Source organism: Sitophilus oryzae, unplaced genomic scaffold (genome assembly GCF_002938485.1).
Source record: "Sitophilus oryzae breed Bouriz unplaced genomic scaffold, Soryzae_2.0 scaffold_1242_pilon_pilon, whole genome shotgun sequence".
Taxonomy (NCBI): Eukaryota; Metazoa; Arthropoda; class Insecta; order Coleoptera; family Curculionidae; genus Sitophilus; species Sitophilus oryzae.
Genome location: NW_022145885.1, coordinates 122,583 through 360,292, shown reverse-complemented (window position 1 = coordinate 360,292; position 237,710 = coordinate 122,583). Strand labels below are relative to the sequence as shown.

The 237,710-nt window shown below is 31.8% G+C and overlaps 5 protein-coding genes and 1 non-coding gene across 7 annotated transcripts; 3 read left to right on the top strand and 3 right to left on the bottom strand.

Moving 5' to 3' along the window:
* Positions 1 to 10,664: 10,664 nt before the first annotated feature.
* LOC115874198 lies at positions 10,665 to 141,517 on the top strand. Its single transcript, XM_030889294.1, has 18 exons — positions 10,665 to 10,827; positions 111,870 to 112,104; positions 112,232 to 112,358; positions 114,232 to 114,371; positions 116,567 to 116,768; positions 116,826 to 117,023; positions 118,887 to 119,051; positions 120,007 to 120,150; positions 120,600 to 120,616; positions 121,653 to 121,710; positions 124,851 to 125,059; positions 127,766 to 127,892; positions 130,164 to 130,285; positions 132,456 to 132,648; positions 136,707 to 136,907; positions 137,062 to 137,229; positions 140,902 to 141,048; positions 141,341 to 141,517. The coding sequence occupies exons 2-18, from the start codon at positions 111,883 to 111,885 to the stop codon at positions 141,361 to 141,363; spliced, it is 2,463 nt and encodes an 820-aa protein (XP_030745154.1). The 5' UTR covers positions 10,665 to 10,827; positions 111,870 to 111,882; the 3' UTR covers positions 141,364 to 141,517.
* Positions 91,280 to 91,351, bottom strand: Trnam-cau. The gene has a single exon. It is a non-coding gene; the product is annotated as a tRNA-Met (tRNA).
* LOC115874207 (protein Cep89 homolog) lies at positions 94,891 to 106,095 on the bottom strand. Its single transcript, XM_030889304.1, is given in 9 exon segments — positions 94,891 to 95,130; positions 95,496 to 95,543; positions 95,545 to 95,728; positions 103,792 to 103,959; positions 104,021 to 104,201; positions 104,264 to 104,545; positions 104,823 to 105,037; positions 105,209 to 105,825; positions 105,959 to 106,095. Coding segments are annotated over 8 exon segments (1,896 nt in total). The 5' UTR covers positions 105,808 to 105,825; positions 105,959 to 106,095; the 3' UTR covers positions 94,891 to 94,911.
* A 3,576-nt stretch (positions 141,518 to 145,093) lies between the features above and the next one.
* LOC115874206 (testis-specific serine/threonine-protein kinase 3-like) lies at positions 145,094 to 157,467 on the bottom strand. The gene is made up of 3 exons (XM_030889303.1): positions 156,915 to 157,467; positions 154,951 to 155,286; positions 145,094 to 145,485 (listed from the first exon to the last, which is right to left on the bottom strand). Exons 1-3 carry the CDS (start codon positions 157,158 to 157,160, stop codon positions 145,165 to 145,167), a joined length of 903 nt encoding a protein of 300 aa, XP_030745163.1. The 5' UTR covers positions 157,161 to 157,467; the 3' UTR covers positions 145,094 to 145,164.
* On the top strand, positions 150,888 to 152,868 carry LOC115874205 (cytochrome P450 6a8-like). The gene is made up of 3 exons (XM_030889302.1): positions 150,888 to 152,052; positions 152,227 to 152,478; positions 152,613 to 152,868. The coding sequence occupies exons 1-3, from the start codon at positions 150,948 to 150,950 to the stop codon at positions 152,777 to 152,779; spliced, it is 1,524 nt and encodes a 507-aa protein (XP_030745162.1). The 5' UTR covers positions 150,888 to 150,947; the 3' UTR covers positions 152,780 to 152,868.
* A 12,925-nt stretch (positions 157,468 to 170,392) lies between the features above and the next one.
* On the top strand, positions 170,393 to 223,480 carry LOC115874204 (sodium- and chloride-dependent transporter XTRP3). 2 transcript variants are annotated; one of them, XM_030889301.1, is made up of 11 exons: positions 170,393 to 170,918; positions 179,154 to 179,386; positions 188,824 to 189,051; positions 194,095 to 194,205; positions 194,907 to 195,148; positions 205,523 to 205,565; positions 208,509 to 208,710; positions 213,180 to 213,502; positions 218,850 to 219,050; positions 220,624 to 220,711; positions 222,472 to 223,480. In XM_030889301.1, the coding sequence occupies exons 1-10, from the start codon at positions 170,639 to 170,641 to the stop codon at positions 220,708 to 220,710; spliced, it is 1,950 nt and encodes a 649-aa protein (XP_030745161.1). In that variant the 5' UTR covers positions 170,393 to 170,638; the 3' UTR covers position 220,711; positions 222,472 to 223,480. The 2 variants fall into 2 exon arrangements, with proteins under 2 accessions (XP_030745161.1, XP_030745160.1); XM_030889300.1 differs by lacking the exon at positions 220,624 to 220,711.
* The last annotated feature ends 14,230 nt before the right edge of the window (positions 223,481 to 237,710 follow it).

Genomic DNA, 237,710 nt, shown 5'->3' with positions numbered 1-237,710 from the left:
ACGTTTCGGAAAGTATATCTGTTCCCGTCGTCGGAAGCAAACAAAAACAGAAAGAACAAAGAAAAAACTATTTAAAATACCTAAATACAACTATTCAAGAACACTTTAGTTTCTTTCAACAGATACGTCTATAAAAACAATAAAAACCGTTGACGTTCTGTTAAAATGACATTATATCAAGTTAAACTGCAAACCTGATAACAATTACTTAATGAGGTAAAAACAAAAAACCTCAAACTTTCTGTATGATAAAATAACTATTTTATTTTGTAGATTTTCTTACTGTGGCGAAGTTCCCATAGAACTTTTCTGAAAAGTGTAACTGTGTTTTGAATTGTTCAAATAAAACCAACTTTTTAATAAGTACTTTGTTAGTTAGTTAGTTAACTTTAATAAGCTTTTTAGAGATGCCCTCGGTTTTGCCTCAACCTAGAGAAAATTTTGTCCCACACCGGAGAATATCCTGGTTACGCCCTTGAATCTCAGGATTAATCCCAAATGTGTAAAGTTTTTAAGGTGGCTAATAATTTATCAATAGTTGATAAAAACTATTGTTACTATTAAGTCGCAAAGTTTTAAATAAATGACATCAATACTTTTTATATTTAAGACAATACCTGCCTTCAATCGCTTATCTATATTAGTTAATCCGTTTATGGCACATCATTATAAAACATGTCATATTTAATCAAAAACTTAAGCTTATTGTTCTTAAATTTGCAAAAGATAAACTTTAAGATCGCTATATTATACAATTTTCTGTCATTTCCAAGTTTATAAATAATATTAGTTATTGGAAAAATATTTTTTGGATATATGTATGTAATATGCCTAAATACCTACATCAGATGATATGCTACAAACCTTTTTCCAGTGAAATTGATTTTATACACATTTAGAATGGTACCATTAAAAAAATTCAATCAACTTTTATTTTTAAAATGGCTAGAGTAGATATCAAGAGGCAATTTTTATTTTAAACTCTAATGAAAAAAGTAATTTTAAACATATGCAGCATTAAATGGATCTACTTCTGCACCAATCATTTTTTAAATTAACTATAAATATATTATCCCAAAAATATGAAGAGATCGCTATGTTCAAGTGTGTTAAAACAAAATCAATGTTTAAACTTTTTATTAATATTATCTAAAAAACCTGGATGCAATGTAAAAATATAAAATAAAACTTAAAAATAGATACTGTTTAAGATTCATGTTGTATACGAAATTCTATGCAGGTACCTAAAAAACGTATTTTCTAAACAATGTGGCAACAATCAACAAACGTAACCGGACGCATGCGTAACCTTACATAATCCAACCGGCATAATATCTGATATTAAGATACAGTGAATCGCGCAATCTTGTCCAATATTAAGGCAAGCGCCGTTGCCAATATGCTCCCGATTTATGTAGTTTTCCGTAAATTTTAGATACTAAAATTAAATTATTTTAAATTATTATAAAAGTTAACATTTTTATCATATCTAGTGTTCAGATTATTCACCCTGAATTTGCCCTTTAAAAACGATCATTTATAAGCTTTACAGACTTGTATAAAAATATTTTATGGTAAATTATTTTTTATTTTTTCAATTAGTAATTACAATAGTATTATTATTACAGTCACAGTCTAATAAAGCTGATAGTATTTTTTAGTTTTCACATAAATTTGTTGTTTTTTAAGTAGATTTACTAAAAAACCTTGACGTCATGTATACGATATCTTATAAATTAACCTGATCGAAACCACTGATAAAATATGGTACATGATAGAAGTCTAGATAAAAAATAACGTGACTATAATATTTAAAACATGTCCTGCCGAAAATAAATCCTCTGACTCACCGATATTAAATGAATAATGCCAATCACAAACTTAATCGATCTTTAAAACATCCTGTACAGTTTGGGACAACCGCAAGCAAATAATAAGTTTCTTGAATGGTCAAAAGCGGTGTCAGATTATTGATGTGATTGACGCAGGACTTTCTATGTAATAATATATTAATTAGTGTTTATAATAAAACGCTTGTACGATTTTTTAGTCTCTCTGGATTTGCCCATGTCAGACATTGATAACTATCAACGTCAAATTAATAACAAGTGTTAAAGCGCGAACATATATTTAGATAATAATGTTAATGATGTCTTAAACTATGTGGTGGGTTTATAACTGTGATTTTCACATGAAGCAAAGAGAAGTATATGGCTAAAATGTAAGGTTTTTGACATATTTAACAATAATTTCTAAAAATGAAGAACAAATATAAAATTTCAATAAATTCTACCTAAATTATAATTATTACATTTAATTATGTAGTTAAAATATATATAGTACTTTAAGTCAAATTAAAATTTTTCCCGAAAAGGGTTATAAACAAAATTAATATTGAATACTGGTCACATTTAAAAGCAAGTTACTACTTTATTTTAAATAGAACACCCGGTGTAATCTGCTAATCTCTGCATTGTTCACACTAAATATTAGTAAGAACTCATCAGCAGAGGGTACTGTATATTATCCAGTTGCGCATGGTAGTTCATTTGTATACCGGGTGGGGCATCGTTGTTGAAAATAATGGAAATCCCATGCAATTTTTGAACTGTCCAAATATTGACTCCCCTATTAATTTTACATACCATAAATATCACATGCCTCTACTACTCGGTCTATTAATTTCTGCTGAGGGATTGCAGAAATTAATAAACCGAGTAGTAGAGGCATGTTGATATGTATGGTATGAGGCTTAACTGCAAAAAGACCAAAATTCTAATAGTTGGTAAAAATGATAAGGCGCAGTATGACCAGTTTAGAACCAATAACGAAACCTTGGAAACAGCAGATACAATCACGTATTTGGGCTGCAGCCTGAACAAGGAATGGGATCACTCACGAAAGATCAGATGCCGCATAGAAAAAGCCAGAACCGTGTTTAACCGTCTTAGAAAGATCCTATGCAATATGCACCTGAATATTACTATACGAACACAGGTCCTAAGGTGCTACGTATTCTCCACGCTCCTATATGGAGTGGAAGCTTGGACCTTGACAGATGCTACATCTAAACGCTTGGAAGCCTTTGAAATGTGGTGCTATCGTCGCATGCTCAGGATTTCATACACTTACCATGTCACAAACAACGCCGTGATCCAAAGAATGCAAAAGGAACTAGAAATGATACATAGTGTGAAAGTGAGAAAAATCGTATACCTTGGGTATGGTATACCATGGTATACCTTGAAAGTGAGAAAAATGGTATACCTTGGGCATGTGATGCGTAATGATAAATACTAAATACCAAATTATCCAACTAATACTGCAGGGCAAAATAGATAGTAGAAGAGGTCAGGGACGCCGACGAACATCATGGCTGGAAAATATTAGACAGTGGACGGGAATGACGACCGTACATTTATTCAAAGCGGCTCTGTCAATAGGATTATATGGACCAACATGATTTCCAACATCCATAGAGGATAGGCACTGGAAGAAAAAGATTAATTTTACAAGTCAGTCGTAAATATATTTTTCAAGGTCTATTCTGAATACACATGTCAAATTTGAACAATTTCGGACAGTTCGATTTTAAGTACTTGTAAAATCTGTATCTATTTTGAAATTAAAACTGAACAGGTAACAATGCCAAAACCAGTAAAATGTCAACGAACCTTAAGTTGTCAACCTATGTTATGCTAGTTATATAGTGGACTGTATTTTTTGATAGTTTATTAATGTTAATATAAGATATAACAAATTGTTTTAATAAAACAAAGAAATGTAAATTCTTGCGGCTTGCTGGGCTGGTGGTAAGTGACAGGTCCCCTTCCGTCGGATTGCTGGACGTCAGGCGCAGAGATAAAAGGTCAAGATCGGTTGCAGCATTTAGATGGAGCGGGGGCAGCATTTAGATGGAACAAGTGCAGCATTTAGAAGTTTGAGCCCAAACATGGCCCCGGCCTTGAAAGAGTTACATCTTTCAAACATCAATTGAAAGAGTATTTTGTGATTGACACTATCAAATGCCTTTGACATAAAGCTACATAATAATATGATGGTTAATGACTGCTTCGATGGTCAATAGGTTAAGTATAGAGGGTTGGACTGTAGTGCAAACTTTTCTGAAAAATAAATTAACAATAACAAATACCAACGATCAGTTTCCTCCAACCCCAAATGAAGGACCTGTGAACTTGCGACTTTATAAATCGACCATCATTTCGTCGATAGGTCGCGTAATTTCTGTAAATTTTAATCTTTATACCGCAGCTTATCCTTTGCCAAGTTAAACTATGCGAATCTTATTGCAAGACCAGAGAGGGTCCCCATCGAATGGCCCCCTTGCCCAACATAGGCCGGCCCAGCAAGGTTGTTGTCCGCTTCTTGACCTTTCTATCTCGCTCGGCACTGTGTCCGGCTTTTTCTTCTTCTTCTTCCTCTTGCTCTTCGGTGGTCGTAACGGTATGTCGCCAGAGGGAGGGCCAGTTGAAGAAGGAATGTGTGTCACAGACGGTGAGTAATGGGGTCACGGACTAAAAAGGGATCGCGGTTCAAATTTTAGACGTATAAACTATTTCTCTAGTAGGAAAAGATGTGGGTGATTCAATTTTAAGTGTGATCAATTATGTCCTATAATGCTTGCTCCCATTTGTGAGGATGGTACATTTTCAATATATAAATAAAGATTTTACACCAATAATACAGGGTTGTTCACCACATACGACACGGAGTATTGTAGCTAAACGATGAGATTTTTACAAATTGTAAGTTTTGGGTTCGATGAAGGACTATTAGAGGTACAATTTAAAAATAATTTTACAAGATACAGAGTGTCCCAAATAAGTAAAAAATATCAAAGTTGTATTTTTTTAAATGGAACGCCCTGTATATTATTACATTTTTAGTTTCTACGATTAAAATAAAGGTAAATTTGATTAAGGTTTATTATACTTAAACCTTTCCGTTTTTGAAATATTTTCAATTTTGTGAAATTGCAGTAAAAATTTTAAGGCTTCATTTCTCCAAGGGTATCAAAGTTTTTAATACTAAATATTTACTGGTTTATTTACTGATCAGTTATTGTGTTGCAATAATAAAAATAATACTACCTTATACAGAGTGTCTAAAAATTTATTTTAAATAATTATTAGCTTCAAACGGTAATAACTTGTTTAATTTAAATAGACTGTATATTTTACGAGAATCAGATGCACAATTTAATTGTCTATCAAATTATATTATACCATTTTTTACCTATCTGTTTAAGTTTCCGTAGAAAATGCATTTTCTTGTAATTTAGAACTTATTTATCAATATACCCATGGACTATTGACATTTTAGATTATTTTTAAAGATGTACCAAATTTTTAAAGAGTACAGATAGTAATATTGTCGATATAATTCGTTTATTTCATTGAAAAATAAAAAAAAAGTGTTTAAATATTTGTTAAAGAGGATCAATTAATATGATTCCAGTATTCAAACTACATTAACTGACTGTTTGCGTTGATTAATAATAATTGCTCCAAATACTAAAAAACTGAATTTTGTATGGGATTAGACAGTGTGATAAAAAGTAACACCTTAAAAATGATATTTCATTTTTTAATAAATGCTTATTTATAACTACAGAGACTTTAATTTGATAACTTATTATTATATTGATTTCTGACTCAAATCCACATTTATTTATAATAATTTAATAACGAACACAATTAAGTATGTAATTAATTAGTATATGGGCGCAAATAATGGTGTTATATTTAATTAATGGTATACTCTTTTATAAAGATTTAAATAGTTTTCTTTTTGCATACAAATGGGCTAGTAATATTATCGTTTTGCTAAAAACGATAATATTACTAGTCTGTACATTTTGTACATTTGTTGCTTTAAAAACAATCTAAAATGTCAATATTCCATTGATATATTGATAAATGAGGTCTAAATTATAAGAAAATGCATTTTATACGAAAACTTGAAGGGATAGGTAAAAAATGGTATAATACAATTTGATAGACAATTTAATTGTGCATCTGATTCTCCTAAAATATACAGGGCATTCCATTTAAATTAAAGAAGTTATTGCCGTTTAAGCTAATAATTATTTAAAATACATTTTTAGACACTCTGTATAAGGTGAGTATTATTTTTATTATTGCAACACAATAACTGATCAATAAATAAACTTCATTAAATATTTAGTATTAAAAACATTGATACCCTTGGAGAAATGAAGCTTTAAAATTTTTACTGCAATTTCACAAAATTGAAAAAAAAAATATATTTCAAAAACGGTAAGGTTTAAGTATAATAAACCTTAATCAAATTTACCTTTATTTTAATCGTAGAAACTAAAAATGTAATAATATACAGGGTGTTCCATTTAAAAAAATACAACTTTGATATTTTTTATTTATTTGGGACACTCTGTATCTTGTAAAAATATTTTTAAATTGTAGCTCTAATACTCCTTCAACGAACCCCAAACTTACAATTTGTAAAAATCTCATCGTTTAGCTACAATACTCCGTATCGTATGTGGTGAACAACCCTGTATAATCCATGGAAATTTTTAAGCACTTTTTTGTGTAAGTTGCATTAGAAAGAAAACTTAAAGCAATATCTCATTTAAATATAGGTAATGTGCCAAGCAGGGAAGGGTAACGGAAGTAATTACCTCCCCCAAGAACACATTAATAAAGAAGATAAAGGAATTTTTAAGTAACCAACTGTGTTGGGAATACCCAAACGCATGCTAAATTGCAATTGAACATAACAAATAATGTCCAAATAATAACGCATTCAAAGTTATACTCATACTAATTAAAAAGATGATATTTATAGGCAACATTAAACCAAGACATAACCAAGAAACCAAGTTTTCTCTGTAAGTCAGTTTTGAAGTATAAAATAAAATTGTGACAAAGGAAATTAATAATACCAATTAAAATAGGAAATTCAGACCAATCCAAGTTTGTTTCCCCAGTTCTTTCACCGTAAATTTAATTTAAATTTAGTACTTTAAATACTGCCATAATACGCCTCCCAAACTCAATCTCTAGATGCCCTACTGGTGTCATGTCTTTCCCTAGAATTTGCCTAAAAATTATTGTATTTGTCGCAATATACCGGGTGCGTCTCAAAAGTGGCTCACCCCTATAATTTTTTTATCTTTTCAGATAAAAAACGAGATTTGGTACGTTAGTATATATGACATAAATTAAGATTGATTGACGTGTTCAATTGTTTTCAGTCGTTGCCTGTTTTACCGGAAATGACTACAACTTTTGATTTTTATAAATGGCACCCTCGGTATTTTTTTTATCTTATTCGATAATAGAAAATGACACTCTGAATCGAATGACATATCATATGTTAACTTTTGACATATTCGCTTAAAAACAAATTATATTGTAAATGTCAATCTAGAGTGCCATGACTGTGTTAAAAATACTAATTTTTAACAAAAAAACTTTGAAAAAATAGATTCGATCGTCTAATGTTTTTTAGTTTCTAGTCCCTGGCTGGTTAAAAGATACACAAATCGTATTTTTAGTCATTCTCAATTTCTTCAAATGGAACGAGGATGGCTCATTATTATATTTGGAAAAAGCATTTTTTACGCATAATTTGATACCACACACTTGGTATTTCGAGTCAAATTGTCGTTATGAACCGCATGTTATAATTTCAAATAAACCATATGCGAAAATGTGAAAAGTTGACATGTGATATGTCATTCTATTCAGAGTGTCATTTTCTATCGAATAAACTAAAAAAAATACAGTGTGTCATGTAAAAAACAAAAAATGTAGTTATTTCCGGTGAAACCGGAAGTGACCGAAAACAAATGACTGCGTCAATCAATCCTGTTTTATGTCGTATACTAACATGCCAAATTTCGTTTTATTATCTGAAAAAATAAAAAATTTATAGGGGTGAGCCACTTTTGAGACGCACCCGGTATAATTAAAATTGATTACCTGGTTGATATCTTATAATATTCATGATTAAGCGGCAAACAGTCATTAACCAAGTCATTAGCCAAATACTTCTAAAAAAACTCATAATCGTGTTTCTGGGGTCGAAATATACTACCCCCTCGACTACCCCTAAAAATATTTGCACTTATTTAAGACTCACCCTGTATAATAATTGGTACTAATGAGAATTACTGGGACTATTCTAAATTGCTGTAATTTAAAAACATAAAAAAATACTCTACTAACCAACTTACTTTATAGTATGTAAACATTGTCTACATTAGAACACATAAAGAGACCATTTAAAAAATGTTACTCGCGTTCTAAAATATGTAAATTTTTAAACTAGTTTTTGATTACGAGGTTATAACAACAAGTAGGTACTGAACTATTTATGGGAAGAAAATTTATTTTAATTTGGTTTCAGAATTTGAAAAAAACTGACTCAGAAAACTGCATTTATTACGATATAGGACCTTCCTTTCACAGATTAATATATAGTAAATAGTGCTGCGTAAGAAAACCTACGTTTCACCGTTCTTCAGTCGTTTTTGAAAGATAATAAAAGTTAAGAGAAACGGTTTAATTTCAATGTAACTTTAGACTTCTGTAAAGAATGTAATTCTTGTTCCTTGTTCTTCGATAAAGAAACCCCTAACGTTTACAAGAAACAGGTTATTTGTTCCCTTATACCAGTTCATGTGTGTGATCCAAAAAAAAAACTGTTACCTATTCTGCACAGCTGATTCCTACTTGGACCAACAGTGGTTCCATACCGTTGTTTGTCCAATAGATCAATTAGATTAGATTCAAATCTCTAGATTACAATCTCCACTAGTATCCTATTTAAAAAGTCTATTAAGAGACTGGGCCTTGAATATAACATTTGTCACCGACTTATCGTTTTCTAGTACAGAGCACAGCATTTTTGTCCAGCTGTCGCACTGACATACAGTATAACTTCAGTAGTCCGGGCAGATATCGTGCCGGCATACACCACGATTATCGAGGTGGCCGGATTACTGGAGCTATATACTTAAATTTATTTCTTTAGAAAATGATGGTATAAACAGTTAATCGGTCTTTCGATCCTTTAATATGGATATGATTTTTCATCTTGATGAACTCATCTGCATTGTATACTTGTTCTTTGCATATTGTCATATCTAGAACTTCTTCTTCTTCCTGTGCCTTGTGCTTAGCCGCACGTTGGCGATTGTCTTTACTCTTCATACAATGTGTAGAGTGCCGTTTTCGGCTCTTCGAAATATGGTGGCTGCGTCGCTGATGTTACACCAATCCCGTATGTTTCTTAGCCAGGAATGTTGTTTTCTTCCTGGGCCTCGCCGTCCCTCTATTTTTCCTTGTAGAATCAGCTTAGGAATGTAATATTTGTCTCCTCTAAGGATATGGCCGAGGTATGAGACTTTCCTTTCTTTAACTATATTAAGCATGTTCTCGTATGTACTAGTCCATTCTAGTGGGTCTCGATTCTTCTCGAACGAATGAATCATTGCGGTGTCTATGCGATGTTAAGGTCATCCGAGGGCGGGCCATATTGTGAGATTAGGTCGAGTCCACACCGGCTCGCAACACTATATAAACGCTGCACTACTGCTCAACAGGTAAAAGCGTGGTATATGATATGTTGGTATATTCTTCACCAAAACGTGGTATACTGATGCTTCCAAAATCGGATAGAAATCTACGATATCGAAAAATGCGTACAAATTATATAGGAACTATCTTATCCACTAGTCCAGCAGTACGAAAAGCGATCAACTCAGTAACCATCAATTCGAAGTTGGTCAAAGAATACCTAGAGAAGCTGAACAAATTAGGCAAAGAAAATAAGGTCCTGCTACTCTGCGTGACAGTTCACTAAAAGATAGGAAACAATGAAAAAAAACCACCTAGCTAGAAAAGGAACGAACACTCAACTAACTGAAGCACTTGTGAACCGTCCCCCTTCCCAAGAGGAAACCAATTTAAAGCGGAACACAAAAACCTGGAAGAATCGGATCGACTAACGAACACCTCAGTAGATTGAAGCTAACAAAGAACGGCGAATGCAGATTCTGTGAGAAAAATGGGGAAACACCAAAACACCTCATCATTGAGTGCACCGAGACGACAACCATTCGTGCCATAAACTTTGGTACTGATATCAGAGATGAAGAAGTAACGTCTGTGAAGCCGTCGCAGTTACTGGCTATTGTCAAAGCCCTGAGACTGTATGATGAGTTATAACGAGTTATAACTCATGAAAGGGGGACGGGGAATTCACAATAGATCTATAAAGTCGAGGTGATTAGCCCCTCTCCATACATTCTACATTTTCTACATGCTATTAATTCCTAACTCCTTTCAAGTTTTTTCATTAACCTTGTTCATTAGGGAATTACTTAAAAACCATAATTAGATTCTTCCGTCGCACAAAAAAAACAGCAGATAGTGGGGCTTGATGAAACACCGTAAAAAGATAGAGAAGTTTTTAAAGTACCCCTGTAAAGGTAGTTTTGCGATTCCCACCTGCAAGTTTCCATAAATTTCGGAATTAAAGACGACACCGGCAAGAAAGGTAACTGTAAAACGGGGTACGAAATGTCCGACACACGCTGATAATACCGAATGGGTTACCGGTTTCGTACCATCTAATTACCGATTTCGGATTCAGTCGTCTTTGTAACGGCCGGCGGTCATCTATTGGTGAAAATGGTCGCGAAAAATCGGTGAAAAGACATAAATATTCAACGAAGGAAGCCGACCGATATCGTGGTTTTAACTGGCTTGTGCTAACCTATTGGTAATTTATGGTAATTCGAATAGAATAGTGAGGGTAAGTCCAATGAAGTATATAACAAAAATGTATTTTGATTTCGTCATTATGCGTATCTTTATTATACAGTGTAAGTCTTAAATAAGTGCGAATATTTTTAGAGGTAGTATATTTCGAACCCAGAAACACGATGAGGTTTTTTTCGCGAATTTTTTTTTTGAAAATTTGGAATTTTTTTATGTTTTTTGGATTTCTTTAGCTGTTAGTTAAAAACATAATTTCTTGATAATACGGCATCATAGCTAGTAGATTAAATTTACAAGAAAGAAAATCCAGAAAAGACCCAGTGCAGTGGTCAAGCAAAATTTTGGCAAAAAATTAATAGATTTTTTTGCAAATTTTCAAAGTAAAATATGTCAGTTATTTTGGATTTATTTAAAACAACGGTAAAGAAAAAATGCTTCTTTTATCGAGATCTACCAGCTCTGAAAATATTTGCAATTATTTAAGACACCCTGTATAATTAGATTAAAGTATGCTTCCGGTATGTCATTTTACATGACATGTTTGGGACGATTTAAATCAAATCATTTAAAATTTTCAATTGAAATCAATTAATTTCTCAATATAAATCGCGATTTAAATAGCCAAAGTATAAATTGCTGTAAAAACAAGTGGGCAAAGTAAATAAATCATCAGTGAATTAAAATAAGAAACAGTTTATTTGAAAAAAAAGTAAAATAAAAGACTCGCTTCTGATCTTACAGGGTCCAGTCTTGGTCTTGAGCAAGACTCCTGCGAGTCGTTAATAGATTTTTGCACTTTTCTAATAGAGGCAAGCATCTTCTTCAAAAAAAATGGTTTTTTTTCGAACGTCACAAAAGTATTAATTTTTGCGACGTGATTGACAATATAAAATAGTATATTATTTTATTAGGAGTAAAAATGATACTTTTCGTGGTGAGGCTGTACGTTTGACATACAGCCTCGCCACACTTTCAATATCATCATCATCATCATCATCATTTTAAGCTTATTCAACCATTTCCAATTATGGTGTAGCTTCCCTCACATACTTTCTTTGTAGCTCATTGTTGTCTATTGTTGGCTATGCGGGCCGAAGTTATCCCTGCTAATTTCCTAATATCATGGTCCCATCTCAGGTTCGGTCTTCCTCTAGGCCTCTTAATTATTCGTGGGTACCATGTTGTAATTTTTGTGGTCCATCTGTTGTCCGTTCTTCTTGCCAGGTGTCCTGCCCATTGCCATTTGATGGATATGACTCCGTAGATGACACCTATTACTTGGGTCTTTTGTCGTATCCATTCTATTCTTTTACGGTCTCACTTGGTTATTCCCTGCATATTTCGTTCCATTGAGCGTTGTGCGACCTGCAATCTCCTTATGATATCCGTTTTAAGTATCCAGGTTTCGCACGCATAGATCATCACTGGTAGTTCACATTGGTCCAATATTTTCTTTCTTAGATAGAGTGGCATTTTAGATTTGAATATGATTGAATTTCTTCCATAAGTACTCCATGCTAACTTAATTCTGTTGATGGCAGTAGAGATCCCGAGCTATGTATCAGTTGTCCCAAATATATAATATATTCTTCTAGTATTTCCAGTGTTGTGTAATTTATTAGAATGTCTTTTCTTTCCATTAGTTCGTTCTACATTACTTTAGTTTTTGATAAATTCATTTTGAGACCCACTTTATTGATGGCTGTATTTAGTTCATTAATTTGTACTTGTGGTTCTTCAGGACTACTGACAATTATTATTCTATATGTCATCAGCGAATCTTAGATAGTTAAGATATTCTCCATCTATTTTTAATCTTTTGCTGCTTCAGTCCAGTTGACGGAAGATTTCTTCTAGTATCACTAGATTTCTTCTAGTCTACTTTCAATATACAAAACAAATTTTCTACATCTGGACATGTACAAAATGTAGACGATTAGTTGGTCAACTAAAACTAATATGCAGAAAATAGGGTAGAATATGTAAATTTTCTACCTACCCAACCCTGGTCTTGGTTTTGTACATCTAAAGCTAGTATCGCTTTTTGTGCAAGACCAAGACCCGTCTCGCTCATCACTAGAGGGCAGCCACCTGACCACCTCAAACTATATTTAATACGTACCCAAGTGCTTTATTACCGCCGAGATATTAACAAAAATGTGGAGATAGTAATGACAACTTTCTTCTGAGATTTAAATACTATTTAACATTGGCTTAATTTGGTTTGGATTTTGTTAAGACGAGAAATTAATAGACTGAATAGACGTGAAATTAGTGGGAAATAGACGACGCGCGACGGAACGAAAGGTAGATAATGTGACACTGATTTTAAAATGTTTAAAAAGTCGACAATGCAAACATTCAATACCTATGTGCTTAGTGGTCGTAAATATATATAATTAAAACAAAGTCGGGTTAGTACACCATTTACATACATATATCTCAAGAATGGCTGGGCCGATTTTAATATTCTCTGATTTGTTGGATTCGTCTCCGACCTGAATGAGAGAATAACTTTACAGGGTGTTTCTAAATAAGTTTCCGCTATTTAACAACAGGATTTTTGACATATTTTTTAGTTAAAAAGTTCACTACACCTACCTAGAAGTGATATTTGATACTTTTTTTGATACCTCAACGTTTTTTATACAATCCTACCCTGTGTGTCACATCGTGAAAATTGCCATTGCTTTTTCTCTACAACAGCCTTATTTGGCATTATTTCAAATTGTACAAAATTAGTTGTTAGGTCATCGATGTTTAAAGTAAGCGACCTTTTTGAATGTTAAAAATTTTGACTTTCTGTTGGACAAAAGATTTGGCCATAAAAACACACTTTCGCCACACTAATTCTGACTTTGAAATAATAAGCTTTAATAATTCAAATTCAATTTGTAATACTTTTTGCCATATAAACTTCTATTACTTCACTTTGACAGTTATCAAATTCGATTTTTTAGCCTACTTACCGTTCGCTAAACAAGCGGTTTTCTTTTTAGCATAACAATTTGCCATTTGTGTGCAGCGACACGCGGTATATGGGCATTTTAATGCGAGCTAGATCGTTAATGTCAGCTTATTCTTTACCGGTGTTATATTGCCCATAATAATCGCTCTAAAGTCGCCTTTCATTCGCCATTTATCACTCTACAATTTTTATTGAGGAAACTGACAGTCTGAATAATACTTGTTTATAGGATTCGTCCTTTCGGAATACTGTAACCAATTATTCAATAAAAAAATAATTTGAAATCATATATGTCTCAAAAGTGGCTCACCCCTATAACTTTTTATTTTTTCAGATAAAAAAAACAAATTTGGAATGTTAGTATATGACAAATTAGGAGTGATTGACGTATTCAATTGATTTTGGTCAGTTCCTGTTTCACCGGAAATGACTACAACTTTTGATTTATAAACGGCACTCTCGGTATTTTTCTACTTCATTCGATAGAAAATAGAATGACATATCATATGTCAACTTTTCACATTTTCACTTAAAATAGAGTTAACCGTCTAATATTTTTCGTGCCTTGTCATGGCTCCGGTTAAAAGATGCCCAAATCGTATTTTTAATCATATCTCAATTTTTTCAAATGGAACGAGGATGGCTCATTAGCATATTTGGACAAAGAATTTTTTACGAATAATTTGGTAACACACACTTGGTATTTCGAGTGAAATTGTTGTTATACAGGGTGGTCGGAACTGTATTCCGGAAACTTCGGCACAATATTCTGCAAATAAAAATATGTAAAAAAGTTCGTATAAATGTATGTCTTAAAATGCTTAGTTTCGGAGATATAGGATGTAAAAGTATAATTTTTATTTTGATTTTTTCCAAATAATTTCTGAAGTAACGTCAATATTTGGATGAAAATTGGTGTCAGGGAGTTTTTTGACATGAGAAATTTGATTTTGATATCAATATGACTCCTACTTGTAGAGGGCGCCACCTACATATTTATTAATTGGTTTGAAGAGTAATAACTTTTTGTCCATACCTGTATAAATCTACTGAGTAAAAAAATATACATTTGCAACGTTTTTTACGTAAAAAAGGTCTCTTGGTAAAAATCGCTACGAGTAATGGTTCTCGAGATATGTTGAATCGAAATTATCAGTACCTGTCATCATTGACATGAATTAAACATGTTGGCTAAATAGTTATTAGACTGAAATCATAAATTTGATATGTTTTTGTGCCAAAGGTTCAACAGAAACCGTCTTATCATAATTTTTTTGAAGAAAAATTTGATTAATTTAAAAAAATTAAAATTTCCCAAATTTATCATTTCAGTCAAATAACTATCTACTCAACATGTTTACTTTTTGTCAATAATGACATGTATTGATTATTTATATTCTAAATATCTGGAGAACGGTTGCTCATAGCAATTTTTACCAAGAGACATTTTTTACGTAAAAAATCACGTAAATGAATATTTTTTCACTCAGTAGTTTTATACAGGTACGGAAGAAAAGTTATTACCTTTCAAAAGAGTTAAAACACATGTAGGTGGCGCCCGCTACAAATAGGAGTCATATTGACATCAAAATCAAATTTCTCATGTCAAAAAACTCCTAGACACCAATTTTCATCCAAATATTGACATTACTTCAGAAATTAATTGGAAAAAATGAATATAAAAATGAGATTTGTACACCCTGTATCTCCGAAACTAAGCATTTTAGGACATACATTTATACGAACTTTTTTACTTATTTTTATCAGCAGAACATGCTGCTGAAGTTTCCGGAATTCAGTTCGGACAACCCTGTATATGAAACGCATGTTACAATTTCAAATAAATCATATAAGAAAATGTCAAAAGTTGACATATGATATGTCATTATATTTAGAGTGTGATTTTCTATAGAATAAAGTACAAAAAATAGAGGGTGCCATTTAAAAATCAAAAGTAGTCATTTCCGGTGAAACAGGAAGTGATAAAAATAATTGAATACGTCAATCAATCCTAATTTATGTCATATACTATACCAAATCTCGTTTTTTATCTAAAAAAATAAAAAAGTTATAGGGAGGAGCCACTTCTGAGACGCACCCGGTATATTTAAATAAAATTAAATCTAGTCATACAAAATGATTATATTATTTGTTAATGTGCACACCTAACAACTATTATAACTATAACTCTAAAGGGTCAGTAGGTTAAAAAATACCATTAAATAAAATAGATGCCAACATAAACATAAATTTAGTATTTTTATGTCTTTTTTAATGTTAGGCCAGGTAAATGTACATTGTACAGGCAAAAAATTGCACAAGGTCTTTTTTTCATATGTTTATGACCCCTGCTACAGTAATGGCACAGAAATAACAAATAACATACAAGACCGATATGTGCCGAATATGTTCGATAATATTACAAGAAATATTTTAGTTTAATACATTTTAAAAATATATGTTGCCAATCTTCTAAATATTTTGAAAAAATTGAAAATTAAATAATTAAATTTGGGAATTCTAAAGTTTATTGTTATTAGCGACCTCTAAGTTGCGATAGCCAAACCTGCCGCTTGAATCAATATGAAACCGTTACTCAGGGAAGGAAAAGTTCATTACCACTAACAGTAGATGGCTCTGCCTACACGTATATACGGAAAACAATAATATAGCAGATATTTTGCTATTAAAGATAGTTTTTTCTCTGTTTTTTTCCTATAAAAATGTACAAAATAAATAAAAATATATAAGGGGCATTGACAGTTTTACTTGTACTCGAAAATATCGGTAAAATTTACTAAACAATTGTTTTACTCTTGGTTTAAAATAGGTTTAAAGCAATTAATAGATACTAGATATAATAAATTTTTAAGATGGGAAATGCTATAAATTTTTCTAAATCATTTCGTTGAAAAATCAACACAGATGAAATGACATTATCTTTTATACAGAAATAACTGCAAATTTTACAAAATAAATTATTATAAATAGATAATAAAGAAAATAAGAGATAATAAAAATAGAATAAAATTTTATTTTAAAAATATTTTCTTAAAACAAACTTTTCTGATTTTTATTTTATGTTTCTAACTACACCACTGCAAACTGTTACATAAACATTTATATATCATATAAAAATTTATTTTTAAATATGACTTAATCACGGCGACAACTTGTTAAATAAAAAAATATATCCGTATATTGTGTTAATACATTTGAAAAACAATGCTAATACCTACCAATAAATTTCCTATATATGTATAACGACTCAATGCAATTTTTAATACGTCTAAAAGAGTAATTATTTTTTTATGAAAAGGGTACCTAGAAATAACAAATTCAAATAAATTAATATTTAAAATAAAAATATAAATAAGTAACTAACTAAATAAAAACTTTAATAAAATTAAAAATATGTATATATTTGTTGTTTTATTTGAACAACTGAAAGTCTAAATTAAAATATATATATATATATATATATGAAGGCGTATTTGGCTTACAACAATCGTATATTTGCTCTGTGACATAATATACAGAAGCACATGTTAGGTAGATAACGAAATTTAGCATAAAAGCCAGATGTTTGACATAACAAAAAGTGTTAATATGTAGTAAATACATAATATACATACCTACTTTATTAGTTTATTCTCTAGATTTCAAGGGCAGAAAAATTCTAGGTCAAATCGCTCATATACATATTTTAATATACATATAAAATGTTAATTAATACAATAAATAATTATTATACAGGGTGTTTCAAAAAACATGCGCCATCTCTTGTGGGGAAGTTCCTCACGTAAAAATGAAATTTATTTTTCATATCAACATAGTAGGTCCGACTCTGATTTGTTTCGTAGCGTTTCGTGTTTTTTTTTATTTATTATAATTTTACTCTTATAGTATTTTCTAATCCTATTTGTTTATGAGAATGGGCATAATCAAGAGGCTACTGATACTGTGTTGTAAAAATAAGGTAATTAAGGGCTTATTTTTTGGTATTTAAGTATTATAATTTTGCTAATATCTTCGGTTTGAAAGAAGATATCAAGAGGCGGTTTTCGCTGACTTTTTAAGCTTTTACTACTCTTTACTATCAGCTAAAATTACATATACTATTGTTTTTAATTTTTTTGGAAAAACGCGCAATGTTTGTTAAATTGTAAGACACCGCCCCCTAGCGTCTACATTCAAAAGCTTATTACTATTATTTTATGGTATAATACAGAGTAAGAAACGCTCTTGTAAACGAGCCCTCGTTTGTTGGATTCTGATCATCCAGTCCGGAGTTATTAACATTTAAATAAAGACAGGTCTAACCTTCGCCCACCACTTTATTTAAGCAGATAGGGGAAAATGGTTCTAACAAAAAAATCCAAAATTTACTGACAATTATGAAGCTATTATTTATATTACCCATTATATAGCCAAAATTAGACCTCGGTTGCGACCTCTAGTTTTACAAACTTGAAAATAATTTCCAGCAATTTCTCATAGCCTCTTCAGTTGTAAATATTTTTTTTTTCCGTAAGCCCTACGGCTAATACTTTCCGAGATGCAGCTGAGAGCTATTCTTAGTGAGACACCCTGTACAATGAAATGAAGAAATTTTTGACGGACAAGTCTTCGGAATATACCGGGTCCGTCTCGAAAGTGACTCACCCGTATTTATATTTATAAGTTTTTTTATTCTTTCAGATAAAAAAAAACAAGATTTGGTATGTTAGTATATCCAGATTCAGTTTCACCGGAAATTACTATAACTTTTGATTTTTAAATGGCACCCTCGGTATATTTTTACTTTATTCGATAGAAAATATCACTCTGAATAGAATGACTATATCAAATTATCGTTTGAACCACATGTTACAATTTCAAATAAACCCGAGAATAAACCATATGCGAAAATCTCAAAAGTTGACATATGATATGTCATTCTATTCACAGTGTTATTTTCTATCGAATAAATTGAAAAAATACCAAGGATGTTATTTAAAAATCAAAAGTTGTAGTCATTTCCGGTGAAACAGGAAGTGACTAAAAACAATTGAATACGTCAATCAATCCTAATTTATGTCATATACTAACTTACCAAATATCGTCGTTTTTTTTTTCATCTAAAAAATTACAAAAAGTTACAGGGATGAGAGGCTTTTGAGACGCACCCGGTATATCGCGTCTAAGTAATAATCAACCGTTTATCATAATTTCGGACGTCTTGTCACTTTAAATTCAGTCTACACGGAGAATGATCCGTCCCCAAGCCTACCGATTTTCTCCCATGTCCGACAACGCCGCATGACTAAGAGACATTACGGTAAGGTTGCGGCGCGAGGTGCATCCGCGGTTGCAACGCGAGCACGGTCAAGGACCGTCGAAGAAGGCGAAATCTTATTAGGTTTCACCTTCTTGATATACTTTGGTTCTTAGACTGTTCCTCTTCTTCGTCACACTTTGGTAAAAGAATAATGGGAAAAAGTACCGCCGTCCGGCGATGGTGGACTAGCTAATTATTGTCCCATGACTCTGGTGCTGGTAGAATAAAAAAAGGAAAATTTGAAGATACAGAAGAGGTAGTGTGAAATGATATATCCCAGAGAAATGGTAATACAAGGAAATGTAATGAAATATTGTATGTATTTTTTTTCTAAAAGTAATTCTTGACTTGGGAACCATCAGGATATGTGGGATGTAAAGATTGCATTGCATCGAAAGATTGTATGATTAAATAATTGGAGTGATAAGAGTTATAATAGATAGGGGTGATTAAGGTTTTCTCTAGCCGTAGCGCTCTGACGTCTGGTTTACGTTATATTCATGTTATATTTATATTTTTTCCATAGCAACTGTTAAAATTTAAAATTGCCTTAATATCTATCAAAAATAGTAGATAAAATAGTACTCTAACCGCAAGAGTAGATTAAATGATACTTTAACAGCGAGGATAAGTTAAAAACTTTATTTCTTCTCGCGCGTTTTTAATTGCTTCCATTTTTGAAAATTTTTGTATTCCTTTTCATAAGTTATTCGGGATTTATATAGAAGTAGTTTGGTCCATATGTTGTTGTTGAGACATCATGTTTGAAATGCATTAAAATTTATAGTAGAGATTCCATGAAAAATAAACGTTTATCGTCACTTGGCCTTACTTTCAATCTAAAAAGATCTTTTCGCAGCTCTTCAACAATCTGATGATTTTACTGATATAATAATAAATAACTTTTCTTTATTAAGAGACCGACTCATCAATTTAATATAAAAACATAATTATTCTTTCTCTCAATACTACCAAATTTTAAGTTTGCGTAACTAAATAAAAATAAAATTCTATGATGTACTCCATAGTGAATTCATAATAATAGATAAAAAACATATACTTGTACATGTCAATCATTATTTCATTATGTTGAATGCTGTTATTTTTGCTTTAGTTTTGTCTAAAACATTCTTGAGCTATGTTTTTAACCCAGAGATAACATATATTTACAAACTAGGTTAGGGTATTATGTAGATTAGGGGGGAGGGGGGCAAATAGACGCAACTAAATTTTTGTCGCCTACCCAGTCACAAGGGTCACGAGCCGCCACTGATAGAAACCAACGCCAACCCAGCACAATATTTTTTCTACTCGTAATAAATTCTTTGAAATAATAATTTCTGAATATTTTTTAAAACGTAACTCGCTATGGAATAATATTGTTTTATACACGACGATAAAATTGCATTATCGTCTCCCGAAATTAATTCACTCGCGATTTCATCCTTTGTGAATTAATCTTTTTGGTCGACTATAAAATACCATTTTATCGTCTTGTATAAAAAATAACTATTATTTGACATTTTTTAGCTTTAAAAATATATTTGTTTCTTAAAAACGGTTAATTTTAAATTATAGTGTTATTTGATATCACAATTCATCAAATTTAATGGTGAATTTAAATCTACAGGAAAAAATGCCATAATCCTTTTAAAATAAGAAAGTTGCTGTCAACTTCCGGTACCTATTTATCGGACGTGTCTCGATACTGCAAATAGTTTTAATCGAGAGATCTGACTGTGAAACATTGTTGTCCAAAAAAAACCAATCTAGATATTTTAGTTTTCTAGAAACATCTAATTCAAGCTCAGCCGCCAGGAACAGACGCTCTGTAGATATTGAAAAGAACTTGAGTAACTTTTTATTTGGAGCCCAAAATATTTTTCAAAAGAAAAAATGACACCTGAAGCAATAGGAGAGAATTCAAAAATATATTTTTTTTAAATTTTTGTATACTGATACCTACTGAAAAAATTCTCTAATCTAGATCTAATCAAATTAAAATTATATACAAGATATCAATCTATGAAGACCTCTAAATGTTTTATTCGCTTCGATTTTATGTCTCAGAAGATTTTCTAGGTATTTAGTTACAATATCAAAACTTCCTTTACACATTTTTAATACGTATGCCAATTACAGGTGTTATAAAACAACATGCTTATGAAATATAACTATTTTTTTACGTACGATACCATTAATTATTCATTCTAACAAATTATTTTTCTTTCAACATTGAGATATCATTTTTAAACGTTTTCTTTAGAGTACAAGAAAAACGTGTCTATTTAAAATTTACTATATGCAATAGTTATACAGACTTTTGACTAAAGATCTGTGTATATACACATATCGTTTCCGGCACGTAGTGTTTCCTTCCTCGAAATAGATTGTGCATTCACCTATACGTGAAGAGTTTCAGTTTGCTAGTGATGATTTTCCATTTTTCTCGTAAAAAAGCATTTGCAATTTTACTACCTACTACTGGATGTATGCACCTACTACTGGAAAGAAGCAAGACAAAATTTAGTAAGAAGATTCTCAATATGTATTAAAAGAATTAATACCACACCCTTAATCAAAAAGTAAGTAGGTAATGTCATATTTTTATAGAGAATATGAAAAATTTCTAGTAAAAACAGTGTCTCTGTTCTTTGAAGTATGTACCTTCAAAAAGAGTAAAACACAAGTAACTTTTGTCAATTTTGAATTTCTCCATCGAGATATTCGTTCCTTCAAATTTTTGTAACAAGGAAAATCAAAATGTTGCCAGGAAGTGATGATAACAATATATATTATCCCATTTTTCTCGTAAAAAACATATGCAATTGTACTACTGGATGTATAAAAGAACCAAGACAAAATTCAGTAAGATTTGCAATATGCGTTAAAAGAATTAATACCATACTCTTAATCAAAAAGTATGTAGGTACCATTTATATTGAATATGAAAAAAAAATAGTAAAAACAGTTTTTCTGCTTTTGAAGTGCTAACTTTCAATCCAGTAAAACATAAGTAACTTTTTCAATTTTGAATTTTTTCCTTTGAGTTATTCATTCCTTCAAATTTCTGTACCAAAGAAAGCGATGATAACAAAGAATATTTCAACAACCCAATGAGAATTTATTAAGAGCTGCAGAAAGTACCGAGCAAGAAACATGAGAGAAGGAAACTAAAAATATCTCAACAAAAAAGAAATATAAATATCTTCCATAATAAGTTCTTGTTAAAATAAATAAACTTCAGATTCTGCTAAACGAATACTGAGAAAAATATCATAAACAAAAGAGGTTCATTGTTTTCTTTATGCATGGACTTTTATTCTGGTGTTTGACTAATACATATTTGCCTTAATGTTAATATTAGCTGCTAACATTATTATAATACAAATGTTAATTAAAAATAAAAAATACTCAATAAATATTACAAATTTTGAGAAGTGAAAAACAAAATTTATATGTTCATTAAATCTTAGCAGTGATATTGCATTAAATATTATTAAACAATGCATTAATTCATGCATATACTCACTATTTGATTTTTGCCGGTTTCTGTGCTATCGCTGCACCAATATCGATGCTTTTTTAATTAACATCCTCAGATGGGACATTGAGTATTTTTATATCGTTTAATTACTATTTACATAATATAAAATTGGTCACAGAACTTCAGAGTACGCTGATGACTACGCTCTAGTTGCAAAAACGTAACAGTTACAGCAATTACAAGAAATGCTGAACACATCTAGGCATACGAGGCTTTGGGCCTTAAGCTGAACATCGATGAAACTAAAATCATGTGCACTCCCCCGGAATATCACAACAATGCTATAAAAATCGGAGAACTATTGGAATATGTCGCGGAATTCAATTACCTCGGCAGTTTGATCTCGGCAAAGGCTAACATTCACTCTGAAATTCAGCACAGAATTACAAGCGCCTCAAGAATATTATGAAATTTAAAAGACTTCTTAAAATCTTTTCTTTGCTGTGAACTTGCAGACGGTAAGACGAAACCGGGTGGACAACTCAAAATCTACAAGGATATTTTCCATAAAAACTTAAAGAGGAAGCGGTGCAAAATAAAACGCAATGGTGAAGAAATGTAAATTCAGTTAACAACGACAACCGAAAAGTAAAGAGGCATCAAAGTAATGAGATTTTTGAATGTCCGGAGTGCGGAAGAGATATCATCACGTATCGGGCTTTTCAGTCACTGTAAGGCTCATGAAAGAAAACGCCTTGCATAACCATCTTCTGATGAGTGTAAAATACTCGTCAGCTAAGTAATGGCAGTAAGTAAGTACATACATACATAAACAAAATAAAACACTAAATCACCACAATACACCTATTGTATTGTGGTGATTTAGTGTTTTATTTTGCTGTGTAACACCAAAGCAAACCAAAGGTTCCAATCCTCAACTGTAATACATACATAAAGCAAATTAACAAAAAACTATATTAAGAATACATGATACCTACGTTACGTAAAATTAAAACATAACAAAATTTATTAATATACTTTGATTATAATATGATACAGCATCAACTTATGACTCATTCACCTTATGATACTTAAATATGCAACAACACTCCTAGACAGCTAATAAAATAATTAAGATAAGCTCGAAATTTAGATAACTATTTCAGGGATTATTTGGGAAAAAACTACCTTTTCTTGAAACACTTTCAAATGCAAATAAACTGAAACAAAACATAAAGAAGAAACAACAACCAGCTCGTTAGCAATGCAAATGGACGGATTTCAAAATCTAGATTGTAGATAGATATAAGTAACACATTTTCAGTCCATTTCTTGCATAATAGAGTGTCGATATCGGGTTATAAGAAAAAACAGAAAAATTAAAGTTGCTAAAATATCACATGCAGATTTTACTCCACACCTTTCACATGAATTTAGATAAACTGGATTGCCTAGTAGTATGACCTTGTCCTTATCAAAATGTAATGCTATCCGAAATAGCAACTACACACGGTAATGGAATCCGATGTTCCTTGGGACTATGAATGTTGTTGATTTGAAACTGAAACAACTTAATTAGCAATTAAATATAAAATAATTACTTAACAACATACCATCTATTCCATGTTCCATTCTCCAACATTAACTCATTTAATAAAATAAAAGCCATAACGAAATGATTATAATCAATAATGTACAAAAGAACCAAACTCCAACGAAAAATGTCTATAAGGGAGCTCATGACTTAAATTCTCATGTAAAATGAAAACTTACAGAAGGAAACGTAACTTCCAGGACAAACCGGAAGCGATCTGTCGATATTTAAAAAGCAGCGAAGGCGAGAATATTGGACAGACTCCTCGTGTTATTTCTGTGGTATAATTTTGGTATAATTAAGCAGTGAAAGTAAAGCCGGTCCTACACGCTGATGAAGATCATTTGGCATAAGCTTTGGCATAGGCTTCGACAATATTGCAATTCACAAGTGTCTCTCCTACACGATGTGGCAAATGTTCATGTGTCCAACGTTAGAAAGTGTTTGACAGATCGTTTGGGCCCGGCTTAATACATTAATTAACTGTACTATCGTGTGTTTGAAAACCTACGAAATCGGTAGGAATCTTTTGGAAAAAATACCTGCCAAAGTTTTCCACATATTAAATTCTGTAAAATTTGTCCAAATTTACATATTACCATAAAGAACTAAATAAACAAAAACAAAAATAATTTAAATGACATACCTATTTATCAAAAGGTACCACCAAAACTGACTTTATTTTGTTTAAATCCTAAACAACTATAGTTATTAAAAAATAAAATAAAAAATATATGTAAGTATATATTAACTATCATGTGTCAATCTTTTTATTCTATATTCTACAGGGTTGTTCACCACATACGACACGGAGTATTGTAGCCAAACGATTAGATTTTTACAAATTGTAAGTTTTGGGTTCGTTGAAGGACTATTAGAGCTACATTTTAAAAATATTTTTACAAGATACAGAGTGTCCCAAATAGAGAATGCAATCCCGCAAATGCTGAATCCCGCAAACGCGGGATCCCTCTGTGATTCCGCGGGATCAAATTTGCGGGATTTACCGTGCGGGATCTGCGGGATCGACACCAGGGTATTCCCTTTACGGCTTGGCCATTAAAAATAAGTGAAATAAACAGGTTAGTTATTAGATTTCTTTCTGGCGTGCCTAAGTGAAGAAAAGCGTTTAACTAGTACTTGTGGACAATTTCGTCAAATAAACTGCCGGACATAATTATCGGGACAAGCAAAATTTTAGGGTAAATTTAAAGTTGAATATCTTTGTATTTACAAAGATATTCAACTTTTTGTAAATACAACAATTTTGTAAATAAATCTCTTGAACTAAAAAAGATTTTAGGATGCGGTTTGGACCAGGTTTTAGAGGCATCTATTGTGATTAAGAGTGTGAAAATATGGTCAAGAATCTTTTTTACCGCAAATTTACAGTTTTTAAAAAATCGAAATTTTTACCAAGTACGACTAATCTGTATTGAAATTAAAAAAAACAATTTGATCGTTTTTTTTTTGGTTTTAAGGAAAATACAACGTTTTTTCGAAAAATATGCATTTTTAGTCATACGATGGTCCTAAATGGTACAAAAAGCTTTGTACATTCTGCATATGCCAAAAAATTATTGATATAGAGGGTATCTAAAAGCAGATAACTAACACAAATTAAAAAAAAAAACCTTCAACATCAGAATAATATTTTTATTTATAAAATAAGTAGATAAATTATAATAAAATTTAAGTTTATTTAATATTAAATATATTTTTTGAACACCCTGTATACATCAGTCCAAATTTCTGTTCAGCTAGTTTAAGATACACGCGATATCAGTATATTGTGGGCCTATGCAAAATGTACAATGCTTTTTGTACCATTTAGGACCAAATGTATGACTATAAATGCATATTTTTCGAAAAAAACTCGTATTTTCCTTAAAACAAAAATTGTAAATTTTCGGTAAAAAAAATTCTTGACCAATTTTGTACACTATTATAAAACACTCTGTATACGAGAATTCGCTAAATATATTTTCGAAAACCACATAGCATCTTAATCACAATCCATGCGTCTAAAACCTGGTCTCCCCAAACCGCATCCTCCAAACCGCATCCCCAAATCGGAGAGAGAAAAGAAGAGAATTTATTGTTTACAATCCCGCAATTTTGCAGATCAGCGGGATTGATTGCTTTAATCCCGCTGGTTTGCGGGATTGAGATTTTGGTGAGGGATTGCATTCCCTAGTCCCAAATAAATAAAAAATATTATAGTTGTATGTTTTTAAATGGAGCACCCTGTATATTATTTTATTTTTGGATTCTACGATTGAAATAAAAGTAAATTTGATTAAGGTTTATCACACTTAAACCTTACCGTTTTTGATATATTTTCAATTTTATGAAATTGCAATACAAATTTTACGGCTTCATTTCTCCAAGAGTATAAAAAGTTTTGAATACTAAATATTTACTGAAGATTATTTATTGATCAGATATTGTGTTGCAATAATAAAAAAATTACTACTTTATACAGTGTCTCTAAAATTTAGATTAAATAATTACTAGCTTTAAACGGCAATAACTTCTTTAATTTAAATGAAACACCCGGTATATTTTACGTGAATCATATGCACAATTTAATTGTCTATTAAATTGTATTATACCATTTTTTACCTATCTCTTCAAGTTATATTAATATAATTATAATTATATATATTAATAAATGCATTTTCTTATAATTTAGACCTCATACATAGTATATCACTATACCCATGGAATAGTGACTTTTCAGATTTTTTAAAGCAATATATATATATATATATATATATATATATATATATATATATATATATATATATATATATATATATATATATATATATATATATATATATATATATATATATATGTACAAAATGTAGATGCAGATGGTAAATACTGCAAGTCCATTGGTATACAAAAAAAACTATTTAAATCTTTGTAAATATATATGTACAAAATGTAGATGCAGATGGTAAATACTGCAAGTCCATTGGTATACAAAAAAAACTATTTAAATCTTTGTAAAAGAGTATACCAATTGAGGATATTCGAAATACCACCATTATTTCCGACCAAAAATTAGTTAATTACATACTTTTGATTTGTTTTAATTAATAAAGTATTCTAAATAAATGTGGATTTGGCTCAGAAATCAATATAATAAGTTATGAAAATAAACGTTTCTGTTTTTATAAATAAGCATTCATCAAAAAATGAAATAAAATTTATAAGGTGTACACTGTCTAATACACACACATAATTCATTTTTTTAGTATTTGGAGCAATTATTATTAGTCAACGTAAACAGTCAATTAATGTAGTTTGAATACTGGGATCATATTAATTGGTAATTATCGAACAGTTTGTTTTATTTTTTAATGAAATACTAAGCGGACTGTATCGACAATATTAGTATCTGTACTCTTTGAAAATTTGATACATCTTTAAAAATAATCTAAAATGTCAATATTTCATGGGCATAGTGATAAATGAGGTCTAAATTATAAAAAAATGCATTTTCTACGAAAACTTGAAGAGATGGGTGAAAAATGGTATAATACAATTTGATAGACAATTACATTGTGTATCTGATTCACGTAAAATATATAGGGTGTTCCATTTAAATTAAAGAAGTTATTGCCGTTTAAAGCTAGTAATTATTTAATATAAATTTTGGACACTCTGTATAATGTAGTAAAATTTTTAGTATTGCAACACAATATTCAGTAAATATTTACTATTGAAAACTTTGATACCATTGGAGAAATGAAGCCTTAAAATTTTTACTGCAATTTCATAAAATTGAAAATATTTCAAAAACGGTAGGGTTTAAGTGTGATTAACATTAATCAAATTTACCTTTATTTTAATAGTAGAATCTAAAAATAGAATAAAATACAGGGAGTTCCATTTAACTAACTTTAACTATAATATTTTTTACTTATTTGGGACACTTACTATATACTTACTTACTATCTTGTAAAAATATTTTTAAATTGTAGCTCTAATAGTCCATCAACAAACTCAAAACTTAAAATTTGTAAAAATCAAATCGTTTAGCTACAATACTCCGTGTCGTATGTGGTGAACAACCCTGTATATTCGTGACAATAAATTAAGTCAAAAGTTCTTTGAACTTAGGTATATTTAATAGTTCGACTATAACCGATGTTTCAAAACTAGTATTTTGGCAAAAATCCATACAAAAAAACAATTTATTAAGTTACCGTCTGAGCACGCGATATTTTTTTTATTTTGCAAAGTAAAAATATCTTTTTACTATCACTTTGTTGGATCAAAAATGCGTTACATATAGGTATCTGACAACATACGTGTCTAAAATATAATTTTCTGATAAAAAATGAGTTTATTAATAATTGTATGGCAATCTTATTTCATTGACAGACTTTAAAATCCGTCTTATTTCGTAGAGGATTGTGCATTGTGCAACATGTTGGACGACTGGGTCTAGACCAGTACGTATTTTATTCAACTGTTGTTTTATGAACTCTGTATACAACTTTAAAATCTATTAAAAACATATCTTTATTAAAATGTTAAAAGAATGGTATCATCTTATTTATTGTCCATCACTGATGTGCATAGTGTATTGCATTATTTTTGCTCAGCAAATTTTGTTGTTAAAAATGTAGGTGATCGACCCCGAACATAAAAATAAAAATCCAGAGTAATAAAAACGTAAAAATATCATTTATATTGAAAAAGCAAATTTACATAAATAGATGACTTGCTAATGGTTAGAATTTTATATCACTCAAAGTTTTAAACAGTGACGATTCTTTAGAGACTTGTACCATAGCTTGTACTTTGCTCACGTAAAAAATATATTTGAGAACAAAGGCCATTGTCCAAATTTTCATTGTATTTAACCATCTTTGATGCATGTCGTTGTTATAAGATTTTCTAAATTTTCCATGTAATTAGCTTTACAGTATGTCCCCGGACTGTCTTTAGAAAAGGAAACATTTTTTTATTATTAACGTTTTGGAAAAAATTGCATTCTTTATAGAAGTTTTTGCTTCTTCTAAAATGGTTAATCCCATTTAAGGTTCATTCTCACTATACAGTCCTTATTCTATCCATCCCATATCCGTTCCGTATAAAGGTTGAAGGATGATTCTCACTATACCATCCATATCCGCTACTTTCCGTTTCCTTTCCGTTTACGTGAGATATTATGATATTATATCAAGTAAATGAATAGGACAATGCACATTAATGCACGCCGCGCCGCGCTCCGTTCCGTTCCCGTACCGTTTCCATGGTTACGGTTAATAGTGCGAATACAATCAAATTATATGAAAGGATATAAGGTTGATTCTCACTATACCTTCCATATCAGCTCCCTTCCGTTTCCCTTCCGTTTAAATAAAATATTATATCATGTAAATGAATGGGATAATGCACACTATCCGTTCCGTTTCCCTTCCGTTCTATATACTTTCCTTCCATACATTTTTTTGGCGGACCGATTGAAGCGTATCGGAAACAGCGTTGTCAAGTTCTTACATTTCTACCAGCTCTGTTAACATTTTGCTGGTATTTATTTATTCTTTCACCTCTTAATTAAATATATTACCTTTTTCAAAAGATACCAATTTTTAAAATAATACTTTCATAATGTTATAAATTGTACAATAAAAAGTATGGAACTGATACGGAACGGAAGCTTACGTATAGCGTCAAAAAAAAATACGGAACGGATATGGAATGGATATGGAATGGAAACGGAAGATATAGTGAGAATTTACCTGTATACGGAAAGGATATGGAACGGAAAGGGAAGGTATAGTGAGAATCAACCTTTATACTCCAAATTTCCATACCGTTTTAAGGAAAAAAACATCAAAATGTAGTTGAATCTTTTCAATTAAGTCCCAAAAATCTAAACGCGTTTCTATGGTAAGATCATTTTTAGGTTTTCATTCTTCTAAAATGATTAATCCCGTTTATACTTTTCCAAATTTCCATACCGTCTTAGAGAAAAATTAAAAAAATATGGTTGAAGTCCTAAAAATCAAAACTCGTTTCTATGGTAATATCATTTTGAGGTTTTCATTCTTTGATAGATGGTAATTATTAATTTTGATTAACGTCATATTTTGTGCTGAAAAAGTGATTATAAATTTTGGCTTCTTTAACAAAAATAGGAAAAAATAGTAATAACGTATCCATGCATATTTTCATATTTTTTTAATTTTTCTCTAAGACGGTATGGAAATTTAGAGGAGTATAAACGGGATTAACCATTTTAGAAGAAGCAAAAAATTTTATGAAGAATACATTTTTCTCAAAATGTTAATAATAAAGTATTTCCTCTTGTAAACATCCCGGGACATACTGTATACTGTATATTTAGCTCTTTTTTCTAAGTAATATTATGTTTATAAAATGTCCACGTCCGAAATTCTTTCTTAATTCTGTTATGTGTGTTCGTAAATGTTATTACTCCAGTCTTAAAAGAGAGCGTACTCTTGACTTACCGAAATATGAAGTATCTTATAATTAAGTACTTTGAAGATGTCATACCTGAAACAAATAAAACAATATTATACAAAACGTACAGTTTTTTGTTTAAACTATCATGGATGGGACTTATTACAGTTAACAATAATATAAAAAGAGTCAATAGCAAATAAATAGGTTTTAAAAAGTGATCTCTTGATTCTTTACTTTTATATTTTGCGTTTGGCACTTATTCTTGCATGCCCTGTGTAACACTTGATGTGTGGGTGCAGCGGTGTTCTATTATGACTAATAATGTTCAAAAATCCACCACAAACGAGTGACTATGAGGCACGATGTGGGTTCATTATTAGAGTTTCCTTCTGGCTAGTAGGTCTAAAATGGTTAGAAGAGGGTCGAACACCTGCATGCGACGCTAATAAAATAATTAGGGCGCTATTATTGAGGTTTTGGGAGCGGCTAATTTTACAAAAGCCTTTGCCGAGGAAAGTAAAATAGCTCTTTATTTCGATAAACTAATCCAAACTTAATATTCTGATATTTTTCTAAGTATACCACATATTATTAGAGACGGGTTTTATCTAAAAAAATCTTATAAAAATTAACATAACAGCGTAAGAAATACAGCTTTTTATATTATGGAATTCTATTCTCAGACAATGGTTCATTCTAAAATTCCTTAATTTACTTTTAAAATTAACAAACCAAGACGACCTTAGAATTCTCGAAAGTATCTTTTAAGAACTCGATGATTTGTTTTCTCACAAAGTAATTAACTGAGGTTGATTGTTTCCTTCAAAACTGAATAATTTTAATTTTGTAAAGAACTAAATCATACATAACGCATTATACATAATAATGGAAGAAGCGACAATACCATCAATAATAGAATCAACAAAGCCAGAAACATTACAGGGGCACTAAATTCTATTCTTTGGCAAAAAAACATAAATACCACAACAAAAACCCGCATATATGTATGACACTATAGTTAAAAGCACACTTACTTATGGCGCTGAAGTATGGCAGATGAGCAAGTCCATGGAAGGAAAGCTTTTAGCAACTGAAATGGACTTCCTCAGAAGATCGGCAAGAAAATCAAAATTGGAAAAAGTGCGAAATGAAGAAATAAGAAGAATAGCGAAGAAAGAGATAACCATCATAGAAGAAATAAAAAAAAAATTAATCTGGTATGGGCATGTAAACAGAATGGGAGAAGAAAGGCTACCAAAGAATATAATGAAATGGATACCAACTGGAAAAGCACAACACGAAAAAGGAAGACCCCGAGAGACATGGTTAAAGGGGGTAACAAAGGCAATGTCATTGCGCAATTTACAAGCCGATGACTGGATGGACAGAAGGCAATGGCGGCAAGGAACCGGAAGGCGAATATATAAGAACTAAATCATAAACTACTTCCTATCAAATTATGCAGGGTGAGTTTTTAATAAGTGCAAATATTTTTAGGGGCGGTATGAACCTTTTTTCGCCATTTTTTTTAAATTTTAAAATTTTTTGTTGTTTAGATTTTAAGTCAATGATACATTAATATGACTGATATTATAATGAATCATTGATTTGAAATCTAAGGGTACATCCACACCATTATAAGAAAAGCGGAACAAGGCGACGGATCGGCGTATCGATCTCCAGCAATTCTATTGGCTGGCATTTTTCGAAAATTCATCTGTCAAAAATTTCAGTCAGTAGAATTGCAGAAGATCGATACGCCGATCTGCCGTTCTGCTTTTCCTACGATATGGTGTGGAGGCACCCTAAATTAAATTTAATATTATTTTTGTGACAAATTTTATATGGAATTATTTGATTATACCCATTGTAGGGGGACGGTTAGGTTGAGCAGCTTTTGCTAGACTTCGCCGTCATTTAAAATGTGGAAAGTTTTATGATCAATATGCATAAAAGAAAAACAATTCTATAATAAATTACATTAGACTTATTGGTTTTCACTTTAAAAAGTCAAAACGCCCTTGATCGCATTATTATTTCCTGAACAAATCAACAAATTAACCAACTGACTGAATTATTGAGAGAGATAGAGCTATTTTTTTAACTTTCAAATACTTCTTTACTAATCTATACCTATTTTAAATATAAACGACTAAGTTTAGTTTTCCGACCGTCCTTGGTTGAATTCGGTCAACAGAACCATCAAAAAGATAAAATAACCATAAACCTGACATTATATATGCAAATACTGTTTACAAGTTAAAAAAGTCCGCCGAAATTAGTTGCCTTAATTATTACTTATATGGATATTAATTTATTTATTAATGGTTGCCCACTATAGCTGTCGATGACTTCAAAAATAATTATAATCCTAATACATAATGGGTAGATATTTCAAAATATTATGTCATAAATTTAGAAAATATTATACGATAAAATTAAAGACAATTTTTGGCAAACTAATCATCTCATTGCAATAAAATAAACTGATGACATCAAGTGTAAACTTATAAATTGTTTTTTTTTTCTACTGCTATCACTAATTTGTGAATCAGTTAATCTCTGAAAATTAATCTTCAGTTTAGAAACCTATAAAGTAATATAAATTTATCTTTTATTTACTTAAATTAAATAAATCAGTCTTCCCATTTTAAAATATATTTTTTAGATTATTCATTTTTTTAATGAATGAGTTACTTTTAAGGTCAACTTTTTTCGTTGAAATACTTCTGTTTCAACCACAGCTTATTCAGAACCAGCTGGTCATCTTCGCTTGATTTTCAGTATCCGCTAGAGATGGAATCACTACCTGTGATATTTTCACAGTGAAATAGAAGTAGCAATTGACAGCTGTTAACAATTTAAAAATAAACTGCGATTGGCTAAAATATGAATGACAAAGCGATCGATAGACGTTGTCTGTTTTTTTGAGAAGTGCGTTAGCAAAGTAAATAATGGTATTTATAGAGGGCGTCTCGTAATAAGTGCAAATATTTCAAAGGCTAGGACGCTTTAAAATACCAACATCTGGACAAAAGAAACATATTTTCTATTTATCATTTTTAACATAAATCGAAACTTAATTAAAAAACCAGTTATTTAAATTTGAAAATTTAAAAAATATTGAAACAAAAAAAATTGAGAACCACCGACAACAAACGATTATACAACTCTATGTGTATTTTTCCTATAGGAAAAATCACATCCTTCTATATAAGAAGGATGTGATTAATAAGTGATAATCATTTAAGTGATTATCACTTGGTGGCCATATTGTAATTGATATTTTTTGAAATATTAATTCATTTCGTGTCAGGTAAAAGTATTATTCGGTAATCCCGAAACATCTTGTGGTATTACATTCGATAATCAGCCGGCTCGCCCCTTATTTGACACCCAGTATTGCCACAAAGACAATAAAGAGACACTTAACTAAGATTTATATTTCCAGTTTACTTAATAAATATGTATAGTACGTTTTTCTGGAATTATTAGTAATGCCTGTGATATAATTAAGATTAATTTTCATAATTTATAATGAACAAAATAAACTACACATATGACAGAATACCGCTTTCGAAGGGTTTGATACACTATCAAGATATTTCAGGAGTATGAACCTGTGGCACTAAAGAGTTTTTTTCAATAAAAACCTCATGGGGTCAAAAATATACTTACAACTAGTTAAAATACCTTGCGATGGTTTTAAAGATAATGTGTATATCTCCTTGGTTGTCTCCTCTATATTGGTTATACCCCAAATGCCCACATACATACATATTTATTTCCTTATTTCCAAATGAAAAATAAAAATACGGTTGTGGTAAAGATATAGAACAGTTTTACATATTACACTGGACTTTTTTGCGGCTCAATTAATGGTCTACAAAATTACCTGTTTATGTAGTTCAGCTGTATTCATTTGGATAATGTATTTGAGTTGAATTTTGTCGTTTCTTTCGCATGTAATGTGTGTTTCATGCAAATTCAGGCACTGAAGTGTATACATAACGTTAGTTACTACCTTAAAATAGCATTAAAATTGTCACTAATACTAAGCATTGTATTTTAATTTCCTTAATGTTCCATAGTATTAAATTTTTCAGATCAGAATACAGTACCAAAATTGTACAACAAAAACTAAAAAATAACTAAGTAGTCGTAGTCATATACAGGGTGTCCAAAGATTCCGTGTACATAGAACTACTACGTATTTTTGAAATTAAAATAAGTTCATTGGAGACAACTTACTTCTATACAAAAGTGCTTCGTTTGTCCGCTAGAGGGCGTCAAACTTTTTTTCAGATATTTTTTTTCAGGGCATCAAACAAATTTTTTCAGATATTTAAGAACCATTATTCCAAAATCAAAAAACGTGCGGGAAGAGTGAAAACTACACTCACCCCTTTAGTTTTCACCCTTCCCGTACTTTTTCTTGATTTTTGTAAAAGTAAAATGTTAAAGCAAAATATAGACTCGCAAAATGCCATTCAAATCGGAATAACGGTTCTTAAAATATCTGAAAAATGTGATATTTCTTAGTTAGAACTTTAATGCCCTTTAAAATTGGACAAATGAAGCACTTTTTATAGAGGTAAATTGTGTCCAATAAACTTGCGTAGTAAAAATTCGTAGTAGTTCTATGTCCACGGAATATTGGAACACCCTGTATACAGTTTAAGAAAAATATTTATTTTAAATCATACAGTAATTCAAAAAATCATAGAGTTTAAATTTTATCAATTTACTATAAAATCGTAGAAGCTGTTTAACTTAAGGGTGTGACATATTTGGAATTAATTGCTAAAGCTATCTTAATCCACTGATTTTGCTTTACTGCATAAAATCTCATTTTTCTGTAAAACTTATCTATGTTTGAGTTATATAAATTACACCAAAAACTAAATATACCAAACTGTATGACATTACTGACAAATGTATATTTAAAACCTTAGGTAAAATTTTTAGGATGATCGGTGACAAACTGTAATCTTACAAATATACTTAATTAGTGCGAGAAAATAGGCCTTCAAATACGAAGTTTTGGTAAAAATTTGAATTTTTGATTTGAGTTACTTTGAAAGATCTAAGACGAATTGTGAAAGATTTTTTAAATTCGCCCCCGAGAAGGGGTGAAAAAAGTAAATAAAATTATTTAAAGTTCAAATAAAAGTTGTGGAGCGTCAAATTTTACATAGAAATGATATCAATACTTTTTTTGCTCAGATCAAAATTAACCGAGATATGGTGGCTAGAAGCTAGGGAATAATAGTAGTTTAGCTATATTAAAAAATAAATGAATGTCCATATAAATAATAATTAAGGCAACTAATTTCTCTCCATATACCCCGATCCGGTAAAATAGTCGTGGACCGGCAAATAGAATAGAATTAAATACAATTGTCGAAACGTGTGCAAAACCGGTGCCGGTGCCGTCGCCAGTTTTTTTAATTTTTTTCACACGTTCCGACAATTGTATCTAAAATCTAAGAGCGCTTCCAAGGAAGTCGATTACAATATAAATAAATTAGCTCCTTCACATAGTAGTTGCCGGCCTATGCAACTAAATAGTGCCTTTTCCAACTAAATAGTCGGCCGTCTAAAAATTGTCCGCGCCGCACAGTGGTGTAAAACTGATAATATAACGAAAAAACCCTATATTTCCTAAACCGTTAATCCAATCGCATTGGGACGATTTATTCGATTCAGCTTAATAAAATACATCAAATAACATGGTTTAATAAATTTATTTAAAAGTAAACTGAGCACCAATTGAAACGTAACGTGAAAATTTTTGCACCAAGTTGAACTTCTTGTATTTTCTGAACTATTGAAGGCGTTTTGAATTGCTAGCCAGATTCTGAAACGCTTTTTTATCGAATTATTGGCCAATACCTACCCATAATATATAGGGTATAACAAAAATGAGTGCATTTTTTACAAAATTTTAAGTGACCTCCATTTTGTGGGGTATGGAGGATTTCCATTATTTGTGGGTATTTTAAAAGAGCTGTTTTATACCTCGGGACGTTTTTGAGTTTTTTTGGGGTATCGCTCTCCATTGCGATGTTTTCCTTTTTTTATGATTTTCGGTAAGGTTTTAATTCTAATAAATTTATCTCATTATGAAATTAATATATTGTATTTTTGAGTATTATGCGTATTAACTAATGATTATACTAAGTGATTATACTGTATCGTTAATAAAAAAGTGTTAAATGCTTCTTTTGTTATGCCAAGATACATAATAAAACCTGTTCATATAATTTAAATATACCAACTAGATTAATTTTTAACGCCCTGTATAACTCTAACACTATTTAGTTTTATAAAAGTATTTGTTTGCTTTATTTAATTATACATTAAAATGCATAATGCTTAAAAATACGATATCTTCATTTCACAATGAGATAAGATTATTAGTATTAAAACTCTACCGACAATCATAAGAATATCGAAAACATCGCAATGGAGAGCGATAGCCAAAAAAACTCATAAACGTCCCGAGGTATAAAACACCTCCTTCAAACTACCCACAAAAAATGGATCTCCTCCATCCCTCCACAAAATGAGGTTTACTTAAAATTTTGTTAAAAATGCGCGCATTTTTGTTTTACCCTGTATTATGGGTCCTGGCCAATAATTGAAAAAAACTGCAAAGAACGGTTCGATAGTCGATAAAACAATGTTTTAGAATCTGGCTGGCAAATTCAAAATTCCTTCAAAAGTTTAAAAAATACAAGAAGTTAAACTTAATGCAAAAATTTGCACTTTACGCTTCAATTGATGCTCAGTTTAGTTACAGTGTGGTTCAAATTATTATAATTTATAACATTTAAATCTTATACAATATAATGATATTTATATAATTTTAAGTGGCAAAAAAAGTAAATTATATTAAATGAATTCATCGGCATCCGCAGAAATGAAGAATGTAGTTTTCATTTTTTTTCCACACTGTTTATCTTTTATTTTAAATTTTTAACAAACGTGGCCGAATGTGGCGATAAAATTTATAGAATCACTACTTTAACAGTTGCTTTTTTTAGTCAAATTAATCCGAGACCAAAGCTCGGTAAAGCTTTTTTGTTCTAGTCTGATTAAAGTAAGAAGTAAAGTAATTTTATTAGAAATAGATTCAAACTAAACTGCATCAAAGGCACGGTATATTTTGGCAAAATGTTTACTTTTAATGCCCATGGATAAACGAAACAGTTCCTGGGTAATACCGATTTTTAGGAATTAAAAGAAGGGCTGTAAAATATTACTTGCTTTCGCTTTATTTTTGCGAGTTTCGTATATTAAGAAAATTGTCAAAAAGGAGGTGTTGTAAATTCAAGACTAGTAATTAAATTAAAAAAGTAATATTATTATATTGTCTTTGAACTAACTCGATGTAAGATAGGATAATTTAAACCCGATTTAACACCTCCTTTTTTGGGGGCTTTTTTCTATTGCCGAAACCACTGTGCGCCGCACTATGAGGTATTTTACCTCAAAACCTGGCCAATAATATTTTTTTTGCATTCTTCCGCCTTTTAAAACGTGAGAAAATAAAGAAATTGCTTTAAATTTTAATACATACCTAGCGTTTTTTATTGACAAGATTAAGATTGAATTATATAATATAAATACATAAGTTTATACAGGGTGTCCCTCAATAACATGTCAATACTCGAAGGAGTGATTCCTCAGGTCATTTTATGGAGAAAAGCTCCCATAAACATAGATCCAGAAATGCATTGTTTCTAAGATACAGGGTGTTGAAAGTGAAAAACATTACATTTTTATTCGATTAAAAAAAATTGTAACTGCCAAACTCGTAAAAATTAGCAAAATTTCTTATCAAGGCCTTCTAAAGGAATACTTAAGCTACAAAACCACCCAGATTGATATACTTGATAAGGTTCGATTACATACTGAAAGTTTACATAAACATTCTGTTATAAATGAAATAATATGTCTATTATTGAACTAGCAGATTAATGTTGTTCTAACTAGAAAATAACAGTTATACTAAAGAGTAATACTAAACAAGTCTTTCTTCAACCCCTCCATACTAATATAAGATCAATAAAAGATCGCGATTAGTAAGAAAAACTAAGATAATTATTATTAAGTAAATTTTCTAAAAGCAGAGCGATACACAACCCGTCTATTCAAAGAACAATTTGTGATTGGCGCGGAGTTTAACACGGCCTACCACCCACCCTCAAATACATTCATGTTTATACAAATAATTCCTGGTATCCGTTGGTTGATATCTTGAATTTAGATTTTTGAATATTGGCCAACTTTTTGGGTTAAATATCCTTTAGTGCGCCCGCCGTGGCCTAATTATCCCCAAAAAATGTTCTTTAGATGCCTAATAAATATATATTTTTTTCAAATATGCGATAATTTTATTTTTAGTAGCGTATGATTGATAAAAGGCTTAAAATGACGATCGATGACATTTCCCATACATAGCGGCAGCCATCTTCATTTTCAAGCCATCTTTGAAACTTTTTTTCGATCATATATTTCATACAATACATTTCACATATATTTTTTAGTAGAAAAAGTCTATGTATCAATAAAACTGGGAATGCATAAAAAATTGTCCAGTACTTGTACTTACATATATTTTTTCCTTGATTGTGCGATTCTTATACGCGATGCATATTTCGTAACAGGTTCTGAACGAATATTTATGTTCTTCTGCAGCGGAAATAATTAGATAATGGTCGGTTGCCGTCCTAGTTAATTGAAGGATTTTTAATTTAGAACAAACGGTAACCGACTCATAAAAATGGCTCCTTTAACTACTGTATTATTCTACGATGCCGGCCACAGATATGCAATTGAAGAAGTAAGCAAACATAATAATAACAGACGCAATTATAAAACAGAACAAGATACTTTTATAAAATACTATTAAGTTATTAATTAAATATTTACTGACTATGTACAGGGTGGTCGAAATTGGTCTGTTTTAACAAAGAAAACTTATTCATGATAATTTGACGAAACGTCGTGCACTACGAAACCCCATCATCAATGAATCAGATCAAATAATCTTCCGATTTTTTTATTTGATTCAGAATTTTCAGGAAATTCATTGCCCTAGTATGATTTCCATTAAAAAAAAATATTGTTTCCATCCTTCACAAGAACGGTAAGTATAGAAAAAGATTTATTAATTCAAAGAACAGCACAACAGAGATACAGGGTCTCTGTTCGCAATGAAAATATCGAAAAGCGAAATATCTCGGTAAATATATCTTAGACATATCGAGCCCATGACATCTATGTCGGAAAATAGGTTTCCTCTGTTAAAACGGGCCAATTTCAAACACCCTGTACATACTTTTTTTTCAACAATAATACAATTACTATAGTATTAACGAACAGTAAAATACAAGGCCAATAAACAAATAACACTACGGTCAATATGCAACAAGTTTTATATAACTTTTTTAATTTCCTATTCTTTCACTACATTTTATTACAGAAAAGCAATAAAATTGATTGTTCAAATAAACATTTTTTAAAAATACCTTCAAAACAATCATTAAATTTAAATGATTGAGAAATTTGCGATCTAAAAATAACCAGCCGAATTGTTTTTTAGTGAAGTTCAAAAATAAAATTATATTACATAATACATCTCAAAATAAAGAAAACATAAAAAAAAGAAAGAATATACTTTTTAAATTATTTAGAATTAATTTCCTTAAAAAATACTTACTAAAATAATTAAAATACACTGCATAAATACCATATTGTTGTGGCTATATGTGCAAATACCTTAATATGTGTCTACAAAAAATAGGTCATAAAAGCAATGAAAGAAAACCTTATCGATAAAATGTGTATAGTTTTGCTATTTGCGGTCAAATTTTGTTTCTCAGTTCGAATTCAATCTTGTAGTAAGTGTTGTGAAAGGCGACAAAAATGCCAGTGCACGAAATTTCTGCCTTCGATAGGGCTCGAATTATCGCTTTGCATGAAGAAGGTTTGGAAGCAGGCATCAAATTGCTGATCGTTTAAATTTAGTACGAAGTAAGCCGAATTATACAACGGTATATGGACACCGGAAATGTGAGATCTCGTCCTAGGTTGGGACGTACAAAGGTAACGACTGAACGACAGGATCGCTACTTGGCTCAATTTGCCAGAAGAAATCGGTCAGTTCCAATTCCAGAGCTACGATCTCAGTTTCAACGAACTTACCACCGAGTGATATCAAGCCGAACCATTTCAAGACGCCTTTCTAATGCTGGACTGCGGCGTAGACGTCGACTGCGAGTCCCTCTATTAACTTTACACCATAGGCAAAGGAGGCTACAGTGGGCTAGAAAACACCAGAACTGGTTATTACCTCACTGGAGAAACGTAATTTTCACTGACGAAACCAGGATAGGTTTGATCAGTGATGACTATCGTCAGCGAGTGTGGATGAAGGCAGGGAGGCAGCATCGCTTGAATACAGCCCATGCTATTGCTTCTTATCAAGGAAGGACTGAGATGTTCTGGGTTGGCATCATGTACAGGGTGGAACAAATTTGACGCTTTTAAATGGAAACACCCTTTTCTATAGGAGATAGACAAAAACTAATATCGGTGTCTGGAGCTCAATTTTTGTCAAAAGCATGGTGGTAAAAACCGCATATCGATATCTGTTACCGTTTCGCAGTTACGGGGTGTTTTTCAAAAATATGCATTTTTAACAAATCGCTGTAACTTTTTTGCTATGGAAAATTTTGTATTTTTATGAAAACATTTCCAAAGCACCTTTTTACGTAGAATTTAATGGTTTAAGTATAATTTTTTTAAAATTAATAATTTAAGAATTATCAACAGAAAATTAGATTTTTTATATGAGACACCCTATATATCTTTAATTGATTGAAAATAATTTAAAATTACCTTTCCAAAAATATAACACACTTGATATTTTGCTGGATTCCTCTTCGAGATATTTAAAAATATAGAGTGTTCCAAATAAAAAAATAATTTTTCTGTTGATAACTCTTAAATTATTAATTTAAAAAAAAATATACTTATACCATTAAATTCTACGTAAAAAGGTGCTTTGGAAATGTTTTCATAGCAATACAAAATTTTCCATAGCAAAAAAGTTAAGCCATTTGTTAAAAATGCACATTTTTGAAAAACACCCCGTAACTCCTAAACGGTAACAGATATTGATGTGCGGTTTTCACCATCATGTTTTTGATGAAAATTGAGCTCCAGACACCGATTTTAGTTTTCGTCTATCTGCTATAGAAAAGGGTGTCTCCATTTAAAAGCGTCGAATTTGACCCACCCTGTACAATAGGCGAACAGAGTTCATTCATATTCCTGAGGTGATGAACGCCCATTTGTATGTGGAAACTGTAATCAGATAAATAATTTATCACTGCGAGAAGAAATCGGCAATAATTTTATTCTCATCGATGATAACGCTCGTCCTCACAGAGCTAGGATGGTCCAGGAAGTATTAAATGAAGGGGAAATATCTCGTCTGGACTGGCCTCCGCTCTCCCCCGACATGAATCCTATTGAACATGTCTGGGACCAGATCACCAGAGCTGTATTTCGCAGAAATAACCCACCAAGAAATTGCCAGGTGTTGATCATTGCCGCTCAAGAGGAATGGCAGAACTTACCTCAAGAAACCATAAACAACCTTATAATGGGGATGCCCCGACGACTTGATGTACTAATAACAAATCGAGGAGGCAATACTGTATATTAGTAATCTTAATTTTGTCAGAATTTATTATTTATTTATGTATTTTCTATTTTTTGTCAAACATTTTTCTTTATGGAATTTGCATTTTTTGTATTTTGGCAAAATATATTATTAAACTTGGTAAAAGTTTTCCCTTTTTTGTGTTATTTTTTAACATAACTTTAGCATCTATTGATTTCCACGAAAAATTAGTTTGAAATGTAATTTTTTATTAAAATAGTAAGGAGGGGGTGCATTTTTGCCGATGAGTTTATTAATTCGAAATTGAACCATTCTATATCTCCATTTTGAAAAATGATATAAACTTGAAAACTCAGAAAAAAATGTTGTAAGCTCTATGAAAATGTATAAAAAAATCATTTAAATTTCTTAACTTCAGCTCCCTTTCAAGTCTTTCAGAAAAGCACAGCATATTTCCAACTGTGAGATCTATTAAATCGACTCTTAAGACAGTGATCATGACCACGTCTCCATCGAATGGTCAGACTATATCAAGTCTCCAGTCGATTCAAAACAAATGCGAAACTCAGTCGCTCAATTCAGTGTTATTTGAAAGTTATCTAATACTGTTATCTGGCTATCGGAAGTGCAATGTTTGTTTTATTCGATTGTGTTAAGCAATCGATCTATTTCCTCACCTTTTTTGCCGTTGTAGCTCCAGATTACTCTGTTATACCGCTATTTTTTATATCAGTATATTATGTGGCTTATACAAACAACAAACAATCAATAATTATCAAATTTCTTGAACGAATGCAAGGTGTTTAAGAAATAATAAGTATGTCTTTGTTGATATCTATATAAAAGTGTAGTGTATCTCAGGAAAAGCATTCCTGATGGGGTCCTGAGATACAATAAATCAGCCGAGATAGGACAGGCTTCACCTAGAATGGCTGCTCTGATTGACGACAGAGTCCATCAAACGTATAGCACACGTTGAACAGTCTATTCTTCCTGTTTATACAGGGTGAGCCACTGAAAACTTAAAATGGCTATAATTTTTAAACCAAAAAAGATATCAAAAAAAATAAAAAATACAAGATTCTGCAGGAACTTGGCGACGATGATCCAGATAGAAGGATTCAATTCTGTGAACTAATGACGTAAGAAATTCGAAGGGAACCTTCACTCACTAAAAATATTTGTGTTAGTGACGAGTGCTCATTTTTTTAAACGGAAATGTGAATAAGCAGAACTGCAGATACTGGAGCGATGAGAAACCGCATATTGTTGTTGAAGGACAATGTTGTTCAAGGGACACACCCAACATCCCCAAAAGGTCAATGTTTGGTGCGGAATACTAGGCGATAAAATTATAGGTCCATTTTTCATCGACGGAAATTTGACTGGTGATGCTTATGTGGAAATGCTGAACAATTTGATAGAGCCAGCCATTGTAAATGAGGTTGAAAATGGGGTGGTTTGAAAAATACCTCATTTGCCTCATTTAGCTGGATCCCAATTTGTAACTTATGCACTTTTTTCATTAATTCACCTAATTTTTCGTGTAAGGGTTAGTTTTTCAATTTCACCCTAAAAACTTTATGATCATCGTTTAGCATTTTTCATGGACTTTCCAAAAAGGCGCCACAAGTGGGGAGTTGCCATTTAAGATTTTCAAGTGAGTAAGGGTGCCGCCTAAGGGGTAGGCCGAGGTGATTCAAAAAATACGTCATATGTATTATAGAAACCCCTCGATATTATAGAAACGGTATTTTCTATTTTTTAATATCTTTTTTGGTTTAAAAATTATAGCCATTATAAGTTTTCAGTGGCCCACCCTCTATGTCCTGCAGAATAAGTACGTCAATTTTGTGAAGGTATCCTAAGAGCTAACAAAGTTCAGTAATGAGTATTACTCTCCAAAATTTTCAGTTTTCTGTTTACTTCATAAGTGAATCATATCTACATAACTGAAGTAAACATTTCCAAAATGGGTAATTTCTTATAAATATCGATAGAAAAGTTTCCAGTACACAAACAATTTTTAATAAATGAAGACTGACCTTCAGACGTTGGAAAAAAATTAGGTATACCTACAGTTCTTTTCCTGTAGAAAAATAGAATTATTTGACTGCCGAAACGCGACCTTGATACAAAAACTTGAATGAATTTTGCAGCGAAAATCGATTCCAATAACATTTTTTTAACATTTGAAGAACAATGAGTTAACATAATTAACTATTTGGCAAATTAAATTAAAGCCAGAAAACAGAAATATGAAGACGAGTTAAACATTTTTTTCGGTAAATTAAACGTATTTTAATTAATAAAATACAATTAAAAATTTTCGAATGGTATACATATGTCACAAAAATGTTTCTGCGGAAATACAGCCTTTTTGATATTTGAATCAAAAAGAAGAAAGAAATATTTGTTTATTTAGTATTTGGATGCATTTCCAAATAGAAAGTCAGGAAATTTTTTCTGAGGAAATGCATAATTTTCAGTTTTTCAGCTTTAGAATAGCTGAAACCAGTTACATGAAATCACGTTTCTGTTTTTCATTCTAGAAATTTTTCTAAACATAGACACGGAAAAAACTTCTTGCGGGAGTGTACCATATAGCAAGATTGATGGAAACGCACTTGGTAATTGGATTTCGTAAACAGGTGCATTTTAGCTTACAGCGTGTTTTGATTGCTTTGGTTCTTTTTTTTTTGGTATGGTATTGATTTTCTTGTGTATATCTACACAAGAAAAGTGTTTAGAATGTAAAGCATCACCCAGTGAGCATTTTATTTCTTTAAGGGAAATGTGTTCTAGGTGACGTCGTTGTTACGTTACCAGGCCCATCTTTTGCCTGATAAGAAGCAATAAAACGCAGATACGTAACTGTTCCCTGATGTTCCCAAAATGAGACAAAACTTTGCTCACTGGGTAGGAACATATTTTCCGTTAACTGATTTAAGTTATTCTAAAGTTAACACTATGTTATGAAAATGACATATTTCCGCAGAAGAATGTTTTTGTGTTTGGGAAGCCTTCTATATACTAAAGGTTTTGTTATTTTTTTATAACTGATTTGAAATTATTGCTTATTGAATATCCATAATTAATAATACGTTTTTTAATCCCATGTTCTTTAATAACAGACCTTATTGCAAAACAAATTTATTTAAATATTATATACTAGCGTGTACCAGCGACTTCGTTCGCGTCGAATTAATCATTTGTAATGGTGATGATAAAGCAAAGCAAGAATTTCCATTAACATACAAACTGGATAAAATCTTCAGCATGAGAAAAAACAATACGGCGATATTATTATATAACTTGGTAATATTTGAGGGGTAGTTTCATCTCGTTGGAATTTGACTTTCGAAAAATCCGTTTGCCAAAAATAAGCTTTTTACGTCAAGCAGTTTAAGCAGAATCGTGGTTAAGAAATTACCCAACCTTTTGGAACACCCTGTATAATTTTTTAAAAAAATTCAAAACATGTAAAAAATACCAAATAAATTATGCTTGTCCAAGCGTTTTCCCGAAAGACTAACCGTTTTTTAAATAACAAATAATTAAGGAGTAATATTTGAGGGGCGTTTTCACCCTCTTGGAATTTGAGATTCGAGAAACCCCTCCTTATCGAACTTCTACACCACACAGTCAATCCTTTTGCCAAAAATCAGCTTTAAACGTCAAGCAGTTTAAGCAGAATCGTGATTAACTCGGTGATTACTCAATGGTCATATTTTATGAAACACCCTATATAAATTTATAAAAAATCTTAAAATATGTAAAACAACAAAATAAAATTTACTTGTTTAAGAGTTTTTCCGAAAAACTCACCGGTTTTTAAATAAAAAATATTTTAATATTTGAGAGATAGTTTCACCCCCTTAGAATTCGAGTTTCGAAAAATCCCTTCTTATCGAACTTCTACACCCTAAAGTCTATCTGTTTTCCAAAAATCAGCTTTTTACGTCAAGCGCTTTAAGCAGGATCGTGATTAATCAATGACCAGATTTTTCGAAACACCCTGTATACATTTTTAAAAAATCTTAAAATATGTAAAAAACAAAATAAAATATACGTGTTTAAGCGTTTTTTTGGAAACTTGACCGTTTTTTAAATAAAAAATATTGTAATATTTGAGGGGTGGTTTCACCCTCTTGGAACAGGAATTTCGAAAAATCCCTTCTTATCGAACCTCTACACCCTAGAATCAACCTGTATACCAAAATTGAGCTTCTTAAGCTGAGTGGTTTGAGCAGGATCGTTATTAATCAGTATTATATATAAATTTTATTATTGTCTTATCTCTCTATTCTTTCTTCCATAATATCTTTATTTTTTACAGCCATTTTAGAAAAAAAGCGTATATAGGAGACTTTTGAAAGAGAATTGGTCCTAATAAGTTCTTGAATTGTTTTATACAACCCGTTAAAATATCGAAGTTCATTATAATAATCTATTGTTTTATTATAAAGTGGCTCTTAAAACAAGTGTCCTACGATTCATTTAACACAGGTAGGCTGCGATAACGATACACTGTCGAGCAGTGAGCCATGAAACAAACGAACGCTATGACAGGTAACGACGTCCATATTGTGCGGAGTACAATATATTTACGTAAAATTAATGTGCATAGGAAAACAGTTAAAGGATATACGATAATAAACTTATTTATAAACAAGAAGGCTAGAAGTTTACTTTTTTTTATTTGGTAGAAAAACCAATGAAAGATGTTTTAAATCCCGTTTACACCTTTACACAATAAAGCATTTTGCTTTAGGTCTTATATGTTCAGTCAAAAAGTATGAAGTAAAATATTGTGTATAGACGAAAAAACTGATGTTTCAGCTAACGAAAATATAAGGCCGTCTAGAGTCTAGAAAACTGACGGGATCGTTCAGTTTTACAACAAAATTCTCGTTTTGCCTATACCCTAAAAAATATAAGCGATATAAAGTATCTTTATTATTTTTTATAAATTTAAAAAATAATAAGGATTTATAAATTTAAAAAATAATAAGGATAATATTACAATTACACCATCTTTAATAAGCGACATTTATAAATTTAATATCTTTGCATAGTCCTCCTACTATGGGTGCCAGCCTATGGGTGCCTATAGGTGCCAAGGGATAGAAAGTAACGACAAAGCAATAGAATATAGAATGACTGAATGAATAGGGTATTTCCCGCCCTCCGCGGACAAAAGATGTTCTTCCTTTGAGGAGTAGAATGTAGAATGACACTACTTTCTGTTGTAGGGGGGACAGGGTACTTCACATCCTCCTCTAACAACAGATGTTCATCCCCCGAGGAGTAGGCATCTACCTCCTACGAGGGTATACACCCTTCCACGGTTGGGGTTTAGCCTTCCGTGTCCTTCAAAGTCGAGAAGCTTGTCTCCGGCTGAGGTACCCATGAGGTGAAAACTGGAGGATCTGTCTCCATTTTCTCCACCTCTTTAACTTGGTCTCTCCTTGGACCTGACACCGGTGTTGTCCCAAATCTATAATAGAGGATATATCCCTCCTTCTCTATTACCTCCTTAGATTTGAGGTCAATTACACCGAAATTGTTAGTCGGCCCACTGCTACAGAGCCCCGCATAGAGGAGTTACCTGAAATGGGAATATACCGGGTGTTGCATCGTCGAGCGGGACATAGGAAATCCCATGTAAATTTTAATGGGGTCAACGAGTAATGGAGGATTCTTCGGGGTTCAATGGCAGTTTACTATAAATTCAATAGACCACAAAATTACCTTTGCAACCAAATCGCAAATCGCAACTCCTAAAAAATCAAATTCGCAGATAGAACGTTATCACGGTCCTATAGTTTTTAAAATCATAATCGCAACAAAATCGTAAATCGCAACTATAGTACTATTGGTTGCCTAAATTAAAACTCGCAAGTAGAAGAAATCGCAAATCGCAACTATAGTAATATTGATTGCCTAAATTGAAACTCACAAATAGAAAAAATCGCACTCGCAGTTTCCTATGAGAGCCAATCGCAGGTTGCGATTACGATTTTAAAATCGCTGCGATTGAATCGCAGTTTGCGATTTGTTGCTCATCTCTTATTATTAGTTTATGTTATCATTTCGGCGGTATACTTGACGTTTACAATATGCCTCTGTGCACTGTACAGGGTGGGTCAAATTACCTCTGATATCTGTTGCCGTTTCGGAGTTACGGGGTGTTAATCGCTGTAACTTTTTTGCTATGGAAAATTTTGTATTTTTGTGAAAACATACTCAAAGCACCTTTTTACGTAGAATTTTATGGTTTAGGTATAATTTTTTTTAAAATTAATAATTTAAGAATTATTAACAGAAAATTTAATTTTTTATATGGAACACCCTATATATTTTTAATTAAGTGAAAATAACTTAAAATTACGTTTCCAAAAATATAGCATACTTGATATTTTGCTTGATCCCTCTTCGAGAAATAGAGTTTTTAAAAATTTGCACACTTTGAATAAGTAGGCTTTGAACGCCGCCGGCTGTAATGCAGAAAAATTCTAGTTGTAAGCAGCTATTAAAACGAAAATAATATTTGCAGTGAGAGATTAGGAATTTTATAATTTATACTATATTTAACAGCATCAACACATTTAAACTATATCTCATAACAATAAAAATGAATAGCAAACCAAGACATGAGATTTTGCTACAGGTGTTCGACATGTCGACCGTCTTCTGTTATGGACACACGGGACCGTTTTTGAACATTTCTCACGGAATTCTTTAACTCAGTGGGGGTGAAAAATACCCTCGCATCACCGCTAAGTACTTCCAATTCTTGTCTAGATTATTAGACGGGCAATTTAAAAATAAGAACCTTTATTCTTCCGCAAAGATAAAAATCCACTAAGGATAACAGGCGTTTCCTTTAAGTTCGGCGGCTTCGACGGCCAACGACTGGGATCTAGGTTAGCTATTCAATTATTCTCGAAATTGGCTGCAAAAATTTGCTGATAACTCCAGCAGCGGTGCCTCGTCTTGCTGGAGAACTATGTTTTCTATTTCCATTAGGGGCAGATCATAGCAGTTCAAAGTTAAAAGTGGCGAACTTATAAAAACTCTGTATTTCGAAGGGGACATATAGCAAAATATTAAGTGTGCTATATATTTTTGGAAAGGTAATTTTAAGTTATTTTCACTTAATTAAAAATATACAGGGTGTCCCAAATAAAAAATCAATTTTTCTGTTGTTAACTCTTAAATTATTAATTTAAAAAAAATATACTTAAACCGTTGAATTCTACATAAAAAGGTGCTTTGGAAATGTTTTCACAAAAATACAAAATTTTCCATCGCAAAAAAGTTACAGCGATTTGTTAAAAATGCATATTTTTGAAAAACACCCCGTAACTCATAAACGGTAACAGATATCGACGTGCGGTTTTCACCATCATGTTTTTGATAAAAATTGAGCTCCAGACACCGATATTAGTTTTTGTCTATCTCCTATAGAAAAGGGTGTTTCCCTTTAAAAGCGTCGAATTTGACTCACCTTGTACATTTGTATTACTATCTATTTCAATTTTTGCACTAAAGTGAAATAATCATCACCAGAAGATTGAAGATGTGAAAAGCATGAAATTAACAAATCCGTTTCACTCTACTAGTTTTTCGAATGCTTAGTTAATCTGACAAGGTCCATGAATTATAATCTAGCCCATATAATGAAAAAAAGAAGGAATTCATTCCGCATCATTATTGCTTAATTATTTAACTAATTATGGAGATTGATGTATTTGCATTTCCCATTTTCCTCCACATTGCATTGTACAGTTTTAATACTCTTTTTTATGTTGCGTTATCTTTAATGAATTGTAACAGATTCCTTCTACATGTTTTTTGTAGAAAATTGACAGTACAAAAATATACATCCTCTATCTCTATACCGGGTGCGTTCAAAGTTGCTCACCCCTATAACTTTTTTTTTTTCAGATAAAAAGCGAGATTTGGTATGTTAGTGTATGACATAAATGAGGATTGATCGACATATTCAATTATTTTCGATCACTTTCTGTTTTACCGCAAATGACTTCAACTTGTGATTTTTAAATAGCACTCTCGGTATTTTTTTACTTTACTCAATAGAAAATGATACTCTGAATAGAATCCGATATTATATGTCAACTTTTGTCATTTTCGCTTAAAAATCGAATTTGAAATTTTTATCTAGAGTGCCATAGTGCCATGGCTGCGTTAAAAACATTTTGCTTGGAAAACACGCTTTGGAAAACTATATTTGATCATCTAATGTTTTCCGTGTCTTGTCCTGACCGGTTAAAAATGCCCAAATCGTATTCAAATCGTATCAATCGCCCAAATCGTATCAGCTCAATTTTTTCAAATGGAACAAGAGTAGCTCAATAGCATATTTGGAAAAGCATTTTTTTACGAATAATTTGGTACCGCACACTTGGTATTTCGAGTCAAATTGTAGTTATAACCACATGTTACAATTTCAAATAAACCATATGCAAAATTGTCAAAAGTTGACATTTGATATGTCATTCTATTCAGAGAGTCATTTTCTATTGAATAAAGTAAAAAAAATACCGAGGGTGTTATTTAAAACTCAAAAGTTGTAGTCATTTCCGGTAAAACAGGAAGTGACCAAAGTCAATTGAATACATCACTCAATCCTAATTTATCCAATATACTAACATACCAAATCTCGTTTTTTTATCTGAAAAAATAAAAAAAGCTATAGGGGTGAGCCACTTTCAAACGCACCCGGTATAAAGGCAGCTTCGTGAAATAATTATACTGTGAATACGCAACTTTAATAATATGATTATTGTATACCTACGCCTTATTTAAAATACCAAGACGATTAAAAAGTGGTTCAAAATGATGTAACAGTACAAAAAAATATTCAACCTATAATTAGCCCATTAAAAATTATTCTACGGTATCAATTATGTCGACCCGCGATCCGTGATTAAAATAATTTAATTCATGAGCTCTGTGACTAAAACATCTTCCATTTTTGATAACAGATGATTTATTACCGGGATTTTGGATGATGACAAACCGGCTCTATAAAAATACTGATGAAATACAAAAAACAAACCTATAGTGTAAGCCATTAAAAATATACAGTTCATACCAAATAAACGTTTAGTCACGTGCTTAAGCTTGACCGGCATAGCGTTGCCTACTTTTAAATATTTTCTTTTAAACAAAATATTTTAAGAAACAAAAGATAATTTTAAATATATAAACTGTTATTATTTACATCAACAAAACTCACTTTCTTAACAGCACTTAAGGCACATAAACGGCCATTACTAACGCTTTCCCGTTTAAAATATTCTATTAAAGCTGTGATGAGTTTTTTTTATGACTATTAAGCTATCTTGTACACTTCGCACTAAAAGAGGTTCTAAAAAGAACGATGTTCGACTACGAGATCTCCTAATGACCATTTTCAAGCTTAATGTATCACGTAGGTATATTTGGTTTAAATAAACACAATTTATTTAAACCAAAAACTCGTAATACAAAATTAAATATCAAATCCTGAATCCCCAGCGCGAAATTTCAATTCCAGTTAGTCAGCACGACGCCGAATATGTCCATGGTTGGCAACAATGAATTTAAAAATCGCGCCCTCGATTACGTAACTAAAAGTTTAATTGATATAAATTATAAAGAGTTAGGTGTATAATTTTTTAGTTTATCAAGACATATTATTTTTTAGAATATATTATATTTTGGAAATACAATATTCATTTTTTGGAATATTCTTTTGCAATATTATAAAAACGCGGTTTCCTGCTATTTGTATCATCCAGCAAATTCTACTTTAGTGTATTTTATTTCCACACGTAAAAAATGTAAATATAACTCAATATACAAATAAATATATATTTTTTAAACCGAATTTTAATCTTTATTTCATACTAATAAAACTTATCTCGACTAATATTTGCTTGCATTAATATTTTCACAACTAAAGCTTGATTTTCATGCATCCGTTATCCGACGATACGTTGATACGGTATTAATTTTATTGGTTGAATTTAAAGACTTTAATTGGTTAGAAACGGTTAACCAATCGAAGCCTTTAAATTCAACCAATAAAATTAATATCGTATCGTCGTATCGTCGGACAACGGATGCATGAAAATCAAGGTCAATCCCTTACTTGGAATAAAAAAAACTAAATCTACATTATTTCATTTTAAATAAATAAAAATTATTTAATATACCAATACCTGTGCTAATACCTCAATAATTTATAATTATAAATGATGTATGTGTATTAAATATATAGGGTCTCCCAATATTCCGCGGACATAAACTATATACTACGTATTTTTAGGATCAAAATAAGTTCATTGGACACAATTTATCTCTATTCAAAAGTATTTCGTTTGTCCGCCAGAGGGCATCAAATTTTAAAGAAATAAACACATTTTTGAGAAATTTTAAGAACCGATAGTCCGATTTGAATGAGATTTGGGGCACCTATGTTTTGCTAGGTACGTTAACATTTGATTTACACAAGAATTACAAAAATGTACGGGAAAGCTGAAAACTCTCTATCCGAAGACTGATTTTTTTTAGTAAAATGGTTCTTCTAGTATTCACTACATCTTTGTCTCTTGTAAAAAACGCCACCGAGCATAATTTTTGAGATTTTTTTTTAAACTTACAAAAAATGTTTCTTGCCAGACAACTTTTTGTCAGACAACCTTTTGCCAGACAACCAAAAAGAGACAAAAAATATAGTAAATACTAGTCGTCGGTGAAATTGTGGTGAAATATTTATACTAAAATTTATGTCGGAGTGGGGGTAGTTTTAAACCTTCCCGTACTTACTTTTTCTTGTTTTTTTTATGAAAGTCAAATGATAAAGCACTTATCAAAACATAGACACCCAAAATCTCATTCAAATCGGAATAACGGTTCTAAAAATATCTGAAAAAATGTGTTTAATTTTCTAAAGTTTGATGCCCTCTAGCGGACAAACGAAACACCTTCGTATAGAGGTAAATTGTGTCCAATAAACTAATTTTGATTCCAAATACGTAGTAGTTTTATGTTCACGGAATTATTGGAATATAGATCATGCGCAACACAGAGCGTCGATTAGGCTCATTGTGATTCTGAAAAGTATTTTTTTAGTTTAATAATTATTATTATAGATTAAAGTTAAAGCATGGAGTACTTATAAAAGAAACTCAATCATATTCAAATCTAGAATGCCACACTATCTAAAGAAGACAACATTTGACCAATGCGTACATAGTGATGGCCTATGCATGCAAAACCTGGAAAATTAAAACGGACATCAAAAGAAAACTGTAGGTCGCATAACATACGTCCAATGGAAAGGAATATGCTGGGAATAACCAAGAGAGACCGTAAAAGAATAGAGTGGATACGACAAAAGACCCAGGTAAATAAGATGTCATTCACAGAGTCAAATACCTCAAATGACAATGGGCAGGACACCTGGCAAGAAGAACGGACAACAAATGGGCCACAAAAATTAGAGCATGGTATCAACGAGGAATTAAGACACCTAGGAGAAGACCGAACCTGAGATGGGACCATGATATTAGAAAATTAGCAGGGATAAATTGGCATAGCCAACTATATAGGCAACAATCAGCTCAACTACAAAGAGAGTTAGTAAGGGAGGCTACACCATAATTGGAAATGGTTAAATAAGCTGAAAATGATGATGATGATGATGATGATTAAAGAGTTAATTAACCATCATTAGCCTATTTTCTATTTATTTTAAAGGTTGAAAATAGAAAACATCTCTAACAATTCTGAAAATACTTGCATCACTTATTTAAGAGACATCCTATACATATATTACATCCAAGTTAAAATATCCAAGAGGTCTATCGGTAATTCTTGTTTGCCGTCCTCTTTAAATATAGAAATCTGAGATCACTACAAATCTATGTTTTGACTATTACTTTCAATTTACGTCATTGAATCCGGTGGATAATTTATTCAGATTTTTACAGAAACTATTTTTGAAGTAAAAAGGGACTTCTCACACCTTCAAACCCGAGACATTATTGATCCATTTCTATAAAATATAAATTCTTTGTTAACGAAAAAAAAGAGATAAATTTTCAAGTACGCACCTGATCTAGAAAGACAATTTGCCCTCAGTGGCTAATTTTAGCGACAAAGTTCAAGTACAGACTGTAAGGTAGGGGATTTTAAATATTAGAGATGCAAATGCCAAATCTAAAATCTTTATTGTTTAGTTACGGTTATTGATTTTGATTGGTCCCATTAATCTATATTACACCTACAGAATCGTTATTTTTTTATGAAATAATGTGCAAATATTACTTTAATGAAATTAAATTGTTTCTGTTTGCGTCTTTACAATGTGACTTTTATAGCAACAAAACCATAAATTATTACGTTACGATGTTCCTATTTCGTATTCTACTAACTTGATATATTTTTTCGAACATATTTATATTCTTATTGTTTTACTTTAATTTAAAATAATGATTATTAGATCACAATAATTGTTAATAATATAGGGTAAGTCTCAAATAAGTGCAAATATTTTCAGGGTTGGTAGATCTCCATAAAAGAAAGAAATAATTTCTCTTTATCGTTTTTCAAATAAGTCCAAAATAGCCGAGTTATATTAATTTCAAAATTTACAAAAAAATGATATTTTACTTAAATTTTGAGAACCACTGGGTTTTCTTTCTTGTAAACTTAATCTACTACCTATGTTCCCATATTATCAAGAAATTATGTTTTTTTAACTAAAAATTTAAAAAAAAATCCAAATTTCCCACATTTTTTTTCCGAAAAAAAACATCATAACCGTAACATTCTGGAGTCAAAATATAGTACCCCTAAAATATTTGCGCTTATTTAAGACTCACCCTGTATATTATTTTTATATCTAAGTATTTAATAACGCCAACGATAATGATATTGACACAGCTTATTCACGACCAGTTGGTCATCTTAACTTATTTTTGAGTATTTGCATTTCACCTGCCGCGCATGCTCTTTTACATAAACCAGCAGTCTAATCAAATAGAACCCTATAGGCAAATATCGATTGAGGCATCTTTTAACCGACTAGGAAATGTCACGGAAAAGTATGGACGAAATAATAGAAAATGCACGTTTACTGACAGGATACAGTATGGGCTACCAGGAAATTAGTATTATGCCGACGACGCCGTATTGGTAGCTGAAAATGAGGATGATCTACAGCACTTATTACATCGATTTAACTACACTGCCATATCACTTAATATGATAATATTGACCCAGAAAACGAAATGCATGACGATATCAAAAGTACCACCAAGATGCAAACTGGAAGTCGGGGGCAATGATGAAGTTTAAGTATCTATAGGCATAGAAATCTCAGGATATGATGATGTAGAAGCGGGGGTACGAAAACGGACAACGAATAAGGCAACCAGAATAGCAGGATGCCTGAATGACACAATATGGCGAAATAAAAACATTGAGGTGGAAACTAAAGCGAGAATTTACAAGGCAACGGTACGACCAATAATGACATACACTGCAGAAACTCGACCTGATACAGCGAAAACTAAACAACTACTAGAGACAACCGAAATGAGAGTACTACGCAGAATAGCTGGAAAGACACTTCTGGACAGGGAGAGAAATTAAAGCATAAGAAGAGCATGAAAGGTGGAAAATGTAAATGAGTGGGTACTCAGCAGAAAGGAGGAATGGAACGAGCATATCAGCAGAATGGACAACAGAAGGATAGTGAGAGTTGCAAGCGACAAATCACCGCTAAGTCGCAGAAGCTTAAAACGTCCACGAAAACGATGGAGCGACAACTTGTCAGTCTAACCGGTAGAGACGACGAAACCAAACAGGCGATTCGCCTAGTATGAAGAAGGAAGAAGAAAGAAAAGTCACGAAAAACATTAGACGACCAAATCTATTGTTCCAAGGCTATTTGATTAAAAATTAGTAGTTTTAACAAAGCCATGCAACTCTAGATTGAAATTTAAAATAATAATTTATTTTTAAGCCCAAATGTCAAAAATTGAAGTCCAGAATGTCAATTTCGAATGTCAATTACTCAATGTCAATTATTCAAAAAAATACCGAGAGTGCCTCTTAAAAATCAAAAGTTGTAGTCATTTCCGGTGAAACAGGAAGTGACCGAAACTAATTGAATACGTAAATCAATTCCGATTTATGTCATATATTAACATACCAAATTTTGTTTGTTTTTATCTGAAAAATAAAAAAGTTGACCGAAAATCGGTAAACTTGTGTAAAATTTGAAAATTAACAAATTTTACAAATAAACTTTTCCAAAATTCATACAAAAGTTCCTACTTAGCCATTTATTTCTTTAATCGTCAAATTACACAAAGATTTTACACCCAAAAGAACAGGTTACTTTTAATCCCATTCAAAAGAAAAACAAGTTATCATATTTATAAAACATCATGATTAATAAAGTAGTAATATTTTCTACTTTATCTACTGGTATTTCATTTCATTTTGCAGTGAAAAATAAATCGCATCTCAAAAGTTGCAGGATATTAATTGTTGTACATTTTTCATGCACTATCGCTATTTACTTGTTTGTTTCTTCCATAAATTTTCTTTCCTGTTGACCTTTTTGTTATAAACAAGATTTAATGTTATTAATCTCGGGTGCGGTTTACTTTATCACCTATAACACCAAACGCAAACTTAACACGACAAGAAATATATTGTTCTTATATTTCTTTTTGACATATATCGGCTTGTTAACATTTAAACCGTTTTCATAAAAATTGGCGCCGGGAGGAACGTATAGCCGCCCATACTAAAATATGTTAATAAAAAGTTGGTAGGCAGTTCTTTTAGTTTCAAAGTAAAGGAATTTTTCCAATTTTGGTCCGCAGTTATTTCCCCTATCCGCCACCTGGGGTCGCGTCCGATGAGAGTTTGGAGTTCTCCACACGGATTTTCTCAAAAACGGACTACGGAAACACGGAACATCTCAAAAACTGCGACTTTGACTAATTTTGATGTTATTACAAATTTTGTTGCAAATATTATTCCTAATCTTAAATTGAAAACCGCATTTCGCTAGCTACTGTAATTTTGGAATTACGATTTCCTCAAATTTTTAACCCCTCCCATACCCCCTTACCAACCCCCCAGCCCTACCAAAAACTAATGGCCAGATTCTCGGGTGCCACAGTATTATAATTTGGTTAAAATCGGTTTAGTGGTTTTTGAGTTATCATTTGAGTTTCATTTATGACCCAAATAACTCATTTTGAGTGAAATTAAAAAACTTTTTTTTGTCGATCTTAATAGCCTACCATACCTACCTTTTGGTATGGTCGGCTAAAAAATATTAACATGCTTATAAGTATTTAGGAAAAAACACGGAAATAATGCAATATAAGATTTATTTCACTGATTAATTTAAAAAAATCAGCTAATCAGTATCAGCTAAGTGCGGTCCTGTTCCCTTGTCCCTTTTAAATTAATACCAGCCATAACAGTCTGGCAATTTCTATTCTTATAACGGATTCTATTTTATAATTGTGAACGGTGTCACTGATTAACTTTAATTCTCCTTGCTGACATTTCATTAGGTTTATTAAATGCATTAAATAACATTTAACATTAGTTTCCTCAAGAATAATATTAAAAGATTGCGAAAAAGTAATATAAAATATATGAATTAAATTCATTAATATTACATGATTTTTTAACAAAACATAATTCTATAACATTATTATTATTATGAAACTTGACACATCAGTGGCCTTTAGAGTGATATTATTCTAGGAGCAACCCTCTGATGGAAAAATACAATTGAACATGTATTTATTATGTATATTTAGATACATTTGGTCAAAACAGTTTCATAAATATAACTAATATAAAAGATTATAAAAGCCAGCAGGTACAAAGACTAAAAAGAGTTGTAAAAAAGTCTGTCCTTAAATATTAAAACAAAACACATAAATCCAAAGTTAAAAATCAATTAACAAATTTGTCGCGGATGATATTCATTTTATAATCGGTTATAACCGAGGTTAGAACCATTACTTTGCATATTTAGGTTCAATGAATAAAACAGGTTACGCCACAACTCGATTTGACACAATTAGGTAAATATTTTTGTAACGAATAATTAAATAGTTAAATGTGTCATCAACATCATCATTTTTAACTTATTCAACCATTTCTAATTATGGTGTGGCCTCCCTCACATATAATATTTAGATACTATGTAGTTGGGCCCATTGTTGACTGTTGTTTGCTATGCGGGCCTAAGATATCACTGCTATTTTCATAATATCATGGTCCCATTTCAGATTCAGTCTTCCTCTAGGTCTCTTTTCCTCGTGGGTACCCTTCTGTAATTATTTGTGGCCGATCTGTTGTCCGTCCTTCTTGCCAGGTTTCCTGCTCATTGCCACTTGAGGGATTTCATTCTGTGGATGACATCTCTTACCTGGGACTTTTGTCGTATCCACTCTATACTTTTACGGTCTTTTTTGGTTATTCGCAGCATATTTCGTTGCATTGAGGGTTGTGCGCCTGCAGTGGTTACGGATCGTAAGACCAAATGTTTCTGGCTTGTAGGACCAAAATGTATCTTGGCGGAGAACCAAAATCTGGATGACTCTGGTAGTTGGACTGTCGAAGGACCAATTGAAATAACAACAACGATAAATTTTACACACATATATTGTAGACAGATATAACACAAGTGAAACTTATTAATAATACTTAAAATAAGACCGTTTAAAATTTCTCGTAACAATATTATAAAATCAAAGAAAAAGTCTGTTACTGTCGATATGCGGATGGCGTCTTTCGACGCGTCGTGCGTACTCTGGACGCGTAAAGCGTACCCTCCTTAGAACCACGTTCGTTTTTTTAGAACCGCGTCTCTTAAATAATGTCTCACTTCAAAAATAGCCATAGGCGTACAATACAATTTTCATGTTCTTAGATCTAATATTCAGAACAGTGGACGACACTGCCCTAAACTTACATTGTTTAGATAGACAGACGTCTGCGACAGCTATATAGTTTTACGATCAAAATTCTCAGTGGTAATAGTTAAGTTAAAGTTATAATTTTACGAATATAAAGTAGGGTCGTTTATCATCTTAAAGGTAAGGTACCTTAATAAGGTTTTTATAATGGAAAATTTCTTCAACTTTGTTAACAGAGTAGAGTAACTTTATACTATAAACAATTATTATAATCTAACAAAAATGCCTTAACTAGCCTGAACATGCAGTTTTCTTATAATGTCGGTTTTAAGTGTCCAGGTTTCGCATGCATAAGTCATGACCGGTTGTACACATTGGTCGAATGTTTTCTTCTTTAGATAAAGTGGCATTCTAGATTTGAATATGATTGAGTTTCTTCCACAAGTATTCCATGCTAACTCAATTCTTCTGTTGATTTTCTGGTAGTAGAGATCCCAAGCTGTATATTAGTTGTCCCAAATTCCTCTACTATTACCAGTGTTGTGTTATTAGACTTTAGCAAAGCCGAATTTATGTAACTTACTTAGATCATGGGTGGCCGGCCGTAGCTCCAGCGTTAGTGTGTCGATCTGCGGAGCGGAAGGTACTGGGTTCGATCCCCAGCCAGTACGCTCGCTTTATTTATTTAAATAAAAATATTTATCTAAATAGAGCGACCAACGAGCCGCCACCTCAAGGAAGGCAATGGCAAACCACCTTGAGTATAGTAGCCTTGTACAGCCTCTCAAATAGTGCCGTTCGGATTCGGCAATCCGAACGTCCCGTGTACTTGTGAAACACTGATGACACACATCACAAGTAGGTACATGCGAGAGGTAGCCTCATAATCAAATATTAAAACTATTTCGTAGAAAACATATTTTGTCCTCTTTAATCATAAACTTACAAAATAATAAAATTTAAAAAGTTTCCAACATTCTTTTTCTAGATGTTTCTTAATTAAGCTATTTTTTTTCATTCTTTTACTACTAATTACATCAACTACAAGCTGTTCTGTTATTAAACAATATTGTTTCATGATATTCTATTTGTCCCGTTTACAGATATTAACATAGTTATTGTAAAAAAGCATATCTGCAACATAATTACATACACGCATATTGTTAATAGATTTAATAATGGAAAAAAGAAAGAACAATTCAGAAACGGTCGTCTAGACATGCAATTCTATCACAATTTCCGTACCGGTTTCCTCGGAACTTTTCTTCCATTTATTTCATCACTTTCTACATAGAGTACAGTACTTAGATTTTGAAAACAATGTCTCAGTGGCATTCTTAATACTCCACTTTTAATAATATATTGATATTATATAAAGAAACAGTTTTTTTTAAAGTCTATCTGTCCTAAAATCACTAAAATATAGCCTTTCGTAGAAAACTTGTTCAAAAATTAACTAAAAATTAAAGTTATTTGCATACATGTCTTTCAAATATAGATTCCTGTAAAATTATTGAGAAATTTGGGATTAAAATTGCCTCGTGTTTTCAATCAAGATTAAAATTTCAATAGTATCATATGGATTGCCTCTTATAAAAAAAGATTATATTTATTCTTAAAAACAACAGATTTTAATTAGTTTTTATATTTTACTAAAGTTGGCTCACGATTTCATTAAGCAATTTGTTGAATTAGAAGATTTGTCGTAAGAAGATAAATGAAAAAAACGAGATCATTTCCAGAATACGTTTTGTAACAAAAAGGAGATTGATTTAAAAAAAAACAGACAGCAAATGTTTTATAGATATATAACCCGATTTATCGTTAATTTACTTTTGTCTATTATGATAATAATAATGTACCTGACTATACAGGGTGTCACAGGCTGAGCGTGCATTAGAAGTTTCTAGAGAACCACAATATATAGATCGAATATTTTTTGCACATCATTGTTTTACAACGAGATCTATCGATTACTACGACAACGTTCTTATTTTAAATAGGTGCCCCCATTTTTTATTACATACATAAATTCTCTGTAAAATTTTATGAATTTTGATATCAAACACTCTATACCTTAACCGTTTTTGAGAAAAAAATATATATAAAATTTTTGGACGAAAAAAACTGCCTGTCAAAAATATGTGTATAGCCTAAACGTCAAATTTAGTGATTACCACAGCCACTGTGCCATAAAAAGAAGACATGTGGCTATCTATTTCAAAAATTAAATTGTTTGAATGTCATATAATAATGGCTGCGGCTGTCATGGAATTGAAAAATTAAAAAAGTATCATAAATCATTTTTTTCAAATGGCAATCCACTTTTTTTATTTCACTAGTGAAAAGGCTTTTCAATTCGTTACTTTTTGACTATACATATTCCTATACCTAAAATAAATCGTTTTTAAGATATTTAAAATTTAGTTTTAAAGCGTATATTTTGAAGTGATGTAACACAATAGATCTGGCCATGTCGTATTGTGACATTTTGTTCAAAAAGCAGCATGTTATCGATCATCATTTGCAAGCCAACTTTGCGTTGTTTTTTTCAGGGTTGATAAAGTACATTACTAATATAATTAATAATATCAACTATTAGATATCACTAAGGAGCGAAAATACGAGATACATTTTTTTAAATACACTTTTTAAATTTTTAAGCAACAGTATTTACAATATAGGAAATTCAAATAATTTGTTTTCTGACAGATGGAAATAAATTGTCTGACTTTTTGACAATTAATGTCAAAGGAAGCTAGATAAAATCAAGAAAAATATACGTTTTCAAACTAAATCTTAAATAACTTAAAAACGATTTATTTTTGGTATAGGAACATGTATAGTTAAAAAGTAACGAATTGTAAAATCTTTGAAAGTGAAATAAACTAAAAATCACTAGTGAAATAAACAAAGTAGGTTTCCATTTGAAAAAAATTATTTATAATAACTTTTTAATCACTCAATTCCATGACAGCTACCGCCATTATCATATGACATTTGAACAATTTAATTTTTGAAATAGATAGCTACATGTCTTTTCTTTGTGTCACAGTAGCTGCAGCAGTCACTAAATTTGACGTTTAGGCTATACAATTTTTTTTGACAGGTATTTTTTTTTCGTCCAAAAATTTTAAATATTTATTTTCTCAAAAACGGTTAATGTTAGATATAGAGTGTTTAACATCAATATTCATAGAATTTTACAGAGAATGTAAGTATGTAATAAAAAATAGAATGGGCCATTTAAAATAAGAAAGTTGTAGTCAACTTCCGGTATTTCCGGAAGTGCCGCCATATTGAAAATATTTTTAATCGATAGATCTCGTTGGAAAGCAATGATGTGCAAAAAATCTCCGAACTAGATATTGTGGTTCTCTAGAAACTTCTAATGCACGCTCAACCTGGGACACCCTGTATATCTAAGAAATTAGCTGATTACCTTAATTTTAATTAAAACAAAGGTAACCTATTTCAAATGTTAGTTAAATTTTGGATAGAACAAAACACTTTAGAAATGATTTTTATGACACTGTGTCACGCGAAGACTAGCGAATGACATGACTAACGCTTATAAAAAGCCCTACTACGTGCATTTTACTGGTGTTGGGCTGAACCTGAAACCATAATTATTTTTTACGTTTGCTAGAAAGTTCGAAACAGTGATGCGATACTCTGTCCTTTATATATTTACTTTTATTTTCATTCTACATTTTTGGTTCGTAACAGAATAAACCAATGCTGAAATGGAATATGTTAAACGTGCAACATTTGAAGATTGATTCTGTATTAATTACAATCTGTTAAAGTGTTTTTATAAAAAGTTATGTATCTACCTTCTTGAGCTGTGGTTTTTGGTTCTATATATACGTAGTAAAATGTAAGTAAAATGTGGGATTAAGTAGATATACTAAACTTTGGATTTGTTTCTCTACGATTTACAACATCGCCATAGCGATTCACTTCTACACATGTAGGTAAATGCCGAGGGGTAAGCCGCTGACAAAAATTTCTGTACACTAATACCACGTATAATGGAAAAAATGCCAACTAATACCACGATTAATACCTACCACTAATACCAAGTAATGTCAACATCTTGTACACCAAAATACACCAGTGGTTTACCCCTCCCTCGGTAAATGCTGACCCAAGACCAGTGCCCCTTTATACATTAGGCGAGATAGGCAGCTGTCTAGGGCGGCAGGCTGATAGGGGCGGCATTTTTAAAATAACAAAATTTACTTGAATTTTTATTAGTTGAAGGGGGCGGCAAAATAAATAATAAATGGTGCCTAGGGTACCAAATCACTTTAACGCGGCCCTGCCCAAGTCTTTCTCTTGTCGATCCGGTATAAAACTATTATCTTAGCCTTAAATAAATTAGAATAAAATAAACTATGTTAAAAACTTTCATGTATACTACTGAAATGAAGATAATACATATACCTAAGCTAAATGTAATCTATTACAATTGTAGTAAAATGAGAGTAACTAATTGTCGAAAATCCAGATCCAACCCTGATGCAACATTTTTTTGAAAGGTCTACTTATGCGGTTTGAAATTTTGATGCAAAATCCGGGAATACCGCTCAGAAGAAATGTACCCACCCATACCCACCCGACTTTTTTCTTTTTTTAATACATTTCATTTGCCATTAAGCTGTCTACATCATCACACACAAGCTGTATTACCCGTTAAAATCCAACCCGCAGAGTTTGCCTGTCCCGATCTGTATATGACAGTAAAGTCAAGGAAATATTTACCAGTAACACTGATGATCTTTTTCTAACCCAATATTTATAACAACAGTGAAAATTTTTGAAGTGAAACTATTTTACGAGCGATGGGAGTAAAAATTCATGATAGGACACGACACACGAAATGAAAAACAGCAAGAACCAAGCCAAAGTTGGAGCCTATGTGAGCTAGGGGGCTGAAACTCGTAATGTAGATGGAGCTCGAATACCCCATCTTTTAATGGTATTTTGACGACGTTTCGTGCACTATGAAAACGTATAAATCGTCTGCGATTTAAATGATATTTGGTATGTCGATAGATTGGACCAAGGCCAACTTGACCGTGTACGATACGTATCACTCTGACAGTTAGTTTTGACGTAAGAAACGTCAAAAGTTTATGTCCCACCCTACAAAGTTGAATACGACGCGACGCGACGTTCCGTTTATATCTTCATCAGGGTGGGACTAATGATTTGATATTGAAGAAAAATGTCGGTCGATTTGGGCCTAAGTGGGGACGGGCTACAGGATGCCGCCCTCGACATTTCGGACCGTTACCTCTGAATGGACGAAAGCATCAGGGTTTCTCTTAATTATGGATAGATTGGAACCAAACGCAGCACGTGGATACAGGTACCCGAATCGAGCTCTCAGACACACAGACAGACGGACGAACAGATGTCCGTCGGTCAGTCCGTCTGCAGTATTGCTTGTATTGCTCGTGTCTGTGCAGTAAGAATGTTTATATAACAGACGTGCGGACAAACGGACAGACAGACGGACGGATGGACGGACATACGGAAGTGAGAAGAAGTTTCACTTCAAATATGCGCATATAGTGCACACACAATTTTTTTTCCTTCAATTCTACTGGTTGACAAACCATATTTTCGACCATATTTCAGATCAGTCAGCGTAGATATGGTATACAGGGTGGTCCGAACTGGATTCCGGACACTTCGGCAGCATATTCTGCAGATAAAAATAAGTAAAAAAGTTCGTATAAATGTATGTCCTAAAATGCTTAGTTTCGGAGATACAGGGTGTAGAAATTTCATTTTTTTCCAAATAATTTCTGCACGTCAATATTTGGATGAAAATTGGTGTCTTGAAGTTTTTTGACATGAGAAATTTGATTTTGATGTCAATATGACTCCTACTAGTAGAGGGCGCCACCTACATATTTTTAAATGTTTTGAAGAGTTATAACTTTTTGTCCATACCTGTATAAAACTACTGAGTAAAAAAATATACATTTACGACGTTTTTACGTAAAAAATGTCTCTTGGTAAAAATCGCTACGAGTATTGGTTTTCGAAATATTTGGAATCGAAATTATCAATACCTGTCAGCATTGACATACATTAAACATGTTGACTAAATAGTTATTAGACTGAGATCCTAAATCTGAAAGTTTTTTGTTATAAGTTCAACAGAAACTGTTTTATCAACATTTTTTTGCAGAAAAATGTATGATTAATCTAAAATAATAAAAATTTATTATTTCAGTGAAATAACTATCTACTCAACGTGTTCGTCAATAATGACATGTATTGACTATTTCCATTCTAAACATCTTGAGAACGGTTACTCGTAGCGATTTTTACAAAGAGATATTTTTTACGTAAAGTCACCGAGATGTATATTTTCCAAAAAAGTTATTAAGCTTCAAAACAGTTAAAACACATGTAGGTGGCGCCCTCTATCAGTAGGAGTCATATTGACATCAAAATCAAATTTCTCATGTCAAAAAACTACTAGACGCCAATTTTCATGGAAATATTGACGTTACTTCAGAAATTGTTTAGAAAAAATCGAAATAAAAATGAAACTTCTACACCCTGTATCTCCAAAATTAATCATTTTAGGACATACATGTATACAAACTTTTTTACTTATTTTTATTTGCAGAATACGCTGCCGAAGTTTCCGGAATACAGTTCGGACCACCCTGTATATCAGAGTTACCGTTACCTAACTCTTATTTCAAGAACACTGATAAAAATTTCCAACATACATGGTAGGCAGAGACAAGAATACTGTTAAAACTGTAATGAGTCTATTAACAGGGAATCGCAAGCTTAACAGATATTTAAAGCTAATGGGATTTACAGAAAGAGTCATAAGCAGATTATGGCAATTAAAAGGAAAATCATCAAAACACATTTGACATCAAAGACCATATTTGACCAATGTGTACTACCAGTCATGACCTATGCATGCGAAACCTGGACAATTAAAACAGACAGCATAAGGAAACTGCAGGTCGCACAACGCTCAATGGAACGAAATGTGCTAGGAATAACCAAGAGATGCCGTAAAAGAATAGAGTGGATACGACAAAAGAAAGGTAATAGATGTCATCATCAGAATCAAATCCCTCAAGTGGCAATGGGCACGACATCTGGCAAGAAGGCCGAACAACAGATGGGCCACAAAAATTACAGCAGGTTGTCCACGAGGAATTAAGAGACCTAGTAGAAGACCAGACCTGAGATGGGACCATGATATTTGGAAATTAGCAGTGATAACTTGGAACCGCATAGCCAACAATAGACAACAATAGGCCCAACTACAAAGAGAGTATGCGAAGGAGACTACACCATAATTTTTAATGGTTGAATAAGCTAAAAATGATCATGATGACGACACAAATTCAATGTACCCTGTATACTATGTACAAACTAATTACGGTACATACCGGGAGCAAGAACTCGCATGGACTTTCCATTATACTGTAATTGTATTTTTTATGGTCAAGATATTTAGAAACATTCAAGCAATACAGCATTACAACAAGATCATTGTCAAACATAAAGGTGACTTATAAATAAGGTTTTAAATTTACCAGGTTTCCAAGAAATATCGTAATTCTTCACAAATTTGAAGAAACTATAAATTCCACGATTCGAGGTGGAGTCTCTTTTTTTTTCTTGTGAGTCAACAAGTTAGTAAACATGCCTGGAGCGTGATATACATAGTTATATCATTTATTTTGCAATTTTTTTTATTGCTCTTTGTATGAGACGTTATAACGTAGTTTCCACATTATGTAGTATGTTTTTCAAATATACGTACAGAGTGAGTCAATAAAGTCAAGTATTTTTATTTTATAATAATTTTCGACTCCAATATAACGTAATTTGAGCGTTGAACTAAAACAAACGGGGTGGGGTATACCCCAACAACAGCAAAGAAAATGTATCTCTATATAATTCTGCATAATCAAGGAGAACAATCATGGGATAATATTATAGGTAATAAACCACAATTAACCAATTATTTCGCTGGAATATCTGGCTAATTGCATTCTGAAGCACAACTATCAATTAATTTAGAACCATCACAAAATTTCCTCAACGCCAATTTTATTCCTATAGTTTAACTTAAATAATATTGGAGAAGGTTGTTTGCTTTTCTGTATCGTAAAATTCTACAAATTACCATACAAATTATATTACCAAGTTGGACTCAGTTCATTAGCATAATTATTTTCAGATCTTACGTAAATACACCAAATTAAGTTGGTCGTACAAAGCAGTAGAACTAACAAAAATGTTTGCAAAGGTTATACACATTTTTCACCAATACAGTGAATATTTTAAATAATTCTACACGGTATTTCCATAGAAGCAAAACAATATGTGTGACTTAACTTAATAGTGTGTAGCAGAATAATAAATATAAAAATTAAACAAAATAAAGCTAAAACTAATAAACAATTTTAATAACTCTCAAAACATATTTAAGCTTGATGTAGATAAAATAGAGGATAAAATATACCGGGTGGTACAGCGGCGTTGGAAACATAGGAAATGCCATGCAAATTTAGAACTGTCGAAATATTGGCTTCCCTATTGGTTTTACGGCGAAGTCGTAAATAGGGTTTTTAAAGGTCTGGGTATGCAGAAAACACATGCCACAATTTAAACAGTTTTGGGCAAGTAGTTTTTACCTAATTTAAGAAAAACTGCTTTTTTTAATTAAAACTGAACAGGTATCAATGCAAAAAAAAAACAGGCAAATGCCAACATTCCTTAAGTTATTAACTTATAATTTTGTCAATGTCAAATTATATTTCCTAAACTTTATTGTGGGCTTTTGCTTAGTTTGAGCAGGTTTTAAATTACAAAAATGTATATCGGGCACCCTAACCGTATACTACACTTGCGTGCATAGAAATCGGCCCAAGGCAAACTTTTGAAGTTAACTATATATTTTTTAGAATATATTTGTCAGATTAAGAAAAAATATATACTATTTGAAAGACAATTTTATATTCTTTGAAAATAGTTTAGAGATATTAATTTGTATTTTGGTTTCTTTGAATTCAAATTATTAAATTAATGCATGAAACAAATTATCGTTTTTTATTACTAAGATGTATGCCATTATTTATTTATTTATTTATTGACAATTAACTAAAATAAATTTTCAATAATGGGTATGACCCCCTCTTGCTCTTACAACATCTCTCATACAGTTTGGCATAGATTCAATCAAGTTTGATATTGTCACTTGCGGTAAACATACCGCAAGCTTAATAAAACCACTCTTCTTATACTGCAACAATGAGCTCTGGGATAGAGGTTGGGGCTCTTTGTCTAGCACGAATCCTTCATTTTAGCTCTTTCCATAAATGGTCTATCGTGTTTAAGTCTGGACTGCATGCTGGCCATTCCATAACACGAAAACCGACTTCTGAAATGTAATCGTGTACGATTCTGGATGTGTGTGTTCTCGCATTGTCATGCATAAAAGTGAATTCGCTTCCAATGTAGTCGACGTAAGGTACCACATGAACTGCTAAAATCTCCCCAATATACCTAGCACCAGTTAAACCTCCTCTCCCGTGCCGACGACGGTCATCCCAACGGATAAAAACTGGGTCGGTTCGGGCAGTCATATCAATTGTACCCCAGATCATGAAGAAACCACCTCCATAAACAATCCGCTCCTCAATGCAGCATTCTGCGAATCGCTCACCTCGCCTCTAGAACACTTTTCTTCTTCGGTCGCTACCATAGAGGCATATCCTGGTCTCATCTGAGAATAAAACACATTCCCATTGTTCTAGTGTCCAATTCAGATGTTCCGTGCAAAAGGCAGGCGTGTTTGACGATGAGCTGGGGTAAGTTTTGGACCAATTGCGAGTGTTTTGGGGGTCATGTTACTTTCCTTCAATCTTCGTCTTACTGTCCTCTGACTAACAGTCACTCCTCGTGCTTCACGGAGCTGTTGTTACACCTGAATAGCATTAAGATGCCGATTTCTTAATATTGTTGACACAATAAAGCGGTCATCACGATCCGTTGTATATCTTTTTCTACCAGTTCCAAGTCGCCTACGAAAGAATCGAGTCTCCTCATATCAGGACACTCCTCATATCAGGATATCACACACTCATCGAACCGCTCCGCGTGTCATATGCAGTTGCCGAGCTACAGCTCTCTGTTTAAGTCCATTTTCGATTAAAGCGATTACTTTGGCAGCTTTTTTCCGTGATGTATGCATTAAATTGAAACACTAATCAAACAATGAAACACAACAAATCAAACAATGAAAGAACAATGTGCAAATTTCGATTACAAAATAACAGTAAAGTAGTAATTGCAATATTTGATAAATAAGTTTTTTATTCTTATTGTCACCACAACACAAATGCCTTTCATTTGTTTACCGGTTGCTACGCATATAAACGATAAGTACTTTGTGTGGATAAATTTATACTCATATTAAAGCATGTTAAATTGTCTTTGAAACAGCTCATATTTTTTTCTTGGTCTGATAAATAGATTCTAAAAATCACAGTTAAAGTCAAAAGTTTACAGTGGGCCGATTTCTATGCACGCAAGCTTATAACCGAGATGTAGACAGCACAACAAATTCCATTCAATCATAGGTAGATAACTTAAGGTATGTTGACATTTGACTGGTTCTGCATTGTTACCTGTTCAGTTTTAATTTAAAAATAAATGCTTTTTTTCTTTAATTAGTTAAAAACGGCTTACCCAAAATGGTTCAAATTTAACATGTGTATTGAGCAAACGCAGACCTTTAATAAACCTATTTACCACTTCACTGTAAAATGAACATGAGAGCCAATATTTAGACAGTTCAAAATTGGGATTTCCTGTTTTTAACGCCGATGCACCAACCGGTATACTACGTGCGGCGTTACACGGTCCGTTTGTGCGGTATCCCGTTTTGCAGGATGCCGCAGAAACGGATCGTGGCTTCCAATTATACGATCCTGCAAAAACGGATTGCGGGACCTTCGTGCAGCTACTACGCACATTTTGATATTGTGTGGCAGAGGCGAAGGAACTATGTCCCTTTCAAAATTAAACATTGTTTTATTACTTGAAGCTAAAAATTTATTACGAGAGCCGAAATGCCGTAAAACCTGGGTTCATCCTTTTAATTCCGAACGCGAAAGAAGACAAAGATTTGAAAATTTTATTCTAAAACTCGAAAGTACAATGATAAATTCTTTGGCTACTATCGGATGTCTCAAAAATCTTTTGATGTATTGCTTGAAATATTGAGACCCAGCATCACGAAACAAAACACGACAATGAGGATTCACCCATGCCCTTTGTCATGCATCTTTGTTGGAATATTCAGGGTTTGATTTGTCCCAAGGGGCAGGTAGCCCACGAATTAGCGCGATAAATTGGTCCGTATCAAACATATTTTGCTTTTCGCGATCAAAGCGGCATACCGCAGAAACGTACCGTGCTACAGTTTACATTCAACTGACTGTGTCGTCACCAAGGTTCCCGCATCCCATAATCCTGCATTGCGGCAGCATATCGCCGCACATCCCGCAGAAACGGATGGTGTTACATCTGCCATGCCATCTCATGCGATATTGCCATACCGTAAAACAGGACCCGTAGTGCGGGACCTGCAAAAACGGACCGTGTAACGCCGCACTACCATATAATATTAAAACAGATGAAATGATCAAATAAGGCACACCAATACAAGTCATGTTCAGATCCGTTGTGCGATGCTGTAAAACCAATTATAAAAATTGCTACAAAACAATATAGGTGGCTAGAAAAAAAATCTTAAGAATTAGAATAAATCCCTAGAATGGTAAAAAAATCAACAGAGGACAAAGGCAGGCAAAAGAGTTCTTCAACCTAACCAAAATTTACGACAGTACAGGGCCCGTATTCTGTAACTTTGACATGAAAACGTTACGCTTTCAAAGCGGTGAGCGCAAGTATTCGATCAGCGAAACGCAAGGCAGTCGACTTTGGTATTCTCGTTGCCATGCGAATCGTGTTCTGGATACGCGTTGAGCACACATATTGGCAACATCACAATTTCTAATGTAGCTAATAGTCAAAATTGATAACTGACGGATGTAACAATGAAAAATGTCAATGTTACGTGAATTTCATAACCTATTGTTGAGTTATGTCAAGCTATTTTTCTATGGATATGTCATTATTCTTATTATACGAGGGAAGTGTTGAAGATGCTTCTCAGCATTTTCGATGTTTTGAGCAATATTTATAGCTGCCAAGTCGTAAATTATCAATTACTTATTGAGGAATTTATAAAAAAAGTAGTAATTTTCACTAAAGAGCAAGATAACGCACAAAATCACAATTTTTTCGATTTTCACTGACAGTTCGACAAGCAAAACGATCCTTTAAGGCAACCGTTTTCAAAGCGCACAACGCATTCAGTAAAGACGCTAAGCGCGTCAGACGAGAATACCGAAATCGTTAATTAAGTGCGCGCTCAGCGAAAATTAACGTCATATACGCTGAGCGTCTAAAAGCTTCACATTCAAACACATTCTATGCGACGATAAGTAGTGTAAGTACTGAGCAAATAGTTCTTTGGGAGAATCTATTTGAAGGGTCCAGGGGAAAACATAAGAGGCGCCATTTTTTTTTAATTTTAGGGTTTTACAACATTATAGTAGGTCTAACTGGACCCTACAATATGTATAAACTCTGCAAAGCAAGAAGATGTTAAATCCAATGATACATGAAAGAACCTGATATCCATCAGCCGCCCAGTGCTCTCCTGTAAAATTAGCAAAATGGCGCTTATCATGTTTTCCCTTGAACTCTTCATCTCCAATCTCGTTTCCAATTTAACTAGCCTATATGAAAAGGGTACGCCTGGAAAATGTAATCTACAGATAAGAGAGTTACACAGTCAAAAAATCTGAAAAAGTCACAATAGAATAGACTTCATTAAATATATCTAGACAATTTATGCCACTGAAAATAAAACGCCTCTGCGTGGCTTTTGAAATAACAATTGATGATTCTGTCCCCATCATCGAGATGTCATTTATTACAAATTGCATAAAAACTTCTCAAAACATGATATTTAAATAAAACAAAAAATTAAAAGTCACAGGCAAAAATACTAAAAATTGACATAAAACAGTACCTATACCAAAAAATCTCGTAAAAAATATAGAAAGTAAAATTAATTATAGAAAGATAGAACGTTTCTATAGACAGACAAATCAATTTCCAAAAACAATTTTCTCAAAAACCTCAAAATTAATGGAATAAACTAGTGGTTTCAATTATACATTATTCTTTATACTTAAAAGTTTACGATCATTTGTAATGTCTAAAAAATACAATTAAAATTAATACAATATCCTAGCAAAACCTTGCGGTAGTCAGCAGCTAGTAGCCAACTACAGAAAGCCTAATAATTAGCTTCGTTCTGAATGCTTACACTGAAATTAAAGGAACAAACTTCTACGCTTACTGAAACCAATAGTTTGTTCCACTAATTTCGAGGTTCTGACTGAAGTTTTATTCAATACTAGCGTGTACCAGCGACTTCGTTCGAGTCGAATTAATCATTTGTAATGGTGATGATAAAGCAAAGCAAGAATTTCCATTAACATACAAACTGGATAAAATTTTCTCGCATTTATGTCAGCATGAGAAAAAACAATATGACGATATTATTATATAACTTGGTAATATTTGAGAGGTAGTTTCATCTCCTTGGAATTTGGCTTTCGAAAAATCCGTTTGCCAAAAATAAGCTTTTTACGTCAAGCAGTTTAAAAACGCTTAAGTTTTATTTTTGGAACACCCTGTATGATTTTTTAAAAAATTTCAAAATATGTAAAAAAACCAAATAAATGATTCTTGTCCAAGCGTTTTCCCGAAAGACTAACCGTTTTTTAAATAACAAATATTGTAATATTTGAGGGGCGTTTTCACCCTCTTGGAATTTGAGATTCGAGAAACCCCTCCTGGGCGAACCTCTACACCCCACAGTCAATCCTTTTGCCAAAAATCAAACGTCAAGCAGTTTAAGCAGAATCGTGATTACTCAATGGTCATATTTTATGAAACACCCTGTATAAATTTATAAAAAAAATTAAAATATGTAAAACAAAAAAATAAAATATACGTGCTTAAGAGTTTTTCCGAAAAAAATCACCGGTTTTTAAATAAAAAATATTTTAATATTTGAGGGATAGTTTCACCCCCCTTAGAATTCGAGTTTCGAAAAATCCCTTCTTATCGAACCTCTACACCCTAAAGTCAATCTGTTTTCCAAAAATCAGCTTTTTACGTCAAGCGCTTTAAGCAGGATCGTGAATAATCAATGACCATATTTTTGGAAACACCCTGTATACATTTTTAAAAAATCTTGAAATATGTAAAAAAACAAAATAAAATATACGTGTTTAAGCGTTTTTTCGGAAACTTGACCGTTTTTTAAATAAAAAATATTGTAATATTTGAGGTTTCACCCTCTTGGAACTGGAATTTCGAAAAATCCCTTCTTATCGAGCCTCTACACCCAACTCTAGAATCAACCTGTATGCAAAATTGAGCTTCTTACGTTGAGTGGTTTGAGCAGGATCGTGAATAATCAGTATGTCAGTCACTTATATAGTAGTATAGATAAAAATTACACCCTTTTTAAGGCCAACCGTCCGCGTCGCCGTCGCGTCAGTAAGAACCATTAAAAATTAACGAAAAGTAGGAGCAAATTGCGTCTAGGGCATGACCTCCAAAAAAGAGCTAAAATTATCATCGATTTGACAATCGCCGTCTTTCCCCAGCCGTCTTTCGCGCCGTTTTTTTTTTCGATTGCATGGTATATATCTATTAAATTCATGCAGTAGATATGTACTTATTTTTTAAATGCATATAGCTATAAACTTTAGTTTAAACACTTTTGTTCACAGTAAAGTCGGCATAAGTAAAATTATAAAAACCCCTATTAAATTACCTATCTGTTTACTAATATTGATAAATGTTTTAAACATCGACAATAAACGTTTTATTTTGACGCCATTAACAAATTCGGGTCAAATTGTAAAACTCGCATAAAATACTCGTTAAATTATGGTAATTATTCTGTCTTCCCTAGAACAAGCAATTTAAACGACAATAAAGACATTATTTCGTAGAGCCGATGTGTAAGTAAGAGAATGTGTTGGTGATGTCACTTGTTAATGCTTGATGTACAATGATAAAATAAAATAGAATTAAGTACAAAAATAGTTTTAAATATTTAACAGCCTTAGGACAGTAGAACAGCTACCGCCGAATTAGTCCCCGATCCGGATTATTAAAATAATTTTTATAATATTATTGTTTCGTATTTTAATTGTTTTCAACTCAAACTAAAATTTAAACACATTTCTATTAAATTAAAAATCGCCGTAAATGTTATAAAACACATCAATTTAATCTGCATACTTCGATTTTGCTGCTTTAACAGCCTTCTCTTCTAGTCCTTTCATAAGGAAAATACGTTGCATAAAAACAACGTTTTTTTTTAAACAAGCTTGATTTTCAACACAACATCACATTTCTTTCTCATTTATTGCCTCAACAGCCTTCTCTTTTAGTTCTTTGAAGAACAATATATTTTGAGTAAAACATCGTTTTATTTGACCCAGTACATAGTTTGTAGAATGTAAAATGCAGAAAAAGGGGGGTTAATCACTGCGACCTTAAAGATCTATTGTGTCTCCCTTTCTTGCGTTATAACTCATCATACAGTCTATAAGTCATCATACATGGGTATATTTTTGTTGTAGGAGGGATAGGGTCCCCATCCTCAAAGGAGTGAACATCTACCTAGGTTATACACCATTCCACGGTTGGGATTTACCCCTCCGTACCCTTCACAATCCTGGAGGACCTATCTCCATTTTCTCCACCTCTTTAACTTGTTTCTCCTTAGACCTGATACCGGTGTAGTCCCGGATCTATAATAGAGGAAATCTCTTTCCCTATTGCTTCTTTGGATTTGAGGCCAATTCCTATTGTGAGGACCTGGCCATGGCCCTCCTCCCTCGAGATGATGACTAGCAACTCATTGTCCTTACATTGGAGTTGCAAAGCTGGTGATACACCGCAAGGGTTAGTCGGGCCACTTATACAGAAACCTGCATGTAGAAGTAAGGGAGACGAGAATACAATGGGTTGCCCCCTGGTGCCCAAAGGTTGAAACAAGTAGAGGCTAGTCTTCTATATAGCCACGTATCCCTTTGACCTGGTCCCGCTATCATAGGACTTAGTTTTTTGGTGATGTTGTCTCCTCTTCGTCCGGGCGGTTAAGCTAAGACCCCCAGGCCATCTGCCTGTGTTATACACAGCCACAGTCAGTAGAGGGTGCCTGGTATGATGGACAGGGTAGTTCCATCCGGCATCATTATACGTCTTGGTGCAATTTCCTAGCCACGACACTACAGCCAGGGGCAAGACAATGAGATGCTCCTTAGCCCTTAGACCCAGGCAAAGTGGTAGAGGGGATTCCCCCTAGCACCTGACTAGGAGCTTCCCCACCAACTACAAGGTCTCGCATCTCCTAGAGGAAGCAGTACATACTTTACGCGATACTTTATGATAAGATTATTACAGATCATCCCCTGTTTCACTGAACTCGCTGTCATTTGTTGCTTTTGTTCCCACTGCTTCATTGATAAGCATATTATTTTCAATTTGTCTCTGGCTTACTCTACAATCAATCCAGAAACTAATTCGTTTTCGCCTTAAGTTCATTACATTTTTGTTTATTTCGTAGCTTATAGTTGTTATGAATTCAACAAAATTATTTTATTGTGATTATATATTATAATTTTTGATTTTTACTATTTCTGAGTAATTTTGTTTAAAATATTTTGGGACATTATGAAATCCAAGAGCTCCCATTCGTTAAAAGCAAAAAAAAAATCAATTGTTCAAAAGAATAATCTGAAAAATACTTCATTGAATTAGAACAACCTTGCATGGGATTTAGCGGAATTTTGTTTAAGCATTCTCTATGTTTGAGATAAATAAACACTTAGGTTATTTTTAAACCTCATTAAAAGCCTCAAAATATTAAAGAAACAATATAAGAAAATGAACCATTACCATAACATGCCGTCAGAGATTCCAATTCTTTATACAGTGTATCTCTCTTTTCATGAAACCACAATAATATCTAAATCAGATAAATATCTATATAATAAAGCGATTTTCTTCAAATTTAAAAGTAAATTAAATTTTTATTAAGGTATTTATTGTAAAAATGAAAAACTAAGGTCAGAGTTAATTTCTAGCTATCAAATAATTTCAAATAGATCTTTTACGCCTTTAGGGTATTTCTATTTGCCATGTGTTGTGACGAATTTAGTAGCTTAATTCAGTATCCTTTGTTTGTTGTATATTGATCATTAAAGTACGGGCAGTTCTCAAATATTCGGGTAAACGCATTCCGTTATTTTGGCAAGGTTGCGCATGAGCAGTATAACGGATAGCGTAAAGATAAGATATAACGTCTCAAAAATGCAGAGAGTTTGCCGTTGTGGGCACTCATTATGATTTGAGAGGGGTGTGAAACAGGGAGATACCATGTCACCTAAACAGTGTACTCGAGCTCTAGAAGAGGAAATAGTACCTAATTCAAGGTTGGAATGGGATACCAAGGGCATTAGCGTAGATGGTATCAGACTAAACCACCTCAGATTTGTAAATGATATAGTTCTGATAAGTAACAACATCACAGAACTAGATGAAATGTTCAATGAATTACATCTATCAGCTGCAAAGATAGGACTGAACATAAACTTTAATAAAACAAAAGTGCTGAGTTCTGAAGATTCCAACATATCAAAATAATAAGATCGAATAAGGAAAAAAGAGAGAGATATCTATATTTAGGCCACAATATTAGACTGGAAAAAGAAAACCAACAAGCAGAAATTACAAGACGTATACGATTATCAGTAGCTTTTACAGTAGCTTTGGGCAAATTGGGATATAAGTATATAATATCTGTATTTTGCCTGTACAAACATATGGATTGGAAACAATCAGTCTAACAAAATCATTTGCAAATAAACTCTTAACAACTCAAAGAGCTATGGAACGATGTATGCTAGGGGTATGTGTACAAGACAAAATTCATAATGAAAACATCTGGAGGCAAAGACGTGTTACAGATATAATTCAGGAAGTGACTAAGATGAAATGGCAATGGGCTGGACATGTTGCTAGACTGGATAAAGACAGACAAAAAAAGAATAACAGTGTGGAGGCCAAGAGAAACCAAAAGAAATGAAGGACGTCCACAGAAACGTTGGGTGGACAACATTAGGGAAGTTGCATGTAAACGGTACTTAAATACAGCACAAAACAGGGAGACATGGAAAAGAATAGGATAGACCTATATCCAGGAGTGGATGAATGCTAGTTGAGGAAGAAGATGCGCACTCCAAAATTAAGGAATGCGTTTTTCTTGTCGCCGTCTTCTGAAAAACGTTTTTGAGGCTTGACTACTGCACGTATGACCTTATTAATATTAATAACAGCAGATACATAACGGATCTAAAAAATAGTTTGTTGTGTCCTATTAAAAAAACAATTTATTATTCGTAAGATATCTTTCAAAATAATTTAAATAATCGATTAAATCATTTGAAATGAAATCAAATATAATTTAAAATCAATTTATAAACCACTGAACCATAACCCACCCACGCAGCTAAAACATGCCGCAATATTTACAGACCTTCCACAACAGAAAGAAACAGTTTCGGCACTCGTATTAATCTGCCGAATGAGCTGTAAAATCTAAAGAGCTTCGTAAATACAGCACTAAACATGGACACCTACTGTCACGTCTTAAAAATTGAATAAATAGAATATTGTGGTAGCTAAATTAACACGTCCTGTGACAAGGTAATCGGATAAGAGTTATTTGTCTTCTTCGCTGTCACATGTTGATTTTATTTGGCAAAATACACAAGTAAACAAATGTAAAGGTCATACCGAGGGTCATAATAAAGAGAAATGTACTTATCTTTAGTAGGTACACACAATAAATATTTGAACGTTTCGTGTAATTTGTGATGTCATCAAAACTTCAACCGTGTGAATAAAATATAACTCTTTTATATTATATATTAAATATACAAATATTTATATCAAAATGTATATATTGGTTTAGTGTATAGTACACAGAATTACAATTACACTGAAAAAATGCGAAAAACTGTAACGTTTTATTTGCTAGTACATATAAGTTCGGCATTATAATATTTAATCAATTATTGGGCAACGTCCCTGCTACGTCAACACACCGGTTCCCGCTAGATCACCGAGGCTCAACGACGCCAGGTAATGTGATAATTTAGGCGGGAGACCGTCTGAGAAATTACGAGTAGTACTTATTTGTTTTATCAATGTACGTCGTAATCGTATGTACGATGGCAAAAGTCTCAATAAAAAGAAGATATGAAGTCCAACAAACGACCATAAATACGAAATAATTAGATGATTTTTTAAACAGTTTTGAAAAACAGAAGGTCAGTCAATATGAAACAAATTGAAAATAGTTTCATGTCACTAAATTCTGAGTTTTTTTTTAAATAGTTTTGTGTATATTTTTTCCATGAAGCGCAACCGCGCAACATTGTGGATTAAGCCGATTAGGGGTCATCATTTTCTTGACAACTTCTTGATCTTGTCTTGATTTCAAGACAAGATCAAGACAAGAATGATTTTTGGTTTTCAAGACAAGACAAAAAATTACTTCTCAAGATCAAGATTTCTTGACAAGAAATCAAGAAAATCTTGAAATTTCTTGAAAATATAAAATATTAAAGAAATACTCATTTCCTTAGGTATTTGTATATTATATGAATATCCATTAATTGATGGATAAATAAAATATTAAGCAAAAATATTTGTACGAAGCGGCACTTTGTCGGGTGTCCAATGTCCAAAGTTGACATACTGTGGGCCAAATTAAATTGGAACCTTTTTTAATGCCTAATAATTTTTAAATTTTTGAATGTTTTTTTTTATATTTTTTGGATATGTTATGGCCTACGATATTAGAATAAAAAAAAACTTTGCAAAGCGGGTCAACTTCAGTGGCATACAGACTTTTTGAATTAACGTAAAACTTTTAAAATAAAAAAAATAATACATTTTAATGTGCGCCACTGAAGTAGAGTAGCTTTTATCATTGTTGTTTTGACTGTTTTTATCTGTAGTAGTATTATCAAAGTCACTAATTAAACTTCTACGTCCAGGTGTCTAAGGTGGTAGTGGTAATTACGAATGGCTCAGATTTGCTGCTCAACGAACCATCACAATCACTTATTTTAATGTTAGATAATAATAATAATAATTAACAAAATTACGTAAATCTGATGATTTTGGCTCCTGTAGTATAATGAGCCCCAAGTTTTTGAATTTTTTGAAAATTAGATGCCTGACCCTCGATTTTGCGCATAAACATAAACATCACATTAACCAATCTTACCGCGATTTTTAAACAGGGGGTTCCCCTTTGATAAATGAATTTTAAACGGGGGTTCCCCTTTTGTCAAGATATCAAGAAATTTCAAGATTTCTTGAATCAAGACAAAAAATCAACTCTCAAGAAATGGTCAAGACAAGATTTTTTTTTTAATTCTTGAAAATATTTCAAGACAAGACAAGAAATTGCTTGTCAAGACAAGATTTCTTGTCTTGTCGATCCCTAAAAGGTCCGCCTTTTGGGTTCGTCTCTGTTGCTCTACAATTTTACGATTTTAAGGTTTAAAAATCTATTTTTTTACTATATTGTAATTAATAATATTAGCCAAAAAACTAAATATTCTTGTGTAACCTTAGAGGAATAATCAATTTAAGCTACCATCATAACTGTTTTCTAAATGCACAGTTTTTGATTTTTCATATCAGTTTAATATAGTGGTATTACATTATACACTCCATTATAAACTAATTATATTTATTTATATTCCATGTTTACTTGTTTTTCTGAAGCCACCACAAAGTTAGACCTTGATTACTTCGCGAAGTAGTACGAAGAATATAGACGACGCGTAAAAAAGTTTTGCCGAAACATTTCGCGAAACAATTCCAAAAAACCAACCAATCATGTGCTTCCCCTTTGTGGCAGACAAAATATGTACTCGCATTAATCGTTTTTTTGATGATTGAGCCTTACCTGCAATTCTCAAGACTGCTCTATCAGCACTATCCAAAGCCAAAACGGCCAATGGTTGTTCCCGTGTCCATTCTTGTAACGTCGGGTCCTTGTCGAAATCCATATTTCAAACCGTTGCATCCTAAAGCACGAAAATATAAATTAGTTCTAAATCTCTTTGATAAAGGTGTATAGCTCTTCAAAGTGCTAGTAATTCAACTATTCGCAAAATCATATAGGTTTATTTTCCTTTACATTACCTACTTAAAAATTTGGAACAAATTATGTGGGTATTTAGTTTTATATAAAGGGAATAGTAAAGGAACCAAGAAACAGCCGGGCGCATCTTCTCCACCCAAGAACAAGAGAGAGAGCGAGAACCCCTCACCTCTGCTCTGACAAAGAGAGAAAAAGCCAGGATGGAAAGCCGTCCAACACCGGGAGGCAAGCAGGGGCGTATCCCCAACTATGCCAGAACTCTAATGTAAGAACGAGTTGGCGAGTCATCAACTCGAGGGAGGAGGTCAGCTCCTCACAATAGGAATTGTGAAGGACCTCAAATCCAAGGAAGTAATAGAAAAAGAGAGAAACCCTCCGGATAAAGAAAAATATCCTCCGGAGATACATCCTGTAGATCCGGGGCAACACCGGTATCAGGTATAAGGAGAGACCAAGTTAGTGGAGAAAATGAAGACACATCGTTGAGCCTGCACCTCACAGGTACCTCAGGCGGAGAAAAGCTCCTCACCTGTAAAGAACACAGGAGGCCAAACCCCAACCGTGGAAGGGTGTAAATCCTCGTAGCAAATAGAGGTCCACTCCTCGGAGAAAGAGCATCTGTTGAGGATGAGAAATACCCTGTCCCCCTACAACAGGAAAATCCCCATGTATATGATGAGTTATAAATCAAGAAGGGGAACACAATATATCTTTAAGGTATCCGTGATTAACACCCCTCCCACTCATTCTACATTTATATTATAACAAGCTGACATGTATAAAGTGAAGTGAGTATTTTTGTCAATCTTATGGTCCTTCTTGATTTGATGACTGATTGACCGAATGATCTGGAATGATTGAGACCAATAGAATAGACATTTGTTATTTGCTCTCTATATTTTTGTCTGCAATGTGATTCAAGTGTTATCTTTCTATTATTTTCTCACTATTTTCCGTTGACTTTCTATTCTATGACTAGTAGTATGTTACTAATGTTAATGATTTGCAATGGATAAAAGCTATAAGTGTGCGTGATGTGAGCTGTCCATCTTTGTCTATGTCTCTGGATTTGCGGAAGATGGCGGAGTTCCAAACCTATTTTTATTTCACAATACATTTTCTGTCTTTTCACAATCTCGTTTTCTGTATAATTTTTTATTCCGTGAATTGTTCCACTATTTTAATAGTTAGTATTGTTACCCCCATAGTCGGGGCGGAAATGATTTCAACTAATCAGAGATCATTAAAATCGTGCCAACTATTCTTCGGTTATAAATGGTGTAACTAACTCCACTTATTAAAAACAATTAAAATAGTAATACTCTAAAAGAAATCTGGAAGAATATGGAACTATACAATATTTTGAGATTACATTCCTGCTTTTTTAGTAGATTTTTTAGCAAAAAGCCAGCAATGATTTTCAGTACTGAACAAAAAACAGACTAATAATACTGTCAGCATTAATTTTGCCGAGTGTGTATCGCAAAATAGAAAAAGTACCTTCAAATTTGCAAACATTCATGTTCAAGAAACTACTAGACTAATACAATTCCCAGCAGCCATAAAAACGACATTAACCTTGTTCGAACAAGATAGTGAGAGTAAAAAACTACACTACGGTAAGATCACCGCCACCGCCTATGATTGATGGTTTGACAGTATAATAGATATATCAAGTACCAAATCTCATTCTCAAATCGCTTCTCTTTTCAGACAGTAGACAACCTTTATAACTTACTAAATGCCGCACACTATTACCATTATATGAATGAATTATATGAATACAATACGTATTAAGCCATGTCTACACATAACGTTTTACCTGTCAGTCTTACCTGTTCAGTCAAAACGTATCAAGTAAAACGTTTGGCAAAACCTTGTGTGTAGACTAAAACATTCCTAAAGACCGACCGAATGTGATTCTTTTTGCCGAAGCCAAAGCCGAAGCCGAAGATGATTTTATGAAGTGGTAAATTCAAATTAAAAACAAAAATATAATAGGATAATATGAAAAAAGGTCGAAAACGAATGCATCATATTTTGAATATTATGCTCGATATTATGCAATACAGTACAATAAAAAAAAACGGCGTCCAGTTTGGAAATGACAATCGATGACATACAATATTACATATGTACCTATAAAAAGACAGCGATATTCATTTCATCGCAGCCGTCGCTGACGCCGCGCCGTTGTTTTCGATCATATTGTATATAAAAAACAAGACATTTTACATTCTGATAATAACGTAAGAACTATTCTAAAATTTATATGGCAAAATAAAAGCTTGAAGCTCAATATTCAAAATTGAACAGTTTAATATTTTAATTCAGAAAGAGTAGCTTATTCGAATTAAATTAGCTCTTCGATCAGAGCAAAGTTGACGAACAGAGTTAAATAATTGTTCACTAGCTACATTCGTTGGTGGAGTCGATAAAAACTTATTGGCTACCGCCTTTAACTGAATATACGGACTTGAATCTATTGGGATTGAAGAATGTCGCCACTTCTTAAAAGCAAAAAATACGTTCTCCTAAATAAGAATATAGATAATCTAAATATTGGTCATTAAAAACATTTTCGGCAAAACTTCGGCTTACTTCTTGCCGAAGTCCAATTTTAGCCGAAGGCTTAAATCAGGCGGATAAAACTGGCATTCGAATTTTGGAAACATGGCGGAGTTTCTGCCAGTAGAGGGATAGATGCGCTGCGTAGAAATTTCATCCAAAATCCCTAGATATATGTATATCTAGAGACTTTAGTTTCATCATGATTTTATCAAGTCATCCACAGAGTATAGTTTAATTAACGAATTCGTTTGATTCTCTGTGGAGTAATTGGAGTAGTTAGAGTAGTTGAAAAATATCAGAAAAATAGAAATATTTATATAAAATGCTGATAATTTAACAGTGATGTGCTTTGTTACCTTATCAACAAATATTGGTATGAAGTTGCTTTCGCCAGAAACAATTATAATTAAATAATTTAATAAAAATTTAATTTCTAAGTGACCCGAATCAGTTAGATTAATAAAATAAATTGAAAAGTCAACGTCTTTCCATATTTGACCAGTCTGTCAGTTTCTGTGAAGTGAAAGTGAATTGTGATTTGTTTTTATGGGAATATTTTACGGATTTTCGCGAATTTAGAGTAGTTTGGACGATAGAATTGTGAAATTTAAAAGCCAAGTAGTTCAATATATAAGATTAATTAATTCCCTGTGATAATTTCTATGAAATTTCTCATAATCAAAACAAATTCTTTCAACAAAATGGCTGTCTCAGAAATTTAGAAGATCAATTTAAAGTTTTATTTAAATCAGTTAATATCGAATCAAGAACGTGTATAACATTTCATCTTAATAGATTAATTTTTAAGGTTGTGCAGTAATTTTAACGGAAGGATACGGTTATAGATAAATATTAAATATACAAATTTGCAAAGACAAACAAGTAATTTTAAAAAGATCATTTATTCATTTTACGAGTATAATCATTAATCATTTAGTTTGAAAATATATTTGTATTTACTTATTTATACATTTTCTATACCCTTGTATTATTGATAAGCTTTATATGTCTTGTTTTGTTTGTATTTGAAAATGCTTTCTTTATTCTAATTTCAGGGATAATTTCAATCTAGATTATTAATTTATTTGTATCAAAATACATTATTTCTATTTTGGAAATATTTTGTTACAAATAAATTAATAATCAAGATTGAAATTACCAAATATAAGTAACAAACTTATGAACTGGCAGTAAAGGTCCGTTTAAAAATATGGCGCGAACCTTTAGTACTGCCAGAAGCCCGCTTGGATCGCGGCGAGCGCGTGTTTCCAAGCTTTAACATAGGAAATTTCATTTCTTTCAGTTAGATGGCTTAAATCTGTGCTTAAATAATGGCCGAATTTGGATGCCGATGCCGATGCCGAAACCGATTAATCGGTCGGTCTCTAAAAATGACGCGTTTTAGATGAACTGAACCACACTGATATAAGACGGAAGACCGTCTAATCTATAGAACTGACGGAATCATTCAGCTTTACAACATAACTGTCATATTGCCTGCACCAAAAAAACATCAATCAAATTATAAAAAGTAATATATGAATATATTATAATATCCTTAATAAGCCACTTTTGAAAAATCTAATAGTTTTGCATACTTTCACAAAATAACGTAATTTTACAAAAAAATTTAGAGATATTTAATGATTTTACCAAACGATACAATTTTCACTTTTCATATTTAGTTTTGCATGTTTACATATGAAATTTAAGCTATAAATACAATGTTGTAGTAAACTGCCATGTGTTTTTTTCTTTTCAACTTCACTAAGCACTATACTATAATCTCGACTATAATTATTGATTGACACTCAAAACTGGCCGGTAAAAGGATATGTGTAGACGGTACTTTACACTTTTTAAAAGTCAGAAACACGAGATTATGTAATACATATAGTACAGGATGTTGGTTCCTGACCTATCTTTATTATTAAGCTTATGTACCGTAAAAATCTCGTTAAAAATTCTTTTTTATAATGTACCTACTATAATTACCGGTAAACATAGATTTTGATAAATAACAATAACTTTCATAGCATTGCAGGATAAAATGAAATAAATATCTAAAATAATTGCTAGCAATTTATTTTCTAGATGTTAAGACCGATAGGATCGTTTAAAACGTTGCTCCTTGTAATTCAACTAAAATACTTACCCTATAGAAATATAATAAATGTAATTTACAATTTATACTGACAGGCTTATTCAAATGTTGAATGGTATACAATATACAAAGACTAAAAAAAGAAAATAAACAACTAGTAGTACAGTAACACTTAACAGTAGTACTTAAACAGTCGTGTACAACAGAAATTCCTTATTACAATGGAGTGTGATCATGCGTCTACCCATCCCGATTATTTCTTAAATTTTACTGGGAATTTAACTTTGGTAATCTAAAATACTTACTTATTTTATTTCAAAAGTTAATTCTTCAACTACATTCCGTTCTTAATCTAAGCTCTCGTCTAAGCTATTAAATTGTCATTATCAAATAATAAATATCTTTTATACCATCAAATTAAGATCTTGTTGAAGACAACAAAACAATAAACATTACATTACTTCAAGGGATATTTATTCTATACCTGCTCCTCTGTTTATCTCTACAATAAAGCCCATACAGATTAAATTAATACATAATTAGGTTCAAAATATCCGATAATTGTTGAATCATTTGCAAATATGAAATCAATCCCATTGTTTCGCGAAGTTGAAAGTCACTTCAAGTGTCAAGCAAAATTATATTTATGGTTTAAATTTCACTTGTAAACACGCAAAAGCAATTGTGTAAAAATCGACGTGACGCATCGTGTAGGACTGGCTTTACCCGATGCTAAACGAATATAGGTAAGCTATACTCGCCAATACCAGGTACGTCTCAAAAGTGGCTCATCCCTATAACTTTTTAATTTTTTCAGATAAAAACCGAGATTTGGTATGTTAGTATATGACCGTATGACATGAATTAGGATTGATTGACGTACTCAGTTGTTTTTGGTCACTTCCTGTTTCACCGGAAATTACTACAACTTTTGGTTTTTAAATGGCACCCTCAGTATTTTTTTACTTTATTCAATAGAAAAAGACACCCTGAATCCCTGAATAGAATGACATATTTGACGTTTATTTGAATTGGAACAGGCGGTTCGTAACGACAATTTGACTCAAAATACCAAGTGTGTGATACTAAATTATTAGTAAAAAAATGCTTTTTCCAAATATACTAATGAGCCACCCTTGTTTCATTCGAAAAAATTGAGATATAATTAAAATTACGATTTGGGCATCTTTTAACCGGCCAGGATAAGATACGAAAAACATTAGACGATCAAAACTATTTTTCCAAGGCTCCTTGATTAAAAATTAGTGTTTTTAGCACAGCCATGGCACCCTAGATTGATTTTTAAAATACGATTTGTTTTTGAGCGAAAATGTCAAGAGTTGACATATAATATGTCATTCTATTCAGGGTATTATTTTTTAAGTGTTGGGTTATGGGATTAATAATACACGGTCGATTTTAATAAAGAATTATTTAAACTAACAACACTAAGTAATAAAGTAAAAAATACCGAGAGCCATTTAAAAATCAAAACTTGTAGTCATTTCCGGTAAAACAGGAAGTAAGCGAAAACAATTAATTACGTCAATCAATCCTAATTTATGTCATATACTCACATACCGAATCTCGTTTTTTTATCTGAAAAAATAAAAAAATATATAGGGTTGGGCCAATTTTGAGACCCACCCGATATATCCAAAATTACCTATGAACAAGGAGTTTAGGGTCATTGTCTAGAGATTTAAATCTAAAAATTAGTTATATTTTTGATTATACCGTAAGTTAGAAAAAAACGGCGTCGAAGACGACTGGGGAATGACATTTTGATGATATTTTTTTCTAAAAATGACATCTTTACTAAAAATTGACATAAAACTTTTTAAAAATTATAACACTAGGCCAACTGGCAGTAACCGCCATTAGAAAATAAACGAGCGTACGAGCCAAGTAAATGACATCGGAAATGACATACATTGAAAAAGTAAATGACATCTTGACTCGCCAAAATTATCATCGATTGTCATTCCCCAGCCGTCTTTGACGCAGTTTTTTTTTTCGATCGCATGATATTAATAAATAATTGAATATCACACACATAAATTGTCAAATTTGAAAACAAAAATGAATAATAAAAATATAATCAACTATGAAAACATAATTACGTACCTAGGTATTTAAGTAAAAAATAGAACCACAAGGAATTATAAAAATAGAAATTCGGTGAGAAAATTCTGAAGATTAAGAGAAAATCTCGGAGAATATAGATCTTAACTGCACTTGACCCATATTCCGATAAAAACGAATTCAAAATAACTATGAATTTACTAAAAATATTCATAGTTCTTAAAATGAAAGAATATAAATTACCCCCTACACTGTAATGTTTGTATTACTTTCAGTCTTGAAATTAGAGAACACTAATTAATGACTAATGTGTTGTAGCATAAAAAACTAGGAAAACCTATTTAAAAATATATTCGCACAAATGGTAGGTGGAAGAAAACACAAAAGGATATGTTATTGACCTGTGGTTATTTTTTACTACGAATAGTCCGAGTCGGTAGGTATAGGTACATTTCATGAATGAATGAAAGACCTAGTATCATAACAGTATTTAATTTCTATGACATGCAGTATTCAAAAATATTTATGTTACTAAAAAATTAATAATTATCGAACTTATAATAACGATATTCGCATACTTAATTGGTTCTATTTAATACGAAAAACTGATAAGCCAAGCAAAATTATTCTAAAGCTATAAATAAATATTGTTGATAACAAAACATGTTACGTCTGTATAGAATAAAAAATAGTACCTACTTACCCTTATAAAATACAAATTAAATCCATCACTCACACATTCCCATATCATTTTAAATTAGTTCTAAACGAATGTAAACATTTTTTAATATACATCTAAAATCATGTTTACGTAGTCTTGTGGTTGTGATACAAAATTATCGTTTTTTAATCCGTTTGAGACAGAATAATCCACTCTACACCACACACTCGTAATACAATCACTTACACTTTGCCCCCAAAACAAAACACTACGAGAAGCTAGGGTTGCTTTGTCGTTTGGGGGTGATTCAACCTTAATTTTTATAGGTTAGAAGTAAAATCAATAACTAGAAAACAACCCGATATGACGGTGCTGTGGCGGACTACAACACCGGAAACTGCAAATATACGAATAACGCACGAAATTTAAGTAATATATTTACATGTGAACGAGTTATTTTACAGGCACTTTGTTAATTTTCGTTAGGAAAAAAGCCATTATTTACGTTATGCCGCAACTCAACGCACAGTATCTGCTGATTGCCGGACTGTCACTGAAATTGCAACGTTGCCGATTGCGATGCAGCGGCGGATATAGTTTGATCACGTCGATAGAGGACTGGTCTAGAGGATATTTTAGAAGTTTTTAATTTTATAAATAGTAAAATATTATTTTTAATTTATTTTATTATTAAAACTTTTTTTTAATAATTATTACTATAATAGACAATTCTGATTTTTAGTTAAATCTGATTTATAGTTAAATAATTAATTAATATAAAATAATTTAATTAAAATAATATAAAATAATGAGCGTATTGATTGATAATATTTTAAAACAATTATGAGAGATAACATAAAATATTAAATTGTTTCTTTTTTAAATATTGCAATGTATTGGGGAAACGATTCTTATTAAGTATGTAATATACAGGGTGCAGGGTGAATCCTAAATAAGTGCAAATATTTTCAGGACTAGTCGATCTCGATAAAACATATTTTTTCTTTACCGTTTTTCGAAGTCAAAATAACCGCGTTATTTGATTTTGAAAATTTAAGAAATATATATTTTTTGCTTTAATTTTGTGAACCATATTGTAGGTCCTGTATTCCCCCCTTAAACGGGCTATAATACGTTTAGGATACTTGATGACTTAAGATTATGTCACACGACACACAATAAAAAAAAACCAGCGCCGAGGACGGCTGAGAAATGGAAATCTATGGTAATTTTGGCGAGGCCAAGCCCTAGGTGTCACTTACTTATTTTATTTTTGAAGGTTATACGTATATTTATATACAGGGTGCGTTTCAAAAGTGGTTCACCCCTATAACTTGTTTATTTCTTGATATAATAAAACGAGATTTGATATGTTAGTAGGTGACATAAATTAGGATTGATTGACGTATTCAATTGTTTTTGGTCACTCCCTGTTTCACCGGAAATGACTAAAACTTTTAATTTTTAAATGGCACCGTCCGCGTCAGTATACACACTAAAAAAATTAAGCGGGTAAATTGTATTTCTTATAGGTAGAATTGTGAGTGTATATCTTTACACCCTGGAAATATTATTCCAGGGTGTAAAGACACCCAAATGCACTCTAACTACGGGTTAATATTAAAAGTTGAGTTTTCATTAATTGGGTGTTAAAAGTAGTACCATTAGCGTAAAACTTTTTCCTAGAGATTAAAAGTACACTTTCTGAGTGTAAACAATATTAACCAGATTAAATTAACACTTAAGGAGTGTAAAATATATTCCTTATTTATTAAAAGTCTCTTTTTGAGTGTAAAAATCATTTTCGCAAAATTACACTCAAATTGGTAAATTATATTATCTTACCAAAAAATCCTGTATGGGTATTTCGCCACTGCAAAAAAATCTACAAAATAAAATAGTTATTTTTTGTAAACACTTCTGGCGCTAATCTAAACGGAAACTACTTGTCAGAAGTTAGGTTTACAGATATACAAATTTGCCTAACGAACAAAAAAATGCTTAACGTTTCGGAAAGTTTATCTCTTTCCGTCGTCGGAAGCAAAAAAAATACAAAGAATAAAGAAAAAACTACCTAAAATATTTAAATTCAACTATTCGAGAACGCTTTGGCTTTTTGAAACAGATACGTCTACAAAAACCGTTGACGTTCTGTTAAAAATAGAAAAAAAAATTAAATTAAATTTTTAAAAAAATCGTATTTTAAATTTCAATCTAGAGTTATGTTAGAAACACTAATTCTTAATCAAGGAGCTTTGGAAAAATAGATTTGATCATCTAATGTGTCTAGTCCTAGCCGCTTAGAAAATGCCCAAATCGTATTTTTAATCATATCTCAATTTTTTCAAATGAAACGAAGATGGCTCATTAGCATATTTGGAAAAAGCAAATTTTACGAATAATTTGTTATCACACACTGGGTATTTCGAGTCAAATTTTCGTTGCGAACCGCAAGTTACAATTTCAAATAAACTAAATGCGAAAATGTCAAAAGTTGACATATGATACGTCATTCTATTCAGAGTGTTATTTTCCATCGAATAAAGTAAATAAATACCTAGGATACCATTTAAAAATCAAAAGTTTTAGTCATTTCCGGTGAAACAGGAAGTGACCGAAAACAATTAAATGCGTCAAGCAATCCTAATTTATGTCATGCACTAACATACCAAACTTTTAACTGAAAAAAATAAAAAAGTTATAGGGGTGAGCCACTTTTGAGATGCACCCGGTATTGAGTAAAAATTATTTTAAATGGTGTAGCAGAAGAACGTTTAAAATTCAATATTTTTTTTTGAAATAGATATGTGTTTCTGGAAACGTTCTCTTTTTGTAATCATTCTATAACTTTCTATAAGTGCTATGTCAATTTTTAATAGTAAATGGCGTCTAGAGATTGACCTCGCCAAAATTATCATCGACTGTATAATAAAGCCGCCATTTTTTTTTCGATCATACGGTATTTTAAAATAGCTATGATTTATTTTTTACCTAATTATTTTCCAATGTATAGGTATTTAAAAATATTTTTGTATGTTTAGGAAAGAATAATATTTTAATAAAAAAGTTTTTTTAAATTATTCTATAATAAAATAAAATATTTTTTGAATAGTTGAATAAAAAAAAATAAAAAAAATTGTAGCAGAGCGTGGTTTCGATCCACGGACCTCTGGGTTATGGGCCCAGCACGCTTCCACTGCGCCACTCTGCTTGTTAGAATCCTTTCGTATATGCCGTACAAGAACGGGGCGTCGCAAAACCCGCCTTATCCCCAAAACTTTGTTTCGAGATAATAAGCAAAAACTGTTTTAGCAAATACTTGAAAATTGTTTTGTATCTGGGTTTTGTAGAAATATAAGTTAATATTTAATTTTTAAAGAGAGAAAAAAATAATTAGGATAAGTAAGGCGGATTTTGTTGCAGTATAATGCATCAATATACTGCAACAAAACCAGCCTTATCCGAATAATTTTTGTATTTTTTCGTTTAAACATTAAACATTAATTTTTATTTCTACAAAATCCAGATAAAAAACAATGATTCCACTTAATGGGCACGTTTTTTTATCTGCGTTTTGTTTTGCGGGTTTTGCTACAGCAAGATATTTGCATCCTAACTTGGAATTATTATAGGTATGCTATTTTATTAAAATTACGTAAAGATTTGAAATGGATAAGATGTCAGTCTGATGTCAGTACTTAATAATACTATACTTGTGTAAAAAGTAAAAAGCCTATGAAAAATGCGGGATTTGCAACAATAATATGACAATAAAAAGCAAATATAGGTAAGTCGATAAGACGGATTTTGCTGCAGTAACGTAATTTGTAGTGAATTTTATATAGGAATAGGCAACAGGCGACTTTTGCTTCAGTTTGGGACTATGTATTAGTCTTGTTTATAAAAATTCATATACAAGGGTATTAGGTATGTAGATTTTAGGGGCCAAACTATTAATGTATATGAGGCGTCAAAGTTGCAAAACCCGTCTTATCCCACAAACGTTGTTTCGAGACAATAAGCAAAAACTGTTTTAGCAAATATAATGTTTGAAGCGTTAATTTACAAAAAACGTATCCATTGAGTGGAAGCATTGTTTTTTGTATCTCGTTTTTCTAAAAATAAAAATTAATATTGAGTTAATTCAGAAAAATTAAACAGACAAAACACAAAAAATAATTCGGATAAGGCGGGTTTTGTTGCAGTATAATGCATATGCATATTGCGGGGTTCGAAGCAATATAATCAAGAACAAACGGCGTCAGCAATAGCAATGAAATGAAGAACGCTGTCATTTTATAAGTAAACTTTTTCCTAGCCAACCGGACGCCGTTTTCTTTCGATCATATGGTATTTGCATCCTAACTTGGTTTATTAATTATACCATTTTATTAAAATTAAATAAGGATTTTGCCAAAAATTGGATAAGGTGGGTTTTGCAACTTGACACCTCATATCATTAGGCCATTTTTTTAAAAAATCGATAAAGCGGATTTTGCAACTTGCCGCCCCAATTTTCGTTCTGTAGTCCAGTCAAAATAGTAATTTCAATTTCATTAATTAAGTTATTATAATAGCACATATTGCTATATGAATTATTTGTATTGCCATAATAAAAGGAAGAAAATAAGCTTTACATACATTATTGCTAATTACTATTTGCTGAAAATACTAAATAGGTACTCTTGGAACTAAAACAAATTCATCGATGACAGGATTCTCTTGGAAAACAACTTAGTGTTGTTTATAATTCTTAGCTATAGATATAAGCGTAGGAATGAGTTTTTATTGCCAATTTAACGACATAAGTAATCTAAACCACTTAACACCAGATATTACCATAGCATAATAAATCTTGCCCTATTATTCAAATATTTTTATTAGCAGGTATCATTCGTATTATAAATAGAATCTGTGTAATTTTTTTCTTAGATTGTAATTAATAAATGTCACAAGAAAGTGCAATTTCATTTTGAATTATAATCATACATGACATCAGACTTTACTTATACCAGATATTAGGTAAATAAATAAAGTTTGACCCTTGAATTTATACGGTGGCCACAAAAAGTCAATGGGTTCATGATTAAATGAGCTGGATTAGGGTCTATTATTAGGTTAGGAGATTTAGGGTCTTATTGGTGAGGTCTTGAGTCTTAGTAGTATTTCCTTTTTATTGGGGTTTTATTATACATGTATTGTAGGTTGTAGGTATTAGAATTTTGATATTATATTTATATGCACTGACATTTTTTTTAGATGTTATTACTTCTTTGAAATTACGAGCAAATTTTGCTGACATCATGGACTATTAATTATATTTTTATTGTTTCTTAAAAAAATTGTCATATACATATGTATACTTTTAATAGTTTTTTTTTGTTTAAGTTTTAGCATGTACCATTTTATTTGTACCATTTTAGTATGTACCATTTTGCTAATATGAACTAATAAATAAATATTTATTGTTTCTGTAAAAAATTGTCATATAATATACTTTTAAAAGTTTTGTTTTGTTTAAGTTTTAGTATGTATCATTTTATTTTTTCAAATTGACTTGTAATTGGGATTTGTACCTGTTAGACAATAAAGGATTATTTATTTATTTATTTATTTAAAAATCTATACACAAATCTTATCTGGTATATCGGGTGCTTCTCAAAAGTGACTCACTCCTATACATTTTTAATTTTATCAGATAATAAACGAGATTTGGTACGATAGTATATGACATAAATCAGGATTGTTTGACGTATTCAATTGTTTTCTGTCATTTGCCGTTTCACCGGAAAAGACTACAACTTTTAGTTTTTAAATGGCACCTTCGGTATTTTTTTACTTTATTCGATAAATCATCAACTTTTGACATTTTCGCTTATGGTATAATATTTGAAATTGTAACATGCTGTTCATAATGATAATTTGACTCGAAATACCAATGTCAACTTTTAACATTCTCGCTTAAAAAAAACGTATTTTAAATTTGAATCTAGAGCGCCATGTTAAAAACACTGATTTTTGATCAAGGAACCTTGGAAAAATAGATTTGATCGTTTAATGTTTTTCGTGCCTTTTCCTGGTCAGTTAAAAGATCGTAGTTCTTAATCATAACTCAATTTTTTCAAATGGAGCGTTAGCATGTTTGGAAAAAACATTTTTTAACGTATAATTTGATACCACACACACACCTTATATTTCGAGTTAATATGTCGTTAAATTTATGGTCATGGCACTCTAAATTGAAATTTAAAATGCAATTTTTTTTAATTGAAAATGTCAAAAGTTGACATATGATAAGTCATTCTATTCAAACCGTCATTTTCTATTAAGTAACAAAATATCGAGTGTGCCATATAGAAATCAGCAGCTGAGCTGTAGTCATTTCCAGTGAAACAGGAAGTGATCGAAAACATTTTCATAACGACAATCAATCCCAATTTATGTCATATAGTAACATACCAAATCTCTTTTTTATATTTGAAAGAATAAAAAAGTTATAGGGGTATAGCCATTTTTGAAAAACACCCGATATATAGAAGATGTTTTTGGCATTTAGGTAATTTTTAATTTTTCTATGTAAATTTTTAAGTTTGTGACCACTCTGTAACACCAGTTTTTGCGATCCTAAGTACCTATACCTATACATATCTGGGGGATGGGGAATAAAAAAAACAAGTATTACTAAAACATATCATTGTATATATTTTATAAATGATTATAAAAATCTAAAAAAGTCAATAAAGTAAAAAAACAATCATTTTTATTTGAATTCTACGAATACTTATCTTTAAACAATTTGTATGGGCTCACAGGTACACTAGCTTCTTTTTTAGTTTCTTTAGATATTTTTTCTTCTTGCTCTTTAATAACTTGTTGTAGCCTTTCAATTTCTTTTGTGTGTTCGTCTTTCATAGATTCTATCAAATCGCCTTGTTCATGGATCCTCTGTTCCACTGTACTAAATTCTTGCCATGCCGATTTTTGAACATCCTAAATAAATATCTAATTGAATAAATAAGTACCAAAACAGAAAAATGGAATTTATATAATTTATCAAATTATCAAACCATTTGCTTAATTTTATTACGATAAATAGATATAAAATATAAATAATATACAGTAGATATAATGCGATTTAATAAATAACATTTAAAAAAATGAAATTCTTGTCTGCGTCTTCCTATTATAAAAGGAAGACGCAGACGAAAAGAAGTCATACAAATTGTATTTTTTTTAAATCTTATTGTTTAAACATCATTATATCAATATAATTAGTGAATAATCTAAACAACCTAATGTAACTTAATGTATACATATAGTCAGTCTATCTTTTATACAATTCAATGTCTAAATACCTTTAACTGAGATTTTAGGGTATCCATTTTTTGGGCCATGTCAGTGCCGAATTTTTTTTACAGCCTTATTCTCTTGTTGTCTCATATTGAGGGCTTCCAGCAAGGTCTCTTGCTCAGCAACCAGTTCCTTGGCAAAAGTCATAGCTTTGTGCAACTGCTTCCTGCAAGCGCTCTTGGAAAGTTGGACTTCGTTCAGCGTATGTTCCAAATCTAGTTGGCGAGTTTCGGCTTTTCTTAAAAATAGATTATTAAGTGGACATTCACATTTTTGTCAAGAAAGGTTAATAGAACAAAACTGTATTATGTATTTAAATAAAAAAAACAGTTTTAACTGGGGCAATTAAAATTTTTAAACAAAATTTATCTCATTATTTACCAATATTTATTATTTTATATACAGTGTGTAAATAAATAATGGCGATAAGAAATAAGAGGAATTAGATTATTGCTTTGGCGATGGCGCAACGAAAACTTATGATTGAGTTCACCATAATGTCAAGACGTGAAATATAACCAATAAATTCATTCACCCAGTCAAGATATGTTATGTATTGTTAGAATTATCAAGATATGTTGTTAGAAAAAGTTAAAAATTGCATTCACAAAATATATATCTTTTTATTTTTTATCTGTTAAAATATCTGTCTAGATATAATCTCTTTTCTACATAATTTTCTTAAAAATAAGTTATTAAGTGGACATTGACATTTTTGTCAAGAAAGGTTAACAGAATAAAATTATTGTAATATTTAAATAAAAAAAAACTGTTTTAATTGGGGCAATTAAATTTTTTAAACAAAATTTATCTCATTATTTACTAATATTTATTATTTTATATACAGTGTGTAAATAAATAATGGCGATAAAAAATAAGGGGAATTAGATTATTTGCTTTGGCGCAACGAAAAGTTTTCGCACTTTAGATCGAGTTCACCATAGTGTCAAGACGTAAAATATAATCAAAAAATTCATTCACCATATTATCAAGATATTTTGTTAAAAAAGTGAAAAAGTGCATTCAAAAAAATATGTATACAGGGTGTTTCAAAACAAATGCGAAAAACTTCAGGGGGTGATTCTTTGTTCAAAATAAAGGGTAGTTTGCTTTATAAACGTTGGGTCAAAAGTCAACCATTAGGGAGATATCGCGGTACAAAGATGGCGGAAAAATAATGTTTTTATTTTTTATCTTGAAAACGAAAAGAGATAGACTAGTGAAATTTTACGGAAGCATTACTGTTATGAAAACACACTTTCTGGTAATTTTTTCACTTTTTTAAAATGAGTGGAAGGGGTTGAAATAAACTACCCCTATCATTCTTGTTAACGAAATTTAAAGAAAAATCTTATCAAACACATGCAAAAAAATTAATTTGGATAGTTTAGTTTATTTAGAAACTTTTTTATCTCGTGTGTTTTTTTGATAAAACTCACCGATTTGAAATTAGAAAATAAAATGTAAAGCATTACATGTCAGGACCAAAAACATTTTTAGATAAAGAATCTAGTGGGCAGCTGTAATTTCTTTAGGAAAAAATCTAGTCGGCCGCTGTCACTTTTTAGGATATTGTTTTATTTGACATTACTCTACTGCAATACGTTATTATCTAGATTATTATTATTATCATTATTATCATAGATTCTTAATCTAAAAAATATTTTAGTCCCTGACATGAAATGCTTTTACATTTTATTTTTAATTTCAAATCGGTAAGTTTATATAAAAAAATACAAAGAGATAAAAAGTTTCTAAACAAACTAAACTATCCCAAATTAATTTTTTGCATGTGTTTGATTAGATTTTTCTTTAAATTTCGTTAACAAGAATGATAGGAGTAGTTTATTTCAACCCCTTCCCTCATTTTAAAAAGTGAAAAAATTACCAGACAGTGTGTTTTCATAACAGTAATGCTTCCATAAAATTTCATTAGTCTATCTCTTTTTCGTTTCAAGATAAAAAAAAATAAGAACATTATTTTTCCGCCATCTTTGTACCGCGATATCTCCCTAATGGTTGACTTTTGACCCAACGTTTATGAAGCAAACTACCCTTTATTTTGAACAAGGAATCACCCCCTGAAGTTTTTCGCATTTGTTTTGAAACACCCTGTATATATTTTTATTTTTATCTGTTAAAATATCTGTCTAGATTCGTATCTATTTTCTACATAGAGCATTTAAGAAGAGAAATTAAATATAAATACAGGATGGCGCTTCTCATACGCAGCGGAGGCTCCAAGGAGAAGAGAACGACAGTTTGTATTGAAATAAAATTTTGTAACCATATGTAGGTTAACTTAGAGCATGCTTTAAAAATATAGCGAGTTCTACAGGGTCTCCACAAAAAAAACTACACATCAAAGTTTTATTTTTTGTAGTGGAACACCTAATATATTAATTGATTTTCGGGGATTTCTGGGAGACAAATAAAGGTGAGTTTCATTAGAGAAGTATATGTTTAAAATGTAAGGTTTTTTTGGTTTGGTTAGGTTAGTTATAGGTAGATGGACATATTTATCATTTTCTAAAAATGAAGAACAAATTATAAATATCAATAAAAGCTACCTAAATTGGAATTTACTCGGTACAACCTAGTATGTAGTTAAAGTAACTATTGTATTTTAAACTAAGTTAAAACTTGACCCAAAAAGGTATACAGGGTGTGAGAAAAAATGAATATTGAACATTGGTTACATTTAAAAGCAAGTTACTATTTTATTTTAAATGGAACACCCAGTATATTATTCCGATATTCAATGTAAAATTCATGTGTCTTCAAAATACTATTAAGGTTACCTACCCCATAGACAAAGATCTTCCTAGATATTTTCATTTTTGTGATTTTGCGTCAGTAGATATCTATTATTTAATAAAATCTAGGCGGCTGGGAGATACCTTTTGTTAATTTCACAAAAATTAGAGGAATTAGAATAAAATATTGAACGGTAATAAAAAGGTACACGTTTATAACCTATTTCAATTGTTACAGAATTACTTAAAACTAGATATAAATATATAATTATGTGACAAAAATTAGCTAGATGAAGTCAAATACTCAAAATATACTTCCTTTCCTGTTCACTGCATAAAATGATTCTCTTTTCAAAAGATATTTTCATGTTAAGAGGTATATGTGGAATTCTATTTCGAAAAGCAGCCACAATAATTTCTTTCATGCTGTCGGCAATACTTGTTCGGGTTTTGTAAACACTGTCTTTAACATATCCACGTAAAAAATTCAGACTACATAAATCATGAACATTTAAGTATTCTATTACTTCTATTCAACTATTATTTTTCTTATTCAACTATTATTCTTCTTATTCAACTAATGTCATGTCAATTCACTCTGATGTAGGATAAGTTTCCATTTTCGGCAAATTACTGAGATTATTTTTGATTTAACTGACAGAAAATAATAACTAGTTATTAAAGTTGTACTAATTTGATAGCTGTATTGAAGTAACGTCAGACATATCACAGTCACCTAGATTTTATCAAATAATAAAGATCTACCACACTAAATAAGCACTAAATCATAAAATAAAATTATGTAGGGAAATATTTGTCTAAGGGTAGGTAACAAATAAAAATATGTAGGAAAAATATTTGTCTAAGGGGTAGGTAACATTAATAATATCTTGAAGAGACATGTTCCATTTAAAATAAAAGAGTAACTTCCTTTTTAAAGGTAACCAATGTTCAATATTAATTTTGTCTCACACTGTATAACTTTTTTGGGTCAAGTTTTAATTTGTTTTAAAGTACAATAGTTAAATAATAGATCATATTAGGCTACATCGGGTAAATTCAATTTAGTTAACTTTTATTGAAATTTAAAATTTGTTCATTTTTAGAAAATGTTAAATATGTCAAACATATTACATTTTAGTCATATACTTCTCTAATGAAACTCACCTTTATTTTTCTCCTAGAATCCGAATATCAATTAATATAATAATATAGCGTGTTCCATTACAAAAAAAAACAACTTTGATGTGTAACTTTTTTTTGGGGACACCCTGTAGAACTCGCTATATTTAAAAATGCTCTAAATTAACCTACATATGCTAACAAAATTTAATTTCAGTACAAACTGTCGTTCTCCTTGGAGCCTCCGCGGCATATGAGAGGCGCCACCCTGTACAGAGTGGGTCAAATTCGACGCTTTTAAATGAAACACCCTTTTCTATAGGAGATAGACAAAACTAATATCGGTGTCTGGAGCTCAATTTTGTCACAAACATGATGGTGAAAACCGCATATCGATTACCATACACGAAGCGACAAAAGAGCTTTGAAATAGCATTGGTCAAATCGCTGTAACTAATTGCTATGACGTCACGTTTGACATTCCAAGCACCTTTTACGTAGAATTTAACACTTTAAGTATAATTTTTAGAAAATTAATAAAAAAACGATCAACAGGCAGGTTTATTTAGTTTTTAAAAAAACTAGTATATTTTAATCAGTTTTTTATTTAGAATTTAAAATAAATAAATAATTATAACACATTGATATTTTGCTCGATTATGCTTCGATATATAGAGTATATAAAAATTCGCCGGTCTTTAATTTTTTTATAATAAGTATAATTCTGTGACGGCACCGTTTGTAATGCAAAAGTTAACCAGCATTATCCTCTCCTAAAAATTTTGAAGCAAATCTCTTTGTCGCTTCTGTATGGTGTATATTTTGTGCTGTCGTTCTCCTTGGAGCCTCCGCGGCGTATGAGAGGCGCCACCCTGTACAGAGTGGGTCAAATTCGACGCTTTTAAATAGAAACACCCTTTTCTATAGGAGATAGACAAAAACTAATATCGGTGTCTGGAGCTCAATTTTTGTCAAAAACATGATGGTGAAAACCGCATATCGATTACCGTTTCGGAGTTACGGGGTGTTTTTCAAAAATATGCATTTTTAACAAATCGCTGTAACTTTTTTGCTATGGAAAATTTTGTATCTTTATGAAAAAATTTCCAAAGCACCTTTTTACGTAGAATTTAATGGTTTAAGTATAATTTTTAAAATTAATAATTTAAGAATTATCAACATTTAAAATATGATTTAACCAACATCAACACATGTAAACTATAATAATATTGAAAAAAATTTAGCAAATTACTTTTCCAAAATATGCTACAGGTGTTCGACATATTTTGCTCTTATGTTCTGGACAGATATAGCAGTTTTGAAAATTCGCCCGCTTTAATTTTATACTCAGTGGGGGTGAACGGCCCCGGCTGTAACTGCTAAGTATTCTAATTCTTGTCTAGATTATACGGAAGAATAAGGAACCTTTATTCTTCCGCAAATATATCCATAGGATTAGACCCATGGGCACTAAGTCAGGCGGCCTCGACGGTCAACGGCTGGGATCTTGGCTAGCTATTCAATTATTCTTGAAATTGGCTGCAAAAATTTGCTGATAAATTAACGTTCAGAGACGGTGCGTCGTCTTGCGTTGGAAAAATATGTTTTCGAGTTCCATTAAGGGCATATCATCAATAAAAGTGGTCCAAAGCCTACTAGTTTAAAGTGGCGAACTTTTAAAAATTCTATATTTTGAAGGGGATTATAACAAAAATATCAAGTGTGCTATATTTTTGGAAAGGTAATTTTAAATTCCTTTCAGTTAATTAAAAATATGAGAGGTGTCCCAAATTAAAAATCAATTTAAAATCTGTTTAACCAACATCTTAAATTATTAATATATCTAAAATTATACTTAATAAATTAAATTCTACCAAGACATGCTTTGCTACAAATGTTTGATATAAATACAAAATTTATCCATATGGACAAGACAGGGGCGATTTTTTGAAAATTTCATTTTGAACTCATTAACTCGAGTGGGGTAACAGATACCCCTCTGATAACTGCGAAGTATTTCTAATTCATGTCTAGATTATAAATTGAGAAGAAAAAGGATACCTTTCGTCTTCCTATAGCAAATATATCCATAGGATTAGACTCATGGGCACTAAGTCAGGCGGCCTCGACGGTCAACGGCTGGGATCTTGGTTAGCTATTCAATTATTCTTGAAATTGGCTGCAAAAATTTGCTGATAACTTCAGCGTTCAGAGACGGTGCGTCGTCTTGCTCGAAAAATGTGCATTTTTAACAAATCGCTGTAACTTGTTTACTATGGAAAATTTTGTATTTCTATGAAAACATTTCCAAAGCACCTTTTTACGTAGAATTTAATGGTTTAGGTATAATTTTTTTAAAATTAATAATTTAAGAGTTATCAACAGAAAAATTGATTTTTTATTTGAGACACCCTCTATATTTTTAATTAACTGAAAGGAATTTAAAATTACCTTTCCAAAAATATAGCACACTTGATATTTTGTTATAATCCCCTTCAAAATACAGAATTTTTAAAAGTTCGCCACTTTAAACTAGTAGGCTTTGGACCACTTATTGATGATATGCCCTTAATGGAACTGCAAAACATATTTTTCCAGCAAGACGATGCACCTCCTGAGAACGCTGAAGTTATCAGCAAATTTTTGCAGCCAATTTCAAGAATAATTGAATAGCTAACCAAGATCCCAGCCGTTGGCCGTCGAGGCCGTCTGACTTAGTGCCCATGGATCTAATCCTATGGATATATTTGCGGAAGAATAAAGGTTCCTTATTCTTCCGTATAATCTACACAAGAATTAGAAATACCTAGCAGTTATGAGAGGGTATCTTTCACCCCCACTGAGTTAATGAATTCCGCGAGAAATGTTTAAAAACTGCCCCGTCTGTCCATAAGAGAAGACGGTCGATATGTCGAACACCTGTAGCAAAATCTCATGTCTTGGTTTGCTATTTATTTTTATAGTTATTAGATATAGTTTAAACCTGTTGATGTTGGTTAAATATATTTTAAATTGTTATAAAATTCTGCATCTCCCATAGCAAATATTATTTTCGTTTTAATTGATGCTCAGAGCTAGAATTTGTTTGCATTATAGCCGGTGCCGTTCAAAGCCTACTTATTTAAAGCGGGCGAATTTTTATATACTCTATATCTCGAAGAGGAATCGAGCAAAATATCAAGTGTGTTATATTTTTGGAAAGCTAATTTTAAATTATTTTCAATAAATTAAAAATATACAGGGTGTCCCATATAAAAAATCAAATTTTCTGTTGATAATTCTTAAATTATTAATTTTAAAAAAATTATACTTAAACCATTAAATTCTACATAAAAAGGCGCTTTGGAAATGTTTGCATAAGAAAACAAAATTTTCCATAGCAAAAAAGTTACTGCGATTTGTTAAAAATGCATATTTTTGAAAAACACCCCATAACTCCGAAACGGTAACAGATATCTATATGCGGTTTTCACCATCATGTTTTTGACAAAAATTAAGCTCCAGACACCGATATTAGTTTTTGTCTATCTCCTATAGAAAAGGGTGTTTCCATTTAAAAGCGTCGATTTGACCCACCCTGTACAATATTAGTATTTTCATTTGATAGGGCTGTACAAGGTGAGTCAACGATAAAGTTTATTATTTCATTTATTTTGAGAATTACGAAAAAATGTCAAATAGAAAAATATATTAAAGAATGTTAATACACAATTTAAAATTATTGTCGAGTGGCGAGTGAATTTAGAGTTCATCAAAAAGTGTGGTGTGGCAACCATTGACTTAATTATAAGTGTTAAGGTTGAAACTAAAAGATTTTGGACTTCCATTGTCTTTTTTTTAATTAACACAACGTTTCAGTCAAAAGGATCAGTGACCGTTATCAAGTGTAAAAAAGAGTTAACAATAATTGATAACAGTCAGTGTTAACCAAAATAAATAAAGACAATGGAAGTTCTAAATTCTTTGTTTCAATACTGAATCATTGTCTACCACATACCAAAATTTGCGAGTAATGTCATTTTTAGGCCTTTGGTTATCAACCGGCAAGAAAAATTTTGGTTAGAAATCAAAAGTTTATTGTTTATAAGCTAAATATTATGCTTTCTCTATGGATACAACAGACTACCGCAAGCTGTTGCTAGGATATTTTATTAATTTTAATTGTGTTTTTTAGGCATTGTGAATGATCGTAAACTATAAGTATAAAGTGTAATTGAAACCACTAATTCATTTCACTAATTGGGGGGTTGTGCATGAAGCTTAACTATTGCTACTTGTGAAATTGAAATTTATAATGAGAAATATTTACTTATAAACAAACAAAATATCATTAACAAGTAGACTTTATATAGTGTTTCGTGGACTTTGGCACTGGCATTAAGTATAAAAAGGGAAATACGTTCTCACCAAAGCTCATTCTTACTTCAATTCCCTCTCAAGATGAAGAACCTTCTCCTCGATTTCTTCTTTAGATTTTTTCAAAATTCTAATGCTCTCGTTTAATTCTCTTATTACTTTTGCTTGCCAATCAATATTCTCTTTTAATTTTTCCTTTTCATTCTCATATTGGTGTTTCAGTTCTTCATACCATCTAAAATATTTGTTACCCCATCTCAATATTAGTTTCAGTATTCTTTCTGATAGGTACTCACTTTTTGCATTCATTTACACTGGCAGTATGAACCGCAATAGGAATATAATTTTGACGTTCATTTTTAATATCGTCCTGCGAATCAACTAAAGACTTTATTTTATCTTTCAGGGCATTATTTTCTGCTCTCAACTTAATATATTCGTCGTGTATCACTTGGTAGTCTCTTTTCATTTGCCCCACTAAAAAAATTAGTAAATATTTTTACAGTTTTACTGTAAATAGCTAATCAAATAATAATTACCTTTATTTTCGTAAATTCTCAAAATTTCTTCAATTTTATCTTGTTTTATGGCACATTTTTTAATTAAAGCATCATTTTGCTCCTTTGTTACTTTAATTTCTTCTTTTATATTTTCTAGTTGTGTTTTTAATTTGGTGCTACAATTTTCATCTTCTGTTAATTTTTTGTAAAGTTCTTCATTTTCTTCTATAATTTCTTTCATTTGACCAGTAAATTTTGCTAATTCTAACTCATAATTCTGGATAATTTCGTCTTTCTCATTTATTGTATCTTGATAGGCATCTGAAAACATTTATCATAAATCCAAATTTATCTGTTATTTATTACATTTAAAATTTATTGTATTAGATTACAAAGCAAATTTATCGATAAGAATCAATCGAAGACTTGAAGTAAATAATGTTCCAAATTGCGATAAGTGCCAAAATTATTATTGCGAGATAGACAACATTTTTTGTTATATAAATAATGTAATATAACGCTTCCTTAAGACTTAAACAAGTGCAGGCTTTTAGCTAACCCTGTACAAATATAGAATAATACTTTGACATATATTTACCTAGGAGTGGTCCTAAAGTATGACTGTTTACAGATCCCCACGATATAGGGGTGTGTTTGTGATTCTGATGATCGCTAGAAAATATATTTATAATTTCTCCATCTCTAAGCTGACTACTTGAAAAATGCTCTTGTCTAAGATGAATCGTGGACTTGTCTAAACTCAAATTATACTTTCTTAATTTTTCTTGATATCGTTCTAACTGTACGTTTAATCTGAAATAATTACCATGTTGAATAACTACCTAATTAAATAATAATTAAAACCCAAAAATTTAAAACTTGTCAGCATTTTTGTAATGTACTACGGTTATTCGAAGTACGTATTTGGATAGTGAATTTAAAACATTAAAGAAACAAAAGGTAAATATACTGTTTTCTGCTCACCTGAATATCACTGTTTTTAGCATATTCAAATCTTCACTTATATTACTGTTTTTCTTTCTCAAAATATCGTTTTCTTCGTTTATTTTCCTTAAAGTTTCATTTATTTTTTCGCAATTCTTGCAAACTTTAGTTAACTCTAACTGATTCCTCACATCATCATAACATTTTAATAGTTCATCGTATTGGTATTTGACCGATTCAGCTTGCTTGCTGATATCCGCATTGATATCTTGCAAATGATTGACTTTTTCTTTGAGTTTCACTATCCGATTTACGGAAAGTTCTTCAAGTTCATTAAATTTTTCGACAATTTCCTCATTTTCTCTAGTTAGTTTTTCTATTTCCCTAGTTAAACCCTTCCTACACGTTCTGTGAGATGATTCACGCTCGGGTAACTCGATTATAACTTCGCTATATTTTTGTGTGGGTACGTTCTCTGGACAATCGTTTTTATGTCTATGTTTTCTCGAACTGAAATTTGCTGAATAAGTCCTTTTAATCTTCTGTTGATTGCTATTGTCTCTTTCGGGTTTGTGAACGGGGACCTCAAGATGCTTTCTTCTTGGTTTGATTGGTGGTTTAATATCACTATTTAACATTTTAGAATCAACTAAAAACTATCACAACTGTAAATATTTTAAATATAATATAATAAATCATGATAATCCTAAATATCTATCAGTACTGTAAGTATGCTGTATTATTTGAATACCAAAAGTTCTATCAAATCGATCAAATAACTTTGCTTACCTTATAATAGTGATATATGCACTTGAGTATCTATCGACTAAACAAGCAAAATATAATGCATTAATGACAGCAATGCGTTAGATCTACTAACAGCTGCTACGGAAGACGTTTGTAAATAAAAATATAAAGCACGCCAATTTGTGTCAAGCTTCAAAGGTAACCATAGTAACGGGCTAAACATGTGCTGAAAGCCACTAGAGCATGACTAGAGCGTAAACAGTTGTTGGTATATTATTTGCGTAAAAATATCATGTCACTTATGGTCGGATTTTTACCCCTAAGGTCTGGTTTTTGAAGAAAAAAAATCAAATATGTCCCCGAATTGTCTCTACAAGAAAAACATTTTTATTATTAAAATTTTGTGAAAAATGCACTCTACATAAAAGTTCCTACTTGTTTCAAAATAGCTAATCCGGTTTAGGCCGTTTAGGTTTTTTTATCTACATTCAATTTAAGAGAAAAATAAAAAATAGATAAACAACTTTTAAATTATCCAAATTTAAAGTAAATTGTAAAAATTAATAAAATGAAATATAACCATTTTCATTCTCATTTGAAGATTTTAGAATCTTATCAAAGTATTCTTAATAATTTTGTTTAAACTCAATTTTTTTATAAAATAATTTATCTCGCTTTAATACACGTTTTGTTTTTTTCTCAAAATTATATGATGGATGGCGCAGAAAATTTTATGAAAGAATATCTAAACGTGTAATAGAGAACCAACCACTCTATTAAACTAAATAAAATTATAACTTTTAAGTTATAATTTTATTTTAAGTCGCAATTTCATTATATTTAAATGTACCATGATCTGGTAGCAGAAGAACAAAAATAAAATGGACAAATTGAATTTTTTATAATCGAATGACAAAGCCTAATCTGTATATTTTTAATAGCAAATACTAAAATTTTTATAAATTTGTAAATTTGTAAAAAATATAAAAGCAATATTTCGATCAACCCTTTATAGCGGGTGCGTCTCAAAAGTGGCTCAACCCTACAACTATTTTTATTTTTTGAGTTAAAAAACGAGATTTGGTATATTAGTATATGACATAAATTAGGATTGATTGGCTTATTCAATTGTTTTCGGTCACTTCCTGTTTCACCGGAAATGACTACAACTTTTGATTTTTAAATGGCACCTTCGGTATATTTTTACTTTATTTGATTGAAAATGACACTCTGAATAGAATGTCAACTTTTGACATTTTCGCATATGGTTCATAGCGAAAATTTGACTCAAAATACCAAGTGTGTGGTATCAAATTATTCGTCAAGAAATGCTTTTTCCAAATATGCTAATGAACCACCCTGGTTCCATTTCAAAAAATTGAGATATATAATTAAAAATAAAATTTGGTCATTTTTTAACCGACCAGGACAAGACACTAAAAACATTAGATGATCAAATCTATTTTTCCAAGGCTCCTTGACTAAAAGTTAGTGATTTTAACATAGGCACTCTGGATTGAAATTTAATAGACGATTTTTTATTAAGTGAGAATGTCAAAAGTTGACATATTATATGTCATTCTATTCAGAGTGTCATTTTCTATCAAATGAAGTAAAAAAATACCGAAGGTGCCATTTAAAAATCAAAAGTTGTAGTAATTTCCGGTGAAACAGGAAGTGACCTAAAACAATTGAATACGTCAACCAATCCTAACTTAGGTCATATACTAACATACCAAATCTCGTTTTTTATCTAGTGAGGTGAGATGGCTGAAAAAAGTTTCACATCTGGCAACCAATGCGCCCTTTTGGATGCAGATAGTACATAGGTAAACGAGTCTAAAAAGCCCGGGACACAAATTTTTCTGGCCCTCTAGCGGTCTTGATGACGTCATCAAAATGGCCGCCAAAATTTTGAGTCACGCTTCTAGATTTCCCGTTATAACTCAATTTTCCTTTCCGATATTAACATATTTTTTTAGTGATTATGAATTAGGAGAAAACATGCTTCCCAACGGTGTATTTGGTTTTATAGTTTAAGTTCACAAAACCAAAAATATTTGAAATTTTATTATTTTTTTTTTTAATTTTAATTTTTTTCATCGCATTTTGCTAAATAACTTGAAATCAGTTACATTTAGCTAAAAACGTCTCATATACTTTTTTGTTCATCAGAGAATTACCTCTCTAGCGGTATATATGACTTCTATTTTGTCACAAAAGGTTTTTGACAATTTGCCAAAATATTGTAGCGTTACACATCTAGTCGTTATGGTAAAAACTCAATTTATATGTATAGATCCTGAAAAGTAATACAGCGACCTAATGACTATTTAACTATCAAATGTAATTGCTGTAATTTTTAATATATTTGTCAAAAAATATATCTTTTAGAACATATTTTAAACACCGCAGTTCCCTAAAAATGTCAATTTTGGAGGCAACTTGAAAAATGTAATAATACATAAGATTTCATTCAGTAACACTAAATCTCAACAAAAATTCCAAAAAAATTTAAGCAATTCTTATGTGTTAAAGAAAACAAGACACAATAATTGTTCCGGTTGGTAGCGATTAAAATGGTGAGGGAGGAGTATCCAGGGAAACATGTTCTATGTACTTATGAAGATCGAGTCCTCGCGTCAACAAATATGGATATATCAAGCATTTCTCCAGCCTCACACGAAGAAGCAGATGGTCTCATGCTTCTCCATGTTAAGCATGCAGTTGAAAGTGGACATACTCGCATCTTAATACGAACTGTAGACTCGGATGTGGTGGTTATTTCAATATCACTGTTCTCACAAATAAAAGATATTGATGAACTATGGATTGAGTCATGGTACAAAGAATACAAGGTATGATCGATAGCGGCTCCAATTTCGTTCAGTTCGCGCATACCACCTGTGACGTCACCAGGAAAATAATGAATAAATAAAAAATAAAGAAAGTTGACAGGAGATCTGCATTTTTTAGGGTTATAGCTGGTTATGGTTAAGAATTGTTTATTTTTAAGACTTTTTAGTTCGTTTAATTTAATAATTACTAAAACCAGCAGTTCCAAAAATATATTTAAAAATAATTATCTATTAACATGGATTTGGACGATAATAGGTAAGAATACTGAATTTATTTCTATATTCGGTATAAAATTGTTTATTAGGTTTTTAGTTTGCGATGTTTATGGTAAATAATTTTCATGTTCATTGCCTCTGAATTCACATGAGGACAGAGATGAGGATATCTATGGAAAAGTAACCACAAGAGGAATTGTTACATCATTTAAAAAATGTTGGGAAGTTGAAGTTTCCCATCGAAAAGTAGAAAATGCCAATGCAGATGAATGTATTGTAATTGTGATAGAAGTAATTCCAAGGGTGAAGTCTATTATAATTAGTGACCTGTGCTTCTTTTTATATGTAGATGTTTCAGGTTTTGAGAATAAATCGGTTGAACGAAACCCAAAATTTAGAGGAAGTATTTGCATACCCAGAATTGACCATCAAGGATTATATAGCTCAAATTTCCTTTAATGGTAGGCAATTATTCAATGCAAATTAACTTTTTAAGTGACTGAAATATTAAATAGTTTACAATATGGTATATCACTAAAAATATATTACTTTTAGGTACAATTAGTGCCCGATACATTTCAAAAAGTAGAATATTATTTTATATTAAATGAGGTGTTGTACCAACAATCAATTTATATTAATACCGGAGATTAAAAAATAACAGAATAAATAGTTCTTTTTTTTATACTACAAAAATAAACTATAGAATACAACAGTATTTAAAAAATAAATAAAAAGTTATGTCCCGGCCGAGATTCGAACTCCGGTCTCTCGCTTTCTAGCCCGACTCCTTACGCACTGCTCCACAGTAACTTGCATAGCGATAATTCAATGACGGTATATAAACAAAAAAAACAGGTTTATAACAATATCTTGACGATTTGAACTGGCGCGCGGAGAGTGCTGACCAATAGCGCCAGTTATCACCTGTGACGTAGCGACCAACCTGCGCAATATCATACCTTGTATTCTTTGTACCATGGGATTGAGTATGGTACTGGCAAAAACAGAAAATTCATTCTAATTCATGAGATTTGTGCCAAACTCTCACCGGCAATTTGTAATAATTTGTTGGCCTTTCATTCTGTTACAGGTTGCGACACAGTTTCCACATTTTGTGGCATTGGCAAAAAGACAGCTTGGAAAGTTTGGATGTCATTTCGTGAAATTGATTTTGTATAGCATCAGCTCTGTACAGGCACCTCTGACATTGAAGATAATTGTCATGATCTGTTGCAGCGGTTTGTTATTTTACTTTATGATCAAACTTCAGACCTTCGCAGCATAAATGAGTACAGATGAGTTTTATTTACAAGGAAGAATCGAGCAATCGAGAACATTCCTCCTACATCATATGCTTTAACCCAACATATGAAACGAGCTACATTCCAAGTCAGAATTTGGAGCAACAGTCTCGTTGCACAATACACGATACCTTCACCAACCGAGTGGGGATGGATACTAACTTCGGAAGAATCATACCGATCTGTGTGGATAACAATTTCAGAAGTTTCAAAACACTGTGTAGAACTTACCTCCTGTACTTGCCGCAAGCGATGTACATCTTGTAAATGTGTTAAAATGGGAATACGCTGTATAAAACTTTGTGTATGTAGTGCTGGGATAGTGATCGATAATCATAAGTGAACGGGTAATGCAAATCCTCTACTCTGGATATGACCTTCTGTAACTAATGTTTGAAAGCTACAATTATACTTTCAGTTTGCTTCATGTGTGCGATTTTAAAACGGAAATCAAAGTTTCGTCTACCGAAAAAAGCTATACTTTATTTACTTATTCATCAAAAATTAGTTATTAAATTTTTTGCTTTTCAGCAGATACAAAACCGCTGTATTACTTTTCTAAATCTATAAATTACATTGCTGCCCTAACGACTAGCTGTGCAGCGCTAAATTGTTTTGGCAGATTTTTAGCAACTGTTTATGATAAAATAGAAGATATATATACCGTTGTAAAGGTAATTTTTTTATGAAGAAAAAAGTATAAAACACATTTTAGCTACATATAGCGAATTTCAAGTTATTTAGAAAAATCTGACGAAAAAATTAAATTAAAAAGCATTATTTTTAAGTAACAAATTTTTGTTATTATAAACGTAAATAATTTAGTGAAATATACCATTAAAAAGCGCGTTTCCTCCTTTTATAATCACTAACAATATTTGTTAATATCGAAAAGTAAAAATTACTTATAGCGGGAAATATAGAAGCGTGTCTAAAAATTTTGGCGGCTATTTTGATTACGTCATCAAGACCGCTAGAGGGCCAGAAAAATATTTGTCCCGGACTTTTTAAACTTGTCTATCCATGTACTATCTAAATCCAAAATGGTGCGTTGGTTGCCAGATGTGAAATATTTTGGCATAATTTTAACCTAACATACCCCACTAATCTGAAAAAATAAAAAAGTTATAAAAGTGGGCCACTTTTGAGACGCACCCGGTATTCTCCTACCCTAATAAGAATTTAAAATTATTATAAAATAAAATAAAAAATATGAAGAAACACGTCTATGAGGATTTTTCACGAAAAATAACTGACCATTTTGAATTTTTCGAAATAAAAATTGATTTTTCTAAAGTTGTATTTAAAAAAACATAATATCTTGATGATATGGAGAGATTAAATTTTAAAGAACAAAAACACAGAAAAAAATCCAATGGTTCTCAAAATTTAAGCCGAAAATAATATATTTTTAAAATCTTCAAAGTAAAATAACTGTGTTATTTTAGACTTATTTGAAAAACGGCAAAGAAAAAATATCTTTCTTTTATCGGGACCTACAAATCCTAAAAATATTTGCACTTATTTAAGACTTTACCCAGTATAAACGAGTATAAAAATATTTTCTTGTTACAGGAATAATAGCAAAATGTGGGACCTGTTCAACTTTCTAATGCCAGTGTCCATGGTTGTAAATGTCGTAGATCCAAACTGTACCTATTTTCAAGATATGCTAATGGGGGAGCAATACTATATTTACAATAAAGTATATCCTCAAAATTACACAGCAGGAACATCATGCAAATGGGTGGCGAACAGCCCGCCAAACTCAAAAATTTTCCTATCTTGTAGCGATGTAATAATGCCAAAAGTAAGATCAAAATGTTCTTAATATATTTCAAATTATAAATTATAAAAAAATATTGAGAGTACTGTTAGTTTACGTACGTTATGGGAAAAAATAAATAAAATAGTTCATTTTTTTTCATGCATTATAGTCAGAAAACTGTAAAGAAGATCACTTAATTATTACTTCAAGTGGAGGAAACAATCTCACTGAAACTCACAGGTATTGTGGAGAGGGCAGTTTTTCCCTCATAACCAAGGGCAATAGTTTTACAATGAGTAAGTAAGTTTATAATCCTGCTAAAACATTCACCAATAAATGTACGTAGAGTTAAATTTCTGTACCGTAGAGGTAAACAGTCTTAAGTCCTGAAAATCAAAGGAAACAAAAAGAATTCTATCGTCTCATTTCACGCAACTGAAAGGTCTTATCATACAAGCTAAAATCTCACTACAGTTTCTTATGCAAACCTTACTGTAACTGATCTTATGCAAACCTTACTGTAACGTATAATAAAATTAATTTATTTACAACCACATATGTAATACTGACATTACTGACTTTTAAAAAATTTGAAAGTGTCAAATTATTTACATTTCTTCCCTCTACCATTTCCCTCACCCGTTTCCCTCACTCGGTTTTTCTTATTTCTCGCCTCATTTAATTAAGCAAACATTCTTGTAATATCTTTATTAAATACTTATCTAACATCAACAAAAATAAACAAGAAGATTAAGAATAATAATAGAAGATTTTAATACATTTATTTGTTGAAGGTAAAAATGCTAGACTTCTTTGGCTTAAAACCTACATTCTGGCGTTTTAAAAAAAGCGACGAGTTTGTGATATTTTGATATGTCAGTGTCAGTCTTTTCCCTTAATTCTAGCGTTGTCCGCATCATGCTGTACGTAGCCCAAAGAGTAGATGGCTTTTTCTGCCTTGCCATGTCTCTAAAATATGCCATCACGACTGTCTCCGAAGCAATATTCTGAGCTTTTCTTTCGGCACACCATTTTTCGTATACTTTCAATGCTATTTCATATCATCCCGTACTTTTCTCTGGAAGTAAATTGGCTTTTTGCAGCTTCTGTAAATTCTGGCGGAGTGCCAATATTAAAGTCGTCTTTTTTTTCCGACAACATTCTGGCTTTCTATGTTATATAAATTCGAAAAAGCGAACGAGAAATTCAAAACTGTCACTTAATTGTTTGTTTTGCTGTTGAAGGTTTGCGCCATAACAACAACAACCACTGGTACCGGTAACTATAAATATGGAAATGCCAAAACAGAAAACGACAAATTTTCGCTTTTTTTTTTCAAAATAAAATACTGTCCCTATTTTTTAATTAATCATGTGGTTGTAAATAAAATAGTATACAAATTTAGTTAATATAACAATATCAATCTCTCAACAGTAATGAAACACTTCCCTCCTCGGTATGTAATATACTCGTCCTATTATTAATATATTTACCTTTTTTTGTCGTTTTTCAATATTATTTAAAATAGATTTACGACTTTTACCTCTACGGTACAGATTTAGAATCAACAATAATATAGATATTACGGCTAAAATGGATACTTGGCTAGTTTTAAAACTACGAGCTATTTTGCAAACTAAATAAAAGCGCTGCTATTTTGAAAAAAGAACCTAACCGCCCATTCTTGCAAAACTGCAGACAACTTCACAACTGGTTAGTATGCAAACTATATTTATAAAATATGGTTAAGATGGAGATTTTACCTCAGTTCCCTAAAATGTATATACTTATCAGATAGTTTACAAAATTTATTGTTCTTGCTTGTTAATGTATCTACATACAGTGTTGGGTTAGTTTGGGTATTTTAATATCTATATTATACCGTATGATCGAGTAAAAACGGCGTCAGCGATATGACTATGAAATGAAGATCGCTGTCATTTTATATGTAAAATTATATAGGAAATGTCATCGATTCGTCATTTCATAGCCATCGCTGACGCCGTTTTTATTCGATCATACAGTATTATCAATATATTAGAATTTATTCTCTACCTACATTTGATGCTGAATGTTTTAGCAAGACTATAAACCACTTTAAAAATATTTCCTAATTCTTAAACTCAAATCTCTCATTCCATGATATTATTAATCAATGATATTTTTTAGATTTATTTACTTCAAGAGGCTCAGTCGGTGGTAGATTTTTATGTTCCATCACTTCAATTAAAGATAACATCATGCAATCTGACAGTGATTTTCAAAATCCGCCAGTTCATGTTGGCTGCCAGTGCGGATGGAAAAATGAGGTACCAATATAAAAATTAGTGATGAGAGAGACCGGTCTTGGTCTCGCTGCCTTGGTCTTGGTCTTGTATAAAAAGCAAGACCAAAACCAATATTAGTATTTGATCTGCAAGACCATGACCAAGATCGAGCATGAAAGGCTCTTGCGGTCTTGCATTTTTATTTTCGTTATAAGACATTACTTATTTGTTCTAAAGTATTGTTTTAATTCAAATTTGTTTTTAAAATCTTAAAGGAAGTGGGGGTACCGCAATACTTTATTTCACTTATCATCCAGTTGTATCAGCACACTACAGAATCAGTTAGAATATTGGCTTCAGCTTCAAAGGAATTTTTCCTTAAACAAGGAGTCAGACAGGGGTGTATATTGCCTCCTCAACTATTTAACATATACGGAAAATACATCATGACAAGGTCGCTAGAAACATGGGAAGGAGGCATTTCAATAAATAGCCAAAAATAAATAATCTACACTTTGCAGATAATACAGCACTACTTGCTAGCAGTCAAGAAGAGTTAATCAATTCAGTAAATAGGGTAGAAAACGAAAGTAATCGGCTCGGTCTGGAACTAAATACACAAAAAAAACAAAATCATGATAGTTGATAGGCAACATAACAACCATCCAAATATATGTCATATCGACCGCTTTGAAGTCGTTAAGTCATACGTATACCTGGGATCACTATTGACAAATACAGTCACATCGGAAAAAGAAGTGAAGCGTATGTGCAACATGGCGTCAACATGGTAGCTGTTGGGAGACTGACCAAGATCTGGAAAGACCGCCAGATTTCAAGAGCCATCAAAAACCGGCTAGTCAACTGTTTGGTACTCCCAATATTGACGTATGGCTGCGAATCGTGGACTCTCAGGCAGGCGAAAAGTAAGAAGATCGATGCTATCAAGATGTATTTTGTTATAGACGTATGCTCCGTATCCCATTGACTGAACGCCGTACAAACGTTTCCATTATAAATGAACTTAATATTACTAACAAGCTTTCCTGTAAAATCCGACTAAAACAACTAAAATATTTTGGACATATAATGAGGAAAAGTCCGGACAATATGGAAAGACTCATAATTCAAGGCAAGGTGGAGGGACGTAGACCACGTGACCGCTCTCCGACTCGATGGATAGACCAGATCACGACTAGCTGTAGCAAGCCAATGCACGATGTCATCGAGATGACAAAAGACAGAGGCGCATGAAGAAAAATCATCCATGATGTTACGCTGACCACTACACTCCCTAATGGGGGTCAGGACTGAAGAGAGAGATTGTTTTAATTGCGTTTTCCCGACCACTGCATAAAATTTTAAAGATATTATGCTGATTTATTATAATACAGGGTGTTTCAAAAAACATCTGCCATCCCTCGTAGAGAGATTCCTACCGTAAAAATAATATTTATTTTTCATATCAACATAGTGTCCGATTCTGATGCTTTGTTTCGTAGCTACAGGGTGTTAAACGTTTAATAATCATTCGATTTATTATAATTTTCTTCCAGGTACTTTTAGCGATTCAATTGAAATTTTGAGGGTAAAAGTTACTATAAGTGTTACATATTTTAACGCTAAAAAAGTGTCAATAAATTCATCAGGGACGTGCATACGGGTTATCACTGGAATATTAAAAAAAAACATATGCGCCATTGACTTTTTTCTTTTGATAGTAAAATTGTGTAGGCCGTTTATTAATGCCAGTCAAAATATACCTCTTGATATTTTGCCGAATTCGGCCTCCTTGATAAGATAAACGCAATTTTATTAATAAAAAAAATCGTCAGATAAATATGCTGATAATTTCTTTCATTAAAGTTTTATTTGCATTAAATTACGAAAATTACTGTATGATCGAAAAAAAATCGGTAGTAAAAATCTATTTAAAAAAATGCAGACTTGTAAGAGCATTGCAGCAACACTAAGACTGAAACTAAGACTACTTATTAACTCCAAGACAAAGACACCAATACCAAGGAAGTCTTGGTCTTGATCTTGCATTTGCTCATCACTAAAAAAGTACTTAATTTTTTTTATTGCTTTCAAACATCGAAGCTGTGTCTAAGCAAAATTAATACGCAACAATTTCCTCTTAAAGTCTTACAACTTTCAAAATTAAGTTCTGTAAAAAAATATCTTTAATCACAATCAATTAAATGACTTTAAAAAATGGCCAATTCTGATTTTAGAGAAGGATAGTAGGTGGACAAGAAACACAGGTTAATGAGTATCCCCTCATGGCTGGACTAGTTGACAGAACCGAAGAAGTACATGTCTACTGTGGAGCTACGATAATTTCAAACAAGTTTGTTGTTACCGCAGCTCACTGTGTTCAGAGCAGAGATCCCAGCAATCTTTTACTTCTTGTAGGAGATCACGATTATGATACAGGTAAGGTTTGTGCAAAATAATTTTAAATGCCATTATTAAATGATTATATCACTTTAGGTAGCGAAACTGACTATGCAGCCATTTATAGCATTGTAGCTTACGAGATGCACCCAAGGTATATGCCCAGCACATTTATGAACGATATTGCTCTAGTGAAAACTGATAAAATCAACTTTAACGATAATGTTGGACCTGCATGTTTACCGTTTAGGTATACATTTGACAGTTTCGAGCATGAGACAGTAACTTTGCTAGGTAAAATATAACAAAGTATAGGAATAAAGGGTGTTTGAAAAACATGTGCCAACTCTCGTGGGGAGGCTCTTCGCGTAAAATTAATATTTATTTCTCATATCAGCATAGATAGGTCCGATTCTGCTTTGTAACAGTGTGTTAAAGTCATAATATTGTTTCGATTTATTATAATATTCTTCCAAGAACTTTTAGCGATTTAAATGAAATTTTGAGGGTGAAAATTATTATAAATGCCACATATTTTAAAGCTAAAAAAATGTCGACATATTCATGAGGGACATGCATTTGGGTTATCACTGGAATATTTTTCTATATTGTACGCCACTGACTTTCTTTTCTCTTGTTAGCGAAATAGTGTAAGCCATCTAATGCCGATTAAAAGTTGTCTGTTGATATTTGGTCGATTTCAGCCTCCTTGATGAGATAAGTGCAATTTACTTATTTGCTTTGATCCAAATCTATATACAAGGCTAATAGGAATCTAATATCGTTAACTTGTGAAAATTTTAAATAAGTAGTCATTGATTCTTCATTAAAAAATATGAACAAAAGTAGGAACTTTTTATAGGACTAAACATGGATATGGAAATGCATGGTTTTAAAGTTACAGGATGTCAAAACATTTTAAAATGAGGTGTCTTTTGTAATTATCTTAAATACCATTATATTTTTATTTTAATTTTCTGTAGGTTGGACTAACAGTAATAATAACTAATAGATAGTAATAATATTTAAAAATGCATTAGATGAAATAAATAATTTATTCATGTTATTTTTATTTTAGTTTTATTAATTATGATTAATAAAATTCGTTTATCTGATCAGCAAACCGAAATCGACAAAATATCGAGATACTTTTAAATGGCATTAAACGGCCTACACAATTTTGCTGTTAAAAGAAAAAAGTCAGTAGCGCACATATTTTTTTTCGCAAAATATTCCAGTGATAACATATATAAAAAGTTTCGAAATATTCAATTCGCTAGGTAAATATTGTCTTGCAATGTTTTTGCTTCGGCAATAATGACTTTCAATCCCTCTCAAATTCTTAATAAATTCTATTACGCTGCTTCTACGACCCTTATATTTAACTAATTTTCTGTCACCTCCTCGATTTTCTTTGGGAAGCTGTCCAGTTAAAAGATGATCCTTAGCAATTTTTTTCAATCTATCTTTTGACACATCCAAGATACCCATAAAGGCTGCCTTGCAAACTTGTAATTGAAAATCGTGTGTGTCACATAGTTTAACAAAGTACTGTGTAGTCACACCTTTTCTGCTGCTATTTTTCTTAACACATCTGCTTCGTATAGGCTTTTTTACAGACATAAATTTAAGTATAAATGCATCTTGTGAACTTTTTGTTTGATTCGAATAAAAATTTTCATGAAATACACGAATATCTTTCATTGATAAATTATGGCAACGGTATGTCTTCCCGTTATGCCCACATACTGGGAATTTAGGCAGTCTTTTGGCTGCTTATATGTGCATATGGGTTGTGAACGTGCGTCCCCGATAAATCTGTGGACACCATTTTAGCATTAAAATATGTTCCACTGATAGTAAATTTACCCTCAAAATTTCATTCCAACCACTAAAAACACTTGGAAGAAATTTATAATAAATCGAAAAAAGAAGAAGACTTTATCCCCCTGTAGCTACAAAAAACAGCAAAATCGGACCTATGTTGATATGAAAAATAAATCTAATTTTTATGTCAGGAATATCCCCACGATAGATGTTGATATGATGATTTGATGGCACATGTTTTTTGAAACACCCTGTATACTTAAGTTACTTATAATAAGAAATATGTAAAATCAACCGCAGACAAATTATAATACAAATGAATTTTTGTAGGTTGGGGACAAACGGCATTTTCTGGGCCACTGTCACACGCACTGCAAGAAGTTAATGTAGATGTTATTAGTAACGTCGAATGTTCTATGCGAGAAGATATCGATATCGTCAGTAACGAAATCTGTACTTATGCAGAGGGAAAAGATAGCTGTCAAAGTGATTCGGGTATAATATCAGACAAATTATATAAACAAACCAAGTTGTACACAAGTTAGATACCCAAGATATAAATCTAAACAGAAAATTGCTAGTTTGCTGCTTATTTACTAAAATAATTTATTAACCAAGGTCGTATATATTATTATCTTACAGGAGTCTTAAATAAGTGCAAATATTTTTAGGGTTGGTATATCTCGGTAAAAAGAAACACATTTTCTCTTTATCATTTTTGAAATAAGTCTAAAATAACCGAGTTATTTTACTTTGAAAATTAAAATAATATATATTTTTTGGTTAAATTTTGAGAACCACTGGGCCTTTTATAGGTGTTCTCTCTTGTAAATTTAGTTATGTTGCCATATTAACAAAATATTATTGTTTTTGATTAAAAATTAAAAAAACATCCAAATTTCTTTCAAAAATTCCAAATATTTAATATTTATTTTCCCGAAAAAAAAACCTTTTATAGACGAGTTTCTGGGGTCAAAATATACCTACTACCCCTAAAAATATTTGCACTTATTTAAGACCCCACATTGTATAATAGTCATATTATTTCATTAAATTATATGCAATGCTAACTCACAATTGAAAAATCATGTACGTCACTTTTCGGCTTTCAAATTCGACAAATCGCATCGACAAACCGCATCTACGAATAGTGACCAAATAGTGACTATCTGTGGTAAAATCAAACTGTAACGGTTTGTTTACATTTTGCTTGTATATGTTGGTTAGTCTATATTATACATGTCTAACATCAGTGAACAATGATCAATATTCAGCATCAAGTATTAAAAGCATTTAAGTTTTGTTTCAAGACTTCCCTTTTTAAATTAAAATGATAAATCAATAATTATAAATTTGACAAATGTCAAATAAAATTATTTAGAGAAGTTTCATAAAAAAAACAATAACTAAAATATTTACTTAAAATAATACTGATTTCCTAATTCCACAGGAGGGCCATTGCTTTGGCAAAACCAAGCAAATAAAAGAGTATTTTTGGTGGGTATTATATCTCATGGCAGAGGCTGTGCCACGAAGTATCCAGCTGTCAACGTCAGGGTAACATCGTTTTTGGAATGGATACAAGAAAGAACAGGTTTTATTTTTTTGCTAGATTTACAATTAATAAAAAAATTATAAATATTTTAGGGGTGGTATATTTCGACTCCAGAAAGACGCCTATAAAGTTTTTTTCGCGAAAATTGCATTTTTGAAAATTTGGAATTTAAAAAAAATGTGGATTTTTTTTAATTATTAGTTAAAAAAACATAATATCTTTATAATATGGCAACATGGGTAGTATATTAAATTGATAAGAAAGAAAAGCCAAAAAAGATCCAGCGGTTCTCAAAATGTAAGCGAAACAATTGTTTTTAATTTCCAATGTAAAATATCTCGGTTATTTTGGATTTGTGTGAAAAACGAAAAGAGAAAATATGTTTCTTTAATCGAGATCTACCAGCCCTGAAAATATTTGCACTTATTTAAGACTCACCCTGTGTCGTATAATTTTTAACAAAAACATAATATTTATTTTTATTTTAGGTGAATATTTTTGCTCCGTTTGATAAAAAATCAGTTTAGGAATATACCATCACATCCGGATCTCAAACAATTATATTTGTTAAATTTTGTTAATTATTAATTGTTATAAATACAGCATTTAAATAAATACACTGGCATACAAAAAGTATCGCATACATATAATTTGCCATTTAACTATATATTTTTTAGTTTTGTAGCGCACTGTGTATTTTGCTTTCTTTATATTTGTACTTTATATAGCAAGGAAATAAATACAAAATAAAATAAATACTTTGTCTGCTTTTTGAAAAAACTAAACATTCTAAAATAAATGTCTATTTGCTCCTTTGGTTGCAAAGTTTTAGTAGCTAAAATTAAGTTAGTAATTAAAATTATGTTCTGTATGGTTAGTCTTCCAGCACAGTTTGAATCCTTTCTTCCCATTGATTCTGCATGCTTATCCCCTTTAAGTTTTCGGGAATATATCCTCGTACCTTTTGAGTTGTCCATCCGGTTTCCTCTTACCGTCTACAAGCTCACCGTAAAGAAGGGATTTTGTAGGCAGTTTTCTTGCATCCTTCGTACGTGACCAGCCCATATTAAGCGGGATTTAGTAAACATGACTTCTTCAACGCTCTCTCAGCTAGCTTTTTCTAGGATAGATATGTTTGAGACATGGTGGAACCGTTTGATTTTTAAGAGTTATCTAAGGTGTCTTTGTTGCAATTTGTTTAATGTGTTCATATGCCGGAGGCACGGTACCCCATAAGTTTTCGCTTCAAAAATTAACTTAGACAATCTGGAATACAGATTTAGAATATCAGTCATGGCACCCATGTTAAATAGAGAGTACCGGAGAGCAATTTGTAAGAGAGCGCGCTGGATGCGAAATAGATATACGGACAAATTTACTTTTTACTGAAGAATCAACAGTATTGCTTATATAGTCAAGTACGGTATGGCTTAATAGCACTGATTGTGGAATAGATAGATATTTTGGAGTAACATGTTGATCCTTTTACCCCTCAAATTCGTGACGGATTCACGCTAATGCATGATATTGTTCGTCCACAGTCAGGTAGGATTTTTCGATACTGTGATGACATCAGTACTTTGATGACATCGAAACAGAGTAAGTAAACATACGAGTAGTGATGAGAGTCCGGTTTTCAATTTTCTTTGCGGCTGCGCTAAATAGATTGTCTATCTGTCCTATGAAGATGCGAAGTTGCCACTGTTGCCATTTATCAAATATCTCTATTATATACTCTATTTCAAGTATGCCTCAGGCAACGAATCATTTTTTTAATTTATTAGCTGTAAGATATTTTATACATTCAAATTTAGAAATAGGGATTAGGGATTAAACAAAACCAAAGAAAAAACATGTATAAAACTTTATAATTAACTCCACTTCAAATTATGCGCAGTGTATACCATGTTTACAGGACCACTTAGAGAGAAAGAAAATTTGGTCCCACTACATCAAAAGGGCGGACGGTTTCTGTCGCTACTCGTCGGTTTACGTACTCTGATACTCTGATCGAAATACAAGTTTTTGAGTGACCCGCATGAGATGCACACCGAAATTGGTGATGGGATAACTCGAGCGAAAATTTTCTCGAGGACTCGTTTATTGAAATAACCGACATCGCTCGATTATGAACGAGCGATGCAAGTGACGAGTTACGAGCGACGAACGCAAGCGATCCTAGAATGAAATAAATCGAAATCCGATTTTAATGTGACATACTCGATAAAAAGCCGAGCGAATTTTCTAAATAGGTACATTGCAAGTAGCAAATTTATATGACGCCGTATATATATTTATCCGTTGCGTATCTGAGGGACAAACCTTTACGACCTACATCGACAATGCTTTGAAATAAACTAAATCAAGCGAATCGCTCGCAGCTTGCTACTTGCCATTCAACACCGAAAGAATATGTGCCCTGCGCACGCAACTTACTGCTTGGCGTTAACGAGTACTTACAACAAGCGACGCGCGACGAGTGAAAAACCGTATTTTTAAATACGAGAGTGATATTTCGCTCGAGCGATCACTCGGTTATTGCAATCGCTTGAAACTCGAGTACTCGATTATTGAAATTAATCGGTTTTCCCATCACTAATCGAAATCCAATACAGCATGTATAGGACTACATTCATAGGTTTGTACTTGCTCGTAATGTATGCCAGTAGATTTTCAAGAACTAGAAAAAGCCTTGAGGGAAAAATGGAATAACTTAGAGCAGGACTATATCCTCAGATCAGTTGAAAGTCTACCCAACAGAACGCCGTGCAGTTATAATATAGTATTTATCTATAAAAAACAACAAACATTTATCTATAATCATAAAAAATAACGATTTAACTTAAAGAGTGTTCCAAAAAAATAACGAACTAAAAAAATCGAGCGGCATAATAATAACTTATGAGATACGTTTTGTGCGCAGTGTACTTTACTATTAATATTATATCTTTCTGTTATTAGTATTATATCTTTATGTTAAAATTAATTTATTGTTTTACAAAATATATAAACTTTTACCTTGAGTATTATCAGTTTTCAGTATTTCTTCCCTCACGTTTTCATGCTATATATAATTTTTAATAACGGTAATTACGTAGGTATATATTCCTAAAAAATATGGCGAATTGCCTTTTACAGATAGGTACTTTAATATTGCTATTTAGTAAAAAACAACAATGGGTAAGTACCTATCTAGTTATGAGTTGTTTCAACATAAAGACGCACAATTGTTTTATCTGATCCACAATTGAAGACGTGAAGTAAATAATGTTCTAATCACATTATTTCCATATAAACAACATTTTTTGTTACATAATCAATGTATAAGAATGGACAGTGTCTGTGTTAAAATAAATCATTGCAATTGATAGCCACTTGGCGCTTTATATATGTTGTTGGTTATGCAACTTAGGACATTTTACAAAGAAAAAAAATGAGATTTTTTGGCCTTCGAATATTATTTACTTCAAGTCTTCAATTGATCACGGATCACACTAGAATATTGCATATCATAATCAATATAATATTATTATTTAGTCGTGTCTTTTGGAGATGACTTACTTTGGAGTCTCTTACTACTAAACTTGAAGTTTACTTTTGAAATTTCCTCTTTACCGCCAAAACCATTTTTTGAGCACTATCCTTTCATAAGCTATATTTTCACTGTATTACAACTAAAATGTTCAATAAAAACTCATTTTTATTTTTATTTTAATTAATAATTTAATTTTATTTCATAGTGGGTCAATGAACTGTAGGTATTTAGTTTTTGTTTGCAGCGATTTTATTGATATAATTTTGGCATCAGGTAAACATAATATTTGGATGAGAATAATAAATACTTTGTTTATTTAATTCTTAGGTATTATATGTATATTGTTTCTGAAGCTTTTTATCAGAGGTCCTTAATAACTGCTTTTAAAAATTTTATTGAGTGTCTCCAGTAACAAAACAAATATTTATTGCTATAAAATTTTATATGAAATTCATAAATAAATATTAGTGTGGGAGCAATACAAAAATAAAGCTTAAGTATATTTTACAGATAAATGACTAATTAAATAGAAAAATATTTGAATGCATGCTTACAGCTTTATGTTACTTCGTATTCGGATGAAAATTTTATTTTTTAAATAATTTAGGAAAATAACTGAAAACTAAAATGAAAGAAAATAATTTTAAGTTTGTGTTATTTTCTTAAAAAATCACTAAAATTTATGAAAATAAGTTATTTTACCTCTTCTGTTAGATCTAATATAATTACGTCCTTTTTGAGTTTAAGCTTACTATAATATTATGCAAAATAAATTTTATTTTCTATTTTTATCAAAACATAATGATAATTAAACAACATGTTTAAATTCACTATTAAAGTTGTTACTATGTTACTATCAGTTTTTAGCCATTAAATAAAATTATATTATTTTAAATATCTCCCGAAAACTTCAAATAGGCATTCAAATACGAAGTTTGGGTGAAAATTTGAATTTTTGATATAAGTTACTTTGAAAGATCTAAAAATGAATTGCAAAAGATTTTTTTTAAATTCACCCCCGAGAAGAAGCGAAATAAATAAATAAAATAATTTAGGACTAGAAACACCAAACCAAAAAGAAAAACTAAGTAAACATCAAAATTAACCTAGATAGGGTGGCTAGAATCTATAAAATAATTTCATTTATTTCAAAACTTCATATTAGAAGGTCTATTTTCTTGAACTAAATAATTATCTTCTTTAGACATAAAGCCATGGGCAATATTTGTGTTTTGGTTGTGTACTGGTAGAGTTTTTTGTGATACTCTATGTAATTATGAGCAAGATGTAGTACCTGGTGTGGTACTAGTTTTATATCCTAGAAACTATTCAGCCGGAGCAGATTGCTTCTGGAGATTCAGATCTGCTATAGGAACACATGTGTACTTATCCTGTAATATAAATATTCCTTTGGTAAGGAGTTACTTACGAGTCATTCTATGGAAGACGTCTAAAAATGTTCATAACCAACTTAAGTCGTTAAATTACACAGCCACATAAAAAAAGAAAAGTGGGGTATGCTTTTTACCAGATTATTATATCCTATAGTATTTTTCGACGCTGAGCATGAATCCGCTATCAGAATTACGCTATCACATCTCATTTCCCTTTTAACCTCAAAAACTTGGTGAAAATTGAGGAAAATGTAGGTAGTAGAAAAAAGTCAATTTTTTTTCTTAAGTATAACACTATAACCTAATGTAAGTGGGCATGATAAACTCAAAACATCCTTCAGAATTGAGCTAGCATGTCTCATATTTTTTCTAACCTCAAAAAACCTACCGAACAAGTCATGATTTTCTAAAATCGCACGAATCTTAACCAAAACCGGTATTGGGCGGTTTTTGGGTCGTTGATCATGAATCTGACGTGGGACGTGGGGTTGGCAAAATTCAACATGGCGATTTCAGATTCGCGATTAACGACCCATTTGACTTCAGATTCGCCATAAGGGACCTAAAAAAGTCCCATATACTGATTTTGTTCAGCTCCGTGTTTTTTTTTAAATTCGCGTCGGCCATATTTCATCAGCCATTTTGAATTTTGCGAATCCGACGTCAGATTCATGATCAGCGACCTAAAAAACCCTATGCCGGTTTTGGTTAAGATCCGTGCGATTTTGGAAATTTGCATCTGTCATATTGGATCCGCCATTTTGAATTCTGCCAATCCCACGTCAGATTCATAATGAGCGACCCAAAAAACCGCCCTATACCGGTTTTGGTTAAGATTCGTCCGATTTTAGAAAATCATGACTTGTGGTAGGTTTTTTGCGGTTAGAAAAAATATGAGATATGCTAGGTCAATTCTGAAGAGTGTTTTGACTTTATCAGGCCCATTTACATTAGGTTATAGTGTTATACTTAAAAAAAAATTGACTTTTTCCTACTACATTTTCCTGAATTTTTATGGATTTTCACCAATTTTTTGAGGTTAGAAAAAAAATGAGATATGAGCCTAATTTTGATAACGGATTCGTGCTCTGCATCGAAAATACTATAGAATATGATGGTCTGGTAAAAAGCATACCCCACTTTTCTTTTTTTTGTGTGGCTGTGTTATTTATCAAGTTTCAAAATTAATTAATCTCTTATATTTATATCTATAAAATTATATGTGTTTTAAATAAACAGTTATTCCATCAGTAAAACTAATCATCAAAAACTGCACGTGAAAATTGCAAAAAGAACATTAAATCCAAAAAAGTATATCCAATAAGAGGATATAAAACAGTGATGAGTCTAAGATCTGGCTGCAGGACCCTCATCGTATTTTGAATCAAAACCTAATTTTTACATATATTAATGAAAAGGAGAATACAGGGTGCCAATCAAAAAGTTGCCGCAACTATGTTTAATTAATATTAATAATAACTGATTTTGGAGACAACCTTCATAAAAATTTTTTGATCAAAATCATTTATATGTCAAATTGAAGTTATTTTTATTCTGGGAATGATGTTATAAGGGTGCCTTTCAAAAAGTTGCCGCAAATAGGGGTTGCCATGGTTCAAAGTTTTCATAGGGTTCTGGTAACAGTGCGTCGGGCATTTGTAGATCCTAAAATAAAAAACTGAAGAATTTTGTATACGTGCCAACCAAAATATAACATATATATTAGGATGTATTTCAGGAAAATATTTTAACTTCTACAGAGTAACCCAAACAACGAAGAAAAATAATTTTATATTTTAGATAGTTTAGTATAGAATTTTGAACACCCTGTATGGTTTAAGATTACGGTATATATATTTATAGTAAAGTAAGTACAGACCAACAATAGTAAATATTTAGGTAGTATAGTTTTGATTTCAGAGCATTTATTGTATTTTTGTTTTTTTTTAAGGCTGAAAACACTTTTTTTATTTAATTATTAATATCTTTAAAACTATCGAAAAATATTTAATAATATCTTAGGATTATGTAAAGTGACCAGAAAGGATGCCAAGAATGCAATACTATACGGGGTGTTTCATTTAAAAAAAAAATGTCCCCAATCCACTCACACTTTTTTGAGCCACCCTATAGAAGTTAAAATATTTTCCTGAAATACTTCCTAATACATTAGAACTTTAGGTTGCAAATTCTTAAGATTTTTATTATAGGAGCTACATATGTCCGACGCACTGTTGCCGGACCCGTATGAAAAACTTTAAACCATGGCAACCCTTATTTCCAGCAACTTTTTCATAGGCACTCTTATAATATCATGCATAGAATAAAAATAGCTTTAATTTGACATATAAATGGTCAAAAAAATTTATGAACGTAATGTCGTCTCCAAAATCAGTTATTATTATTATTAATTAAACATAGTTGCGGCAAATTTTTCGTTGACACTCTGGCAAAAGTGTCTTTTCCTATTCATAAATATACGTAAAAATTAGGTTTTGATTAAAAATATGATGAGCGTAATAATCCTGCAGCGGGATCCTGTACTATATGACGTGAGTGACGTCCGTCATTTTAATTCACAGATAAATGTTATTTTCTGACATTTATTGGATGTTGTCTGTCGGAAGCTTCCGTGACGCGCTGGACAGACTATATCTCATACATTACCATGGAATGACTCTACATCTATTTATAAAAGTTTAAAAATACAACGATTGAGTTTTAGACAACTAACTGCAGCCAAGACATTTTGACAGTTTGGAAAAGTGGATTAGAATATAGTAGTCTTGGTGATGGATATTGTGGAAAGCAATATTTTTCCATCTTCAGTGAAAACGAGATATTAGCTATCGGTAGGTATTCTAAAACATAGTATACGTTGTTTAAAAGTGGTAGGCAATTATGAAATAAAATATCTTCCTAGACTAAGGTCTAGTATAATTTTAACAAGTAAATATACAGTATTTATATTATTTATACATACGGGGTGGCGCCTCTCATACGACGCGGAAGCTCCAAAGAGAACGACAGTTTATATTAAAATGAAATTTTGTGAGCATATGTAGGTTAGTTTAGAGCATTTTTCAAAATTATAGTAATTAAAACTCACCTTTATTTTTCTTTTAGAATCCAAAAAATCAATTAATATATAGGATGTTCCATTACAAAAAAACAAAACTTTGATGTGTAACTTTTTCGGGGACACCCTGCAGAACTCTCTATATTTTTAAAAAATAGTCTAAATCAACCTACCTATGGTTCAAATTTCGTCCTACATACACAAAATTTCGTCGTATGGGAGACGTCACCCTGTACATATTATGCATATATGGATATTGGTATACATACTTGTAAAATGATCGTGTAAAATTCATATTAAAGACAGTAAAGACACTGTTAGCTGTCAGTCTAAGAAGAAATGGTATTTTATACTATTTACAATACTTTTGTTTATTATAAAATAACATATAGGAAGTTTCAAAAAGTGCCATCTCTCATGGAGGGATTTTACACGTGAAAATATGATTTATTTTTTATATCAACATACATACTTTTGATACTTTCTATCGGTCGAAATCAAACTTTTCTAAATAAGTAGTATTTTGAAATTTATATAATGTTTATTATAATTATTAATCACGTTATTTTATTATTTAGTATCATATTGCTAAATGTATTAGTTATATTTTTTGTGTTATGTTTTTATAGGTATTTGCATATTTCATTGAAAATGTTAATTTTTTTTCTAATTTAGTGAAGTCGGTTTCGAGGTTGGTTGATGTTGTTTGATGTAATTTTTAAGCTACCTACATATGTGTTTGTTTTTTTTTCGCTTGTGTTCATTATTTGTGTTCATGTTTACCTTCTCATGACTTAATAATTTGATATTAATTTCATTTGAAACTCAATTTTTTATCGGTTTTACCTTTGAGAACCATCCCTTGCTTGCTAATTAACGAACTCTACAATCGATGAACGAAAATATTTTAGTACGGTTCTAAAAATTCTTATTAATATTACCCTTATTACCAAGAATAGGGTTCAGATCTTTTTGGCCATCACAGAACCGTGTAACAATAAATAAAAATTATTTTTTTTGTTACGTGAGAAAGTCCTTGCTTATTGTTCTTGCTTCTTTTCTTTTTAGAATTTCCTATAATATTTATTATGTTATGTTTTAATAGATATTTGTATTTTTCATTCAATTTTAGGGCTTTTGTCTCAAATTCAGTTAAAGTCGGTTTATGTTGTTTGATGTGAAATTTAAGTTACCTATACTTTTTTCTTTACTTGTGTTTATATCTGTGTTCATGTTAATTTTTTCATGATTGATTACTCAATAATTTGGTATTATTTTCATTAAAAATCTCAATTTTTTATCCATTTTACTTTGAAAGACCATTCCTTGCTTTCTGATTGATGAACTGCACCACCATTGAACAAAAAATAGTCAGTACCGAAAGTACCGAAGAAACCGGGAAATCCCCATTCCTAAGAGGCGCGGTACCGAAATTCCCGGTTCCGAAAAACAGCTCCGGTTCCGCAAACCCTATTCTGCATCCAAGTTCATAGGAAGATTTTTTCATATTTTTGATGAGACATAAACTACTTATTTAAACTTTGGCCAGTTAATAACATTAAAAAATTGTATAGCTTGCTCTTAGTTTTGGACTCGCGGTTTTCTCTCTCAAGAGATCTGATCAAGGATTCAGTCTCCTTCGACAAAATATCAAGAGACGAGTTTTAATCGGCATTAAACGGCCTATACAATTTTGCTAACAAAAGAAAAGAAGGTCAGTGGCGTATATGTTTTTTTTTGGAAAAATATTCCAGTCATGACCTATATGCACGTCCCTGATGAATCTGTCGACACTTTTTTAGTACTAAAATTTGTGTAACACTTATAATAACTATTACTCCCAAAACTTGGTTCGAATCACTTGAAACACCCTGTATAATCCCTCTAAATAGTTTCGACTAAATAGTACAACGGTGTTAGAAAGCCCATATTTGATGAAATCGAGGGAAGAAATTTCTCTGATAATAATAATTTCTTGAATATTTTCATCATAATCCAATTAACCATGGTCTTAATATTCCAAAGTAGTATCATTTCCTTATAGGTTTAGTTTCGTCCTGGAATTCGCCAGGTGGTGAACTAAATTGTGAAATAACGTCAATTAGAAATGAAACAGAACCCGTACCTGACTGGAATACAGGATGTGACTGCGGGATGGAAGGGATGGTAAGATGTTGAAGTTTATTCTAAATATAAGTTATTCAATATATGGAAATTGGAATAATTCAATGTCTTTCAATTTAGAATTTTCAGTTAGAAATCATTAAAATAGCACGTCATTTTAAAAATTATTGAAGCACAGGGCGCTACCCTATTATTACTATTAAAACGTCGGCAATGAGTGGTGCACAATAATTATTTTACAATTACAAATGTGGTTTATCTTAATGTTAGTTATAATACCCATTAACAGCATAGATCTGTCAGCAGTTATTAAAAAAAGCTTTGCATATATAACTTAAATAAAATAGACATTAAGACTTTCTTAATTCAAATTTTAAACTTATTAAACAAAATAGTTCCTAGTGTTTGGTAATTAACACTAACAACTACTGTATGATCGAGAAAAAACGGCGTCAGCGATGGCTATGGAATGAAGATCGCTGTCATTTTAAATGTAAATTTATATGGGAAATGTCATTGATGTTCATTTCCCAGCCCACTGGACGCCGTTTTTTTTCGATCATACGGTATAATTGACCAAGGTAACCTATTGTTGTATAAAACTAATTGGCAGAAAAGATAAAACTTCAGACCATAACTGAAAAAGCCAATAAAAATATATAAGGTTTTTGAGTAAAGTATTAGTTCCGTTCAAAAAATAATACAATTGCATCATACTAAACCTTCAATAATAAATTTTCTAAATAATACTAAATACTAAATTTTCTTAATTAACAATTTAAGAAATACCGTTTGACAGTTTACTCTTGTATTGAATACACTGTCATATGGTATTTCTTTGTTGCTTCATCTGTCTCATACTCATAACATATCTACCATTCGGATTATTTGTTGGTTATTTTATATTTTGTATCCATTCTTGTAACTGATTTTACAGGGTTCTGGACCTATGAATAGCATTGATGAGCCTTGTTTAACCACTTTATCTGCCTTTGTGTTTCCTTTGTAACCTTCGTATCCCGGAACCCAGCCATAATAAAATGGCCATTTCCTCCTAATGTATTTAGAGTACGCACACTAGCCTAAAATTAACCTCTGTTGAATCAAACGCCTTTAGCGTTGCTTAGTTATATGTTACAATGACATGTGTTTTTTCCTACCTTATTGTTTCTCTCACTCAATAATGGAATACCGATATTTTCACATGTTCATAAATTGTGACACCCTTGGATATGATTGAGGGAAGCTGTTCCTTGTTTCAACGCTACTATTCCAGCTCCTATGCCTTCTGACTTTCTTGAGTTATCTGTATACCAGATTTTTAGGAAATCTGCTGGCAGACTGTCACCACCTGTGTACCAGATTGCCTTACCTTGAGTGGGTATATCATTTATCCAGAGTTTTTCCTGTTTGGTATAATTATTTTAAATTTGTTGTTCAAGCGATACTTTGGAGCTGTTGCAACTATCGGTTTTCACAATATCTTGGCTGCTTTTGGCTCCTCGATTAGTTTCCAATTTTACTTGTATGTTGCTGACCAAATTAACCTATGCATGACAAATACATTTGCCTTGTATATGCATTCGTTTTCACAAGCAATCAAGCCTTTGTGTGAAACTTTACACCCTTCTTGCCCTCTCGCCGACTTTCTTCGCCACACAACTGACCTGTTAGCACCAACTACACCTATTCTCGTACATGTGCCAGTAGTCAGAGCAGCACTCTCAATCGTTTTTTAAACAAAGTTTCGACTTGATCCATAACAAAAAATATAAGAATATCTTGGTACGTACGAAAATTTCCATGCCAATAATCGTATGTATACAAGCTGGCTGTGATATGACGACTGACGTATGATCAAAAAAAAGGTCTCTAGTTTGCTTGGAAAAGATGATCGTTGAAGTTCCCCATATAATTTGATACAATATCATCGAAAAAAAAACGGTGTCGGCGACGGTTATGAAATAAGGATCGCTGTCATTTTATATGTAAAATTATATGGTTTGTAAAATTATATGCCTGATGTCATCGATGTTCATTTCCAAGCCAACTGGACGCCGTTTTTTTTTCTTCGATCATACGGTATATAAAATGACGGCGATCTTCATTTCATAGCCATAGCTGAAGCCGTTTTATTTCGATCGTATTGTACTTAATTAAGATCATGTCATACTTTTCATTTGACTATTCTTACTTGTACTTTTATGTTTAGACTAGAATTACTGGAGGTCAAGAAACAGGAATTAACCAATTTCCTTTTATGGCAGGGGTCATATATAAGGATGATTTTTTTTGTGGATGCACGATTATAGCTAATCGATATTTACTTACAGCTGGACACTGTATATATCAAACAAATCCTGATGATTTGCTGATATTAGTAGGAGATCATGATTTATCAACAGGTATGATATAAATTTATCACTATTTAAGGTTGAATTTTTAAACAAAACAAAAATAAAACACTAATTCACCACAATACACCAAAATACACTCTACTTAACGCACTGAACGCGGGTTTCTCTAATCTAGTTAGCATCATCAGCAGATGATTAAAACTAAATTAATAAATACAAATTGAGTGTTTTTATAGGAGCTCTTAGTGTAACAATTTATCACTGAAACTACATGGAAGGAATTGGGCCATTATCTCTGTTCATATTATATTTTCATTTATTAATTTTGATGCTCTTATATGCATCTAATTGCCTGTAATTTGAATTTTAAGTTATTAATATCTATACAATGATCTTTATCAACAATATGTTGAGCAACGCCAAGATTTATCCGGTCTACCATATCTTATCTGAGCCATATGTTCTTTAAATCTAGTTAATGTTGATCTTCTAGTCTCACCAACATATTTCTGATTACAATCTTTACATGAAATTCCATAAATACATTCCCTTTCCGGCATTGTTGTCAAAGGTCATTATATAGATAGTAATAATTTAGAATTAGCTAAACCAGTCTCAAACTATAGGAAATTAGATGCATATGGGAGCGTCAAAATTAATAAATGTAAAGATAATATGAACAGGAGATAATGGTCCAATTTCTTCTAGTTCTCTGTTATTATTGCTCTAGTATCGATAATTAATTGTTACGCTCGGTTGGTTTTGACTCGCTTGGATACTTTTGCCACGATTGATGAGTGCCAACTGAGCGCCTATATAAACTTAAGAATGTTTAGGAGAGGGGTTAATCACCGCGATCTTACAGATCTCTTGTGTGGACCCATTTCTTGAATTATAACGAGTAATATCATCATACACTCTCAGGGCTTTGCCAGAAGCCAGTATCTGCAACGGCTCCACAGAGGCCAGCTCTCCATCTTCGACATCAGCCGTGCCAAAATTTATGTCCACTCTTATTAAATACAATACAAAAAAGTTTTTGGCACGAACGGTTGTCCTCTCGGCGGACTCAGTGATGATGTGTTCGGGTGTATTCCCATTTATTTGATTGTGTTGAGGTGACTGTCTTGTTAGAAACTCCGTGACAATCCCAAGAATGTTCTTATTAAGTCCAGGAAAATCTTTGATTTTTCTCGGTCGGTGAGGGATGCTGAGGTGAGGAACCCATTGGTTCGGAGTATTTAGTTTTCGCCCTAAATACTCCTCTCCCTGTCCCTGCTTTGATTTTGGAAGTATCAGTATACCACGTTATAGTATGGTCTTTTACAAAGCTGAGCAAACGTTTCTCTCTTTCAATTTTTTCAATCCTATATAAACGCTCAATTTGTAGATATTAGTTTTGTTTTAATCATCTGCTGATGATGCTAATATAGTTAGCAAAACGTGTATCAAGTACAAATGTATTGTGGTGAATTGGTGTTTTATTTTAATGTTGTAACACCAAAGATTCCAACTCCCAACTGTAATCTACGAAATAATACCAATTGTAATCTACGAAATAATAAGTTATTTGTGACAAGGCTGTACGTTTGACGTCAAATGTAGACATGTTATTTTTTTTTCAAACGCCACAAATAATGTTTTAAACAATTTCAATCGTTCCAAATAATATAAAAATATTTAAAAGTAATACCTCGTAAGTAATTATATGTATATCGAGAAACTATGGTTACGCTCGTTTAATTTGACACTTTATATCAGTTTAATAAAATATTTTCGTACTTTTGTGCTTAGACATACTTTACTTTTATGCCTAGGCGTTAAAATTACATTGTTATGTAGTCAATCACGTCGCAAAAATTATTGCTTTAGTGACGTATGAAAAAAAAAATGGCGCTGGGAGGTACGTATAGCCGCCCGTACTAAAATATGTTAATAAAAAGTTGGTAGGCAGTTCTTTTAGTTTCAAAGTAAAGGATTTTTTCCAATTTTGGTCCGCGGTTATTTCCCCTATCCGCCACCTGGGGTCGCGTCCGATGGGAGTTTGGAGTTCTCCACACGGATTTTCTTTTTTTTTTTGTTTTTTTTTCAATAAGTTTTATATATTTTTTTGAGATTTTTTAATTTTGAACACCCTCTCCTACCCCTTTACCAACCCCCCACCACCACTAAAATTTAATGGCCGGATTCCCACCAGTATTTTATGCCGTGTTTTTAAAAATTAACAATTAAAATATTCCAAAAAAAATTGTTAAAAATAATCATTTAGTGAAAAAATTGGCGCCACGTGACACGTACAGCCGGCTTTATCTCAAAAACTACGGCTTTGACACACTTTATAATATCAAAGTGTTAAGTTAAGTTTTATTTAAAATATATTTCCGTCCATAAAAGGTGAAAACCTGAAAACCGCGTTTTGCTAGCTGTTTTGTTTCTGAGTTATAATTTTTTAAACAATATTTTATATTTTTTTTTATCTCAGAAACTGCGACTTTGACTGATTTTGATGTTATTACAAATTTTGTTGCAAATATTATTCCTAATCTTAAATTGAAAACCGCGTTTCGCTAGCTACTGTAATTTTGGAGTTACGATTTTTTAAAATTTTTAACCCCCTAACATACCCCCTCCCATACCCCCTTACCAACCCCCCACTCCCACAAAAACTTATAGCCAGATTCTCGGGTGCCACAGTATTTTTGTGCCAAATTTGGTTAAAATCGGTTTACCGGTTTTTGAGTTATCGTGTTACAGACAGACGGATAGACAGACAGACAGACAGACACCATGAAAATATTTTGTATTTAGGTCATTTATAACCCAAATAACTCATTTTTAGTGAAATTAAAAAAACTTTTTTTTGCCGACCTTAATAGCCTACCATACCTGTTGGTATGGTGGGCTAAAAACTATAAAAGCCTAAACAAAAAGATAGAGTAGTGTTGTTATTAGACTACAGAAGTACCCTGAAATAATAAATAATAATTTATTACTGAACGGATAGTATGACATAATAAAGAATGTATTACATTTCTATATAATACTAGCGTGTACCAGCGACTTCGTTCGCGTCGAATTAATCATTTGTAATGGTGATGATAAAGCAAAGCAAGAATTTCCATTAACATTTGAGGGGTAGTTTCATCTCGTTGGAATTTGACTTTCGAAAAATTCGTTTGCCAAAAATAAGCTTTTTACGTCAAGCAGTTTAAGCAGAATCGTAGTTAAGAAATTACCCAACTTTTTAGAACACCCTATATGATTTTTTAAAAAAATTCAAAATATGTAAAAAACCAAATAAATTATGCTTGTCCAAGCGTTTTCCCAAAAGACTAACCGTTTTTTAAATAACAAATATTGTAATATTTGAGGGGCGTTTTCACCCTCTTGGAATTTGAGATTCGTGAAACCCCTCCTTATCGAACCTTTACACCCCACAGTCAATCCGTTTGCCAAAAATCAGCTTTAAACGTCAAGCAGTTTAAGCAGAATCGTGATTACTCAGTGGTCATATTTTATGAAACACCCTGTATAAATTTATAAAAAATATTAAAATATGTAAAACAACAAAATAAAATGTACGTGTTTAAGAGTTTTTCTGAAAAACTCACCGGTTTTTAAATAAAAAAATATTTAAATATTTGAGGGATAGTTGCACCCCCTTAGAATTCCAGTTTGGAAAAATCCCTTCTTATCGAACCTCTACACCCTAAAGTTAATCTGTTTTCCAAAAATCAGCTTTTTACTTCAAGCGCTTTAAGCAGGATCGTGATTAATCAATAACCAGATTTTTCGAAACACCCTGTCTACATTTTTCAAAAAATCTTAAAATAGGTAGAAAAACAAAATAAAATATACGTGTTTAAGCGTTTTTTCGGAAACTTGACCGTTTTTTAAATAAAAAATATTGTAATATTTGTGGGGTGGTTTCACCCACTTGGAATTGGAGTTTCGAAAAATCCCTTCTTATCGAACCTCTACAACCTAGAATAAACCTGTATGCCAAAATTGAGCTTCTTACGTTGAGTGGTTTGAGCAGGATCGTGATTAATCAGTATGTCAGTCACTTAAGGATTTTATATATTAGTATAGATTATATCTTATAGGTCGAGATACGAATGCTAGCAAGTTATACCATGTTAGCGCCTACGAAATCCATCCTTCGTTCAATATGACCTCCTGGCGAAATGATATTGGAATCATTCAAACAAGTACTGTAATAAAATTTGGTCCTGCTATAGGACCTGTTTGTTTGCCATTTAAACATACTTACTATGATTTTGCTGGACAAACTGGAACAATTTTAGGTATAACTATTAACTTTAACACTACTATCTGACAAAACATATCACTAGTAGTTATTACAAAATGTTTTTCTTGTAATCACAACTTTGATACTTTTTAAAACTGCTATTTTTCATTTTTTTTTTGGAATATAAAATAGTTTTCTCTCAATTACAGGTTGGGGACTTTTAAAATTTTCTGGTGTACCCTCAAACACGTTACAAAGAGCCGATCTAACAATTTTATCAACCAGACAATGTAATTTTTTTGACCAGCCACCTACAAGTTACAACGAATTGTGTACATACGAAAAAGAGAAAGATTCCTGTCAACATGATTCAGGAGGTAAGTTTATTCTTTATACTATATTATTTATGGATCAAAGTAAAATAGTTGTCACCTAAAAACATTCACAATTAATAGACTGCAAATATTATATGTCAAAATATGTCTGTCAAAATCATCTCTTTTCTTATGGGACAGTTTTTAGCCAATAGCTATTAAGAAAGCTGTGCCGCACAGGGGCGTATATACGGGAGAGATAATGGGGATAATCACCCTTCCCAGGATGAAACTTATAAGTAAGAAGTAAGGAACTTGTTATAAAATAAAATTGTCACAAAATAAATTAATAATATCAAACAAAATAGAAACCCAGAACAATCCAAGCTTATTTTTTTCCATGGTCACAATACCTTTGATCGAAAATTTAATTTAAATCTATTACTTTATTTAAATATTGCCACTACCCCTTCCAGACTCAATCTCTGGATGCGCCGATGCGCCACTAGTGCAGCATAACTATAACTTATACTAAGACTGGATATTAATAAAAACTACATGTTACAAGTAAAATAAAGTAATGGTTGGTTCATGTAGAATGTAGTATCAATAAAAGGGGGGTTAATCACCGCGACCTTAAAGATCTATTGGGCCCCCTTTTCTTGAGTTATAACTAGTCATACAGTCTATAACTTAACATTCATGGATATCTTCCTGTTGTAGGGTTGCCTGGGTATTTCCCATCCTCATCTGACAACAAATGTTGATGAGTGGACATCTACCTCCTACGAGGATATACACCTTTCTTTTATTATCTACCATTTATTTATCTACCATTTTTTTTCCTACGAGGATATACGGTTGAGGTTTGGCCCTCCTTGTCCTTCAGAGTCGAGAAGCTTGTCTCCGGATAAGGTATCCGTGAGATAGAGGCTGGAGGATCTGTCTCCATTTTCTCCTCCTCTTTAACTTGGTCTCTCCTTATACCTGATACCGGTGTTGTCCCGAATCTATAATAGAGTATATATCTCTCTTTCTCTCTTTCCCTTGCAGGCTGTTTGACATAACTTTTGCAAGGAGTTTTCCTCCGATAGCCAGTAGTGAAATTCACTGACAGTGCCTACAATCTGATGCACTTCCTTTGTTCTTAAATATATTCACTATATTCGCGTTGCGAAAGTCCTGATGTACCACTTCGCTTTCCCATATGACATCAAAAACAGCCTTAAGGTGACCAATAAGTCCTTTACTTGCACACTTATAGCACGGCATATAAATCACACGGCAGGCCGACTTGCTTTGGCGGGAACGCTACGCGCATATCCTCGCGCACGCCGCCATTTGCGTTTCCATCAACAGAAGGTAACCAGTGTCGTAGTTTTTTCAGCGACAACACACAGTTACGGCAGATTCGAGTCAGTAGCGTGCGGCTTAATTTATTTTGATTTTTTCTTGAGTGATATATTTTGTTTTTGTTGTTTTATTTTTGTTTATTATGTGATGTATTTGGTTTTTCTAGTTTTATTTTCGTTTTTTATGTAATATAATTGCCAATAGGTGTCCGTGGCGTAGAGGTACAGGCTCTCGTCTACCAATCTCAAGGTAGTGGGTTCGAATCCCACACCCGGCATTTCATCAGCCGACAATTTTTATTAAAATAAAAATGGTTTGGGTACCTAAGTCGACTCAGCCTTAAATGAGTACTTGGGATTCACAATCCTGAGGTAATAATAGGCGGTTGAAGCGTAGTGCTAGCCACATTACCTTCCTTTGTATACCGAACGGCTCTAGTATGGCAAGCTGTACCTTGCTACTCCCAAGGCGTCAAACGCTATATACGGGAGCTATTATTATTATTATGTAATATAATTTGTTTTAGTAGTTTTATTTTTGTTGTTCAATAAAAGTTTCTTTCTGTTTCCTAGAGATTCTATTAGGTATGTATATATGTGATTAATTATTTTAACATATTTTAGTTGTGAAAAAAAAACAGTAGTATACATATTAGGACATTCAGCTAAATAGGAATATCTAATTAAAAATCTTAACAAACTTTAATATTAGTTAGATTTAATGTTAAATATTTAGTAAAATTTAATGGTTGTATCTAGACAGTAAAAATTAAATTTAAAAATCATTATACTATTAATTTAAATATAATTATAAAAGTAAATAAAATGAGTATATCGAAAATAAGTTAACAATACATTTTTAGGGCAAGAACATGGACAATTGCAGCTAATAGAGAAGACTTGATTGAAGATATAAATAAGGCCCACAAAAGGTACAAGTTGCGTTCTGTTCATTTTGAATTTAAAATGTTTACCAATTCACTTTGTAACCGTATAAAATACAATGCGATACCTACTTTGTTTCCTGCCATGAAAAAAATAGAAGTTTCTGAAAAAAGTTGTGGATTTATTAATTTGTGAAATTTTAATATTAATAAAATTTGCTACGCCAATCGCTTTATATTGTTCAATAAATATTTTATTGGTATTTCTTTAATTCTTGTTTGTAACTCCTGGCATGTTTTTGTTAGTTGCGTGTTTTTTAATTTTAATTGTCTATTCTCTACAGTGAAATATTTAATTGATTTTTTCATTTTTACTTTCCGAGAAGTATGCGCGGTTAACGATTCATTTGTTTGGACAAAAGTATTGTGTAAATTCAGTTTCAGTCAATTACAGTATTTTTTTAATACGACCCTGTCGTATTTTCTGAGAAATTTTTTGATACGTTTTAATCCGGCCCTGACTAGGAAACGATAATGGCGCTGTCAAGGTCAAATTTTACAGAAATTTTAAACAATGGAATCTGAGCAGAGTTGGCGTGCCGATTGTTTTATGTGCCGTGCTTATAGGTTTCCGCTGGAATCGTGTCACAGCCAGCCAATTTGTTGTTTTTAAGTTGTTTTATGGAGGTTTTTATTTTCTGTTCCGTTATTGGGGTATATAATACATGAATGCTGTTATACTGATGTATTGTGTTTAGTGGTTCCATATTGGGGTTGTTTCGAGGGGTAAACCGCTGCTCGAATCGTGTACACCAAGTGGAAATTTTTCTCAAAAAATTCCAAATAATCCCAAAAAATATCAAAAAATTCCAAAATAAGTCCTTTACTTGCACACTTATAGGTTTCCGCTGGAATCGTGTCACAGCCAGCCAATTTGTTGTTTTTAAGTTGTTTTATGGAGGTTTTTATTTTCTGTTCCGTTATTGGGGTACATAATACATGAATGCTGTTATACTGAGGTATTGTGTTTAGTGGTTCCATATTGGGGTTATTTCGAGGGGTAAACGAACGAAATTTTTCTCAAAAAATTCCATATAATCCCAAAAAAATACCAAAAAATTCCAAAAAATTCCAGAAAATTCCAGAAAATTCCAAAAAATTCCAAAAAATTCCAAAAAAATCCGAAAAATTCCAACTCCGTGTACACCAAATTCTATAACGAATTATTCCTCGGGTTGTTTTCTTGGTTAAGAATATGGTTGTAATGCTCTTTTTAGCGATTTCTGATTGGCACGGCTGAAAGTACCGTATGATCCAAAAAAAATGGCGCCAATTGGCTAGGAAATGACTATCGATGACATTACATATAAAATGACAGCGATCTTAATTTCGTAGTCATCGCTGACGCCATCTTTTTTCGATCATACGGTATAAACCAGCCTAAGTAAAAATAATTTCTGGTCTATATTATCTACGTCCTTAATTATTAAATTTTCTAGGACCTGTTATATGGTACGATACAAGCACCGAAAGATATGTATTAGTTGGAATAATAAGTCATGGAAAACCTTGCCCTTCCAATACCCCTGGACTAAATACGAGAGTTACAGAATATTTGCAATGGATTATCGACAGAACCGGAAGAGGTAGATATTTTAAAAAAAATTTCTCCCCGAAACATTTAACGATAAACTAAAACATATATTATATTTAAAAACAAGAAAATATTTCATAATCAGAAACGTAGTAATTCATTGTAATTATAATAAAATATAAAATACATTCGCACATTTAGATATATGTTTTTTTCGTTTATTTTGTTGTTTCATCTAATCATATTTTATCATTATTCAGTCATTCATTTTAGATCTAGACTTGATTGTCTATTGCTATTGCTGCAAAATATATCTGGATATTAATGTTGTTTTTTCTTTTCAGATACTGGATACTGTGTTAAATAATAAATTAAATCCAAAAAAATGAAGCCAAGAAACAATAGGTCTTATTATTTAGGTACCTTTTTCCTCTTGTTCAAGGACAATTATTACAATTATTACTTTGGAAAATAATAAAACTATCATAATATCTAAGGAAACAAATATATAAGCATTAAGACAATGCAAAATTAATATTATTTACTATTAGTCTTTACAGACAACTTTACTGCCATTTCTTTTTTTTTAATTTATTGGTTGTCATTTTTTTTTTAAATTTAGTAGTCCTCCAAAAGTTTGCCCATTTTAATTTGATAAACATATAATTTGTTGTATATTTGTAGCAATATTCCACGGTTCATATTTCATTTTCTGGTGTAAAAATTGCAATTTTCAACCAGAAAAAAGTATATATTATTGTTTGATTCTTAAACTATGTCATTCTCTGATCAGGATTCAAATCAGGATAGTGTAACGTACCTATATCGATCAAAGCTATCTCTATCTTCCCTGATATATAAAACATCTATTATTATATCCTTCCATTAGCAATGGAAAATTTCCAGGAACGCCATCAGTCATGTCGTACGAACAGTTGGAAGGGGTGAAAATAGGATTCAACCCTCTGCATTTCAATCCGATCAATATCAGGTCCTTCTCTTTGCGCCAGATGGCGACAAGTCCAGTCAAACTATGACACAGCATATTTTAATTTCTTTTTTAGGCATATCCACTTTTATATTTTTGAATACTTAACTCTTTTATTTATATATTTATTTATGTCTGTCATTTTAATTTTAAAATAGTTTATTTGATTTTACAAAGAAATAAATTCGTACCATTGGAAAGCAGGAATGTTAACATATTTAAAAATTTAGTAACAGATGATTACTTTAAAATATTATAAAAAAAATCTGTATAAAACTGAAAAAAATCTAATCGAGTTATTGTATTTCAAAATAGAAATTTACAGTGTGTGTTAATACAAAACAAGCAAGGTTGTATGTTAAACAAAACACGACATACAAAAAATCCATAAAAAAGAACTAACTAATTCTTGCTTTCAAACTTCAAGAAAATTTCTCTTTGTACAGGAATAAAGAAAACACAAAATAAATAAAATAAAATATTTTATCAATAATAATTCAATAATTTACAAACATACACTGAACTAGTGATGGGATAACTCGAGCGAAAATTCGCTCGACTACTCGATTATTAAAATAACCGACATCGCTCGATTATGAACGAGCGATGCAAGTGACGAGTACCAAGCGACGAACGCAAGCGATCGTAAAATGAAATAAATTGAAATCCAATTTTAATGTGACATACTCGATAAAAAGCCGAGCGAATTTTCTACATACATTGCAGGTAGCAAATTTATACGACGCCGTATACAGGGTGTCATTGAAATGGTGTAAAAAAAATCGGGGGTGATAGTACTCCTAAAAATAGTAAAAAAAGTTTCTATAAGTATAGGGTGGAAAATGCATATTAAGGGAGTTAGGGACACTGAAAAGGTGAATTTAAAAAACGGTTGTTTTAAAATTGTAGGCTTAAAGAACGAGACAAAATTTCGACAAAAAATCCTCTGCCATAAATTTTGACCCTAAATCAAATGGTGATACTGGAAAATTATTTGGAAAAGCGGAAAGGGTAGTTTTTGCAAGAGTAGAGGGTTGTTTCGTAAATCACTTTTTTGAGGTTATTTTTTTTGCAACGTGGATTTATTTTTTGAAAACTACATACTTTTTCCTACAAAAAAGATACTCTTGTTGCACATCGCCCAGAGCGATGGTTTTCGAGAAAATTGAAGACAAAGAGTTTACTCTGATGGGTTGCTAACTGGTTAATCAACATAAACTTATGAAAGTTATGGCGGTTCAAAAGTAACCAAGTAGTTATTAAATAATTAATTAGAAAATCAAAATTTTATGATTTTTAAAACATCTTATTGCTTTAAAAACGAAATAATCTTTTTTGGTTTTAAAAAAAATTGATTTTCTCAGTGCCGATTAATACTGAAGAGCAATTACGGCAACGCATTATTGACTGTTCCAATCAAATTCGGACACCAACAAGGATATTCTACAGGGTACGCAGATCGTGGAGAAGAAGATCAGATGTCTACATTGAAATGAATGGTGGTCACTTTGAACATTTACTATGAATGAATTAAGGAATGCATTATTTTAATAAGGAATTTTGGTAATTGGATTATTTCGTTTTTTAAAGCAATAAGATGTTTTAAAAATCATGAAATTTTGATTTTTCAATTAATTATTTAATAACTACTTGGTTACTTTTGAACCGCCATAACTGTCATAAGTTTATGTTGATTAACCAGTTAGCAACCCGTCATAGCAAACCCTTTGCCTTCAATTTTCTCGAAAACCATCGCTCTGGTCGATGTACAAAAAGAGTACCTTTTTTGTAGGAAAAAGTATGTAGTTTTGAAAAATTGAACCCAAGTTGCAAAAAAAATAACCTCAAAAACGTTATGCACGAAACAACCCCCTACCCTTGCAAAAACTACTCTTTCCGCTTTTCCAAATAATTTTTCAGTATCACCATTTGATTTAGGGTCAAAATTTCTGGCAGAGGATTTTTTTTTCGAAATTTTATCTCGTTCTTTAAGCCTACAATTTTAAAACAACCGTTTTTTAAATTCACCCTTTCAGTGCCCCTAACTACATTTTCCGCCCTATACTTATAGGAACTTTTTTTACTCTTTTTAGGAGTACTATCACTTCCCAATTTTGTTTACACCATTTCAATGACACCCTGTATATATTTATCCTTTGCGTATCTGAGGGACATTTTACGACCTACATCGACAATTTCCTTACTGCTTGGCGCTTGGCGTTAACGAGTACTTACAATAAGCGACGGGTGAAAAACCGTATTTTTAAATACGAGTGATATTTCGCTCGAGCGATCACTCGGTTATTGCAATCGCTTGAAACTTGAGTACTCGATTATTGAAATTAATCGGTTTTTCCCATCACTACTTTATACCTTAAGAGTTAGTTAATTAACTTTAATCTTAATATTTTTAAGCCAGTGTATTTTGACTTTATCTTACTACAGTACTAAAATATGTTATTATTAACCTATCGTGTGATGTCTTTATTTTACAGCTATTCCAGTTTGTAGTACCATATACGTGACGGTATATAAATTTTATTGGTGGCTAATACAACTCTCTGTACACCGATATAAACTGTGCTCTGGGTCTACACTAAATTTTCCCTCGATTTTTTTCTCTACTTAACTTTAAAAACACGAAACACACGTAATAACACGAACCAAAATGCAAAAGCAATTCGCCATGTCAAATTTTAACGTATAATTCGGCAAAAGATTGACAACTCTCAGAAATCTTAAGTCGAGTTCATACTCATCTGCTTTCGTGCATCATTCATCGTATCCAATCATATTGAAATATGAACTGTCATTATTGAAATAAACCAATAAGACTGATTAAAAACAACAAGAGACGACTAAAAGTGTCAACCCATTCATAGTTAACTAAAAAATATTAGAAACTCTCTCTCTTTTCAGGGAAATAAATGGATTGGCATGGACGTCATCTGTTGTCGAAATCTTGTCTTAGTCGCAAAGCCGGGTATATCATAAAATCAATTACATATTTCTTTTTAAAACAAAAACTGATTTATATGACTCAAATAAAAAAACCTCCAAACTTTGCAGAACATTAAAAAATAAATAACCATTTTATTGTGTTCTATTTCTATTAAATATCCAAATATCGTTTTCCTTTTTTTATTTTACGAATAATATATTACACAGTAACTTCTCTAATTAGAATAATATCGTGTCTGACAATGACAGAAGTTGTTTTATTTTACTTAGAGGACCTTCTTGAAACCACTGATGCTTCTTAATATCCTCTATCTTAAGTCTTTTATTGAGATCCGGCTCCAGTAAAGCATTTAACAGTTTTTTCAATGAGACTGTAAATTCAGTCCATAACAACATTGTAGCGAAAATGGTTTTGTTCAGCTGAGTCTTGATCATTTTTCTTATATCGACATCATCGAAAGGCATAGACGCTGTTAACATTATGTACAAAATACAACCTAACGCCCATATGTCATACATTTTAGGGTCATACGATATTCCCTAAAAAATAAATAATTTTAGTTTGATAGTACAAGAAAAAAATATCAGATGTTCGAACATTTTGTTGACAAAACTCAGATGGTTGAGTCTTGAACATATCTACTGATGATGCTTTCTACCATGGCAAGTATAATAAAAAATGCCTTGCTTTGGTACCTATATTATAGAAAATATTTGTAATTTTCTGTTGTGACATATAAAGCTGTACGCACACTGGTGCGATCACGACCGCGATCACGATCTCCGTGCGGCCGCGGCCAAAAGTTGCTGAAGACTACATATGAGCCATTTCACATTGGCGCGATCGAGTTTTGGAGACGAAGCGGCCTGGCGGCGTTCTATTCGATGGCGATCAGATTCAACTTGTCGAGTTTGATCGCGTGATCGCGACCCAACTGATCAGTGTGTTTTTTCTTGTTGCAATTTAGAAATGGAGTTAACCATAGACTTAAAATAAAATATAGACTGAGCATCTCATTCATAAATAGCTGGAACATGCGGTGAGACAATGTCTTGTTATTGTTGTGTTATTGTTTTAGGTTATAACGAGTGCGGCCCGAGCGATAGATAGGTTGTCTCTGTCGTAACGGTCGTTCCCTGACGACTCTGCCGAGAAACACAACACTGTCTTTCGTTTCTCAAGTACACCTGAACTCTCCGTATCATAGCCGGGTAATTTTTTTATTTTAATGAAGCTATAATTAAATTAAAAAATATATCGTATTTAAACTTTTTTATATTTTATTAAGATTTAGGACAGGTTTTTACCAACCAAAAAGTGGCTCATCCTCATAATTTTTATATTTTCAAATAAAAACAAGATTTAGTATGTTAGTATATGACATAAATTAGGATTGATTGACGCATTCAATTGTTTTAGTCACTTCCTGTTTCACCGGAAATGACTATAACTTTTAATTATTAAACGGCACCCTCGGTATATTTCTACTTTATTCGATAGAAAATGACACTCTGAATAGAATGACATATCATATGTCAACTTTTGACATTTTCGCATATGGTTTAATTGTAATTGTAACACGCGGTTCATAACGACAATTTAACCGGCCTAGACAAGACACGAAACCTATTAGACGATCAAAACTATTTTTCCAAGGCTCCTTGATTAAAACTTAGTGTTTTTAACAACACCATGGTACCCTGGATTGAAATTTAAAAGTTGACATATGATATGTCGTTCTATTCAGAGTGTCATTTTTTATCGAATAAAGTAGCAATATACCGAGGGTGCCTTTAAAAATCAAAAGATGTAATCATTTCGGTGAAACAGGAAGAGACCAAAAACAATTGAATACGTCAATAAATCCTAATTTATGTCATATACCTACTAACATACAAATCTGTTTTATTATCTGAAAAAATAAAAAATTATAGGGGTGAGCCACTTTTGAGACGACCCGGTATATTAAAAAATATTGTTTCATAATGTAATATCATTTTAAAATTCTTATATGTTATTTTAGATTCTGAACATAATTTTAGAATAAACAGGAATATATTTTTAATAAAAACATTATTAATTATTAACAGGGTTATAATTATGATTTTGTTACAATGTAAGTAAGTAAATAATGTAAGAGAAAAAATTCAGATTTTACATTTTACTAAAATATTATCAAAATAAGCGCCTTTCTACAACAACGCCACTGACTCCCAATGGGTAAATTGAGAGTTGCCTACCGGTCAAAAGTCCTTTCAAGACTTAAATGGATTATTTAAGTCAAATTTCTTGCAAATTTGGCACTGGCGAACCATATTTTATAGTTCTTAAACAGAACGCCACTGACTCCCAATGGGTAAATTGAGAGTTGCCTACCGGTCAAAAGTCCTTTCAAGACTTAAATGGATTATTTAAGTCAAATTTCTTGCAAATTTGGCACTGGGGAACCATATTTTATAGTTCTTAAACAGAAAAAGTCAATAAAATAAACAGTTAAGGACTACAAGCTAAGAAAATGCGTTAATACAGCCGGGGACATAGCGGCAACAAAGCTTTACCGCACACGTGCGACACGTATTACAAGGTAATAAATGAATGAATATCGGTGTTGTCATATTGTAAAGAACTTATCCTTTTTAAACAGTATCCGACTTATAATTTAGTAGTATAAGGACTATTTAATACATCTATGGAATATTAAAACCTACTTTATTAAACTGTAGTATTAATATCTCAATATATGTGTATAACAAGAAAAAAATATTGATAATATTAAAGACGTGACAACATAGGCTGGATGAGGAAGGCTCGGTCGACTGTACCCAGAAGTAAACATGTGTACAAAAAAGCTTGTTTGACCGCGTTGAGATGTAAATAGTGTAGTCTATATTTTATTTTAAGTCTATGGAGTTAACAGAGCAGCTAATTAAGGCTGTAAAAATACACAAAATTCTATATGATTAAAGGCCGGGACACACCTATCCGCACGTTTCCGATCCGGCTCCGATCATGCAGTCGGACGACTGTATGAGAGGGAAAACGTACGTTATTTTAACCAGCGTGGTTTACACCTTTCCGATACGTGATTCATCCCCGCTCCTACTCGACTCCGATCCTGCATTCGTTCGTGTTCCGATTGTCAGTATATTCGTCGATGCCGGCTGTGGGACGAATGTCGTTTTGAACTATTTTGTTTTTGCTGTGTTATTTTTAGTTTTTTACTAAAATAATAAAAAATGTCAACAATAAAACCGGAGGAACTTATTGAAGAAGTGAGGAAATATCCAGTGCTGTATGACCAGACCAAAGAGCAATACCGAAACTCCGACTACAAAGACATGAAATCTGCGTTTTTGGCTGTTCTCTATAAAAACTTTCTCATTTTCCTCATCCTCTTCTTCCAAACAAAGTTTAAGTCACTGTTAAGCTAAATCACTGTTGCTTAAATTTATATTTTAAACATAATATTTTTAACATTTTGCGCACACGACTTCATGCGATGATTGTTGAATCAACACTGGCTATTGTATCCAGCCGAAGCCCGTAATCGTGAAAGAGTCGGAAGCATGTATAACATGTGTGTACTCACCATTTCCGATCCCACAGCGATCCGCTTCTGGGGCAAAATCGGACCGGAGCCGGATCGGAAACGTGCATGATAAGTGTGTCCCGGCCTTTAACCGATCCAAGTTACAAAAATAATATAATTAAAAATAAAAAGTTTAAATATATATATATATATATATATATATATATAAATTTATATAAAAAGTTTTTTTATATAAAGAAGAAAATATTCGACCAATGTGTACTACCAGTCATGACCAATAATGACCATGCATGCGAAACCTGGACACTTAAAACGGACATTATAAGGAAACTGCAGGTCGCACAACGCTCAATGGAACGAAATACGCTGGGAGTAACAAAGAGAGACCGTAAAATAATAGAGTGGATACGACAAGAGACCCAGGTAATAGATGTCGCCACAGAATCAAATCCCTCAAGTGGCAATGGGCAGGACACCTGGCAAGAAGGACGGATAACGGATGTACCACAAAAATTACAGCATGGTACCCACGCAGAATTAAGAGATCTAGAAGAAGACTAGACCTAAGATGAGACCATGATATTGGGAAATTAGCAGGGATAACTTGGGCCCCCATAGCCAACAATAGGCGCAACTACAAAGAGAGTATCTAAATATGTGGGGGAGGCTACACCATAACTGGAAATGATCGAATAGGCTGACAATGATGATGATGATGATAATGATGATATTAAGGTATTATAAACTAGTTTTATCGCAATAAAATCTCAGTTAGAAGGTATCCAATATATGCAATAAAATTCATTTGAAATTACAACACAGTAGCAAACACCTGAATTGTGATAATCGTACATGATGTAGTAAATAAAGGATTTTTACAGATCAAGTTAAAGTATATTCAACTTTATTTGGGCTTAATGCAATACAATGTGTCAGTTTGGTGTAAGTGAATTTATTTGAGCTATATCTTATTTTGTATATTTTATTGCATTAATACTTTTTGAACAATGTCCTAAAACGTTTATATCAAATAATAAATTTCCTAAAATAAATAGATCGCTTGTATTGACATTCATATTTAATTTAAAAACCCATTTTTTGTTTGATAAGTTTTTAACAAAGATAATTATTTATAAGAACAAGGTTGATTCTTAATTGTTTATTTACTTTAGCAAAACAAAATTGGGAACAATGCGTTAATAAAGTAAATTTTAATTAAAAAAATATAAAAGGAATTATATGTCTTAGCAAAACAATTAAAAAATGCAGTTATTATATGTATATAAAGTATCAAATAAACAATTTTGTAAAAGAAATCTAGATTAAAGATATTTAGATATTTAGATGCAGTTATTTTGAATTTACTTATTTTTGTCTGTATTTGTTCTCCGTCTGAAAAATTCCAAATTGATTGATTGTAGGTTTACCTACAAACAACAAGTATACATCAAATTAAGGAAGGCATACCGTGTGATGCATAAGAACACGGGACATAGGAAATCCCATGTAAATTTTGAAAAAGTCAAATATCATCTCCCCCGATGATTTTATGCAAAAGTTCTGTTAGACTTTAATAAGATGCGTTTTAAATTGGAATGATAATCTACAAAGGAATTACTTGAGTAGAATATTCGCGGTGTACCATTTCTTTACTATTCGTTACTCAATCGTGGCTTCGCTCATATTACATACATCCACAATACTTTCCACATCGTAACTCAAGGAACTTCTATACATTAAACAATTATACAATTAATAAAATGTTCAAATAATCCCCTATTCACCAGCCAACGAAAGATGGGCGGCCAATTAATGGTGTAAAATAGCGCGAATAACACTGATAACGAGTAACAAATAATGTAATGTTAGCGAAAAACACAACTAAAGAAGAAAAATAGTTAAGTGTTATTATGGAGGAAGAAGTCTACAGGCTGTAAAGTATTTACGTTCTGTACATTTTCCAAATATGCCAGACCATTAAAGACTATAAATGTAAGAGGAGAATTCGAACACGAACAGTTATTAAAGACTGTAAACAGTAGATTATGGTGCTATTTTTGTATCTCTCATAACTCAGAACGAATTCGTATAAACCATTCAAAATGAACAATTTGTTCATCTTAGGTTCTTTAAAAAGTCTCAAAAACTTATTCATAATTTTTAAAATTTACATGGGTTTCCAGGTCGGCAATGCAACATACGGTATACTAAAGGTCAAAATTTATTTGATCGCAGAGTGTCAAAAATCGTCAGTCATAAGCGAATTATAATAATATAATATATTCCAAACATTATTATCACTGATAAAGATGCATTGTTTGATGATAAACATATTGTAAAATAGCCGCTTATATTTGTTTGAATTGACGCGATATACACATATAAAAAGAAAGGTTATTCAGAAAGAAAAAGTAATTCAGTTCGGGTTTTCAGTTAGTTAATAACGAAAAAATGTTTTTTGAAATAGTAATCGCCGTAATAATTGGTGCGTTAGCTTATATGAAATGGATAAATACGTATTGGAAACGCCACGGAGTCTACCAACTCGAACCCGATTTATTTTTTGGAAATATTCGAAAAACTATTTTGGGGAAAACGTCGCTATCGGCCGGCATACTAGAACATTACAACGAGTTTAAAGCAGCGAATATAAAGAACGGCGGAATATACCATTTTATGAATCCAATGTACATGCCAATAGATCCAGGTACAATAAAGAACATCCTGTTAAAAGATTTCAACCATTTCGTAAACCGAGGAAGTTTCCACACGAAAGAAGATCTTCTGAGTATGAATTTGTTCAATATAGAGGATGAAACATGGAGAAACCTTCGAGCTAAAGTTACTCCTACTTTTACCTCAAGCAAAATGAAGTTGGTATTTGAGACGTTAGTAGATAAAACCAAAAACCTGGAGAAAGTGTTCGGCAACTACGCGGATTCTGCCGAGCCATGCTCCATCAAAGATCTGCTAGGACGCTTCACAACGGACGTTATTGCAAGCTTCGGATTTGGCATCGAATGCAATTCTTTAGAAGACTCAGAAAATATCTTCAGAAAAGTCGGAAAGAAGGTACTAGAACCCAGCCTCGTCAGGTATTTCCTCATGTCCGTTGTTAATTGGAAATTACTCGGATTATTAAATTATAAAAGAGGCGGAATCAAAGCCTCAAACTTCTTCATAGGTTTAATTCGCGACGCCATCAAACAAAGGGAATGTCACGGAGTTTACAGAAAAGACTTCGTGCAGCTCATGCTCGAGCAAAAGAAACCGGGAAACACCAACGAAAATTCCAAAACTATTTCAGAAAAATCGAACGGAGTACCCAAGCCAGCAATAACGGACGATGAAATAACGGCACAATGCTGTGTATTCTTCATCGCAGGTTTTGAAACGTCTTCCACGGTTATGACTTTCACCCTTTTAGAACTAGCTCAAAACCAAGACATCCAAATAAAACTCAGAGAGGAGATAGAAGCTGTATTAGAAGCACACGATGGAAAACTAACGTACGAGGCAGTTTCAGAAATGAAATATTTAGAGATGATTATTAGCGGTAAGTTTTTCTTAAAATCCCAGATCTGTATGTACCATTTGGTATTTTAGATAATAGGCTTTGTAATATAATTTATTTATTTATTTACAAAGAAATCGCCTATTCATATCTCTTATTCAAAACAATCTTAAACAAATTACTTTAAATGTGCTAATATTTTTAATAATATTTTAGAAGCTCTTAGGAAATATCCACCAGTACCAAATCTTTCCAGGATCTGTAATAAACGATATGAAGTTCCTGGTACGGATATAGTCATTGAAAAAGGCATACGCGTTCAAATTCCAATTTTCGGTATTCAAAGAGATCCAGAATACTATCCAAATCCGGAAGTTTTCAATCCTGAGAATTTTTCAGAAGAAAATAAAGCAAAAAGGCCCGATTTTACGTTCTTACCTTTTGGAGATGGGCCAAGAAAGTGTATAGGTAAGTTTAATTAAAGTTGTATTGCTCATGAATAGGTAATTTTAGATCTTTCCTATAGGTATTATAGTAAATACACTTAAGTACTTAAACAAATGTTTGCTAAAAAATCCGGATATTATATTTTTAACTTTTAGCTTTAAGATTTGGCATGTTGCAAGCAAAAGTTGGAGTGCTGAGCCTCGTCAAAAATTTCGACTTTAAACTGAATAATCGAACAGTGTTGCCACTTGAAGTAGATAAAACCAGTTCCATCATGTCACTGCGGGGAGATGTTTGGATGGACGTTAAAAGAATTTCTTAAGATTATTTTTATTTCTATTTTATATTGAATTTGTATTTGTTGGTTATTGGTTAATAATGGAAATCAGTAAATTATAAATGTTTAAGCAAGAATGTGTATTATTTTAGAGAATACATTAATACTAGAAAATATATAACCAAAAATTAAACAGCAACATATTTTATTTAAACAAACTAAAATCGTTATTTTAATATATTAAGTATTGTTGCATTTTGCTTTTGTAACAAAAAAAATTCAAATCCCTAACTGGTATAGTATCTCACTTCGATTTTAATAACTACCTATCTTATCAACAATTTCTTCACGTATACAGATATTTTTATTAAGAATATAAATAATCATGATACTTTTCCTCTATATTTTCCCAATTATTTTTAACTACATACTGTGTTTGTGGTGAACTATAGTATATTACATACCGAGGAGGGAAGTGTTTAATTACTGTCGAGGGATTAACTCAATCTCGAGACAATAATGAAAACTTTCCTACGAGGTTTGTATGTATACTATTTTATTTACACCCACATCATTAATTAAAAAATAGCGACAGTATTTTATTTTGAAAAAAAATAAATATGCGAAAATTTGTCGTTTACTGTTTTGCCATTTCCATATCTATAGTTACCGGTACCAGTGGTTGTTATGGCGCAAACCTTCAACAGCAAAACAAACAACTAAGTGACAGTTTTGAATTTCTCGTTCGCTTTTTCGAGTTTATATTACACAGAAAGCCAGAGTGTTATAGAAAAGTTCTGATAATGAAAACTACTTTAATATTGGTACTCCACCAGAACTTACAGAAGCTGCAAAAAGAGCAGAAGCCAGTCTACTCCCAGAGAAAAGTAGGGGGCGATATGAAATAGCATTGAAAGTATACGAAAAATGGTGTTCCGAAAGAAATGCTAAGTATATTGCTTTTGAGACAGTCTCGATGGCATATTTTAGCGACATGGCAAGGCAGAAAAAGCCATCTACTCTTTGGGCTACGTACAGCATGATACGGACAATGCTAGAATTAAGGGAAAAGACTGACATATCAAAATATCACAAACTCGTCGCTTTTTTAAAACGCCAGAATGTAGGTTTTAAGCCAAAGAAGTCTAGCATTTCTACCAGGCAAAACTGAAAGATTTTCTCACGAAAGCACCTCAAGAAGTCCTTCCTATTAAAGTAAGGTTTTTTTTAAATGTTTTCTTTCTCTGTTTTAGATATTTCTTTTTATTCTTTTAGGTTGCGCTTATAGTAGATTTGTCTGGGGCATGTCGAAGTGATGAGCTAATGAAGATGAAAACTACGCATATTAATATTTTAGAAAACAAAATTTGCATAGATACATTCCCGATACAAAAACTTATAAGAGCAGATCATTTATGATAACTAACACAAGTTGGATAGAAATTGTGAAAGAAAGAATTTATACAGTTACGAAAATATATTGAAAATGAGAGACTTTTTGTTCAATATCGATTAGAAGCTCGAAATCAACCCTTTGGATACAATTCTATATCTAAATTTCCGTACATACAAAATTGTTAGCTTTTTGAAACTTCCCAATGCGAAAACCTACACAGTATGCTTTAGACAGGTCATGCTTTTAGACGAACAACGGCTAAGTTGCTGGTAAATAGCGGAGCTGATATTTTACAGCTGAAGCGTCTGGATGGAAATCCAGTGTTGTGGCTGAGGGTTATGTAGATGCAAATGTAGTCAGCCAAACTAAAACCGCAAATATGATATCTTCAACGACATCGTTGCCATTGTCTTCCTGTAGCAATTGAAACTCTTTACCTTCTCTCGTTGACATTAGAAAACCTGGCACAAATCAGGAGTTAAGTTTTTGCAGCAGTGAAACCTCAATGAGTGAAATACATCATCAGGGCGGCCCCTTAATAATATCGATTAACGCGTACAATAAGTCAAATTTGACCATTAATTTCAACAAATAAATTTATTAAAATCTTCAATTATTATTATTGTTAATCTTCTTGTTTATTTTTGTTGATATTAGATAAGTATTTAATAAAATTACAAGAATATTTTGCTTAATTAAATGAGGCGGGAAATAAGAAAAACCGAGTGAGGGAAATTGGTGAGGGAAATGGAAGAGGGAAGAAATGTAGATAACTTGACACTTTCAAATTTTTTAAAAGTCAATAAAAAGATATTCTTACTTTCAAAATTTCTGGTGCAGCATAGGCAGCCGATCCGCAAAATGTATCCGACAAAACCATTTTTCCATTTCTGTTTTTACACCAGCGGGCGAAACCAAAGTCGCCCAACTTTATCTGGTCGTTCCACATGATGAATATGTTTTCGCATTTCAGGTCCCTGTGCGCTATATCCAGATTGTGGAGGTAGCTAACGGCATCTACGACTTGCTTGAAGTAGAATTTAGATTTTTCTTCGGAGAACGCTCCGTAATCTCTAATATATTCTAGTAAATCACCCAACTGGCAATAATCCATCAGCATGTATATAACGTCGTTCGATTCCAGTATTTTGTAAACCTGGATAATATAACACACATAGAACCTATAGAATTACAATAATAATATGATTTGTGAAATTCCAAAAAAACAGTCCTATAATGTTAAAGAAAACTTTATATATAGGGTGTCCCTTAAGACATTTAATTTATTATTTAAGGGTCTAATATTTAAGCGAATGATGATTGGACTTATATTCTTCTCTTATACAGGGTGATTCCTGTAAGTCGGTCATGCTTTTGGGGAATGATAGGGGACGTCGAAATATTTATTAATTTTGATATAGCACACTATGGGTCGGAAATGCCTCTTACGCAAGATACAGATATATGACGTTAATCAAAATTAATAATAATCATCCATGATACAAAATAACCATCTATCGAAGAATGAAATTGAAATTATATTACCATAGAAAACGCCTTTTGATTTTTAGGAGTCTTGACATGAAAAAACTAAACTATATTTTCATGTTTGTTTTTAATTTTCTCTAAAACGGTATGGAAATTTGAAAAAATATAAACCATATGGTATTAACCATTTCAGAACAGGGAAGAGAGTTATAAGTAAAAAAAAAAATTTACCATCCTGTATATCAAAAGTTAAGATGTTTAAGACAAACATTCATATGAAGTTATTTTTTTTTGAATAGGTCCAAAAATTACCCCTTAAATATTAGCTTGCCATTAAGAAACACTCTTTATATTTGAACCTCTTTTTTTGGTCAGCTATTATTAGTTCGTAACTTAAGTAATTATTATAGTTGAAATAACTAGGATTTTTTTTATCAAGGGAGCTAAAAGCTCTTTGCTGTTTAAATGCTAAGATCTGTTTGTGGTTAAAAGTTTTTTAAAAACAATTTTTAAAAAAAGACGGCTATATGAAAATAGGCAAAAAACGAGAATTAAAGAAACTGAATAATACAATATTATACAAAATAATGACTATATTATGATAATTGTCAAATAATAAACGACAACGTTGCTGAACACAACGCAATGTGATCAACATAGCGATAATAAAATTCGCTTTAAACTAATTTTTGCAGCTTTAATCTAAATAAAGTATCTGTTACAATCATTTGCTCTATAAAGTAAAATGAAGAGCTGCTCGGTATCTTAAATTATACAACAAATTTAAACATTTTTGCCAAAATTTAATTTAGTCAGGTTTCTGGCTTTAGTGTCAATTTCGATATGATTGATGACGTGCATCGAAAAATGTTTTGCGATTACCTTATATTCCTATACATTAAACCCTAAAGAAATATCGTAGAAGATATTTTGAAAAACTATTTTTTGTTGGGATAGACGACTTTTCTCTTAACAAAATTTTGATGTTACATTTTCGTTTTTATATATTTATTTTGTATTATTTCTTGTTTATTTTATAATTAGTTTTGTCTATAATGTCAAATGCAATAACAAATAACAAGAAAAAGTAATAGCTTTTTAATTTTATCCAAAAAGAACTGCAACTGAGAAATCCAAAAATAAATGAAAAGTAATAGTTCATATTTCTGACTAAAGATACCGAGAAAGATTCTTTGTTGAGTAAGAAAAATCGCATATTTTTGGATCAATTGTTTTAATTTGAGCTTTATCTTTAGCATTGAAGATTCAGAAAAGTTCTGACTAAATTGTACTAACCTGTATTATGTTCGGATGTTTTAGATCAGATATAATTTCCAATTCCCTGGGTAGAAATTTTTCGATAAAATCCTCTCCGGCCATTTTCTTTTTGATTATTTTACAGGCGTACTTGCGCCCTTTATCGTTCACAGCAATGCACACTTTACTATAAGTTCCTCTACCTATGGTTTTACCCAAACGGTATCCAACGGTTTTCAAAACCTTGTGGTTAGGAGATTCGGCAGAAGAACATTTGGTGCTCATTTAATAGGAGTTCGGTTTCACCGGTTATAACGTGAATTTTTTGACAAGATATATTCTGTCGGATAGACATATGTCAATATGAGAGGAAGAAAATATGATTTCTTTCAAATAACTGTTTTATACTGGACTTGAGGTTTTACTAATCAATATCTGACGTTAGGCTTGATATAGTAAACGCATGCCTAAGAAACTCTTATGGAAGTGACAGGTTGTAGCTGATAGTCCATTACTAGACGCACGAGGAAGAGCAATTAGCAACAAAATTTTTGCAAAATTTAAATTTTTATCTGTTGTTACCTGTTTTTTACTGTCAAATGTAGAATTTAACCTTTGTATTACCGAAGGATCATAAAACGTGTTACATAGTATAAACCAAGATAGTTTCCTCTTTGAGATTGTTAATTAATTGTAAAATAGGTTACTCTAATTGTTATAGATCTAGATAGTTTTTATTATTATAATGTTTTTATTGTTTTTTTGTTATTATATTCAGTTCAATAATGATGGTTTCTTATAGTTTTTTGGTGTTTTTGTTATATCCCCTTTGTCATTTAAACTTAAATCCATTTATTCGAGTAAATTGGTTCTTTCTTGAATCAATTTACTTGAATAAATGGAAAAATCTTAAAAAAATAGAAACCATCCATTTTAAATTTATGTTTTATTTCGTTACTAGACCCACGAGATGGCGCCACCGCTCGGTTCGGACGAAATGTATTGAGTTTCCTATCTATTTTATATTATAGTAGGTATCTTATCTATGAGTAAAGGCACGTTTTTCACTAGTCAACTGATTTAGTCACTTGAATTCATTTCGCATGAATGTAATGTGACCGTCTAAACTTGAGAAATCACATCAATGGTATTAACTATCTAAATACACGTATTTTTCTTTTTTTTGATCAAAAAGTACCCATTTTTAGTAGTAATTTTAAATAAGAAAAATGCGGATTATTCACGGAATTTCAAACTGTTTTAATTAGTTTTAATTTCATTTTGGTACTATTTAGGACACATATTTGACGTTACAGAAAATTTTAACACATGATTTAACATGACAGACAGAAGGAAAAGCAATACTGCCATTTCCACTAAAATCAAAAATAAAAACGAAAAAAAAAATAAGCGAGTGAAACCAAAGTAATCAGAGCTATAGCTGGACATTAATTCAAAAAGAAAGAAGAAACAAAAAGCGAAACCAAAGCAATGAAAACACGCTTAAGGATTCATTTCATTATTTATTCAATGATATTTTAACCGGCCAGAACAAGAGACGAAAAACATTAGCCGATCAAATCTATTTTTCCAAATCAGCTTGGTTTAAAATTAGTGTTTTTAACACAGCCACTCTAGATTGAAATTTATAATACGATTTTTTTAAAACGAAAATATCAAAAGTTACAACCCCTATTATTTTATGTCTTATTTTTGTAAACAAAGTCATTATAAGTTGAAGAAGTGTGGGTTTGGCAACAATAAATTTAATAAAATAAAAATTAAAAAATGTAAATCATATATTCAAATATTGTGACAAAAATTGACTCTTATACTTATATGTTACGGTTAAAGTTCCATGTCCAACTAATATCGACATTAACAGGTTAATTGGGTTTGGTTTTGTTTTTAATTATTTTGTTTTGTGTTATTCTCTAGATTAACTGGATAATGTCGATATTAACCGGATATCGGACCTTAACCGTAACATACCTATATATCGAATGTTTCTCTTGTTCTCTTCTTAAATAAATAAAAAATATAAAGTCGTTTCAAAACTTCCATATATACATGAATCTTTCAGCACGATTCAGGTTAAAGACGGTGGCGTTTAGGATAGCGTCACGGTGACGTCAGAACCCGCCTCCAGAAAAGGATCAATAAAGGACATGTCTGCCGAACATACTCAGTAGGCGGACAGCGTAGTAAATCAGCAATGTAGAAGATATGACAGCAAACACAATATCCAATTTGCGACGTGTATGCTGTATAAAGACTGATATAATAATTGGGCATTTAATATTAATTAACAGCTTAGTATACAGTATGCCTCCGGGTTGTCTTTACAAGAGAAAATACTTTTTTATTATTGACATTTTGAGAAAAATGCATTCTTTATAAAAAAAAATTGTTTGGTCTAAAATGGTTATTCCCGTTTATACTTTTCCAAATTTCCATACCGTTTTAGAGAAAATTAAAAAAAAACATGAAAATATGGTTAAATTTAGTCCTAAAAATCAGAAGGCGTTTCTGTGGTAATATAATTTCGATTTCCATTGTTTGACAGATGATGATTATTAATTTTGAGTAAAGCCTTATTCAAAACCTCGGAATTAGTGGTTTCAAATAGCGTAGAAGTTTGTTCCTCTAATTTGAATGTAAGCATTCAGAACGTCAAAATTAGTGGTAGACATTTTCAATTAGTAGAAAAAATTATCAAACTTTTAACTTTTCCACTAATTATACTTCAAAATTTGCGAGAAATGTCATTTTGGCCTTTGATTATCTTCCGTCAAGAGAAATTGGTTGGTGGTTAGAAATCAAAAGTTGATTGTTTTATAAGATAAATATTACGCTTTCTCTATATACAACTGAGTAACGCAAGCTGTTGAAAGATATTCTATTAATTTTAATTGTGTTTTTTAGACATTCTAAATGATCGTAAACTAAAAAGTATAAAGTGTAATTGAAACCACTAATTTATTCCACTAATTGCGAGGTTCTGAATAAAGCTTAACGCCATATTTTTGTTTTTGTTAAAGTATCACATTTTCTGATAACCAATTATCACCCTTTTCGTAACATTGAAAAAATAAAATTTGTGCTTCTTTAACAATTTAAAAGAGCACAAAATATGACGTTAATTAAAATTCTATCAATAAAAATCTACCAAAGAAAGCACACGAAATTATATTACCATAGAAACGCGTTTTGATTTTTAGGACTGCAAAATTCAAGTATATTTTCATGTTTTTTTTTTATTTTCTCTAAAACGGTTTGGAAATTTGAAAAGGTATAAAGTGGACCATATGAGAACAAGCAAAAATTTTATGAAGAATGCATTTATTTAAAATGTCAATAACAAATGTCAATAACAAAAACGTTTTTTCTCTTGTAAAGACAATCCGGGGACATACTGTATAAAGTCTGTCCTACGAGTGACGGAAAGTTTCGACAAATATAATCCAAAAAATAGTTTTAGTTATCAGTCATTATTATTTTTGTACCACTCTTTAAAATATATAATAGTATATGAACTGGAAAGAGAATAGCAAATTCGTGATAGGCGATAATTGTCCCAAATTTATCAACAAAATGTAAGGTTAAATTACAGTTGTCAAAACATCCGTTATCGTACAAAAAGTTAAATTAATTTTAACTTTCTCCGTTGGCGGACAGTAATTAAAGATTTTCTATTTAGACTTACACACACACACACAGCCGTTACTCGCTGACGAGTATTCGACACATATAAAGAAGATGGTCACGCAAGGCGTTTTCTTTCATGAGCTTTTCTGTGACCTCTTTACTTTTTGGTTGCCGCTGTTAACTGAGTTTACAACCCTTCTCCATTGAGTTCTATTGTGAGCTGCTTTTTCCCACTCATTCTGCATGTTAATTCCCTTTAAATTTTCGTGGAAAATGTCCTTGTACCTTTTCAGTTGTCCACCCGGCCTCCTCTTACCGTCTAAAAGCTCACCGTAAAGCAGAGATTTTGGTATGCGGTTTTCTTGCATTCTGCATATGTGACCAGCCCATCTTAAGCGGGATTTTGTGACCATAACTTCAATACTCTCGCAGTTAGCTTTTTCAAGGACCGATACGTTTGAGACATGATGGAACCACCGGACTCTTAAGAGTTGTCTAAGGTGTCTCTGTTGGAACTTGTTTAATGCGTTCATGTGTCGGCGGTAAGGCACCCAGGTTTCGCTCCCATATAACATGGTGGGGATTCTAATTGCTCGGTATACTGCAAGTTTTGTTTTTGTACTCAAGTCATGATTGTAGAAAACCCTGTCCTTTAATTTCCAGAATGCTCTTGAGGCGCTACTAATTCTGTGCTGAATTTCAGAGTCAAATTGTTTAGACTTAAAAGAAACACGAAAGACTAAAACACTATGACAAATCTAAGCGCAGTCGGATGAACGTATCAGCCGATGACGGATGCATGAAAATCTGCCTTTAGTTATTAAAATGACAGATACATCTGTCACTGTCATTACCCTCACGTTGGGCAGACTTGACTTTACTATACTAATTTCTTATGTCTGCAATTTAATCCTAATCTTCCTACTGAAATGTCGAACATTCAAATGCACAATACGAGTATACTCTGCAGTTGTATACTCTGTTTTTTTTTCTCAGGTAAGATTTCGACAGACGATGACAGAAGAAAAGCAGATGACGTCCCATACCAATCTATTTATTTTACTAAAAAAAGTTTCTAATAATTTTTAAGTTAACTATGGATGGGTTTAAATATAAATCCGTCATGCGTCGTCTCTTGTTGTTTCTAACCAGTTTTATTGGTTTATTTCAAAAATAACAGATCGTATTTCAGTTTTATTGGTTTGACGGAACGATGAACGACAAACGGACGCCGATGCGTATGAACTCGCCCTTGGATTTTTGACACTTGTCAAAGTCTTGCCAAATTATAGGTTATAATTTTGTGTCAACTTTTGTCAGATACCCTGCGTTTTGAAGGTGATGCATCTTGATTCGTGTTATTACGTGTGTTGTGTGTCTTTTGAAGTCAGGTGGAGGAAAAATCGAATGAAAATTAACTGTAGACCCAGAGCACAGTTTATGGTTAATACTCGCTGCCCAGGCAGAAAGTCTTATACACCAATAAAGTTACCATTAATAAAGTTCGTATACCATCTCCTCGTAGATAAGTGCATAGTGCATCTGAATATGGTAGAAAGATCATACTAAACGCATACTAAAAACTGGAGTAGCTGTAAAATATCGACATCACACGACAGGTAAATAATGGATTTTAGTACAGCAGAAAAATAATGTCAAAAGGTACTGGTTTAAAAAAATTAAGATTAAAGTTAATTAATCAACCTTTAAGGTATAAAATTTGGTAAGTAGTAAATTTGGTAAATAAAATAGTTTGTTTTATTTATGTTGTTTTATTTATTCCTGTGGAATATTACAAATTTGTATTTGTACATAAGTTATATTGATAAATATAATCATAAATGCTGGAAGTTTCACAGAGCTAGAAAGTAAGAAATAGTTCTTTTTTATATTTTTTTGGTATGTGGTGTCTTGTTCTTGTTTGTTTTGTACTAATACATACCGTTTTTTATTAAATAAAATAACTCAATTACATTTTGTTACAATAAAAATCAGTACAGTTTTTTTTAATTTTTTGAAATAATCACTTGTCAGTCAAATTTTAAATACCGTATGATCGAGAAAAAACGGCGTCAGCGTTGGCTATGAAATGAAGATCGCTGTCATTTTATATGTAAATTTATATGGGAAATGTCATCGATCGTCATTTCCCAGCCAACTGGACGCCGTTTTTTTTCGATCATACGGTATATTAATTTCCTGCTATGCGTTCCAGTTGTACCAACTTATTTCTTTGTAAAATAAAATAAACTACTTTGAAATTAAAATGACAGACACATCTATCACTGTCAAGGATCTTCTCGTTGGACAGACTATAGTTTAGAATTATAATGCTATTATAAAAATATGTCTCAATTGCATCATGAAACTTCTCTAAATACTAAATTTATCGATTGGTCCAGATTACAGTTCGGTTGAATCTGGATGAAGTCAGAGGCGTCCTTTTATTATTTTTTTTATATTTTATACAGGGTGGTCTGAACTGTATTCCGGACACTTCGTCAGCATATTCTGCAGATAAGAATAGGTAAAAAAGTGCTTATAAACGTATGTTCTAAAAATGCTTAGTTTCGAAGATACAAGGTGTACAAGTTCCATATTTATTTCGATTTTTTCTAAATAATTTATGAGATAACGTCAATATTTGGATGAAAATTGGTGTCTGGAAGTTTTTTGATATGAGAAATTTGATTTTGATGTCAATATGACTCCTACCTGTAGAAGGCGCTACCTACATATTTTTTAACTGGTTTGAAGAGTAATAACTTTTCGTCCGTACCTGTATAAAACTAATGAGTAAAAAATATCAATTTACGAAAATTTTTAAGTGAAAAAGGTCTCTTGGTAAAAATAGCTACGACTAATGGTTCTCGAGATATTTGGAATCGAAATTATCAATACTTATCATCATTATACCTAAGTTAAACCTGTTAACTAAATAGTTATTAAACTAAAATTAGAAATTTGAAATGTTTGTGTGACAAAAGTTCATCTGTTTTTCGCAGAAAAATTTATGATTAATTTAAAAAAAAATAAAAATTTTCCGAATTTATTATTTCAGACAAATAACTATTTACTCAACGTGTTTATTATTTTATTTGTTCATTTTATTTTTACAACGTGTTATATTTTTTTAAATATCTTGAGAACGGTTGCTCGTAGCGATTTTTGTCAACAGACAACTTTTACGTAAAAAGTCACGAAAGTGTATATTTCTTCACTTAGTAGTTTTATACAGGTACGGACGAGAAAAGATATTGCTCTTCAAAACAGTGAAAACATATGTAGGTAGCGCCCAAGGGGTAGCACCCCCCTACAAATAGGAGTCATATTGACATCAAAATCAAATTTTTCATGTTAAAAAAAAAACAGATAGCAATTTTCATCCAAATGTTGACGTTACTACAGAAATTATTTTGAAAAAATCGAAATAAAAATGAAACTTCTGTACCCTGTATCTCCGACACATAGCATTTTAGGACATACATTTATACGATTTTTTTAATTATTTTTATCTGCAGAATATGCTGCCGAAGTTTCCGGAATACAGTTCGGACCACCCTGTATAATAATTTGTTAATTTGATTTAGGTTTGTCAAACAGCTGAAAGAATTTTTGCATTTGTAGTTTTTCCATTAAATAATTAGTCTTAAAACATATCGTAACAATTTACTTAAAGAATATAAGTATTACATTATATATCCTCTTTTATAGGATATACCAGAAATAAAACTGTAACGAACTTATAAAGTTAACAATTATGTTATAAAGTGAGTTCTGTGCCACACTTTAATTTACAAGATCTAAATTTATAATTTAAAGTGAGTTTATAACTTACTTTTAAATTCAATAAAGTACGCCACTGTTTTTCATCGTTAGTCTGGACCCAGACATTCTCCTAGCGTTTGCGTACATCCGGTTTTTGGCAAAGGGGGTGAAGGTCTCCCCATTTTTTACTTCCCTTTATAACCATACTTCATTTTCTCAAACGATTTCTTCGCCGACATTATCAGTTAATAAACCATCAAATTTTTTTTTAAAGGAAAATGTTAAGTTTTTAAGGAAATTTATTTTATTAATTCAAGTAGAGTAATATTTTTACAAAAAAAGATTTAAAGAAAATACTTGAAGAATTATTTAACACTATTAATAATAAATGTGATGATACAAAAATACGTTTATTTCTCCACATGCATTGTGTTAATAAAATTACAATAATTATATTAACTAAAATTATCTAAATTTCATTAACTGAATCACTGAAAATATATAGCTAGTTCAACGGCTGAATATATAATAGTGATATTTGTTGCCTGTCATTTTAAATCAAATTTAAATTGTATTTTCTGTCATTTTTAGATGCCTCTTTTCAAAATCTTCCTCTTCATTTAGAGTTCAGGTCATTTTTGTTAAAGAATTATTTATTTTTGCTATCTGCTGTTAGAATTCAAAAACAGATTGTTTTCCCCATATTTTTGGCATATCGTTTTGTGAACGTTATACGTGGTATCTCGTATAAACGAGATACGTATTTCAATTGTTTTCGGTCACTTCCGGTTCCACCGGAAATGATACAACTTTTGATTTTTAAATGGCACCCCCGGTATTTTTTATTTAATTAGATAGAAAATGTCACTCTGAATAGAATGCCACATCATATGTCAACTTTTGACATTTTCGCATATGGTTTATTTGAAATTATAACTTGCGGTTGAATTTTTTTTTTTGAATTTCAATTTGAGTTGAAATACCAAGTGTGTGGTATCAAATTATTCGTAAAAAAATGCTTTTTCCAAATATGCTAACGAGCCACCCTCGTTCCATTTGAAAAAATTGAATTCTGATTAAAAATACGATTTGAGAATTTTCTAACTGGCCAGGACAAGACACTAAAAACATTAAGACGATCAAATCTATTTTTCCAAGGCTCCTTGATGAAGGATTAGTGCTCTTAGCATAGCCTTGGCACTCAAGATTGAATTTTAAAATACATTTTTTTATTAAGCGAAAATGTAAAAAGTTGACATATGATATGTCATTCTATTCAGAATGTCATTTTCTATCGAATAAAGTAAAAAAATATCGAGGGTGCCATTTAAAAATCAAAAGTTGTAATCATTTCCGGTGAAACAGGAAGTGACCAAAAACAATTGAATACACCAATCAATCCTAATTTATGTCATATACTAACATACCAAATCTTGTTTTTTTATCTGAAAAAATAAAAAAGTTATAGGGGTGAGCCACTTTTGAGACGCACCCGGTATATTTTCAAGGCTAGTAGATGTTGATAAAAGAAACATATAATATTAACATATATTCTCTTTGCCATGTCTCCCATTTTAGTTCACAGGCAAATTGTATTTTCTGTCATTTATTGGATGTCGTCCGTCGGTGTCAAAATCTTTGCGAGTCGTTGGGCAGACTATAGCCTACTGATATAATATACAGGGCGAAGCCTTAAATAAATGCACATATTTTTAGAGCTGGTAGATGTCGACAAAAGAAATGTAATATTAACATATTCTCAAGTCCAAAATAGCCGAATTATTTTACTTTGAAAATTAGAAAAAATTTTGTTTGTTTAAATTTTGAGAATCACTGGACGTTTTCTGTGTTTTCGTTCCTCTAAATTTAATCTACCACCCATGTTGCCATATTATCAATATATTATTTTTTAAATGAAAATTTAATAAACTTTTTCGAATAAAACAAAATTTGTGTCGTGGGATCGAAATATACCACCCTTAAAATTAAATGCACTTATTTAAGACTCACCTTGTATAATGCTGAAATTTATATTTAATTCCATAACACAATAACCTTTATTAGAACATAAACATAATACAATACGATTGAATAGCGCCCACGTAAGCTATTTTAACACATTCTATTTCCTGTGCTTTACAGCTAATTAAATATGATTCCAATTATTGTAAAAAAAAGAAGAAACAACATAATAATCTATTATTACATATATTCAGAACAACATTGCAGCATTGACTTATAAAATGTAAAAAAATCGATAACCAACCCTATTTTTACCTTCATTTTACCTGCTACGACATTGTCTATGTTAGCATAATTACATCACACCATAGAAAGGTGAATGAAATGCTTCAGCAGTAAAATACATTTTATGTGAGAAACAAATAGCCTTTTTACAAGGGATTACAATAAACTTTATAAATAAGCAGAAAACATTTTTTCGTTTAAATTTTTATGCTAATACATTTTTTTTATACTAATATTTTTTATTCAAAAAAATAAATGCAGAAAATCTTTAATCAACGAGGAAAAAATAACATTCATACTAATACGAAAAGCAAAAAAAAAATCCTAGGCTTCGATCACCAGGATCATTAGCCACATACAACTCGTTATTGATAACAATGCCATTACAGGGGATCCCCAAGTAATCACTCTTACAAGGACAATTCAAAATTTAAAAATCTACCTTGACATAACCATTTCAAGTTGAGTGACAAAAAAATCGAAAACAAACACAAATAAAGTAAAGAAAAAAAAACAACAAGAGTGGTGGTATATATTAATATCTGTCATAAAATTCAAAATATTTTTAATTTTTTATCACGTAGATAGAATCTACTTCTTTCTACAATATATTGAGGACATTCACATATAACGTTAGTTATATGTGTTATATTATATATAATTCTTTTACTCAAACATCACATAATATGCACATTTCTCTTTTAAGCAGATATGCATGAGTCACTGCAGTATACGAAGACAATGCACTCTGGATTCATCCGCTCATCCCAGTGCAATACTTAAGGGTGGGGTTGACGGATCCTGTTTTATTGCGCGCAGTTTTGAAGATTTACCTGGTCCACTCATCCTGCCATTCCCTTTCTGTTCTTTTATGTAATAGTATTTGAAATCATATTTACTAATATAAAATAAATCAATGGTATCTCTTCTAGCAGTTTGCTCAGTAGCTTTTTCTGCCATTGTGTTGTCAAGTATATTAGTATGATGTGGGACCCATACAAACGTGAGTTTGTTTCCCTTCTGGCTGCACTTTCAAATAAGTGTCTGAATTTTTTGTTTCAGAGGATCATGACAAATATGTCATTAATTTTAGACATATAAAGAGTCAGAAACAATTACTACTCTAGTTTGATTATATTCCTCGATGACATAGGATAAGGCTTTCCACACCGCAAAATGTTCTGTGAAGAAAGCTAATGCTTCATGTCCCAAAGTCCATTGGAAAGCTGACTCGTTGATAATAACTGCACATCAAGCACCAGTTTGTGTAGCACCGTGTTTGGAACCAGCAATATAAATGACAATTTTTTCGTTTTGGTTTTGTTTGGTTAGGAATTTAGTTAGGAATTTCATTGATTATCATAAGCAGATCTTTAAAAAGCATCTTTGTTATTAAAACAGGGAGGGTATTCAAGGGGTAATTTTGAAATATTTTTCAATTTACATTATTCATTATTCAATTAAACTCTAAAATAATAAACAAATTTAAATCCAAATGCAATTCTTTAAGGATGTTTATATAAATTTATTTTCAGAAAAAGCAACTCAACTATATATTCTAAAATAAGATTTCTTAATATTATATATTTTTGTTATATTTATATTTCCAAATATAAATTATTATTTACTTTATTTTTCTAATATAATATTAGAATACTAAAATAACTACAAGACTAACTAACCTAACTCACTAAAATAATCTAAAAGAAAAACGTAATGTACATCAGGTGTGTTAGGTTTGCAAAAATAATGAAATAAAATGAAACGAACATAATATTTACACAAATGTAGTAATATAAGGAGATTTACTTAAGGCAATTAAGAATTGTTTATTATTATAAATCCGTATGTAATCTTTTATTAGGGAATATTATTTTTCTCAAAACCTCTTTGTTCCTTTATTTCTATTTTCTTAGGAAGTTGTATAAATAATTACATAAGTAATAAATTTTTATACGTATGACGCTGACCCAGACATACAGGGTTCGATCCCCAGGATGTATAGTCGCTCTATTTTATTTTTATAGAAAAAAAACATTTATAAAAATAAAAATAAAGAAAAGAAATAGAGCAGTCAACAAGCCACTGCCTAAAGGAAGACAATAGTAAACCACTTTAAGCAAGTATGTTTTGCTAGTACAAAACATCATTCAGATATATAGTGCCATTCGAATTCTGCGATAAAATATAACTACGATGTACATGATAACATACATCACAAGTGCATACGAGAAGTCGGTTACACTCTGTATCTATTACGGTCGGCATTTCTGGCCTTGGGTGCCGATTTTCTTATATACGAAGAATACGGTCAACACGCTTAGTAAAATAAGATGTACTGAATAAAGGCAGAAATTTAAGGCAAGTATTTTCCTAAGGGCATGGAATTATCAGCATCAGATTAAGTGGTTATGTAATAAATACTTCGTATTTTTGCCCTCTCTGACTTACTAGATTGCCATAGCGATTCACTCCTATACATGTAAACGCCGACCCAATGTTTCGCTTGCCAGCAGGGTATATATCACATGATCGAAAAAAAACAGTTGGCTTGGAAATGACCATCGATGACATTTCGCATTTAATTTCTTTACATATAAAATGGCAGCAATCTTCATTTCAAAATCATCTGTGACGCTATTTTTTTTTCGATCGTATTGTAGAATGTAGAATGTTTGGGAGAAGGGTTAATCACCGCGACCTTACAGGGTCCGAATTCTGTAACTTAGAAAACACTTGACGTTAGTTTTCGCTTAGCACGCACTTAACTACCGATTTAGGTATTCTCATCTGACGCGCTTAGCGTCTTTACTGATTCGAAAACGGCTACCTTAAAGGATCGTTTTACTTGTCGCACTGTCAGTAAAAATAGAAAATTGTGATTTGGTGCGCTCTCTTGCTCTTTAGTGAAAACCACTTCTTCTTCTATAAATTACACAATAAGTAATTATAAAATGGGTAATCGAAAATGCTGGGAAGCGTCTTCGACATTTCCATCGTATAATAAGAATAATGACATATCCATGGACGTTGACATAATTCAACAATAAATTATGAAATTCACGTGACATTGACATTTTTCATTGTTACATACCTACATCAGTTATCAACTTTTGACTATTAGCTACATTAGAATGAAAGTGAAGAAATGTGATGATACCAATATGTGCTCAACACGTATCAAGAAAACGATTCGCATGGTAAGGAGAATACCAAAATCGACTGCTTGGCGTTCCGCTAATCGAATACTTTCGCTTACCGCTTTGAAACCGTAACGTTTTGATGTCGAGGTTCCAGAATTCAGGCCCCTATCTATTGAGGGTCCCCCTTTCTTGAGTTATAACGAGTTATAATATATCATACAGTCTCAGGGTTTTGACAAAAACCAGTATCTTAAACGGCTTCACAGAGGCTAGTTTTCTATCTCTGATATAGAATAGTTGTCGTCTCGGCGCACTCAGTGATGATGTGTTCTAATGTTTCCCAGTTTTTCCCACAGAATCTGCATTCGTCGATCGTATTGTACTTGGCACCATTAATTGGAGTAATTCCTTTAATCAGCGATTGCACTGTAAGAAGAAACTCAATAAACTTTAAATTTTAGGGTAGTCAGAAGTAATAGCCAGCCCGATCTGGAAAAAATATTTGACGTAACAAAGCTAATATCGTAAAAAATGAAAGAAACTAAGCTAAAACGCTGAATATGAACTTTAAGAACTTTCCAAACGGCCCCCATAGCTTTCCTAGTTTTCCATTTCCCGACGTAGTCGTTCCAGTTTTCATGTAAACTGACGGACCGGCGCTTCTGGATAGCACAACACAACGCCGCTCAGTCTCTTGCCGATTTCCAGACGGTTCGGTTTGCTTGATACTCCCCGCGCGCCATCTATTTACCCCTGTCGACAACCGCGATCCATAAGGGCGAAAATCGCAAACGAGCACATGCTCTTTATTGATTCGCCGATAGGAAAAATCTAGCACTCGCTTTCCTCCAGGATACTGTGATGGGTTAATATTTTTATCCATCTCGCAGGAAAATAAACATAGTTTGACCAAAGAACATTATTAAGAAACGACAACAGTAATTACTGAAACTTGTTATGGCTGGCAAAAATCTGGAATTATCGCGGAACGGACACGAATTGGCACCGTTGAACACCAGGTCATGTCCGGAAGGTGAGCAGAGGAAACCTGGTGTGACCATCGTTCTACAGGGCTCCAGAGGGTCCATCATATCCAGAGGTAGTCAGGCAATGGGGCAGGATGATGACGGAACGGAATGGTCGGGAAAGATGCAATTTTTCCTTACCATTATCGGGTATTCTGTGGGATTGGGAAACATCTGGAGGTTTCCTTATTTGTGTCAGCAAAATGGAGGGGGTATGTATATAACGTTTGATTTAGTCAATTTTGGATGTCTACCACAATACACCAAAATACTTTATTTTAAACTTTGAACTTAGTTTCGTTAATCACGACAGTAATATCGGCAGATGATTAAATCGACTTTTTTAGTAATCTGCTTAGCAAATAATAATTATAATGAACGAGCAATCCAAATCTAAATGGTATTAATTATTATATAAACTATATTTTTTTATATCCACATCAATAGAAACGAAAAAGTTCTATTATCAAGTGGTATCTACAATTACATTCAGTAGTGCATTTTGGAAAGTAATTAATTGCCAGATATGAAAATGTGAATTATTACATTTGGATAGGTTTTTAGAGTATGTACCTTTTTCTTCTTACAGTGACTTACACTTATACACTTATAAAGCATCGGAGACCTTTAGCATTTACTTGTGTGTATGTAATCAGTTTATTTACAAGTACACAAATCTTATACATTTTATGGCCAAATTGGTTCTATTTGAAATGATGTACAACGCAAATTTATTCAAAGTGGAAGAACATTTTTTCCTTGAGGTGTCGGACCGCTGATAGCTATATTTATGTAAATAAACATTTTTATTCGTATAGGCTTGGTGCATTCTCCGCCGGTGCTGCCACCATCGGAGAATGTCGTAAACAACTGATAACTGATACACGGGTTTAAATATACGAAATATTTATTATATAATATTCTAAGAATGTTAGAAAGTATAATTTGTAAAAATTCTAAAAATAAAAATAAAAAAGGACATATTTTGATATTTTCAGAACGCCTAATTTGTATTATAATTTATTACTCCAGCTAAAAAAACTTTTTAGATGAGTTCAACTACGGTAGCCAGTATAGTTTTAAGCACCGGTTTTTCTAGTGGGGTCATAATTGAGGCTAATCATGAAATGTTTTAATACTTTTTTTTGATATACTATATTTAAAATTATATTAATTATTATATTAATTTAATTAATATAACATTAGGGTAGGTTTAAATGTACATAATTATAATTTCAGAAGATGTTGATAAAACATTTAATCACAAATTGATTAAATACTAGTTGATTAAAAAGAGTATACCATTAACATTGCAAATTATATTTTATCCTCTCATAGTATGTCTAGTTCATTTTTTGATTATGTAACGAGCACTTAGTTTACTCATTTGTTTCGTCGCTTGAACTCATTTTTGCTGTTGATCAAACCGGTAGTGGGCGGCATAAAATATATACTGATAATTTCTGATTTCTGCCGTTGAAGCGCTGCTGTCGGAATTTGTTGGAATCAACTGAAATGTACCGAGCCTATAGAGGTATAAGAGTGGGTCAAATATACTTTGACGTAACACATGGCGTAACTACTGCTATATTTGTATGATGGCAGTAATAAAAATTATACACACTATAAGTCCAAAAGCGACAGCAATGTACAGCTGGTTCCAATAAAATTGAATACAATTTAAAACATATTTTTATTATTTCGGGCAGTATATTCTATGATACCATGCAGCCCCCCATTTCTCTACTCATGTCATGCTGACATTCAGAAAAATTAATTTGCCACTTTGTCAAAAGCAAAGTTGTTTTATTCAATGTCACAATAACCTTAACGTGTCAAAATACTTGACACATAAATATACACTGCTCAAATATTCGAAAAAAATGTGTAAAGAGTCGTATTCATTTTTTTGGAACCAGCTGTACTTCTGATTTATATTCACAACCGTCACTGGCAAAACTAATATTTTATTTTTTTATTACTTTGAGAATGTAAATTACCAATTCTAGAATAAATTCTAGCATATAAGAAAGTGAATTTTATAATTATTCTATTTATTTGTGCCTTTATTGCATATTTTTGGAACGATTTGTATAAAGAATGTGAATATTTCAAATCGCAATATCCGGATTAAAGAATCTTAAAAAATCAATCAATAAATAATGTTACGTATTTCGGACTAATACAAATTGGTATTTCACTCTAAACTTTCATTCACGTGGAGTGTGTATACTAATGAATAATTTAATACTATTGTGTGTTTACATTAACATGCCCGATTTTATTTCTGTACTCCAATATAAACACTTTTTCTATTTGGTTTAATATATCATTCGTTACGGAAAAACGTGTCTATATCGAAAAATTTGCAATTTCTTGTCAAATTTTCTCATCCTTGATGTAGAGTTTAATAATATAATTCTATTTTTATCAATTCATTAACATCATCCACAAATTTTAGTGATTGGGTACTTGAAAAACTATTAAATTGGAAGTTTAAAATATCTTATAACAGTGTGAGCGTAGTAAGTTCGACGTGTATCTACTAATAGAAATATATTTAAAACAAACCATTCATATCCCAATAAAAAAATAGTTCAAATAAATAAATTGCTTTAAATTATTGCTATGTTGATTGTTTGTCTTAGAATTATATTAATTATAGCTAAGTCCCCGTAGCACATTATCCTGGACCAGCTTGTTTTCTTAAAAAACATTAAAAAACTATTTATATACCGGGTGCGTCTCAAAAGTGGCTTACCCTTATAACTTTTTTATTTTTTCAAATAAAAAAACAAGATTTGGTATGTTACTATATGACATAAATTAGGATTGATCGACTTATTCAATTGTTTTCGGTCACTTTCTGTTTCACTCGAAATTATTACAACTTTTAATTTTTAAATGACACCCTCGATAGTTTTTTTTACTTTATTCGATAAAAAATGACACTCTAAATAGAATGACATATCATATGTCAACTTTTGACATTTTCGCATGGTTTATTTGACATTGAAACTAACGACAATATATAACGACAATTTGGCTCGAAATACCAAGTGTATGGTACCAAAGTATTCGTAAAAAAATGCTTTTTCCAAATAAGCTAATGAGCTACCCTCATTCCCTTTGAAAAAAAATGAGATATGATTAAAAAACGATTTAGGCATCTTTTAACCGGTCAGGACAAAACACTAAAAACATTAGAGAAAAAATCTATTTTTCTAAGGCTTCTTGATTTAAAATTAGTGTTTTTAACATCTGTAGATTGAAATTTAAAATAAACTTTTTTTAAGCGAGAATGTCAAAAGTTGACATATTAGAATATGTCATTCTATTTAGAGAGTCATTTTCTATCAAATAAAGTAAAATAATACCGAGGGTGCCATTTAAAAATCAAAAGTTGTAGTTATTTCCGGTTTGAACCGCATGACTACATGCTAGCATTAAAATTCATTTTATTTTATGACTATCTTCTAGCAGCCGTCTGTAACTTACTATCCGGGAATTAAAGAGCCGATCGATACAGCATCCGAGTTAAGCTGAAAATTTGGCATGAGAAATTCAGTCACAGATAACATAGTAAAATTACTATACAATAAAATAACACATTTGCTGGTCCCCAGTGCGTAATTGCTACCATTTTATAGTGATCGTTAACATTTACTAGATTTCCCACACCTTTTTGTAACATTAATAAATGCCTAATATCAAAATGTATTATTTTTACTAAATTTATTATATCAAAATAATATAACTTTTAGCAAAAATAGCATATACTTTTTTACAATTTCGTGCTGTAGAAAAGTAAAATAATCTTGAATTTTTTATACCTTAGAATAAATTAGAATTTTAGATGTCGCACAATATTGAGTTTTATTTTTAGATATGCCAGCTACCAGGCAGACAAAGTGTTATAATCAATATTGATTCATTATCCAACAACTAAGAGTCTTTACTAACCTTTATTTACTTTCTACGAGGATCAATCAGAAATAGACTGATTAGATTTGTAATAATAATAAATTAAATAGATAAATCACTGGATTGAAAAACAGATATAAAATCGAAAATAGATTGAAAATATACATTCCGGAATCGTTAAAAGCAGATAAATCAAAATAGATACCTTGTAGGACACCTCTACGATCCTAAAGGTCGCATATTTAATTTTTCTATTATCGCGGGAAATAGATGGGAATGTTCCCCTAACATTTTGCTCTTGATGTATACCATGATTACTTATGGAGCAGTTGTTTGGTACACAAAACTAAAACAATGCACATGAAGGCGAAACCTGTATAAAACGCAGAGACTGGCATGCATCTGCATTACAGGAGCCATAAGAACCTATCCAGCAGCAGCAATGGAGGTCATTATAGACCACCACTACACATTGGTAGATATGCTAATGTAAAAATGATTAGAATGGTTATTGATGGAAATATTACTGGCAGAATTTGTGAGTTCAGGAGCTTGGAACACCCTCAAAAGAAAAAATTCACTCTTCCAACTTCCATGGATAACATACAAAGAATGTATAATTTTATGAAACACCTCACTGTTGTACTGAGCAACAAAAAGAATTGAAAGAGAGAAAGGTTTGCTCAGCAGTTAAAAGACCATAATATATCATAACGCGGTATACTGATTCTTCTAAAACCAAAACAGAAAAAGGGATAGAAGTATTTGGATCGAAAACTAAATACTCCGAACCAATGGGCACCTACCCCCATCCTTGAGGCAAAAATCTGCACTAACGAAAGATGCGAACAATAACTTATCTTAGATAGGAACTATCGGAAATAAGAAGTATTCATGTTATTCAATAGTCATGCAGCCTTCAACTCAGTAATAATCAATTCGAAGTTGGTCAAAGAATGCCTAGAGAAGCTGTACAAATTAGGCAACGAAAATAAACTCCTCCTACTCTGGGTGCCAGCCCACCAAGAGATAGAAGGTAATGAAAAAGCAATCTATTATTACTAGCTAGAAAAGGAGCGAATGCTCCACTAACTGAATCTGAACCGTTCTGCCTCCCAAGTGGAAATCAACTTAAAATTAACCTAACAGAACTGAATAACATGAAAGAGTAGATCCGTAACCTGGAATGGAAATCCCGCAATAACATTCAAAGAAGGAAGAAACAACCGCAAATGCAGATTCTGTGGGAAAAATAGGAAAACATCAGAACATCTCTCTCCGTATTGAAAATAAGCGGAGACGAGACAAATTTAGACGAGAAAATACGGAATATCCCTCTTTACTATTCGACCTTGACATACTTCGAGCTATTTCGCGAGTAGTGTAACGGCGTTTAAGATAAGCGAATATCTAGGTAGGTATAGTTGCCATTAAAAATAATTAAGATTTTTAACACTTAAAAAAACGGATTAATTCTGTTTTAACATTTAATTATTTTCTAATATATTATTTTAAATATTTCAAATAATTAATTTTTTAGAATGTTTGTATTACAGTTGGGGGTTGGAACCTTTGGTGTTACACAGCAAAATAAAAGCACTAAATCACCACAATACACTAAAACACTTTTACTTTTACACTGGACGCGCGTTTCGCTAACCATGTTAGCATCATCAGCAGATGATTATAAACTAAACTAAAGTCTTTAGTTTAGACGCGCGTCCAGTGTAAAAGTAAAAGTGTTTTGGTGTATTGTGGTGATTTAGTGTTTTTATTTTTTAGAATGTTTGTATCTATATACCGGGTGCGTCTCGAAACTTGCTCACCCCTATAATTTTTTATTTTTTCAGATAAAAAAACGAGATTTGGTATGTGAATATATGACATAAATTAGGATTGATTGGCGTATTTAATTGTTTTTGGTCGCTTCTGTTTCACCGGAAATGACTACAACTTTTGATTTGGTTAGGGAATGACATATGATGTGTCTTTCTGACACGCTGACATTTTCTATCGAATAAAGTAGAAATATACCGCGAGGATGCCATTTAAAAATCAAAAGTTGTAGTAATTTCCGGTGAAACAGGAAATGACCAAAAACAATTGAATACCGTCAATTAATCCTAATTTATGTCATATGCTAGCATACCAAATCTCGTTTTTTAACTGAAAAAGTAAAAAAAGTTATAGGGGTGTCTACTAGAGTATTGTAAGGAACCTTTCTCAACAAAGATACTTTTTTCAGCACTATTTTACTATTTTTGTGTAATTGGTCTAGAATGTAGATTGTTTATAAGGGCAATCAACGTAATCACCGCAACCTTACAGATCTATTGTGTGTTCCCCTTTCTTGAGTTATAAGGAGTTGAGTCATCATAGAGTCTCAGAGATTTAATAAAAGCCAGTATCTGAGAGGGCTCCACAGAGACCAGCTCTCCATCCTCGACATAAGCCGTACAAAAGTTCATGGCACGAATGGTCGTCGTCTCGGCGCACTCAGTGATAAGCAAAGATATTTAAACTCGGTTTGGTTTGGTTTAGTTTGATTTGGTTATAAATTTGATAAGTGATAAGTGATAAGGTGTTCTGGTATTTCCCAATTTTCCCCACAGAATCTGCATTCGCCGTCGTTTCTCAGCTTCAGCCTACTGAGGTGTTCGTTGGGGAGACAGTGTCCTGTTAGAAACTCCGTGACAATCCGAAGATTATTTTTACTTAAATCAAGGAATACCTTTGATTGTTCTCGGTCGTAAGTTCTGAGGAACTTTTTCGAGTGTCTTAGACCGTTGGAGGGCACCCATTCCAAGTTACGGATGGAGTCTTCCAGATTGTTCAGTGCCGCTTTCAGTTGCTTCCCGTTTGGAAAACAGAACGGTTCTGGTCCAGTTAGTGGAGTGTTCGCTCCTTTTCTAGCTAGATCATTTGCTTTTTCATTGCCTTCTATCCCTCGGTGAGCAGGCACCCAGAGTAGGAGGACTTTATTTTCTTTGTCTAATTTGTTGAGCTTCTCTATAGGCATTCTTTGACCAACTTCGAATTGATGGTTACTGAGTTGATCGCGTTTAGTGCTGCTTCACTATCGGATAGAATGAAAATTTCTTGTTTTCGATAGTTCCTATCTAAGATAAATTGTACGCATCTTTCGATAGCGTAAATTTCTGCCTGAAGGATACTGGGGTAGGTGCCCATTGGTTCGAAGTATTTAGTTTTCGGTCCAAATACTCCCTATCCCTGATTTTGTCTTGGAAGCATCAGTATACCTTATGGTATGGTCTTTTACATGCTGAGTAAGCGTTTCTTCCTTCCAATCATTTTTATTACTCAATACTACAGTGATGTGTTTCTCAATATTGTAAATTCTTGGTATGGCATCCACTGGGAGTTTGAGAAGTGGAATTTCCTTTTTGAGGGTGTTCCAAGCCCATGACCTGAAAATTCTCCCAAACCGTTTCCGTCAAAGACCATTCTAACCATTGTCGCATTGGCATAACTACCGACGACAATATGCAGTGGTGTTAGGTCTAGAATGGCCTTCTAAGTAATTGGTCAAGATATACATGTTTATATACATTTAACCATATTTGTTTTGCTTCATTATTTAAAAATATGTGTCTCTTATGTGAAGTTCAACAATTTCTCAGAATCCTGATTCCTTAATTCACTGTATTCAACCATCAATCATCAGTTACGCTATTAATTATATTATATTCCTCCATATATTTTCCTTATAGTTACATTATTATTCTTCCATGGCTCCCAAGACTATTAAAATGATTCCACTGTCAGAAAGAATTTCTATAAATTAATATTCCAGAGAATCTGAAATTGTTATTTTACTAACGAATTATAGGGTATAAAAACTAAAATAGTTTATAGGTATATAAAACAACATAAAACACAAAACTAGTAAAACTATAGCATAAAAAGTTCAACCGGTACGGTGGTTTAATCACCGGTTGGCTCAAGGAAATAAGTGTTTTTTTATATTAATCTGAATTATTGTTAGCAGCAACAATACGCAGATTTCCATGCAAGTGATGGTAAGTTGACATGCTAGGTATAAATAGGTTGTGATATTATTCGTCGTTTTAATAAAGCTTCACTGAGGCTTTGCTTAAAAAACGATCAGTACCAGTATTTACCTTTATCAGTTTGCCTTTATCACTTGCACGGTAATCTGCATACCGCTAGATATGCGCTTATCTTTTGTCATATAATAAGTCGAATTCTAAGCTCCATTCAAGCTTCGTTTAAAATAACGATAAAGACTGGTGCACTCCCTTCTTACTTCTACTGGCATATGTATCAGAATAGACGTAGTTGGTGACACACAAATAATCTAGAACAAGCATAGAATGCCAGCTGGTACCGAACAAACTGTGGTTTAATTTCAGCCTTTAAGTATTTAAATAAATTTGTAATGAAGTATTTTTGTGTATCCTGGTTGATTTATACCTAATTTTATTTATTCAATCTCAAAAATTTCAACTTGATTATAATTAATAATTTTATTCTTGTTGTAGGTGCTTTTCTCATTCCATTTGCGGTGATGTTAATCTTAGAAGGCATTCCGCTGTTTCTCATAGAGTTAGGAATAGGCCAGAAGATGAGGTTAGGTTCATTGGGAGTATGGAATACCATCCATCCGTGGCTGGGTGGTATCGGAATATCTTCCTGCTTAGTGACGTTTTTCGTATCGTTATACTACAATGTGATAATTACTTGGTGTTTCTACTACTTGTTCAATAGTTTTCGGGTGAGTTAAAGTTACTTGTTTCTTATAATAATAGTGGTAATACTACAGGCTGTCTTTTAAATAAGTGTAAGAATATTAAGGGGTAGTAGGTAGATCTGGACAAAAAAACGTATTTTTTAGTTACCATTTTTAAATAAATTGAAAATAGCTGCGTCATTTAACTTTGCGTGTTTCTGGGTTCGAAATATAACTCTACCAGTTAAAATAATTGCACCTATTTAAAAGACACCCTGTTTAGACTAAAGATCCGAAATACCTCTTATTTCATATTTTAACGACAATAATACAGAATTATAAATAAAAACTTCTTCAACTTTTATGTTATCTTTCAAAAAGTTTTAAAAATGTTATAGTTAGGGCTAAATAAAACAGATCATAATAAAAGTACATAAATTATTATGAAATTTTTTAATACATCTGAAAGAATAGGCGTTTGTAGAGATACATTATTCCTCAATAATTATTTGTTATTTTGTATCTTATTATACAGGGTATCCGAAATTGTATTCGGGATATTTCGGCAGCATATTCTGCAAGTAAAAATTATTAAAAAATTCGTATAAATATATGTCCTAAAATGCTTCGTTTTGGAAATAATCGGGGTGTAGAAGTTTCTTTTTTATCTCGATTTTTTCCAAATAATTTCTGAAGGTCGCTATTTGGATGAAAATTGGTGTCTGTTTTTTTTGACATGACAAATTTGATTTCGATGTCAATATGATCGATATAGTAGGGAGCTCCACCTACATAATTTTAACTGTTTTGAAAAGTAATAACTTTTCGTCCATACCTGTATTAACATTACATTTCTGCAGTTTTTTACTTGAAAAAGGTCTCTTGCTAGAAGTCGCTACGAGCAACCATTCTCAAAATGTTTGGAATGGAAATTATCAATACATGTCATCTCTGAAAAAAAAATATGTTGACTAGATAGTTATTTGACTGATGAATGAAAAATTTAAAAACTTTTCTTTGTAAATTAATTACTTTTTTTAAGTTTTTCTAGAAAACAATGTGATGATAAAACAGTTTCTGTTGAATCTTTGGCACAAAAACATTTCCAAATTTATTATGTCAGTCTAAAAAAAATGGTGTGTGCACTATGTGAGCATATTTGAAGTGAAACTTCTGTCCGTTCGTATGTCTGCCCGTCCGTCCCACCCTGATGAAGATGTCGTATCCAACTTTGCAGGGTGGAACCGTGTGCACCGTCGCTCACATAGCCTACCCACCCAATTTGGTCGCCATCGGACGACATCAACTTTTGACGTTTCTTACGTCAAAACTAACTGTCACAGTAGTGATGGGCAAAACTGTTATTTTTAGATAACAGTTGAAACTGTTATAGTTATTTATATAAAACAGCTTAAAATAACAGCTTAAAAATAACAGGTTTCTTTATTTTATTGCTAAATATCTGAAAGAGTATGAAGCGGTCGCCGCCAGGCGTATTAACGCAGTTGCAAGTTGCTACAATGACATGCTCGGTGGTGGTATTTCCAGGGTGTCTAAAAATTTCTAAATATCGATTGTTATCTAAAATACCTCTCTAAAAACGGTCGTTGTTTACAAATAAGCGCTGTTTACAAATTGCGATATAAAAAAGCCAAAATTCCGCCACTCGTCTATACGTATACATTCCGATCACCTACGCCTTGCCCCTCGATCGGCGTAGATCCTGAATTGCGTAGCAGTGTACAGGGTGCATCTCACTCGACGGGCAAGAAGCTCTTAGTTATAATTTTACCATTTGTGGTCAAAAAATAGCAATATAAGAAAATGTGTAGTATATTCTTCATAAGTAAACCAACTATACACTAGAGTTCGAATTAATTTTACACTTAAACTAGCGTGTACCCGCGACTTCGTTCGCGTCGAATTAATAATTTGTAATGGTGATGATAAAGCAAAGCAAGAATTTCTATTGACATACAAACTGGATAAAATTTTCTCACATTTGCCAAAAATAAGCTTTAAACGTCGAGCAGTTTAAGCAGAATCGTGGTTAATCAATTACTCAACTTTTTGGAACACCCTGTATTATTTTTTAAAAAATTTCAAAATATGTAAAAAAACAAAATAAATTATGCGTGTCCAAGCGTTTTCCCGAAAGACTAACCGTTTTTTAAATAACAAATATTGTAATATTTGAGGGGCGTTTTCACCCTCTTGGAATTTAAGATTCGAGAAACCCCTCCTTATCGAACCTCAACCCCACAGTCAATCCGTTTGCCAAAAATCAGCTTTAAACGTCAAGCAGTTTAAGCAGAATCGTGATTACTCAATGGTCACATTTTATGAAACACCCTGTATATATTTTTAAAAAATCTTAAAATATGTAAAACAACGAAATAAAATATACGTGTTTAAGAGTTTTTCCGGAAAACTCACCGGTTTTTAAATAAAAAATATTCTAATATTTGAGGGTGGTTTCACCCCCTTTGAATTCGAGTTTCGAAAAATCCCTTCTTATCGAACCTCTACACCCTAAAGTCAATCCGTTTTCCAAAAATCAGCTTTTTACGTCAAGGGCTTTAAGCAGGATCGTGATTAATCAATGACCAGATTTTTCAAAACACCCTGTATACATTTTTAAAAAATCTTAAAATATTATTCTGAAAATTTTTCAGAATAAATAAATACCTAAATATTGAAACTTAATAACGTACTGAAACATACAGCGCCATAATATCTCGACCTCCGCCCGTTATGCTCGTAACAGGTTGAAAAACAATATATCTAAAACAACTGATGCGTTATTCTCCAACCTGTTTCGAACTTCCATCGACAATCGACCGATGCAGCAGCCTTCCTTTCCCACTCCTGTTATCTCGACCGCCAGGCGTTATGCCCGCAACTGTTTCAAAAAACCTGCTTCTTTTATATCCTATTATTTTTAAGCTGTTATAAGCGCAATACGACCGTCGACGGGATCGACCGAAGCAGCTACGTTCGCCGTAGCGCATTCCCCACTCCGTTGTCCGTTGTCTCGCCGCCTGTATCGATGGTTGACGAAATAACAGGTTTTCCATCCATACTAGTTGTTTTTTGGAATTGCTTCGAGCAGCATAGAATTTCGGGACGGTGCAGAGCGCCGACTTCGTTTTTCGTTTCACGAGCGGCCGATCTCTACGTGTCGTTATTTTATATCTGTTATTTTTTTGAAGTAATAACGGTTGCGTTATGTTATTTCTAAATAATTGTTATAAAATAACAGATAGTTAAATAACAACCCATCACTATGTCACAGTGACAAGTGTCGTACACAGTCAAGTTGGCCTTGGTTCAATCTATGGACATACCAAATTGCATTTAAATCGGACGATTTTTTCGCCATTGATGATGAAGTTTGATAGTGCACGAAACGTCGTCAAAATATCATAAAATATGATGAATTCCGAGTTTCAGCCCCCTAGCTTACATGGGGCCCAAATTACGACACTCCCAAAGACCCATCTCAATTCTTCATTGTCTTATTCTTTATCTTTTTACCACTTACCACCGTCTTACCACTTTTTCGATAGTTACAACTTTTGTGATGCCAGTTATGACGCAAGCTCGTGTGTTGCGGCCTTGATTTTTTACTACCATTGCGCGTAAAGAAGTTTCACTTCAATAACTATCCAGTCAAGATATTAATTTTTGTAAATGATGACATATATAAATTCTATTATTATTAAACTCGTAGCGATTTTTACTAAGAGACCTATTTTGCGTTAAAAACGGTGGAAATATATATATTTTTCATTCAGTAGTGTAATAACAGCTACGGACTTATTATTCTCCAAAAGTTAAAAAACATGTAGGTGTACATGTAAAAATCATACTTACAACAAAATCGAATTTCTAATGTAAAAACATCCAGACACAAATTTTCATCCAAATATCGACCCTAATTCAGAAATTTTTGGAAAAAAATTGAATTAAAAATTTAACCTTCAACACCCTGTATCTCCAAAACAAAGCACTTTAGGACAAATTTTTATCTGCAGAATATGCTGCCGAAGTTTCCCGAGTACAATTCGGGCCACCCTGTATACGTGGAAAATAACTCTATGTACAGGGTAGGTCAAATTCGACGCTTTTAAATGGAAACACCGTTTCCTATAGGAGATAGACGAAATCTAATATCGGTGTCTGGAGCTCAATTTTTGTCAAAAACATGATGGTGAAAACCGCACATCGATATCTGTTACCGTTTCGGAGTTACGGGGTGTTTTTCAAAAATATGCATTTTTAATAAATCGCTGTAACTTTTTTGCTATGGAAAATTTTGTATTTTTATGAAAACATTTCCAACGCACCTTTTTACGTAGAATTTAATCGTTTAAGTATATTTTTTTTTAAAATTAATAATTTAAGAATTATCAACAGAAAATTTGATTTTTTATATGAAACACGCTGTATATTTTTAATTTATTGAAAATAATTTATAAAAATACAAAATTTTCCATAGCAAAAAAGTTACAGCGATTTGTTAAAAATGCATATTTTTGAAAAACACCCCGTAACTACGAAACGATAACAGATATCGATGTGCGGTTTTCACCATCATGTTTTTGACAAAAATTGAGCTCCAGACACCCATATTAGTTTTTGTCTATCTCCTATAGAAAAGGGTGTTTCCATTTAAAAGCGTCGAATTTGACCCATCCTGTACAAAAAATGTTTTCGATGTTATTTAAACTTCAGTCTTCAGTCATACCTCTTCAGTCATACCCGCCAAACCAAACTCTGTAATATAAATAGATAATATCAGTATAATGACTTGGATAAAAAAAATATCCTACAGCCACTTATATAGAGTTGAGTCGACCAATTTGTCATGATCACATTACACCATCCATCATTTTCGTTCAGTGACCACAGCATAGTAAACACAAGTTAACAACATATCAAAACATTTATTAGATAAGTTGTTTATGTACTTAGTAACATATTTAGCCACTACAAAAATAATAAATAAAAAGAAATATTATTTTTAATTTAATTTGTTTAAGTAAATTGGTATCAAAGTAAAGCACTTTTACGTCTAAGCACAAAAGTACAGAAATATATTATTAAACTGACATTGTGTCGAATTCAACTACCGTAATCATAGTTTCGCGATATATAATTACTTACAAGGTATTACTTTAAAATATTTTTATATTATTTGCAACGTTTGAAATTATTTAAAAAGTTATTTGTGGCGTTAGAAAACAAATTAGCATGTTCATGTTCTATTCGGAGTAAAAATGACTTTTTTCTGCGATCGTGCAAAAAGTACAAGTTTTTACACTCTCTACTGTTTTAAAAGTCAAAATTTTTACACTAGTGCAAAAAATATGTTACTTTTTATAAACACCTTGACATTATTAGTGACGACTTTAACCCTAGGGCAGGCGCGTACTTTGCAAACTCAGAAAAACTAAAAATCATACCGAACATATAATAAAATAAACCAAACGAAACCTTTTAGATATTCTAAAAAAATATTATTAACCACTGGAAGAAGATGAAACTAACATCTAAATATTTAGCCTTCTTCTATAGGTAGATATCTACCGGCAATACAATTGTTTAATCTACCACTGTAGTTTTTGCGAACAAATTTGTTGCATTAGTTGCAAAAACTAGTAGTTTAATGGGTTTCACATACTATGGCAGGGACCAACTCGCTTCTTATTGTCTCTAACTAGTACCTTTACCTCTGGAGCATATTTAGCGAAGAAAACTTGGAAATCTCTGGGGAGAGTTTGTATGCTGGCCCTTTCCGTCATTACTACAGGTTATACAACATATATTTTTCAGATTATCATAAAAGCAATCGAAAAAATTAATTAACAATTTAAAATTACAACAAACAAAGCAAAATAATTAAGTAATGTGGTAACTATTTTACTTATATAACCGGGCGCGTAGCGACACGCACTGCTAAAAGAACTGTAGTAGTTGTACAACTTCTGTCGTTGCCAGGATTACGACAGAATTGCTACCGGGCCAAAATCCCTGGATACGCACCTACTACGGGTGTCAAATATCCCTAAATAAGAATGAAGGGTCCAGTGGAAAAACGATGAGATTCCATTTGTCAAAAAGTTGGGTAAAACGAAATTTAAAGTTTCACAACTACCTACTGATGAAATAGTTTTTATTTGTATGTTTGAACTAGTAATTTTAATGACATTTAGAGTTCTTTCTGAACAATTTTCTTGATCAAAATTTTTTAGAACCCAATTTTGAACCCAGGCACGAATGAAACATTATGTATTCCCAACATTAATATGTTTTATATAGGCAAAAATCCAAAATAAAAGCGAAGTGACAAATCTAACATGATATATTGTTCAAAATACAGAATATGTAGTATAAAAAACGAAAGGAATGTATTTATGAGCAAATTCACACATTATTATTCCAAAACTAATATTATGTACTACATTGTTAATTATTTAAATATTAAAAACTATCATTTAAAAACTGAAATTTCCATGTAGTAAAAAGTTGCCCGTTACTCATCGTGTTCCTCGTAATCAAAATAAACATCATCGTGATTTTCTGGGGCAGCTCCCTCTGTGACCAAATTGTGATAAAACCTCTTGGCCTCTTCATTGATGAGAAAGTTCGTCAAGTGTTGCAGGTCATTATACTTCACTAAATTAATAGGAAAAGGCCCATCATAGGAGTTACGAAGCTCCTGTCTTGGTGGAGAGTTCTTTCCTTTATTTTTCCCTCTTTTTGTTGGCACCCACAATACATTAAGCTTACAAAGTGCACCACAAAATGAAGGGCTAATGCTAATATATTGTGGTGTATCGGAGGAAATCTTTAACCTTCGAATCGTTCTTGTGGGGAATGCACATTTCGGTTTGTACATCGGTGATAGGAAATTTGCCCACGCTTTGAAAAATTCCTTCTTACAATCTATAACAGTGAACGGCGAGGGTTTGCGTCTACTTTGGCTAATCACATCCCTCCGTCCTTGAGGCAATTCTACGTATGATTTTTGATTAATAATGCTCATATCTCTATCACACTCTAGATAGCTATGGCTATGGATAGGAAAAAAAACTTTCACGCAATCCAGTCTCTTCTTTTCTGTGACGAGGTGGTGAAGAAATCGCGCAGTACAGTATAATTTTTATTCTGGCCGGCACATGAGTCACAAAAAATCACTAGCATCCTTAGAGTTCGTGAAAGAATTTCGTTGACAAAGTGATCAAGAAAGGAGCATACATCGTCAGCACCCTTGCGCGCTATACTTTCATCATAAGTATAGAAAATCGCCTCGTTTGTTGCGAGAACATGAATATTAAAAGAGTAGAAGCTTAACTCTCTTATAGTACACATCGTTTGTTGTTACATTAGGCGTCAATAAATTCTTCTGAAAGTCTATGGATATGGCCTCCACTGTGTCAGATTTCATGGGTTTTTTCCTTAACTTTCTTTTGATTGCGTAAAACTTGTCAGCTTTTTTTAAATGCAGTTTTTGATCCAACTCCAATTTCTCCAGCTCCCTTTCTTGTTCCAGTTTAATTTCAGTGGCTGTTGCATTTCGGAGAGTATTGGTTAAAGAAGTATGTTGTGATTTGAACGAATCGCATGTGCTGCAGATATCTTTCCTCGGGAATCCAAAAGAAATGTTGAAATTGTTGTTGAAATGCGATCGGAACGTTTCGTACGATACCTTGTTTAAAGGGTTGGTTTCTTTGTAAATGTAAGCCAGTTTACTAATATTCAAATCTTCAGTCAAATACAAACGGCTAGTGTCATTTAATGAATAGTGAAATTTACGCCCTTTCAATGACTTGATAAAATCATTCATGAGTGTGACTGTTTCGGTGCAGATTTTTGTGGGTCTATTCGAATGTTTCCCCCTCCTATCTTTGGGGCTTACACCCATCGAAGCCAATGATTGCTGTAAATATTGAACTCTCCTAGGTGTGATTCCGTGAATGGCTATAAATGCCTTGTAGCAGATAGGAACGTCTTGGAGGGTGTTTTCCACTTTCACCCTGACTCTATACGCGTACGTATGCGTATATATTCACTGCATCACAGGATGAAGGACGGCGCCTTTTTACCTTTTTACGGGAAGCACAGCAATGAGGCCGCTGAGATACCTGTATTGATCATCCTTTGTACGCATATTATTAAACTCGGCGATAAGACATCTTTTTTCGGTTTCAACAACATCAAAGCACTTCAATCGTTTACACGCACAGTTGCTACCTGTTTTATGAGATGCCAGTCGGAGCTTCTTCATAACGTCCTTCATCGGTCCGTGTACTTTCTTTTTCTTGGTGGACTTTTCTGGTTCATTCCGTTCACAACCTTCGTCACTTGAGTCACTTTCCATTGTAATTAATTGTTCAACACTGCCAATAACGATGATTCACAAAACACAAACAAATTTAGTAAGTATTACAAAAATATTATATATAAACAAACAGCGAACTTTATTGTTGCTTTCAAGCTAATGGCAACAAGAAACTCAACAGAACAAAGCAAAAAGAATAAACGCCAGAGACCTGTTTAAACAGCAGAGAGAGGGAACCTCATCGTTTTTCCTCGGGCGCGTGGGAGTCTCATCGTTTTTCCACAGTGCTGCCTATTTTTAGCCGTAACTTTTGGTGGAATCTCATTGTTTATCCCCTGTAAGGTTTAGTGTGTTAGTACTTCACGTTATAAGCTATCGCATGGCGTCAAAATGTCAATTTCGAAAAAAAATGGAATCTCAACGTTTTTCCACTGGACCCTTCGAATATTTAATGGCACCACCGACCTACGTCCATTGGATATTTGGTTTTAACGAAATTAATTAAATTGTGATACAAAATTACAGCCGGGCCCGTTCGAGGGTTAACTAATGAGAAAAAAATTGTAAATTTTTGTAAAAATGTGTCATATCCTGAAAGATAAACCAAGTACCAGTAATGGACACCTCGCAGCAACGTTCCGGAAAAGAGTTTTAAGTGAAGAAGAAGAACCCGAGACCACCACAAGCAGAAATATAATTCAGAAAACTACTGGAAATGAAGTTTTCCATAAATTACCTTAGTAAATTTTTGAAAAAAAAAACTGCGACATTAAAATTAAAATGAACTCAAAGAAAGTTCTTAAAAAAAATAGAAGTGTCGTTGTTTGTGGTAATATTATTCTGTGAATTATTGTAAAATCTTTTTAATAAACATTTAAATAAGAATTTCAATTCCATCGTAGAAATAATTTTGTGTGCAACATGTGCAAAAAGCATATTTTTTTATTAAAACTCATGAGTCGTGCAATAAATATGTCTTTTACACACTAATATCTATTTGTGCCTCGCCTATAATGTCAAACATACAGTCTTGCTACAAAAAGTGCCATTTTGACTCCCAAAAAATATACTATTATTAAATAATTTTTGAAGTAAATTGAGCATACATATTAATAAACATTTTTTGTATTTTCAGCTAGAGTTACCCTGGCAATCTTGTCCCATCGATCCTCTTACAAACGTTACCCTAAAAGAGTGTGAGAAATCCTCAGCAACGGCATTTTTCTGGTATAGAGTGACGCTGGATGCAAGTCCGTCAATAGATGAACCAGGTGCTCCTAAATGGTGGATTGTCCTATGTCTTCTACTAGCCTGGATAGTAGTCTTTTTCATTGTTATGAAAGGAATACAGAGTTCAGGAAAGGTAATTAATTAATTTAACACAAAATAAGTTTTCACAGTTTCAATCCTTGTCATTTGTTATCTGGGTGTTTTTTCTACTGTACGGGTATCTCTTTGTTGTCTCTGCTGACTGCATATATTTAAAAAAAAAATAGAGTTAAAATATCAAATAGAAAACATTATACATATTATATTGTAATCGCAAAACATTTTCCGATGCACGTCATCAATGATATCGACATTGACACTAAAGTCTATAAACCAGACTAAATAAAATTTTGGCAAAAATGTTTAAATTTGTTGTATAATTTAAGATACCGAGCAGCTCTTCATTTTACTTTATTAGAGCAAATGATTATAACAGATATTTTATTTAGAATAAAGCTGCAAAAATTAGGTTAAACCGAATTTTATTATCGCTAGGTTCCAAGGTTGGTCATATTGTGTCGTGTTCAGCAATGTTGTCCTTTATTATTTGACAATTATCTTATGTCAGTCATTATTTTCTATAATATCGTGTTGTTGTTGTTGAATCTTTTTGAACAATTCTCGTTTTTTGCCTATTTTCGTAGTCTTTTTTTTTAAATTGGACTTTTAAGCACAAACAGTTCTTTTAAGAACTAAATTTTCGAGTTTTTGTATTGCATTTCTTGAAATTGTGTGTTGAAAATATGCCGAAGTATTTAAACAGTCGAAGCAAAGAGCTTGTAGCATCCCTGATAAACAATTTGAACGAGAACGTGACAATAAAGGTCCTTTATTACACTTGACTGCAGTCAGAGAAGTAAGTTTGATTGATAAGCACGTTATACCACTTTCAAAGTTAGTTTTTATTAAATTCTGTGATTATTAGTTTGTGCATTAATAGCACCCTCTTACTTGTTATTACCAGTTATGGCGTTGTAAGATGTACATCAATAAATAATACATCAATAACCCATAATAACGCTTCGAATAATTATGTATTATATATTCGATGAATAATCTTCACAACGGACTAGTTTTTGCCAATATGTAATAAGTAAAATAAGCTATAAAACAAATAAAATAAGTCATTACTAAAATATTAGTTATTAAATTAAAAATAAAACGTAAAACTCTTTAAAACATTATACAGGGTGGTCCGAACTGTATTCCGGAAACTTCGGCAGCATATTCTGCACATAAAAATAAGTAAAAGTTGTCGTATGTCCAAAAATGCTTAGTTTCGGAGATACTGGGTGTAGAAATTTCATTTTTATTTCGATTTTTTCCAAATAATTTCTGCAGTAACGTCAATATTTCGATTAAAATTGGTGTCTGGGGGTTTTTTGACATGAGAAATTTGATTTTGATATCAATATGAGAAATTTGATTTTGATATCCTACTAGTAGAGGGCGCCACCTACATATTTTTTAACTGGTTTGAAGAGTAATAATTTTTCGTCCATACCTGTATAAAATTACTGAGTAAAAAAATATACATTTACGACGTTTTTTACGTATAAAAGGTCTCTTGGTAAAAATCGCTACGAGTAATGGTTTTCGAGATATTTGGAATCGCAGTTATCAATACCTGTCATCACTGACATAAATTAAACATGTTGACTAAATAGTTATTAGACTGAGATCATAAATTTGAAATATTTTTGTACCAAAAGTTCAACAAAAACTGTTTTATCATCATTTTTTTGCAGAAAAAATATGATTAATTTAAAAAAATTAAAATTTTCCATATTTATTATTTCAGTGAAATAACTATCTACTCAACGTATGTATTTTTCGTTAATAATGGCATGTATTGACTATTTCCATTCTAAATATCTTGAGAACGATTACTCGTAGCGATTTTTACAAAGAGATATTTTTTACGTAAAAAATCACAGAGATGTATATTTTTTCCCTCGGTAGTGTTATACAGGTACGGACAAAAAGTTATTACGCTTCAAAACAGTTAAAACACATGTAGGTGGCGCCCTCTACCAGTAGGAGTCATATTAACACCAAAATCAAATTTCTGAATCAAAAAACTCCCAAACAAAAATTTTCATCTAAATATTGATGTTACTTCAGAAATTATTTGAAAAAAATCGAAATAAAAATGAAATTTCTACACCCTGTATCTCCGAAACTAAGCATTTTAGGACATACATTTATACGAACTTTTTTACCTATTTTTATCTGCAGAATATGCTGCCGAAGTTTCCGGAATACAATTCGGATCACCCTGTATAATAAATATATTGTTTGTCAATTTTAATTTAAGATTCATCACATAAATCCATCACAATCTGGCAGCGCTGTCGCCATCGCTTGTCACTCAAAGTTGATCACGTGCATCGGAAATTGTTTTGCGATTACTTTTACTTACCGTTTGATCGAAAAAAAACGTCGTCCAGTCGGCTTGGAAATTATGATCGATGACATTCCCTATATAATATTACATATTAAATGGCTGCGATCTTCATTCCATAGACATCGCTGAAGCCGTTTTTTTTTCGATCATATTTTATGTAGTGGGTTTTTGTATACTGAACCATCCCATATTCCTAAACGTAAAATTTCAATTTAAAAATATAATTTTCAGTGACCCCCCATATCTTGGATATAAATTCAATCATAAATACTAGAGAACCCATTAGTTGAATTAATTTTAAAGTATTGTCTAGTAATTTGGGAGAAGGGGTCTCAACATAAAATAATGCGAATTTCGAAAGTACGCCAAATAAAATTCAAAATTATATTAAACAAAACAATCAATAGTATACAATTAATCCTTATTTTTAATAACGTTTTAAATTTTAGAAAACTCCTTTGTAAGATGCAGGTTTTTTTGCTATAAAAAAATAAACATATATTTAAAGAGACCATAAACCATTATAATACTCGGTCTAAAAAAATAATAATTTACAGTCAAGTTTCTGAATAAATCCCGTTTACGATAAAACATACTAGTTTTGCTTCCCAGATTTTTTATAACGCTACCTTTAAACCTGAGAATAAAAATTAAACAGAATGAGTACAAAAAGGGGTTAAATGCATACAGGTCCCAGGAATGGAAAATTTCTAACACAGGCCTATTAATACTCTAGCAGAATTTTCCATACCATGTGATACAATTTTATATGGGTACATTTATTAATTCAACGATATTATCGATTCGTACGTTACTTTATTATCTAGTATAAAGATTATTGTGTAAACCAGCAAACCGAAATATATGCATTCTTGAATTTCCTTTCATAGACATACATACATACTACTGCCATTACTCGCTACCGAGTATAGAACACGCATTAGAAGATGGTTCACGCAACGTGCTTTCTTTTATGAGCTTTTCTGTGACTGAAAAGCCCGATACGTGATGCTATCTCCGCTATCTCTTTTTTAATGCCCGCAATCCGGGCATTAAAAAATCTCATTCCTTTGTTGCCTCTTTACTTTTTGGTTGTCGCTGGTTAACTGAATTTACAATTCTCCTCCATTGCGTTCTATTGTGCGCTGCTTCTTCCTACTCATTCAGCATCTTAACCCCCTTTAAGTTTTCGTGGAAAATATGCTTGCACGTTTTCAGTTGTCCACCCGGTTTCCACTTACTGTCTACAAAGTCACCGTAAAGCAAAGATTTTGGTATGCGGTTTTCTTACATTCTGCTTAATTCTGCATCGATATTGGCCTTTTCCGAAATCAAACTTCCGATAGGTAATTGAATTCCGCTACATATTCTAATATTTCTTCTCCGATTTTTATAGCATGGTTGTGATCTTCCGAGGGAGTGCGCATGATTTTAGTTTTGTCGAAGTTCAGCTTAAAGCCCAGAGCCTCGTATGCCCAGGTACATGTGTTCAACATTTCTTGCAATTGTTTTACCGTGTTTGCAACTAGAGCGCAGTCATCAGAGTATTGAAGTTCTGTGATGAATTTTGTACGTGTTTTTGCCCTGAGTCTTTTTATGTTGAACAGACCGCCGTCAAATCTGTACCTAATGCCCAATCCTCTCTCCTGCGGTTTGCTGTCCACTATAATGGAAAGCTCTGCCATGAATATGTTGAATAGGAGAGGCGCTAAGAAACATCTCTGCCTAACTCCTGTATTTGTTCGGAAGGAATCGCTCAGTGATTCATGATGTGACACTAGACTTTCATAGCCCTGTGTCTATGAAAGTCAAGAAGATCTGTATCCAGTAGACGTACTTTTGATATTCCTTTTCGCTTGTATATATTATATTTTGTCATGTATGAAATTGGGTTCTGGGCTACATTGACACTTTGTTTAAAAAAACAATAGGGACTCTGACTACTGATATGCGTACGAGAACAGGCTCAGCACGTGAAATGCGAATAATCAAAAATAAGCAAGGATGAGCAGCTGGTAGTAGTGTGTGTATCAAATACCGTGCAATTATGATAAATTTTATATTAGAAAAACATCTACCTAGACCTTTAAATATTTGGAGTAAAAAAGACGGAAATAATTTAAAATAAAGAAAAAACAAATTTGGCTTTGTCACTCATAGAATAGAGAGAACAAATTAAAGTAAAATATAATCAATGAGTTAAAAATACATTAAAAAAATACAGAAAGAAGAAATTAGAAATGGGATTAATTTTTTAAGGAATTTTTAGTATAACCTAAAGAAAATATAAGATGGAATTTCCCTTAAAATTATCTTTTGTTGAAAATGGTTTATTTTGCAAATTATTTAATGCAAAATAGGCAACGGCCTAGCTACGTTGAAACACCGGTTCCCATTAGAACACCGAAGTTAAGCGACGTAAGGCGATACTGGTGGATGAACGGGTAACCGGTTCAAAACTCTGTATCGTGCAAGGGAAAAGTGTAAAATCTATTGATACACACTGCTCATTCACGCCGCGCCGGTTCGAGGCCGGATGAGATCGGATATCTCGTGAGTAAGAGTTAATTATGACACTTCCTAAGTCGGTAGGCCACTGACCATGATATGGCCGACGACCGCGGTTCGGATTCATGGCAGCAAAAAGGAGACGTTAACTGAAATCTTTACTTAACTTTACTTTAATGAAAAATAATATTGATGACGTGCCAATCACCCTTTTTTTTCTAGGTGGTGTATTTTACGTCCATGTTTCCCTACTTAGTGTTAACCATATTTTTTATAGAAGGTTTGACACTAAAAGGCGCTGGGGCTGGACTAGCTCATATGCTTAAACCTAAAGTAAGTCATTTAAAATATATAATACAATAAAAAGAGTAATAATACTAATCTAAAAATAACAGCAATCTCTTCATTTTAGAAATAGTTTCAATTGATTTGTTTTATAATTATTTTTAAAGATTTATTCAGAACCTCGTAATTAGTGGGGTAAATTAGTGGTTTCAATTACACTTTATACTTTTTAATTTACGACCATTCACAATGGCTAAAAACACAATTAAAATTAATAGAATATCCTAGCAACAGCTTGCGGTAGTCAGTGGTATCCATAGAGAAAGTCTAATATTTAGCTTATAAAACAAAAAACATTTGATTTATAACCACAATTTCTCTTGACGGATGATATAATAATCAAAGGCTAAAATGACATTCCTCGCAACTTTTGAAATATAATTAGTGGAAAAGTTAAAAGTTTGTTAACTTTTTCCACTAAGTGATGATTACTACCACTAATTTTGACGTTGTAAATGCTTACATGGATATTAGAGGAACAAACTTCTACGCTAACTGAAACCACTAATTAATTATAATTAATTCCACTAATTCTGAAGTTCTGAATGAAATATTTTAACTTAAGTTAATGGATAATTTTTCAATTTTGTACCATAACTGTAACTTAACTAACACATTACTACAGTTAGTTTAAGCTATCATAAATATGTATAATTTCGCATCTTAATCATATATCAATATTGTTTTAGGTACATATGTTAAAAGAGCCTAAAGTATGGCTAGATGCTGCCACTCAAGTATTCTATTCTTTTGGATTGGCTTTCGGATCTCTCATTGCTTTTGGTTCCTACAATACACCAAAAAATAACTGCGTCAGGGATGTCATTTTAGTGTCAGTATGTAACGCCATAACTGCCATTTATGCCAGTGTAGTTATATTTGCTATACTAGGTTTCAAAGCTGTTAGTAAAGTTGAAGAATGTCTATTAACGTAAGTATATAATTATTATATCTAATTTACACTATACTTAACAAATTTATAGGGAATATACCCTTAAAACCCTGTTGACACGGTCCAAGTATACTTTGAACAAATTTACTTTCAGGCTGTGTGCGTTCCACTTGGACGACACTTGGATCGTATCAACCGATTTTAAATAAGTTGGTACTATCCAAAAATCATCCAAGTGAGACGCACGCAGAAAACAACAGCTAAACGGAAAAGTTCTTTTTTCAATTTCTTCTAATATACAAGGTGGTCCGAACTGTATTCCGGTAACTTCGGTAGCATATTCTTGCAGATAAAACAAAGTAGAAAAGTTCTTATAAATACATGTTATAAAATGCTTAGTTTTGGTGATACAGGGTGTAGAAGTTTCATTTTTATTTATAATAAAAAAATTATTAAATAATAATATTTGAATGAAAATTGGTGTCTGGTAGTTTTTTGATATGAGAAATTTAATTTTGATGTCATTATGGCTCCTATTTGTAGAGGGCGCCACCTACATGTGTTTTAATTGTTTTGAAGAGTAATAACTTTTTGTCCGTACCTGTATAAAACTACTGAGTGAAAAAATATACATTTTCGTAATTTTTTAGGTGAAAAATGTCTCTTGGTAAAAATCGTTACGAACAACCCTTCCCGAGATATTTTGAATGGAAATAGTCATTATTGACAAAAATTAAACATGTTGAGTAGATAGTTATTTGACTTAAATGATAAATTTGGGAAATGTTTATTTTTTTAAATTAATCATAAAATTTTCTTCGAAAAAATGATGATGGGTGATGATTTGGCACAAAATATTTCAAATCTATGATATTTCAGTCTATTAACTCTAACTAGCACTAACTAACTATATAGTTTTATGCAGGTACGGACGAAAAGTTCTTACTCTTCAAACAAGTTTAAAATATATAAGTGGCGCCCTCTACAAGTAGGAGTCATATTGACATCAAAATCAAATTTCTCGTATCAAAAAACTCCCAGACACCAAATTTCATCCAAATATTGACGTTACTTCAGAAATTATTTAGAAAAAATCGAAATAAAAAAAACTTTTACACCCTAAAAACCAATTGAAAATTTGGATTTTTACATAAAGGCACCTGCTCCATCTTTTTAAAATATTTTCAGCATTACAATGTTGCCGCATCATTTAAAAAGTGGTAGCATCTTTTTTATTTTAAATGCAACACCCAGCATATCATTATATTTTTGAAAACTACTTTCAAATCTCGTAATATCTCTACACTAACCTATACCTATCTCTAATAGTTTTTGAGATAAAAAATTAAAACATGTATGTGTAAAATTGACAAAAACATGATCGTGAATAAGCATTGGTAAAATCACGAATTAAACATTTTTAAAGTTGAAATTTGTGTTATACTTGGTTATACGTTAACGAAAGTCGATATATCTGATTTGTCTAAATAAATGGGTTGGATAATGGATATTACACAGGCAGAGCAAAAATATTATTTATTTCCGTTTATTATGAAATTTCTCAAATCTTTCTTATTTTAAATTCAACCCTATATCTTTTAAATTCAACCCTATGAAAAAAATCAAAAGGCTAATAAAATTGCTTTTCAACGATATATCATGTTCTTATACATAAACCTTTCGGTTTCTTTAGTAGAGCTATTTAAAAATTAATAATTGTATTATTATAGTTTCATATCAAGAATTTCGTTACCATGACAATTTTAGAAATTTGGCACGTAAACTCATGGTAAACTCTAAGCTTCATTCAGAACCATAGATAAATGCAACAAGTTTAGATTGGAAAGCCCGTAAAAATTTTGGGTCGCGAAATTATTTTGGGTCGCGACCGTTATACGCGATCTGACGCTGCTATAGCGGTCGCTAAGAACAATGGCAAACAAAAACAGAAATAATTTTCTCTTGTCAAAGTCAGAATCTTCAAAAATCATAATAAAAAGAGTCTTACGTGAAGGTAGAGCAAGAATTTTTGAGATAAATCTGTATGATTTACCACTTTGTTTGAACAGTGAAAGTGCAAATATTTTGTCATCCAGTGTAAAACGTCTCCCTTTAGGATGTAATTTTTGATTTCTTACCTGGCTGAGGAACAATTGTATAGTGGTTTCGTTGACATCCTTAAAAATATTAATTTGTTTTCTCATCAATCGCTGCTTCGTACGAGTCGTCATCTTTCTGGATTTTGTTAGATCCTTGCGAAGTCTGGATATCCTACTCAACAAAACCTTTTCATTTTCACTCAGTGGCCTTCCATATTTATTTTTTGACATATGTGATTCTTAAAAAAATAAATATTTTTAAAAAAATGTACAAAAAACAATAATTAGAAAATTGATACTCTCTAAAAGAAAAAAAATAGGATGATATATTTATATAGATGTTTGTCCTACACCAATTTTATAACCCCTCCTCCCCTAAATCCTTTATAAAAAAACACCTATATATTTTATAAAATATTGTAAATACAATAAGTTGGAAAAAAAACGCCGTCAGCGATGGCTAGGAAATGAAGATCGCTGTCATTTTATGTATATGAAAAATTATATGGGAAATATCATCGATTTCAAAGCCAACTGGACGCCGTTTTTTTTTCATCATATGGTATTTATTTTCATTTCTTTCGTTTTATGACAACCATAATAAAATTTTTATATAAACTCGATTAAAAATATATATGAAAAGGTTTAATTATTATTAATTATTATTAAAAACAATAATTATCAAAATGGGCAATAAAAATAGCTAAATTATATTATAAAGCAATAATTAAAGAATATCAATAAATACTGTAGGGTAAAAAAAAATCAGATCAAGAATATTGAATCAGACCATGACTGTTGACGGCTTAATGAATTTTTTAATTTAATTTCGCAAATATTTTTAATATGTAATTGTTGCTTAATCATTAAGTCTTCATAATATAATCTTTAAAATATAATCACCTTGAAAATTAACAGTACCAGTATTTTGCCTCTTGGTTATCCTTTTATTTTGTTTCGAGGTTGAAGGCTGTGGTTCTTCTGAAACAAAATATTTTATATATGTTTTTTTTATTTTATAAATTATATTTAACCAGATAGCTATAGATAACTATGATACTAAAAACTAATATGTTTGAAAATAAAGCTGTAAATTAAAAAACAAGATAACCAAGTAAATTTTACATAATTTTTGAAATGTGTCATTATTAGTATATGTAAATAAAATAATACCTTGAAAACTATCAGCAATATCTTGCCTCCTTGGTTGAAATTTGGATATTAAAGCCTGTGGCCCGTCTAAAATACATAGTAAAAAATTAGGAAAATATGATATAGTAAAAATGCTACATTAAAGTGCGTTTAGACTTGAGCACGCATGAGCTGTGCGTACGCGAACGGTATTCGTTTGCGTTCTCGGCTCTCGTTTAAATTAAAAACTTATTTTTTGACGAATTGGTGAAGGCACGCACGCACGCATACAAAACAAATTGCCGATGCAAACTGAGCGTTCGCAAACACAGAAAATTCCGTTGAGCACCAATCAAAAACCAACACTCAGTGTGTGCGTGCTTAAGTCCAAAAGAACCTTTCAAAAAATGACTATTGTTTTCATTAAAACCATTAAAACCAATAAAATTTATATATAAATCAAATTACCTTGCAAATTATCATCAGTATTATGGGTATTATGTACAAATCTTAGCATCTTGGGCTGTGGTTCCTCTATTTCATCCTGGGTTACAAAAAGTTTTCTCTTGGCATAAGTTTTCTGGGGAATTTTTACATGTCCTACAGGGCTAGATAAGACAGAACATGGTGTGGAAGTAAGAGCTTCTGAAATAATATTATAGTCAATATATTGGATATAACTTAATACCTCTTTCTTAAATTTCAATTTAGAATTTATTTTTTTCAAACAAAAACTAACCTATAAACCTTGGTGGAGTTTCTCTTCCTGTTACAGAAGGTTCTCTATAGAAGCAATCTCCTTCCACTCTTTCATATCCGGGAATATATAATGTTGGCAAAGCATTTCTCAATAAGATATTATTATTGCTGAAACATTGTGGCTCGAAATGAACATTACAAACTTTATATATCGTTAACTTTGTCTTCTCTTTAGAAAGCGCGGTTAATTTCTTATTGTGAATTCTGCTTAGCCAAACATTTCTCAACTTTACATTAGATGGAATTGCGTGTCTAAAAATTAAAAAAAATTAGATTATGAAATAAGACATAAAACAGTTTAGAAAAATAGTTTGTAGTTAAATATTCTTAGGTCCAAACATATATTATTTATATGTTATAAAAAACATCTTACAATATAATTTTATGTCAATTTATACAACAAAACACTTAAACTAGCCAAGTATAAGAAGATGACTAAAATTGATTAAGGTTCTATACTAATTAGGTAAATATTGGGTAATCGCGCTGAATAATTTTGCTACCCTAATAGATATTGTTTTTAAAAACTTACCTGTTGGATAATTTATCGCTACACTCAGGAACACTACAAGGACGAATACGACTTGCTGGACTCATTATATTGTTAAGAAAAAGATACTTATACAAAATAAGCACAACACAAGCACAAAACACGTAAAAACTACTCTTTAACTGTTTCCAGTAGAAAGTTGTTGTTTACAAACTCAAGTAATGGCGTCGATCGATGACGGTCGATCGCGTCGTTTTCTTTTTGATACGCTGCTTCTGACATCTACCGCCGAATAGATATACTAATGGAAACTAGTTGGGATAACGGTTGTAGATGGCGCTAAAGTCGCTCGTTCTATCAGCATATTTAAGATTCCCGCCCCTGATCATAATAATCTTTCAAAATCTAAATCATTAAAGAAATTCCGAAAAGTGTTTATAGCGTCCATTTTCAAAGTAATTATTGCTCTCATATTTCGTGAGTTTAATTCAAGTTTTATTTACTCCAACCGGTGATAATTGTGAAAAAGTGGCATTAAAAACTTAAAACGCTGTGCTGTGAACTGTGAACTGCAAAAACCATCCTGGATCGTGGCATAACGTCGGTTTCCAATGTTTCATAGGTATTTCATACATGCGTCCTTATATAAAATAAAGTTTCTTGTATGCAACACACTGTATTTTATTTATAAAATTAAACGAAAATAATAATAAATTTGAATAAACAACTGTTGGCGATATAATTCCGGAAAAAGCCGAACCGCTCCGAAATTTTCAAAAGTTTTGGGTCGCGACCGTTGCAAGAATAGCGCCAAATAGTGTTTACATTGTCCTTATGGGCACTTTCCAATCTAAACTTGTTTCATTTATCTATGTTCAGAACCTCGCAATTAATGGAATAAATTAGTGGCTTCAATTAGCGTAGAAGTTTGTTCCTTTAATTTCAATGTAAGCATTCAGAACGCCAAAATTAGTGGTAGACATTTCCAATTAGTAGAAAAAGTTATCAAATAATAGAAATAATAATCAAACATAGAAAATAATTTAGAGATATGGAGCAGGTGCCTTTATGCAAAAATCCAAATTTTCAAAAAAAAATATTCCTATCAACGATTCTTCATAAACGTCTAACATACCATGGCCGTGAATCACCATGTAGATGAGTGCATTCCAGTATCGTTTCTTTTATTGTTTGAAAATTAAATATGTAACATAAATTTGAATAAAGACGTTCTAGATATTCGAACAAATAATGAAAAAAGTTTATTTTATATTAAAAAAAATATATTACAAGAACGTTCTATAATGTGAAATTTGCTATTGATATTCGTTTTGTTTTGCGTAATTCTAAAAAGGTATATTCCTTTGCATCTGATCTTTGGCATTAGGTTCGTCAGAGGTCCTAAATATATTTTTCTCTTCTGTTTTTGTCTGGACATCGGTTTGTTCCAGACAAAACAATCTATGAATCGTCGTAAGCTCTAAACGCATTAACGGTAGATATAAGAAAAACAAAGGAAAATAACATTCAGAAAAACGATCTAAGCCAAGCTATTTATTTATCTGTAGGACAGAAAGAAAGAAATTGTATATACCGGGTGCGTCTCAAAAGTGGCTCAGCTCTATAATTTTTTTATTTTTTCAAATAAAAAAACGAGATTTGGTATGATAATATATGACATAAATTAGGATTGATTGACGTATTCAATAATTATTTTTGGTCACTTCCTGTTTCACCGGAAATCACTACAACTTTTGAATTTTAAATGGCACCCTCGATATTTTTTTACTTTATTCGATAGAAAATTTAAAATTCAATCTAGAGTGCCATGGCTATGTTAAAAACACTAATTCTTAATCAAGGAGCCTTGAAAAAAAATATTTGATCTTCTAGTGTTTTAGTGTCTTGTCCTGACCAGTTAGAAAATGCTCAAATCGTATTTTTAATCATATCTCAATTTTTTCAAATGGAACGAGGGTGCATATTTATAGCATATTTTGAAAAAGCATTTTTTTACGAATAATTTGATTCCACACAGTTGGTATTTCGAGTCAAATCTTCGTTACGAACCGCAAGTTATAATTTCAAATAAACCATAATATGCGAAAATGTCAAAAGTTGACATATGATATGTCATTCTATTTAGAGTAAATTATATAAGGACTCTTGCCACTTAACTGCTTATATAGAAATTTAATTCTACGCTGTGTTTGTCATAATTTGGATCAACCTGCTCTCACTACCGGTTTCGGAGCCCTACTCTATCATCACGTGAGCTTGGGCGGATGCACAAAATGACAACCACAGCGTAGAGCTAGTCAATTCCGACTTGTCGGAAAGTGTCGGTTAGATATTAAGTCCCGAACTGGAGATAGCGGCCTGCGTGCAATGGTAGTACTTTCGTACCACCGGTACGCAACTATCGATAGTAAAAGGATGGTAAAAGGCTTTTTTTCAGGCAAGCTAAATTATAAAATAGACCTCTGATCACCTGATGATGGAGTAGGGCTCCAAAACCGGTAGTGAGAGCAGGTTGATCCACGTTATGATAAACACAGCGTAGAATTAAATTTCTATATAAGCAGTTAAGCGGCAAGAATCCTTATATAATTTTATTATATACCTATACTGCAACAAATTTATTTTTTATTTTATAATTTGGCTTGCCTGAAAAAAAAAGCCTTTTACCATCCTTTTACTATCGATAGTTGCGTACCGGTGGTACGAAAGTACTACAATTGCACGCAGGCCGCTATCTCCCGTTCGGGACTTAATATCTAACCGACACTTTCCGACAAGTCGGAATTAACTATCTCTACGCTGTGGTTGTCATTTTGTGGATCAGCCCAAGCTCACCTGATGATAGAGTGGGGCTCCGAAACCGGTAGTGCGAGCAGGTTCATCCACATTATGACAAACACAGCGTAGAATTAAATTTCTATATAAGCAGTTAAGTGGCAAGAATCCTTATATAATTTTATTATATACCTATACTGCAAGAAATTTGTTTTCTATTCTATTTAGAGTGCTGCCATTTAAAAATCAAAAGTTGTAGTCATTTCCGGTGAAACAGGAAGTGACCGAAGACAATTGAATACGTCAATCAATTCTAATTTATGTCATATATTAACATACCAAATCTCTTTTTTTAACTGAAAAAATAAAAAAATTATAGGGGCGAGCCACTTTTGAGACGCATCCGGTATTTCCTGACCTACTATAATATCTAGATACGGCTTATTTATATAATAGTTTACAAAATTATTGTTTTTGTTAAAATACTCTTAAGTTTAAACCATTAATTAACTTTAAAACTCTGCAGTATTTATATATTTTGCTAATAAACTTTCCTGTTTGATAACATCATCCTTCATATCTTTGTAAATTTTGTTTTCTTCAATAATTCCTCTACATTAAGATATTCATTTATTCAGAATAATAATAAGCTTCTCTCCGTCACACTTTCTACACCGATTAAAAATATAAGTCTAAATTAAAATATTCATGAACTTTATGGGAAAATATTTTTGTTATTAATTTTTTTTGTCCTGTTCAAAATTAACTTAAAATAACACTGTCCTAAAGGAAAATAACAATATCGAAAAAGCGATCCGAAATCTTTGAAATATATTCCAGGAAACTTTTTTTTCAATTTTATGGTGCTCGTGGAACAAAATCCCCTAAAGCAGAATTTTTACGGCTTAACATACTAAAAGTCCCCATCCCTCGGACCGTGCAAACCACCCCAAAATCATCTCTAAGAGCGCATTTTTTTAGTTTTTGCTAAAAGAGAGAAAGAGAGAGAAAGAGAAACCAGAACCGTTTTTTTTAAATGGGTGGCAAACTTGACCGTTCCCCCCCATCTGTCAGGAAATTGATTTATTTTTATGTACATCGATGCGGCTAATTTTGCACAATTTTGCACACCCTCCTGGCGAAAGTTATAAAAGGTCGAAAATTTGAACCCCCCCCCATCTGTAACTAAATTGAATTTTGTTTATATCAAACAAATCACATAATTTTGCACAATTTTGCACACTTGTTTTTGAATTTTGCACACAATCCTGATTAAAGTTATGAAGGTTTGAAAATTCTCAATTTCCCCCGCATCAGCTACGAAATTGAATTTTGTTTATATCAAACAAATCGGCTAATTTTGCACAATTTTGCAAAGCTATTTTCGAATTTTGCACACTCTCCTGACAAAATTTATAAGGGTTTGAATATTTAAAATTTGTCCCATGGTGTGTGAAGTGTCCCATTTAAAAAAACATGAGCATGAGTCATATTTCGAAAATGATAGATCTCACCGACGCGAAAAACTGTACGTAACTTAGATTTCACCTTTTCGATAAATAATAGCTTGCAGAGAAGATCATTTATGAAACTAAAGATTCTACACACAGATTTGTCCTAGTCCTCTTACTTGTCCTATACTTGGGCTATACCGTTGTCCTATACCAGGCAAATTTGAAAATTTTGCATTTTTCGACACCCCTCATATCTCAGTTATCCTATATCATATCGAAAAGGTAAAATCTGAGTTCCGTACACATTTTCACGTCGCTGAGATCTATCATTTTCGAAATATGACTCATACTTATGTTTCTTTTTTAAGTGGGACACTTCACACACAATGAGACAAATTTCAAATATTCAAAACATTATAACTTTTGTCAGAAAAGTGTGCAAAATTCGAAAATAGCTGTTCAAAATTAGCCGATTTGTTTGATATAAACAAAATTTAATTTCGTAGCTGATGGGGGGGGGATATTGCAAATTTCCAAACCCTCATAACTTTAATGAAGATGGTGTGCAAAACAGGTGTGCAAAATTCAAAAACAGGTGTGCAAAATTGTGCATAATTATCTGACTGGTTTGATATAAACAAAATTCAATTTAGTCACAAATTGGAGGGGGGGGATTTCAAATTTTCAACCCTTTATAACTTTCGTCAGGAGGGTGAGCAAAATTTAAAAATAGGTGTGCAAAATTAGCCGAATCGATGTACATAGAAATAAATCAATTTCGAAATAGATGGACGGGAACGGTCAAGTTTGCCCCCCCCCTTTGGTTAAAAAAAGGGCTCTGGTTTCTCTTAGGTAGGTGTGGAAAATATCATTTATGGTGTGCAAAATGTGTGCAAAATAATGGTATATCTATTTTTAAATCTCCCCTAGTACGGGGAGCAAACTTGACCGACCCGTTTAAATTTCACAATGCAAAGCTAACTTAGCGTTTATTTTGGCGTTATTGATTTTTCTGCTCGTTATTAGAGATAGCTGGTACTCCTCTCCAGTAAGTATAAGTTGATATTTTTATATTCTCTACTATCATTGGAATTCCAACAGATATCTTAGTCCATAAAATGAGTGATTTCATAAATCCTATTTTAGTTCGCAGCAGTTTCATGTTTATTATTTGAACTTAATTTAATGTTCATTGTTCATTATTTATGTATAAAACTGCTACAAACTAGGCGCTATGACATCCTCCATTTTACTTTGCGAAAGAAAGTTACCAACATATTTTTGGGGAAACTACAGAACATAGACCGTAAGGTAATTTGTCTTTCAATCCCAATGATAAAAATAGCAACATACCTAATGAAGACGAGTTTCTGAACTCTTTCTCTATATGGCGCGAATCAATCAGTAGGTAATAGCTATAGAGTTAAAAAATAAAAGTTTAGACTCTGTTTTATTCACAATTCAATTTAACCTTCAATAAAGAATTTTGAAATCGCATCGCGATTTGTATACTGAAAGCCTAAGATTGATTTTGAACCTTTGCCAACAAATTATTCAGTTCATGCTATATTATCGGTCTATAAAATAGATATATGTACAATAAAGTCAAATCAACCATTAATACCATTTTCCACTAAATTTTATTGACGGATTTTTTTAATAAACAGAACTCTTCTTCTTTCAGACATAATGCGACGGATTGTTCTTTAGAGAAAGAATTAGACGAGGTAAGAAAAAAAACGTCAAGTAGAAATTTCCAAAATATTTTTAAAGTTTTTTTTTATCAATTTATTAAAATAAGCCCCAAGCTAATAATATAGTAAAAGCACAGCCTATTCATACCCAGCCCGAGAACTTACATGAAATTTGCGTACCAATCTAAATATTCGTTTATTTTAAGTCGAGAACACACCTGGTGAATGTTACCATTCGATCGCAATTATTTGCATTTATAGCTATTAGTGATGGGAATACCGAGTCCACATTAGTCGCGTTACAATAGCGACCGTTCCAGAGAAATACCGCGATTTTGTAACCGAGGCCCCACCAAAGTGTGGCAGTGTCGCTGTTTCCGCCTATGCGGTATTTCTGGTCACTGTACCTACCTACTCCTCTCCCTGCCGTTACCTCTGTGTCCGTGCAAATTCATAAACCCCACAAATTTGTAAATAATAAACAACATGCAGATGGCTAGAAGAATTTAGTTATATTAGCTTTTAATTTTAAAAATTAAACTATTAGATAAAAAATATAAAATAATATAATTTATTGGTATTCAAAATATTTTATTCGCCATCTTTTCTTCATACTGAAGAATAGCTTTTTATAAGTTTTATATTTTTGCCAATAATATTTAAATTTATATACTTCTGATACACATTATAGCCGTTAGAATTTAAATTAAAATATATACATTTGTGAGATAATTATATTTTTCTATTTTTTTCTTAAAATCTATTTACTTGAGAAATAGTTAAGCTTAAACTATAAAAATTAACATAATTTGAGTCATTATTCGAGATACCTACGCCATATGCTAAATTTCTTTATCTACGTGTATGTTTTTTTTTATCTACGGATATTCCTTATTGGTCGAAAAGTTAGACTTAAATTGTTCCCTTTTTTTCGGTCATATTTTTTCTTATTTTTGTAAAAGTGTTTATTTGTAACTATCTAATGTACCTAACACGTATTTATTATCAATCGAAAATGTCTAGTACCTACCGAAAATCGTGATGTCGATAGTATCGTAACGACTGTAACGGGAGCATCAACGTTAATAGCGACCGATCAAAGCGAAGCTACGTGTTCGCGACCGACGAAAACTTGACCCTACGAGCGCTCCTACAGTCGCGCGACCACTGGCACTGGAGCGAAGTACGTCGCGGTATAGGTCGTATCAGTTGCTCATGCTCAGTCAGCTCTTCGCGACAGACGAAGCGGTCGAGATCGGGCGACGTTACGGAGGTCCAACGCTACGTACCAGTTCCAGCGACCGACAAAATAGCTACTCTAGGGTTGCGTTCCATAAGCGTTGTAAAATAAAAGACGTTTTTCTAGGGAAGTACGTCCTAGTCGTTCATATAATCAGATAATGTGTACCGGGGCATTAAAATCTTATCCACCTTTTAAGTAGGGTAATTTTTACTCGATATCCGCATTACAATTTGTTTGTTGTATCAATTACTTTTCTGTGGTTATGTTATTTCATTTTGATTAAATATTTACATAATAGTGGAAAAAGGAACAACAACCCTAGGTGGTGACGTCACGTCTACGAGTTATCCTGCTTCAAATCCCAACCCAGCAACATCTACCTATTTCGAGCTATAGTTACTTTTATTTTGGTTGTTGACTTCCCAGTTGGCAACACATGGGAAGCAGGATCGCCAAAACTGTTTCCTACTTGCGTTGTTACCCCTGTTGAATCCTGCTGCGAATTTCGTCCCAGCAACACTTGCTGTTTTTAAGATATAGCAAGTTTAAGTCTGATTGGTGACGTCAGACATAGCAACACAATAAAAGCAGGATGGCTGAAACAAGTTTCTGCTTTGGCTGCTATAATCCTGCGTTAACCTGCTTCAAACCCCATGTCAGCCACTCTTGTCGTTTTTAAAATAGAACTAATCGATTCCTGGTAATCAGTCGCACATTAAGATTATGAATGATTTTTTTAACTTGATAAGTTTCAGCTTTGGCTGCTATTTTTTTGCTTCATTTGCCTAAAATATGTATAAGCTTCCAAGCCATAAATAATTATTCCGAACAGTTGAACAAAATAAGGCAGGTTCATTGTTCTCAGGAGTAACTTTAGAGTTTTTAGTATGACATCCGAAAGCGCCTTAAAATAAAAGTAACTATAGCTCAAAATTGGTAGGTGTGGCTGGGTTGGGATTTGAAGCAGGATAAAGCAGGATTGTAGCAGCCCAAGCAGGATCGTATTTTATAATTCCCGCTTTCAATGAGTTGCTAACTTCCCCGATCTCATCAGCATTGCAACATTTCCAATAATTCGCTGCTCGCATTTTTCTTTCATCTATTCACTTTTACCGACAGAATATGGAAAGCATTCACGCTACATTTGCTACGAATGCACCTACGAATACACCTGAGAAAGATTCCCCCTGAATGAAAACGAATGCGAACGTATATGGTAAGATTCACGGTATCTATATTATTATATTCACGGGTTAGCTTTATGTTATATACCACGACGGGATTATGAGCACCATTGAATAAACTTTTAATAAAACAATTGAAATTAACGTTTCGACTGTTGCTATTTGAACGAGAATAGACGCAGCAGATGAAGCGCAAATACTCAAAAACAAGATGACAAGATGGTAGCGAGGCTGGTAATGAATAAGCTGTTGAAAATATATTTTATAAATAATATATTTTTATGGTCAATTAAAATGTTGATACAAATCTTTCAACTTTTTTTGAAAAGTTGTAATGTTTTATACATAATAAATTACATATTTACATTATTAATACCTTTTTAATTCAATACAAAACTTAGTTAAAAATACTATTTTAAGACATAAGAAAGCCTTTGATTTATGATTGCTTGTTTTATTGAAACATGATGAATAAAATTTAAATCCCAAATAAAAAATATAAATACAAACTTTGAATAACTTTTACTAAAACGGAATGACTATTTTTAGGCAGCTGAAGGAACTGGATTAGCTTTTATAGTATTTACAGAAGCCATTGTAAAACTGCCTGGTGCCCCTTTTTGGGCTATACTATTCTTCGTGATGCTTTTGTCGTTGGGTATTGGATCTCAAATTGGTATACTGGAAGGGATGCTTTGCACAGTATTCGACATCGAAATTTTAAAAAGAGTCAGTAAACAATATATTACAGGTAATTATATCACTCTTTTACTCTTATGCATTAAAATTATAAGGTATATTATGACACAACGCGTAAGCTTTTGCAGATTAGTTTTGTAAAATGATTGCAAACTTTTTATAAGAAAAACTTAAAATATTAATAAATAAAATGATTATATATTATAGTACAATGTATGACAATCTCAACTGTAGTTTCATAAAAATATAACTGTAGACACATTTAGACACAAGGAATAGTTCAGGTGAAAAACATAAGCGCCATTTTACTAATTTTACTATTTTAAGAGCACTGGATGGCTGGTGGTTATCAGGTTCATTCCGTGTATTTTATATTTTTACTGGGCATATATCATAGGATATAACAACTTATTGCCCTGCAGAGTTTATACGTTTTGCAGGGACCAGTTAAACTTACTATAATATTGTAAAATCCTAAAATTAAGAAATTGGGGCTTATCAAGTTTTTCCCCTGGACTTCAACATAAATAAATTTACATCAATGATTATGCTAACAAACATAAATTAACGAGACAAGTTTTCTGTTTTTAGACATTGGTCTAAAATATAATATATATTATATATTATAATTATATAACATAATAGTATATATTATATAATAGTTATATATTATATAATAGTTATATATTATATAACTTATAATTTTTTAAATAAACGATATGTGTAGACACATTTAGTGGCTATTAATCTTTTATTATTATTATATATTGATATAATAATAATAAAAGATTATAGCCACTAAATGTCTCTACATATATCGTTTATTTAAAAAATTATTCAGTCAGCGATAAATGATTAAATTAACACCTCATTCTCTTTCTAACTTAAACGCCATTTTTATTTTCACAAAAATGCTTATGATTTAATTAGGTATATTTACGATGTATATCATTTTATTTATATTTATATCTACAAAAAAGGTGGTTATTAGTTGTAAGTAATATTTATTTAAATAGTCATAATTTCGTAGCTTTCTATTCATATACATACCTTATGTATATAATTATAGTATCTACTTATTTAGTGCATTCAAATATTCAACAGCATTAGACATGCAATTCTTATTAATCCAGAGCCAACCTTCATACAATCACGCTTTACTTCCATGAAAAATTTAGCTTTAATTTTACTGCTGCAAATATTTTCAGTATTTGCATGCTTGTAATTTATACAGGGTTAGTTAGCGATTGGGTTAGATTTCCATACGCTTGGCTATAAATCACCTAGATGTATATAAAAATTATGCCAAGATTGAGTTGTTGGATTATACTTTAATATATACTTAACTAACTTAACGAGCATAATATATTATTATAATACTGCAATAAACTAAAAAAAAATAGTATGTATTTATTTACAGCTACCTATAATGATGCTGCCGTTACTGAAATTATTAAATTTATATCTTGGAAGTGTCGCGTTATCTACCTTTAGGTTAGGTTAGGCTAGTTTGCTGGGGTTTGGGATCATGTTTGATCCCTCACTCGGAGGCCTTGGGCCCATTGCGATACCCCTGTATTATTGTAAAAACGGCCAGTAAATACTTAAAGCGGCCAAGCTGTCAGAGTATATCACTATATCCCCTATTGGTCTATCAGCAATTTTCGCTCGTATACAACTAGCCGCTTCCTTTATGGCGTAAACCTCTGCTTAAAAAAAGTTGCCCCCTAAAGTTGCGGAAGCATTTGTGTAGACTGCTATCTCTTGAGTGTTTATTACTCGGTTGCTTTTCCATTCTTCTCTTGTCGGGATGCGAATCCTGATCTTTTCTCCAAAATCATGTTTGGTGAGCATATAGTCCGTTTTCTGGTCTAGCAGCTGTGGACTCATGTTCACCATGATTTTCCCTATCACTGGCAATATCCTCGAGTGACCGTAGTTGGTCTGGTTTCACAGATTGGATTCGCTTAATCTTAGGGCACCCTTAGCGGCCAGATCCTTCACGAGCCAGTCGATTGGTTGCTAGTCCAGAATTGCTTCTAGCGCAGCTTGCGCTGTGTTGTTCCTTGCTCCAGTTGTACCTGAGCTGTTAATCGCTGTACTTTTGTGAGGCTTTTTATATTAGTCTCTTTAAGTACCGCTTCCCACCATACTACTTCTAAGTGATGATTGGTTTAACTATAGAAGTGTACAGGGTGTCCCATTTTATTTGAAATCATACGGTATCTCCGTTATTCATGAAGATAGAAGGGTGCGGTTTGCATAAACCTGTGCCACTTTTTTGTCAAACGGAAGATGCCGTAAACAAAATTTTCATAGCCGTCTTAGTTTCTGAGCTGCAGGGTCTTTTTGAAAATTTTGCAATTTGACACACCCCCTGTATCTCTGTTATTGTTAAAGATATCGAGAAGGTGAAAACTGTTTATTGTAGAACTTTTTACATAGAATACAGTGGCGTAGTCTGTTATTCTACGAAAACAATATTTTTGAAGATATGAACTATAGTTATGTTTTTTTTATCGTATCAGAATTTTTAAATATCCCTTTAACTAATTTACGTGAAATATACTTTCAGTAAGATGAGACTCCCTCTCCCAACTTAACTTACATCGAAAATAATATCGGAATTTTGTTAAATTATTATTTCTCAAATCAATGAATTAGAACCAATTGACCCATATGATGGCCTTCCTGATTTCCGGATTTGTCTATTCTCGGTTTCTGATTTTGGGGATTTTTGAAATATGAAATATATCGTGGCAACTAACACAATGTCGAACACCTGGAAAATGCTTTAATAACGCAAGCTAATTATGCAAGCTTTTAAATATTTGAAAACCCATCCCGTTATAATAATTTCCGTTATAAAAAAAAAAGAAAAATATATTTAGAGATTCAAAAGTAAAATATATCAATTCCAAATAAAATTTTAATACGTGTATAACTATTTTAGTAAATACCATTTTGATTTTTTGTTATTTATCAAGGCCTACTAATAAGAAAATGATATATTTTAAATATTGCTGTAAATAATGAAAATAAATACAGAGTTATATATATTTTTGAGAAGCTCATTGCAAGGCGGATCATATTTTTTATAAGTATACAGGGTGTTCCATTTAAAAAAACATAACTTTAGTTCATATTTTCAAAAATATTTTTTTCGTAGAGAAACAGACTACGCCACTGTATTCTACGTAAAAAGTTCTACAAGAATCATTTTTCACCTTTTCGATATCATCCATAATAACGGAGATACGGGGGCTGTCCCAAATTGCAAAATTTTCGAAAAGACCCTGTAGCTCAGAAAAGAAGAGGGCTATGAAAATTTTGTTGGCAGCATTTTCCGTTTGACAAAAAAGTGGCACAGGTTTGTGCAAACCGCATCGTTCTATCTTTACTAATAATGGAGATACCGTATGATTTCAACCAAAATGGGACACTCTCTACATCCAGTGTATAATGTACGGTTGCAGACCCCATCTCTTTCCAAATAGTTTTTTACATGCATAGAATGCATTTATTCCCCTTATCGTCATCTCCTCCGTGTTCCTTTTCCAGGAAAGCTTCGAGTCCATCTACCTTTACTTCTCTCATATTTGAAATCAATTAAACTTTTAGTTACGTAATCGAGAGCGCGATTTTTAAATTCATTGTTGCCAGCCATGGAAATATTCGGCGCCGTGCTGACTAACTGGAATTTAAATTTCGCGCTGAGGATTCAGGTGGTAGCTCTGCTGTAAAAAATGTCAAGTCACCGCATTTATTTATTTATTTCCTGACATTATTCATTCGTTTTGAAATAGTGTTGTGATACTAAGGTTAAAAATGTTTACTAGCAGATTTTGCAGTCGAACATTGTTCTTTTTAGAACCTCTTTTAGTGCGAAGTGGTACAAGATACGTTCGATGGCTTACGCGTACGATGGCTTAATAGACGTAAAAACTCAAAAACTTTATTAGAATATTTTGAACGGAAAAACGGTAGTAATGGCCCTTTATGTCCCTTAAGTGCAGTTAAGAAGGTGAGTTTTATTAATGTAAATAATAACTGTTTATATTTTTATAATTAATTTATTTTTGTTTCCTAAAATATTTTGATTAATAGAAAATATATAAAAGTTGACAACGCTGTGCCGGTCAAGCTAGTTTTTTTGGTTTCGTTTGTTATTTTTCATTACTACATAACATCCCTCTTTGGAACATTTTCTTTAATGGGAATAACTGGGAATAAAAGCTATCCTTTATAAAGCCACCAGTTGTTGACGTATGGATCGCACTTGTCGCTTATTGTCGCTTGTCGCCATATTATATAAGAAAGTTATTTATAAAATATAAATAACTTCCTGTATTAATGTTTACGTAAAATGTGTATGGTGATGCATTCAAATGAACGTATTGTAGTAGTCGATTCAATATGAACAAATTGAACCATGTGATTCGATTTACTAAAAATAATTCTAATTCCCATCACTCCTGTATATGGTAACTTTTTTTCGACACACCTTTTATATTTTTTCAGCTACGGTCTGTGTCATCTGCTTCTTCATCGGCTTAATCTTCACCACCGGCGCCGGCGAGTACTGGCTCAGCATGTTCGACTCTTTTGCCGGTACCATCGGTCTGGTAGTGGTAGCCCTAATGGAGATGATAGCTGTCATCTACGTCTACGGTCACGAAAAATTCACCAAAGACATCTACGAAATGACGGGTTACAAGCCGGGACTCTACTGGCAGGTCACGTGGCGCTTCCTGGCGCCCTCTATCATGATTGTGATACTGGTGTCTTCGATCGTGTCTATGGTGATCCAGCATCCGGAATATTCGGCGTGGAGTGCAGAGAAAGTAAGTAAGGATACTAAGGGAATATACAATGCGTTTTAACTGTAAACAATCATTATATAAGGCAATGCTTCTGCAATTTTTTTCCTATGATTTTTCTTAAAAAATCGTAGGTGAAATATGTTACTTGACTACCACAGAAAATTATTATAATAAAAATAGTGTTTTAAGTTCCAATCTAGAGTCCCATGGCTGTGTTAAAAACGCTCGTTTTTAATCAAGGAGCCTTGAAAAAATAGATTTCATCGTCTAATGTTTTCGGGTCTCGTCCTGGCCGCTTAAAATATGCCCAATAAAATTGTATTTTTAGTCATATCTCATTTTTTTCAAATGGAGCGAGTGTGGCTTATTATTAATTGTAGTTTGAAAATGTCAAAAGTTTACATGTAATATGTCATTCTCTATTAGTTTTATTACTGAATCATTGTCTACCACATTTAAAGTAATGTCATTTTATTCAGAGTGTTATTTTCTATCGAATAAAGTGGCTCACCCTTATAACATTTTTATTTTTCAAATAAGAAGACGATATTTGGTACGTTAGTAGTACATTACGATACAGTTAGTTCGACATAAATCAGGATTGATTGACATATTCAATTATTGTTTTCGGTCACTTTCTGTTTCACCCGAAATTACTACAACTTTTCATTTTTAAGCTTATGCTAATGAGCCACCCTCGTTCCATTTGAAAACATTGAGATATGACTAAAGTACTGAATGCCATGCCATTCTATTCGGGGTGTCTTTTTCTATCGAATAAAGTAAAAAAAAAGACGGAGGGTGCTATTTAAAAATCAAAAGTTGTAGTAATGTCCGGTGAAACAGGAAGTAACCGAAAACAATTGAATACCGTCAATCAATCATAATTATTTATGTCTTATACTAACACCAAATCTCGTTTTTTTAACTGAAAAAAATAAAAAGTTATAGAGATGAGCCACTTTTGAGAAACCCGAGGTATCTCACATACATATCCGAGGATTTAAGGGAAATATTGGTTTCCCCGATGTGAATTTGAGATCATTATGACAAAAATATTATTAAATCAGAATTACTAGTTTTTAAAAGCGTTGCTTATTTTTAAACACCGGTATTTATGCTAAAACTAATTGTACTATCAAAAGTTCTACTATAAGACTGTAAAGAAAGAACAACCTGCTTTTCAGAGGTTGTAGGAAAATTCACATAACAAAAAGTTGGGGTGCCTTCTAAGAGGTGGGGCACATTCTAAAAAGTGAGGAGGAGTAAGTCAAATAATACTTAATTCTAGTTCATTTTCCAATCCACCGATATGTATTGAGCTCTTCTTGATAGCCCTTTTTTGGCTAAAGCTTCATCCAGAACCTTGAAATTAGTGGAAAAAATAGTGGTTCCAGGTTAGCGTAGAGATTTGTTCCTCTAATTTCAATATAAGTATTCCGAACGTCACAATTAGTGGTAGAAATTTACAAATAGTAGAAAAGGTTAACAAGCTTTTAACTTTGTCCACTTGTGATTTGATAAAAATAGAAAGTCTTCTGTTTCGTAATCTAATTACCTTACCGCAAGCTGTTGCGAAAATATTTTATTATTTTTAATTGTATTTTTTAGACATATCATCATTTTTCATCATTTTTTAGATCCTCAAAATTAGTGGAATACCTAAATTAGTGGTTTTAATTATACATTATAGTTAAAAGTTTACGATCATTCACACAGTCTAAAAAATACGATACCGAGCAATAGCTTGCGGTTGTCAGTTATATCCATAGTTAGTTATATCTACATTACTAGCAAATTTTGAAGTATAATTAGTGGCAAAAGTTAAGAAGCTTCATTCAGATCCTCGAAATTAGTAGTATAAATCAGTGTTTTAATTACACTTTATAATTTTTAGTTTACGATCATTCACAATGTCTAAAAAATACGATTAAAATGAATAGCATAGCCTAACAACAGCTTGCGTTAGTCAGTTATATCCATAAAGAAAGCCTAATAATTACCTTATAAAACAATAAACTTTTCATTTCTAACCATAATTTCTTTTGACATTACTCGCAAATTTTGAAGTATAATTAGTGGCAAAAGTTGAAAGTTTGTTAATTCTTTTTACTAATTGAAAATTAGTACTACCCATTTAGACGTTCTGAATGCTTACATTGAAATTAGAGAAACAAACTCCTACGGTAATTTGAAACTACTAATTTCGATGTTCTGAATGAAGCTTTAAGATATTCCCAATTGCTATTTTTTAAACTGTCGCCCTGTATAATATTTTCAGTGTATAAATACTACTGGGGAGAAAGTCAAAATGTCTTCGCATCCTTGAAGCAAAGCTTATCAATCAAATGTAATCATTAATAATTAATAATTATGGTGCCCGGTGGCGTAGAGGTACAGCTCTCCTCTACCAATTCAAAGGTTGTGGGTTCGAATACCACAGCCAGCATTTCATCAGCCGACTATTTTTAATAAAATAAAAATAATTTAGGTACCTAGGTCGACTCAGCCTTAAATGAGTACTTGGGATTCACAATCCTGAGGTAATAATAGGCGGTTGAAGCGTAATGCCACATTACCTTCCTTGTATACCGAACGGCCTAGTATGTAGCTTGTACCTTTCTACTCCCAAGGCGTTAAACGCTACATACGGGAGCTATTATTATTATTATATTATATATAAATAATAATTTAATTAATACCGTTTATAAAAACAATGTTTCTTCAAGCAATGTCCTCTGATTTATTAAATCTCCAATCGAAAACCATATCTTATAAGTAACACCAGCTTAATTTTCGAGATACAGCCAACGAGATTATAATCGATTAAAGTGTCAAAGGATGCAGTGATAAATTTCCTAACTAAGTTCTCCTAACATACAAAACAAAGTGATCTTTTTAGAGATTATATTACGAGGCATATTATTATCTTCAAATATGAGCATTTTCAATGATCGTCCTAGGGTTCAGTTATATCGCTTGGCTTTCAATAAAAGTTGTATAAGAAAAGTAATTTTCATTGATATATTATTATGAGACTTAAAAGATTAAACTTCCTAAAGGTCAAAAGTAAACGGTGGCAGCTGTATTCGCCAAAGTTTGTGCAGGCAAAATTGAGCCAAAGCAAAAGTTAATCTTTTCGTCGAAGAGATTGAACTAGATACTGTAATAATAATTTTTTAATTAATACTCTTACGTAATATAAATACATTTACGAAAATTATCCAATATATAATTTAGTATTTTTTTATTGGATAAGTTCCCTTGAATAATAGAATACTTTGATAAATACATAAAAAGACAAAGTTTAAAAAAATTAGATAAAACATATTACGAGGATTGACTTTTATATTTTGTATATAAAGTCAGACAAAATAGTAGATGATTTTAAACACTATTGTTTTATGAAAGATGGTCCAACAATTGCAATGGTGCAACATTTTCTTCCTTTCAAAACCCGGTTGTTTTTGAAGCTGTGTGTGAAACTTACATTATCTTTGTGGAGGTTCATTCGTCGTTGAGAGTTAGTTTTTCAAAACTCAGCAATTACTTCTGGCAAACAAATAGATATGTACCTACCAATTAGCAGTAACAGTTCTTTAATCTTCCCGAGGAATAATTGTTGCTACCTCATCCGCTTTTCTCAAAAATGTGCCAGCATGTTTTTGGAAACACTTCGAGAACGGATAACTTGACTGTTTCGGTTAATCTCGCTTCATTCTACACCCAAACAGCAGATTGGCATTTTCGGGTTCATAAGAGTAAATTCAGGAAGATTTTTGACATCAATTGACTCTGCTTTCTGTTCTTCCGTCGACAGATGCGGTATCCAACGAGAAAAAAATAATAACGAGAAACTAATAATTATTATGCATATAACATTTATTGAATTGCGGTCTTTGAAATGCCCAATAAAGGTTAATTCTCACTATACCTTCCATATCAGCTCCCTTCCGTGAATGTGAAAAATGAATAGGCCAATGCACACTATCCGTTTCGTTTCCCTTCCGTTCCATATCCTTTCCTTCCATACATTTTTTGGCGAACGGATGAAGCGTATCGGAAACAGCGTTGTCAAGTTCTTACATTTCTGCTAAATCTGTTAAAATTTTGCTGATATGTATTTATTCTTTCGCCTCTTAATTAAATGTATTACCTTTTTCAAAAGATACACATTTTTAAAATGAAACTTTCGTAATGATATAAATTGTATAATAAAAAGTATGAAACTCATCCCGTTTCCATTCCATATTCGTTCCGTATTTTTATAGTATTGACGCTATACGTAAGCTTCCGTTCCGTATAAGTTCCATAGTTTTTATTGTACAATTTATATCATTACGAAAGTTTTATTTTAAAAATTTGTATCTTTTGATAAAGGTAATAGATTTAATTAAAAGGTGAAAGAATAAATAAATATCAGCAAAATGCTAAAAGAGCTGGTATACAAATGTAAGAACTTGACAACGCTGTTTCCGATACGCTTCAGTCCGTCCGCCAAAAAACTGTATGGAAGAAAAGGATATGAAACTGAAGGGAAACGGTAAGGATAGTGTGCATTGTCCTATTCATTTATATAATATAATATTTTATGTAAACGGAAGGAAAACGGAAAGGAGCTAACAGTTTAATGATATGTGAAATGTCGATGTTCTTGGATCAGCTTACGTACAGCATCAACATTTTCATGGGTGATTGCCGTTGTTGGTAAACCTGTTCTTGGCTCGTCACTAAAACTAATCCGTCCGCGTTTAGATTCCCCATACCAACGAGAAATGGTCGACGGATGTGGTGCTTCATTGCCGAAAACAGAAACCAACTCAGCATGGCGTTCTTATTGCGACAACTGTCTTCAAAAATTGTAAAAAAATATTGCGCGAATATTTTTTCAGCTTAATTCCATTTTCCGACTCGTCAACTTAAAACATTCAGTTTAAGTATAGGTTGATAAAACCGGTCTAAAACTTTGACGTTAAGTTAACTAAAGATGACAGTTAATTTTGACTTTTGATATATGTTGATAGGCGCCTACTATGTTTCTATATGCAAAATATAAAAGACAACTCTCGTACATTAGCTACAATTCAATGACATTACTACATAGAGTGTAATTCAATTTTTTATACATCTAAAAAAATGCTAAACTTTATTTTGTGTCGAGGTTAAAATTTGAGCTAAAAACTATGGAGGTATCCACTAAAATCAAAAAGAAATTTAAAGTTAACGGGTTAGACGTTACATTTGTTAAAAATTAAAGTTGCATCGGATTGAGAAAAATTTGGATTCAAAGATGAATATAAACTGTAAAATCCAGGAAGGATGATATATTTTCCAAATTGTTAGATTTACACTATTTATTTTCTTACAGGGTGTTAGTGTGAAAACACCGTATCCAGGTTGGGTGCTGGTAATAGCAGGTTGTATGGTTCTGGCAGGCATTCTACCCATTCCAATTGTGTTCCTTCTAAGACGATATCAGATACTCAAAATGGATATTAATATACATGAAGGATCTATACGAAGAATCGATACTACAGTTTCCACAAAGGAGATGATCACTGATGTGGATGTAAGTATTTTTTTCTAATATTGTTATTGTTATAAAAATGCAAATAACGCTTAGCAGTGTTGGCTACTTAATATGCACTTTAAAACATTAATTATTATTATAAAAAAAATGTTTCCAATAATTTAAGTAGAGCCCATTTATTAAAGTACATATATCAAAGTGCAAAATAATATAAGAAATTATAAGCAAAAAAATAGACCAAGTTTCTTATAGTACACCAACGGCACGGGCTTAAAATTTTCATGTATTTTAAAGTGTTATATATTGTATTCTAGTCGACCGATTATGATGAACTTTTTTTTAGTTAAATTATTTGACATTTTAGTATTTCTTTCTAAATCAAAAATGTTATGTTATAAAAAAGTTTCTTCAAAAATGTTGTTATTTTGGTGAAAGTTTGGAACACCCTGTGGAATATATTAGGAATTTGGAAATCATTTTATCATTTAGGTGCATTTTTTCTTGATAGTTTATTTTTTGGTCCATTTCAATAGCTTTATTTTTTTGGAGATACATTTGTATTCGCTTTTGACCTATATAGACACTAACATTTTTTCGGTATTTTTATATTAAAACCATACTTTTGGTTTTGGTTCCAGTTAACAGACCTATGAAATAGTGTTTATGATTTATCGAATTTCACTGTTATTGAAAAATCATATTATTGTTTTCTATTGACTGTTGGGCAGTTACAGAGATTTTTTTAAGTCCAGAAGTTGTATCCGCTATAGTTGCTTTAACTGAAGATGATAGAGGTCAAAATTATGTAGCTAAGAGATTTAGGTGTCACGAAGTACAGCAGTTCCTTCTTTAAGACAAGTTCATATGTTAGACGTCCACGAAAAAAACTTTGAATCGAGACGATCGACTTATTGTAAGTTTATCGCTAAGAAAGTCGAGCCGTTTGCCAGCTTTTCAAATTTATAATGAATTGCACCTAAGGAACGTATATGTAACTGAATAGACTGTAAGAAGATTAAACGAAGCAAATCTTATGTCAAGAAGGCCTGCTTCGGGATCATAACTTACTAAGTCTGTTGACTATGACCAAAAGCAAAGGCATGGTTTTAATATAAAAAAATAAGAAAAATGTTAGTATCTTCTTCAAAAGCAATTATCTCCAACAGAAATAGAACTATTGATATGAACCAAAACAGGACAAAAACAAACTAGAACGGGAAAGGATGTACCTAGATGATAAAACTTTCACCAAAAAAGTTTTCCCTCGTATATATATGGAAACTTTAGTTTTTAATTTAGAAAGAGATACTAAAAAGTCAAATAACTTAACTACATACTGCTTAAAGAATCATCAAAATCGTACCACTAGAAAAAAATATATTAACCTTTAAAATACATCAAAATTTTAACGTACCATTCTTTCGTGCCTGTGACAGTAATTGAATTTTATATTCCCCCCCTGGGGTATATTAAACTAATAACACAATATCAGATATTTATATTTGCTGTATATTTCTTGTATAATCATATAAATAAACTTTTGCGGTTTATCTCAATTGTACAACTACACAGCTACCTTACTAATTTTGTATTCTAACTTGCCCAAAACTAGGAGCAATTAACAAGTCCTGAGGGACCCTGCCTTACCGCTTCAAACACGCTCAAAAATAAATTCACTATTGGTGACTTTGAGGTCTAATGTAAGTAACTGTTTGTCGCTTGTTAAGTCAAAACTAAGAAATGCATTTCATAGTTTCCTAAGTTATGTTCGCTTTTGTATGTGGTACACGAAAAATGACGATTGCGTTGGAATACTTTCATTTGTAAACGCCATAGATAACGAATATTTAAATGTTGGACTTGTTCTCCATTTTACTGACACTGGGTAGTTCAATCCCCGGATCAAAGAAAGACAGACAATTTTTTAAAATATTCTGTATTATTTAGAGCATTGACAAGCGACGCGGAAAATCATAACAAGAGAATTATTGCATGAATTTATTACTGTCATACCTCATAATTTGTTTGTTCGTTAGAATATCCTATAAGGCGTCGCCATCTTTCGTGAATCACCCTGATTGTAGGATTTTACAGACTTTTATTTAACTTGTTATGCATCTATGTAAGTTGTAAGTTTCACAATTTGCAAACCATTTTTCAACAACTACTACTTCTATACAATCTCTTCTAAGTATAATTTGTTCAGCGATCGTTCAACGTTATATGTATCATAAATACACTCAGATGCAAAAAAACGCAATAGAAATTTTTTCGTTACAGTTAAAGTGTTATATATATTTTTTTTTATTTTTAGCCCTATTTTCATGATTTTTTTTAGCAAAATGTACATATATACGGAACTTTAATTCGTAAAATAAGTTTTTTATAAACAGTCAGACTGTTAATCCAAAGACTGTTTTTACCTTAATTTTAACACACCCTGTACAATAAATCGTGAGCAAATTCCTCTAAAACATTATTTTTCGGTCAGGACCATGACTCCTGAGCTTTTTGTTTTTTGATTCATGTCAACACATGCCTTGGTTAATTTTTAAGAGATTAAACATCAAAAATTTAGCGACTATTATCGTAATTGCATATTGACAGTAGTTAAATTTTGTGTACCTACGATTCGACGAACTGTTAATACACTCAAATTCTTGCCTAGAACCTCCTCATGCCAACTTCTTGTTTACACGGTTATTAAATAACGGGCCCGCAAAACGTTGATTCTGATATATCGATCGTCTAGAATTTTAGTTAGTAATTAAGTAGTTTAGTTTTTATTTCTTTTTATTAAATCGTCTAGTTTTTAGTTAGTAAGTAAATTAGTTTAATATTTAATTAGTTTTGCATTTCCTACTACTACCCGCTTTGCGCTTATTTCAACCAGTCTCTCTAAAATATTCCACTACATTTTTGACCGTAGAGCGATGAATGTTGTATTACTCTAGCAACAGATTCATAATTTCGCCCATATTCAACAAGAACAACGGATTTTGCACAATCTTCTATACTAAGTACCATATTTAATCGTTGGTATACCTACAAAATGTAATTTTCAATAATTACGACAATAGTCACCTAAGCCACCTCGTCATATTAGAGAATAACATCCAAATTTAATGATAATAATTGAGAAAAGTGCAAACTGTTGGTCGCAACTTAATTTCGCTCTTAAAAATTAACCAAAGCATGTGTTGACATTTTACCCTCAAGAATTCATTCGAATCACTAAAAGTACTTAGAAGAAAATTATAATAAATCGAAAGATTATTAAGACTTTAACACCCTGTAGCTACGAAACAAAGTAGAATCGGACTTATATTGATATTAAAAATAAATCTTATAAAAATATTGAAATTTGAACTTATAGCTTCTAACTTCTGCTTGAAACTTTTGTTTATTATTGTTACTGATTAAATGTGAGTTACTAATAATACTTTTATATATTGCTTAGCTCGAAGAAAACGATGAAATAGATGGTCCTCTTTCTATCTACGATTCAGAGTCGTCGGATGACGAACGACCCCAGCTTAACGCCGCTCTTGGACGAAATTTCCATTTAGAGGTCATTAGGAATTAAAAAGAGATGTCTTAGTATTAGTGTAAAATAATAATTTCTATACTTAAATACGCAACTTAGACGCATTACGCTCTAGTCAAACTCAAACTAGTAAAAAATGTGCTTAGGTTGACTTATAATAATATTAAGTTTAATCAGTGACATTGCTTTAATAAATACTTATATTTTATAAAGTCAGTAACAAACAAAATATTCTAACAAAAACCAGAACACCTAAATCCACGCATGTGACCCTATATAAAAGATTCACATTTTGTAAAACAAAAAATAGTAACATAACTGTTAAGGTCACGAATCACATTTCTTTCTTTTAAAATTATATTAAATAGTTATTATTTTAAAAGATAATATTTTGCCAAATAAACCTATTATGTTGATTTAATATTACACAATCGTACGTGAGAATTTAAAATTAACTTTTCCCAAAAATATCAAATCAACATTTGATAGATCTATCTACAGTATGTCCCCGGATTGTCTTTACAAGAGGAAAAACTTTTTATTATTGACATTTCGAGAAAAATGCATTCTTCATAAAAAAATTTTGCTTGTTCTAAATTGGTTAATCTCATTTATACTTACTATTTCCATACCGCTTTAGAGAAAAAAAAACATGAAAATATAGTTGAATTTTAGTTTGGTTTGAAGTCTTAAAAATCAAAAGGCGTTTCTATGATTTCATTCATTGATAGAATTTTAATTAACGTCATATATTACACTAAATGTTATAGAAGCACTAAATAAAAAAAAAATGTTAAAAAAGTTTATAACGGAAAGGGTAATAATATTTATCGAAAAATGTGATGTTTAGCAACAGTAAAAAATATGACGTTAATCAAAATCATATCAAAATTAATAAGAACCATCTATCAAAGAATGAAATCGAAATGATATTACTATAGAAACGCCTTTTGATTTTTAGGACTAAAAATTCAGCCAGATTTTCACTTTTTTTTTAATTTTCTCTAAAACGTATGGAGATTTGGAAAAGTATAAAGGGGATTAACCATTTTAGAACAAGCAAAATTTTTTATGAAGAATGCCTTTTCCTCTAATTGTCAATAATAAAATAGTTTTTCCTCTTGTAAAGACAATCTTTATGTGTATAAAAATAATTTCACACATCTCAACAAATGATAATTTTTAATAAAACTTTTATATATGATTTTGGTTTTTATATAACATTTTAAACAAAAAATATTTCTGTTATTACTAGCTTATATGATAATAAACACTAATGAATTAATAAGAATAGAAAAAATAAAAAGAATACAGAATGTACATTAAAAACGTAGCAATGTCACTGCATATATTATCTATTTTTGTATTTGTCCAAAAATGTGATACTACTCTTAGGAAAATGTTTCATATACTTTTTATATTATGAGTTGTCGTTTACATGTTGGTCAGTCTTGCTTCGTGTTTGAAAGTCGTGCGCTGGACATTACAAATCATTGTACCTTTTCTATTTATTGGATAAGAAAGACGATATTTATACAGATTTATTATTATAGCGTCCCGATTGTTCTTGTATGGGACTTGTAAAAAATTGTGATGATATAAAGAAAAGTATATATGATGATACATTATTCGTTTTAATCACATTGAGGATATTTTTAACATTACACCAAGTACAGATTTTTTTAATGTAAATTCAGATTTATATGAATTAAAATTTTGGTTTTAAACATATTTTGGGTTAAAATAAGATATAAAATATCGTGTTCAAAACACAGTCAATTTTGTTATAATCTATATTAGTTGTTTGTCAACAAACGTAAATACTGGAGCGTAAAGAATAAGTCACTAGAATAAGTGACTTACTCTCCTAAATATATAATATGAGCTTTTTTATTTAAACTTTAATCCCGATTTGATTACAAAATGTATGAACAAGTGTATAATGGTACTTCCCACATTTCTCTGGACTGACATCTTTACTAAGGTGTTTCTAGAACAACAATTATTCAGTATTTTTCTTTAACTTTATAAGGGTGCCCCAGGCTGAGCATGCATTAGCCACATGTCCTTTCTTTGGTGTCTTGGATCACGTGATTGATTCTAATTTTACTGGAGTTAAACACAGTGCAATACTAGATTTGTTTATTTCAACGCTCAGAGAAAGAATGGTTAATGAAAGAACGGTTTATGTTAGGTATAGAGTGTTTGATATCACAAATTCAACATTACTTACAGAGAATTTAAGTATGTAATAGAAAAGGGGGGTACTCATTTAAATTAAGAAAGTTGCTGTCAACTTCCGGTATTTTCGGAAGTGTCGCCATATTGAAAGCATTTTTAATTGATAGATCTCGTTGTGAAACAATGATGTGCAAAAAATCTCCGATCTAGATCTTGCTGTAGAAACTTCTAATGGGCACTCAGCCTGGTACATCCTGCATTCTAAAAATTAATAATAACTTTATTATTGTATATTTTGCAAATTAATAACGTGCTTTTATCATTTTCAAAATAATAAATTTAAAAAAAAATCTATCTTACGTTTGTTGACAAACTATAAGACATCTCTTAGGGTAGTCTTCCACATGGAAGTTATTTTTTAAAATAGGATCTCTTCCAAGTGGATGGACTTTAAACAAAGTTGTTGTTAAACCTAGAATTAGTGCATAAAATGTACCTTAGCGCTATGTACATAATGTAAATATATAGTATTTAATTTTTGGTTCTATCAGATACTGAATATTTAAATTTAGTGATATTATTTATAGAAAAAATACCTATTTTAGTATTTATTTTGATATTAACTGAAAAGCTTACTTAGCTTTTATTTAAATAGAGTAGTTTTGCTTTTATGTGTTAATGTATAATCTTAAAAATAAAGATTGTTGAAATTTTGTAATAAACCTCAAGTCAATGGCAAATAAATAAAACCTAAGTACCTATCTATATTCTATTCTATCAAAATCAATTACTTATATTTTATTAATTAAATTACTGCACAATTTTTTTTTATAATTAAGTATATTAAATACATTTTGTCGATGTCTCAATAATGTTTTTGTATTACTATTACACAGTGATAAAGAATTATGGTAAGAGATTATAATATTCTATATAGGTACGAGTCAAATTTTTAGTTTTTTTATTTTCTGTATCACTGCGATCCTTATACGAATATTATAATTTATATTAAATTTATAATTAGCAAAAGTAGGTACAACATGACCGAACAAAAATGCGTCAGGGATGGCTATGAAATGAAGATCCCTGTCATTTTATATGTAATATTATACGGGAAATGTCATCGATGTTCATTTCCAAGCCAACTAAACGTCGTTTTTTTTTCGATGATACGGTATGTTTATGTTGTTCAAACATTTAATATGAAAAAACTGGTAAATATTAAGTTTATTTAAAAATTAACAAAAACGTAAATGTATCATGAATCTGTGTAATCTTTATAGCGACTGGGTCCCAGATAAATAAATTTTATTTATGTATAGATTTTATTAGAGATGTACTTATATTCTTTAAATCTGTTTTCTTTTAATTTTTTTTTCTCTTTAAATCATTTTTTGAGGGATTTCGTTTTAACAAATTAAAAAAATAAAACATTGTTTTACAAAATAACTTATCTATTACAAAGCAATACTTTTTCCATTTAATTAATTTTTGTATTTATTATAGTTTAGTAGAAGCCATGTTTATCTGGGTACATTCCGTATAACAAACTCAGTTTTGAAATAAGCCGAAATAAAGATGTTAATTTTATACACACTACCGAAAAATATACCTCAATTATGTACTATAATTATAATATGTTTAAAAATGCTTATTTTTATTATTATATTTGTATTATTTAATTTGTAATTATTAACTATGATGCCCGTAGAGTCAAAACTAAACGAAATTGTTAAATATAAAACCCTTAAATATAAAAACTAGATTTGGTATTAAACTTTAACTTGACTAAAGAAATACTTTGAAGACAATACATTTAGAACGAATGAATCAATTAGACGAAAGAAATAGTAATTACGAGTATATATCATGTCACAAAAGAACAGAATATTAATGTTAGTAGCATTATTTGTCGAAAATTTGACCAAAAATCTACTAATATATTTTCTGTGCGACCAGTTTTTCGCCCAGCATTAAATAAAAATAAACATATATTAACGTTACTCATAACAATACTACAGCGTGATCTACGCTTCCTATTTTTTCTTCTAAAATTCTAACAGATTTTTGTTATCTACTTTATAATTCATATTTTTATTTTAACATTCCCTGTTGCAATAAGTATGAATTTACCTTTTATTTTTAATTTCAAATCGGTTAGTTTTTGAAAAAAATACAAGAGCTAAAAAAGTTAATAAACAAATCAAGCTATCCAATAGTAGTTACATAAGTTTTTATTTAAATATAGGCTTGGTGCATTTCAGTTGATTTCAAAAAATTCCGACCGCAGCGCTGTATACGGCAGAAATCAGAAATTTTCGCTATGTATTTCACGCCGCGCCGTCCCGGTTACAGTTCATGTTGATCGCATTAAAATAATATTGAAATCGTGGCTTTGTCTTAATATTTAAATATTTAATTTTTTGCTAGTGCAGATTTTGAAACTAAAAAACAGATTCGAGATTTGTCTGATGTAATGCTGTTTCGGGTAGTAAAAATTAAGTGAAAAAGAAGTTAAACTGGGTGTCGCGTTGTGGTTCTAACAATTTCAAATGTTAATAAAATTGCCCAAAAAAATGTTAACGCGTAAAGGAGGGGTAACGCGTTGAATGTTGGGGAACACATTCAATAACTCAACTTTCCCAAATATTCAACTCTCCTCAATCAACATTTTATAGCTTCACAGCTTCTCAAATCGATCTGATCAAAAGCAAAAATGGATTCAAGCACTTCGACAGAACAAGTGAGTAAATAAAGTGCCCATTACATAATCAAAAAATTAAATAGACATGTACTATGAGAGGATAAAATATAATTTTCAATATTAATGGTATACTCTGTTTTTAATCAACTAGTGCTTAAATTTTTTATGAATATCTTCTAAAATTATAATAATGTACCTTCAAAAAATTTCGTTATAGCCGAAATAGCCCAAGTTATGTCCCTACTAGCAAAACCGGTGCATAAAATTGTGCTGGCTACCGTCGTAGTTGAACTCATCTAAAAAGTTTTATTAGCTTTAATAATAAATTATAATACAAATTAGACTTTCTTAAGATATCAAAATATTTACTTTTTTTAGGATTTTCACAAATTATACTTCCTAATACTTTTAGAATAATTATATAAACTTTTTTTCGTATACTCGCTATTTAAACCTGCGTATTTGTATATGCCGATTGTTTACGATATTCTCCGATGGTGGCAGCACCGGCGCGGCGGAGAATGTACCATGCCTATAGTTAATTAGAATTAAAAGGGGTAACCTATTTCAACCTCATTTCCTTGTTTTAAAAAGATAAAAAAAATATGCAAATAATGTACTTTGATAGTAGTAATTCTTCACATTTCAGGCGTCTAAAAGCAAAACCCGACAAGTCACAAGAATGTAGAATGTAGAATGAGTAAGAGAGGGGTTAAACACTGCGACCTTAAAGATCTATTGTGCCCCCCTTCCTTGGGTCATCACACAGTCTATAACCCATCATATCTGTTGTAGAGGGGACAGGGTATTTCCCATCCTCCTCTGACAACAGTTCTTCCTCCGAGGGTACACACCCTTCCACGATTGAAGTTTGGCCCTCCGTGCCGCCCTTCGCAGTCGAGGAGCTTGCCTCCGGCTGAGGAACCTGTGAGGTGGAGGCTGGAGGATCTGTTTCCATTTTCTCCACCTCTTAACTTGGTCTCTCCTTAGACCTGATACCGGTGTTGTCCCGTATCTATAATAGAGGATATTATGTCCCTCTTTCTCTATTGCCTCCTTGGATCTGAGATCAATTCCTATTGTGAGGACCGACAAGTCACAATTCGTTATTCCAAGAGAAACTCCCTGAATTACATTTGTATGCAAGATATTTTCAAGAAATAATGCACCAGATTAATTCAGTGCTTTAGATTTATTTATCTTTCCAATATTCATACTATTTTAAAACAATTTTTGAGTATTCTGTTAAATTTATTTCAATGGATTGTCGGGTTTTGCATTTAGACACCTGATTTGTTTTGTACACCCTTGTATAGTTTATATCATTTTCTAGTTTGTCTAATTTTAAATTACAGCAAAATAAAACACTAAATCACCACAATACACCAAAACATTTTTACTTTTACACTGGACGCGCGTTTCGGTAACCATGTTAGCATCATCAGCAGATGATTATAAAACTGTTTTATAATCATCTGCTGATGATGCTAACATGGTTGGCGAAACGCGCGTCCAGTGTAAAAGTAAAAGTGTTTTGGTGTATTGTGGTGATTTAGTGTTTTTATTTTGCTGTGTAACACCAAAGGTTCCAACCCTCAACTGTAATTTAAATTACATTTTTTAAGGTGCCTATATTGCCAAACAGAACGATATTAAAAAATCCTATTAATATAGCTTTAATAAGATATAAATGATAGAAAAATAGGTTAATCAAAATGTCAAAATAGGTATATTTCAACTAACAAAAGTAACAATAAATAGTAAGACAGATATAATAAATTAACAATAACACCCCCAAATAATACAAAAATATCAATAAATGCTGGTCGAAAAGTGATATTAAAATTAGATGTTTTTTAATATAGAAAAGAAGTAATGTTTTAGAAATGCTTACATGTGATGTCAAAATATTAGTTATAAATAAGAACAGGTTGTTTTATGAATAAGAATCATTGTCATAATTAGCAGTACTTAAAAATTCTTTGTTGTATAAGGTCGTGTCTGTGTTTCTTTAAAATTATATTGAAAAAGAACTATTTGCGGGGTCGCACACCAGAGCAACAGACAATAAGCAATATGCAATCAGAAACACATAATATTTGATCTTTATTATGTTACCAATAGACGATAAATTGGATGTTGGATCGAGTGTGCGTCCGTGCGTCGTTCATCGTCCCGTCACTCCAATCATATTAAAATATGATCTGTCATTTTTAAAATAAACCAATAAGACTGGTTAAAAACAACAAAAGACGACGCGTGACGGATTTATATATAAACCCATCCGTAGTTAACTTAAAAAATACTAGAAACTTTTTTAGTAAAATAAATAGATTGGTATGGACGTCATCTGTCATTTTCCTGTCATCGTCTGTCGAAATCTTATCTGAGTCTTAAAACAGAGTATAGCCGATATAATTCTTTGATTTAAAACCTTATCTGCTAGAACAATTGTTAACAAACAATATGACCTTTCAATGTCAATAACATTACAAAAACAATATACACATATTTCAAAGATGTGTTCTTCCTTGACTAATTGATCAGATTTTTAAGCTTCATTTAGAACCTCGTAATTAGTAGATTAAATTAGTGGTTCCAATTAGCGTAGAAGTTTGTTTCTCTAATTTGAATGTAAGCATTCAGAACGTCAAAATTTAGTCGTAGGAATTTTCAATTAGTGGAAAAAGTTAACAAACTTTTGACTTTTCCGCTAATTATACTTCAAAATTTGCGAGTAATGTCATTTTGACCTTTGATTATCATCCATCAAGAGAAAATGTGTGCTCAATGAAGCTTAACTCATGATAACTCTATAATATACAACGGATAAATTGGCTTAGAAGCATTTAATAACGTCAAAACGAAAGAGTACAGTAACAAATTAAATGCTCGTTTCTTCCTTCTATTAAAAAGAGATTCCTTTAGAACCCAATTCTAATATCATTTATATAATATATGATATACGTATGCAGGACAAATCTTAGTACTAATCACAAAGGAAAAAGGTTTTACTTAACACTTTTTCAACATCCAAACAATGATGAAAAACAGAATTTATCTCTGAATTAAAATTACAAATAACAACTCTCACAGGCAGGTATAGATTCTCGTTAGACAAACTTTACATAAAGAAATTCATAATTTATTTCTCGACAGTCCGGATTTCCAAAAGCTGGTATAGAAGCCCTAACTAAAATAACATTTGGATTTTCCTCTTATAATAGATAGATCAGGATTCAAAGTTTTCATTAAAAACCTTCAAAACAGCTCACTAGAACAATATATTGAAGTATAAAATACATAAAAAATTTAGGGGTCCGTTTTTCGTATCAGGAAGTTTTCTTTCTTGTCAAAATATTTTTCAAATACAAAATTGCTGTTCTGGCATTCGAATTATTTTACTTAATATCGTAGGATTCTGTGTTATGTTTTTTGTTTCTAGTTTTATAAAAATAAATGTGGAAGAAATCAAAGAGTTATTTAAGTACATATTATATACAAAGAGTATCCATTCTATGTCATCGTTTTCACAATACGCAATATTCTTTATACAAATTTCTTAGTCGCTTCTAACCTAAGGATTAGTACGAGATCAGAGCTGCTCAGAATATTTTAGGATGTTAAAAAGATTATTCAAATGGAATATACTGAATTCCGTTTTTGGTTTCTTAAAACAGAAAGAAAGAATATTTTCGAAAATTCCTTAAATATGTTTCTTTAAAATCAATATTCACTGATGTAACTACAAATTGTGGGCTTTCTCAGTCCTTAATAAAAAAAAGAAGAAAAATATTCCTATTCAATTAAATATTATAGAAGTCATTTTCATTATAATAAAAATTACGCTACTTAAACTACGCCACTGGTTGCGATATTACATTAAAAATATTCTTTCTTTATATAAAATTACCAACTGATAGATTGATTTTAAGTAATAAAAATATACATCTCTGTGAATTTTAACAAGGTGTTTTATTTCAATTTTACCTGATATTTTCCTAATTATTTATTTATTTACTTTTAACAAAATATCCATTAAGTCGCTATAAGGCCAAGTTACAAAACATAATTACATAAATATATAAAAACAAGTCTAGAATACCACTCTATCTAAAGAAGGCAACATTCGACCAATGTATACTACCATTCATGAACTATGTATGCGAAACCTGGACACTTAAAACCGATATAATAAGGAAACTGCAGGTCGTACAACGCTCAATGGAACAAAATATGCTGGGAATAACCAAGAAAGACCGTAAAAGAATATGGTGGATACGACAAAAGACCCAGGTAATAGATGTCATCCACAGAATCAAATCCAATGGCAATGGCAATCAAGTGGCAATGGGCAGGACACCACAAAAATTACGGCATCGTAACCACGAGGAACTCAAATATCTAGAACAAGACCAAACCTGAGATGGGCCCATGATACATAGACAACAATGGACCCAACTACAAAGGGAATATCTAAATATGTAAAGGGAAGGCTAGACCATAATTGAATATGGTTGAATAAGCTGAAAATGATGATGAGGATGATGATGATAATGATATGTCTAAACATCTTAGGCCTTTTGTAGAAGCACTTATGGAAGAAACTTAATCATATTCAAATCTAGAATGCCACTTTATCTAAGGAAGGAAACATTCGACCAATGTGTACTACCAGTCGTGACCTATAGATGCAAAACCTGAACAGTTAAAACGGACATTATAAGGAAACTGCAGGTCGCATAACGCTCAATGAACGAAATTATGCTGGGAATAACCAAGAAAGACCGTAAAATATTAGAGTGGATACGACAAAAACCCAGGTAATACATGTCATCCACAGAGTCAAATCTCTCAAGTGGTAGTTGGCAGGACACCTGACAAGAAGGACGGACAACAGATGAACCACAAAAATTACAGCATGGTACCCACGAGGAATTAAGACACCTAAAGGAAGACCATACCTCAGATGGGGCCATGATATTAGGAAATTAGCAGGAATAACTTGGAGCCGCATAGCCAACAATAGACAACAATGGGCCCAACCACAAAGGGAGTATGTGAGGGAGAATACACCATAATTGGAAATGGTTGAATAAGCTGAAAATTATGATGATGATGATAATGATGTTGATGATAAAAACTAAGCTAGAATATATATTTATATGCACAAAAAATTGTATAACATAATGTAAGTGTGGGTTTACATGCATGCATCTTGCATCCTCCGTTTTTTATTTTATTCAATTTTATTGGTTTATTTCAAAAATGCTAGATCCTACTTCAATAAGATTGGAGAGACGGATAGACAAATGATGTATGATGGAAGCATATAAACCCATCATAAAGTGTTCAGTAAGATGGATGCACAGTCAGTACCAGCTGGTCATCTTCATTTCTTTTTGAGTATATACAATGTCGCCTACTACGCCGCCTATTCTCGTACACATGCTAGCAGTCAGACCACCAATTTCGATCATTTTACAAAACGCAGCTTTAATGGAATTCACAACGCTACTTGTTACATAACAACAGATAAACAAAAATTCACAGTCCTTTACAAAGATGCAACCGGGGGGGCATTGAAAATGATGAAAAAAAACGTAAAAATATGATTAGTGTTAATATGAGTGTATTACATACATATGTTTAAATAATGAACTTAACAAAAAACAACAGATTTAAAGATTCACTGAAAAAGTAGTAGTGTTAACATTAAATAAAACATTATCAATAATAATTATGCGATCGCACCTATCCGTAAAACAAGCAAGCAAAAAAAGCTCGAAAAAAACAAAATAACATACTTCCATCAGGTTAACATGATGACAGATCATGATCAATGACAGATAAATAATTCTTACGGAAAGTTACACTTTACGATATAATTTTTTAACTGTTAAAGGCAAACCCCATTTAAACACATTTTTTAATACCTACTACTGTATCTAAAAGACTTTTTTTAAATTGCTAAATTCTTAGCCACCTTTCTGTTTTTCTTGGCTGTTGTGCGTCACGTCAGTTAACAGGTCCACGTTTGCACGACAAGGCGATGCTGCAGACCACTTGGTAGACCGGTCGTAGAAATTTATTTTATACAACTTGTAGTCAATCTACACAAATGTTATCAAAAACTTTTTTTCTTTTAAAATGTGTTCAGATTTTGTAAAAGTGAGCATAGATTTTTTATTTTTCATCTTTTTTTTATTTATTAAGAGCACTAATACTCTCTTTATAGGTTATTTTTTATTCTTTGAAGGATAATTGAGGAAGATATATTTCGTTATGATGTCACTAAATAAACCCTTGTATAAAATTTTATACTGTCTGGTTTATAATGTTATAGTATTGCATTTTCGTACAGCAAACTTTCATTCTCTATTCTACTCCCTAAGGGTATAAATTTCATAAATTCGCTTTACCTTTGTGCCAATTTTTATGTGTATAATCCAGAGGTCACCAAGTTTTATATAAATTTTTACTCTAACTTTACCCATTTGGTTGATGAATTTCAAAAATTTCTTCTAATTTTTTTTGTAGGATTTCATTCTTCTAGACCAAATAGTAAGGAATTTTCATACAACAAACTGTTCCGAGATAATTTTACTCTCTAAGAGGATGAATTTCCTAAAATCGCTTTGTGTTAATATTTATGTATCTAAAGCTGGCGGCATGAACTCACTCTAAAATATCTAAAAACGTAATACATAATCTAACTGACACACCACTGACAATGACAAATAATTTATTTCTGGAGGTATTGTGTGTAAGTGTTTTTCAGGTATGTTTTAGTATTTAGTCATTTTACACAAAGAAATAGCCATTAAGCACTATAAAAATACTTCATAACAAATCTACACATATATACCTTTTATTTAAAAAAAGAATCATCAAGATTGGTAAAGCGGTTTCGGCGGGATGGATGCAACAAAAAGCCCTTTGAGCTTTTATATATGTATGGATTAATTATTTTTCCAACATATTTTACTTTGCAAATTTTTATAAATATTCAGACTCACCAATATCGTACTCCACCGTATCTAGCCTGTTTAGCCAAACGTAGGCCGATTCCTCTTCGGCGGCGTCGTGACTCTGGCCGAAGGAAGAGTCTTGAAGACGCTCATCCGCGCATAGGAATAAGTTGACTGCGTATCGTATTGCGTATTAATCGATTCTGAAACTTTCTATCTCGTGTATAACATGTTACGCAAGTTTATTATTTTAATCTCGATTTTAATAGATAAATGTGTGAAATGCCACCTAAATATCTTCCGCCATGACATTTTTTTACTTTTTTGTTATGGTAAAGTGATTTGTATAAACTTTATTCAATAACGTATATTTTCCTCCATATGTGATTTTTTAATTTTAAGCGAAAATTAAGTATAACATGTTAGGAAAAAGAAACACTGTAATATTTAAAAGAATAAGAAGAAATTAGTCTTATTTTGAAAGGAATATAAGGAATATAGAAAAAACTCTTTCTATAGAAAAAGTCTTTATACTAACCAGAATCAGGTGACATATACGCGGTCTCACCGGAAACATTACTTATTACTTCGCATAACCCAGAGAATATCTACTTTTAATAATGAAAAATTTAGAAATACACCAGTAAAAACATTTATTACTTGAGATTAAAACTCGAATTAAATTATAAATATTAGTTACCTATGTTGTTATAGCTTTTACAGGCCTGTTTAACGACCTACTGTTATAGGAGGTATAAGATGATTAAACTTATATAATGACAACTCCTTATCGGATAACAAATTAATTACTACTGTCAGCTAGTTCAGCTACTGTCTAGATAGAATATACCTCGAGTACCTACACCTACCTATGATGTAGGTAGATTAAAGCTTATTTTGACGTTACCTCTCACTTCGGTGTCACAAGCTGAATTTTTCAGGGATGGAAGTACAGTACATGATATGGGGACCCTTATTCCGAAAGTAGTACAAAATTAGACCGGGTAAAAGGGCACTATCATCAAAAATCGATATATTAATACCACCGTATAGAGAAAACAAATACTTATTTTTTGATCCAGTACACAATAAAGTCTTCGTAGGGAGTAATTTTTTATAATTATTTACAAAAAAACATTTCCATTAGCGCTTATGACCAAAAAAAACTTTAAACATGAATAATCATTTCAATCATGCGAAAATTTGGTTTAAAAATAGATTTTTTTTAATATAACTTTCATTTAACGAAAAACGAAGGCCTAAATGAAAAAAAGAAACAATTTAAAAGTTTCGCTTATGTCTTGACAAGGTATCAAAGCAAACCCCATATTTTTTGCTCTTAAACTAATAAAGATATATCAATAAACAATTAGCGATGTAATGGTTTTTGCGCGCGCTGGCCGCTTGCCGCCATTGCGCCGAGATTTCCTATACCCTTGTATATATGACGTCATGGTGTGGAAAATGTAGCATTTTAATTCGATTTGGGCTCCCTTATATAGGATAACAGAAACATTTTCAATGTTAATATATGAGAAGTATAGTCTATATGACAGTGGTTTCTGTCATTTTAATTCGCACGTAAATTGTATTTTCTGCCACTTTCTGGATGTCATCTGTCGAAATCTTCCCTGCTTTGTTGTGCAGACTATATATACGCAGCTCTAAATGTAAATGATCATAATTGACAGGTTGGTAATGAATAGGCTTTGATGACAACAAATTATATAAATGTTCTTAGAAACAACCATTGTATAAAATTTTATATATTCAAATATTATAATTTTCTAAATATTTTAAAATTTTCCAAATATTTAAAAATTATATCAAAGAAAAAATACTGAAATTCTAATTTTATCTCATTAAAAGGAGCATTAATCTAATAGAAATATAAGATTTATCACTATTCTGATATCTGATAGAATCTTGGTAATTTATTTAACCTAATTTTCGTTGTAGATAAAAAATATTTAGGTGAGGCGAACATAAATTATTTTATTGGATATATAAGTTCGTTTTCATTAGTATAATGATGTCCGATCACGATATCTGAAATATTCAGAATAGAGATCCATTTTATAGACGACACAGCAGAAAAATGGATACTCCAGATTTTATACTTGTCTTACGACCCGGGGTATTCTTCAAATATTTCTTCAAGTGATTTTTAATAATGGCCATCGAAAGTTCGGACCCATGAAAGATGAGTCATATTCTTCTGTTATTTTTAATACCCTTTACCCGTATGTATCCATGCAATGGAATCTTAGAGCAGTATTTTCAGTCACCGTAGATTAACCGTTAGATTAAACTAAAACTTAGCACACTTATTTAGGAGTCATGGCACACTTATTTAGAAGTCAGTTTGTTTCAATATCCTAATCAATATCATGAAAATTAACGACTTAAGGTTGATTCTCACTATACCTTCCGTATAAGCTACCTTCCGTTTACATAAAATATTATATCATGTAAATGAATAGGACAATCCACACCATCCGTTCCGTTTCCCTTCCGTTCCATATCCTTTTCTTCCAAGCATTTTTTTGGCGGAAGGACTGAAGCGTATCGGAAACAGCGTTGTCAAGTTCTTACATTATTTGTACTAGATTTGTGAACATTTTGCTGATACATGTTTATTCTTTCAACTCGTAATTAAATCTATTACCTTTTTCAAATGATATTTTCTGCCTGTCATCCCCCAATTTTTTTCAAATGGGAAGGGGGGCAAGTGGTACCGCAATGAAAAGGGCTTTCTATTCTCTATACATTCCCGCTTCGTTTTTTAAAATCGGTCTAGTCATTGAGAAAATATGAAGGATTGAAATTTGAAAAGTTTATTTAAACATTTATCAGAGTAAATGATACAGATAAATTCCTTCGACCAATTTGCTGTTTTTTCTTAATATTTCTAGATGTTTACGCATTTTTTCACTTGCCACAAGGTTGAACGATCAGGTGCGGTAGTTGCTAGATAGCTGTTCTGTGACTTATGCGTTGAAGTTCTTCTCAATATCGTTAAATTTTTTAACAATTATCATTAATATTACTCACTTGCAGAAAACTAGAAATAATCGAACTTTATTTTAAAAATAGTGAATGTGGCAATCGGGTTGCGCAGATATTCAATGAACGCCATCCTGACAAACACCTTTATGGCAAAATTGTTCGCGAGTTAGTAGCAAAATTTCGCGAAACTTGTTCCGTTATGAATAAAAAGAAGCAGAGGGAAACTGTAGCGAATGAAGCTATGGAGGTATTCGTATTGGGCCAAGTTGCCATGGATAGTACGCTGA

Bases quoted from the DNA above. Each gene is read 5' to 3' on its own strand.
- LOC115874205 (XM_030889302.1), top strand. From the start codon at position 150,948: ATGTTTTTTGAAATAGTAATCGCCGTAATAATTGGTGCGTTAGCTTAT. The intron at 152,053-152,226 runs GTAAGTTTTTCT...ATAATATTTTAG, and splicing joins TTTAGAGATGATTATTAGCG to AAGCTCTTAGGAAATATCCA. The intron at 152,479-152,612 runs GTAAGTTTAATT...TTTAACTTTTAG, and splicing joins TGGGCCAAGAAAGTGTATAG to CTTTAAGATTTGGCATGTTG.
- LOC115874204 (XM_030889300.1), top strand. From the start codon at position 170,639: ATGGCTGGCAAAAATCTGGAATTATCGCGGAACGGACACGAATTGGCA. The intron at 189,052-194,094 runs GTAATTAATTAA...TTTTTTTTCTAG, and splicing joins GAATACAGAGTTCAGGAAAG to GTGGTGTATTTTACGTCCAT. The intron at 194,206-194,906 runs GTAAGTCATTTA...ATATTGTTTTAG, and splicing joins CTCATATGCTTAAACCTAAA to GTACATATGTTAAAAGAGCC.
- LOC115874206 (XM_030889303.1), bottom strand. From the start codon at position 157,160: ATGAGCACCAAATGTTCTTCTGCCGAATCTCCTAACCACAAGGTTTTG. The intron at 155,287-156,914 runs GTTAGTACAATT...TATATTATCCAG, and splicing joins AACATCCGAACATAATACAG to GTTTACAAAATACTGGAATC. The intron at 145,486-154,950 runs GTAAGAATATCT...TTTATTTTTTAG, and splicing joins CTGCACCAGAAATTTTGAAA to GGAATATCGTATGACCCTAA.
- LOC115874198 (XM_030889294.1), top strand. From the start codon at position 111,883: ATGTGGGACCTGTTCAACTTTCTAATGCCAGTGTCCATGGTTGTAAAT. The intron at 112,359-114,231 runs GTAAGTAAGTTT...GATATTTTTTAG, and splicing joins GGGCAATAGTTTTACAATGA to ATTTATTTACTTCAAGAGGC. The intron at 127,893-130,163 runs GTAGGTATTCTA...ATTTCCTTATAG, and splicing joins AAACGAGATATTAGCTATCG to GTTTAGTTTCGTCCTGGAAT.